We start from the raw sequence: 288,358 nt of genomic DNA on the forward strand, positions 1-288,358 counted from the left end.
TGGACATGAGTTTGAGTAAGTTTTGGGTGTTGGTGATGGACAGGGAAGCCTGGAGTGCTGCAGCCCATGGAGTCGTAAAGAGTCTGACACAACTGAACAACTAAACTGAGCTGAATTTTCTGCTGATGGGCTGGGCTGTGTTCCCTCCCTGTATTTTATCCTGAGGCCAAACTATAGTGGGATAATGGCTGTAATAGGGACCGCCTTCAAAAGGCCTTAAGCCAGCATGCTGCAGCTCCCAGGACAGTTTTATTCAGTGCCCCAAGCCGACAGCAGGCCACTGCCGACCCACACCTCCACTGGAGACTCCTCGACACTCGTAGGCAAGTCTGGCTCAGTCTCTTGTGGGGTCACTGTTCCTTTCTTCCAGGTCCTGGCATGCACAAGGTTTTGTTTGTGCCCTCCAAGTGTCTGTTTCCCCAGTCCTATGGAAATTCTGTAATCATATCCCACTGGCCTTCAACGTCAAGTTCCCTGGGGGGTTCTCAGCCCCTTTGCTGGATTTCCAGGTTGGCAAATCTGTTGCGGGCCCTAGAACTTTTGCTACAGTGCGAAAACTTGTTTGGCATAATTGTTCTCCAGTTTGTGGGTCATCTGCTCAGCAGCTCTACGGTGGAGCTAATGGCCACCTCCTCCAAGAGGACTTATGTCTCACACCATGCCTCGCAAGTCTGCCGCTCCCAGAGCCCCGTCCCCGCAGCAGGCCACTGCTGGCCCATGCTTCTGCAGAAGACGCCCGAACACTCAGAGTCAGGTCTGGCTTAGTCTCCTGTGGGGTCCCTGGTTCTTGGTGTGCACTGAGCCCTCCGAGCGTTTCTAGTGGGTATGGGGTTTGATTCTAAACATGATTTCACCCCTCCTACCATCTTGTTGGGGCTTCTGCTCTGCCCTTGTACAGAGGTATCTGTATGAATGGTGGGATCGAACATTCTCCTGCCGATGATTGTTCAGCAGCTAGTTGCAATTTGGAATTCTTTCAGGAGAAGATGTGTGTAGGTCCTTCTACTCGGCCATCTTGTAAAATCATTCTGTGTGTATTAGTGTTTGAAACACTTCCTGCTTATTCAGTTGAGTTTCTGGGTTTTGAGCTCAGTTTCATCTTTTTGCATTGCATGTATGATTTTTTAGGAAATTCATTTCTGGAGATTTGACTTTTTCATGTGGAAAATTAAGCTAAATATATGACTGTCTCACAGAGAAAGTGTGAGAATTAATGGGTTAGTGCTGGAAGAGCAGTTAAAGACCTTTAGACAAAAGTGCCATTGTCAGTTCTATCATAGAGTCATTTGGACTCTAGAATAATGTATCCAGTGAGATCACAAAGATGGTATTTAAGCACGTTTATTCTTAAAATAAATATTTTTTCAAGTTATAACTGTGGTTTCTAATTTAACAAATCTAAATTTATTTAATCAAATGGGCCTGGAACCCAGTCAGAGAGTGGCCTTACACCAAAAGGGAAAGATAGATAATTATCCTTGTTTTCTCATCTGTTAGTTTTCTAATTATGCAGTTTTTTCCAGTGAGGCTATGCATAGGGCCTCTGAAAGCAACACTGTACTTGATTTAAAGGAAAGCAATTTAGAGACCTAAATTTTTAAAGTCGTTTTTCTTTAGCTTACAAAAAAACCAAAATTTTAATGTACTGGTAATGCATATTGATGATATGCAGATGACATGCAGATGACACCACCCTTATGGCAGAAAGTAAAGAGGAACTAAAAAGCCTCTTGATGAAAGTGAAAGAGGAGAGTGAAAAAGTTGGCTTAAAGCTCAGCATTCAGAAAACGAAGATCATGTCATCTGTTCCCATCACTTCATGGCAAATAGATGGGGAAACAGTGGAAATAGTGTCAGACTTTATTTTTGGGGGGCTCCAAAATCACTGCAGATGGTGATTGCAGCCATGAAATTAAGAGATGCTTACTCCTTGGAAGGAAAATTATGACCAACTTAGATAGCATATTCAAAAGCAGAGATATTACTTTGCCAACAAAGGTCCGTCTAGTCAAGGCTATGGTTTTTCCAGTGGTCATGTATGGATGTGAAAGTTGGACTGTGAAGAAAGCTGAGCGCCAAAGAATTGATGCTTTTGAACTGTGGTGTTGGAGAAGACTCTTGAGAGTCCCTTGGACTGCAAGGAGATCCAACCAGTCCATTCTAAAGCAGATCAGCCCTGGGATTTCTTTGGAAGGAATGATGGTAAAGCTGAAACTCCAGTACTTTGGCCACCTCATGCGAAGAGTTGACTCATTGGAAAAGACTCTGATGCTGGGAGGGATTGGGGGCAGGAGGAGAAGGGGACGACAGAGGATGAGATGGCTGGATGGCATCACCGACTCGATGGACGTGAGTTTGAGTGAACTCTGGGAGTTGGTGATGGACAGGGAGGCCTGGCGTGCTGCGATTCATGGGGTCGCAAAGAGTCGGACACGACTGAGCGACTGAAATGAATTGAATGCATATTGAAGTATATTACACTGAAAGAATGATGTTCTTTACTATTGGCTGTGAATAATCAGCCTCTTAATTAAACTTCTGGAATTTTTAATATAATAGCTTTCTTCTGTGTATCGGTGTGTGTTAGATGGCAGAAAAGATTTCATGCTTTTTGTTACCATGAAATTTTTAAGTATAGTTGTGAAAAAAATTTAAGTGCATGCCTAGAATTGGAAAAACTTTGACATGGGCTTTACATTTAACATAAAAATGCAAATTCACATAAAGATGAAAATTAAAGATTAAAAAGTCTTTTAAATTACCTAATCTAGATGGAGACTAGACTGTTTCTATCAATATTGCTTTAGAAAAAATTTTAAAATCTGTTATATTTTCACAGGAATCTATTTTCAAGTTGAATCTTAAATAATTCTCAATAAATAAAATTTTGTTTGAATTTCATAATACATTAAGTTAGAGGTAATTTTTTCTTTTTTATTGAAATATAGTTCATTTACAGTGTTTTAGGTGTACAACAAAGTGACTTTTATATATATAAATATGTATGTGTGTGTTATTTGCTCAGTCATGTCCAACTCTTTGCAACACCATGGACTTTAGCTTGCCAGGCTCCTCTGTCTGTGGAATTCTCCCAGGCAAGAATACTGGAGTAAGTAGCCATTCCTTTCTCCAGGGGATTGAACTTGAGTCTTCTGCATTGCAGGCAGATTCTTTACTGTCTGAGCCACCAGAGGAAGTCATACATATATATGTATGTATGTATGTATAAATAAATATCCTTTTCCACATTTTTTCTGGTATAGGTTATTCCAAGGTATTGGATATAGTTCCTGGTGCTCCTAGCAGGTCTTTGTTGCTTATTTTATATATAAGAAAGTGTACCTGATAATCCCCAGTTTCTAATTTATCCCTCCCATTCCTTTCTCCTTTGGTAACCATAAGTTTGTTTTTTATGTCTGTGAGACTGTTTCTGTTTTGTAAGTAAATTCATTTGCATTTATTTTTTTAGATTCCACAGATAAGTGACGTGATATTTGAAATTAGAGATAGTTTGATATAGCAGTGGGTAGATTAAATTTGGAAAGAACATTGAAATTAAATTGCAACCTAAACCTTCAACTTAATTATTATATTGATTATTTAGTAAATAAATATATATAAAAATTAATGTCCTGAGAAAGTGATACTGTAGAATTGATGATGATGTTTGTTGTCAAATATAGTTTGATAAATTTTGTGTTACCTCCTTTCAGAATAACTTCCAGAAGGTGTAGTGTTAAAAGCTTATGTATTCAAGCACATAGAAATGCAACTTAAACAAGTTTATCTTTCTCAGTGTAAATAACTGGGCAGCACATTTTAATAAAAATTATTTTCAGTTTAGTATTCATGCAGTAATTTACTCTTGAATCACATTGGTCACATGCCCGACATTACATTTATTGAATACACAAATTCCATTATTTAGTATTAGCTGGAAACATGCTATTCACACTACTCCTAGCATTTTACTAGAGATCTCAAAGGTGTTTCCAGTTTAAGAAAAATGAGTGGTCTTGCTTTGAAGAGAAACTGAGTCTAAGAAAATTAACAATTTTTCAGCAATCACATAGAATTAGTGACAGTGCTGATAAAGTTCTCTTTTCTCACTGAGATTATTCATTTAAGATTGAATTTATTCTGTGCATATATATTTATTTAAACATTATTGGATTTTAGAGATAAAATAGTATCTCTGAAAAATTTACATTTTGTTCTTTCTGGAAGTTTTGGTTTATGAACTATTTTATTTGAAAAATGCTTTCTCTTAATCAAAACAAAAATCAAATTCATAACTATTTCAGAATTAAGAGAACCTCCTCAAGGTGAAGAAGTGCACAGATTAAGAAAATTGTATTTTTCATATCCACGTTTCTCATAGGAGTAAAGGGAATTTATTTGTTTCTGATCTGTGCCGTATGAAAACAAATGACTTAGGAAAAACAAGGCTATAATGCCATCTGGGGGCTTTTCAGGACATCACAGTTCACTAGAACTGAGAATCCTATAGGGTAATGTACAGTTACCCCCATTTGTTCTTCAGAACTATAGTTACCATTCATTTCCCCCCTTTCACTGATTTACAGTAATTATACAGGAAGAATACTGGCTCAAATATCTTACCTTATCAAGATGTTTCTTTCCTGTAGCCAGGCAATGTTTTTTTTCCTCTCAAGAGGTAGGATATGTACAACATCAAATGTCTAAAATTTTACATTATAATTTGCAATAGGATTGCAAGGTGAAACCAAATAAGAACAAGCTTAACCAAAAGGCATATACTAATATGCGTCTATGACAGTGAAAACATGTTGCTTTTTTTGCTTAGTCACACCAACAGAGCCACCTTAGCATAAGGGTAGCGTTTGAGAAGTGGTTGTCGTGCAACACCCATTTTTGAGAGAGGTCATTTGCATTGGTCCGTTAGCAGTCCTAACTGAATGCTAGTTTGCTGAATATTATTAAGAAAAAGAAAGACCCTCTGTGCTATCAGGAGGTAGTATATACAATACACATGAGATAAAAACATGTAAGAGCTGCTAGTGTTTTATTTATAGTATTTTTGTTTATTAATTTTTTTTTTTTTTACCATTTCAAGAATGACTTTTGCTATCTGATGCTTTAACTATATCTTTCCCATTTGTATGATTTTCAAATCCATGTTGCTGTAAGCAATTTAATTTAAATCTTATTATTCTATTTATAGTTTTTTTTCACATCTTTTTTTCTTTTTGCTAATTACCTATTAGCTTGATATATAGTAGATGTTCAATAAATGAGAATAAGTCAATTTTTGAGTTTTCTAATTGTCTCAACAGAGAATATATTAATATATCATAAGGGAAAAGAAAAAAGTTGAAATAGACAGTGGCTGGATTTGTGATATGACATATTTGGTCCATTGTTTGCAGCCTGATTCTGTGACTATTTTATGCACATGTTAAGAGGACTCAAAGAAGTCTAGCTGCTGCAGGGCCCTTTAAAACAAGGAGAATAAACTTGTGATGAGATCTGATCCATTTTTTGGTCAACTGGTCATGATTGCATCTGCCAGAAGCTCTAGTTAGAGTTGATGAGATTTGTAATATATAAAAATGAACATCTGTAAATTATCTGTTATTTGAACTGTATTACATTACTGTGGCAGAAGCTAGTTGTAGTTCTTCAGTGTTTTATCTTTTTCAACAGAGATGGAATTTACAAAATTATTTGTATTGAAATATAGCTGAATTACAATATTAGTTATTGCTGTACAACAAAATGACTCAGTTTTACACATATATAATTTTATAATTTTTTCATATTATTTTCCATATGGTTTATCAAGGATATTGAATATAGTTCTCTGTGCTGTACAGTAGGACTTTGTTGTTTATCTATTCTATATATACCAGTTTGCATTTGCTAATCCCAAACTCTCAATTCAACCCGCTCCCCGCCTCCTCCCCGCCATTGGCAACCACTAGTAGAAATAGAATTTTAATTGAGCATTTGGCTATCCCAAATAGAGTCTGTATTTCTGTGACTTAAGCTCTAGCCTATGGGTTGTAAATAGAAATACCTCGTGGCAACTTCTGGAAAACATTCTGAGGAGACGTTAAGTGGCATAAGCCATTTGCCTCTTCTTCATCTCTTCGTCTGTCTGCCGCCTGGAACAAAGATGCTGCTCTCTTGGGCTGTCAGGTAGAGGACACACAGAGTAGGTCTGTATGGAACAAGCCAGGGTCTGTGGAGTGCCGTACAGCTCTAGGCCACTTACCTGGGAGAGAAGTCAGCTTCTACTGTGATGCAGTTATTTTGGGTTTTCTATACCTTGCAGCTAATCACTGACTCAATGGACATGAATTTGAGCAAACTCTGGGAAATAGTGAAGGACAGGGAAGCCTGTCCTTGGGATCACAAAGAGTCAGATATGACTTAGTGACTGAACAAACAAGAAAAAATAAAATTGTCATGGAAAATGCAGATTCATTTATTGATTCAAGTAACTAAAGGTGTATTCATATTTTCAAATGAATTTTTAAATAACATCTGTATGTTTATTGTACTAGTGTTGCGCATCCTTGTGATACCATCATAATATTATTAGAAAAGGGACTGTTACAATTGAGTAAAGAAATGCAAATAATAAACATAAGAAAAACATTCAACCTAAAACTACAAGTGTAAATTAAAACAATAAAGTATCTTGTATCTATTAATAACTTAACAAAAACATTAAAAAAGGGTACTGCTACACTGATTTATTGCTTGTGGCAACATAAATTGGAAAACATTTTGGAAATGTGTGTTAAGTGCCACAAGAGTATATTTGCCTTTTGATTCAGCTGACCCTGGGAAACAGTTCTAGGGGAATAATTGTAGATATTGAAAGTGTTATGCAGACAAAGATACTCAGTGAGGCATTATTAATAATGGTGACACTTTGGAAAAATCTAAATGTCCATCAATAGAGATTGGTTAGATAATGTGTGATAGTATATATCAGACAATTGTCAGGTGACCATTGAAAATGAGGATTACTTATTCAACATATTTGTTGGCACACAGTGGCATGTCAATAAATATTTGTTGGATATGGGTGTCTGCTACATTTCAGGAATTTTTGTAGGTTTTATACCTACTCATGGACAAAAATAGACAGACATGGTTTTGGTTCTCTTGGAGCTTATAGTCTCATGGGAAACAGATGACATAATTATACTACGGAGTGGTTAAAACTGTGTTTCCACTGCAGGGGACATATGTTCGAGCCCTGATTGGCAGTTAAGGTCCCACATTCTGTATGCTGGGTGTGGCACAGCCAAAAAATTAAAAAAAGAAAGAAAGAATTACACTATAGTTAGTGCTATGTAGGAAAGGAACATGGTTCTATGAAAGCAAATAACAAAGCAACCTTTTACATAGACTGAGGTGTCAAGATAGGTATCATTAAAGATGTAAACCTTGAGTTGAGATCTGCAGAATGGGAGGAAGTTAATCAGGAGAATGGATAGAAACATTATGTAGTAATACCACAGAAAATGCGTAGATTGTAGTAACTGGAAAACTCAGGACGCAGAAATGAATCCACAATGTGGTTATTTGCAGTAATGTACAGAAAAAATACTGGAAAGGATACATGAAAATGCTAAGAACGATTTAAATAGTGGTAGGGTTATAAGTGATTTTTTTCCCCTCATAAATTTTCTCAATTTTCTACATTGTGCTATGCTTCTATGAAATTTTTAAGAAAGAGATTCTATTTCCCCATTATGTTAACATGTAAAACTAGGAACTTTTGACTCTTGCGGTACAAGGAAGACAAAAGTGAAAGTTTTTGTAGAACAAAATAAAGAAAACAAATGTTTGATGAAGCAATCCTTGATGAAAAAATACTTCTGTGGGCATGTGCAGAGGGTGTAAAAATTTGACTGCTCTCAGTTTAACAGGAAGAGGAAGGTTTTCTATCATTCTGAGGGTCTTTCATAATCAAGGGAGCTAGACAAATTCACTGGGCTCATGAACATTTAAAAGCCATATGTAAAATCTGTTCAAATAGTATGTGGAAATGATGAACAGTTTTTGGAAGTTGTTCTGTTAAGGTATGTTTAAGTTTTTACAAAGGAAAGAAAATCAGTAGCCCTTTTAAATGCCTGGTTTGGAAAAACTGGGCAACTTCTTTATGATATCTCTAAATTGTTTGCCAAATATGTTTTATACCTTCCCTGCATCCAAGGAGGAAGGAGGCAGATGGATGAATGGGGAATAGTAATTTAGTTCCCAAGGAAACATTTTGCTAGTTGGAAAAAAGGGCAGGATCAGGATCTGTGGCTATGGCAGTGTATCCAGACAGCTATGAATTTTTCTGCTGTTATTTTCTAACCTTGAAAGAAGGAGGAAGTTGCATTACAGATTTTAAGAGCTAATTCAGTTATATGGTGAATGCTGACCATTAGCCAGATAAGAAAGGCAGTGCCACTGAAGAATTCAGGTGGTCACTGGCAGATGCACAGATCTGTAGAGTGCCAAGCAGGAATGAAACAGGGAATTCTGTCAATGAGACTTAGGAATCTTCACAAGAATTCCCTAAACAGGGGTTAACAGAAAAAAATGTAGAAAAGTACGTATGCCATGTAGTTCACATGTAGTTACTCACTCCAAGAATATAGATGTGGAACAATTCCATGTATACTCAGAGTACTCCAAAGACCTAAGTGTTTTAGCCAGCATCTATGGAATAAAATAATTATTTGAATTAGGCCTTTAGGCTGCAGGAAAAAATAAAATAGGAAAAAATTACAGGCTTTTTTATTTGGTCTGAATCAGAAAATTTCCATTGCTACTTGAGATTCCCTGAGGGTTAGAAATGGGTTGGCATCTAGTAGGAATATATTATATATGTGAGTGTTCAATATAATAATGCATTTCTATATTGATTACTGATTTCTATTTTCAGAGTTAAAAAAAATATTATGCTACTAGGAATGTTGAGATCTTCACCCTAATTTTATGTCCCATGGATTCCTACTTGTTACCCTTCTTATCATAACAGCTTCTAACATGCATACTCACACAGCCAAGCAGAAATACAGTTACAAACCCTGGCTTTTCTTAACTTTGGGTTTGTGTTACAGTCAGCTGGGAAATCTGATACCCAATTTGCTCCCTAGGCCAGTTACCTCAGATTCTGGGTGGAATACCATCATCAACATATTTGAAAAACTCTTCAGGTAATTTTGATGTGCAGCAAAGTTGGGAATCACTGTTCTAGACAAACAAGTAAGCTAGCAAAATTATAAATTCATTTTAGTTTCCCCCCCAAAGGCATAATACTGTTGTTCTTTACCAATAATTACTGGGTGTGTGTGCACAATGGAATATTGTATTCGTTTATTGACTAACTGCTTAAACCCCTAAGGATGGTGAAAATGGAATAGGTGGTAAAATAAATATAATACATATTATTTATTACTGATTTATGAAGTGTCTTGAATGTGCTCATCTGCAGTATTAATAATTAAGGTGACTTCTGGGTAAGAGGGCTTTCCTGGTGGCTCAGAGGTTAAAGCGTCTGCCTCCAATGCAGGAGACCTGGGTTCGATCCCTGGGTCGGGAAGATCCCCTGGAGAAGGAAATGGTAACCCACTCCAGTATTCTTGCCTGGAGAATCCCATGGATGGAGAAGCCTGGTAGGCTACAGTCCATGTGGTCGCAAAGAGTCAGACATGACTGAACGACTTCACTCACTCACTCTGGGTAAGAAGTCAAACTTAAGTAATGCTTCTTGGTGACCTAAATGGAGATTTAGTATCTCAGAGTGTTATGTACTAGAATTCCAAACAGTTACAGTAATAGTAACAATAAAGCAATTAAGCTCATCTATTCTTGCAACTTTCTAGCTACTTACAGTGAACTAACCTAAGCTGACGTTTGCTAATAGAACTGCAGATGTAATCGAACTGTGGATGGATATTTGAACAGATTCATATTGTTAAAAGATTGCTCATTGGTTTACATGGAGAGAAGATAAAAATTCTTTGCTTGTGTTGTTCAGGGATTTAATATGATACACTACTGAATGACTGTGGTTGATTAATAAGGCATTAAATAAGAGTCTGAAGCTAATGCAGACAATGGAATATGTTACAGTGGATTTCTGTCATCATCAATGCACTCATTACAAATACTATAATTATGAATGAAAAGCCGTTAGAGACTGAGAACTCAATTTAAAATTCTGCTGCATTCTACTGAATTCCTTGAAGTATACAACAGACTCTTTAGTGGAAATGCAAAATCTTTAGCTGGACGATTCCTTGTTCAAATGGGAGCACAGGATATATTGGTGCAATTGCATGTGTTGAAAAGAGGTCAGCTGGAGAAAATGAACTGGTTGTGTTTGTTGGAGGGGAAAGTAGGAGAGAGCTTTAAATAGGAATTGTGATTTAAAGGATCTTTCAATGGGAAGGTCTAAAAGTTATAAGTAATACTTTATTCTAATTAGTAGGGGTGTGGTTTTTAAAATTCTAATTTAAAGTCTTGAGTCACAAAACCTGGCTTTGAATCTTGGCTCCATCATTTAACAGACAGTGTAAATAACCATGATTAACATTTTTGAGACTCAGGTTTATTATCTGTAAAATGAAGCTATTTCTCCTACCAACTTTGTAAGTGGTTATGAGGAACAATTAGGGTAGTGGAAAGGGATTCAAACCTGAAAATGCTAAAATTAAGTGTGTGGCAAACATTATTGATGTCCTATGCTACAGCCGTTCTCTTCTTCACTGTTGTTGGCAGAACCTTAATTTAGGAATTAACCCGCTTCCCTTGGGGTAAATCGTGATCCAGTCTGGGGATGCCAGTTCCATACTAGTGTCTGGGTTAGAAAGAGAGAGGAGACCCAGTCTCGGGCAACAAGACATGAAGAGGAAGTTTCTCAAGAGGTTCTAGTAAAGACTCACTTTCATATGTTGGCAGAGGAGCAAAATTCAGTGACAGCTTCAGGTTGCCAATAAATGGCTTAATGACTTGAATTTTAAAATAGTTGTATTTTATAAATCACATACAGTTAACCCATTTAAAGTATACAATTCGATGTTTTTAATATCTTTACAGATACGTGCAACTGTTACCACAGTTAGTTGTACAACGTTTTTATCATTTCAAGAATAAACCTTGTATCCTTTAGTTACCATTGCTCTGACCCCTTTCCCCCAGCCCTAAGCAATCACTACCCAATTTCTGTGTCTATAAATTTCCCTATTCTGGACTTTCATATGAATGAAATCATATGGTATGTAGTTTTCTGTGACTAGCTTCTTTCACTTAGCATACTGTTTTCAAGGATCACCCATGTTGCAGCATGTATCCATACTTAATTTCCTTTTATGGCTGAATATTTTATTTTCATGTATATATCACATTTTGTTTATCCATTTGTCCATTGATGGATATTTAAGTTGTTTCCTCCTTTGGGCTGTTAGGAATAAGGCTGCTATAAACGTGCATGTTACAAGTTTCTGTGTGGACATGTTCTCATTTCTCTTGGTATATATTTGGGAGTAGAATTTTGGGCATCTCTGAAACAAAGGGAATTCCCAGGTAGATGGCACAGGACACCCCAGCTGTCGTGTGCTGTACAGCTATGCATCAGGCCTTAGCAATTAGTTCAGATTGGAGTAGGAAGTCAGAAGTCTTGAGGAGGGAGGTCTCCAGGAATAAAACGGAATCGCTATCTTATAGGTTTGTTCAATTAGAAAATTATATTGAGAGCAGCAAAGTAAATCATAGGCCAGTTAGTTCAGGAGAAAGAACCAAGGGAAGGGTCAGTTAAGAAGAGCCCTTCTGGGACTTCCTTGGTGGTCCAGTGGTTAAGACTCTGTGCTTCCACTGCAGGGGATGCAAGTTTGATCCCTGGTTGGGGAACAAAGATCCTGTATGCCACAAGATGTGGCCTCTCCAAAAAAGAGGAGCCCTTCTGGGAAAAGAACAAAATAAACTGTGAACACTGGGCTCAAAAAGTATCCATTCCTGAATTTTATTGGATCAGATTTTGGAGCAATTTCTACCCCAGAGCATTGTCAGCAACAATTAGCCAATAATTAGTGAAGACTGATAGCTGGGTATGTAGCAAAAATGGGGAAGAAAGATTAAAGATTAGGGAATTAGGCAGAGAGAGTCATTCTGAAAACCAGTCGTTCCATGGTGACTATCCCATCCGGAAGGCTGTACCCTCTGATGAGCAAGAGAAGAGTGTTTATACTGGTTGTGTGTGTGTGTATGTGGAACAAGGGTATAATCACTGGTTTGTCAATTTAGACACTATTCTCTCAGTTTAGTAATTTAGTTTAGCCAAGCCACTAAACCCATTTAGTTTAGCCAAATCAATACACAACCAAACAACAAAAACAAACCTTTAGAGAGGAAGGGATATCAGTTCAGTTCAGTCGCTCGGTCGTGTCTCTTTGTGACCCCATGAATTGCAGCACGCCAGGCCTCCCTGTCCATCACCAACTCCTAGAGTTCACTCAAACTCACTTCCATCGAGTCAGTGATGCCATCCAGCCATCTCATCCTCTGTCATCCCCTTCTCCTCCTGCCCCAAATCCCTCCCAGCATCAGTCTTTTCCAATGAGTCAACTCTTCGCATGAGGTGGCCAAAGTACTGGAGTTTCAGCTTTAGTATCATTCCTTCCAAAGAACACCCAGGACTGATCTCCTTCAGAATGGACTGGTTGGATCTCCTTGTAGTCTAAGGGACTCTCAAGAGTCCTCTCCAACACCACAGTTCAAAAGCCTCAATTCTTAGGTGCTCAGCTTTCTTCACAGTCCAACTCTCACATCCATACATGACTACTGGAAAAACCATAGCCTTGACTAGATGGACCTTTGTTGGCAAAGTAATATCTCTGCTTTTTAATATGCTATCTAGATTGGGCATAACTTTCCTTCCAAGGAGTAAGCGTCTTTTAATTTCATGGCTGCAATCACCATCTGCAGTGATTTTGGAGCCCCCCAAAAATAAAGTCTGACACTGTTTCCACTGTTTTCCCATTATTTAACTTATGCAGAGTACATCATGCAAAATGCCGAGCTGGATGAGTTACAAGCTGGAATCAAGACTGCCAGGAGAAATATCAACAACCTCAGATATGCAGATGCTACCACTCTAATGGTAGAAAACAAAGAGAAACTAAAGAGCCTGTTTATGAGGGTGAAAGAGGAGAGTGAAAAAGCCTGCTTAAAAACTTAAGATCATGGCATCCAGTCCCATCACTTCATTGCAAATAGAGGGGGAAAAAGTGGAAGCAGTAACAGAATTCCTCTTCTTGGGCTCCAAAATCACTGTGGATGGTGACTACAGTCATGAAATTAAAAGATGGTTGCTTCTTGGAAGGAAAGCTATGACAAACCTAGACACGTATTAAAAAGCAAAGACATCACTTTGCTGACAAAAGGTCTGTAGAGTCAAAGCTATAATCTTTCCAGCAGTCATATACGGATGTGAGAGTTGGACCATAAAGGAGGCAGAATACTAAAGAATTGACACCTTTGAACTGTGGTTCTGGAGAAGATTCTTGAGAGTACCCTGGACAGCAAGGAAATCAAACCAGTCCATCCTAAAGGAAATCAACCCTGAATACTCACTGGAAGGACTGATGCTGAAGCTCCAATACTTTGGCCATCTGATGCGAACAGCTGACTCATTGGAAAAGACTCTGATGTTGGGAAAGACTGAAGGCAGAAGGAGAAGAGGGCGGCAGAGGAAGGATGAGATGGCTAGAAGGCATCACCGACACAATGAACATAAACTTGGGCAAACTCTGGGAGATGGTGAGGGACAGAGAGGCCTGGCGTGCTGCAGTCCGTGGGGTCGCAAAGAGTCAAACACAACTTGGTGACTGAACAACAACAACAAATTGGATAATCTGGAATAAAAAGGAAATGTCCTAGAAATATACAACCTACCAAGACTGAATCATGAAGAAACAGAAAATATGAACAGTCCAGTGAGTAAAGAGAATTAGTCATCAAAAACTTCCCAACAAAGAAAAGCCCAGAACCAAATCCTACCAGGGTCAAAGAAGAATTGAAAGTGGAACTTCCCTGGTGGTCTGGTGGTTAAGAATCCGTCTTCCAATGCAGGAGATCCAGCTTTGACGCTGGTCAGGGCACTAAGGTCCCCCATGCTGCTGGTTACTACTGAGCCCGTGCACCTCAACTAGAGTGCCCATGCACTCTTCAGTCCGTCTGACAGAACCAGAGAGAAGCGTTAAGCACCACGACGAAGATCCTGTGTGCTACAACTCAAATCCAACACAGTCAAAAGAAAGAAAGAAAAAAGGAAAGAATTGATAACCACCCTTTTCAAACTCTTCCAAAAAACTAAAGAGAAAAATGCCTAACTCACTTGATGAGGTCAGAATTACCCTGACACCAAAGCCAGATACAGTCATTGCAGGAAAACTACAGTCCTGCATCCCTGAGCACCACAGATGTAAAAGTTCTCATCAAAGGATTAACAGACCAAATTCAACAGCACAATAAAAGAAACACACACCATGACCAAGTGGGAATTTTTCTAAGAATGGTTCAACATTCATAAATCAATAAATGTGATATGCCACATTAATAGAATAAATAATAAAAATCATACAATCATCTCAATATTGCAGAAAAGCACTTGACATAATTCAACATTCTTTCATGATAAAAACTCTCAACAGTATTACAAAGTCCTAGCCAGAGCAACTAGGTAAGGAAAAAATAAAAGACATCCAAATTGGAAAGAAAAATAAAACCGTCAATACTCACAGACAACATGAAAACCCTAAAAACGCCACCAAAAATTATTAGAAATGATAAATGAATACAGTCAAGCTGTAGGAAACAAAATCAATACACAAAAATCTGTTGTTTCTCTATACTTAACAATGAGTTAGTAGAAAGAGAAATTAAGAAACAATCCTATTTACAATCATAACAAAAAGAATAAAATACCTAGTGATAAAATTTACCCAAAGAGGTGAAAGACCAATATACTGAAAACTATAAGACACCATTAAAAGAAGCGGAAGACAAAAATAAATGGAATGGCATTCTGTGCTCATGGTTTGGAAGAATTAACATTGCTAAAAAGTGTCCACATTACCTAAAGCAATGTATAGATTCAATGCAATTCCTATAAAATCCTAAAGACCTTTTTCACGGAAATAGAATAAAAAATTATAAAATGTATATGGAACCACAAAAGACTCTGAATAGCCAAAGTAACCCTGAAACAAAGAGCAAAGCTGAGGTATCACATGCCTTGATTTGCATTTAAATTCCTTCCCTGGTGGTCCAGTGGCTAAGTCTCCGTGCTCCTAATCCAGCAGGCCAGCATTTGATTCCTGGTCAGGGAACTAGATCCCAGATGCCGCAACTAAGACCTGGTGCAGCCAAATAAATAAGTTAATATTTTTAAAAGTAAAAATAAGCAAATGGGGTCTAATCAAAGGTATAAGCTTTTTCACAGCAAAGGAAACATGAACAAAACTGAAAGGACAACCTATGGGAGAAAATATTTGCAAATGATGCAACTGACAAGGTATAAATATCCAAAATAAAAAATAGCTCTTACAACTCAATATCAGAAATAAATATATAGTCCAATCAAAACATATGCAGAAGACCCAAGTAGACATTTCTCCAAAGAAGGCATTATTGTTGTTTTTCAGTCGTGAAGTCCAGTCTGACTGCAACCCCATGGACTGTAGCACACCAGGCTTCCCTGTCCCAATCAATCTCCCAGAGTTTGCTCAAACTCGTGTTCATTGAATCAGTGATGCTACCTAACCATCTCATCCTCTGCCACTCCCGTCTCCTTTTGCCCTCAATCTTTCCCAGCATCAGAGTCTTTTCCAATGAGTTGGCTCTTCATATCAGATGGCCAAAGTATTGGAGCTTCAGCTTCCACATCACTCCTTCCAGTGAATATTCAGGGTTGATTTCCTTTAGGATTGATTGGTTTGATATCCATGCAGTCCAAGGGACTCTCAAGGGTCTTCTTCAACACAATTCAAAAGCATCAGTTCCTTGGTACTTACCCTTCTAGATGCTCAACATCACTAATGATTCAGCTTAGTTCAGTCGCTCAGTCGTGTCCGACTCTTTGCGACCCCATGAATTGCAGCATGCCGGGCCTCCCTGTCCATAACCGACTCCTGGAGTTCACTCAAACTCATCAAGTTGGTGATGCTATCCAGCCATCTCATCCACTGTCATCCCCTTCACTTGCCCCCAATCCCTCCCATCATCAGGATCTTTTCCAATGAGTCAACTCTTCACATGAGGTGGCCAAAGTTCTGGAGTTTCAGCTTTACCATCATTCCTTCCAAAGAACACCAAGGAGTGATCTCCTTCAGAATGGACTGGTTGGATCTCCTTGCAGTCCAAGGGACTCTCAAGAGTCTTCTCCAACACCACAGTTCAAAAGCATCAATTCTTCGGCGCTCAGCTTTCTTCACAGTCCAACTCTCACATCCATACATGACTACTGGAAAAACCATAGCCTTGACTAGATGGACCTTTATTGGCAAAGTAATATCTATGCTTTTCAATATGCTATCTAGGTTGGTCATAACTTTCCTTCCAAGGAGTAAGCGTCTTTTAATTTCATGGCTGCAGTCACCACCTGCAGTGATTTTGGAGCCCCCCCAAAATAAAGTCTGACACTGTTTCCCCATCTGTTTCCCATGAAGTGACGTGGGATGCCAGATGCCATGATCTTAGTTTTCTGAATGTGGAGCTTTATGCCAACTTTTTCACCCTCCTCTTTCACTTTCATCAAGAGGCTTTTTAGTTCCTCTTCACTTTCTGCCATAAGGGTGGTGTCATCTGCATATCTGAGGTTATTGATATTTCTCCCGGCAATCTTGTTTCCAGCTTGTGCTTCCTCCAGTCCAGCGTTTCTCATGATGTACTCTGCATATAAGTTAAATAATTTGACCAATGCAAATTAAAACTACAATAAGGTGCACACCAGTCTGAATGGTTGTCCTCAAAAAGTCTGCAAATAATAAATGCTGGATAGTGTAGAGAAAAGGGAACCTTTGTACACTTTTGATTCTTTTTTAGAAATTATATCTCTTCATTGGTATTCTCTAATGAGACAGTGTCATCACAGTATCTTTTACTTCTTTAAGAATTATATCTTTATTTCTTTCAGTGTACTTTTAAAGGCTGCTCTGAACTCTTTGTTAGATCCTATAGCTGGACTCCTTCACATATAGTTTCTTTTACTTGCTTTATTTCCCCATGTATAGGTCACACTTTCCTATTTCTTTGCATGTGCCACAACTTTTTTCTTGAACACTGAGCTTTTTAGGTAATATACTGTAGCAATATTGGCTACTTCAGTGGAGAAATAACTCCAAAAAGAATGAAGGGATGGAGCCAAAGCAAAAACAATACCCAGTTGTGGATGTGACTGGTGATAGAAGCAAGGTCCGATGCTATAAAGAACAATATTGTATAGGAACCTGGAAAGTTAGGTCCATGAATCAAGGCAAATTGGAAGTGGTCAAACAGGAGATGGCAAGAGTGAACATTGACATTCTAGGAAACAGCGAACTAAAATGGACTGGAATGGGTGAATTTAACTCAGATGACCATTATATCTACTACTGTGGGCAGGAATCCCTCAGAAGAAATGGAATAGCCATCATGGTCAACAAAAGAGTCTGAAATGCAGTACTTGGATGCAGTCTCAAAAATGACAGAATGATCTCTGTTCGTTTCCAAGGCAAACCATTCAATATCACAGAAATCAAGTCTGTGCCCCAACTAGTAACGCTGAAGAAGCTGAAGTTGAATGGTTCTGTGAAGACCTACAAGACCTTTTAGAACTAACACCCACAAAAGATGTCCTTTTCATTATAGGGGACTGGAATGTAAAAGTAGGAAGTCAAGAAACACCTGGAGTAACAGGCAAATTTGGCCTTGGAATACAGAATAAAGCAGGGCAAAGGCTAATAGAGCTTTGCCAAGAGAACGCACTGGTCATGGCAAACACCCTCTTCCAATAACACAAGAGAAGACTCTACACATGGACATCACCAGATGGTCAACACCGAAATCAGACTGATTATATTCTTTGCAGCCAAAGATGGAGAAGCCCTATACAGTCAGCAAAAAGAAGACCGGGAGCTGACTGTGGCTCAGATCATGAACTCGTTGCCAAATTCAAACTTAAATTGAAGAAAGTAGGGAAAACCACTATACCATTCAGGTATGACCTCAATCAAATCCCTTATGATTATACAGTGGAAGTGAGAAATAGATTTAAGGGACTAGATCTGGTAGAGTGCCTGATGAACTATGGACAGAGGTTCGTGACATTGTACAGGAGACAGGGATCAAGACCATCCCTATGGAAAAGAAATGCAAAAAACCAAAATGGCTGTCTGGGGAGGACTTACAAACAGCTGTGAAAAGAAGAGAAGTGAAAAGCAAAGGAGAAATGGAAAGATAAAAGCATCTGAATGCAGAGTTCCAAAGAATAGCAAGAAGAGATAAGAAAGCCTTCCTCAGTGATCAGTGCAAAGAAATCGAGGAAAACAACAGAATGGGAAAGACTAGAGATCTCTTCAAGAAAATTAGAGATACCAAGGGAACATTTCATGCAAAGATGGGCTTGATAAAGGACAGAAATGGTATGGACCTAACAGAAGCAGAAGATATTAAGAAGAGTTGGTAAGAATACACAGAAGAACTGTACAAAAAAGATCTTCATGACCAAGATAATCACCATGGTGTGATCACTCACCTACAGCCAGACATCCTGGAATGTGAAGTCAAGTGGGCCTTAGAAAGCATCGCTACAAACAAGGTTAGTGGCTGCTGCTGCTAAGTCACTTCAGTCATGTCCGACTCTGTATGACCCCATGGACCGCAGCCTACCAGGCTCCTCTGTCCATGGGATTTTCCAGGCAAGAGCACTGGAGGGGGGTGCCATTGCCTTCTCCCAAGGTTAGTGGAGGTGATGGAATTCCAGTGGAGCTATTTCAAATCCTGAAAGATGATGCTGTCAAAGGGCTGCACTCAATATGCCAGCAAATTTGGAAAACTCAGCAGTGGCCACAGGACTGGAAAAGGTCAGTTTTCATTCCAATCCCAAAGAAAGCTCAAACTACCGCACAATTGCACTCATCTCCCATGCTAGTAAAGTAATGCTCAAAATTCTCCAAGCCAGGCTTCAGCAATACGTGAACCGTGAACTCCCTGATGTTCAAGCTGGTTTTCGAAAAGGCAGAGGAACCAGAGATCAAATTGCTAACATCCGCTGGATCATGGAGAAAGCAAGAGAGTTCCAGAAAAACATCTATTTCTGCTTTATTGACTATGACAAAGCCTTTGACTGTGTGGATCACAATAAACTGTGGAAAATTCTGAAAGAGATGGGAATACCAGACCACCTAACCTGCCTCTTGAGAAACCTATACGCAGGTCAGGAAGCAACAGTTAGAACTGGACATGGAACAACAGACTGGTTCCAAATAGAAAAAGGAGTACGTCAAGGCTGTATATTGTCACCCTGCTTATTTAACTTCTATGCAGAGTACATCATGAGAAACGCTGCACTGGAGGAAGCACAAGCTGGAATCAAGATTGCCGGGAGAAATATCAATAACCTCAGATATGCAGATGACACCACCCTTATGGCAGAAAGTGAAGAGGAACTAAAAAGCCTCCTGATGAAAGTGAAAGAGGAGAGTGAAAAAGTTGGCTTAAAGTTCCACATTCAGAAAACGAAGATCATGGCATCTGGTCCCATCATTTCATGGGAAATAGATGGGGAAACAGTGGAAACAGTGTCAGACTTTATTTTTGGGGGGCTCCAAAATCACTGCAGGTGGTGACTGCAGCCATGAAATTAAAAGACGCTTACTCCTTGGAAGGAAAGTTATGACCAACCTAGATAGCATATTTAAAAGCAGAGACATTACTTTGCAAACAAAGGTCCATCTAGTCAAGGCTATGGTTTTTCCTGTGGTCATGTATGGATGTGAGAGTTGGACTGTGAAGAAAGCTGAGCGCCAAAGAATTGATGCTTTTGAACTGTGGTGTTGGAGAAGACTCTTGAGAGTCCCTTGGACTGCAAGGAGATCCAACCAGTCCATTCTGAAGGATATCAGTCCTGGAAGGAATGATGCTAAAGCTGAAACTCCAGAACTTTGGCCACCTCATGCGAAGAGTTGACTCACTGGAAAAGACTTTGATGCTGGGAGGGATTGAGGGCAGAAGGAGAAGGGGACGACAGAGGATGAGATGGCTGGATGGCATCACTGACTCGATGGACATGAGTTTGAGTGATCTCCAGGAGTTGGTGATGGACAGGGAGGCCTGGCGTGCTGCGATTCATGGGGTCACAAAAAGTCGGACAAGACCGAGTGACTGAACTGGATGGAACTGAACAGCCTTGTACTCCCTTCTCAATTTTGAAGCAGTCAGTTGTTCCATGTAAGGTTTTAACTGTTGCTTCTTGATCTACATACTAGTTTCTCAGGAGATGGGTAGGATAGTCTGCTATTCCTGTATCTTTGTTTTCCACATTTTGTTATGATCCACACAGCCAAAGGCTTTAGCATAGTCAATGAAACAGAAGTAGATGTTTTTCTGGAATTCCTTTGCTTTTTCTATGATGAAAGAAATGTTGACAATTTGATCTCTGATTCCTCTGCCTTTTCTAAATTCAGCTTGTACATCCAGAATTTCTCGGTTCATGTACAGTTGAAGCCTAGCTTGAGGGATTTTGAGCATTACCTTGCTAGCATGTGAAATGAATCCAACTGTGGGTAGTTTGAACATTCTTTGGCATTGCCCTTCTTTGGGATTGATATTTTAATGATCTTTTAAAACCTCCAAATTTTGGTTTCTTGATTTTATGCATTCAAGTTCACTGACTTTTTTCTCTCTTCTGCTTTTCAGTTCATCCAGTGATTTTTAAATTTTGATTACTGTTTTTTTAATTTTGCTATTTTCATTTGGTTCTTCCATTTTATATATTGATACTTTTGTTGTTGTTTAGTTGCTAAGTAGTGTTTGACTGTTTTGTGACCCCATGGGGTGTACCCTGTCAGGCTTTGTCCATGAGATTTTCCAGGCAAGAATACTGGAGTGGGTTGCCATTTCATTCTTCAGGGGATCTTCGCAACTCATGGATCCTCTCCTGCATTGTTGGCAGGCGGAGTCTCTACACTGGGCCACTACTTTCCATTTTAACATTTGTTTCGAGAGTGTCACCGTTGCCATTTTAGCAGTTCTATAACAGCTGTTTGAAGTCATGTCAGACAATTCCAACATTTGTATCATCTTGTCATTGGCGTCTTTAATTGTATTTTCCCATGTGAGCTTTTTGTATTTCTTCATATGCCAAGTAATTTCAGATTGAATTTCACACCTTTGTATGTATTATACGAAGAACCTGTTTTAAGTCCTCTTGAGAACATTGGTATTTTTATTTTAGTAAGTGATTAACCTGGCTAGTTCCAGCCTTATGTGACTGTGGTTCCAATCTTTGTTCAATTTTAAAGTGTTAGCAGTGGTCTTTGAATTTGTCCTCTTTGTACCACGCAGTCATTAGCCTTGGGTCTGAGTGAACTTTTATGCTAGCTAAGTCTCAGTGTCTCTGGTATGCTCACTAGAGCCATGCGTATTCAGGTGAGAGGAGTGGCCTCCGGAATTAATATAGAATGCCCTGTGGCGTTTCCTCTTCCCACTGTGGTTTTAGCGTCTTCTGGTTCTTTGGGGATTTCTCTTTTGGATCTCTGATTAGAAATCAGATGCTCCAATTTTCCCTGAACTTTAAAGATTCCTATTCTGACTGTTCTAGCCATAAATAGAGGGCTTTTCCTACATTTTCCTCTGTCTATATGACTGTGCTTACTTCTAGATTTGAGGCTGCACTGGGTATAGGCTGGGAGAGCAGTTGTTGTTTAATCACTCAGTTGTGCCTGACTGTTTGCAACCCCAGGGACTGTAGCCTGCCAGGCTCCTCTGTCCATGGGTTACTAGAGGAAAAAGAAATGCTGAGTTGGTGTTGTTTTGAATTCTTTTTTCCACCATTCTTTTTTGATTCTCATACAGCTGCACTATCCAGGTTTTGTAGTGTTTACTTGGAAAGAGAAGGAGTTGTGTATTTAATCTGTCTTACCCCAAATTGAACCTCTGTTATGTTTTGAAAGTTTATATTCTGAATTTACACTCTTTATCAGATAATTATTGCTGGAAGGGGGACCGCTTCTAGGGCCCAAGAGTGGACTCTTGTCTGACACTCAGAAATGAATTGTCTGAAGAGACATATGTGCTGACAAAGCAAGAGACTTTATTGGGAAGGGGTGCCTTATGGAGAAGGCAGTGGCACCCCACTCCAGTACTCTTGCCTGGAAAATCCCATGGACGGAGGAGCCTGGTAGGCTGCAGTCCATGGGGTCGCTAAGAGTCGGGCACGACTGAGTGACTTCACTTTCGCTTTTCACTTTCATGCATTGGAGAAGGAAATGGCAACCCACTCCAGTGTTCTTACCTGGAGAATCCCAGAGACAGTGGGCCCCCGTCTATGGGGTCACACAGAGTCGGACATGACTGAAGTGACTTAGCAGCAAGCAGCAGCAGCCTTGTGGGGAGCAGGAGGGTAAAGGAACCCAGGATGCCTGCTCTGCCATGTGGCTTGGGGTCCCTGGTTTTCTGGTGATGGGATTAGTTTCTGGGCTATCTCTGGCCCATCATTCTGACCTAGGGTCCTTCCTGGTGGCACACTCATTGCTCAACCAAGATGAACGCCAGTGAAGAGGATTCTGGGAGGTCAGTAGGACATGTCTCCTTTTGACCTTTCTCAAATGCTTCTAGTTGGTGGTGGCTTGTTAGTTCCATGTTCCTTACCAGGACTTCTTGTCCTAAAATAACTCATGTGAATAGTTACTGTTTCACTAGTGAATAGTTACTATTTCAGTGAAAGTGAAAGAGGAGTGTGAAAAAGCTGGCTTGAAACTCAGCATTCAAAAAACTAAGATCATGGCATCTGGTCCCATCACTTCAGGGCAAATAGATGGGGAAACAATGGAAACAGTGACTTTATTTTCTTGGGCTCCAGAATCACTGCAAATGGTTACTGCAGCCATGAAATTAAAAGACGCTTGCTCTTTGGAAGAGGAGTTATGACCAACCTAGACAGCATAGTAAAAAGCAGAGACATTACTTTGCCAACAAAGGTTCATCTAGTCAAAGCTATGGTTTTTCTAGCAGTCATATATGCATGTGAGAGTTGGACCATAAAGAAAGTTGAGAGGCAAGGAATTGATGCTTTTGAACTGTGGTGTTGGAGAAGACTCTTAAGAGTCTATTGAATAGTTCAAACAGTTTCTGTCAAGTACATTTGTTGTCTAGGTGGAGAGAGGAAGGCTTAGTACTTCCTACTCTTTCTGCTTTCCTGAGGTCTCTCTAGTATACTTTTATGAGCTTCTTTCTCAGCTGCCCTAAAAGAAAGCAAAGGAGGAATCTAGACCAGAAGATTAGTCCTTAAGTTCTGGTGTATGCATCTGCCACTGGATTAGTCCAGATGAAGGGGTTTAGGGAAGTGCACCTTCTCCAGGCAGCTCTTTAGGAAACCGCGGGGAGAGGGAAAGATTTCCTGATCCCCAAGCCAAATAAAAGATGCACAAGCCATCTGAAAAAGGAGGGTAGTATTCTCAGCATGAACTTGCTCTGCCGGCTCCAGCTGCAGCGTCACGCACGTCCACTAGGGGCCGCTCCAACGACCCAATCTGGGCGCGCAAACCGGGCAACGCCCCGCGCATGCTCACTGGGTGTAGCGTACGCCTCTGAACCTCTGCGGACACCCTAGCTTTAGGCTGCTGCTCCCCTGGTGGCTACGCTAAAGCAAACCTCTAGCAGCTGGGTACGGCAGCTCTTTGGGGACAAAAGTCTTCCCTCTGGGGTGGGCTCCGCTTCGCGCTCACGGGTCTTTGGGGCAGACCTGAGCCGGCAGGTATCAGAGGGTGCGCTGTGCTGCGCTCCGGGCTTGCGCGGAGTTGGGGTTGACCTGGGCCGGGGCCCGCGGGACGCCGTCGCTGCCCGGATGTTGCGATGGCTGATCGGGGGAGGCCGAGAACCACAGGGACTGGCCGAGGTAAATCCCTGGGTGGACCCTGCCTGCCGCTGCAGTGGCCTAGCCTGCCCGAACTGTGGCTGCTGTCTGAGCCCGGCTCGCATCCGGACGTGGGAGACCCGGCGGAGGCGGGGCCTGCGGGTTCCGAGGGCGAGGTCGGCGGGGGTGGGGGGCCCTTTCCCTGCGAGGCAGACCCCACTTCCAGGAGGTGTGGAGACGGAAACTGATGGGAGTCCAACGACAGAATCAAGGACGCCCAACCAGTCTTCTGCCTACTTAAAGCAGTCTCGTTCTAATTTTAAAAGCATCCGATTTAGTAGAGAGTAAGACGGTGTGACTGCAGATTGACACTTTTGTTTGATATTTTTTTCACTTCCCAACATCAACTGATGCATGCTCAGGGAATATGAAATTAATTTCATTAATTCTATAAAACCAAAAAAGATGTGATTATTTTTAAAATCAATAATTTGCTTAAAAGTTAAAATTATTTTGAGTTCCATAGTCACACTTTCTTCATGGGCCTGAATAGCTGAATAGACTTAAATGTTGAGAATAAAGTAATTTTGGAACCTGGCAAGTATTGAGATCTGGAATTTATTTCAAATGCTATTCAAGAATAGGATTCATGTTGAATTCTCTCTATTTTTTATAGGGAATATTTTTGATTGTTAAAAAAAACTTGTGTTGTAAGCAGTCTTCTCCATTTTAACTTCCTCATATCTTTGCAATTCAGGCTTATTATCGTTGTCTTAAAAAGTATTTCTTATTTAAAATTAGGTTTATTACAGATAGGCTTAAATTCTAAAGATTGTGGAAGAATTGTGGAAAATTGACTAGTTTGTGTGTGATATATATGACAATTCCTTATTAACCCAATTCTTTTTTTAATCATAGAATTTTATTAACTAATTCTGCCCTGTTTAGCAACCTTTCATTTGGAGGAAGTAGTGTACAGTTTTCAAACTGCTTGCATTTTTCTCATCAGAACCACTGCTAGAAGGGTGATGGGATAAATGAAAAAATTACTGCTTTGAGTTAATTTTTTTAACATTAATGAGTGTTAAATTGTACATTTCTTCATGTAAAAGTACTTGTGTTTTGTAACTGCTGTGAATTCTGAACCAGTGATTTTTTGTTCATTATGCAGGAACTTTGTATCTAGGCTTCTAGTTTAAAGCAGTGTTTGCCTACTGGCATGGTTTTGCCCCTTAGAGGACATTTGGCAATGTCCGGAGACATTTTTCATTGTCACTGTTGAGAGGTTCAGGGAGAAGTTTGATTTCTCTTGACATGTAGTGTGTACAAGCCAGGAATGATGTTCAGCATTCTGAAATGTGCAGGAAAGTCCTCAACAAAAGACTTACCTGGTCCAAAATGTCAGTATTGTCATGTTTGAGAAGCTACAATTTAGAGGTTAAGGAAACAAGTTTTATCATGAAATAGTACTGGATTTGACTATAGGAATGGAATTGGTAAGATCGACCTTACAGAATTATTCAGTGAGTTATAAGCCATATGTCCTTTATTCAGTGTCTGACATATGGACTGCCACTCATATACTTTCAAATAGAAATGAAGGTGTGTAGGTCTTAGGACTAAGCATCATACTGTGTAAATTTACCAATTATCTTTGTTGATATTGTCCAAAGTTGAATTTATTGAATTCATTGACTATGAATTATTTCATTTTTCCTTTGTTCATTCAGTACACGTGCCTAGTGCCTGTAATGGGGTAGGCACTGTTTTAGCCTATGTTATATTTTACCCCTTTGACTTAAAGTTGTATTTCTGCCAAATTTTGAGAAACACCCATTTAAAAATATTGTGTTGGTTTGGCCCATTAGTTTTTTAGATCAGGTTTATTGAGGTATAATTTCCATAAAACAAAATGCATCCTTTAAAATTTATTTTGACCTGAAAATATTTAAATTTATGATGTGGATTTGTGCTAAGAGAAATGTTTTATGTTAAATTGGCAGTTACTTAATATTAGGGGAAATAATATATAGTATTAGGATACCATATATTACAGTTTCTAAAATCTTGTGTTCTTAAATGTATATCATATAGTTTTATTCCAATATCATCTTTTATCATAAATCATTTTATGTTTTTTTCTGTTACCCCATTACAAGAAATCTCCGTTACAGACAATAGGTGAAGAACAAACCCAGAACCCCTACACTGAACTGCTTGTACTGAAAGCTCATCATGACATTGTACGGTATCTGGTACGGTTAGATGACTCCAGGTAAGCAGCTCTAGTTACCCAATTGACTACTGTTTGGAAAGAGTTTGTTTTTTTGAAATTTTATATTAAAAACAACTTCAGAATTAATCCAGCTTTTCTAAAAATTTTGGAACTGATCAGTAATAGCATTTAGTAGAAATTGACCCCAGTGGCTTGATGAAATATGTGTCTGAAGTCTTTTTGCTCAGAAGTTAGGGTATCATTTCTGGTGATTTGATGGTTATTTTTGCTTATTCAAAGTTTTGGGTTTCTTTTTTGTTATTGTTTTTGAGTACTCAACAAATACTCTTGTTAGTTTAAAGGAGATGTGTGACTTTAAAATGTTGGTGGGAGTTTTAACTGTATGTTAAGGTGAATCTAAAGAACCAACCCAGGTGGCACAGTGGGAAACAGTCCGCCCACCACTGCAGGAGACGCAAGAGATGCGGGTTTGACCCCTGGGTCGGGAGATCCCCTGGAGAAGGAGATGGCACCCCACTCCAGTATTTTTGCCTGGAAAATTCCGTGGACAGAGGAGCCTGGCGGGCTACAGTCCAGGGGGTCGCAGAGTCAGACATGAGTGAACGCGTGCACACATGCGCACATACACACACACACCCCACATACACACAAAATGTTTAAATATCAGGTACCTCCCAGGAAGGTACTATTTTCAGTAGAAGATTAGGAAAGTATTTAATCTGAATTTTTTGTTATTCAAAATGTTTTTTTATTTTTTAACACCAAAAACATTTTTTATTGGGTTATAGCTAGTTAGCAATGCTGTGACCGTTTCAGGTGAACAGTGAAGGGACTCAGCCATACATATCCATACATATCCATGTATCCACTCTCCCCCACACCCCCTTCCATCCTGGCTGGCACATAACGTTGAGCAGAGTTCCATGTGCTATTCAGTTGGTTTTTGTTGTTATCCATTTTAAATATGGCAGTGTGTACATGACCTTCCCAAAGTCCTTAACTATCCCTTCCCCCCAGCAACTGTGAGTTCATTTTCTAAGTCTGTGGGTCTTTCTGTTTTATAAGTTTATTTGGGTCGTTTCTTTTTGGATTGCACATGTAAGGGATGTCATGTGATAGATCTCCTCTGCTTCACTCAGTATGACGCTCTCTAGGCCCATCCATGTTGCTGCATAGGGCCTTCCTCCATCCTTTGTAATGGCTGAGTAATATTCCCCCACTTCTCTCTCTCTCTCTCTCTCTCTATATATATATATATGTATATACGCACACATATATATTTATTTCTTTATCCATTCCTCCGTCAGTGGACATTTCTGTTGCTTCCGTGTCTTGGCCATTGTAAACAGTGCTGCAGTGAACACTGGGGTGCGTGTATCTTTTCAGGCCATGTTTTTCTCTGGGTATATCCCCAGGAGTGGGGTGTAGGGTCATTTGGTAGCTCCATTTTTAATTTTGTAAGGAACCTCCATACTGTTCTCCATAATGGCCTGTACCAATTTACATTCCCACCAATATCGCAGGAGGGTTCCCTTCTCTCCACTTCCCTTCCGGCATTTGTTGTTTGTAGGTTTTTGATGATGGCCAGTCTGACCAGGTGTGAGGGGATATCTCACTGTAGTTTTGATCTGCATTCCTCTAATAACTAGCAGTTTTGAACATCTTTTCACGTGCCTCAGGGCCATCTGTTTGTCCTCTATAGAGAAATGTCTGTTCAGGTCTTCTGCCCAGTCTTTGTGTGGGTTGTTTGTTTTGACGCTGTTAAGTGTCATAAGCTGTTTATGAACTTTGGAGACCAATCCCTTATCAGTCTCATCATTTGCAAATATTCTCTCTCAGTCTGTGGGGTTTTGTTTTGCTTTGTTTATTGTTTCATTGCTGTGAACAAGCTTTTGAGTGTAAGTAGGTCCCATTAGTTTATTTTTGCTTTTATTTCCATTATTCTGAGAGATGGGTTAGAAATGATTTTGCTGTGATTTATGTCAGAGAGTGTTCTACCTATGTTTTCCTCTAAGAGTTTTATAATGTCCGATCTTACATTTAGGTCTTTAATCCATTTTGTGCTTGTTTTTGTGTGTGGAGTCAAGAAATGATCTAATTTCGTTCTTTTACATGTGGCTGTCCAGTTTCCCCAGCACCGTTTGTTGAAGAGACTCTCTTTCCAACATTGTGTAGTCTTGTATCCTTTGTCATAGATTAATTGATCAGGTGCATGGGAAAATGTACCTTATTCTGTACTTCCTTGCTAACACGTATAATGTTGTGTTATATTTGCAAATAGAGAAGGTGTATAGGTGTTAGGACTGTAGATTTAGCTTGTTATTGATCTGTAGATCTGTTTTATTAAGCCTCTGTTCAACTGTATGCTTATCCTTTGTAGCCTCTATCACAAATAACGATTACACAAGTAATTGTGTAACTGTATAATATTTATCTTTCTCTCTAGATGAGAGTGAGGGACATTTTTTTTTTTCTTATTCTCCACAGTATCTTTAGTACCTGGCATGGTGCCTTACATGTAGCAGGTAACTAATAATTGTTAAATGAATGAATGACTCCCTCAACTAGTAAGTGTACATGTTGCATGCCATCCTGAATCCCTAACCCCACTTCTCTCGTCTCTGTCAACTCCTCCACTATCACCTCTTAATTTTCTCTTTTGTCTTTGATACCACCTTTAATATTTTCATCCATTTTGAACTCAGTGGGTGACTGCTACCGTGATTATTTCCAGTTCTCCGTATCATCGCTGATATCCTTTACCTTGTCTTCTCTGCTGTCCTTATGTCTTTGGTGTTTAGTCGACTGCCCCACATGTGGTGCAGCTCTGGCGATACCTGGAGTCGTGCTGAGCTTCAAAGGTTAGGAGGACAGGCCTGCTTGCCAGCCCCTTCACCACAGCCACAGCTGCAGTCTCTGGGGCTCCCAGGCCACCTGCACTTCTGGCCAGTGAGCTACAGATTCTCACTATCCCCTCAGGTTGGATAATTCTCTAGAGTGACTAACAGAACTCAGGAAGGCACTATATTTACGATTACAGGTTTTAAAAATTTATTTATTTTAACTGGAGGCTAATTACTTTACAGTATTGTAATAGTTTTTTGCCATACGTTGGTGTGAAGCAACCATGGGTGTACATGTGTCCCTCATCTTGAGCCCCCTCCCAACTCCCTCCCGATCCCATCCCTCAGGGTTGTCCCAGTTCACCAGCTCTGACTGCCCTGTTTGCATCGAATTCATGCATCAAGTTTGGACTGGCGATCTATTTCATATATGTAATATACATGTTTTAGTGCTATTCTCTCAAATCATCCCACCCTCGCCCTCTCCCACAGAGTCCAAAAGACTGTTCTATACATCTGTGTCTCTTTTGCTCTCTTGCATACAGGGTTATTGTTACCATCCTTCTAAATTCCATATATATGCGTTAATATACTGTATTGGTGTTTTTCCTTCTGACTTACTTCACTCTGTATAATAGGCTCCAGTTTCATCCACCTCATTAGAACTGATTCAAATGCATTCTTTTTAATCACTGAGTAATATTCCATTGTGTATATGTACCACAGCTTTCTTATCCATTCATCTGCTGATGGACATCTAGGTTGCTTCCATGTCCTGGCTATTATAAACAGTGCTGTGATGAACACTGGGGTACACATCTCTCTTTCAGTTCTGGTTTCTTCGGTGTGTATGCTCAGCAGTGGGATTCCTGGGTCATAAGGCAGTTCTGTTTCCAGTTTTTTAAGGAATCTCCACTCTGTTCTCCATAGTGACTGTACTAGTTTGTATTCCCACCAACAGTGTAAGAGGGTTCCCTTTTCTTTACACCCTCTCCAGCATTTATTGTTTTTAGACTTTTTGATAGCAGCCATTCTTACTGGCATGAGATGGTACCTCACTGAGGTTTCGATTTGCATTTCTCTGATAATGAGTGATGTTGAACATCTTTTTATGTGTCTGTTAACCATCTGTGTCATTATAAAGGATATGGTCGGGGCTAGCCAAATGAAGAGATACAAAGAGTAAGGTCTAGAATGATACCTTCTATTCTGTGTCCTCAGGACACGTCCCCCTTTCAGTGCATCAGTGGGCATCACCAGTGAGGAAGCTCCCTCAGACTTTGGGTGTCCAGAATTTTATTGGGGTTTTATTACATGGGAATGATTATCTCACTTATTTGCCACATGACTGAACTCAGTTTCCAGTCCTCTACGTGTTGTCCCTTCCCTGTGCCCCCAGGTTGGGAGGTCAGGATGATATCCCGTGGCTCAATTACAAACCAGGGACAAGTCTAGCCAAATTATTGTATGAGCACATGGTCCTCAGATTTTTAAGATTTCACGTCGATTGCTATCCTTCAACCAGAGAAGGCAGTGGCACCCCACTCCAGTATTCTTGCCTGGAAAATCCCATGGACAGAGGAGCCTGGTAGGCTGCAGTCCATGGGGTCGCTAAGAGCGACTTCACTTGCACTTTTCTCATGCATTGGAGAAGGAATTGGCAACCCACTCTGGTGTTCTTGCCTGGAGAATCCCAGGGATGAGGGAGCCTGGTGGGCTGCTGTCTGTGGGGTCACACAGAGTCGAACACCACTAAAGCAACGCAGCAGCAGCAGCTATCCTTCAAAATGTCTTCTTGACTGTTCTTATTACATAGTTTGAAGAATTTGAAGAAAAGGCCATCTTGTAGAATAAGGATCATTGTACAGATATTGATATTTGATTGCATTTTCCCAGTGTGGTGCTTGTGTGAAGGCTAAGTCTCTTTAGTTGTGCCTGACTCTGTGACCCTATGGACTGTAGCCTGCCAGGCTCCGAAGTCTCTGGGATTCTCCAGGCAAGAATACTGGAGTGCGTTGTCATGCCCTTATCAGGGGGTCTTTCTGACCCAGGGATCGAACCCACATGTTGGCAGGCAGGTTCTTTACCACTTGTGTATACTTCAGTTATTCAGTAGTAACTGTTTTGTCAATAGTACAGAGCTATAGAGGAGAATATCAGTTATCTATTGCCCAAGCAGTGACTGCAGCCATGAAATTAAAAGATGTGTGCTCCTTGGAAGAAAAGCTATGACAAACCTAGATAGTGTGCTAAAAAGCAGAGGCATCACTTTGGCAACAAAGGTCCATATGGTCAAAGCTGTGGTTTTTCCTGTAGTCATGTATGGATGTGAGTTGGACCATAAAGAAGACTGAGTGCCAGAGAATCGATGCTTTTGAACTGTGGTGCTGGAGAAGACTCTTGAGAGTCACTTGGACTGCAAACCAGTCAATCCTAAGGAAATCAACCCTGAATACTCATTAGAAGGACTGATGCTGAAGCTCCACCTGATGTGAAGAGCCAACTCATTGGAAAAGACTCAGATGCTGGGAAGATTGAGGGCAGGAGAAGTGGGTGGCAGGGGTTGAGACGGTTGGATGGCATCCCCAACTCAGTGGACATGAGTTTGAGCAAGCTCTGGGAGATGGTGAAGCACAAGGAAGCCTGGCATGCTGCAGTCCATGGGGTCGCAAAAATTGGGCATGACTGAGCAACTGAACAACAGCAACGAAAGCAAACCGTTTCTTCCACTATTTTGTGGGGTGACATTTGGGTAGGCTCGGCTCGATGGGCTCTATTGCCTGTGCCAGGATCAGCTGACCTTGTTTAGGTTCGTATTGTGTTTATGTGGCCGCCTGGTGGATTGGTTGGGGTGGCAGGTTTACAGCTGTCTCAGCTGGGATGACTGGGGATCTCTCCATGTGGTTGCTCGAGTGCTAGTTCAATAGGGATGGAATTTAAACACTGGTAAAAGGGCAAGCCCCAGTGCAAAGCTCTTCAAGTCTATTTTCAGTATGTTTGCTGCTGTTTCATTGGTTAAAGCAAGTCAAGCTGGCATGAATTTAGTCAGTTGATGCGTGAACTCTGTCTCTTGATGGGAGAAGCAACTAAATCCTATTGCAGAAGGTGGTGGATATAGGGAGGGAGATTGTTGGCCATGTTTCCTGTATACCACAGTGCATCTAAATGTCTTGAATAGATTTTTTTAAAAGGCCAACTTTTTTGGCTTTTGCAGTCAGGTGAACATATTACTATATGAACCACATTTAATTCTTTGTCTCCAAGTCATGACTACGTCAGAATTTGCATATAATTAGGTATGAAGTTTTTCACTCAGTTGCAGACCTGAAGAACTTTTGTTTGAAAAAATTTAATTCTGTAGTGTACTTAAAAAAAACCTGAAAGAGTCATTATTGGTAAGAAGTACATAAAAAATACACAAATGATGTAACTGTTATAAACAGAAGAGCACAGTGTTTTCATTCTTAATGTAATAGTTTAGATAGTTCAGATATAGCTTTCCACTACATATGTACATTATTTATGCATTGTCAAATTACAGAAATACCTTTCCAGTTTTTAAATAGTATATCATTATTCCTTTTATGTTTTTATTTAGTTTTTATGGACATCACCTTCTGGATTTTTGGTCAACTGTTGTAATCCAGGTTTCACGCTTCAGGTCTTTAGATAATATCATTTTATTGAGAATTTTGCAGAAGGATTTTCTTGTTTTCTCGGTGGCTCAGCTAAAACCAGTGAGTGGAAAATTTTCTCAGATTGGTTTTTGAAGATACCAAATAAATCCTGTATAACCTAACAGACAGCTGCCTTTTCTTTTCTTCTTTAGTATTTTTTGAACATGAAGTGAGGGTCATATTGATTGGGAGATCACTAAAGAAGGCTAAGCCTCAGCAAGAGTCTTCCAAAAAATGGACTGTGCTAAAATTGCATGTAATACTCGAGCATTTGACACATTAAACCAAACTGAGTTCATAACACATTTTAAGAATAGTTTTCTCTGTTGCTCATTTGACCATCCCTTGCTTCTCCAGGAAACAGACAAGGTTATGTAGGATGGTGATCATGACTGGAAAAGAATCAGATGACCCATGAAATGCCAGGCTGAAGGCCAGAGTATACCCCTAGGGTGACTGTGAAGCTGTACATTCACAGGGATCTAGACAAACAGTACAGTTTGATAATTCACTAACAGTGAACGATATGTTACACCTTTAAGAAAATATTCTAAAGCTAAGAATATCTTTCTAAAGATATTCTTAGTTTCTTTCTAAAACTAAGAATAACATTTAGAGAATAGAAATCAGTAGTCAAGACCATTTCAGTTCAGTTCAGTTCAGTCGCTCAGTCGTGTCGATGCTTTGCGACCTCATGAATCGCAGCACGCCAGGCCTCCCTGTCCATCACCAACTCTCGGAGTTCACTCAGACTCACGTCCATTGAGTCAGTGATGCCATCCAGCCATCTCATCCTCTGTCATCCCCTTCTCCTCCTGCCCTCAATCCCTCCCAGCATCAGAGTCTTTTCCAATGAGTCAACTCTTCGCATGAGGCGGCCAAAGTACTGGAGTTTCAGCTTTAGCATCATTCCTTCCAAAGAACACCCCAGATCTCCTTTAGAATGAACTGGTTGGATCTCCTTGCAGTCCAAGGGACTCTCAAGAGTCTTCTCCAACACCACAGTTCAAAAGCATCAATTCTTTGGCACTCAGCTTTCTTCACAGTCCAACTCTCACATCCATACATGACCACAGGAAGAACCATAGCCTTGACTAGACGGACCTTAGTCGGTGAAGACCTTTTAGATCCTCCTAATACCTCAGTTCCCTGGGAAGTAGACAATAAAATGGAGTTAAGCATGAAAAGGATTGTTAGAAATACGAAAGGAAAGGGAAGAAGCAGGATTGGACTGGGGAGCCATCTTAAACTGTGATGGTGATTTGACCAAGTGTCTGTAAGCCCAGTATGGAGCTCTGGAGGAAAGAATGCTCTTTAGATGGTCCTGCTTTAGGGAAATAACGAGGACTGTCTAACCTGCATTGCTTGGACACTGGCTGAGGGCCGTCCAGGACTGTGCCCTGGCTGCTACCGCCTTGCTCATGTCCCAGGCACTGGGCGCCAGCTGAGATAGTTTGCAGGCGTGCTTAGTCGCTTCAGCCATGTCAGACTCTCTGCGACCCTGTGGACCATCACCTGCCAGGCTCCTCTGTCCGTGGGATTCTCCAGGCAAGAATACTGGAGGGGGTTGCCATTTCCTTCTCCAGAGAGACAGTTTGAAAGCTGAAATGGACTGTTGAAGTCAACAGCTGGAGGCAGATTAACCACCTTCCTCATAACTGGGCCGCTGGTCCTGTCTTGAAGGGGTATCTGCAAGTCAAGACCTATCCTGCCTTTCTATACCAACTCTGTCTTGAGATCAGTGATGTTTGATGAGAGGACATTTTCTTTATAGAAGGATTCAAGCTAGGAAGAATCATAGAATTGGACTCTTATTTTGCCATCTCTAATAGAATAACAGATTTAGGCAATGCTTATTGATAGCTGTTAACATCACAAACACGCACACAGACAAAAGATTGCCAGAAATTGTATTTCCTGTTGGGGAATATAACCTCCTTATGAAGTAGTCTTACCAAATAGTCAAATTTAAATATGATTGAGTCTCTAGATGTCTCAGTTTACTAGAAACACAAGGGACACAGATGCATATCAAATGATAACACAAGAAGGTAGCTAACAAAATCCAGACTGTGAGAACTCTGAAGACAAATGCTTAATTACAAGGAAAAAAAATATGAAGAAAGAATCAATAAAATAAGAGAGACTAGAGATATAACAATCAGTTGCAGTATATGAACCTTATTCATGGACTGCATCATCCATGGGGTCGCAGAGGGTTGGACATGACTGAGTGTCCAACTTTCACTTTTCACTAGCTCTTCTAATGTACTTAAAAAACATTGTGCGACAAATTTGATTACATTGTGGTGATGTTAAGGAATTAAATGTTAACTTATTTGTGACGTAAATATGTATTGAAGTATTTATTGATGAAATATGGGATTTGCATCAAAATAATCTGCAGGGGGGCGGGTATTGACTATGGTACAGATGAAACAATATTGGTCATAAGTTGATAATTATTGAAGACATGTGATGAGTACCTGGAGATTTTCGTTATACTGTTCTCACTTTTATATGTATTTAAATTCTTCATAATGAACAGTTTTAAATGATGTATATTTTATATAGAGGGAAAAACCCTCCAATTTAAAAGGTATTTTTTTTGTTTCAGTATATTTTTTCTTGGGTATTATTAGAAGTAGGAATCACACACATAGACATGAACCCATACAGCTTAATAGCTGGATTACTAGCTGCAATCCAGCTAGCAAAAAGCTGGATTAAAGGATGTAGCTTTGATATACAACCACAGTGGGTTTCCTAATTTTCACCGTGAGTTATGTAGACTTATTCACTGAATTGCTGGTACAGCTGGACATTTGCAAACTTCCCACTCAGATGTAAGTTTACCCCAAAAGTAAGAGCAAGCCAGACTGTTCCCTTGCTGTGCAGTGCTGTGCTTAGTCGCTCAGTCGTGTCCGACTCTTGGTGACTGCATGGACTGCAGCCTGCCAGGCTCCTCTGTGCATGGGATTCTCCAGGCAAGAATCCTGGAGTGGGTTGCCAGGCCCTCCTTGTTCCCTCGCTATGAACAGACAAATCTCAGAGAACCCAGAAGGGTCTGATCTGAGCATACTCAATGAGTTCTTTAAACTTACTTATTACTCAGTGGGACAGAGAGGCCAAGGCTATTTCTGTAGTAGAAGTTCCTTCCAGAGAAGGCAATGGAGCCTGGTAGGCTGCAGTCCTTGGGGTTGCAAAGAGTCGGATACAGCTGAGCAACTTCACTTTCACGCGTTGCAGAAAGAACTGGAAACCCACTCCAGTGTTCTTGCCTGGAGAATCCCAGGGACGGGGGAGCCTGGTGGGCTGCTGTCTCTGGGGTGGCACAGAGTCGGACACAACTGAAGCGACTTAGCAGCAGCAGCAGAAGTTCCTTCACAGGTATTTGAGCTCAGAGAGATGTAGTTTCCCACCAATTTAAGTCACACAGATTTTTTTGTATTCTAATAAATACCTATAAACTTGATGTCATTTAACTTTGTGATTTGGGGGAGACGAAAGCTTATCAAAGATTTTACCTTTGCAAATAAGTGTGGGAATTAAAGATTTTTCCATCTTTATTCTGTCTGTGAGATGTTTATATTAGAATTGTGTTAATTAAATACATGTGCTTGTGCTTAGTTGCTCAATCATGTCTGACTCTTTGTGTTACTTAGTCAAGGGAAAAATTTTTTGATGCTAGAGTAGATCATGAAAGAGTCAGCAACATAAATATCTATGGTTCCTGAAAATGCTTTGAAGTTGCCTTCAGCTTCTCTTACAAGTTTCTGTCTACAAACTTCTCTAATTTTCTTCAAGTAATTCTAGCATCAGGGTAAGTAAAGGTTTATTTTAAATGAAAATTTTATTATTTTTTATTTTTGTCTAGTTTCTGATATTAGCATTTTTCAACTTTATTATAAAAACTATATACTATTTTAGTTGCATTATGATTAGAAAGCACTTTGGGGTTTGTTGGAAAGGACTTCTGCATTGTCATAATAATACTCTATTTTTCCAGGACTTTATGGTTATCTAAATATTGAATACAAGAAAGTTTATGTTTAGGTTTATGGCTTATCTTTTTTTATATCCTTTAAGGTTATGTTTGAATCCGTAGCACCTTTGATTTAATTAAAATAAATTCTCCTGAATAAGAACTATTATATAAGCACTTAAGTGATGGCCATAGGAATTACTTGCGGTAATACTTTATTTTATACAAGTCTTTGTGAACCTTTGCTGTACTTTCAGCCTACAGTTCGCAAGAATGAGAATACTTTTGCTGAACTATTCAAAGGAAGGTGTTTACAGGAACTGATTCCTATAAATTGAAATAAGCATAACAGAATTCTCAGTGGGCTAATAATTTGGACCCTGTAGCATTCCATCATACTGCAGACTGTGAGCCCTTCAAAGACAGAAACTTAGCTCATTGATCTTTACTTTCAGGATCAAGCATATAAATATATAAAATTAATGCTAAATATATAGTTAAAGCATACTAAAGATTTCTAGAATAAGCAAATCATTCTTCAGTTCAGTTCAGTCGCTCAGTCGTGTCCGACTCTTTGCAACCCCATGAACATGCCAGGCCTTGCTGTCCATCACCAACTCCCAGAGTTCACCCAAACCCATGTCCATCGAGTCGGTGATGCTGTCCAACCATCTCTTCCTCTGTCGTCCCCTTCTCCTCCTGCCCTCAATCCTTCCCAGCATCAGGGTCTTTTCAGATGAGTCAGCTCTTTGCATCAGGTGGCCAAAGTATTGGAGTTTCAGCTACAACATCAGTCCTTGCAGTGAACACCCAGGACTGATCTCCTTTAGGATGGACTGGTTGGAGCTCCTTGCAGTCCAAGGGACTCTCAAGAGTCTTCTCCAACACCACAGTTCAGAAGCCTCAATTCTTCAGCACTCAGCCTTCTTCACAGTCCAACTCTCATATCCATACATGACCACTGGAAAAACCATAGCCTTGACTGGGTGGACCTTTGTTAGCAAAGTAGTACCTCTGCTTTTCAATATGCTATCTAGATTGGTCATAACTTTTCTTCCAAGGAGTAAGCGTCTTTTAATTTCATGGCTGCAATCACCATCTGCAGTGATTTTGGAGCCCCCAAACATAAAGTCTGACACCATTTCCACTGTTTCCCCATCTATTTGCCATGAAGTGATGGGACCAGATGCCATGATCTTCGTTTTCTGAATGTGGCACTTTAAGCCAACTTTTTCACTCTCCTCTTTCACTTTCATCAAGAGGCTTTTTAGTTCCTCTTCACTTTCTGCCATAAGGGTGGTGTCATCTGCATATCTGAGGTTATTGATGTTTCTCTCGGCAATCTTGATTCCAGCTTGTGCTTCTTCCAGCCCAGCGTTTCTCATGATGTACTCTGCATAGAAGTTAAATAAGCAGGGTGACAATATACAGCCTTGACATACTCCTTTTCCTATTTGGAACCAGTCTGTTGTTCCATGTCCAGTTCTAACTGTTGCTTCCTGACCTGCATATAGGTTTCTAAAGAAGCAGGTCAGGTGGTCTGGCATTCCCATCTCTTTCAGAGTTTTCCACAGTTGATTGTGATCCACACAGTCAAAGGCTTTGGCATAGTCAATAAAGCAGAAACAGATGTTTTTCTGGAACTCTCTTGCTTTTTCCATGATCCAGCGGATGTTGGCAATTTGATCTCTGGTTCCTCTGCCTTTTCGAAAACCAGCTTGAACATCTGGAAGTTCACGGTTCACGTATTGCTGAAGCCTGGCTTGGAGAATTTTGAGCATTACTTTACTAGTGTGTGATATGAGTACAATTGTGCAGTAGTTTGATCATTCTTTGGCATTGCCTTTCTTTGGGACTGAAATGAAAACTGACCTTTTCCAGTCCTGTGGCCACTGCTGAGTTTTCCAAATTTGCTGGCATATTGAGTGCAGCACTTTTACAGCATCATCTTTCAGGATTTGAAATAGCTCAACTGGAATTCCATTGCCTCCGCTAGGTTTGTTTGTAGTGATGCTTTCTAAGGCCCACTTGACTTCACATTCCAGGATGTCTGGCTCTAGGTGAGTCACACCATTGTGACTATATGTTTGCTTATTCACACTGCTTGAGAACAATGCTTTCTTGATTTTATTATAAGTCAGCCACTGTACAAATTATTTTTCTTTTTTTTTTTTGCCTTTAAAAAAATTTTATTTATTTTTTAACTGAAGCATAATTGCTTCACAGAATTTTGTTCTCTGTCAAACCTCAACATGTATCAGCCATAGGTATACGTATATCCCCTCCCTCCTGAACCTCTCTCCCATCTCCCACGCCATCCCACCCCTCTAGGTTGACACAGAACCCCTGTTTGAGTTTCCTGAGCCATACAGCAAATTCTCGTTGGCTGTCTATTTTACATATGATAATGTAAGTTTCCATGTTACTTTTTCCATACATCTCACCCTCCTCTCCCCTCTCTCCATGTCCATAAGTCTTTCTCTAGGTCTGTTTCTCCATTGCTTCCCTGTAAATAAATTATTCAGTACCATTTTCCCAGATTCCATAAGTGAAAGTGAAGTCACTCAGTCGTGTCTGACTCTTTGTGACCCCCATGGACTGTAACCTACCAGGCTCCTCCGTCCATGGAATTTTTCAGGCAAGTGTACTGGAGTGGGTTGCCATTTCCTTCTCCAGGGGATCTTCCCGACCCGGGGATCAAACCTGGATCTCCCGCATTGCAGGCAGATGCTTTACCATCTGAACATATATATGCATTAAAATACAATATTTATCTTTCTCTTTCTGACTTACTTCACTCTATGTAATCTTACCTCATTAGAACTGACTCAAACACATTCCTTTTTATGGTTGAGTAATATTCCATTGTGTATATGTACCACAGCTTCTTTATCCATTCATCTGTTGATGGATATCTAGATTGCTTCCATGTTCTAGCTATTGTAAACAGTGCTGCAGTGAACAGTGGGATACATATGTCTTTTTCAATTTTGGTTTCCTCAGCGTATACGTGAGGAGTGGGATTGCTGGGTCATATGGTGGTTTTATTCCTAGTTTTTTAAGGAATCTCCATACCATCTTCCATAGTGGCTGTATCAATTTACATTCCCACCAACAGTGCAAGAGCGTTCCCTTTTCTCCACACCCTCTCCAGCATTTATTGTTTGTAGACTTTTTGATGAGGGCCATTCTGACTGGTGTGAGGTGATATCTCATTGTAGTTTTGATATGCATTTCTCTAATAATGAGCAATGTTGAGCATCTTTTCAAACTATTTTTCTTGATAGTGTTTGTATCATGGTTGCCTTCTACTCTACAAAATACAGATGATTTTTTTTTTGCCATGTAGTGAATGGATGGTAAAGAGTAGGGAAAAGCTATAATTTAGTTCATTACAGCCCTTTTTTCATGCCAAGAAACAAGGACTATTTCTTTAGTCCTTTAAACCTACTAGAGGTAATCAGAAATGTGTTGGACTGGAAAGTGCCATATTGGAAAGATAAATACGATAATTACTAAATTTCATTGATTCTAAAAAGCCTATTTTCAGTACTGTAACATCTCTAAAATTTGGATACATCATATAATTGGTATCTTTCATTTATAACTTTTATTTATTTTTCCTTAATAGTACATAAAATAATAGTATGTCTTACAATTGATGTCTTATATATCTTTAGTACATTTCTAAACAATCACTGAATTTTAAGATCTTGAAATAAAAACCACGTATAATTGATTTTGGCATTTCCCTAACGCATGATATGAGATCTTACTATTTTGTGTGTATCAGTAAAGAAGGATTTCTCTTAAAATCTTAACTTTAGACTTGAATCTTTGGGTTCTATTAATTTAGAGTATTTTTAAAAATTTTGTATATTATTGTATGGCAGGATAGCCCCTATTTTTTCTTCCATTGGCTATATTAAACATTATTGGCATTTAATTACTTCTTTTATTGTTCCTTACTTCTTTTCATAGTTATAGTGTATCTTACTGTTAGGGATTCTTAGACTGAACTTTCATTTCTCATTTGGAGATGGCTAGAGTGTGTGCCTGACTGATGAGGATAAACTAATTTGAGATAAGCTGATACAGTGCTGCCAGTTTTCAGTTATCCATGCTAGGAGAACGGATAATTGTCATTTGTGAATGATCTTCCATCCCTTTATTAGTTATTTTATGGCTGGTGCTGGTATGGAGCAAAGTCAAACTGGTTTGCATTTTAAAGCTTTATGTTTCCTCTTTAGAGCAGGTAATAATAAATACTGGAACAGCAAAAAAAAAAAAAAAAAAGAAAGAAAAGGCAATAGAGTATGAGAATTGAAAAGCCTGAATAATACACAAACTGGATAATTGACCTCTGAATAATAAAAAGGAAAAAATGGGCTGTGGATTCATGCATTACTATTGAGCATTGTTTAGACTGAGCATTGTTTAGATTTAACTTTTGTTCACCACTGATTGAATTAAAGTTTGAGATGAAATGCTCTGTATCTCATTTCTAAACTCTCAACTGTTCAATCATCTCTCATTGTGAAGTCATGAGATTCAGACACGATAAAGCAATAATGAGAAGTTAAAAATCAGGGCTAGAAAAAAGTATATTTTAAACCTGTACTCTTCTAAAAGGGAGAAAAGCAATTATAAGAGTTTCAAGAATCAATAGAAATTGATATTTTATACCAAAGAAATCTTAAGACCTTGAGTTCTGCCCTCCTCTTCATCATGGTACAAGTAAAAAGAAATCAATAGCCCTAGAAACATAAGCTGTTAAAGATTGACATCCAGCAGTATTTTTGATATTTAAGGCATTGCTTCGTATTCTGATTCAGACAGTCTGTGTAATTAAGCATAAGAAATTGTTTTTAAATATAAAATTGTTTTCTTTTTAGTCTCCATATCTTGTATATATTTTGTTTTGAAAACAGAATAAATGTTATGTATGGGTTTAAAAATAATTCTTTGTGTGGTTTCTATCTAGTTAACTAAGACATTTTAAAAGGTCCTTTCTGTTAAAAAGATAAGTAGTTCTTTATTAAAAATTACTAATGGACTCTGTCAGACTCTATTAGGCCAATTTCCCATCTCCTGGATAATCTCTTAGCTCCTGCAGTAGAAGATGTAATCAAAAGATTCTGCAGCAGGTACTGAGTATGGGAATTGTCAGAACCAGTGAGGACAGTAGCTATGTATGAGGCTTTGAAACTGAGCATGAGAAATTTGAACTTGAAGCTCAGTTTGGACTGTTAAGGGAAGTGTTATATGACTGAAGGAGGGAGACTATATGGATCTCTATAGGGTAAAATTCAATAGAACAGAGACTCTCAGGGCCAAAGTATTAATAGTTTTTGTGTCTTCAAGTATCCGTTCTCTCCCAATGGCGCACACACAACTCACAATGTTTACTTTAATGAAGATGTTTAAGGCATGCCCAGATTTTTGTGATAACGCACTAACAGTCTTGCATGGAAGTACACATTTTCTAAACACCATAGCTGCTCGTGGAGTACCACTTATTAATGGTTATTAACCATAACCAGATGCAGTTCACAGCTGGCTCTCAATAATACCACTTCCTTCTCTCCCATTCAGAAAAGCAAGCCTTGAATTCAAGTGAATAAAAAGTAATATTAGGAGAACAACTTTGAATTGATTTTGATTCCCTATGAGTTATTTACACACTTGTGTAGTACATTATTAACAAATTAGTTGACATGGTTACAATGTGACTGCTGTATACCACTGTGTTGGGACATTGCTTGAGAACAATGCTGTCTTGATTTTATTATAATTAAGCCATTGTGATGAATAATCCTGTATAGATTATTTTTCTTGATAGTGTTTGTATCATGGTTATCTTCTACTCTACAAAATATAGATGGTTGGTTTTTGATCTGTAGTGAATGGATGGTAAAGAGTAGAGAAAAGCTATCTTTTTAAGAATATTCATTAAAAAAAAACAAAACAGAAACCAAACTTTCCAAACCAAAGGACACGAAAGGGAGATGGGATATTTATGTGGAAAGACCACAGAACTGAGAGGAACAAAGGAGAGATACTGGCTTTAAATATAGTAGAGTTAAAATATCTAAATACCTTTACCTAGAAAATAAGGAATCTAAGGACGTGATTCCTTTGGTCTACTCCTGGAATATCACTGCCTGTCACTGTAGCTTTTCCTCAGCTTGGTTTTATGTCACTTCAGGGTTTAATCATATAATTTTAAAGGAAGGACTTTAAAGATCATTTATAGATCTCCCTTATTCTTAGTCTAACAGTTACTATAACTCTCTGAATGGTCTTATTCATCTTTGGATTTGCAGTACCTGACACAAAAATTATAAAGTATTCTATAAAGATTTATTAAGTTGGCTTAAAGAACTTAATGTGCATTGATATTAGTAAGTCAGAATGCTATTAATAAAGTCTGATAATTCTTTTTTAAAGATTTTATTCTTATTTGACTGCGTCAGGCCTTTGTTGTGGCATGCAAACTCTTAGTTGTGGCACGTGGGGTCTAGTTGCCCAACCAGGGATTGAACCCAGGCCCCCTGCATTGGGAGCGAGGAGTCTTATCTACTGGACCACCAGGAAGTCCCTAAGGTCTGATTCAGTTCAGTTCAGTTCAGTCGCTCAGTCGTGTCCAACTCTTTGCGACCCCACGAATCGCAGCATTCCAGGCCTCCCTGTCCATCACCAACTCCCGCAGTTCACTCAGACTCACGTCCATCGAGCCGGTGATGCCATCCAACCATCTCATCCTCTGTCGTCCCCTTCTCCTCCTGCCCCCAAACCCTCCCAGCATCAGAGTCTTTTCCAATGAGTCAACTCTTCGCATGAGGTGGCCAAAGTACTGGAGTTTCAGCTTCAGTATCATTCCTTCCAAAGAAATCCCAGGGCTGATTTCCTTTAGAATGGATTGGTTGGATCTCCTTGCAGTCCAAGGGACTCTCAAGAGTCTTCTCCAACACCACAGTTCAAAAGCATCAATTCTTTGGCTCTCAGCCTTCTTCACAGTCCAACTCTCACATCCATACATGACCACTGGAAAAACCATAGCCTTGACTAGACGGACCTTAGTCGGCAAAGTAATGTCTCTGCTTTTGAATATGCTATCTAGGTTGGTCATAACTTTTCTTCCAAGGAGTAAGCGTCTTTTAATTTCATGGCTGCAGTCACCATCTGCAGTGATTTTGGAGCCCCAAAAAATAACGTCTGACACTGTTTCCACTGTTTCCCCATCTATTTGCCATGAAGTGATGGGACCTGATGCCATGATCTTCGTTTTCTGAATGTTGAGCTTTAAGGTCTGATTAGTCTTAGTAATTTTAGCACTTAAATGTCATCAGTGATTTTTCGTTTTTCTTGACCTTTTTTCTCTAACCAGATTTGCATCTGCTGGTGATGATGGAACTGTAGTTGTGTGGAATGCCCAGGTGTGTATTGATTCTGTGTGGATTATGTAACACAGACATGACTGTGTTGAGGATGCATTCATAAACGTTACCTGGAGATAAGCCTGCATATCAGTAGACTGAGCTGAATTAATGTTTGAAAAGGGCTGCTTAGGATGAATCCATTTACAATGAGGACCAATGTTTCATAATAGAGTTTTTTATTTAAGATTTTTCCTGAGAAACAAATGCTAAATTATGGAAATAAATGTCTTAATTTTAATTAAGCAAGATTTAAGTTAGCAGCTATGTACTGACTCTGAAAATGAATCAGGTGTTGCTTTTTGTGAGAGACAGTTTTTTCCAAATTGACAATTTTTTTCTGAATTTTTCTAAATTGTTTGACAGCATAATATTCTTCACATGTTTCACTTTAATATTAATGTAATAAAACGTTTATTGTTTAAAAAATATTTAAGGCTTTACCAAATTTCTCTAGGTCCTCTCTTCCTAATCCTTGGATTCTCAAAGTATTCTCTTTTAACCATTTATCTTCTCAACCTTGTTTGGATTGTTATCTATTCTGACTCCATCAGATCCTCATTTTTCAAAGGCTTTGCCTGTGATGGACACAGTTTAACATTACATTCATCACCTACATCATGAAATCCTGAAACCTTGGAGAGATTTGAAATTTATGTTACATTTTCTTTGCATTTTTATATTTACTACTTGGGAAGTCAGTGAGAGACTGATGGATGAAGACATTGGATGGATGGGAAAAGCTGTTGATGTTAAATAGAAATAGAGTCAATACTGACTTTATGAGTGGTTGATATATCTACATCCAATTGTTACTGTTTGCTGACTTTTATTTTCTTCTACAATGTTATAAGATGGAGATAATAAATATTTGGATAATGAAGACTCCCTATATTTTCCCTGCTGAGTTACTGGTATTTTATACTTAATTTACACAATTATAATCTTAAAACCAAATGGAAAGAGTATTCCTTAAAGTTTCCTATAACAATCTGCTATTTTCTATTGGAAAATAATTAAAATTACTTAAGCCTACTCTTTTAGCATCTGTTTAGATTCTGTTGCTTAAATTATAAAATCTAAGTAATTTCAGATGGAATGTATGTATTTTCTACCTGGTGGTTTTGCTTAATGTTGTCATTTAAGATTAAGTTATAAAATATAAAGTACTATTAACATTTTTATTGATATTTCAGACAGGAGAAAAACTTTTGGAACTCAGTGGACACACTCAAAAGATAACAGCTATTATTACATTGCCTTGTTTGGAAACTTGTGAAGAAAAAAATCAACTGATCTTGACAGCCTCTGCTGATAGAACAGTTATTATATCCTTAAATCTAGAACCAAGTGAAATAGCTGTGGTGATCCAAGGGACCAGTGCATACATTATTAGACTTTATCCTCTTGAGGCCTGTCTGTACATTCATGATTTAGCAAAAATGGTTTTGTTCTAGCCTTCATAAGATGCTTCTTGAAAGTATTAGGTGTCTGAAAAAAATCAGATTGGAAGTAGCAAGTTAAGACTTAGTGTTGATGGAAACTCCATAACTAAAGCTGTGCTTCGCAGCTTTATATAAAATTACAAAAGATGGAGGAAATGGAAGAATGTAGGCTTTAAAATATTTATCATCTCAATTTGCTTTTCAATTTAGAGAAACAAAGAGTTGAACCAGAGAATAATTCACATTTTCTTATATGCTTATTGTAGAGCAAAAGAAACTTAATGGTCTCAACCCATAAGAACCTTCTGACAATCCAAGTCTGGCAGAAAAGTGAATTAGCATGTGCTCAGTGTTTTATATGGAGAAGGCGATGGCACCCCACTCAAGTACTCTTGCCTGGAGAATCCCATGGACAGAGGAGCCTGGTGGGCTGCAGTCCATGGGGTTGCGAACAGTTGGACATGACTGAGCGACTTCACTTTCACTTTTCACTTTCATGCATTGGAGAAGGAACTGGCAACCCACTCCAGTGTTCTTGCCTGGAGAATCCCAGGGACAGGGGAGCCTGGTGGGCTGCTGTCTCTGGGGTCGCACACAGTCGACACGACTGAAGCGACTTAGCAGCAGCAGCCATAGGAAAGTTTTATAAATTGCATGTATGTGCCAGGCATTGTTCTGTTTTGCATTTATTAACCCATTTAACCCTTATAATAAGTATTTTTATTATTTTCATTTATAAATAAGAAAAGAGAGGTTAAGTAAATGGCCCAAGTTCATGGGCCAAAGGCAGCAGTCTGACTGCAGAGTCAGTGCTCTGAATCACTATGTGATACTGCTTTCATAAAATATTTTTCTTAAAGTTAGCCTTTTTATATTTGTATGAGAATTTAATCTATGAAGGCTATAGCTAATCTTGCATTGCTTTTTTTTTTTAAGTGTCATAGAATAGCTTTAAAAAGTCTGTGCTTATCTGAGAATTCTATTTAAATAACTTCAGGTGTTAGTGAAATTGAGTTTCAGAGTAAGCCCAAAGGTGTAGGTGTTTCTTAGGCTTCTATAGAACTAAGACATACTTTATGACACATTTTAAATAAGCTTGTCAGCTGAAGTGATTTTTAGACAGATTGCCAGTAGGTGGTAGAAATTCACAAAAAGATTTAGGTGGAGATAAAATGATATACTGTGGTGATTACAGTGTTGCATGATCAGAGGCATAAAATGCACTTCAGTATGTTTTGGTCACAGTAGCTTTACTACCATTGTTCTGTTGAGGCACATGTTATTTTATGGACTAAAGCTCTTTTTTGTTTGTTTTCAGTATCAGTATAATCTTTGCAAAAATAGAATATAAAATTCTTTTTATTAGACTGCTCCTAAAGAACTAGAATACTGTTTAGAGATAATTGTTAAAATTACTATTACAGTACAGACATGGGTGGCTGGGACAATATCAGTATAAACTTTAACGGTGAATGCTGGTATAGAGTAATTTCCTTTGCTAAATGACTTTTCTTGTTAAAAATAATTTCAGGTTGCTTTGTTCATTTATTCAGATGAATTTTAAATTTACCATGTTTGGGTATTTGCTATTAACTAACTTCATTAATTAAATGCTGAGGGTGATTTTTTTTTGGTCAAATTATAATCTTAAGAGTCTATATATGTGTGTATAGACATTTATATGTAAATATGTTCTCATATAAAATGTATATCTTACCATAGGAAATGGTATGAAAAACTTGAAAATTGTTATGCTCCTTAAGTCAAACTAATCTTGGATCTTTTATGAGAGGTCTTGAAATTATTCTAAATATGGATATAGGTATTTGGTTACTGTCTTCTTTGAATTAAGATAACTAGTAAAATCATGCCATGCACGTTGAGGGAGCTTTCAGTTAATGTTAATTAATGGATGTGATAGTTTTTAGTATGAATATTTTATGTTCAGTGTTTATTAGATTATGGTAGACTGTTTTGGAGAGTAAAAGTTAAATTTTTTATAGTTGCAATATTTAATGCTTATAAAGATTTGATATTCAGACCATTCATTCTGTTGCTATTTTCAAATGGTTTTATAGTAAAATTTACATCAAACTTATTTAGATTATAAGCTTGCTATGTTAAGTTGATTTTTGTAGTAGTATAAACACAAAATACTTTATGCTTTATATATTTTCTACATAAAATGTGTAATATTTGTAATTAATTATTAGAAAAGTTATCTCATAATTTTTTGAAATTCTGCTGAGAAATTATTTCTTAACATAAATTTAGAAATGGGATTGTGATACTGGTAGACAAGTTCAGAAAGTGTCATGCTTCCAGTCTACTGTAAAGGTAAAATCTTAATCAGATACTTTATAGTAATAATCTTTTTATTTCAGAAAATGTTTTCTAATGATTTAGATGAAATTATCTTTGCAGGTTTAAAAAATTATTTCTTCTGCACATACCTACAGCTATTTGATTCTTCTAAGATTAGATTTTGGGGAGTATGTATATTAAATGCTAGAATTTGAATTTTAAATTAGAGCAAGAGGTGAGTTTCTGTAGTAAGATAAAGAAAAAGGTAGTACCTAGTATGTTTCTAGTAGGTAATTCTAGGAAGAGATACTACTTTCCAAGTGATATGGCAGTAGCTAGTCTTTTTTTGTTGTTCTTTGTTTTAGCTTTAAACTTGAAACACGGAGCTATTTGTGCCTCACTATCTGTTTTCTGTAAAATCATAATTTAGTAGTAGTTACTTATTTCTGAAACAAAATCTTTCGTGGCTAATTGGTGGCTACTCAGGTTCATTTTATAAACATACTAATTGGGGCTTATTATTGATAGAAACTCTGCTACACATTGGAGAAACAAACTTGGATAAGACTTGGCTACTTTCATTCCTATAGAAGAAATTACCTTAGATGGTCTCAGAAAGTGCTACTGTTTTTCAATAATTTCCGCAGGCTTGGGGAAAGATACTAGTAAAAAGAAATAGTGTTTCCTCATTTACTTTGAAGATTACTGATCTCTTGAAGGGAAAGGGTATCAAACTTGTGGACATATTTTAAAACCACTGAATGCTTGAATTTCTAAACTGATAAATATTTTGCATGAATTTTACAGTGTTTAGCTGTTCTTCAGAGACTAGATGTTTGGCTCTCTGGTGGGAATGATCTGTGTGTGTGGAACCGAAAATTAGATCTTCTGTGTAAGACGAGTCACCTTTCTGATACAGGTAAAGACAAATCAAGGTACTTGTGAACCATGATAGACACTAAAATAAAGACACAGTGAATCTTCAAAGAGACTTTACATGAATACAACAGTAATATAGGAGCTTTTCTTTTTAATTCTGAGTATAATATAAGATGTAGCCATATTTTCCAATTCAGGTGAAGGGGTGTGTGAAATATATTTCCATTTCAAATTGGAAGGAAAAGATTCTCCCTCTTTTGGCTTCTTTGCCCTTTCTAACAGAATTTCTCAAAAGTGAACAAGAAAAGCCTTTTCTTACATGTTCTTGGACCATGCCCTCAACTGAGTTTGATGAGCCTGTTGACACCTGGAAGCAGATCTTTATGACTTTACAAAAGTATTTTCTTCATTTGTAGGGTCATCAGACTTTGCATAGAGTCCTAAGGATGCCCTCATTTTACAGTTGGTTTTACTAAGGAAATTTCATTCATGTGCAAATGTAAAAACAAAATTCTGTTTTCTCAGAAAAAAATCAGTTTTGACTTACATTGGTATCAAAGAACTTAAAGAATAAAAATTTATTCAGAATAAAAATATTTAAGTGTAAATGAGTAAATTTAAATGACAGTAACCTTAAAATCATGTGATCCACAGTTAAGCATTTTTGTTTCTTAAAGTAATGAAATGAACCCATGGTCACCCTAGAGGGAATACAGGCATACCTTGTTTTCTCGCACTTTGCTTTATTTGGCTTTGCAGATGATGCACTTTTTACAAATTGTTTGTGGCAGTGCTGCATCATGCACGTCTTTGCATGATTTTTCCAGCAGCATTTGTTCACTTGGTGTTTCTGTCACATTGTGGTAATTCTTGAAATATTTCATACCCTCCAACAGCAAAAAGAACTGCCTGAAGGCTCAGCTAATTGTTAATATTTTTTTAGCAATAAAGTATTTTACAATTAAGGTACATACATTGTCTTTTAGACATAATACTATTGCACATTAAATAGATGACAGTATAACATTAACAACTATTATCAGTTCAGTTCAGTCGCTCAGTCATGTCCGACTCTTTGCGACCCCAGGCACTGCAGCATGCTAGGCTTCCCTGTCCATCCCCAGTTTCTGGAGCCTGCTCAAACTCATGTCCATTGAGTCAGTGATGCCATCCAACCATCTCATCCTCTGTCATCCCCTTTTCCTCCTGCCTTCAGTCTTTCCCAGCATCAGGGTCTTTTCCAATGAGTCAGTTCTTCACATCAAGTGGCCAAAGTATTGGAGTTTCAACTTTAGCATCTGTTCTTCCAATGAATATTCAGTACTGATTTCCTTTAGGATGGACTGGTTTGATCTCCTTGCTGTCCAAGGGACTCAAGAGTGTTTTCCAACACCACAGTTCAAAAGCCATCAGTTCTTTGGTGCTCAGCCTTCTTTATAGTCCGACTCTCACACCCATAAATGACTACTGGAAAAACCATAGTTTTGACTAGATGAATCTTTGTCAGAAAAGTAATGTCTCTGCTTTTTAATATGCTGTCTAGGTTGGTCACAGCTTTTCTAACAAAGAGCAAGTATCTTTTAATTTCATGGCTGCAGTCACCATCTGCAGAGATTTTGGAGCCTAAGAAAATAAAGTCTGTCACTTGTTTCATTGTTTCCCCGTCTATTTGGCATGGAGCTATGGGACCAGATGCCATGATCTTAGTTTTTTGAAGGTTGAGTTTTAAGCCAGCTTTTTCACTACTGTTATATGCAGTGGGAAATTTAAAAATTTGTGTGACTTGCTTTACTGTGATAATTGCCTCATTTTGGTGGTCAGGAACCAACCCCAAGACATCTTCAAGGTGTGCCTGTGTTATTAGAGTGCATTGTTGTGGTCTTAGAGCAGTAGGGGCCCTGTGAGTTGGATTTACACTTCTTCACTGGAGCTAGCTTATCTCCACGTGGGCATTATAAAATACTAGAAAAATACTATGATGTCTCAATAAAACTAAGTCCCTGACTTACTAGGATTTATAGTTTAGCTTCTCAGTTCCCCCCTTGATCACTAGTAATCTTGTTTGTAGTGGTAAAGAACTCGCCTGCCAGTGCAGGAGACTTAATAGCGTGCGGTCCATCCCTGGGTCAGGAGGATCCCCTGGAGGAGGGCGTGGCAACCCACTCTGGTATTCTTGCCTGGAGAATCCCATGGACAGAAGGGCCAGGCAGGCTACAGTCCATAGGGTTGCAAAGAGCTAGACACAAATGAAGTGACTTAGCATGCACACACACATGTTGTAAAATACTGAAATCAGGGCTAAAAAGGACCTTTTGCATGTTAATGGAAATAATCACCTGTTACTGCAATTCCCCTTCCCTTTGCAAATTAGCTTTGAGTACTGTACTGTAAGTAGTCACAGTATTGCCCTGCTTATCAGTAAGAGATAGCAGTAAACCTTTGAGAAAATCAGTTAGAAAGCTTTTAAAACACCTTAAGTTGCCATTGGTGAGCTTTTCATGATTTGGATTTTCCAAATTACTAGATGCCAAATAGTTAGCAGTACTATTAGATCCTTATTTTATGAAACTCCTTTCACTAAGCCTTGCTTGATTTATGGACTGGCAGGGCTTTTAGAGGGACAGTTATTATATATTTGGAAATAAGCAAAAATAATCTTAGTATGATAAAATGGAAGGAGCCTTGGACTAGAAAACAGGACATCCATGCCCTTTTCAACAGTATGGTCTGTGATTCTGTGTATTAAGTTGCTACTTCTGGATTATTGAGTTTATAGTAATTTTATTTCATAAATAGTCAACATTTTTTTGACAAGCTGTTTTCTGCGTCTGTAATTCTCTGCTGTTCTCCCTTCCGCTGCTCTCCTCTCTCTTCTGCTTCTTTATCCTGTACACTCCTCCCGTTTCTCCTCCTCTACCATCAATGCCCTGTGCTTGACCATGGAAAAATATAAAGCATACTGGTAAAACCTATGTGGAGGGAAGATGTTGGCCAGAAATACTCCCCAAGTGGGAAGGTAAAGCAGATGAGAATATTTTCCCAATTAGCATAGGTGTTAGGAATTACTGTATAAAAATTACATATATTTTATAAGGGAAAAGTTAACTTTAATAAACAAGTTTCGTGCCAACATATATGGTAATTCTAAATCTAACACATGAATTCTTTAATTTTTGCTGACAGAAGTGATAATTATAACATATCTTACAGAAGTTGTGGTTATCCTAAAATCATTTCATGATTCAGCTATAAAAAATGTACTTAGCACTGTATGCTTAATAAGTGAAATGTGATGGAATATTGAATCTGATTATTCTAGTAAGACAAGGAATTTTGTAAATGTACTGATCGATTATAAACATACTATTTGAAGGGCACTTTCTTAGCTGTTGACTGTTGGCTCATTTATTTGCTGCCAGGGAGTTCACCCAGGCTTCTTAAATTTACATTGAGGCACAATGCCAATTTTGTATTCCATTTGAGCTAGCCATCTTGTAAATGGCAATGATGATTATCTTAAGGGGTCCCTGGTAAATAAGTTTGCCACAATAGTACAGATATTCAAAGAGCATTTTCTACCCTTAATAAATCAATAAAGCCTTCGAGAGATCTTACTGACTTTTCACAGTCGTTTTCACATGCAAGTGTGATGTAGCGAATTGTGTGAGCTTTATTGTTACCATCCTCTCTGAAGAAATGACTGATATAAATCTGAAAATGTTTTTGATCTAATCTATTAAGAAAATAATGTAACTTTTATATGTTTTTGAAGGGATCAGTGCTTTGATTGAAATACCTAAGAACTGTGTTGTGGCAGCAGTTGGCAAAGAACTGAGTGAGTATGATTTTCTCCCCCTTCATTTCTTCTTTTTTAAAATTTTAAACTAGCCTTGTGTAAACATTTCGGAAAGACTAATTCGGCTTTTTATTTAAAGGACATCTTTCCCTGCCCCAGTGTTGGCCTCCTGGAATTATTGAAGTGATATGGAACCTGAGACATTTTCAAGATGTTAGGTCGGCTCTTGTACCACACTTGGTCTAGCATAGGCAAGTGGGCAAGGCAACCCCACTCCTCTGATGATGGAGAGGGCCATTTACATCCCACAGTCCTCTCTGTTGATGACCCACACTCACTCACTCAGCAAAAACTTTAGCTACATAAAACAACAGCAACATTCTGAAAACTAAAAACGAGCTGGGTTTGGAAGAGGGTTATTATGGGAGTTGAGTAAGACAGGAGCTGTGGAAACCAGAGTGGGACCCATTTTCTTGAAGGGTGGAGTTTGCACGGTTTCCCTCAGAGGAGTGGGATGGCAGAAGGAGGGAGAACGAGAGGAATGTGGTAAGTGCGCTAGCTGACTATAAACATGCCATTTGAAGGCCAGTCTCTTACTGTTGGCTGTTGGCTCACTCATTTACTGCCGGGAGTCTGCAGTTTAAAAAGAAACCAAACCTACTATGCTCGTTACCTTACGGATAAAAATTGTGTGCTGAGAAGTGACGGAGTTGCTTTTTAAAATCTGCTTTTTTCTTGAAGAATTTGTCTAATGAAGCCCAGAGGGCATTTGATATTACTTGTGCTGCTACTTCTAGAGACCAGTCTCGAGATTTACTGTGATCATCAGTTGGCATGTTTGTAAATGCCAGTGAGAAATGAGCTAATGGTTTACCAATTGTAAGCTGCTATCTGCAGGCTCTGCTGCTTTGCAGTCAAGTTTTTCTTTCTTCAACTGAACTTTCCCTGTGTAGTCATGTCTGAGAAGTAATCTTTTAGACCCAGTGCTTATGCTTTCTTTTCATAAGCAGCTTCTAAAGATAAAATTTAGTGTTTAAGTTTTTTTTCTTTTTTTCTTCCTTGCAGAAATTCAGTTTTCCCATGTTCTTTATTGTACTGGAAAGATGCCTTGCTTTTCCCTGCTTTTTTCCTCTTGTTGCTAATCAATCACTTGTGTTTGCTGGTTTTACCCTCAGTGGTTCTCAAAATGTAGTGTGCATGAGGATGACCTGAAGGACTTGTTAAGAACACAAAATACTGGGCCTTACTCGCAGAGTTTCTAGTTCACTGATTCTGGAGTGGGGCCTGAGCGTCTGCACTCTAACACGCACTGGGAGTGCTGAGGTGGTTCTGGGGCCAGTCTTTGAGGGCAGCTGCTCTAGATACTTTGTTCCACTTCTTTCCATCTCACTAGTATTGCTCTGTTCAGGTACTCTTCTCCTCTTTTGCCTGGTTGGTCTGTTGCGATAGTCTCCTGACTTATTTTCATTCCTCTACTTTATTTTTTTGAATGTGTACTTACAATGCTTAAACTATATTTTAGCCATTGCCGTTGTCTGGAGAACACATCGAAAGTATAAATATTTACAAAAGATTATTGTATTCAGATAACGATGAAGTATTAGTAGGATGTCTAAATATATGTAATGTGGAGTGTCCAAAGGGCTTTCCAGGTGGCTCAGTGGTGAAGAATCTGCCTGCCAGTGCATGACACGCGGGAGGCCCAGGCTGGATCCCTGGGGCAGAAAGATCCCCTGTAGAAGAAAGTGGCAGTCCATTCCAGTATACCTGCCCAGAGAGCCCCACAGACAGAGGAGGGCCACAAAAGAGTCAGACATGACTGAGCATGCATGCCAGAGTGTCCAAATATAATCCCCCCATGACAGAGTTAGTAGCAAGTAAAATAAAATCTCTTTTAAGTATATGCCTATTCAGCGTGCCTGCATGCTTAGTCGTGTCCAACACTTTGCAACCCCCCTGGACTGTAGCCCGCCAGGCTCCTCCGTCCATGGTCCATAAGGGCTCTCCAGGCAAGAATACTGAAGCAGGCTGCCACTCTCTTTTCAGGGGATTTTCCTGACCCAGGGATTAGACCTGCACCTCCTGTGACTCCTGCATTCAGCTGGATCCCCTCCCTGCTGAGCCGTCAGGGAAGCCCTTGCGTTTCTAATCTGTGCGACTGTTCGCATATACGTCAGATACTTGCAGATTGTTGCACAAATACTGGGACTGTTTGAATCCATATCAAAATCTGGATACCGGTGAAATTAATTCACCGTGATATAGCCTGCTTGGTTGGCTGGTTAGGTATGGCCATTCCCTTCTCTGTTTTAGTGCTTCTAAACGATGTTTTCAATGAAAACATTAAAAACTCCAAACTGGAAACAAAATAAGCTACCATTTACCAACCTCATTTTGTAAAAATAACTTTCTAACAACAAAATACGCAGAACATGACCTCAGGAAAAAAGTATAGGGCTTTAAATTGAATACATTTAGATTTATTTAAAAAAACAAAACAAAACTTATGTGGCCTTATTTTTTCTCCCATTTTTGCTCCAGGTGAATGAAATCTTTGCCCTAAGGATGAATGTAATCATGCCTACACAATGAAGTCCAGGCCTTTCAGCATATCAGATCATGCCTTCCATGATCTCCCCCTGCTTCCCTTGAGTCTTGTCTCACTGGTGGCTAATTTGCATTTCCCGGAGCTCCCAGCCTGAGGTGCTTCTCACCGCCATCCTTTCTCTTGTCACCTGTATTGGACTTGACCATCTCCCCCCTGCTTCCATTGAGTCTTGCGTCACTGCTGGCTAATCCACATTTCCTGGAACCCCCCAGCCCGAGGTGGTTCTCACCTCTGCCTTCCTTTCTCTTGTCACCCATATTGGACTTGACCACATAATTCATTGTCCTCTTCAATCTGGCTCATCACTACTTACTCTTTAAGAGCAGAGCTCTAGTATTTCTTTTTTCAAGGATGAAGCCTTGCGTACCTTATGCCTCCTCTCCCAGAGGTTTTACCTGTGCATTCTCATAATCTCATGTCTACCATTTAACTTACTACTCTAAAAACTTATGTTTGCTTTTTGGTCTCTCTTTGCCCCGCCCTTTCAGAATATTAGTGCCTTGGTGACTGAAATGTTCTTCTTCATCTTTCTCCTAACAGATAAAGAGATTTTTATCAAATGAATTAGTGAATTCATTGAAATAGTAATAAACACTGATGCCTCAACAGAAATTAGAATATCATCTAAAAAAGGGAAGAAATTAAAGTTGGTTTTATTCAAAATAATTTATAAAAAATACAAATATTCTTAAAAATGAGGGTTTCCATTTTACTTAGCCTCAAAATAGGGTTTCCCTTGTGGTTCAGACGCTAAGGAATCCTCCTGCAATGTGGGACACTTGGGTTCTATCCCTGGGTTGGGAAGATCCCCTGAAAAAGGGAACGCCTACCCACTCCAGTATTCTGGCCTAGAGAATTCCATGGACAGAGGATTCTGGTGGGCTATAGTCCATGGGGTTTCAAAGAGTTGTACACCACTGAGTGACTTTAACTTTTTCATAAAGTAAATATGCAGTGCCATTTTCCTTATGAAAAATAAGTTTTATTCCTCTAAATGTACTATCTTTTCTATTTCTAAGACAAGCTTGTGCCCCTGTCCTTGGTTTTAAGTGTTCCATACCAATTTCTCTTTTTCTAATGTGAATCTTCTCAACAGGAAATAAATTTTCTGTGTGCACTGCCTGTAGTTACTTTGAGGCTTTTATTAGCTGGGCAGGTCTATCATCACTTCGAATACTTATCCTGGTTCAGAAGTTCAAGATTTTTCTGTTAACCCCATTTTGGAACTGACTGTTGCTTTTCTTTTATCTTCTAATTCATGTTTACTTCCTTGAAGTTATTACATATGTGACCCTTGTGAATACTTGACTATAGAGACTCTATTTATGAACTTAACAGTTTCACATTATCTTTAGTGCTTTGTAGTTTTCTGGTCACTATTTCAGTTTGTTCTCCCTGTTAGCTGGATTAAACAGTACAGTGCCTGCTTGTTATTCTGTAATCTTAATCTCAGCATCATTTGGTAGTATCCCAAATAAAGGAGAATTTTCACTCTACTTTGCTAGGTATCAGAAAGAGTCCCCTTTCTGATAGACAGCCACGGTTTCTAAGCCCTTCATCTGACAGCCACAGTTGCAGTGTGAATGGAACGTGCCCAGAGACATAGAAGGGAATGTGGTGTGACCTGTTTTCCAGAGAGAAGTGTGAGAAAGAAGAGAAACTTAGTAATAAGCCGTCACTCGGGAGGAACATGACCGCTGAGATACCAGTTTTTCTAAGCTGTGAGCAGCCACAGCACTTGGTGTGGGGCCTATTATAGCACCAACTACATTGGTTCTGAGCTTGTTTATAAGTCTCACTCCCACTCTCGATGAGTATTTCAGGGCAGTAACTGGAACCTAGTCACATATAATATCTAAGTTCCTGGAGCATCATAATAAGTGTTCAGTAAATGTTTGTTTATTGAATCTTTCCAGTTGATTTGATTTTGAGTTTTCTATACTGATTAATGTTAGGATTAATACAAGTTTATATAAAACTGTTTGTTAAACTCAGTTGAATAAAGCAACACTATAGTCCAAAAGAACTGTATAACACACAAAAATTATAAGGCCTATCTTCTCAGAGAACTTGTAATTTAATGGTGTAAGCTTAGATATCAAGAAAAGTAAATAAATAAAAACTGCTGAAGTCTTCACTGATTTGAGGTTAAGCACAAATTTATAGCTTATTTTGCAGCAGTATTTACTGACCTGGCATGAGGAGAGAAGGCTAACGGTTGGGGGTGATTCAGGGATCCGGATCAGTGCTGGCTAAGGAGAGAATAAGGTGGGAGAGCTGGTTGTGCACTGAAGGCTTAGGGAGGATGGGACTTAATGGTTGGTGGGGGTTTAGAAGAGTTTTAATAAAAGGAACAGAGTTCTGAGGTCACACTTGGGATTTTAGTAGATCATTGCAAACATCTCAAGGATTTGGAAGAAAGAAAGTAATATGAACAAGACTGTCTTTGGAGATGGTTTTTTTCAGTATTTTAGGTATTTGTCACTTAGTGAAATATTAGTTTTTTGAGCAGAAATGGAACTTGATCTTCTTTGACTATTTCAGTAAAATTATATCGGTCTTTTCATTTAGTAATTTTCAGGTTGGTAGCAGCCACAGAGGGATCATTAGGATGGGATATTCTTGAAGTTAAGCGCCTCCTTGATCACCAAGATAATATTCTCTCACTGGTTAATGTCAATGGTAAGCTCATTGTGTCCATGTTTATATTATGTAAAATTTTTTACTTGTTATCCTGTTTTGAACTTTAGTCTTGTTTTGTCGTAGGATTCTCTAATTACCATCATGAAAATGATGCTGTTAATAAGGAGAGAGTGGCAGTCTTATTTTCTGAGGTTTAAACCAGTAGAATTCATCAAGTCTCATAGATTGGTAGGTCTTAGATTTAGGCACGGGGGAAGGATGGAGTTGGGCAGAGAAAAGGGGTGATAGAGGAGACAGCATACTTACCTCAGGGGTTACTTGGCAGCTGTGGGATGATTGTCGTAGGCTATCAGTACTAATGCTTGGTGGCATTTTGGCTTTGGGGGCAGATGGTTCTGGCTCTTTTCTCTTTTGAAGGTCACACAGGACAAAATTATATACCACTATTTACAGTAGAATGAGCTGGATTCAGTCCATCATTGAAGAACCAGAGAATAACACCAAACTAAAGGTCTGCAGAAATGGATCATACCTGCCCTTCCTCATGGCTGCGTGTTTGGTTTGCCAGAGTTTGTATTTGGCTTTATCTTGATTTTAATGAGTATCTCCTGTGAGGCGAACCTGACATCAGATGACAGGATAGGATCACAGACCACAAATCCTGGGATTTAGCTACTTCACTTTCAAGTAAACTGGTACCTTATATCATCAGAGCTCTCCTGGGTGGTCTGGGCTCTGAGGTCAGATGCGAGGGCTCTTGGGTGGCTGCAGTTTGATAGTCTGGAGGAGTCTGTAAGAGGGTCCTGTAAGGATGCTGTGAATATGTTGTAGGGGAGTGCACTGCACCCCCTGACCTAGGCTGGCTCTTTCTGAGCAATACTTTGAAGAGACATGAGGCGAAGGGAAAGGGCCACAAACAGTACTATGTGTAGTCTCCATCTGTAGGCCGTTCAGTCACGTTTTCAATTACATCAGTGAGAATGGCCCTCCCAACTCCAGAAACTTCCTCTCTAATAGCTTGTTCAGCCCAGCTGCAAGTCTGTCTGAGGACTAGATTATCTGTATGATAGAAATAACAATGTGAGGAGCGCCCCTTTTGTCTTTTTCAGGGGACTCTTTTTCCTTTAGCCATGGTGGCAGCCCAGAAGGCAAGTTCTTCTTTGGAAGTCCCTCTGACACTGAGCCAGCAGCCCCAAGGCTGGAGCTGTTGAGAAGAGCACAGCAGTGTCCTGGCCGTTACAGTGGTCATGCCTAGTTGTCCCGTTTTAGCAGTGAAGTATTGGGACCAGGACCTGGCATATTTCCATAATGAAGTTGAGGAGATGTTACTGAGGGACCCTCAGCTTCATGGCACTTCTCTGTACACCTCTGTGATCTACAGAGATACTCAGAACAGTTTAATTAAGAATGCTCTTGTCAAGTCTTTCTTTGCCAACATCTTAAGGAAAAGGGAAAGCTAAGGCAAAAAATAATTTGTTAATGGAAATTACAGAAAACCCCTAGTACTTTTTACTTTACAAATTCCATGACTCTAAAATTAAACTACAGAATGCTAGCAAGCCAAACACATATTCAGGAATCATATATGGATGAGTAGTCTGGCAACATTTGAGAATGATACTGTGACGGTCTCTCATAATGGATGTGTCTGCCATGCTGCAGATTTAGCCATCCTGAAGTGATTATGTTGTATAGTTCCCAGTTCCACCCTCAGCCCTGCTTCTTTGTCCCCACCAATTACCAGTCAAAATGTTGCCAGTTACTGGGTTTATAACTCACAGGGAAAGTGCACGTTCAGTGAGTTGGCGCTAGGACAACCTTAGCAGAACGTTTGTTTGTAGCAGAACTCCCACAAATGTGAATAATGAATACCAGGTTTGCCCAAGAGCTCTGAATCCCTCTGCAGAGATTGTCTAAGACCAACATACAAGGTAACCTTGCTTAACTCTTCTGGCAGACGGCTCTTGGTGCTGCTTCTTTATTTTATTCCTTTTCTTGTTTTATATTGACAGCATGATATGGTAGTATTAGTACTTCTGAGGGATGGGTAGACAGGTTTCAGGTGAGATTTTCATACTAAGTGACTTCTGATACTTGCCTAAGGATCAAAGTCCATCCACATACAGTACATCATTGAGGCTGTTTGGCGTGAAACATTTTGAATGACCAGTTTGGGATAATTTACACAGCAATAAACTGCACTGACTCAGGTCAGTGTCAGCATTTCATTTCTAGTGAAAAATTATAACTGGGCTCAAGTACTTTGTTTCTATTGCCTAGATGAATTACAGACACTTGGCGATCAGAGCAGGCAGCTGTGTGGTCTCAGGAGGTTAGCTCTGGTATGATGACACATGCGGAGCTGGAGTCAAGAAGAATCTTCACTTGTTAGTGTCTCTGGTTCTGCTGTAGTTTGAGTGAGATTGGAAAGAGGAGAGAAGGGGATGGAAAAGAAGGTCATGGAAAGATTACTGCCGTCTTAACTTTCCCACTAGTAGACCTACAAGCCTCTTGTCTCTCCACAGATGAGAAATGAACTTAATTCTTCACAGATTGAATTCCAGAGAGTCTGTTAATAAACTATGGAAACTGGACTTGGAACCAAGGAAAAATACTATTTACCTGTATGATTGCTGATAATTCTTTATTTTGAAGAGATTGTTCGTCTAGTTATTAGAGATCTCTGTCCTGGTATATTTGATAAATGAGATAATTAAATCATAATTACTCATCCATGTATTCCTAAATTACAAGTAACTAGATGTTTTAATACTATTAATATGAAATAATACCAGGGGCTCAAAATAATACCAGGGACTCAAAAGATAACATTCAGTGTCTTTAAAATGGCTACACATTTATTATTTAATTTTATTTCTATGATCATCTTCATTCAATGCCTAAGAAATCCAAGATAGAAAAAGATTAAATGACTTTTTGAAGGCTAGCCACATGGCTAGTAACAGGCTGAGTCAAAATTAAAACTTGAGTTTCTAGACTCACAGTGCGCTGCTCTGCTCCACCTTCCACCTTTTCAGTCTTAGCAGTTGTACATTTTCCTTAAATGTATTATTTGTGAAGTGTCTTAGCCCACTAATTTCATTTTCATTAAACATTTAAAAAACTTGTTATTGTGCAAATAATACATAGTCATAATAGAAAAATGAGGAAACAGAAACATTAAAAATGTAAAAATGAAAATGAAAATCATTCATATTGTATTAAGTACAGGTCCATGTCCTTCTAGGTGTTTTTCTGGGCATGTATACATATGGTGTGCTTTTTGTTACAGCATTGTTGTTGCTCAGTCACATCAGTCGTGTCCGACTCTTTGTGACCCCATAGACTATATTTCTGTATGAACATAACATACTTTTACAACTTAGTTTTTGATAACAGCATTACTGTTTCATGGATGTCTTATTTATTTATTCAGTCCCCAATTGGTTTCAGATATCTTTAGATAGTCATTAGATAGATCATGTGTGTGTGATGAAGTTCCCATAAAAATTCCAGCAGTGTGGGGTTCAGAGAGCTTCTGGGTTGCTGAACACGAGTGGCCTGCTTGGAGAGGGCCTGGGTGCTCTGAGACGCCTCCCACACCCCTTGCCCTGTGTGTCTGTCTCCTCCCTCTGGAGGTTCATCTGTCTTTTGTCATACCCTGTATGATAAAGTGGTGAACAGTAGGTAGATTGTTTTCCTGAGTTTTGTGAGCTGCTCTAGCATATTAACTGAACCTGAGGAGGGGATGTGAGACTCTTCAGCTTACAGTCAGTTAGAAACACAGGTAACAGCCTGGATTTGCAATTAGTATCTGAAGTGAGAGAAGTCCTGCAGGACTGAGTCCTTAACCTGTGGGAACTGACATTATTCCCAGGTAGACATGGCCAAAGCTGAGTTAAATTGCAGGGGCATTCGGCTGGTGTCGCATAATTGCCTGCTGTGGGGAAACCCCCACACATCTGGTGTCAGGCATGTTGTGGGTGTGGGAGTACAGGAGAAAGAGAAGTGTGACTTTTTCTTAACTGTATATGATCCAAGGTAAAATCCTTTTGTCTTTTTTCCCCAAATACTTAACCAAGTATTCCAGCATGGCTTATTTCTTTCTTAATTGAATTGAAAAGCAGTTACTATCATTTACTAAATGTGTAAGTAAAGTTGAGTCTATTTCCAGTCGGTTCTGTTAATCTTCCTGTTTGGCTTGTCGGGTTACCTCCCTGTTGTTAATACTGTGATTTTATAGAGCAACACTACTAGGCAGTTCATTCATTTTTACTGTAGCCTAGGTAAATGATCAATAAAGAGACATATGAACTCTGCCTAGATGTGACTTTTGTATCTGGCTCCCATGTTGGGGAACTCATCGTCTGGGACACCCTGGGCTGGACCGTGCAGGCCTGCGAACGCAACTGCTGGGACCCATCTCCGCAGCTAGATGCTCAGCGGGAAATAAAACTCTGTCAAAAGCCAAACGACGTTTCTATTCATCATCTCACATGGGATGAAGAGGTAAAAAAAATTGAGAAAAATTTCTATAATCTTAACATCTTTTACTAAACTCAGTTTCTAATTGGGATAATTTAATCTCATGATATAGAAAGGTGTCATTCCTTACATCCAAGTTGTGCTTTAAAATGTTTTGATGTATTTCAAAGATTACATCATTTGCTTTAAAAAAAGCATTTTAATCTTTTACCACCTCCTTGCCTCATGCCTCGTATCTTTGAGGCAAGGAGGTGATTAAATGGCCACAGATTTTAGAACCCATTGAAGTTTTGAGCTGTATTAAATATTCTCATGATCTGAGGATAATGCTTAAAATTGTTTTAAGGAACACTTTGAGAAAGAATCCTTTTGAAGATTCTGGTGCATTTCCTGGAGAAATAAAGGGAATTAAAAACTTCAGAAATCCCTTTCTTTTAGTCTTCTAGCATCTTGGGGCAAGGTGATTGTGTGAGAATTACAGATTTCAGTCCTTCAGGCCACTTGCTCTTGAAGCACTTCACATCTTTTTTTGCAGTAAGAGATTAGTACCAATGGATTTCTGAATCTTGGCTCTGATCTGAACATTTCTTCTTTTAGCTTTAGGAGCTTAGAAAATATGTTTGGGGTTATTTTTCTAAATCAAATCACAAGAAATATTTGAGTTGTAAACTTTGAGGAAAGGGGTTGGAGGAGGCTGTTACCTCACTTTATTTTGTGCCTTCCTATACTGTTTAAATCTTACAATTGTATGTTTTTTAATTTTTATTTTATTTTATTATTATTATTTTTTTAATTTTATTTTTTTTACTTTACAATACTGTATTGGTTTTGCCATACATTGACATGAATCCACCACAGGTGTACATGAGTTCCAAAATGAGTAACAGTATTCTAGATGGAGAGAGTGTGGTCCACTTTTTTTTTTTGCTTTCTTTGAATCTCTCTTACTTTAAAAACCAAACCAAAATAGAGTAAGAATAGCTAAAGAACATTGTTCTCCCTAAAGATTAACTGTCTTTATATTCTAACTTTACTTTGGGGGAAAAAAGAGTAAATATATATATGATAAAAACAATAGTCTCAGGAAAGATAGAAACTAGATTTCTAAGAGTTGTAGCCCTAAAAATTATATTTTTAATTTGATACCTTTTTCTCATTGTTGTAATTTATAACAATGTTGTAAATTAGTGCTTAAAGTTTTTTCATTTTGCATTCTCTTTAATCTTAAAATTTGAATTGATGTTTATTAAATGCTTAATAAAGCCTTACTCAGTTTTCCCTCATTTTCTTTCTTTTTTCTTTTCTACAAGGGGGTCAGTTATTGTTAATGACAAGTGATTGATAGAGTGATTCTGTTGAGTAAATACTGCCCCAAAGCTTATTAATTTTCTAGTTGTATAAGAGTGATTCTGTTGAGTAAATACTGCCCCAAAGCTTATTAATTTTCTGGTTGTATTGATAATTTTGTGGGTTTTGATAAAGCATTTGAACTCTGCACAGATTTCTTGGTCCATATAAACTAGTTTCTGGGGTTTCTTTGCATTGAATGTTTCCCAGGGCTCTAGATTTTAGCAAGCTGGCCAGCTGTTTTTATTTTTGTGCATGGCACTGGTCCTTAGCATTGCTGTGTGTAGAACACCAGTCCTGAGGGTCAACGGAGTCATTGAAGATTTAGAGTCTGGTAAGCCTTGGAGGCATGTTTGGTTGAGATACTATAGGTCTGAGTTGGCATTTTAGCCTTTGAGGCTGCATGAGAAGTGTTCTCTAGTGAGAACAGGAAGGGAAAAGGATTTTTGAAAGGTCTGTCTCACTGGCATACCTGCTGAGGAAGAATAAATGTTTCTTAGACAAGAGCCACCAGAAGTCTAGTGATTTGCAAAATAGGTTCAGAAGCAATGTGGTATGGTATGAGGCAAGAATAAGGAACTGGAGTAACGCGACCTGAATTCCAATACCACCTCTCATGTCTTCATTTTTTGTGTGACTTTAATCTTTTATTTTGACTTGTTATGCTGCAAAATAGCTTTTCCTACATTAATGAGATGTTGTGAAGCTGAAGTAAGATAAATATTGGTGAAAGTACTTTCAAAAGATTAAAGCTGTTTTAGTAGAAAGGAAAAATGGAAATTTAGTAGAACTGGAAAAAATGTCTTTGTGAAACCACTATATATATATATATATATCTGCCACTCTAGCATATGCTGTTTTGTATACTTCATAGTTCTTGTGATGCTTAAGGTGTGGAGCCCAAGTAATTTTGCTCACATTTTTCAGGCAGAAGAAGCTAAGTAGTTTCCCAACGATACAGTATTATGTGAATGAAAACCCAGGTTGTACCCCAGCAGCTCCACCTCCACTGCACCAGTCTTCCAGCCACAGCCCCTGCTCTAGCTGTCATGTTTCAGTAAGGATGCTGCAGGGTGTGATACATAGAGTTCGCTCTGTATTAGCAGTTGTGTCCTTCGACCTTCTAAATGCTGAGCTTTCTTTTGTGCTTTGATATTTTTGGACTTTAGAGGGCAGTACAGTAATTTGGGCTGAAGGCTAGGCATAGGGAAGGTAACAACGACTTTGTGATCTCATACCAAGGCTGGAAATCTGTTACTCTGGATAGTGGTGTTAGTTTTGTGTACATTTCTGAACTTTTATCTCCCCCAGAATGTATTTGTTGCAGTTGGAAGGGGTTTATACGTGTATAACCTTCAAACAAAGCGCGTGATTGCCTGCCAGAAAACTGCACATGACTCCAGTGTCCTGCACGTTGCCAGACTCCCAAACAGGTACGCGCTTCCATCTGCCTTGTAACAGGTAGAAGAAGTGCATAGTTCCCAGGGCCACCAGTGCTCAAGGGGCAAAGTCACCTGGCTCTGTTCCTTGACCAACAGGTTCTTTTGAAAACGGAGAATACCCTATGGCTGTCTCTTAACAGAAGAGTTTGTGGCAATATATTGCAAAATTTACAAACAGCAGTGTTCACAAATTATACTGAATTTCATTGTAAGAAGAGAGAATTTAAAATTTGGTATTTATTTTAATAGTTAGAAGACTTTGGGGCACTATGTTCTAATTTTTTAATATTTTCCACAAAGCCACCTTTTCGGTGGTGTTGCTTATGGCCAGAATTAAATGGTGGTCTCCTTGTTGGCCGAGGCTACTAACTGAAGGCTTTCCTCTCAGGGCAGATGTGGCCATTGAGCTTCTAGGGATGAATTATATGAAGGAAATGATAGTATTTGGGGGGCTTCCCTGGTGGCTCAGCTGGTAAAGAACCTGCCTGCAGTGCAGGAGACCCCGGAAGGTCCCCTGGAGAAGGGACAGGCTCCCCACTCCAGTGTTCTTGGGCTTCCCTGGTGGCTCAGCTGACAGAGAATCTGCCTGTAATGCGGGAGGCCTGGGTTGGATCCCTGGGTTGGGAAGATCCCCTTGAGGAGGGCATGGCAACCCACTCCAGGATTCAGGCCTGGAGAATCCCATGGACAGAGGAACCTGGTGGGCTACAGTCTGTGGGGTTGCAGAGAGTTGGACATGACTGAGCAACTTAAGCACAGCACAGCAGTATTTACTCTACAGGATACTTTCAGAGTGAGAGGTGAGAGACAGGAATGGGGCTTCTCAGGATATTGTGAGTGTGTAATTCATAACTTGTTTTCCTGCATGGATTTTTAAAAATGGAAGTGATACATGTTTGTAACATTTGAGCTAGTCTCACACTATAATGCATGCCTTTCCTGAGGAGTGTTTTGCTTTGCGTTGTAAAGCCATGTTAAAGTGTGATTTTTTTATCAGCTCCTGCCCAGAGCTGGATGAAAGCAGATAAAGGTTGCACTGATGGTTTTCCCTGCACTTCGAGCACTTGCCCTCCATGGCGCGCTCTCTCTCTTCTGACAGGCAGGTTATCTCATGCTCAGAAGATGGCAGTGTACGCATTTGGGAGCTACGAGAAAAACAGCAGCTTTCAGTGGAGCCGGTGCCAACGGGTGTGTATCTTCTCTCAAAAAGGTGGTCTTGCTTTTTTCTCATATGAAAGACAGACGAAAGGCAGTTATGTGTAACCACAGGAATAATATACAATGTGCTCCAAATAAGCATGTTTACATAAAGCGTTTGGGAATTGGGATGGGGGATTCACATGTTAATATTTACTGCAGGACCGCCTGTTTATTTCAAGTCAGCTAGGATTCTTTGAGGGGAAGCTAACTGATCTGACTGATCAAATGGGCTTCCCCTGGTGGCTCAGACTGTAAAGACTCTGCCTGCAATGCAGAAGACCCAGGTTTGATCCCTGGGTTGGAAAGATCCCTGGGTTGGAAAGATCTCCTGGAGGATACTGAAGTGGCTACTTCAGTATTCTTGCCTGACTGACCAAATGGCCTAATTAGCTATTTATTAATGTATTGTAATTATGTCTGGTATATAAATATAATGTGTACCATCAGGCATCAAAGTTCTTCAGCCTTGAAGCATTAACATTGAACTCAATTTATAAACAAACAATTTTGTGTTTATGTCATTAATCTTTTGAGCTGTTGATTTTCTCATGCTTGATTTGAAAAACAAAATCCTGGTTAATTAACAACCTTCGCATAAGAAATCAAATGCCAGTAGCCTCAGAGTTTCTTCTAGTTATTTGAAGTCATAGGGTATTGTCACATATGTTGTTTTTTATCTATCCTTAAGTTGTGACCTTCCCGCCCCCACACTGCCATTCAGCCCTTTAATTTCTCTCCACTTTGACTTCGATTGCCTTTTTCTCATGTTAACACACCTTCAGCAGTGCTTGAGTAGGGGCAATAAGAAGAGCTGAGCAACAAATGTGGGTAGCTAAGAGGAAATGAAGTAACATAGTAAAAAAACCCTAGCATAGTGCCTGGTATCATCTGCTCACTTAGCCCTTGACTAAAATAAGTGAGAAACACCTTTGCATAAGTTTTGCTTTTCTGATCTTACATTATTATTGTTAAGGAAAGTGAAAGTCACTCAGCTGTGTCCAGCTCTTTGCGACTCCATGGACTATATGGTCCATGGAATTTTCCAGGCCAGAATATTGGAGTGGGTAGCTGTTCCCTTTTCCAGGGGATCTTTCCAACCCAGGAATCAACCCAGGTCTCCTGCATTGCAGGCGGATTCTTTACCAGCTGAGCCATAGGGGAAGCCTGTTAAGAAAAGAGCATACTAATTTTGAGAATGACTAAAATGATTGTGTTTTTCTAGGGTTTTTTAACATGTGGGGATTTGGAAGAGTAAATAAACAAGCCAGCCATCCTGTTAAAAAGCAACAAGAAAATGCCACTTCCTGTTCACTAGAGCTCATTGGAGATTTAATTGGACACTCATCATCTGTGGAGGTATTGTTTTTAATAAGCATAGAGGTGTTCAGGGGAGTCTTGCTTTTTGCATCTCATAAAGACCTAAACCTTCTCTTATCAGTAAGTTTTTGCTGATTCTAAACATGGAGTCGGATGGGTTTAGGTATGTGTGGTAAAGATCGCCCTATACAGAGAAATGATTTGAAGGAGGAATGTCTTGCTTCTAAAAACTGGCTTAATTAACTTTACGTATGAGATGTAGGTAGACAGCTGACAATAAGGACAGTGTTGAATATATAAGAGTAGTAAATACTGTTAAACGGTAGTTAATACAGAGGGTACATGGAGAAGTGTGCTTATATATGTAGAGGTAAAACCTTACAGAATCTAATTCCAGGGGGCATTATCAAATTCATGAATAGAAGTCTGTTTTACTTTGTTTTGAAGGATAATAATTAGTTAGCTTTAGTAAAACCCAGTGTCTTGATTATCATCGTGGAGTTCAGGATTATAGAGTGCATCCAGTTCTAACTTTTTATAAAATCAAATGCATTAATATTTACTATCAGCACCATTGCCTGTAATGAAGAAGGAAAAAGACCAGCTGAGGTAAAGAGATAACTGCAACTGGTAACAGTATCACCACAGCCCTGAGTAATGAATTTCTTAAATTATGCTTCCATTTCATAGCCAGGGAGGAACAAATTAATTTTTCATTTGAAAGTGCATGTATTCTTAAGAGCAGCATCACAACACCACCTTATTATTGAGCATTTCCTGTATTTCAGGCACTATACTGGACATTAGAGTTTACAAAGGGATATAAAATAAAATCCTTGCTGTTGTGGAGCTTATATTTCAGTAGTCAGGAACAATATAGGTAGACTTAATAAGCTGTTAACCTAGGTTGCTTATGATGGACCCAGATTAGTAGTGGAATACTCAAGAGTTAGAAGAAAATGGTTAGTGGAAGATAATGGATGGGCCTTGAGCTGAACCTTGATGCTTCAGAGGTTAAGACAGTCTTGTGGCCATAAGCTCCCTGAGGTTGGGTGCTCATGTCTTACTCTGTTTCGCCTTCCTGTAACAGGCAGCCCAGTTGTTTTCATTCTGTTTTTTAACTTCGGCAGTTGTGCAGATGGAATGTAGTAGACAGGAGGGCAAAGACAGAATCTACTTAGTGGCAAGGAGCAGGTTGCCTAGCCTGGAGGTCTGTGTTCCAGTCAGTGCACACAGTAGGAGATAAAGTAGTTTGGGGTCAGATGATTGAATGTATGGCTAAGCAGTCTGGCCTTTAAACTTTTTTAAAGAGTGGGTTTTAAAAATCTGTTGAAGGGTTTTAAATGGTGCGGCATATTTGTCATTATATAGGAGTGTCAGATTCTTAGAAATTTGCCCGAGTAGAGGTGTTGACATTTAATTATTTTTTAAAGTGTCTCTGGCTTCATTGAGAAAATCTTGGCTCTTTCTTAAATTTTCTCTTTTCTTTAAAATGTTCTGTCCTGACTCTCCCAGCCTAGACCTATATGCCTGTGTGTACTGAACTCTCACTTGTGCATCTCCTGAGGAATTTTGCTCTGATAGTTCCTCCCTTTCACTACTGCATCATCAGCTCAGGCTGTTTCCTGTTACGGTCAGAAATGTATACGGTCAGAAATGTATAAGTTATTTCTCAGAAAGCTTACATCCTATTTCTCTCTTTTATTTCACTCTTTCCCTCGAGGAGCTCGTCTCTTTCATAGTTTCGTTTATCTCCTCTCTTATACCAGCTCTCTCCATAGGATGCATGCTGCCTTCTCATCAACACTTCATTTTCTTTGTTCTTAACTTCCAGCCTATCCCTTCACTGGGCATGACCTTACTTTTATTTGGAGAGTTTAATGCTTTGTTAGCTTTCTCGGACAATTTCATTTAGTATTGACCTATGCCTCCTTTTTCCGCAGCAAATCATAGCCTGAAGTATATTACTTAGTACCTAATTACATCGTCTTTAACTGATACCCTTACTGTTTCAACTAAGATTCAGATTTCACAGCTGAATTAGAAGCTTCTTGAAGATAGGGATTATAAGCATATAGATAACACTCAGTAAATGCTTAAGGATTGATTATTCTCTGTTTATATAGAGAGCTAAAGCTAGTGTTCATCTTGGAGAACTTGGGATTCAGATATTTTATTGTGGCCATTTTTACATTAATAAGAAGGCCAGCAGAAATGATTAAATGAAGCAGGTTTGTCAGGACTTCTGCTGATAAAAAAAAAAATCTTAAAACCTATTCTTGAAGAATTAGATAATGGTAAAATTTAGATGACACTTTGGGAATTAAAAAAAAAAGCTTTTACAGCTCTGTAGTTGAGTAGTGTTTACAATGTTCTGATTATTAAAATATTAGATATGGATCTGGCATTTGTTATTTTATGTGACTATCACCCACACTTAAATGTCTCATAAAGATACAGAGTTTCATAGTCATATCCAAAGACCTCTCCAAGGTACGCATTTCAGCAAGGACCTATGTTAGTCTAGTTGGTATTAGCCGCTTCTCTTCTCCTTGAATTTCTTATAATCAGTAATTAATTTTTTTCTACAGATGTTTCTGTACTTTGAAGACCATGGACTAGTGACTTGTTCTGCTGATCACCTCATTATTCTCTGGAAAAATGGAGAACGAGAATCTGGATTGCGCAGTTTAAAGTTATTTCAAAAATTAGAGGAGAATGGTGACTTGTATCTGTCTGTTTAGGTTAGGGAATTAAAATACCTGTATATGAACCTTGAACATCAAATATAGGATAATGCTCTGAAAACCATTACCATATTGATTATTTAATTTTGTTTAATTTTTAGGGCGGTCCGCAAACCAGCAACAGGTTTGCTTCTGAGGTACTAGTACATCCACCAAAGAATATGGCACAAGTTTTTCATTTGACTTTCCTCATAAGTTACCTGAAACCATTGTAGGAATGGGTCTGATTTCAGCAGTGAATTTTCAGAAAGTGAAGCGTTCAGACTTCAGCACAACTGTCTGACGAAGCAGAATTAAATTATACCACAGTATCCTCACAGAGATAAAATTTTTTGCTTTAAATTTTACACCAGAAATTGTATAATCTAATGCTTCATGAAAAGAATAGTACTCAGAACCTCTCTCTGTCTTTAGTGTTATTATATTGCCTCTAACTAAATCCATCATCAGGAATTAGATTTTAAAATCTAGTTTCTTTCATTTAGCCTTTCTGGATTTTGAAATACCTGACTTTGTTATCCAAAACTAATATTTTAACTATGTGGCCATCTGTCATTCTTACACTTACTTAAGGAGCCTGCTTTAATGGAAATAACTATACATGATAATTATGGAAGATATTTTACAGAAAACTGAAAACCCCACGGAAGAATAAATGGGATGTAGCATATCCTGAATTTAAGCCTTGAGCTAGCTAGGAAACTGATGCTTCCCTGGAGGAAACAAAGATTCCATAATGACTGTCTGAGGTTGAAGTGGTGAATGCTGTGTCTTAAGTGTCTTAATTTGAATCTAGACCCTGGAAGGAGGTAGAAATAGAAGTAATAGTATTTAATTGAAATTTAGTTGAAGTGAGCCAGTTCATCTTACCATTGGCTCAAATATGAAATGCTTAAGACAGGCTTTACTTAATGTAGTTTCTTGCAGTTACCTGAGATTAAATCAGCTTCATCACCCCGTCAGCCTTAGCGTACGTACTCTTTCTCCCTTTTGGTACTAAAGGATAAAAACTAAAAAGTGTCCCATACATTAAAAAATGGGTGGTTTTAACTGTGGAGTTAAACTGCTGATGAAAGAATCCTACTGAAGTAACTACAAGGGGGCTGATGTGTTAGGACTGATACTTCTCAAAGAACACTTTCTGGGTTTATTCATCACACACACCCCTAACAGAATCCACAGACCCTAATGGAATCTTTGTAAAAAAAATTTTTTTACTAGTTTTACCTTTGATAGTTGCTTCCTTTATCAACTACCTGCAAAGTCTGGATGAGCTATGGTCATCCATGCCAGATGAGTGCCATAATACTTTTAAATGAGGAAGCTGAAGCCCAGTCAGGTAAGCCCTTGTAGTTAGTTAGCTCAATTCCCATTATCAGTGAACAGCTTTAAAAAATATATATGAATGAGAGAGAAAGGCTTATATGGTCACCCCTTGAGCAAAACCAAGTAATGTTCACAATAATTGTTTTAATTCACAATGAAAACAGATTTATGGAGAAATATAAAATTTACATAACCTCCATTTTATAATAGAAAAATTAGCACTGCCTTTTAGCCAAGATCGTTATTATGGCATAATTGAGTGTTACACAGAGGTACCTCTAATCTCACCCTGAAGTTGGCACATGGGTAGGATTCGTAACCAAGCCAACATGCATTTTGGTCTGAGTGCATCAGATTATTGATCAGTCATTTTTAGGCTTTTTTCTCCATAGATGGACTTTACCCTATTACTAATTAGCTTTTTCTTTGGAGGGTCTACATTATTAGGTCATGAGTTTATAAACTTTTTGAATTGTATAAGATATTCAATGAATTATAAAGGAATTCATAGATTCTTAACTGCTTTTTCTGATTTGTTCTGGATTAAGTGACAGCAGTCTATTCACAAGGGATGTTAGAAATCCTAGGTAAGTTTGGGGAGCAAATAGCATAAGTAAGTACCACTGTGAGTCCCTCTGTTATTAAAATTTAGAGAAACTTGATGGTTTTGATTTCATGAATGCCCTAAGGTCAGAGACAGGCAGAAACAACGAGATGGGAGAATCTAGCAGGGACTCATACTTGATGGCTGTTCACTAGCTGTATGGAGACTACTGCTAAAAGTTGAACTTTCAGATTAGAAGAATACTATAACTGACATCAATATATAGTATATGCATTTTTTCCACTTCCCTAGTTTAGCTTTCAGTGCTGTTATATTTGCAACACCAGATATAATATCTGTACACTGGGCCTTGTCATTTTTACTTAAAAATACCCTTATCACTTCATTCTCTGGCTTATTCACATAAGAGCCTAAACTTTAGGGACACTATTTATCTTTGTCAAGTAGAGTGGCTTCGGATTGAATAGATGAGGCATCCTAACTCTGAAGGCAAGCATAATTTTAAAATCTTAAATTGGAAGTAAAAAAATAACCTAATTAAATTATAGTGTTATTTTTGGTTTGGACAACAGTGTTTTATAACTTCTGGTTCAGTAGTAGCAGCAGTAATATGACCTCTCTCTAAATGAGATTTTATTTTCCTAAATTAATAAGGCTCCCCTCAACAGAGAATATTTTAGTAAATAGCTTATTTACTGATGAGTAAATAAGAGACAATAATTTATATCTATCTGATACACATACCATCTAAAAGACTTTCTTATAAACTATTTTTAGGAATGCACTATGTAATTACCAACTCAGTGAAAGATTACACCATAGTAAATTACACTGGTAAATTACGCCATAGTAAATTACACTGGTAAAGAGCAGAGGTATGCTAAAGCTTTAGCTTTAGCAGTGTTAATATGAAATTAATTTGAAACTGAGTCAGCTATAATGTTCATAGAGAAAAATGTCAGACATCCGATGAATGTCACTTACCAAATGTAACCAAAAGCGAGATGGTCAGGAAAAGATTGTTGTCTCAAGCAAGCTTCTGAAGCTTAGGCAAATTGTTTAGCTCCTTAAAATGGGATTCTGGCATCCTGAATTTAATGTGTTCTGAAAACAAAGTGTGTGGCTCATGAAATAAAGAACACTTAACCAAAAATTTGAAATTATGAAAAATTTAGGCCAAAGAGTTAAAATAAAAACAGCTGTTAGGAATGAAAAATGGCTGTAGGAATTTAGTTACAAGTACTTCACAAAAACATTTTCATCACATTTACATAATGCAGCATTACAATACAAAGCTAGCTGCTCCCCTGACCAAGCAAGTTCTCTTAGCATCTAACAAAAATAATTTAGGTACATTTCTTTCTTTGCATGGAATTGTCATATATGTTTGCATTTTTTGGTACAAAACATAGAAAAAAGCATTGGCACATTTTGTAGTGATTAAGTCATTTTTTCCCCCATGTACTAGTTCCAAGTATGCTGCATTCAGATTTTCATTTGAAAAAAAGTAACTACTGGTTCAGTTAATTTAGTCTCTGTTTATACCTCTTAGGAATGCAGCATGGAGTACAGAGAATTTAAAAGAAGAACAAAGATTTTGTTTACTAAATCTCTAATATTTATAATACACAGAAGGGTTGGCTGGTAAAAGAGAAAGGAAAATCTCAAGACTAACTTGATGTAGATCACAGAAAGTTGTGAAAAGAGCTGTATAAAAATATGCACTTGTGCTTTATAAGCTTTTAGCATACAATTAATAGCTTAAAATAGCATTTACTGCTTCCCCATATGCCTGTTTTCTGATATATTTACACATCTTGCAGTCTTTTTTTTTTACATCATTAAAGCAAAATGGCATGATCGTAAATATAGATAGGTTAAAAACATCTGAACCTTGAAACTTTCTCTCACTCCTTGGTAACATGGCACAACATACTCCATGGACTTAAACCCAGAAAATTTAGATTGCTCTAATAAAAAATTTTAAACAGCAAATGTATATAAATTGTTTTAAAAAACAATCTTGTCCAAGGGTAGTCAGGTTAATGGCTTGTATATAATACACACTGTAGTGCCTTGTGACTGCCTCTGCAAACCAGAAATAAAGCTCTTGGATTACCCCCAAACAAGATGTCACTTCCTTCCCTTTCATGGATGGCTTTCTGTTAGGATGAATCCCTTTTTTGGGAGAGACGGCTATGCAGGCTGCTGATACCAGTCTAAAGAAGGCACTCACTAGGCCAAGGCTATATTCTAATTTGAGTGTCACACCATTAGCCAGAAGAACCACCTAGCCATGGAGGCTCTGAAACTAGTTTATCAGCAGTTTGGTCCCAGCTGTTTTGCTTGTTTTATATAGGTTTTTAAAAATTAGATGTTCCTAGGCATCTTTTAGATTGACATTCTTGAGGAAAATAGTCAAGCCAAACAGTGATAGAGACTTACATGGTAAAGGATGAGCTAAATACTAGCAAAGCTTCATGGTTCATCATCCACAGAGATGGTGGGCACGTGGGCACCAAGTCTTTGCTGCAGGTGTCCTGCTAGTTACAGTGAATCAGCTGCATGGTTTGATGAGAGCACATAGGATTACAACAGGGCAATGGATTTTGCCATGTGTGTGTTCTGTCACTAAGTGATTGTTCAAAAGAACATATATTAATGTTTTTCTTCACAGAACATAGTTTTCTAAAAATGAAGTTTGGGAAGTTGAATGATTCAAGGTCAGATATTAAACGTTAGCTCCTTAACCTACATCTGTCATTTTCATTATGAAGGAATGTCTCTTACACTACTGTGATTCACAGTGCCCTTTGCAGATCCAGAGGTCACCTCCTCTGTCCTGGCTTTAACTGTCAGATGGAAGCCTCAGACTTTTGCACTTTAGGTCATCTAATGTCTTCCAGTGTTTGTAGTTATCGGCCAAATGTTGCATCAGCGTTGGCAGGTGTGCAAAAGCTGCAAGGACATAAAAAAAAAAAAAAAAGAAGCCTGTTAAGTTAGATTCTAGGAGCATCTGTAAGGTTGAGGCCCTCTGGGACAAATTTGGGATCAGAATTGGAAGTGAGGTACCCTAGGTTAGGCCTAAGGTGAATACACAAGTGTGAGAAGGATAAATCACTAAATACTGGTTTCTATAATAGGAACAGGTCCTTTTAACTAAAAATTGCTAACAAAAGACCAGAAAGAGAAATTAAGGAAACAATCCTATTTATAATCACATCAAAAAGAATAAAATACCTTGGAATAAACCTACCTAAAGAAGCAAAAGACCTAGACCTATACTCTGAAAACTATAAGACATTGATGAAAGAAACTGAAGATGACACAGACAGCTGGAAAGATACTATATTCCTGGATTGGAAGAATCAATACTGTGAAAATGACTATACTACCCTAAGGCAATCCCTATCCCTATCAAAATACCAATAACATTTTTTCACAGAACTAGAAAAATACTTTAAAATTTGTAGGGAAACACAAAAGACCCCCAATACCCAAAGAAACCCAGAGAAAGAAAAACAGAGCTGGAGGAATCAGACTCTCTGACTTCAGACTATACTACAAAGCTATAATCATCAAAACAATATGGTCCTGACACAAAAACAGAAATAGAGATCAGTGCAAAAGAATGGAAAGCCCAGAGATAAACCCACACACTTATCGTCAATTAATTTACAACAAAGGAAACAAGAATATATGATGGAGAAAAGAGTGTCTACAATAAGTGGTGCTGGGAAAACTGACAACTCAGTGTAAAAGAACCCAATTAGAATGTTCTCTAACACAATACACAAAAATAAACTCAAAATGGATTAAACACCTAAATGTAAAGTCAGATACTATAAAATTCCTAGAGGAAAACAGGCAGAACACTAGTTGCCACAAGGCACACCAATATCTTCTTGGATCTACCTCCTACCTAGAGTAATGAAAAAAACAGACATAAATGGGACCGAGTTAAAAGCTTTTGTGCAGCAAAGGAATCCATAGACAAATCGAAAAGACAACCCGCAGAATGGGAGAAAATATTTGCAAGTGAAGTGACTGACAAGGGATCAATCTGAAATATACCAACAGCTCATGCAGCTCAACATCAAACAGCCCATTCAAAAAATGGACTGAAATAGATATTTCTTCAAAGAAGACATACAGATGGCCAAAAAGCTCAACATCACTAAAATGCAAATCAAACCTACAATGAGGTATCACCCTCACACCAGTCAGAATAGCCATCAAAAAGCCTATGAATAATAAATGCTGAAGAGAGAGTGAAGAGGAAGGAACCTACCTACACTGTTGGTGGGAATGTAAATTGGTGCAGCCACTATGGAGAACAGTGTTTAGTTTCAGAAAACTTAAAGTAGAATTACCATATGACCCAACAATCCCACTACTGGGCATATATCCAGAGAAGGCCATGATTCAAAAAGATACATGCACCCAAGTGTTCACTGTAGTACACTTTACAATAGCCAAGACATGAAAGCAACCTAAATGTCCACTGACAGATTAATGAAGAAGATGTGGTAGATATACACAATTGGTGAATTTAACTCAGATGACCATTATATCTACTACTGTGGGCAAGAATCCCTTAAAAGAAATGGAGTAGCCATCACAGTCAACAAAAGGGTCCCCCCCCAAAAAAAAATGCAGTACTTGGATGCAGTCTCAAAAATGACAGAATGATCTCTGTTCATTTCCAAGGCAAACCATTCAATATCACAGTAATCCCAGTCTATGCCCTGACCAGTAATGCTAGAGAAGTAGAAGTTGAATGGTTCTGTGAAGACCTAGACCTTTTTAGAACTAACACCTAAAAAAGATGTCCTTTTCATTATAGGGGACTGGAATGCAAAAGTAAGAAGTCAAGAAATACTGGAGTAACAGGCAAATTTGGTCTTGGAGTACAGAATGAAGCAGGGCAAAGGCTAACAGAGTTTCGCCAAGAGAATGCACTGGTCATGGCGAACATCCTCTTCCAACAACACAAGAGAAGACTCTACACATGGACATCACCAGATGATCAATACTGAAACAGATTGATTATATTCTTTGCAGCCAAAGATGGAAAAGCTCTATACAGTCAGCAAAAACAAGATGGGGAGCTGACTGTGGCTCAGATCATGAACTCCTTATTGCCAAATTCAGAGTTAAAGAAAGTAGGGAAAACCATCAGACCATTTGGCTATGACCTAAATCAAATCCCTTACGAATATCAGTGGAAGTGACAAATAGATTCAAGAGATTAGATGTGATAGACAAGAGTGCCTGAAGAACTATGGACAGAGGTTAGTGACACTGTACAGGAGGCAGGGGTCAAGACCATCCCCAAGAAAAAGAAATGCAAAAAGACAAAATGGTTATCTGAGGAGCCTTACAAATAGTGAAAAGAAAAGCGAAAGGCAAAAGAGAAAAGGAAAGATACACCCATCTGAATGGAGAGTTCTGAAGAATAGCAAGGAGAGATAAGAAAGCCTTCCTCAGTGATCAGTGCAAAGAAATAGAGGAAAACAGTAGAATGGGAAAGACCAGGGATCTCTTCAAGAAAATTAGAGATACCAAGGGAACATTTCATGCAAAGATGGGCTCAATAAAGGACAGAAATAGTATGGATCAAACAGAAGCAGAAGATACTAAGAGATGGCAAGAATACACAGAAGAACTATACAAAAAAGATCTTCACGACCCAGATAATCACTATGGTGTGATGACTCACCTAGAGCCAGACATCCTGGAGTGCAAAGTTGAGTGGGCCTTAGAGAGCATCACTACAAACAAAGCTAGTGGAGGTGATGGAATTTCAGTTGAGCTATTTCAAATCCCCAAAGATGATGCTGTGAAAGTACTGCACTCAATATGCCAGCAAATTTGGAAAATTCAGCAGTGGCCACAGGACTGGAAAAGGTCAGTTTTCATTCCAATCCCTAAGAATGGCAATGCCAAAAGAATGCTCAAACTACTGCACAATTGCACTCATCTCATACGCTAGTAAAGTAATGCTCAAAATTCTCCAAGCCAGGCTTCAACAGTATGTGAACTGTGAACTTCCAGATGTTCAAGCTGGTTTTAGAAAAGGCAGAGGAATCAGAGATCAAATTGCCGACATCCACTGGATCATAGAAAAGCAAGAGAGTTCCAGAAAAACATCTACTTCTGCTTTATTGACTATGCCAAAGTCTTTGCCTGTGTAGATCACAACAAACTGTGGGAAATTCTTCAAGAGATGGGAATACCAGACCACCTGACCTGCCTTTTGAGAAATCTGTATGCAGGTCAGGAAGCAACAGTTAGAACTGGACATGGAATAACAGATTGGTTCCAAATCGGGAAAGGAGTACATCCAGGCTGTATATAGTCACCCTGCTTATTTAACTTATATGCAGAGTACATCATGAGAAATGCTGTACTGGATGAAGCACAAGCTGGAATCAAGATTGCAGGGAGAAGTATCAATAACCTCAGATATGCAGATGACCCCACACTTACGGCAGAAAGCAAAGAAGAACTAAGCCTCTTGATGAAAGTGAAAGAGGAGAGTGAAAACGTTGGCTTAAAACTCCACGTTCAGAAAACTAAGATCATGGCATCCTGGTCCCATCTCTTTATGGCAAATAGATGGGGAAACAGTGGAAACAGTGACAGACTTAATGTTTTGGGGCTCCAAAATCACTGCAGATGGTGATTGCAGCCATGAAATTAAAAGATGCTTGCTCCTTGGAAGAAAAGTTATGACCAACCTAGACAGCATATTAAAAAGCTAAAGACATTACTTTGCCAACAAAGGTCCTTCTAGTGAAAGCTATGGTGTTTCCAGTAGTCATGTATGGATGTGAGAGTTGGACTTGAAGAAAGCTGAGCACTGAAGAATTGATGCTTTTGAACTGTGGTGTTGGAGAAGACTCTTGAGAGTCTCTTGGATGGCAAGGAGGTCCAACCAGTCCATCCTAAAGGAAATCAGTCCTGAATATTTATTGGAAGAACTGATGCGGAAGCTGAAACTCCAATACTTTGGCTATCTGATTCAAAGTACTGACTCATTGGAAAAGACCCTGATGCTGGGAGAGATTGAAGGTGGTAGGAGAAGGGAACAACAGAGGATGAAATGGTTGGATGGCATCACTGACTCAATGGACATGAGTTTGAGTAGGCTCTGGGAGTTGGTAATGGACAGGGAGGCCTGCCGTGCTGCAGTCCATGGGGTTGCAAGAGTTGTACAAGACTGAACGACTGAACTGAACTGAATGTTACTCAGCCATAAAAAAAAAGAATGAAATAATGTTATTTGCAGGAACATGAATGGAGCTAGAGACTATCATACTAAATGAAGTAAGTCAGAGAAAGAACTATCACTTATATGTGGAATCTGAAAAAAAAAAGGATGAAAATGAACATATTTATACAACAAGCTCAGAAACTTTAGAAACAAACTTATGGTTACCAGAGGGGAAACGTGGAGGGAGGGATAAATTAGGAGTTTGAGATTACCATCTACACACTACTATGTAGACAATAATCAATAAGAACCTATTGTACAGCACAGAGAATTCTACTCAACAGTAGATAATACTCTATAATAACCTATATGGGTTAAGGATCTGAAAAAGAATGGATATATGTATATATGTAACTGAATCACCTAGCTGTATACCTGAAAGTAACACATTGAAAATCAACTATTATCCATCATAAAATAAAAATAAAAACAAATCTCAGTGAAAAGCTGTTTATCAAGTGACATTACCAAAAGAATCTGTGATTCAGAGTAGACTTATATTTTGTGTTCTCTAGAATTTCCTCCAACGATATAATAAAACTCCTTTAAGCTTTGGAAATACGTCCTTTGAAGAGTTAAACACATGTTTATCCAGTTATCGGCCATCCATTGAGTCTTCCACACACATCGTCTGTGCTGAGGATGCAGAAAGTGTTCATGTGCTCCCACCATATCTGGCCACAAGCAGGTGACATTTTTTTTTTTAAAGTAACATTTAACACCTTTAGGCCTGGCCTCTGTCATTAAAGGTAATCATTATAAAGCATAACAAGATATTCTGTTTGTGGGTAACATCTTACCATCCCAAGCGTCAAACATGTCTGTTATGAAGTAGTCAATAAAGGAGATTTGGGACTTGGGGATGCTACAGGTATTCCGGTCAAACACTGGCATCACTACGGGTAGCCCCTGTCTCTTCTCTTCATCCGTCTGTAAGAAATAATACACACAGGGCTGTAGGGGACATGAGGAGGTGTCACAGTAGCATCGAGTTTGTGAGAACCACCCTTTGGAAAGGGGTCATAATCCAGTTGTATCGATCAAGAAATAGGCTCAGCATTTCTCAGGGCTTACATAACAACTACCTGATGAGCTGCAGTGACTGGATTCAGGTCTTCTGACTCAAATGTGTGAGATACTACCTTACAGCTACCCACCCCCCACCCCGACCCCACCGAAGCACTGATTTCTGGATTCATACCCTCTTTTCTAAGATCTGTTTTCATGATTGCAAGGTCGACCACTTTCAAAGTAGCACTACTAAATACTAAGTGGAGTTTACACTGAGGGTAGAGGAGCAATGGTGGGTTTAAAGCTGCAGACGTCTCAGCACAAATCGAAGAACTGGAACCAAGCTGTATCAACAGACATTGTATTATTCACTGTTATATGCTTGCAGTTTAAAAAGAAAGTCAGTTTCACTTAATGTCTAAATGAAAGCAGAATTATTAATCTTACTAAACTTGGCCTTTGAAAATACCTTTTTAAAATATTCTGTGTGACAAAACCCGAAGTATACAGAAAGCCCTTGCGCTGCACATCCAAGGGTGTGAAGGTTGTCTGGAGGAAAAGCAGGTGGGCAGTTGAGCTGAACTCGATTCTCTTTTTCATGGAATAACTATTTTTACCTGAAAAGAATGACTGACAAACTGTTTGGCTGTCTGTACTGGTAATGCATGCAATTCTGATGATACGTGTAAATTGAGCATTTTGCACATTGAAGTGTATGTTTATAATGCCTAAGGTCCTAATTCACAGGACTGAAGTTAAAATCCACACTTACTGGTGGTGTACTGAGCCAGAGACCGGCTGGCCAGAAGCCTCATCTGTAACTCGAGTTTTAGGTCACATTGTCGTGTGAACATGTCCTTTATGGGAAAAGGACGCCTACACAGGCAAATTACATTAAAGAACTTAAAAGTGGTTCTTTCCCATTCCCCATTCACAGACTTTGAGACTATCTAGGAGTAGGATTTTAAGTCTTCTCTGTGGGTCCTGGAAAGCCCCATTAACGGTCTCCTACCAGTTTCGGCTCAGCTTGCTCATTTCAGGTCAGTCGATCAGGCAGCCTTAAAATATCCACTGCTGTTCAAGGAGAGGTTTGGGGTTTTTTTTCCCCCTTCTCTTTCTGGCAAGCTCAGAGCTGGCTGTCCTAATTCCCATGGACTCTCTTCCTATCCTTGAAAGCTACAGCTAACTTCCTGCATCCTTAGCTGGTTTTTGCTCTGCCAGCCCTTCTAGACACCATTGGCTAGTCTTTACCCTGCCTCAGTAGTACATTCCAGTGATAGCGGCACTTCCCCTCCCCAAATAATTACTTGTAGCCACTTGGGATATGTTTGTCTTTCTGTCCCACATCATAAACATTAGTCCCTAAAGCCTCTTCTTTGGAAGTAGGCCTCTATTTCAAATGGCATCTTACGGTCTGCTACTTTTTAGGTTATTCTTCAACTCTTCACACTGCCAAAGTTCCTATTCTTATATAGAAATTCTATGTTTCCTCTTTACTAATTTTGGTCATAACACTTGGTTCTCTCAGAATGTCCTTTCTCATTTCTAAATTTTGAAATCCTTAAAAAAAAAAAAAAAAAACCCAGCTCTAACACCTTTTCCACCTTTCTAGATAAAAGCCCTTCTTTTATCTAGGAAAAAAAAACCCAAAACCTTTCTGAACTCTTAGGACTTAACATATACCTTCTTTAGAAGTGTTTTCACTTAAAAAAATACATTGTGTGGACCTATTTATGGCTACATCCCCTACTGCATTATGAGGTACCCTCAGGCAGAGATGTATCTTATGTCTGTGTTTCCCACAATACAACATAGAGATGATAATCTGATGAATGAATGGATTTCCCAGTTTTTGTGGTAGTTCAGGATCTAAAAACTTGAGAATGAAAAGAATCCCAAAGGCTCAGTTTCTCTCCTTCCCCCTAGAGAGACTTTGAGTAGTGACCAGCCATACCAGTTAGTCTCTTGAGGACCAGAATTCTATTCCAGGCAGGGGTGAGCCATCTCTTTCTGAGGAAGAGTCATTTAACTTGTTCACTCATGGCGCTTCCCCAGAGAGGCAGCCCACCTGTGCAAAGTACTCCTCAGAGATCCTGCCAGCCCATTCAATGCACAGGTCCAAGGGGCGGCAGGGGTTGGCTACGTCCGCACACTTAATCATCATGCGTTTGATCAGGGTCTGGTTCTCAGGGAAGTTCTTCCCGGGAGGGCTGCACTCGCAGTCGCTGCTGTCAATCTGGAAAGCAGACAAGGGTTGGTTCAATACAATGGTGAAGCCCACAAGAGTCAACTGGCTAGATACTAGACGGCGGTCACCCAGGCCACCTCAGGCATGAGACGTGATTGAAGGAGGTGTTCCCAAATTTAATTCCATATATGGTACGCTGACATATTCAAGCAATACAAACACATAGGGCTTAAAAGTTCAGTGTTCCTATCACCACCCACCTTGTGGTTTTGTTTGCAACCAGTCACTCCCAATTTACCTGTCTACAGTCTTCAGATACTGATAGACATTTAATGAAAATCAACAGGAATATAATTCTTTAAAGCATCTAATTTTGAGGTCTCCCGAGAGCCCAAAGAACAGAGAACTAGAAGGGCTTTGAATCCTCTAAAACGCCACCATTTATTCCAGTCTCAGCTGTCTGCAGGGTCCTCTCATCGTCGTCTTTGGGCCTACTTCCTTTTGTCACCACTGGCTTTATTTCAGGGCTCTTCTTTCAGGGAGTTCAGAGTTGCTATGGACACTCAATCTGTTCTTGTTGCCAGGGGAAACAAGTGGCCAACACTTTCAGCCCTTCCCTACCAACTCCAAGTAAGTAGCCATCTTGTATTCAAGACGGAGAGAAAATGCTTTGAGGCCAGAGTATAGGGTTTAACGGAAATACACTCTGATGTGTATTATTACATGTGAAATGCTTACCTCAGCTGCCATTGGCTTGTTGATGCTGTTCACAAACTTGTTCACATGTTCAAAGTGTTTTGTCATCTCTGTTGCTAAAACCATGTCAATAATAGCTTGGCGCAGTGTTCGATAATGGTTCCTAAAATAACCAGAGGACAAAGGGCCTTTGTTCAAATCATGCCCCCTGAATTAGGACTGTTCTGCCATTTCACCACACTTCCCACAATCCAGGAGGAAGCTAGGGGCACTGAAGAAATGAGCGAAGACCACAAAAGAGTTTCCCTGCTCATCTTCCTACCAAACCAGGACTTGGTGACACTATACCATCTTCCCAAAGATAGCTGACCCTCATATGACTGTGAGTATTAAAAGAGGCACCACCTGTCACATGGGCACTTATTTTACAAGGTGATGCCCTTCTGTCTGCCCTTGGCAACATCAGAACAGCAAGGCAGGAGGAAATGACGAGTTCTTCCCTGTGAGGCTGGTGCAGCAACCTGATGAACTGTCCCCTGGCTTTCACTGCAGACACAGTGATTCTTATTACAGAGAAGTCTTGTCATTTCCTTTGATGACAGCATTGGAAGAGTTTTCCGATTAACGAGCAATTGTCTACATTGCAGTTACACAGAAGTTGTAATGGGAGGAGCAGCAACCCTGCTCAGTCACGCCCAGTTCCTGTCATCTTTTTCTAAGTCCAGGAGCCAGAATGAGGAACTGAATCAAACTGGCTATCGGCAACAATTCCTCCTCTGAAAGTTTTAAAAACGGAACCTGATACTGACGAAGCCCTCAGCTGAAGGTGGAATAACTGAATATTTTCATATTATAATAACGAGATTTCCTCAGGTTTCTAGAGACCAAGATGATCGGTTCGGGTTCATGGTGACAAGTGATCACTGAGGCCCGAGCGAGCTCTGCACTCTCCTTGCACTGCCCTCTCCCGGGGGGGGGGGGGTCTTCTCTCCAGCCTGGCTGCTACTGTGTTGGAAGTATTCAGTCTGACTGCAGGGCCGTGTCAGGTGAGAAGAATGTCTCCTATCTGCTCACATGTGGCAAACTCACCAGAGGAGAGAGTATAACAGTGAGGGGGGAAGCCGCCCCCCCCCCGCCCCCCGTGGACTCCAGGAGCTCTGCTGGGACTGGGGAACACCGTCTCCTCCTGAGTTAGGATTTTAAGTGCCCAAAAACTGAGCTGGGGAAAGCTGGGGAAGGATACATTTCCTCGAGTTACACCAAAGACAGGATGTCCTTTTGAGAGAGTAGAAATATCTGTTACATTTATCATTAGCAATAATCTATAGAAATCTTTGCAGTATATAAAGCATTTTTATGAACTCACTGGAGACCAAATGGAGTTTAAGAAGATGAAAACAGTCTAAAAAGTACAGTTAAGATGAGAAGGGCAAGGCTATTATTTTACTGTCTGATACAATGGGAAAACTATCATTATTTCCTCTTCCTCACCAAGAGGAAGCTAAGTACTTGGAGAAGTCAGGGAAAACTGAGTTTCCGCCTTACATTTTACAAACCCAATCACAAGAGCCTTAGCACACAAACCTGTCGATATTCTTGAAAATGTTGCATTTGCTGTCCTTGACCGTGAGCTGGAAGGCCAGGGCTGTGTGGTGACTCTCCAAGACAGCGGTGTCATTATAGAGCACAGCGAGCTCACTGCCCGCGTTGCACAGGAAAGAGTTGGTCCTTCCCGGGTGGTCCACGTCGTGGACTGTGGCAGCGATCAGGGCGGCCACCTCATCCAGCTGATCGAGGCTTCCCTGGGGCCCGGGGGAGGCAAGGTTGAGTGTTACCCACTGGATAATGGAGACCTACACTCATCCCTGTCTCCCAGGAGGGCATACGCCAGGGGATCCTTCTCTGACTTCCTAGAAGTTAAGAGGCCACCTAGGATACATCACATCACCTTGCTGTACCGTGGATTATCTGGAGGGAAACAGAAATCTGAGTTGCGGTTATAATGGATACCTAAATTCTTTCTCCAGAGTCCATTTACTCTAGTTGTCCTGCAGGAAAGTGACAAACAGGAGTGCGTGCAGTGTGGTCTAGTGCCCTGACTCTTCCATAAGCGGACGGAGAGGAAAGTGGCCTAGCATCACGAGTGTTACTTTACTTGCCTACTTCTGAAAAGACTGAGAGTGTGGCAGCAAACAGCACAGATGAAACAACAGATAACACTCTCCACACACAGATAAAAGGAGTAGAGCCAAGTAACATAAGGGGATCAAGGGCAAGAAGAATTTTCCCAGGAAAACTGACGCTAACGGGGCTCTCACAGTCAAGAAACACAATTTCACTCTGGGCCAGCAGGTGGCAAAGGCAAAAAGGGAGACCCCTCTTCTTAACGCACTCATTATATAATTAAAGAACACAACCCAGAACATCACCCACAGGTTTTCTCAGCTCACAGCTAGAGGAAGAAGTTATCCAATGGCCTGCTGTTGTAGAAGACATTGTACTTTATGAATTCTTTCCTTCAGCCACCATTTATTGGAGGCTTGCTGAGCGCCAGCTGTCTTGCAGGCTGCAGGAGTTACGGTGGTGAATTACTCTGGCATGGTGTCTGTGCTAACACAGCTGGCCACTTACTGGGGAAAGCATAAGTAACTTACTGGAAGGTGGGCTAAGGAGGTACGTGCAGGTGCTTTGTGAGTGTAGCCATGAGGCCTGGTCTCGTTTAGGGCAGTGCTGTCCTTTCAGCTTTCTGTGCTGATGGAGAAGTCTGCATGTGGGCTCTCTAATACAGTAACCCCCCATCCCTCACGGCTCCTGGATGCTTGAAATGTGCCAGTGCACCCAGGGAATGCAATGTCTCATTCTGTTTTAATTAAATGTGGCTTCTGGCTACTCTGGATGATGCAGAGGGTGTGCAAGAATGGGGTCTCTGAGGGAGCGATTTTTATGCTGGAAACGGAAGGATAAGCAGGAGTGAGCCAGGCAAAAAATGGCAAGGGAGAGAAATCCAGGCAGATCAGTCAACATGATGCTTCTGATGCGAAACAAAGTGATTTACGAAGAGGGACCTTAAAAGAGCATCATTGTGACTGAAGGGTAGTGAGCGAGAGGAAAAGTGGTTCCCAAGATGAGGCTCAGGGTAGGGGGTGGCGTGGGCATAACTTTTGGTTTTCCCGAGTTGCTTTCCTAGGCTGTTGGAGGAAAACCCTGCAAACTGCTTCTCAGATGTGAACCGGTAAGAAACAGTGATTCTGAAGCTCAGCCCTGAAAACTTTTCTGAAAACTGTCCCTTCCAGAAGGAAGACATTTCCATTTTCAGACTGACCTCCTGGAGCTGGGGGACAGTCCTGGCTTGGCCTTGGTCCATATGAATCACCCTCTCAAGTGGGCAGAGCAGTCAAGGCCATTCTTGGTTCTTCCCAGAGACTGATGCTGTGATGCCCAGGGTGAGCAAACATGCCTAGCCCCCTTTTGATGCTGGTTCGGAGAGGCCATGGTAACCCGCAGGGACAGTCAGGGGCCCAGGCTGCCCCTGCTTGGCCTCCATGCTCACTGATTCTCCCTGTGCAGTGAGGCCTGTGAGGCCCAAACTTTGGGCCTCCAGCCAGTGCTCTTGGAGTGTGTTCTATCTTGCTTGGAGTACGGGGATGATTTATTTTAACATTCTTCAATGACATAGATTCAAGCGACTAGAGTAGACAACAAATAGCATTAGAGGAGACATGCCCTTCCAGCTTGCGCTGATTCGGACCCTGCCCTTTACAGTGCTATCAGGGCCATGCCCTGAGTTTTGGTGGGCACTGTCTATTAAGGCAGTGTCTGATAAATGCAAGGGAGGCAGGGAAAGAAGGCCAGGCTGCTCACTAGCAGATGGGAGGAGCGAGGCTCTTCCCACAACAGGGACGACTGTCTGTGGAAGAAACCCCCTGCCAAACCCACGGGAGGAGGAATGCAGACATATCTGCAGTGCTGTCTTCCTTCAGCCAGCAGGGTCAGAATGGACTCCATCCTAGATCAGCCTTTGCAACAGCTCGTTTACTAGGATAAACAGTCACACACAGTCAATAACAAAAGAACGCTGGCTATCCTGACCTCTCCGCTAAGAGTGGGTCCTAGGAACAGGTAAGGTGGGGAGGGGGCAGGGTCTGTAAGGCGCTGAAGGACAATGCCGGCTCTGCACACGATCTGGCTGAGGACGTGGAGCTGTCAGTGACGTTAAGAGCTTTCGCCTTCTAAAGAAGTTAGGGGTGACCGATGACATGGGGATTTGGTAAGATCATTTTTCTGACTCTTGAGCAGCGGAAGCAGGTCTGGTGGAAGAGGCCTCAGGAAGCGCTTCATAGTGGACTAACCAGTGATCTTGGGCTGCTACTAAACCTTTGAGCTCAGGAGTCCCTTCCAGCCCAATTCTCCAGGGTTCCTTGCCACTCTAAATTATTTGATTCTTTGGCCTCTTAGAAAATGTCTTTTGGATTACAAGCATTGTATCTAGTCTTAGACTTATTTGTATTGCTATTTGGGCATTTAATTAGACTCTGAATGCTCTAGCAGAACAAATAATTTAAAGAAAATTTCTTATTTTAGGGGAGGGAGAGTAAAGGAGATAATAAAGTGATTAAGCATTCCCTAATCGATCAAGCATTTAATCTATATTTTTTCTAGAGTGATTCTGTTTAAGAAGACTTCATCTTGAACTCAAGGCTGCAGTGCCTACAGGTCAGTTTGGTCTCAGTGTTAATGCCCAAGCTCCTGTCCTCGTTTGACCGTGTGCAAACTCTGCTGTATCATCTCTCATGTGGAAAATGGAGGGATGTGAAACTGGAGAGGAATCTGGAAGTGTTTTAGCTCCTCACAGAAGGAGAAGCCTGCATGTTGTGGCTGCAGAAGCCCAGGAGTGCCGCACTTAGGGAAAGCCTGTGCACCGCAACGGAAAGCCCATGCAGCCAAAAACAGTGCCATAGAAACAGGCTGTTATCACCTGTAATACCACCTTTTTAAAAAGAGAGAAAAACCTTACAAAAGCATCGTCCTTGAACCTCCCTATTTGCTTTCTTGCTGATGAAAATTAATGCCAGGGTCAGTCTTTGACAACACTGAGAAGGCAACACCGCCCCCTCCGTGTGTCAGTGCTTTTTCTGCCCCTTTTGCCTGTCCAACTACCACTCTCCTTGAGCACCTAGGGTCTAAGACTAAGTAAGGGAACGACTGCACGGTAAGCATCTGCAGGTTGATGTCAGTCTGTCTCTATAGCACTTGTTCCAAGGGTATGAACTTTCTAAGCTTCACTTCTAATTGTAGCAGCAAAGAATTACAAGCTGCACTGAAAGTGATGATAGCTGGAAAAGAGGGGAGCCGGGGATCTCTTGCAGCCACATGTGGGGTATACACAGAGCTGCCCTGCAAACCAGCACCTTCAACAATAGTGCTGACTTCTCGGACTAAGGAACTCGGAACTCTTCCAGAAGTATAGAAATCATTAGCATACAGATGAACACAATTCACACCTATACAGAACACATACATACGTATATAAATCAGAAGGACGCTGAACGGTTCATAGCTATCTGGACTATAACATACTAATGACAAAACTCTGATCTTAAAAATGTAATCTCTAGACCTAGTAACCATTTGCTCTAATAATTAAGTTCTGTCCTCTAAGCTGGTATCATGAAGGGCTCCTAGTGAACATTTGGAGAATGGGTTTATGGATCAGCCAGACATGTAAAGGAGTCCCTACGGCAGCATAAATTATTATTTTAGGCATTTGGGGGAAGGGAGGACTAGGAGAAAAGGCAGTGTCTTTACAACACTGAAAGGATCAGTCACTTTGGTAGTTCAAAGACTCTGTCAAATTGGGTCCAAAATAGCTGTTTGCTTAATATATTATGAAGGTCGAGTTCTGAGTTCTCCAAAAGCTGTGCAGGTAACTAGATTGCGCTATCAAAATTCTACCTTCACTCTCTCCTTGCCGAGGAAGAAGGCTGTGGCGTGCAGGACGTCAGCGGCATGGGTGGAGTTGTGGTAAGCATTGGAAGAGTGGTAGTTGGCTTCAATCACCTGGAGCCAGGCCCGAAGAGTAGTTTCAGAACAGTGTAGAAATTCACATACTCCAAACCGGGAGAAAACTTTCAAGCCCAGGTAAACCAATGGCCTGAAAAACAGGAACATACACTCTGATTCATTGTATTAACTGCTCCAGAAACTGCTTTCTTTGAAGATACTGGGCAATTGGTTCACCTCCCTCCGATGCTTACTCCACAAGCACAGGGGCATAAAAATCGTCCTGTCCAAATTAGAAGGTGATAGATAGAGCCTCTCCTCCTCACCCGTCACTTCTTTAAAACTAGGTGCCTCGTGGTGGCTAATCCAAATGACTTCTAGACTGTCTCCAAGTCATCTGCCCTTCACTGGCTCTACAGCCAAGAAAGGCCTCTTACAGTCCCTCCCTCTGCTTCTACGTAAGCTCCACACTTCTGTGTTCCCTGAGGAAGTTACTGAGCCTGGGGACAAAAGATGTGGCTTGTGTGGGCTCAGCAGAGTCATGTCAGAGAGTCACTTATTTACAGGTGAGTTTCATTCATATCCAACACCCTTGGAAGAAATGAACTTATGTAATAGGAGAGGACTTTCTGAGTTATCGGGTCTTTCTCCTGCCTATAGGGTGAATCCAAGGAAGAGGCTACAGTGCTCTCAGACTCATGCTGTAAGCTGGAACTTTAACAAGTTCAGGGCTGAGAATGCTTAGAACTCTTGGCTCACTGGCAGAAAGGATGACCTGGCTAGATCTGAAGAAGACACTCAGTATTTCTTCATCCCGGGTTGCCACCAGGCTGATCCCAGCTCTTACCCGCTGATACTCCCTGCTCCATAGGGAGCTCACTCCAGGGACCATGGCCTCTCTGCATGATTGAAACTCCTCCAGCATGGCATGAAAAGCAGAGCCTGGGTGGTCACCTGTGGCAAGGACTCATCTCCCTCACAGTTTCCAGATGTGAAAGCCTAGAGTATGTCCATCAACCCTCCCCTGCCGGCAGCCAGAGAAGCCACGTACCTTTTGTGCGTCACAGCTTCCAGTTCAAAGATGTTGAACTCCCAGCTTTCCTCATTATCAAGTAATTGGGCGATGGAAGGGGGGACATCATTGATGGTTACTGGCATCGCAAGGTGACTATGACTCTGGTGCACGTCTGAGCAAACAGATGGGGCAAGAAGGGTGGGTAACTGGGGACTCCTGAGCGCTGCTGAGCACCTGTCATCTTCATGAGTGCTGCTAGAAAGTAAGTCTTGAACTTCCAGGGGCAGGAAGATTTTCACCTCAGGGTTCTCTTATACTTCTGAACTTCAAGATCCCCCAATAGAAAAATAATTCAGCTTAACTGAATTAACTGTTTAAATATAGACAGATACTCTGACAGTGCACAGAGAAGTAATTTGTATTAGGAGACCTGGTTTCAAATGTAGACCATAGAGATGTTTAAACTCCAATGAGACCAACAGCAAGTATCACAAACACCCTCCCCAAACAATAATCACAACACCGAGGGAGACAGAAGGCCAGAGACAGGTTACCAGCCACAGGTGGAGAGAGGACAACTTACTCTTGGTGAACACGTACTCGTTTCCTGACAGCCTTCTCAAGCCATCCTGGAATAAAGACAGATGCTATGAGAAGCATGCTTTCTATGCCATTATCATTATTCTCTCAGTTCTTTAATTAGCCAAAGGGATGTGAATCCTGAATAACTCAGTCAATCTGAAACTCCAGGTTGAAGCTCAAAACTGGATCAGAACAACAGCTACAGAACAGGGGATACTCCTTTTCTTGGCTATTAGCTGCAGGAGATGCAGAACCGAGAATTAAGTGGCTCTGGCTGCATTCAGGTCTCTTACCTGAGCTGTGAGCTAGCTCTGTTCTCATGCCATCTTTCTTTTGTGACATTGTGAAGCCACATCGATGAAATCACAAAAGTAATCTTGTTTTGGGTGCGTGTTCATTTGAAAGGACCCCAGGCATCCTCATGAAAGTGAGAGTAAAAGTCGCTCAGTCATGTCCAAGTCTTTGTGACCCCAAGGACTATACAGTCCATGGAATTCCCCAGGCCAGAATACTGGAGTGGGTAGCCGTTCCCTTCTCCAGGGGATCTTCCCAACCCAGGGATCAAACCCAGGTCTCCCGCATTGCAGGCGGATTCTTTACCAGCTGAGCCACAAGGGAACCCCAAGAATACTGGCGTGCATAGCCTATCCCCTCTCCAGGGGATCTTCCCAACCCAGGAATCACAGGCGGATTCTTTACCAACTGAGCTATCAGGGAAGCCCTAGGGACTGTTACTTTGGTGTCCTTAGACTTACATCCTGGGGAGCCAAATCCATGGGCCACATTTGGGGTATGATTTAACGTAACGCCTTTAGCGTGCTCAGTTGCTCAGTTGTATCGACTCTTTGTGACCCTGTAGACTGTAGCCCACCAGGCTCCTCTGTCCATGGGATTCTCCAGATGAGAATACTGGAATAGGTTGTCATACCCTCCTCCAGGGGATCTTCCTGACCCAGGGATCAAACCCACATCTCCTATACTGCTGAGCAGATTCTCTACTACTGAGCCGCTGCGGAAGCCCCAAAGCTTTTAAAGGTTGGGTTAACTTTTGACTAACATCTAAATTAACTTTTTTCCAGTTATAGTCTCTATCTTCTAACATGAGCTTTGCTGTTAGCCTTCAAAGGAAGTTTCTGGACTTGAGGTCTTGGGAAGGGCAGCACAGGGAGTGAACAGAATGCCCATGTCCCCCCATTTAACAGGCTCTTGAACTTTAGTCCCCAGATGTTCTTCAGTGTCAGTTCCTATCCTCTACCTTCTACCCGAGTACCTAATTAACTAGATCTTTGCTTAAAAGTCATTTATAATTGCTTAAATTATAACTGCTTATTTGTCATCCTGCGAAAGTATGTGCTAAGGTTTAAAGTGTTAATGAAGGGCTCTCCTGAAGTCACACGTAGAATCTTCAGGCCAAGAGCTTAAACTTTCAGAACCAGATAAACAGATGAGGCATTACGGCCATAGCTCTCCTGCCTCTAGGGCGGACATCGCAAGGGGCTCCTCTGTCGTGGTTTTTATGTTTTCCTTCTGCTTCTAATTTGCCTTTGTCTCTTCTCTTTCCTAACACTTCCTAAGAATAGGTGGAAGCTTGCACTGGTTCCTCACTGCCTGACCTGGAGAGGAAGCCCATGGTCTAGCAGCAGGGAAAGGACAGCAGGTCACTTGTTCTGGGAACCAGAATCTCCCCACAGCAGCTCTGCAGTGGCCGGCCTCCTAATAGACCCTTGCCAGTCTTCCTTTGTTTTTTTAACAGAAGTATTGTTGACCCTCAATGTTGAGATAGTTTCAGGTGCGTGGCAAAGTGGTTATACATATATGTGTGTGTGTGTGTGTATTCTTTTTCAGTTTCTTTTATATTATAGATTATTATAAGATATTGACTATAGTTCCCTGAGCTATTCAGTAGGTTCTTGTTGCTTATCTGTTTTATATATAGTAGTTTGAATCTGCTAACCCTAATCTCCTAATTTATCTCCTCTACCACCCCTTTCCCCTTTGGTGACCCTAAATTTGTTTTCTATATCTGTGAGTCTATTTCATAAATAAGTTCCTTTGTATCATGATTTTAAATTTTACATATAAGGGATGCCATGTGATATTTGTCTTTCTCTGTCTGGCTTACTTCACTTAGCTTGATCATCTGTAGGCCCATCCATGTTGCTGCAGATGGTATTATTTCATTCTTTTTTACTGGCTGAATAATATTCCAGTGTGGTGTGTGTGTCCTTTAGAAACAGAGTCTACACTGCATTGGGATGGGGGACCAAGGCCAACCCAGGGCCTTGAAAGGAACAGGAGGGTACTCAAATCACGGGGGCATCAGGGACCTTTGGTAAGAACAAGGACAATGGACCAGAAAGCCAGGCAACATTCAGCATCTGGTGGCAGGGCTGGACAGAAAACTTGAAAGTAAAACTCTTTGGTGCCCCAGACTTTGTTCTCCCGAAGAATTCTTCCAGCTTCAGTCTCCAATAAGAAGCACAAATGAATAATTTGAACTTTCTTATTTTTCTTCACTTGCTGATAGATGATGACTACAGACAGACAGATCACGGCAACACCAATAGGCCAGGACAAGGTCCTTAGAAGTCAGCCACTTCTAGTGGCTACAGACGGTGGCCCCTCCCCTCCTCCCTGTACTGAGCCACAGCAGCACTACTCTGTTTTTATTGATTATAAAAGGAACGCCATGTAAAGCTTTTATTTAAAGAAAGGATTCTACAGATAAGATTTTGGAAACTAGTGCTGTCATCTAAGTACCAACCCTTTCATTATATAAAGAGCCTGAGGTCCGAGGAAGCCAAGGTCTCAATGGATAACCGTGCCAGGTCAAGGGGAAGAAGTTAACAAGGGCCCCACTGTGATAGCTAGCCTTCAATCAACTGTCCATTTACTCATTACTGCAACATGAATTCTGAAGGACAAATTATTCATTTGTGTTCCTGCCACTGCTTCTAGTTAGCTCGCACAGCAGGTATTTCTACACCTGCCGGCAATAGTTTATCTGTCACATGTACTCGGGAGTACATTTAATGTCATCTGCCATGCATTTCCGGTTTTTTCTCATCACTCACAGTCATCAGCCCACCCACGAGATCACTGGTGTGGGGATCTTCATCTTTGGTACCCAGCTGAGGGGAGTACAGTTCCGTAGTTCGTAAAATTTCTAAAACTCTGTCCAAGGCTTCTGCCACTGTGACAGGACTGTTTTCTTGGGCTGCGTTGATTATATTTATAACCTAAGGAAGGAAAGAGAGAGAAAGAATAAATTTGAAGAAATTAGGGTTCTGCTTCCCAAAAGTCACTCGTGAGCCCAGAATCTAAAAGCAATTAGATGATAACACATCTTATTGTCAAAATGCCCGGTGTCTTCACGGCAGCACCTCATCGCACTGAGGCAAGCTTCTCTCGCCACCCTCTCTGGTGCTTCTCTCACTTCGGCAGCTACACCTTCTCAGGCTCCTCTGCTGATCTGTCTCCTCTAGCTCTCTGCTGCGAGCTACAGTCCCTTGGAGACTAATGCTGGGCCTCCCTCTAGCTCTACAGTTCTCTCAGAGATGAGCTCTTTCCTTTCCACGACTCTGGACACATATGACCTGCGTGCTGAGGACTCTCCAAAATTACACCCCAGCCCTGAACTCCATTTTGACCTTCAGATTTATATATCCAGTTCCCTGCCTGACCTCTCTACTGGATTATCTTATTTACATGTCAAAAACTAAAGTCATGACCTTGCTCCCCTCTTCCCAAAGCAAGCAAGTAAACATTAAAAAAAAAAAAAAAAGACAAGAGCTGCACTCCTTTGGTTTCTACATTGCTGTGGGAAAAAACCCCACTTCTATTAATCTTGTGCTCAAACCAAAACCTGGGAGGCCCTGGTTGACATATCACTTTCCCTCAATTCTCGCCCTACCTGACAGTATAATTCATCATCAAGAGAAACTGAAGTTACTCCCCAATATTTCTTGATCTACTCATTTCTCTCCACCTCGACTGCTGTAATTCCAGTGCAGCTGGCACCGTTCCTTGCTTAGGATTCTGGAATAGGTCCATAAGTGGCTTCTTCTCTTTCACTCTTGTCATCTCCAGTCCATCCTCTGCATGGCAGCTGGGGGTTCTTTTCAGTAAACATACCAGGCCATGTCACTTCCCTCCTTTAAACTCTTCCGTGGTTTCTGCTGCACATAAACCAGAACATACACTTCCTCTGGCTCAGCTGGTCAGAACACACTGAGCCTAGCACATCGCTGTCACCGAGACTCCCCGCTGCTCGCCAAGATCCAGTCACGCTACTTCCCTTCCCGTCCTCTGTTGCTCCGTCCCCTCCTCCCACCTCGGTGCTCGTCCCCTGCCGCGCCTGCTAGACTCCTCTTCTCCTAACATTTCTGCATCCTCCAGGTCTTACTGCAAATGTTACTTCCTCTACAGAGACCCTCCTTGACCACCCCTTTCACCCAACCAAAACAGGGCCCTAACCTAATTCTCCCTCACAGACACCTGTTGTTTTCCTTTATGACAGCGGTTGCCATTTATAACTATGTATTTAGGATGTGTTTATTTGTTTAATGTGTTTCCTTTACTGTAAACTCCATGATATTGGAAGTACGCCATTCGTCACTTTATCTCCAGAATACAGCGAGGGCTCGGTGGGCCTGGCTGCAGAGCAGAGGCCGCAGCTGCCACTCACCTTCGTGATGGGAGCCTCGATGGTCATGGAGTGGATCCGCGCCATGGATGGGTAGCGACGGTTCTGCAGACTTGGTGCTGGAGAGAAGTCAAGAAAGCTGAATCTGTTGCTGGTGGCTCAGCTGGGTTTCAGTGCAGCAAAGGAACCCTTCATGGACCGGGGGCCTGATTCTCACAGGACTACTGTCCTCCATTGCACCCCACAAAGCAGTGAATTCACCCATCTCTTAAACTGCTGAGGGCTCAGCCACTACTTGCCAGGGACTGCAAAGGCTGCTCTGGCCTAGAACTTTGATGACAGGAAGGTTTCATGAGTCTCAGGCCCACAGGGGGATTTCAGAGAGGGTTGATGGGATCCGGAAACCTCATTTCAAGAGCCTGACGATGCCCCAGGATTCACTTTCCCTAAGTCACTAAAGCCCAACTTGGGCAGGTCCATCACTTTCAGCCTTCAGCCACAGATCATGTAGCCAAATAACTGCCGTGTAGGCGGGGAGGTGTGATCCGTGACTAGGGTGGGGATAGGTAGGAGAATGAGGCCCCCTCATTCTGAGTCTTCAGGGTCTTAACACCAAAAACTGATGGTGGGTCTGGCTCTCATCTATAAAAACTGAGCTAGTCCAGCTGAAATCCCCTCATCCATTATCCTCTCCATCTATCTTCACCCGCAACCCACTGGGGAAAATGTCAGTCCATTTTTGTTATTTCATTTTTGGTCCCGATCTCTTGCATGCTGTGTGCTTTAGCCATCTTTCTCAATGAATTATCCATCTTATTTCTTTGGTCCGTGTTAGGTCAGCCGCTTCCTTCATGCTCACGTTTCCCACTGTGACCTGAAGGATAGCCGCTAAGAGGAACTCAGCTATTGAGACTGAGCTGCTCCGGTGGTTATGTGTCCTAACACATACTAGGACAGAAAGGAACAAGCCTAGCGTCATTTCGTAGGGAAGACAAACACTATAAAAAGTAAAAAAGAGTAAAAAGGCCTAAAATTTTTCTGCCTACAGGAAAAAAAGCCGGTTTAGTCAAAATCTACTCTTTGGGATTTAGTTTATATGCTGACGAATTCTTGAATATATTCCTATGTCATTTCCTACACTTTAAAGTCAAGGAAATATGAACTTCTTACCATCACTGCCTCGAGATGATATTGATTTCACATCAACGGACTCTTTCCTCCTGTTCTTGTATCTGAATGAATGAGACTCTAAGGATTTCAGATTAGTAATAGAGAGTGATTAGTTTATAGCTTATTCACAGCAAAGTTTACACATATTTTTTCCCTCATTCTCCAAAGAAAACAAGGTTACTTTTTAAGCACTGTAAAAATATTTTTAAAGAAATAGCGGACCACTCTGCCTTTAAATCCTCAGCACACACAGTATTATCAATAATGTTAATTGTAAAAAGATGCCCTTTTCTTGCGGTACCATATTACATTGTAGTGCAGCTTATTATTAAGGGTTATTTAGTTCCATTAATAAATATCTTCTTGAAAATAGACATTAAAACATGGGGAGAATTTTGAGGAGTTGTTTTTGACTTGAAGGATAAAGGACGGGAAAGGCTTCTGTGGGGTTATCTGAGGAAATAAACTGCTAGTCAAATCCATAGAGAGTTGAATTTATTTGAGAAATCAATTTGGACCAGTTTTAGGTCCCTCTGAAAAGTCAGACCTCTAGATGGTTTTCTAAGTTCTCCTGAGAATATGCTTTCATCAAATGATGCAGATCCCGGGAATGAAGAGAGGAAAACGCAATTTTATAATCCCAACAATTTCCAACCATTTAACTTTCACTTTCATCCCTGTTTTCTGGTGGAAAAAAAATACTTTAAAAATTCTGTGTCTTTGCCGACTTTGAATTTAACCCTCAAAATGTGCTGTCACATTAATGTGAAATCTAATTAAACAGTGCTACCGATGCTACCAATGAGGACCAAAGGGTGAACATGTCAGAGGGGGGGCTTCAGAAAGATACATTTTCAGGGCACCTGCTGCTTGTACGAGTAACCCATGAGCAAGGAGAAAAACTTAACCATAACACAGAGTTTTCCCTCGCTGCACAAATGTGCAGGTTTCAGCAGGGGAAATGCTTTTCTCAGACACCAATAAGTGACCATATTTCAAGAGAGAAAAAGAGACGCAGTGAGTTTTACAGAATTGTCTAGTGACACCAAAAAAGTACAACAGAACACAGTAATTAACAGAACCAGTTTCAGAGCCAAACTGCTGAAATTCCAATCTCCACTGCGCCATCTGAAAGCAGTGTAACCTTGGGAATGTTCCTTCTGTGTCTCGGTATCCACAAAATGGGGATGATTACAGCATCTCACTCACAGATTGTTGTGAGATGTAAACGAGTTAATTCATACATAGCACTTGGGACAGCCAGTGCCTGCTACGTAGTAAGTATACAGCTCATGTCCGTTATTATGAATCACATCTGTTCATCTGCATGTATAACTTCTTTTCAAGCACACATGGGATCATATTACAATATTATTTTATTACTTGTTATTACTTTGTAATATGTCTTCGATAAGTCTCTAGGTCACCTTTTTAACTATTTACTTTAATGTTCTTAAATATCTGATTCAATTTTAAACAGTTTAAATCAGCAACTATAGATAGCACTTTAAAAAATCTGATTCAAGTTTTAAAAGTTTAAATCAGTAATAACTAAATCTGAATTATATTTATATAGCTTAAAGTGGAAGGTGCGTGTGTGCTAAGGCACTTCAGTCGTGTCCGACTCTTTGTGATCCTATAGACCATAGCCCACCAGACTCCTCTGTCCATGGGATTCTCCAGGCAAGAATACTGGAGTGAGTTGCCCTGCCCTCCTCTAGGGGATCTTCCCGACCCAGGGATTGAACCCAGGTCTCTTATGTCTCCTGCACTGGCAGGGGGGTTCTTTACCACTAGCGCTACATGGGACGCCCAGAGTGGAGGGCAGAAGTATTACAAAGTTAATCTGAACAACAAAGCCTTAGGATCTTGCCTTAAATCGCCTAACTTGAAATATTTTACTATCCTTTTGTGTATTTTTCTTTCAGATCCTGCCTTAATAATTTTCCTGGCCTTGGATTTGCGCTTCAGTATTTCTTTAAAAGGTATCTAGAGTAGGCGGTACTTCAAGTGATATTGTTAGGATCATATTGCATCTTTCAAACCTGAGAAACTGATGGTTATTTGCAAGACACTGGTTTTGAGCCTATTCTGGAGCTTAATAATCATATACACCCATAACATTTGTTTATCAGATAACAAATTAAACCTGGCATTAAATATTTAAGATTAAATTCAGGATTAAAGAGCACAAGAGTTCCTCAAAGTGCAGTTTCCAAATAAAGCTAAACTAGAGAGACTATATACAGCCCAGGGTGGCTGGTTGAATTCTAAATCATCCATTAGAATTATTCAAAGATGGGAAATGCTTATTCTTTCAGACTTCATTTCAGCTAAAATTAAGAAAATCTTTAACAACAGAAAAGATCAAGGGTTTGCAGAAATTATTTCTTCAATAAAGGCCATTTAAATCAAAGAATTCATTTATTCCTTCAATCAACAGATGTTGTGGAATTTGAATTTAAAAAGACAGAGAAATGAAGGATGAGAGATTCAAGCAGCCATACTCAATGGCAAAAAAGGATATAGTGTCATCAATTTAAAAAAACAACAACCAGCTACCATATACTGAGCACCTACTATGCATCAAACATTGTGCTTTACTATTTACTTAACAATAGTAATTATATAATCATTACAACAGTTCTACAAGCTACTAAGTACAATCTCCATTTTACTGATGAGGAAATTTAAACTTGGAGAAATTGTGTGGGTAGCTCAAGGTCAAAGAGTTAATAAGTGGCAGAACTTCTGCTTTCCAAGATGGGATGGTTCCAGTTTATCATCAGTGTTCTGTATTTGTTGAGTGTCTATTATATGCAAGGCAATACTGGGCACCATAAAGGACATGAAAATGCTTGTAACAGTTTTTAGCTGGTAGGTTAGTTAAAACAATACTCTCACTAGGTTAAGGAAATAAACTAAACCATCTGTGAAAGAAACAGAGTGTGGAGGGAAGAGGAGAAAGATACCAAACAGTTAATTCATTTGACAAATGAAGAAACTGAAGGTCAGATCAGATGAAATCTTGCTGAGTCGGTGAAAAACACAGTCCACTCCAGAACGGAGATGGCAGAAAGAGGAACTAAAAAGCCTCTTGATAAAAGTGAAAGAGGAGAGTGAAAAAGTTGTCTTAAAGCTCAACATTCAGAAAACGAAGATCATGGCATCTGGACCCATCACTTCATGGGAAATAGATGGGGAAACAGTGGAAACAGTGTCAGACTTTATTTTGGGGGGCTCCAAAATCACTGCAGATGGTGATTGCAGCCATGAAATTAAAAGATGCTTACTTCTTAGAAGGAAAGTTATGACCAACCTAGATAGCATATTCAAAAGCAGAGATATTACTTGGCCAACAAAGGTCCGTCTAGTCAAGGATATGGTTTTTCCAGTAGTCATGTACGGATGTGAGAATTGGACTGTGAAGAAGGCTGAGCACCGAAGAATTAATGCTTTTGAAGTGTGGTGTTGGAGAAGACTCTTGAGAGTCCCTTGGATTGCAAAGATATCCAACCAGTCCCTTCTAAAGGAGATCAGCCCTGGGATTTCTTTGGAAGGAATGATGCTAAAGCTGAAACTTCAGTACTTTGGCCACCTCATGTGAAGAGTTGACTCATTGGAAAAGACTCTGATGCTGGGAGGCATCGGGGGCAGGAGGAGAAGGGGACGACAGAGGATGAGATGGCTGGATGGCATCACTGACTCGATGGATGTGAGTTTGAGTGACCTCCGGGAGTTGGTGATGGACAGGGAGGCCTGACGTGCTGCGATTCATGGGGTCGCAAAGAGTCGGACACGACTGAGCGACTGAAATGAACTGAATTGAAGTAGGCCAGGGCCCACTATGTACTACGTAAGTACGCCTAAGCGGCTGGGAAGCCCCCAGCAGCGGGGAGAAGGTGCTGTCTGTACAGGAATGAGAGTTGTACATTGTTGGTGGCAGACTGATTTTTCCCTCTAATGATCAAAGAATTCCAGACCTTTCTGATGTAGAGGTCATTAGTTCAGCCCCCTCTTTTCATGGCAGAGGAAATCAGGAGTCAGTGAGTCTTGCTCAAGGTATGACGTGTGGGTGTGGGCAGCTGAAATGGTGACTCGCTGCCCCTGAGTCCCAGGAGGGCCTATTCACGTTTCACTGACTACTGCAGAGAAGGGGAGCCTGACTGTGGTGTGATGACAGTGTACTCTCTGGACCTCCAGGCCATGCTCTGTTTTGAGTTTATCTGCTCTCCATGGTTTCCAGGCAGCAAAAGAAGCCAGGATGGGGAAGGCATTCAGGAGAAAACCTTGCCAAGAATGAAGATTCAAAGCCTTTTAAGGGATCCTGCTTTTAACCTGGCTCTCAAACCTTTCATTATCAGCACTGAGGTATCAGTAATTCAAGTTTCTGGGGTGGTGAAACTGTCAATCCAGGCTTCTTCAGACTGATTCATAGACTTGAGCCCACAAATCCCACCCGACCGTGTAAGAGTGAAATTGCAGTATTCTCACCTGTCTGAGAATTGTCTCCTGAATCACGATGAATCTTGAGAATCTAAAGTTGTTCAGAAGTTTGGTAAAGCAAGAAAGAGAGATTTAAAATATGGTATTAGTTACATTTCCAACCAATTTCATTAAAAACTCTGACGAGTTCAAGAAAGGAAGACGTTGCACAGATAATATGAACAGATGAAAGATGTACACAGATGATAACACTGCAAATTCTCTGTTACATCCAGACACTTATAAAATGCCTGCATCTGAGAACAGGAAGACATCCAAGGGATGCTCTTGCTAAGCAAGACATCTAGATCTCCAGTCAGCTGTTTTCATTTTTGACAGTCTACAGAAATGCAAAAAGACAAAAAAAATTTTAAACAAGATTAAATATTTTTATCAGGCCATCATATGTACCCTGTTTTTATTTCAGACATGCTGTATATTTTTCCTGTAATATAAAAGCAGTCTGAATTTAAGCCTAGAATTAAAAATAAAAACCTTTCAAAAAAGCTCTTCAAACATACATCAATTATAGACAGAGTCAATTTACTAAACGTTTCTTCACAAGGTCTTAACTTTAGATTCAGTTTGGCACCTATTTCTTTCTCAGTATCAATTTTTTGTGCTAATGCTCGGTAAATATCTGTCAAACGCTGAGTGAAGTCATAGCAGTAGAAATAATAACTATGCTTTCTTTGGGGGGTCCTGCATTTCTTATGTCGATAACTCAGACATTGATTCTGGGGCACATCTAGCTGTCATGATTATAATCAGGCTGCTTTGCTGCTAAATCCACCTATTTCTGGTTTCTAAAACCACGATACGCTTGTAGGCACTGAATGAATGGAGTAAGTTAACCTGAAGAGCAAGACAGACGAGTGTGTAGGACTGTTTATGGAGGAAGATAGTACGGTTTAGCAACATCAGCTGTAACAGCCAGAAGTCCCATATATTAATATATTAGACACGGGCAAAAATGTTCCAGCTTGATTGACCCATTGAAAAATAATCACATAAAACTGAAGTTTTGTACGAATTGTTCTGCACAGTTCATTCCATGTAACTACAAAAACAGTTTCATGGCCAGCCTGTGTGAGATCTTGGTCTTACAGGTGACCAAAGGGCTCTGACTCATTTATCCCACAATTATGGGATCTTTTTATTTCTTCTGTCTTTTTCTTGTTCTCCTTACATTTTATTTGGCTTCATTGGGTTTTAGTAGGAGCATGTAGGATCTAATTCCCCACCCAGGAATAGAACCCTTTGCATTAGCAGTGCAGTCTTAGCCACTGGGCCGCCAGAGAATTCCCTGTTTTGTTTTTTTCTTTACAAATGAAGACCATTTTCTCAAAGCTACTGAGTGCAATATGAATTTTTGATATACCAAATGAGTACAGCTTTTTCTCAGTCAACTTTTTAGCTCAAAAGCAAGTCATTGTTAAATGAAAGCTTTTCTCTCTGAATCACAATCCACCTTTCCTTAAGGACCAAAGTCCCGTGGCTCCCCAGATCACACACCAAAAACCCTTTCTTGTCTTTCACTGACCTCCCCAGGCCCGCTGATTGGACTGTGGCCCTCCCGGGAGGGCAACACAGGCTTTGTATTCAGTCTAATGGAACTCGAGTAAGCCCAAGGTCCAAGCGAGGCCCTGGCCAGCCCTGCCTTTAGAATGACGGGCTCCACGTTACCGACAGCAGCGAGACTGGAAACACTCCTCAACCGGCCGACCATCAACGGCTTCACGAGCAGAGCTTCTGAGTGCCGTGTCAGGCCAGGACTCACTTCACAGTCCTCTGTGGTCAGAACTGTGCCCGGCGGCAGCTGGCCCCTCACACCTCAGCAGGGCTAGGTTTTTACTGAAGCTTCTGACTCACAATCCATGTGCCTCTCCCAGACACCTCCTTTTACAACCAAAGGTTCACTTGAATGAAAAAAATCTTACAGAATTGCAATTTTCTTGGAAGGCTACACCCACCCATCATTTATAACTTGGTATGAATGCTTCCACTACAATTATTTCCCCATAGTTCTCAGTCACTCAGTGAGAGCGGGCCTCCCTGGTGGCTCAGTGGTAGTGAATCTGCCTGCAAGGCAGGAGACGTGGGTTCGATCCCTAGGTCGCGAAGATGCCCTGGAGGAGGAAATGACAACCTACTCCAGTCATCTTGTCTGGGAAATCTCATGCACAGAGGAGCCTGGCCGGCTACAGTCCAGGGGGTTACCAAGGGTCTGACGTGACTGAAGTGACTGAGCAGAGAGGAAACACACAGAAAGTGAGCGGTTGTGTGCTTGGGCATTCACTGCTGGGCGGGCGGAGGAGGCTCGCGGGCAGCAGGAGAGGGGCCACTGCTCCCGTGACTACAGCAGCCTTTCCTTCCGTGTCTGCACAGTGCTAGCAGTGGAGAGGGAAATGGCAGCCCACTCCAGTGCTCTTGCCTGGAGAATCCCAGGGACGGGGGAGCCTGGTGGGCTGCCGTCGATGGGGTCGCACAGAGTCGGACACGACTGAAGCGACTTAGCAGCAGCAGCAGTTCTACACCAGCAGCCTGCTCATTACAATGTCCCTGCAAGGGAGGGAAGGTCATCATTCCTTCTGACAGATGGAGAAGTTGAGGGACTTCCCTGAACCACGCAGCCAGCCCTTGGCAGATCTCAATTCCAAACCCGGCTCTCTCTAGATCTAAAGCCGCTTCTGTATGTCACGTTGCTCTCTACGGTTAGGCCCCAGAAGGGCAGCCTGGGGTTCAGGCTTGTTAAACTGGGGTCTGAGGACACAGTGCTCTGGTTCGGTGAAGGGCCTGTTTGAATATAATTCCCTTTGTAACTCTGGAGAAGACAAGACTCCGCTATGGGTAGATTCTGTCGTGCGCACGCTAAAGCGAAGCAAAGAATCCTAATTTAAAGGCCATGTGACAGCCAATCTCTCCAGAGTATGGTGTTTTGTTCCCCTTCTTGCAATGGAAATGCATCTATAAATGACTAAGAATTCTGGTTTCCTGTGTCCCACAGGATGCAGCACTAAGGTGCTGCAATATGAATGCTGCTGGCCCGGCCGGTGCCACGCCTGCCAGAGCTCAGAACTGGAATTTCTTATTAATAGCAAGGCCTTGGAAGCTTACAGCCTATTTGGGGGAAAAAAATTCATAATTCCAATGTTTTAGTTACCTAACATACAATAGGGTCCTGCAAGTGTTGCTGTCCTTGTGCTAAATGCTCTGTGTACAGACACTGGATTATGCTTGGCTCCTAAAAACACTGCAGGTTCTACATGTGTGTGTCCATGCACGTCAAGGTCATTTGACTGTTTTCCTCTTAAAGAATAACTGTTTAAAAAAAAAAAAGAATAACTGTTTAACAGTGATATTCTTGGGACTTCCCTGGTGGTCCTGTGGTTAGGAATCCACCTTCCAATGCAGGGGATGCAAGTTTGATCCCCGGTCAGAGAACTAAGATCCCAAATGCTGCAGGGCAGCTCAGCCGACTGAAGCCCACATGACTCACCCAGAGAGCCTGCATCCGGCAGTTACTGAGCCTGCACGCTCTGGAGCCTGTGTGCCACAACTCAGACCCAACGCAGCCAAATAAATAAGCATCTAAATAAATAAAATTGTAAAAAGACATTTTCTCTGCACATCCACCCGAACGCTTAAAACTAAAAAGAAATTCTGTCAAGTATGTGGAACAACTGCAACTCTTACACACTAGAGGGTGTATAAAGTTGTACAGTCACTATGAAAAAGGTCTGGCAGTTTCTTATAAAATTAAATGCATGCCTACCCTGTGACCCAGCTCTTCTGTGTTCAGTTCTACTCCTGAGTTATCTACCCAAGATAAATGAGAGCATATATTCAGAAAAAGACTTGTCTAAGAATGTTCCAAGGAATCCAAATGGAAAGCAGCTTACAAGTCTGTCAACAAGAGAAATAAACTGTGGTAGAAATAAAAAGAAAAAAAAAATACTGATACATACAACATACATTCATGCTGAGTCACGTGTCTGACTCTTTGTGACCCCCTGGACTGTAGCCCGCCAGGCTCCTCTGTCCATGGAATTTCCCAGGCCAGAATACTGGAGCAGATTGTCATTTCCTTCTCCAGGGGATCTTCCTGACCCAGGAATCAAACCCACTTATCCTGTGGTTCCTGAACTGCAGGCGGCAGGTGGATTCTTTACCACTGAGCCGCCTAGGAAGCCCACGGACAACATAAGTGAATCTCAGAACATCGATGACGAATGAGAAAAGCCGACACAGAAGAAGAGACGCTCCAGGAAGCTCTGGAACAAGCGAAACTAACCTATGGTCACAGAAGTCAGAACAGCGTTACCTCCGGGGTGGGAAGGGAGGGAGTGGAGGCAGGGATAACTGGGAAGCGGGTGTAAGGGAATGTCTGGGGCGGGCGGGTTTGAAATCTTGAGGGGTCTGCATTACAGAGGCATATGCATTTGTCAAAATACAAGGACTGTCATACTTAGGGCTTGTACATTTCACCATATGTAACCTTTACTAAGAAATGAAAAAACTCTCAACCACATATTAAATTCAAATTAATAATATGCATGCCAAACTGCCAAGGGGTGAAATGTCCCGATGTCTGCAACTTAATTTGAAATCTATCAAAGAACAAGATGGAGTGATGGATGAATCGAGGGAGGGATAGATGGATTGATAGCACACAGATGATTGAACAAAGTGTTACAGAACCTAGGTGGTATGTATATGTGTATTTACTTACAATTTTTCTCTTCTGTGTTTGAAAAATTTCATAACAAAATATTGAGAAAATTGTATGTTCAACTGAGAATATAGATTGATAGCTAAAAATTGGAAGTCTGAAACAATTTCAAAATCAGTGAAAATAAATAAGATGAAGAAAATTGAGAACAGCCTGAAACTAAACGAGGTGAGTGACATGTCCCCATCCTGGGGACTCTGCCATGAACCTGGGCATGAAAAGGACGTTCCACTTCAAACCACAGCTATGGAACTGTAGACAGCAGCTGCCAATCTTAGAAGCATAAGATTTACCTAGGTAACTATTTAATACACTGATTTTAATAATTTTATTGATTGATTTTGTGTATTATGGAGTTATAAATGAACCTAAATCCTGATGTCTCTTCTGGGAGAAAAACTCTGAAATAACTTTTTTTAAAAATGGACAATCACAAGACTTTTTAGCAGTTAAAATGAGTCAAGGCCAGGATGACTACAATGACAAGCTACTAAGCAAAGAAATACTAGATACCTCCTTCAGTGTGCCTTTCAGAATTGCCTTGGGAGAGTGTGAACAGACCTTGGGTAGAAATGTCTAATCTGCTTTTGTCTCCATGGAATGACAGTTTTACGAGACAGCCGTTGTAATTAAAACCACCAGACTGCCCAGTATGTGAGCTGGGTATGTGTGTGTAGGGGGGGTGGTCATCCTTGAGGCTTCCTTTTCTCTCATCTTCACATCTAGTCCGTCATCAAATCTTGTAAAATCTCATTTCTAAACCCTTCTGGGATTACCCACTTCTCTCCATTGTCAGAGTACAGGCTACCATCAGTTCTCATCTGATCTCTGACCTCAACAATAACCTTCCCAGCTTAATCCATTTTCAACTTTTGAATCAGGATCCTGCAAAACTGTACATCTAATCCTGCCACTTTCCTGCTTAAAACTCATACTTCCCACCTGGCGTTGGGGTCAGCCCCATGTGACGACCTGGCTATGAGAGGCTGCAGTGTGGCCTGGCCCTGCCGTTCCCCAGAGGCACCCTTGACCCCTGCCACTCTGCCCTGGGCTCTCAGTTTGTGGGCTGCACTGCCATCCCCATCTCTCTGATTTTCCCATGCTCTTTGCTACCACACATATACAAGCCCGGAAGCTTCCCAGTCCACTCTCTTCCTTTTGCCCATCTGTCCTCCAAATCTGAGCTGAGGGTGGTTTCTCAGGGAAGCCTTCCCAGGTATTTCCTGCCCATCCCAGTCCCTCATTAGTTAGGTTCTAGTTTCACGGGTTCTCAATGGGCTTAGCCTTTATTGCATTTTATACAGTTCATAACGCTGGACTTATTTCATTGTCTGTTATCCTTTGCAACTACAAGTCCCACTTATAGCAGGAGCAGTGTCTCCCTTGATCACCCTTGTAAACTTGACTACCCCAATACTGACTGCTAACACAGCAACTGCATGCAGAAGCACACTAAATATCAGTGCACACAAGAGTGAGATTAATCAGGTTCTTCACCTTATAGCTTGTGGTGAACACACTATTAATGATTTGCCCATCATACTGGTTTTTGTTGATTATACTTAATACTGATGTCTCTAAAGTGCTTCATGGTACGGTTCAGTTCAGTTCAGTTGCTCAGTTGTGTCCGACTCTTCGCAACCCCATGGACTGCAGGACGGTGTGGCTTCCCTGTCCATAAACACCTCCCAGAGCTTGCTCAAACTCATGTCCATCAAGTCAGTGATGCCATGCAGCCATCTTATCCTGTCGTCCCCTTCTGCTTCCGCCTTCAATCTTCCCCAGCATCAGAGTCTTTTCCAATGAGTCAGTTCTTCACATCAGGTGGCCAAAGTATTGGAGCTTTAGCTTCAGCATCAGTCCTTTCAATGAGTATTCAGCTGATTTCCTTTAGGATGGACCTGTTGGATTGCGTTGCAGTCCAGGAGACTCTCAAGAGTCTTCTCCAACACCACCATTCAAAAGCATCAATTCTTCAGCACTCAACTTTCTTTATGGTCCAACTCTCACATCCATACATGACTACTGGAAAAACCATAGCCTCGACTAGATGGACCTTGGTCAGTAATGTCTCTGCTTTTTAATATGCTGTCTAGCTTTGTCATTGCTTTTCTTCCAAGGAGCAAATGTCTTAATTTCACGGCTGCAGTCACTGTCTGCAGTGATTTTGGAGCCCAAGAAAATAAAATCTCTCAATGTTTCCATTGTTTCCCCATCTATTTGCCATGAAGTGATGGGACCAGATGCCATGATCTTCATTTTTTGAATGTTGTTTTAAGCCAGCTTTTTCACTCTTCTCTTTCACTTTCATCAAGAGGCTCTTTAGTTCCTCTTCACTTTCTGCCATAAGGATGGTGTCATCTGCATATCTGAGGTTATTGATATTTCTCCCGGCAATCTTGATTCCAGCTTGTGCTTCTTCCAGCCCAGCGTATCTCATGATGTACTCTGCATATGTCAAATAGGCACAGTAACAGCCTTGATGTATCCCTTTCCCAATTTTGAACCAGTCTGTTGTCCCATGTCTGGTTCTAACTGTTGCTTCTTGACCTGCAGACAGGTTTCTCAGGAGGCAGGTAAGGTGGTCTGCTATTTCCATCTCTTTAAGAATTTTCCACAGTTTGTTGTGATCCACAGTCAAAGGCTTTGGCATAGTCAATAAAGCAGAGGTAGATGTTTTTCTGGAATTCTCTTGCTTTTTTTATGATCCATTGGATGTTGGCAATTTGATCTCTGGTTCCTCTGCCTTTGCTCAATCCAGCTTGAACATCCGGAAGTTCTCGGTTCACGTACTGTTGAAGCCTAGCTTGGAGGATTTTGAGCATTATTTTGCCAGCGTGTGAGATGAGTGCAATTGTGCAACTGAACAGTCTTTGGCATTGTTCAATTGGCATTGAACATTCTTTGGCATTCTTTGGCACTGGAATGAAAACTGACCTTTTCCAGTCCTGTGGCCACTGCTGAGTTTTCCAAATTTGCTGGCATATTGAGTGCAGCACTTTTACAGCATCATCTTTGAGGATTTGAAATAGCTCAGCTGGAATTCCATCACCTCCACTAGCTTTGTTCACAGTGATGCTTCCTAAGATCCGTTTGACCTCGCACTCCAGGATGTCTAGCTCTCGGTGAGTGATTACACCACTGTGATTATCTGGGTCATGAAGCTCTTTTTTGTATAGTTCTTCTGTGTATTCTTGCCACTTCTTCTTAATACCTTCTGCTTCTGTTAGGTCCAGACCATTTCTGTCCTTTATTGTGCCTATCTTTGCATGAATGTTCCCTTGATAGCTCTAATTGTGTTGAACAGACCTCTAGTCTTCCCCATTCTATTGTTTTCCTCTATTTCTTTGCATGGTAGTGTACTGATTGGGAATTTTCCCAATAAATGTGCTCCTATAGCGCCAAAACTGTGACCGCAGAAGAACTGGTGGGATGGTGGGAAGTCAAACACCTGGGCGCACCCTCACCCCTGAACTAGCTGCTGCCCCTCTGAATCACTGCTGCTCCTCGTCATAATCTATGCACTTACAAAAGCGGTGGCTACTAGACATTCATTCATAAAGGAATGATGAGTGGCTCTGAAAGATGTCTTGATCACACAGAAGAGTGCTGGCTTTGATCAGTTTTCAACCTCAGGCTTGGAAAAGGCAATGGCACCCCACTCCAGTACTGTTGCCTGGAGATTCCCATGGATTGAGGAGCCTGGTGGGCTGCAGCCCATGGGGTCGCGAAGAGTCGGACATGACTGAGCAACTTCACTTTCACCTTTCACTTTCATGCACTGGAGAAGGAAATGGCAACCCACTCCAGTGTTCTTGCCTGGAGAATCCCAGGGACGGGGGAGCCTGGTGGGCTGCCGTCTATGGGGTTGCACAGAGTTGGACACGACTGACGTGACTTAGCAGCAGCAGCTCAGCAACCTCAGGCTTTACATTATTTTCTTGTGTTCTGCATCTTCCCCTAACCCAAATATTATGAGAAACTGTACAAACCTGGTTAAGATGAATAAAAGTACTATTCTCTTAAATACTCAGTGTAAGCAGTCTTTGAGTGAACATTCTTGCTCAGTGACTTCATGACAAAACCGAGTGCTTTGATGTACTTGACAAGACTTCAGTAATAGTGGAGGTTGAATGCTGGCTGAGAGATTTGATTATGGGAACTGAGTCATTCAAGACCCTCCCTTCATTAACATGCAGCGAAACTGACAGAGTAAGTGGTATAATACAGAACTTCTTTGATCATCTTTCTTTACTGAAAATACTTTGATGAGTTTTTCCTTGGAAGGTATGAATATCTGATGTAGAGATCAAATATCCTTTCTGTCTACTCTATTAAAAAAAAAAAAAAGCCACTTGAAGATACACTTCTCAAACTTCCCAAACAGCAAAACAAATACCAAACAATAAACCCCAAAACACCGAAAGAAAATTCATGCAACATTCCCATCCTCAATGGTTACCTTTACATAAGCTCCCAAAGTCAGGGCCGAGTTGTTGCCATTGTTTTCATGCACTGAGTCTGGTTTCTCAAGATACTACAGCACCAAGACAGAGAAGTTGCATGGATGCCAGCCTTGATGCCTGGTGTCAGATCTCCTCACTTGAGGTAATTTCATGAGTATAACAGACTCAACATGACATTCTCTCTCCTCTTTTATCTTGATGGTAATTGAAAATGCTACTTATATCAAAGCTACATGCATTGGCTTGATATAAATGAAAATGCATACAAATATTTAAGATTACAGAAGATTAAAAACAAAGATCTCAAGCTGCTTTTTTTTTCCAGGTCATCTGCTATATTCAAGACAAATGCAGAAATAAATATCTCCAATTCTGGGAGGTAATTTTCTTGGGAAAATTTAAACACCCTTCTGTGCAATGTCTGATCTAGCATGTTCAGATATCACTGATATCCCTTGGTTAAAATTTCTTTTACTTCAGTCCTAGTATCCACTGGCCCTACATTCAACATGCACTTGCAGGAACCTTTACAAAGAGAAGGACTCTCATTACGCAGCCCAGTGATAATCATTTCTGTATGCTTATCTCATGGGGAACACTTAATGCAAGCCCCCGTTTAAGTTTAGATGGTTTGTCTTTTTCCCTTTGTCCAGTTTCTCCTTTCAGTTCAGTTCAGTTGCTCAGTTGTGTCCGACTCTTTGCGACTCCATGAATCGCAGCACGCCAGGCCTCCCTGTTCATCACCACCTCCCGGAGTTCCTTCAGACTCACGTCCATCGAGTCCGTGATGCCATCCAGCCATCTCATCCTCTGTCGTCCCCTTCTCCTCCTGCCCCCAATCCCTCCCAGCATCAGAGTTTTTTCCAATGAGTCAACTCTTCGCATGAGGTGGCCAAAGTACTGGAGCTTCAGCTTTAGCATCATTCCTTCCAAAGAAATCCCAGGGTTGATCTCCTTCAGAATGGACTGGTTGGATCTCCTTGCAGTCCAAGGGACTCTCAAGAGTCTTCTCCAACACCACAGTTCAAAAGCATCAATTCTTCGGCGCTCAGCCTTCTTCACAGTCCGACTCTCACATCCATACATGACCACAAGAAAAACCATAGCCTTGACTAGACGGACCTTAGTTGGCAAAGTAATGTCTCTGCTTTTGAATATGCTATCTAGGTTGGTCATAACTTTCCTTTCAAGGAGTAAGCGTCTTTTAATTTCATGGCTGCAGTCAACATCTGCAGTGATTTTGGAGCCCCCCAAAATAGTCTGACACTGTTTCCACTGTTTCCCCATCTATTTCCCATGGAGTGATGGGACCGGATGCCATGATCTTCATTTTCTGAATGTTGAGCTTTAGGCCAACTTTTTCGCTCTCCTCTTTCACTTTCATCAAGAGGCTTTTTAGCTCCTCTTCACATTCTGCCATAAGGGAGGTGTCATCTGCATATCTGAGGTTATTGATATTTCTCCCGCCAATCTTGATTCCAGCTTGTGTTTCTTCCAGTCCAGTGTTTCTCATGATGTACTCTGCATATAAGTTAAATAAGCAGGATGACAATATACAGCCTTGACGTACTCCTTTTCCTATTTGGAACCAGTCTGTTGTTCCATGTCCAGTTCTAACTGTTGCTTCCTGATCTACATACAGATTTCTTAAGAGGCAGGTCAGGTGGTCTGGTATTCCCATCTCTTTCAGAATTTTCCACAGTTTCTTGTGATCCACACAGTCAAAGGCTTTGGCATAGTCAATAAAGCAGAAATAGATGTTTTTCTGGAACTCTCTTGCTTTTTCTATGATCCAGCAGATGTTGGCAATTTGATCTCTGGTTCCTCTGCCTTTTCGAAAACCAGCTTGAACGTCAGGGAGTTCACGGTTCACATATTGCTGAAGCCTGGCTTGAAGAATTTCAAGCATTACTTTACTAGCGTGTGAGATGAGTGCAATTGTGCAGTAGTTTGAGCATTCTTTGGCATTGCCTTTCTTTGGGATTGGAATGAAAACTGACCTTTTCCAGTCCTGTGGCCACTGCTGAGTTTTCCAAATTTGCTGGCATATTGAGTGCAACACTTTCACAGCATCATCTTTCAGGATTTGAAACAGCTCAATTGGAATTCCATCACTGCCACTAGCTTTGTTCGTAGTGATGCTTTCTAAGGCCCACTTGACTTCACATTCCAGGATGTCTGGTTCTAGATTAGTGATCACATCATCATGACTATCTGGGTCGTGACGATCTTTTTTGTATAGTTCTTCCATGTATTCTTGCCACCTCTTCCTAATATCTTCTGCTTCTGTTAGCTCCATACCATTTCTCCTTTAATTGCTATCACATACCTACAGTGTAAGCACCACCTTGCTGCATACCTGGACAACACTGGGTTTTCTAATATGGAAATAGGATAGTGATTGTCAAACGTCCTCCCAGAACTCGATCTCTAACAACTTCCCCAGTGAGCTGGGGCCGCAAGTCTGGGGATGGCAGAGCAGTTCCTGAGGCCGCCCTCTTCAGAATGCTCTACGCACCAGCAGATGGGAACACCCAGGAGCTTGTTAACTCTGCTCTCAGGCTCACGCTGAACAGAATCTGCATTCTAACGTGTCATCTCTAAGTGAACTGATTATAAGTACAGTTTGAGAAACACTGATTCAAGTGGAAAAATCATAGGCTCACCGACAGATTTTTTAAAAAAAATCTCCACTCATAGCTGTGTAAACTTATGAGCTTCACTGAGTCTCAGTTTCCTTATGGGTAAACGGGGCCAATGCCTACTTTTTAGGATCTAGGAGGATCAAACGAGATAACATGTACAAAAGGCCTGGCCCACTAGCTCTCAGGCTGGTCTGTTATGTTGCAATCCCACAGAAGGCTGGGAAACTACACAGCTGTGCCCGCCCCCATGATGTCAGTAGGTTGAGGCCAGGGCCCCAGAACTTGTTTGAAATGCAAGGTCTGTGAGGCTGAGGCTGCTGAGTCAGTGGCCCTAGTTTGAGAACCACTGGCCTGGCAAATAGTGGATGCCCAGATAAGGCTGGATCCCTCTGCCTGCTCTTGCACAGAGGTATCCTGTTTCCTGAGAATCTGGCTGCAGTGCCGCTCACTATGCCAGGGCTGATCTTAGTTTACGGAAATCATTTCCTTTAAGGCAGACACATAAGCAGCACATGTGTGTTTTTCCCTTTCATGCCATCATTTCTCTAGCCTCTGTCCCGTCACTGCTAGGGACAAAGAGAAACTTACAGATAAATCACCCCAGAAAAAATTTCATTGTGCTTAAAGCTTCTTGCTCTCAAGGAACTGTCCATGACTAATGGCACTGTTGCTAAATATTCCCTTGTGTGAACTCAGATGACTGCTAGATTCTGTCAGGGGAGGGAGGGAACTGCAACAATCTAACATTTTCCCCACTCCTGTTATTCCAGCACTGGACAGAATCATTAAACTGCTTAATGACACCCAGGCTTTGCTGGCACTGTGATTAGCAAAAGATAGAAGCCACCAGCAGGCCCCTTGCTTAATAAATCAGGCCCTTTGGAAGCTACCCAGAGGCGGGGACAGCACCAAAGGAAAAATAAGCAATAATGAGAGGACAGAATGGTGAAACAGCTTTATCACTGTGCCCTGAGGTTCTGAAAATGCTGTTCATCAGAATCTTTGCTTACATTTTGTGAAAAATCGCCCCTGGGAGGGAAAAAAGGGCATCTCTAATGGATACCGCTTCTTCTAACTTCAGCTGAAGAATCATTTACTGGTTCTGTGAGACAAAGATGTTTAGGACCTGCTCTCAAGGGGTTTACTGATAGGGGACAAAAACCAAGTACTATCACAATGAATTTATTCATTCCATGTTTGATGAGCGTGTACTATGTGTCAGGCAATGTTCTAGACACCAGGAATGTGACAGAAAACAAAACATAGTTTTAAGAAGCTGGTTTGAGTGTCAAGATGGCATTTCACAAACGGTGTGATGCTGAGGGGTTAAAATTTAAGTTTGGGGCATTTCAAAACTTGATGCTAAATAGCCTGGACTCTCCTATTCAATTCATCTGTCCTCTAATGTTTTTCCAAGCCTTCTGGGTTTATCAAGGAGAAAGCCTTGGGTGGGTCCCAGTCTCCGAAATTTCAACCAACAGCTGTGGTGTCCGGATTTGCTAACACCGCGGGGTTTTTTCTACTCTGATCTGTTTTACTGTTACCTTCCATATGACTAGCCATTATGGCATTCCATTTTATGGTGGTGACTACCATGATGATACAAAGTATTGCAAGTGACTGCTTCAAGGAAGAGGAAGAACTTTCCCTACATGCAGATGAGATGATACTATACCTAGAAAATCCTGAGGACTCCAGACAAAAACTACTAATAAGCTAACAAGTGGATTCAGCAAAGTAGCAGGGTACAATATCAACAGGCACAATCAGTTGCACTTCTTTACACTAACAATGAAATATCAGAAAAGAAATGCAGAAAAATAATACCTTTTAAAATAGCACCAAAAAAAAAAAAAATACCTAGGACTAAACTGACCAAGGAGGTAAAAGACGTATGCTGAGAACTATAAAACATTAATAAAGGAAACTGAAGATGATTCAAAAATGTTAAGATATCCCATGCTCTTGGATTGGAAGATAGTTAAAGGTATTGTTTAATATTGTTAAAATGGCAATTCTACCCAAAGCAATCTACAAATTTAATGTGATCCCTATCAAAATATCCATGACATTCTTCATAGAACTAGAACAAATAATCCCCAAATAAATAAAAGATCCAGAACTTCCAAAGCAATCCTTAAGGGAAAAAACAAAGCGAGAAAAATAACTCTCCCAGACTTCAGACAATATTACAAAGCTACAGTAATCAAAACAGTGTTGATGATACCAAGACAGACATATGGATCAGTGAAACAGAACAGAGCCCAGAAATAAACCTACACATTTACAGCCAATTAATCTTCAACAACGAAAGTAAGAATATAAAATGGGAAAAAGACAGTCTCTTCAGCAAGTGGTGTTGGGAAAGTTGGACAGTGCGTGTAAATCAATGCAGTTAGAACCATCCTCACACAATGTACAAAAATAAACTCAAAAGCCTTAAAGATTTAAACATACGACACCACAGAACTCCTATAAGAGAGCACAGGCAAACCATTCTCTGACATAAATCATACCAAAGTTTGCTTAGCTTAGTAGCCCAAGATAATAGCCACTCATTTGGAGCTGTTTCTTTGCTTTCTTTCCTCTTTTAAAAATTGTTTATATATTCATGGCTGTGCCGGGTCTTCAGTGCTGGGCGTGGGCTAGCCGCACTGAGTGGGGACTACTCTTCCTGCGGCACGCAAGCTTCTCTTGTGGTGGCTTCTCTGGTTGCGGAGTGTGGGCCCCGCAGTTGCAGCACTCAGGTTTAGCTGCCCTGGGGCCTGTGGAATCTTCCCAGACTAGGGATGGGCCCTCGCATTGGCAGGCAGATTCTCTACCACAGGACCACCATGGAACTCTCTTTGCTTTCCTTTCTATCTCAGCCCCATGATACCTCATTTGGCAGAAAATACGGATAATTCTTTGGTCAAAACAACTCTTCTGTGCATCTTTTCTTTTCCATGCATCTTTAAGATGAAGTCTATCCGTGCTCCTTTATTTCTCTGTTTTCCTATATCTGAGTATTGTCTATTTGACTTAAAACTAGAACAGAGGGTGTCTTTTTTCTTCTGGGCAGCTCATCAAGTCCTTTTCCAGTGATTAACTTGTAAGATATAATGCTGATAACTTAAGTATGAATTCAGATAAGCTAATTTAATCTGAGGGTTTCTCTGGTGGCTCAGTGGTAATGAATCTGTTAATGCAGGAGACACGGGTTCAATCCTTGATCTAGGAAGATCTCTTGGAGAGGGAAAGGGAAACCACTCCAGTATTTTTGCCTGGAAAATCCCATGGACAGAGGAGCCTGGTGGGCTACAGTCCCTGCCTCCTCTTCCCCTCCCCTTCCCCCGCACAGAGAGTTGGACACAACGTCACAACTAAACCACCACAATTTAATATGAATGTGTCCACCACCTACCTTCTGCATAAGGCCCTTCAGGGAAGGGGCAGTCAACATGGAGAAGAAGCTGAAAGCTGCTTGGGGTGACAAGGGGAGGAGAAGAGAGCCTGGACAAGGCCTGTGTGATGCACCAGGAAGTACAGCCATGGCCTTCACAGTCCAGAGGTCACTCTGCAGGGGCCATGCAGCAGGACAATTCGATTCCTGTATCTGCCTTGTAATACATAACCGAGACTTTGGAACCAGAGTGAAGGAAGGTGCCAAAAAGCTGAGCTTTCTAGAGTGTAGGCTCCAGGGGGAGAGCGTGTCACAGGAGTGGCAGGGGCCAAGTTCTGGAACTATGTCACCTTGGCAGACCTTACAGGCAACAGAGATCCAGTGGGAGTTTTTAAGGTAGAAATGAATGAGCTGAGTGGTGTCTGAGTTTGGCATTGTCCCAGATTCATCTCCTGGTGCAGGATGGACTGGGAGAGAAGGACTAGCTTCCACTCGGGAAGTGTGGAGAAAGGTTGTGTTCTCCTGGAGGAAGAAGAGAGTTGGATCTGAAAGACCATGCTGAACTTGCACTTGCTTCTCTAAATGCTGCTACTAAAAATGGGATGCTAAAGGTCGAGTTCTCTTGGGAATCAAATTATCTTCACACTGGAGGAACCCTATCCTCCCGTGGGGGAAGACTGGTCACAGGGGCCAGGCCATCTTCACTGGCTCCTGCCGATGGGCTGGAGGCGACAGTCGCATTCTAGGGGGACAGCCGTGGGAGCCAGCGCACGGATGAGAAGACGCGCAGATGACTCACCTAGGCCTGCGGCTCATTGTCATTACAGCCTCAGTGAAGTGCAAACTTCTCCAGGCTACAACTGGTATTTCCAGAATTAAAGGTCAGCGTGCTGCCAGCCAGACTAGCTGGACAGTGTGCTCTGGGCCAGAGATCACATCAGCCACAGAAGCCACAGCCCTGCTTCACGGTGCCCTCCACGAGGGGTGACGCCCTCGCTCTGTAGCCCTGAACCAGGAGGAATGCAGACCTCACCCCGGAGAGTGCATCAGGGCTCTGGCTCACCTTCAGCTGCAGAAGGACGAGATTCGTTCTGAACAAACCCAGACCAGTGGTTTTCCTTTCCTTTTTTCCGTTCCCTTTTTAGGAAAGATACTGTGTTTTCTCAGGAAACCAAATGTCAACACCCCCTCTTCTTTGTGCTTTTGAATTGTGGTGTTGGGTAAGACTCTTGACAGTCCCTTGGACTGCAAGGAGATCAAACCAGTCCATCCTAAAGGAAATCAACCCTGAATATTCATTGGAAGGACTGATGCTGAAGCTGAAACTCCAATACTTTGGCCACCTCATGTGAAGAACTGACTCATTGGAAAAGACCCTGATGCTGGGAAAGATTGAGGGCAGGAGGAGAAGGGGATGACAGAGGATGAGATGGTGGGATGGCATCACTGACTCAATGGACATGAGTCTGAGTGAACTCCAGGAGTTGGTGATGGACAGGGAGGCCTGGCGTGCGGCAGTCCATGGGGTCGAAAAGAGTTGGACATGACTGAGCAACTGAACTGAACTGAAATTGTGGGCTTTCGTACTGGCTCAGATAGTAAAGAATCTGCCTGCAATGCAGGAGACCTGGGTTTGATCCCTGCGTTGGGAAGATCCCCTGGAGAAGGGCCTGGCACCACTCCAGTATTCTTGCCTGGAGAACCCCCATGGACAGAGGAGCTTGGTGGGACACCCTCCCTGGGGATCACACACAGATATGGCTGAGCAACTAACACGACTCTTCATAAGTTCACAAATAGCAGTAAATATTGTCTCAAACCTGCTTTTGAAAGGTCTTTTTTCCCCTATCAGTTTATTCTCCAGCTGCAAGGGAAGCTGATGAGTCGAGAGTCCCCCCACGGGCCTGGCCGCCCTGGTCCCCACCAGCCTCTGTCCTGCTCTGCTCCTGACACCCTCAGTCATGAGCAAATCCTCGAACCCTGAAGCCCCCACGAGTCCTGGTTAGGTTTTGTAAAGATGTTCTATTTTAATGCCGGCCAGAAAACAACTCTGGAACAGCCGCTGGAACAACTGCCCCTGAGCGCTCACTGATTTATCCAAAGGTAAGACAAGGCCCCGCATACAGGCCCAGGTCCGCCCCCGCCACGCCTCCGGTCAGCCAGCGGGCAGGGGCTGCATCCGCAGTAGCGCGGCCCCAAGCACGGGCGCCGCGGTTCTCAGGCCCAGAGGAAGAGCCGTGGCCACGGTGAGGGCTGATCTCCTCTGAAGAGGAAAGTTCCACCCCCCCCAGAGCCTGGCCAGTGGGCACGGGTCAGCCCTGAGGTCAGCTCCGAGGCTCTGAGCTCCCAGGCCGGCTCCGCAGCATGGTCCTGGCTTCCCCCAGGGAAGCACCGTCCCCTCCGCACCACCGCGCGATCCTGGGACAGGAGCCAGGCCGCACCCTCTGACACAGACGCTTACACACGTTTGTGCTTCTGTGGCTAAAGGTGGCAGCCCCGGCAGGGGCACCACGGTGCCAGGGAAACAAGACCTGGCCTTTCCTCCCTGGAGAGCCATAAGGTGGATGATCTATGGAAAACACTTAAAAGAAGTCACTGTCAGGGCCTAAAGGGTACTGGGTGAATTTCCTTCATTTAAATGGAAACCGAAACCGAATCCCATGTACACCATTACTTCCCCAACCAGATCTCCTAGCCACGAAGTGTTCGTGTGGAAGAGAAATGGAAAAGAAGGATACTGCCAGTTAATATATAATAGGGCCTGGGATGCAGACCGTGGAACTAACTTCTGTTGCATGTGTCCCTAAGTCTCCCTGTGATCAGGAGGTCAGGTGCCTTTGGGGCAGCCCCTGAGGATACAGCAGCTCCTGTGCCTGGGACCAATCTGAATTCCAGGGACAAGTACGGGGAACATCACCCATCAGTTCTGGGGGCGTCCCTCACCCCGCCTGCGTGCCAGGCACCCTCTGAGAAGACAGGCAGGGTCTCCACCCCCACAGCCTCTGGAGCCAGCAGAGACAGCACTTCCTCCAGCAGCCTTCTCTAGGGCCAGTGCCTGTCCGAGAAGCCCTTCCTGCCCACTTACTAGAACTCAATGTCAGTGCTGTGCCCTGGGCCTCCTGGTCCAGACGCCGCCTGTGGACGAGTCCCTGCAGAAACCTCCACTGCCGCCTAAACCCCAAGGCTTCACTCCTGCAGGCTGCAAACACCCATTCCATGGACATTTTCTGTGTGCCCAGGCCCGGGGGGGACACGCAAAGATGAGGAAGGCTTGGCCTCACCCTTGGCAGTTCCACGGTGGCCTGGCCTCCCCTGTGTGAATTACACACAGGCCATCCTTCTGTTCGCTGACCTTTCCATAGTCCTCTAGTCAAACCACACTGCTACTGCTACTGCGACTGCTAAGTCGCTTCAGTTGTGTCTGACTCTGTGCAACCCCATAGATGGCAGCCCACCAGGCTCCCCCATCCCTGGGATTCTCCAGGCAAGAACAGTGAAGTGGGTTGCCAGTTCCTTCTCCAATGCATGAAAGTGGAAAGTGAAAAGTGAAAGTGAAGTTGCTCAGTCGTGTCTGACTCTTCGCGATCCCGTGGACTGCAGCCTACCAGGCTCCTCCATCCATGGGATTTTCCAGGCAAGAGTACTGGAGTGGGGTGCCATTGCCTTCTCCACAAACCACACTCCTCTCCCCGTATAAAACATCCAGCAGAAAAGTCCCCAGACGAACCTAACCCGTCACACCAGATCCAAGCCACTCTGTAGCCTGGTGGTTCTCGACCTTGACAAGTACGTTAGAGTCTGCTGTGGAGCTCTTAGAAACCCCATGCCCAGTCTATATCCCAGCCCCTTCTATCAGAGCCCTGGGAGCTCAGGCATCACTGATTTTTTTTTTTTAATAACTCTCTAGGTAGTTCCAACATGCAGCCAAGACTCAGAACGACTGCATTCACCTAACCTGACCACCTTCCTCACCATTTAGCAAGAGTGCTCACAGGTGCAGCTGTTCACTCATGCTGGTGGGTGGCTGTAACATTCCTCCTGTAGGGACATCCGTGGTCCTGTGTTCCATATGGATTATCCTTGGCCTGTCCTCAACCTGCCTTCCTCTCCATTTGTAACTCCAGAGTCAACGCTGTGTGCTTAGGCCCTTAAATTCACTTTGATAGTTGTAATGCTCTGAAACTGGCTGACCAATCTCTCCTAGACTCGGAGACGCCTGAGAGCAGACTGCACCTGTGGTTTCTCTGCATTGTCCCATAGTTCTCATTCATCCTCAGGATATAGCAATTCAACCAGTACCCATGGAATAAATGGCACTGGGCTGAGATGGGCCGTTCATTTCTTCCCCTCTTGCCCCTGAGTACGTATCATACCTGTTCAGTTCTCTGCCCACAATCACCTTTCTTGACTAATAAGGAAAAGTATTATTTACTCTACTCCTTACACCGTGATGGGCTTCCCAGGTGGTGCAGTGGTCTAAAGAATCTGCCTCCCCAGGCAGGAGATGCAGGTTCGATCCCTGGGTCAGATCTCCTGGAGGAGGAAATGGCAACCCACTGCAGTATTCTTGCCTGGAAAATTCCATGAACAGAGGAGCCTGGTGGACTACAGTCCATGGAGTCGCAGAGAGTTGTACACGACTGAGCAGGCACACGCGTTAGTTACACTGTGATTCTAAAGTGAAGAATCGGGCAGACGTGAAGATAAAGAAGATGCTTTCTTCAGTGCCCTGGAGCCGGGCTCTGAAACCACAACCAGAAACTCAGCCTTCAGCAAACCCGAGTCAGATTTCTGCAGTAGTCAGATTTCTCCAAAATGGGGCAGAGCAAGTGTAATGGAAAACATGCCATTTACCATGATAATGGAAAAAAGCTTCCCCTTTCTTGCTCCTTTTTCTAGCAATGGTACTGGAAGAGAGCATACTTACTGGAATCTTCTTCTTAGAAATTATTTAAAAGAGACATCTTATTGTGAAGGTCCACAAGCTGGAATAAAATCCTCAGAGACAAAACTCCACTCTGACTGTAGTTGAAACAAATGATCTTTTAGGCAAAGGACTTGGAGACACTGTGGTTGGGGTATTAAGCTTCGAGGCTGCGTACGTCCAAATATGATGGGGAGATGACTTCTGAAGCACCGCTTAGATCTGACAACACTCAAAGGGCATTACTGCACACTTAATGAGTCCTGGCGCTTCAAAAACCTTCACAAGCAGCGGACATACCAGGTGCCAGCTTTTCTCAAGCAGTTCCAGGCTCCTCTGTGGACACTTTGCTACCTTACCTTCTTATTCTACATGGGCCCCCAAAATGCCCTGATGTAACTTACTTTCATGGCACATCAAATGTACGCATAAACTCGATTTCATCGGTACGTGGAGGTTGGATTAGGGCATGGAGCACATAACGTGATTTACTTTGATCTAAACACCCACCAGGATGTCCCGAGACCCTGATATGCCTGGGGGAGGGTACAGACTGTCAGAGGAGGGTATAGACAGGCAAAGGCGGCGGGGAGCTGAGAGGCTGGGCCCCAGCCTGACTCTCAGCTGCATCTCCTCTGGTCTACACGACACAGGAGGGCAGGGCCAAGCCACACCATTCCTGCTTCTCCTGCCTCTGGTCATCTTTCTGCTCCTGGATGGGCTTCTTCTCCCCAAGGATGAATTCTATCCCACCTCAGTCAACACCTCCTCCATGAAGCTGTCCCCCAGCTTACCCAGTAAGAGTAGCCTTTCTCTTGTACGGTGGTGGTGGTGATTTAGTTGCTAAGTCGTGTCCAACTCTTGCAACCCCATGGACTGTAGCCCATCAGGCTCCTCTGTCTATGGGATTCTCCAGGCAAGAAGACTGGAGTGGGTTGCCATTTCTTCCCCAGCGGATCTTCCTGACCCAGGAATTGAACCCAGGTCTCCTGGATTGCAGACGGATTCTTTTACAAACTGAGCTATGAGGGAAACCCTTCTCTTGTGTAACTGCCCATAATATACACTTGTATTTATTTTATAACCTTAGTGGTAACTACTCTAAGATGTGCATTCTGGTTCTGTCACATAGCATCTACATGCCACCATTCCAGGCCTCAGTTTCCTCATCTGTAAAATGGGAGTCATTATATCTACCCTCACGGAGTTGCAGTGAGGATTATAGGAGTTAATATATGAAAAATGCCAGCAGAGTAAGGGATACAAAGTTTTCAATACATGATACACCTTATTGTGACTCAAAAACATAAGATCCTTGACAAGCTCCACTGATCAGAAGTTAGGACTGAAGGACATCCCTGGAGGTCCAGTGGTTAAGAATTTACCTTGCGACATAGGGAATACAGGTTCCAGCCCTGGTCAGGGACCTGAGATCCCACACGCTGTGGAGCAGCTACGCCCGGATGCTGCAACTATGGAAGCCTCGCACCAGAGGCTGCGCGCCACAGTGAAAGAGCCTGCGCGACACAGCAGAGGTCCCACATGCTGCAGCTATGACCTGATGCAGCCAAATTAGTTAATTAAAAATGAAATTATCCACAAAGAATGTATTGAGTGAGTTCAGTAGCATCAGCAGGAAACGGGGAGGCAGGATGCTGGGACATGAGCAGGGTCTAGTGTGAAAAGGGAAGCCAAAGTATTAGCTGCTCAGTTGTGTCCAGCTCTTTGTGACCCCATGGGCTGCAGCCTGCAAATCTACAGGATAGACTGGCAGAGTGGGTGGCCGTTCTGGTCCACCGGGGCAGAGGGTTCAGAAGAGCTAAATGCACTCAGTAGGAGAGAGGAGGAGAGGGTGGCCAGGCAAACAGCACAGGGGGAAAACCTGACCTGGGTCAGGCAAGCAAGAGTCCCCCAGGAGGAAGGAAGAGTAGGTGGGGGGGAGGGGGGTGCGTAGGAGTAATGCCCAGACATGTGAAAAAGCTGGTGTGTTTAGGGAACTAGTAGAGCCTGGTGTGGCTGGAACAAAGTGCAGTGAAAGTGGTGGGGAGCAGGAGCACAGAGGACTTTGTTTGCTCCAGAAAGATGCCTGATGATTGCTTTTCAGACCATGAGGAGCCACTGGGGACACTTTAGAATGAGGACTATGGACTGGATGGGATGATGATCTATGTGTGTGGGTGAAGACTTAACAACTGGCTGAAAAATGCATACATATCCATAGCCACCTTTATCACACCTTCTACTGATGGAGAGCAGACAAAAGAAAAGTATGGCCCGGGGCCAGCCATCTGGTTTTGTAGATATAATATTATAGCAAAGCCTTGACCACTCACTTACACATCACCTATGGCTGCTTTCCTACCATAAGAGCAGAGTTGTGATGGGCAGAGGCAACTGAGACTGTAGGATCTAAAATATTTACCACCTGGTCCTTTAAGGGAAAAAAATGCCAACTTTCTAAAAAGATGTGTAGCACAGAGTTTCCAAATAATACTAGAATATAAAATACCCTTTACCATAAATTCCCTATAGTCAACTGATTCTCACAAAATACTTTTGTTGATTTTTCTCTGAGCTCTTGTCTGAGTGGCCTAAGTATGGTTGCAACTGATTAATGCGTGGATTTTCAACCCGAACATGAGCTGATACTTTGATGTGCAGTGAGCAGTAAGATGGAAGCAAGACACCAGCTGCACAGAACCCCACTTCCTCATCAACGATGCGAGAGACTTCTTTGTTGATTCACATAATTTTCGAATACTGGAGGGATATCTTTCTTTAATTTTTTGCACTATTCACAATGAAACTGCTACAGACTTGATGCCTATTTAAATTTAATCTGCATGATTAACATTCTCTCCACCACTTTCTTAAATCTAGAAAATCAACCACAAAATAAATCCTGGAAATTTTTAGGTTCAAGATGGTGACATAGGAGGGTCTTCAACTCATGGACACACTGAATCTACAACCACATAGGGGACAATTCCCCCTGGAAAAAATCTGGAAACGAGCTGAGCAACTCCTACACAAGCGAATGAGAAAAACTGCACACTGAAGCTGTGGAGAGAGGCTGGGCAACCATCTTATCACAAACCCTACTCCCAGCACAGCAACACAGAATCATGTGGAAGCCCCCAGCTTCTCCTGAGAAGCAAAGAGTTTGGATGCCACAGCTGGCCACTCCCTCCTGAGATATGGGACCCCAAACGTCTAGCTTTGAAAGCCAACAGTGCTATGGGAAACTAATGGTTCTCAAAGGGCCCATGTGAACTCATCATGGCTAAACCCCAGGGCCCAGAGCAGACAGCAAACAGACATTCACTCAGACTTTCTGTGTAAGTGGTCTATTTCTTTATCTTGAAGCTTTGATCTAAAGGGCAGGCTTCAAATTTAACATACATCTTGGGACCAACTGCAATACTATCCAGGGACTGGGAGGCCGGCAGAGGCCATTTTTGCACTCTCCCTCTGCTTCATGCTGCCAGCATCTTCCTGAAGTTAAAAGATGACTGGTCCTTGGAAAGAAAGCTATGACAAACCTAGACAGCATATTAAAAAGCAGAAACATCACTTTTCTGACAAAGGTCCATCTAGTCAAAGCTATGGATTTTCCAATAGTCACATACGTATGTGCGAGTTGGACCATAAAAAAGGCTGAGAGCCGAAGAATTGATGCTTTTGAACCGGGGTGTGGAGGAAGACTCTTGAGAGTCCCTTGGACTGCAAGGAGATCAAACCAGTCAATACTAAAGGAAATCAGTCCTGAATACTCATTGGAAGAACTGATATTGAAGCTCCAATACTTTGGCCACCTGAAGTGAAGAGCCAACTCATAGGAAAAGACTCTGATGCTGATAAAGGCTGAAGGCAAGAGAAGAGGGTGACAGAGGATGAGATGGTTGGCTGGCATCACTGACTCAATGGACTTGAGTTTGAGCAAACTCCAGGAGGTGGTGAAGAACAGGGAAGCCTGGCGTCCTGCAGCCCATGGGGTCTCAAAGGGTTGGACACGACTGAGCGACTGAACACCAGCAACAATCTCCTGGAAAGGAGCTTGTGCACATACACGGCACCTTGGTTTTTGTGGCTGCCAGCCAGGAGACACCCCTTGATTGCCTGGCTCTGGTAGCCAGCAGGGCTCTTTCAGAGGTTCCACAGGACTGCAACAATGGAAAAATAGTTCTTAACAGGCAGTCCCCCAAGGGCACAGCACAGAGGCAGCACAGAGAAACGCCCAGTCTCACCTGTAAGAGCGATGGTGATTTAGCCATTCAGTCGTGTCCAACTCTTCGTGACCCCATGAGCTGTGGCCCGCCAGGCTCCTCTGTCCAAGGGATTCTCCAGGCAAGAGTACTGGAGTGGCTTGCCATTTCCATCTCCAACTTAAAGAGCTGCTGCCTGAGGGTCCCGTTTCCAATCAGCCTCCATCTGGTTCTGACTAGATCCTCTCCATTGAGACACTGACAGGTCTTGGCACACCTTCAACTCTAGAAACCACTAACTCAAAGCAGGCTGCCCAGACAATCACACAGGCATGAGGGCCAACCAAGAGTTTGGGCAGGGTAGAGCATTAAGTTTTATCAAGCTGTTTTTTCTAACACATAGAAACCAATACGGAGAATCATTAAAATGAAGACACAGAGAAACATGTTCCAAATGAAAGTACAAGATAAAAAACCTCAGAAAAAGGCCTTAATTAAGTAGAGATAAGTAATTAACCTAATGAAGATTTCAAAATAACAGTCATAAATGTGTTTACTGAGGTCAGGAAAACAATGCCTGAACAAAGCGAGAATTTCAATAAAGAAAGAATATAAATAAGTACGAAGCATAAATCCCAGAGCTGAACAATATAATAACTGCAGTGAAAACTCCAAAAGAGGAGTTTCAACGGCAGACTAGATCAAGCAGAAGAAAGGATCAGTGAATGCAAAAGACAGGGTAATGGGCCCACTCCAAGCAGCAAAAAGAAAAAAGGCATGAAAAGGAGTGAAGGGCACAACCAATATTTGCATTACAGGAATTCCAGGAAGAGAAGAGAGAAAGGGATAGAAAGCTTAGTTAAGAAATAATGGCTGAAAACTTCACTAACCTAGGGAAGGAAACAGTAATCCAGATTCATGAAGCTGCAAAGGTTTCAAATAAGATGAATCCAAACAGACCCACACCAACACACATTATAATTAAATCCTCAAAAGTCAAAGACAAGGGCTCAATCTTAAAAGCAGCAAGAAAAAAAACAATGTTATGCACAAGGTAACTTCTATACGACCGTGAGCATATTTTTCAGCAGAAACTTTGCAGGCCAAAAAAGAATGGCGTGATATATTCAGAGTGCTGAAAAAAACAAACCAAAGCAAAACAAAACAAAAACTGTCAACCAGAATTCTTCAGAACTGAAGGAGATAAAGAGTTTTACACATAAGGAAACACTGAAGGAGCTCGTAACAACTAGACCGGCCCTGGGCTTCCCTGGTAGCTCAGCTGGTAAAGAACCTGTCTGCAATGCAGGAGACCCTGGTTTGATTCCTGGGTTGGGAAGATCCCCTGGAGAAGGGATAGGCTACCCATCCAGTATTCTTAGGCTTCCCAGATGGCTCAGATGGTAAAGAATCCACCTGCAATGTGGGAGACCTGGGTTCGATCCTGGGTTGCAAAGACATGGGTTGGGTAGATTTGCTGGAAGAGGGCAGGGCAACCCATTCAGTATTCTTGCCTGGAGAATCCTCACAGACAGAGGTGCCTGGTGGGCTACAGTCCTTGGGGTTGCAAAGAGTCACACACAACTGAATGACTAAGCACAGCACAGCACAAACTGGCCCTAGAAGAAATGTTAAAGACAGTCTTTAAGGTGAAACTAATTAGGAGAACTAATTAGTAGGAACACAAAGTATAAATCTCACTGTTGAGAGTAATATACAAAAAACAATCTAATGTTGTAAAGGTGATAGATTGTCAAAAGACAAAAGTAATAAAAATAACTATAACTAAAATAATTTGCTAATAAATACGTAAGATAAAAGGATGCTGAACAACAACATCCGAAAGAATAAAAACTGACCACTATTTTACGTTCCACAAAAAATAAACTTGGAATGGATTGAGGACTTGAATTTAAGTCCTGAAGGCATGAAACTCCTAGAAGAAAACATAGGAAGTAGGCTCCTTAACACTGGCCTTGGGGATAGTCTGACACCAAAGCAAAAGCAACAGAAGCATAAATAGTCAAGATGGACTGCGTCACACGAAAAGCTCCTGCACAGCAAAGGAAACCATCAACCAGATAAAAAGGCAGCCTACAGTATGGGAGAGAACACTGAATATCTGATAAAGGGCTAATATACAAAATAAAGAACACATAGAACTTAATAGCAAAAAATAATCATCCAATTAAAAAATGGGCAGAGGATCTCTCTAGATATTTTTGTAAAAAAGATATACAGATGGCCAACAGGTACACAAATAGGTGCTCGATAACACTAATCGTTAGGTAAATGCAAATCAAAGCCACAACAAGATATCAACTCATATCTGTTAGAATGGCTATTATCAGAAAAGATAAGAAATAGCAAGTGTTGGCAGGGATATAGAGGAAAGGGAACCCTTGTGCGCTGTTGGTGAGAATGCAAATTGGTCCAATCACTTTGGAGAGCAGTATGAAGATTCCTCAAGATAGCAAAAATGAAAGTATCATATAATCCAGAATCCCACTTCAGGGTATTTATTCTGAGGAAACAAAATCACTGTCTTGCAGAGATACCTGCACCTTCATGTTCACTGCGGCATTACTTACAACAGGCAAGACGTGGAAGCAACCTCTGTGTCCCCTAATGAATGAACGAATAAAGAAAATCTGGGAATTAATACAGACAATCCAGGGAAGCCCAAGAATGCTAGAGTGGGTAGTCTATCCCTTCTCCAGGGGATCTTCCCGATCCAGGAATCAAACCAGGATCTCCTGCATTTATATATACAATGGAATATTACTCAGCTATAATAAAGAAGGAAATTCTGCCATTTGCAATAACTGGACCTTGAAGCATTATGATAGGTGAAATAATTCAGAGGAGGACAAATACTATGACATCTCTTATATGTGGGATCTAAAAACAAAAAGCCTGATCTCATAGTTGCAGAGACCAGACTGGTGGTTGCCAGAGGTGGGGGGTTGAGAGGTGGGTGAAATGAGTGAAGGCGATCCAAAGATACCAGCTTTTAGTTATGGGGTAAGCAAGTTCTGGGGATACATGTATAGCATACATTAATAATACTGTATTGTGTATTTGAAATTTGCTAAGAGAGTATTAAATTTTCTCATCAAAAGAAAAAAATTTCTAACTGGGTGGTGATGATGTTAACTTACTGTGTTGATAATTTTGCAATATATGTCTATCAAATCATTATACTGTTCACTTAAAACTAATACAGTGTTATTTATCAGTAATGTCTCAGTTTTAAAAAATCTGAGCCAATGCAGATAAAACTGTGATCTACACTAAGTCATATATGTAAAGTTTTTATATTTTTATCCATATGAACCGTGTCTTTCCTGAGCATTTTTCCTGCAGTGAGTTTCTCTGTTCAGAATTTCCCAAGGGCATATGATCCTGTAGAAAGATTTTTAAGATGTGAGTAGTTAGCAAATACTTAAATACAAATTAAAACATTCTTTGGAGGGAGGGGGAGCTCTCTGTTTGAACACTTAAAATAACAAACTGTGCTTTTTCTTTTTTTTAAAGTCCTGATTTATAGCATTCACTGATTTCCTTAGTCTAAAAATATTCCCACCATTGCTGTTTGAGGCTACCAACATGATGTCACTGAACATGGGTTGGGGAGATGTGAGCCACTTTCTATTGTACTTCCCCCATGAAGGTAAAAGAAATGTAAGTAACCTCAAGACCACAGACAATAGTAAAATGTAGTAACACCCAATAAGTTGTAGATTTTTGAGTACTTATTACCTGTTTTAAAAATTTATTTAACATCGTGATTCTATAATTTAATTTTAATAATGGCTCACAGAACTTCAGAAAATTAAACGGTCAGCTCTCATGAGCCTGTATGAGGCGGTCCCTGCACACCGCTAAGTGGAGACAGAGAGCAGCCAGGCCACTCCTGCAAGACAGCCAGAGGCCGCCATGGGATGGGATGAGTGGGGCCGCGGGGTAGAAGGGGGCGAGACACCGAGAGCTGCGAGGAAGACACCACCTTCAGAACTTGTGGCTTCACGAATGCAGGGAGAGGAGGAAAGTGAAGGTGCTCTGAAGTTGATTCCCAGGTTGGGGGTGGTGGGCCTGAGTGGAAGGGGTGGTCCCGTGAGCTAAGCCAAGGATTTCAGCAGATACGGGGTAGAACGTGGTGACTGAATTCTCACCCATCCTGTCTCTTCTACAGGCCACAGTGCTGGAAGGCCGTTGCTGCTTACGGAACACAGGAATGAATGCCCTGCTTAGGCTGAGCACACGTCCCCGAATGAAAAGTTCTCAGTGTAAAGTGAATTAATTCCTTCAGAGGAGGCAACCACCAACTGTTGCTCTGGAAAAAGAATAATTTCCTATCAATTGCTAATACTCATAAATTGCATAAAAACAGGTTAAGTAAAACTTGAACCTAAATCAGGTCTCAGTTCAGTTCAGTCGCTCAGTCGTGTCCTAGAGTGAAGTCAGGTCTAAGGTAATGCAAAAACCTCTTGTGCTGAATGATTTTAAGTCTCCACAGTGAGCAGATATTGCTCACTTAGATAATATACTTCTATCATTAGTGTGAATGACACCAATCATCCAAAAAGGCAGCCTTGGGAATTTTAGCTAGACTTTGAAAGGAAAGCCCTTCTTCTCAAAGACCAACAGAGACTTTCCTCTTTCAATCCTAGTTGTCTTAAATGTGTCAGAGATCAAGAGGCAACATCAATGTTTAAGAAATAGCTCAGCTATGTCAGTTTGCCATTCATCAGCAAACCTCTAGGCAAGGGTATCTTACTTTCCTTAAGCCAGACGAATCTGTCTTCCTGTTTAGGCCTCGGTATTGACTATGCCAAAGCCTTTGACTGTGTGGATCACAAGAAACTGGAAAATTCTGAAAGAGATGGGAATACCAGATCACCTGACCTGCCTCTTGAGAAATCTGTATGCAGGTCAGGAAGCAACAGTTAGAACTGGACATGGAACAACAGACTGGTTCCAAATAGGAAAAGGAGTACGTCAAGGCTGTATATTGTCACCCTGCTTATTTAACTTCTATGCAGAGTACATCATGAGAACACTGGACTGGAAGAAACACAAACTGGAATCAAGATTGCCAGGAGAAATATCAATAACCTCAGATATGCAGATGACACCACCCTTATGGCAGAAAGTGAAGAGGAACTAAAAAGCCTCCTGATGAAAGTGAAAGAGGAGAGTGAAAAAGTTGGCTTAAAGCACAACATTCAGAAAACGAAGATCATGGCATCTGGTCCCATCACTTCATGGGAAATAGATGGGGAAACAGTGGAAACAGTGTCAGACTTTATTTTTCTGGGCTCCAAAATCACTGCAGATGGTGACTGCAGCCATGAAATTAAAAGATGCTTACTCCTTGGAAGAAAAGTTATGATCAACCTAGATAGCATATTCAAAAGCAGAGACATTACTTTACCGACTAAGGTCCGTCTAGTCAAGGCTATGGTTTTTCCAGTGGTCATGTATGGATGTGAGAGTTGGACTGTGAAGAAGGCTGAGTGCTGAAGAATTGATGCTTTTGAACTGTGGTGTTGGAGAAGACTCTTGAGAGTCCCTTGGACTGCAAGGAGATCCAACCAGTCCATTCTGAAGGAGATCAGCCCTGGGTGTTCTTTGGAAGGAATGATGCTAAAGCTGAAACTCCAGTACTTTGGCTACCTCATGTGAAGAGTTGACTCACTGGAAAAGACTTTGATGCTGGGAGGGATTGGGGGCAGGAGGAGAAGGGGACGACAGAGGATGAGATGGCTGGATGGCATCACGGACTCGATGGACGTGAGTCTCAGTGAACTCCGGGAGTTAGTGATGGACAGGGAGGCCTGGCGGGCTGCGATTCATGGGGTCGCAAAGAGTCAGACATGACTGAGCAACTGAACTGAACTGAACTGAGGCCCCACAGGACGGGGCGGGCTGTTACAGGTGAGTGGGCGTGGGCTCTCACACAGAGGGAAACCAGATTCCCGGCTTGGCCTTAGGAACTCCTCCCCCTCTGTTTTTCCCATCCTCTGCCTCCTGGCTGTCCCCACCACAGGGTAGCCTGCTCGTGCTAAGTCACTCAGTCGCGTCTGACTCTGTGCGACCCCGTGGCCTGCAGCCCGCCAGGCTCCTCTGTCCACGGGGCTCTCCAGGCAAGAACACTGGAGTGGGCTGCTCTGCCCTCCTCGAGGGGATCTTCCCCACCCAGGGATCAAACCCCAGTCGCTTATCTCTCCTGCACTGGCAAGTGGGTTTTTTGACCACTGGCGCCACCTGGGAAGACCCATAAATACCTCCTGCTGTGGAGAAGGAAATGGCAACCCACTCCAGTGTTCTTGCCTGGAGAATCCCAGGGACGGGGGAGCCTGGTGGGCTTCCATCTATGGGGTCGCACAGAGTCGGACACGACTGACGCAACTTAGCAGCAGCAGCAGCAGCAGTGGAAGAGAGAACTGGATAAGGAGCAGCCAGGGCAGAGGTGCCCCATTCCAGTGGAGGGCAGACAGCCCCGGGCCTGCTGCCCTGCTGCCCACAAGGGACGGAGCGCCTGCGTCTACCTGAAACGAGGCAGCCTCCTTTCCCACGGTGCTCAGCGCAGGTACACGTGCCCAGAATATTCTCGGTCACTCCTCCCCCTTGTCAGCCAGATGACTCTCTCCGCTTCAGCCTCTGGGGTCTCATGAAGCTCGCTGTGCCCAGTGCCAGGCCTAAGGCCCCCTCTCTCTCCTGCGAGCCAAAGCTTTCCCACACACATGACCCACGGCTGCATCCTCAGCACCCTGGCCTGTTCCCTGTTGGGAGCTCAGGGCTGTCTTACCCTCAGACACCCCACAGATGCGCACCCCTCTCTGCTCAGGGTTTTGGCTGCTCCAATGTGGTTTCTCAGGAAAAGCTGTGGTTTTGCAACACCAGAGGCCTTTATTTAAATAGCTCCACGTAAATATGTACTAAAGCTAAATGGAAAAATTTTGTTTATTTAGTGGCTTTACCAAATCTATCGACAAACATTTGGGGCACCCACTGTGAGTCAAGGGCATCTGTACAGACGCGGTAGTGTGGTGAGGCACTGATGACATAAAGGACATCTCTAAACGTGAGCAGCCACGTTCAGGGACAACTCGAGCTGTGTCCTCAGCGGCAGTGTCCTTCTCTCACTTCCCCTTAAGAAGTCACCCTTGGATGCGCGCCATGGGAAAACACAGCAGATATTCTTCGTAGCAGCGTGTGATATGTGTACAGATCAAAACTCTGCATGCCATAATAACTTGGGACTAGACAAGGCTGTCCCTTTGATTTCCTATGCCTTCTGAATGGTACTGTACTAGGGAGTGAAAGTTAGCTTTCAAAATACTTCCCTGATATCTACTGGGCACGCACAGTGGCCCAGGGTGAGAATTGACCCAAAGCATACGGATGATACAGAAACACAGATTCACCATCACCCTCACCGTGGGGACAGAGGAGACAGGCAGGTTCAGGAAGGTTCTTGGAGGGGAGAGAACCTGGGTTGAAGGAAGCTGCAAAGGGTCTGCGTCATTCAAAAATGGGTGACTCAGACAACCCAGACAATACGCACTCAAAGAGGACATATTACATATCTGGGGGAGAGAAATGGGCCGGACGACCTTCCCAACGACTCGGTGATTCTGTGTTCTTATGGGCAGGAGAAGTGCATCTTGGATATATTTGCCACCAAAGGCAACAGTATAGAAAGTGAGGATAACATCAACACACTAATAAAATCCAAGTAGAATTAGTTGGATGCTGAGGTCCTCGACAGAGCAGAAACTTGAAGAATGTATTTTTAGGGTGCAGAAGTAGAATGGTGTTATAAATACAAAGAGGCATCAGTAATAAAGGCACTAAGGCGACGGAAAAAATTCTCCCCACCTTGTTTCCATGGATACATTTTCTATGTTAACACAGGAAATAGAAAACAAAAAATCCCCATGCGACACACCTCAAGTAGGGGGGATTGAGGATGCACTGAAAATGTGTTTTATCACCGGAGATCAGCAGTGACTAGAAACGAACAAGTGATTCTTCCCGTCTTTCCCTCCTGGGTCCCTGCACCCGCCACACTCTTCCGGTCTTGCAGAGAAGGCGGGTGAGGCTGTCTGAGCATTAAGCCTGTTTCGAGCACGCTGGGGGTAAGCACCCGAATCATGAGACATCTCTCAGCCGGGCCACGTGCCTGGAGGGGCAGGATGTGGGGAGACTAGAGGTCAGGGCAGCAAGAGGCGAGGCACACCCAGAGAAGCCGACCTGAGGGTGGGAACTCCAGGCCCATCGGGGGAGGGGGTTGGGGGAAGGGGGGGCCCCTTGCTCCCCACTGTCTACCCTACAGCTTTGGAAAGTGACAGCTAGATTTCTGCGGCAGTTTGAGAACGAACGAAAGGTGACCTTTACATCATCCCAAACAAAAGTCTGGAAGTCTGCTTCAGCACCCGTCACGTCCCGGGAAAGCATTCCTGGGAGGCTCAGTGAGTCTGCGCTGACTCTGGCAGGGGCTGGACTGTGTGCACAGCCACATGGGCCCCTCTATCGCCTGTGAGAGGGCGCGGGGAGCTAGCTCTGGGGTACGATTCAGCAGGGGAGAGGAGGGCCAGACCTCCAACAGAAATACTGGGAGAGCCTCACATGCAGGTCACATATATAATTTTACGTTTTCTAGTAGCTGCACTAAAAAATAAACAGGTGAAATTAGTTTAGTATTTTAAGCACAGTATGTGCAAGATGTTATCATTTCAACATGGAATCAACATGCGACTGAGATATCTTTAATGAGCTAATCTATGTTCTTTTTCATACGAAGTTCCTGGAATCTCATAATGGTTCACAATGGTTCACACTTGGAGAACGTTACCACTGGAGGAATTGCACTTCAGTCTGGGACCGGCAGGCATAAGCTGGGCAAACACAGAGCATGCTGGGGGTCGTCTGCCACACAGGATTCTGAGCCACCTGGGTCAGGGGCCTCAAGCTCAGGAGGGGACAGCTGGAGGGCCAGAAGTGAAAACCAGCTCCTGACTCTATCAAATCCAGAACAGCCTCTGCTCATCAACCTGTGATTGGAGTTCACATAACAGAATCTTGAACCATTCCTCTTAGCCAGTAGCACTTAAACTTCAGGTTGATTAGAAGGTTGATTAGAACAGGTTGGCAGGGGCTTCCCTGGTGATCCAGCGGGTAAGAATCTGCCTGCCAGTACCGGGAACACGGCTTCCGATCCCTGGACCAGGAGGATCCCACGTGCTACAGGAGAATGAAGCCCAGATGCCATAAGCACTGAAGGCCGCACGCCTAGAACCTGTGCTCCTCAACAAGAGAAGACACCGCGGGAAAGTCCACACACTGCAACTAGAGAGGGCAGCCCTCACTCACCACAACTAGAGAAAGCCCACACGCAGTAAAGAAGAGCCGGCAGAGCCACAAACAAACGAACAGGCTGCCCGGGCCCACCCGCTGAATTTCTGATCCTGCAGTTGAGCTGTGTCAGTCTGACAAATTCCTGGGGCCACGACTGCTCCTGGGAACCACATTTAGAGAACCACTGCTCTAGTCTAACCTCTGGCCAATGCATGACCTTCCTAGACAGCTTTTCCCACTGAAGGCTCAGTGTACTTCTATTTGATTACCTCCCATGGGAGTGAACGCACTACCCACAAAGGCTACCAATTCCACTTCCATTCTAATATTTTCAATTCTAATTCTTTCCCATGTTGAGCCTAGTATGATACCTTAAAACTTTCCACTGCTTCTGCCTTCAGGGCTGCATTTCTCCTTCCTCACTCAAAGTCTTTACAAAACTGAAGATCTGTTCCACTCCTTTTTCTCACTCCCTGGCACTCCACATCCTATGTATCTTGTTTTAGGCCATTATGACAGGCTTAGTATTATGCATTTTTACTACAGCAAAGTTCTATCCTCCCCTAATCTTTACAACAATTTCAAGGTTAAATAGTTTACTATAAAACAAAATACAGTCGTCCCTTGGCATCCATGGGACCCACCCCCCAGTCGTCCTCCACCCCCATGGATATCAAAATCCACAGATACTCAAGTCTCTTGTATACAATGGCATGGTAGCATGAACCCTGAAAAGCTTGTCTCAAAGCAAGGTTTCATAACTGCAAACTTGGCCAATTCAGTCCCTATTTCTGCCTCTACTATCCCCAAAGTAGGTCACGTGTGTGAAAGTGCTTTTAAAGCAGGCACTTCCAAATGCCTGTCCCCATACTGATGTTAGTCTGTGATGATGACTGCATCCGTTTTCACTGATAGAAACAAAGATTCCACTAAGCCAAATGGATCCACATTAAATAGCTCTCCTGCATTCAGAGATTATGTCCTTCCTATTTTCCAGGGCTGAAACAACCTTCCTGTCATGAGGGTGAGGAGGTGCTCAGTGAAATTCCAAAGGCAGGAACTTCTCTCATCTAGCTCTGGAAAGCCCTGTGCAAAGTCCAGGTCAAATTGGTCTCAGGCTGCTCGCAACCAGCCTATGTCCTGTAATGTTAATTAGTCAGAAAGCAGACCATCTCCTCTGAGGCCGGCCATGATTTTCTCCTGCTATACCCGGGGAACAATGGAGTCTTTTTGGGAGCTGCTCATTGGGTGGGCTGTGCTTTCTGACTTCACAACAAAACCACTTCCTCTTACTGGACATGAGACACGTGCCTCTCCCAGAGGCTTTGCTATGGCTGCGTGTCCCCCTCCTCCATGAAAACAGGGATAGGTGATGCAGTCTGACAGACCTCAGCAGCTGCAGCCCCGCACTCGTCCCAGGGCTCCAAGCCTGCTACGGATGCCTGGTGTTTGAGAGCACTATGCTCCCCAGCAAGAATACACAGAAGAACTACACAAAAAAGATCTTCACAACCCAGATAATCAGGATGGTGTGATCACTCACCTAGAGCCAGACATCCTGCAATGCAAAGTCAAGTGGGCCTTAGAAAGCATCACTACGAACAAAGCTAGTGGAGGTGATAGAATTCCAGTTGAGCTATTTCAAATCCTAAAATATGCCAGCAAATTTGCAAAACTCAGCACGACTGGAAAAGGTCAGTTTTCATTCTAATCCCAAAGAAAGGCAAAGCCAAAGAATGCTTAAACTACTGTATAATTGCACTCATCTCATATGCTACTAAAGTAATGCTCAAAATTCACCAAGCCAGGTTTTAGCAATACGTGAACCGTGAACTTCCAGATGATCAAGCTGTATTTAGAAAAGAGGAACCAGAGATCAAATTGCCAACATCCATTGTATCATCAAAAAAGCAAGAGAGTTCCAGAAAAACATCTACTTCTGCCTCATTAACTATGCCAAAGCCTTTGACTGTGTGGATCACAACAAACAGTGGAAAATTCTGAAAGAGATGGGACTATCAGACCACCTGACCTGCCTCCTGAGAAATCTGTATGCAGGTCAAGAAGTAACAGTTAGAACCGGACATGGAACAACAGACTGGCTCCTAATTAGGAAAGGAGTATGTCAAGGCTGTATATTGTCACCCTGCTTATTTAACATATATGCAGAGTATATCATGAGAAACGCTGGACGAGATGAAGCACAAGCTGGTATCAAAATTGCTGGTAGAAATATCAATAACCTCAGATATGCAGATGACACCACCCTTATGGCAGAAAGCGAAGAACAACTACAGAGCCTCTTTTTTTTTTTTTTTTAATATGGTCCCAACTACTTTACTTTTCAAAGTAGGCTTCTCTTCTCTTCCGTAGCTCTTCTGAAGTAGGATGTGAACCTGATGTCTGTGGGGTATCTTGACATCTATTTCTGGAAGTACCTTGCATACTGAGCTGAATGGCCCTGCGGAGATCGGCCTCTTCATCGTCCATGTCAATTTCTTGGCAACTTAGTGCCAGAGCCCTCTGAAAGTCCTCCTCATCCTCGTCTAACATTCCTGTCCCATCATTTACTTCTAAGACACGTTCTAGATCTGTTTTCTGGACTCTCTGTTCTTTAAGTTGTGCTAATTCTTCTCCAATAAGTTTTGGTCGATGCATCTGTTGGACCCTGATCATCTGTAGAAGTTGGTCAGCTTCACAATCTGGCAGATCACCCTTAACAACAAATATAGAGTAACCTTCCTGTTGTAACTGAGCCAAGAAAAGTGCAAGGTATGTGTCTGATATTAATTCTGGACCCGTCAAAAGAGAATTCAAGTTGAACCACTGTTTTCCTAATTTTCTAACTGTAAACCAGTGTTCTTTATAGTTGCATATAAATGATCTTTCATTTATGGGATCAATCCTGAGCCTCTGGTACTCTGGACTGTTAAACAGGATTAGTTCTAAACCCCAAACTTTCAAGGCATTGCTTATAACTTGAATAGAGAAAAAGCCACTGTCATCCATATTTCCAGAAGGCTGCTGCAAAAATGTGCGATAGTCTTCACTAGTAACTCCTCCTTCTGCCATTCTCATCCTCTCTTCCTCATCCAGCTGATGTGCAATTGAAGATAATTCCACAGGGCTGAAGTATTCTCCTTGTAGTAGGTTATTCAAGCAATGTTGAGCACAAAGTGAGCCTTCTTGTTTTTCGTGGAAGATGGACTCCATGTTTATTTGTCTGGAGCCAACGGCCCCCGCCTACAGAGCCTCTTGATGAAAGTGAAAGAGGAGAGTGAAAAAGTTGGCTTAAAACTCAGCATTCAGAAAACTAAGATCATGGCATCTGGTCCCATCACTTCATAGCAAATAGATGGGGAAACAGTGGAAACAGTGACAGACTTAATTTTGGGGGGCTCCAAAATCAGTGCAGATGTGACTGCAGCCATGAAATTAAAAGACGCTTACTCCTTGGAAGGAAAGTTATGAGCAACCTAGATAGTATATTCAAAAGCCAGAGACATTACTTCGCCGACTAAGGTCCATCTAGTCAAGGCTATGGTTTTCCCAATAGTCATGTATGGATGTGAGAGTTGGATTCTAAAGAAAGCTGAGCACCAAAGAATTGATGCTTTTGAACTGTGGCATTGGAGAAGACTCTTGAGAGTCCCTTGGACTGAAAGGAGATCCAACCAATCCATCCTAAAGGAGATCAATCTTGAATATTCAGTGGAAGGACTGATGCTGAAGCTGAAACTCCAATACTTTGGCCACCTCATGTGAAGAACTGACTCACTGGAAAAGACCCTGATGCTGGGAAAAATTGAAGGCGGGAGGAGAAGGGGATGACAGAGGATGAGATGGTTGGATGGCATCGCTGACTCAATGGACATGAATTTGGGTAAACTCTGGGAGTTGGTGATGGACAGGGAGGCCTGGTGTGCTGCAGTCCATGGGGTCGCAAAGAGTCGGACATGACTGAGCAACTGAACGGACTGATGCTCCCCGTATTCTAATGGCCAAGGCTTGCAGGAATGAGGATGTGGGCTGCGCTGAAACTGGGCTGGGGGTAGGCACTATGGGGGAGGCAATGTTGACACCCCCTCTGCTTTGACCAGGCCAGCTTAGGAAGAGCGGGTGTAAAGCTGGGATCCCGGAAGCCTCCTTCCAGTATACATGTCTGACCCCTGGACTGTGCTTTGCAGATCCCTGAAATCCCACAGGCATGGAGGGGGGCCTTTCAGGGGACTGGCAGATGGTCCCTGACCTCAGAAAGTAGGAGATCCAAGAAAGAAAATCACCTTTCAGAAATGAGGCAGGCCAATGTTTTTCTGTAAAGGGCCAGAGAGCACTTATTTTAGGGTTTGCTGGGCACACGGCCCCCACTGTACCTGCTCGACCCTGCTGTTGAGTAAAAGCAGCCACAGGTGCTATGTAACCAAGAGTGAGGCTGTGAGCCAATAAAACTTTATTTACAAAGCAGGCCACGTTTGGCCCGTAGCTTGTAGCCCTCTGTCCTAGAGGACACCTAAAAAATCCTAGGCAGCCTCAGTCGGTCCTGTGTTTTGTGCTTCTCCAGCACCCGGTTCACACCTCCCCACGCTGTGCTCTAGGAACATGTCCTGTTTATCTGTCTGTGGACCCCATGGCTTCTGGAGCAGAGACTGTGTCCCTGGAACCAGACAGAACAGCTGTTTAATATTAATACTTTATCTGGGGAGAAAGTGTGAGAGTGCTGCTGGGGGAGCTGATGTTGACAGCAGACAAACCTCTCGGCATTTCCAGCCTTTTGGCAAAAACCTACAGGAACAAGGGAATCTTTTCAGGAGATGCTTATTAGGTGGGCTGTGCTTCTAGGAAAGATCCAGGGAAAAAAAAAGATCTTTGCTGATGTCAAGCACCACCAGCAGACAGCAGCCTGGCTTCCAGTTTCATCCTGTGTTAAAATGCAGACCCATGGGGGGATTCTGACGTCAGGGCTAAACCCCAGAAAGCAGTGCTCCCGAAGCTGCCTGTAGACGGGCTGCTCCCACCCCCCAGGGAGCCTTCCTGTCACAGACCCATCACTATTCACTGCTGCCTCCTTTGATGAAGAGGAAAAACACCATGGCTGGCCAGAGATATAAAAATCCTTTGTTATCAGAAAGTCTAAAGTGTCCCTCCCGGCCAGTGCAGCACCATTAAGTGACGTCAATGGCTCAGGACATCTGAGCCCCGCGTTTTCACCCTTCTCAGAACAGCAGCTAATTTATGGCAGTAAAGACATTTCTATTTCGAGCCTCAGAAAAGAGGAGGTGGCCCCTCTTCTTCTGCATCCCTAAATCCTGTGCGAAGGGCTCGCCTCCACCCCGAGAGGCAAGAAGAGCTTACAGGTGGCAAGAAGCCAGGACCCGGACACTCAAGTCCATCCCAGCTCACCGACAGCTTAGGAACCCACTAAGGGCCAGGCAGCACAGGCACACAAAGACAAGCACAGCCCAAGGACCCTGCTGGAGAGAAGAGGGCAGGGAGGCACAGGGGTGGCATCATAAGGGTGGGCGTGACGCACAGCAAAGAAGGCACTTCAGGGGCTTGAGGTCGGAGCTGGAACTTGATGTTCTGGGGCTGGACCGTGGATGTCTGGCAGAATTTGGGTACATGGAGCTGCAGGGAGAATGATAACAGGAGACAGGGTCCCATTCACTAAAGGAGAAAGTGGCAAAGGAGAAGGAGCAGGGCCTGGCTAGCGGCAGAGGCTGCGCTGGTTTTGGATCTGGGCTGACTTGACGCGTTCCTGCAAAGGCGTGAATGAGCCCAGTGGGCCTGTGTCCTGCACTCTGGTGTACGGCCCCTGCGCTGGCTTGCCCCACCTGGGGTCACTCGTGTGTCTCCAAAAAGCCACCAGGATGTCCTACGGTTCTCCCTGCACCCATCTCCCCTCTCACGTAGACCGCATCCTTCTGCCTTCAATGTCTAAACTTGGAGGCTGAATTTTTTTTTTTTTTACCTATGAAAGTCAGTTCCCCTCCTTCCTCAGAGGTCTCCAAGGACTTGCTTCTCTGCATAGACTTACGGTATTAACACGTAACTGACTGGAGACGCAGTAACACCACAGATATCAGTTTCTACAAAAATCCCCCAGTCAATAATGTGTTTAGTGAAAACCGCTTGATTCCAGATGAAACTATGCTGATGGAGGCATTTTTATGGTGAACTAAATCTTTCCAAAAAGTACATGGTTGCTTTTGCTATTCTGGAATGCTTTCCTAATATTCTTAAGAAAGAAGAACAAAGCTGGAGGTATCACACTTTGTTATTCCAAACTATGCTACAAAGTCATAGTAGTCAAGACAGTATGGTACTGGCATAAAAACAGACACACAGATCAATGTACCTACTGATGCAGATCAACAGAGAGTCCAGATGTAACCCACATATTTATACGGTCAATTAATTTATGACAAAGAAGCCAAGAACATACAAAGAGGAAAGAACAGTCTCTTTAGTAAATGATGTTGGAAATTAAATACCCACATGGGAAAGAATGAAACGGAACCACTATCTTACACCATACACAAAAATCTACTCAAAATTGATTACAGTTTTGAACATAAGAAATCATGAAAATCCTAGAAGAAACCATAGGAGATAAGCTCCTTGGACGTTGGTCTTGGCAGTGATTTTTTTTGACAGCAAAAGCAAGGGCAAAAAAAGACCCCAAAAATAATTAACTGGGACTACACAAAGTCATCAAGAAAATGAAAGGATATCATACCAAATGGGAGAAAATATTTGTAAATCACAGAGCTGATAAGGGAGTTAGCATCTAAAAAATATAAAGAAATCATACAACTCAATAGCAATAGCAAACAAACAATCCAATTTTTAAAATGCGTGGAGGATTTAAACAGACATTTTTCTAAAGAAGACTTCCAGGTACACAAATAAGTTTTCAACATCATTAATTATCAGGGAAATACAAATCAAAACCATAATGAGATATAAACTCACACTCATTAAGATGGCTATTACCAAAAAGTAAATAAAAAACAAATAACAAGAGTTGTCCAGGATGTCAAGAAAAGGGAATCCTTGTGCACTGCTGGTGAGAATGTAAATTGGTGCAGCCAGTATAGGAAACAGCAGAGGAGTTCTTAAAAAAATTAAAAATGGGATTACCATATGATCCAGAAATTCCACTCCTGGGTATTTATCCAAAGGAAATAAAATCACTAGCTCTAAAAGATATATACAGCCCATGTTTACTGCAGCGTTACTTACAATAGCTAAGACATGGAAACAACCCAAGTGCCCATGGATGGCTGAATGGATAAAGAAAATGTGGTTTCTACACACACAATGAAATATTATTTAGCCACAAGAAAGAAGGAAATCTTGCCATTTGAAACAACACGGATAGACCTTGAGGGCACCATGGTAAGTGAAGTAAGTCAGGTAGAGAAAGACAGATACAATATATTATCGTTTATACCTGGAGTCTAAAACAAAAACTCAGACTCATACAGACAATAGTTTGGTAGTTGCCAGAGGTGGGGGTGGGGTGGGTGAAAGGGATGCAGGAGGTCAAAAAGTACAAGCTTCCAGTTATAACAAGTAAGTCCTGAGGATGGGGTGTATAACGTGGGCTACGGTTAGTAATGCCACGTTGCATATTTGAAATTTGCTAAGAGCTGGTATTCCACATTTTCATTAAAAGAATAAACTTGTAACCATGTATGGTGATAGATGTTAACTAGAATTACTTATATATATCACTTCACAATATATACAAATACTGAATCATTAGTTTCTAAAGAAGCATGGGCATGGATACCTTCCAAGGGTTTACATACCAGCTGGAAGCTCACTGTACTCAGCCTGTGTCCTTGGAAGCCACCTTCTCAGTGGGAAGAGCCCAGAAATCTTTAGTCTGCAGTTCTCTAGTTTACCTCCTTGCCTGGCCAGGCTTCTTCCTAACCCCAGTCACCTCCCAGGTCTCCGACATGCTACCCGAAAGGGATTATGCCCTGAAGCCCTTCATATCCTTGACAGACACTGTCCCTTCAATTAAAATCTTCATCTAGGTCAAAGGCCATGTTTGAAAGGTTTTAAAAAATAGATCACACACACACACACCCACACACAGTGGAATAGTATTCAGCCATAAAAAAGAATGAAATCTTGCCATTTGCAACAACATGGATGCACTTGGAGGGTATTATGTGAAGCGAAATAAGGCAGAGAAAGACCGTATGATATCACTTATATGTGGAATATAAAAAATAAAATGAATGAACAAAAAAGAAAGACTCAGGGATAGAGAACTAGTGGTTACCAGTGGGAAAAAGGAAAGGAGGAGAGGAAAACTGGGCAGGGAATTAAGAGGCATAAACTACCAGGTATCAAATAAATAAGCTAAATGGATATACAGGGATTATAGGCAATATTTTATAATAACTATAAATGGACTATAACTTTTTAAAAATTGTGAATCACTATGTTGTACTGAAATTTACATAATATTGCACATCTAGTATATCTAAATAAATAGATTTTTATTAAAAAATAGACCATTGGTAATTATGTTTGTTGAATAGCTTTTAATCAATAAACTTTAACGCATAAAGTGAAAATACACACAATCCAGTACTAAAGTATAAATCAAAAAGAAAAAATGACACACCATTGCTGTTCTCTATGATAAAACTACCTAAATAAAGTTCCTAAATATGGCAACTTATTACAATTCTGTTACTTCAGAAAACACTCAAATATATTGCTCTGCATGCTGCTGCTGCTGCTAAGTTGCATCAGTCGTGTCCGACTCTGTGCAACCCCATGGACGGCAGCCCACCAGGCTCCACCATCCCTGGGACTCTCCAGGCAAGAACACTGGAGTGGGTTGCCATTTCCTTCTCCAATGCATGAAAGTGAAAAGTGAAAGTGAAGTCGCTCAGTCGTGTCCGACTCTTCGAAACCCCATGGACTGAGGCTCCTCCGTCCATGGGATTTTCCAGGCAAGAGTACTGGAGTGGGGCGCCAGTGCCTTCTCCGATTGTTCTGCATGACATAATGGTTAAAGAAAATCGCAGTACTAATTGGAAATGATTTCTGGTTTTGACATGAATTCATAGGGGTGAAATGCTCAAATAAATCTATACTTTTCATATAAGAAATTAAGGTAGAAAATTAGAGCAGCTTTTATTTGGAAGAAAAAACATTTTATGATCTCATTAAATATATTGGTCCTGCGCTGTTCAGTCACAAGCTAAATCATAACCTATGTAGCATTACTAATAAAGTGCATAGGCTTGCTGGAGAGTCTTTTCTTTTACTATTTGTCTAAGGGCGTCATTTTGCCCCAAAGCCTCTAAATTGGCAACTACCGTAGATACAGAGAAAGACAGACAGAGAGCAGTGGTGAGAGGGTAACGGATGCACGGTCACGCCGACAAAGCACGTGGAGCAAACTGAACGCCTTACCTGCTTGTTTTTGTCAGTGGTACAACACAGTTTCTTGAGGGAGACGAAATGCCTGATTTTCCTAATAACATAAATAATCCATGATTAGTGAGTCAGATATGAGACAATTCAACAAGTCAGCAAATGAAAACATCCACAGAATCTTCAAGTAAAACTCCAGGGTCCATTCTGGGGCAGGTTTTAAATTCCAATAAAACACAATCGATAAAAGATGCATCTTATTTTATACACACCATCTATACCTGCCTTCAAAAACTGGGCTCTCCTTTTAATCATAGCTGGCTCAGAAACACTCCCTTAATGGATACTTCATTTCTAACTGACTCCTGAGGGCTGGCTCCTAGACAGCCTTGGTGACAGGATGAAATGCTACTCCAAACAAAATGGGTTTTAATTCTGCAGACATGAACACTTTTATAGCTTATATAGAAGGCCAAGACTCATCTGGACACTGACCAAACTCCGTGGTTGCTATTTTTATATTTAAGATTCCACATTCTCTCACAGCCCGGTCATCGTGCATGATGGCATTTTTCAGGGCAGAGAAAAGTCCTCTTATTTTCAGGTCATGGACAGAATCCCAAGACAGCCTGTGGTCTTGGTCATCACCACAAGGAGACGGAAAAGACAGCAGGTGCCTTAGCGCTATACAAAGATCAGCTCCAGGCAGACTTTTCTCGAGAGCAGCTAGAATTTCACAGGCCACGTTAGGTTTCACAGTAAGGAACCTCTTCTCTGTTTCTCTCTCTCTTTGATTCTGTTTTCTCTGGAGGACTCTGAAGAGAGAATCGAATATGCTGGTTATTCTGTATTGAGCTTCAGTAAATAGGAAGAGGTAAAAATGTCCCTACCCTTAATAAGACTTTCTTCTGATAGTTCACTGGGGGTAAATATTGGTGGTGGGGGCTGGAAATAACACTCCCTCTGGACAACAGAACTTCTTGTTCTTACCCGTAAAATCAGAAAGATCAGAAAAACTCATCCTGGCAGAAATCACCGAACAGTAACATGGTCTCCTCTGCTTTGTAAGCTAAGAATTCTGGTCACACACAACACACAAGTGTTTCTTAGGTTGAAAACACAGTCCCCGGAAGAAGTCGCAAACAATGACCGATGGCCAGCGTGGCCCTGAGTTCTGACTGCTGCTGGGAATGCCCCACGGAGGCCTGCGGGGGCGGGGGGGGGGCCCTCGGGGGCCTTTCTCTGCAAGCTCGTGAGCCCCGCTCAGGGCCTGCTGGTGCCTCCGCCACCTGGAGGGAAGCAGAGCGGCAGGAAACATGGGACAGTGGCCTCTGAACTGAGCAGGAACAGTTTCAAAACTACCCAATAAGTGAAATCGGAGGGGAAGCACCCTATGGACACTTTGCTGGCTACAAAATGCTCTCCAACCTTCCCCAGTGGCTCAGACGGTAAAGAAGCTGCCCGCAATGCTGGAACCTGGGGTCCATCCCTGGGTCAGGAGGATCCCCTGGAGGAGGAAACGGCAACCCACTCCAGTATTCTGGTCTAGAGAGTTCCTTGGACAGAGGAGTCTGGTGGGCTTCAGTCCATGTGGTTGTGAAGAGTCGGACACGACTGAGTGATTAACACACACACAGTAAGTCACGGACAGGGCTCTCCTTCCTGGTTATTCACACCGTAACTGCTCTTTGTCCAAAACGTCACTCAGCAGCGTGTGTACCTTGTACACCTATACTAAGAGGCTGGTTGGTTGACTCTAGGCGCCTGTACAAAGTCTCCTCGGTGGGGTACTGTTAAGGGGGTCCTGTTTGGCTCCATAAACCTTCTCACCAAACAACTGGGAGAAGGAAAAGAAATTGCATATTTTCTTTGTTTCTCTGCAAATGAATAGGCTCCTCTGGTAAGCTGAAGTTACATGGAATCAGCTGCCTCAGCTTCTAGTCAGACACCTTTCTCTCCTAAGCATGACCCTCATGCTCCCTCCCCTTGTGAATGAGCCCCGAGGCCTGGAGAGAATCATCACAGAGCCGGTACCCCAAGGAGAGGAGCTCAGCTCCCAGGCGGGGCTGAGGCAGGGAGCCTCGAAGTTCTGTAGCCGCAGTGATGACAAGGGAAGGTCTAGAAATTGGCCCCTTGGGGCGTGGGGACAACCACAGACAACCAGGCGGAGGTGGACAGTTGGGCTGAGGCTTCAGAAGGCCCACAGGCAGGAGAAGAGGGGTGATTTGTTCAGTGGCTGCGTGGAGGCGGCCTCGGCATGCGTTATGCACACACCCAATCCTGTTGTATTGGTGGGTTTAACCCACGTGCATTTCCCATATACGAACCCGATGCCCACAGGGGCCCCTCAAGCAGCAGAGGCTAAGAGTTGGCGCTCACCCTCCTTGGCCGATCACCGGCGTGATCGTCACGTGCTGCTGGATGCTGTCACCGGATTTCCGTCTGGCGTAGTAGACCCCTTGCCACTCCTACACGGACAAAGAGAGCTCTCAAGATCCCTCCGTCCAGGTACTCAGCGGCTCCTACAGAGGGTCTCATCACGTTCAGCAGTGAAATTCCCACGTGCTTTTCCTACACCCCACAGGACACCGCTCTCCAGCTGCGCCCACCGTGGTGCTGACTACACAAGGCTTAGACTCACGGGGCACAAGGCCCACAAGGATCGAGCCCCGCCACTGCCAGGCTGCCCCTGCCAGGCTCTGGGCTCTCAGCCCCATGGGTGTGGTGGCACCAGGTCAGGGAGTTCCTTAAGGTCTCTCTTGAGGTCTTTATGACAACCTGCGAGCCTGGTATTCATCACCCTTCAGTTGCAGACCGAGGCTCAGTGACGCGAACTAATCTGCCCACATGAGGATGTAGAAAACGTGGTTATAAATCTATCTCAACTTCCCTGCTACTATCCTCTGGGGTCTCCAGTCAAGCCTTCTCTGGGCTTAGTCTGGCTCCTGGTAGGTTCCATGGATGAGGCAAAGGGGAGTATGAGGTTCCTCCCGCATCCAGACCCCGGGGAACTGGGCAGGACGAAGAGCCTGGCGGCCTCCAGGGGGAGCCTGCGGCACCTCCACTGCTTCTGGGAGGAAGTGGCTGAATCAGGACGTGAGATGCTCTGCCGCCTCTCCTCACCCAAATACTCACGCGGGAAGGCCACCTGGTATGCAGGCCGGGGCCACCGGGGTGGCAGCACTCTTCCAGCAGTATTCTTGCTTCCTTTTTGGTCTCTCTCCCCTAATATTCTTCTATTAATTCTGGCCATCATTTATAACCTAAACTTATTGTACTCCCATAAAATGGTCCCCCAGTAAATAAATGCAAAGCTATCGAACTCCTTCACATCAGAGAAAGCATCTGAGTGCTTCCAAGAAAATGCCCAGGCAGTTCCGGATCCAAGGGCCGCGGTCTGGAAGGAAGGGCTTGTGGTAAATGCCCACTGCATCCACACCACTGCCTTCATCTGCTGGGATGCAGAGGAGGCTGCCGGACAGATGCCGAGGTAGGGACGAGGGAGCTGTATGTCTCTACTCAACTGTGATGAGTAAAAAGAATAGGAAAAAAATGCTTGAAAAGTGGGCCTATGAAACATGTAAATACTGATACTAAATCCTAGTCCTTCAAACACTGGATAAACTAAACCCTGGGAGGAACCCTGCTTGGAGATAGGTATGAATTTCCAGCCATCCTAGGTGAGACATAATCACAGGAAGGAAGAAACTTCCTTGTACAAAATTTTCAGATTCTACATCATAGTGATAAGCACCAGACTTGCCTGCTATCCAAAATTAACTCAGATTTTAACTCATCTTACAAACAAAGAGATTTTTCACTTAACTGTAATATTATTAAACAAGCTCATGTGAAAGAGATGACATATTAGTTGGGCGGGGTCTGTGGATGGGTCTGGTTTCACTCACCTTGCCCTTCTTGATGCAGGTATTGATGGTGTCGAGAAGGTCTGCCCGGTTCTTGTCGCTTTTGGGCAGCTCGGCGAGTTCTTTCCCCAGCAGTTCACCTTTGTGGTAGCCCATCATCCTTTCGAAGGCTGGGTTGACATACTGTGAATGGGAAGTGGGTATGGGTCAGGACAGGATGCTGTGTGCCCACAGAACACTTGTCAGGGCACAGAAAACGTGCCCTGGGCCAGCGTTCTCTGATACGGGTCTAGACGAGTCCCCCGGCCCCAGTGGGTGGGCTCCCTCCTGACCAGTAATGCGCTTACTTTGCCATCCCAGCACCCTGGGCCCTCTGGAAACTGGAAGAAATTCTTCAGCAGTAAAAACAGCAAGAAACCTTTATCTACTAGTGCCAGCTTGCAATGGGCCTTATTCATCACCCACTGCCCATGAAATAAGGAAAAACGCAGAAAAAAAAGAACCCATAGAAATTAACTAGAGGGATGTCCCTGTTGACCCAGTGGTTAAGACTTTACCTTCCAATGCAGGGGATGTGGGTTCGATCCCACATGCCTTACAGCCAAAAAACCAAAACATGAAACAGAAGCAATATTGTGACAAATCCAATAAAGACTTGAAAATGGTCCACATCAGAAAAAAGTCTTAAAAAAAAAACTAACTAGAACTCCATTCAACAGGTCATGCCTTCTATCAGTCACATTTCTACAAGGAAGCAATTGGCTCTCTCATGTCTAGATAATATCAATAGATAATTGCCACTGTCTATTAACCAATGCTATGCCTTGGGGCCACTTCTGGTCTAACTGAAGCATAAATTCAGTTAAAAACCTTGGGCAGGAGGGAGTCCTTTTGCAGCTGGGCACAGCGCAGGCCTGAGGCATTGTCCCCACCGAGCACATGTTGGGATGGGCAGACTCAGAAGCTTCTTTCCAAAATTCTGTCCAGGGCCCTGGAATTTAGAGCTATCACCTTGGCTGCCTCCCAGCGCCCTGTCCACAGCCTCCCATTTCTTCTCAAAGAACAGAATCACCAGATGAGCAGCTGAGTGGAGGGGACAAGCAACAGGACTGTGGGGAGAAGGTCAGCACACCGCATCTAGGCCACGGGTTTCTTTGGGCATAACTAACATCCACGTGCTGCTTCAGAAACGGTCTTGCACATGGAATCACTTTTGCCCTCCACGGGGATGACAGCAGCGGGGAACACAGGGATGCAGGGACACGTGGGGAGCTGCTCCCTGGGGAAGCTGGCTTCTACTGGCACCGTCTGCCCTGGGAGGAGGGGCTGGGAGGTGGCTCTCGGGACTTCCAGGGGTCACTGAAGAGGAAGGGGCAGTGACACTGTCTTCACTGATCTTCTATCACTTTCCTGTGGTGGTCGCCGCCCTCCCTGGGTGGGCAGCAGGACCCCTGCTCATCAGGTCAGGCTCACAGTCCCCCAGCCCAGCCCTGCCTGCAGCTAGATGGCCTGGGCTTGTCTCCCAACCTGTGAGACTCTGCCCACCTGCTCTCTGCCTAGAGGCCCTTCCCCACCCTCCTGGTCATGTCAACTCTGAATTCCACCCGCCCCCAGCAAGCTGTCCTTAAGCTCCTACCCAGCTGGAGCCTGTGCCTCTCCGAAGACTCCCACCCTATCCTGTGCAGGCTTCTGATGCCTTATTACACTGGACCTAAATTCTTTTCTTTCTCTCTCCCAGACTAGACATGAACATCCTCAAGGGCAAAAGTTACTTCAGATTTGTCTTTGGATATTCAGGACTGTTCAGTAAAATAGCTGAGGAATGGATAATACTTGATAACGTATTGTTCTCCTTATTTGTTGGCCAAATGCTCATATTTCCCTATGTGTTTACCCTGCTTTTGCTACTAGGCTGTAAATACAGGTAGAAGTCATAGGCCTTCATTCGTGCCAGGAGACCTCACAATGCAACAGGTACTCCAGGACATGGACTGTGGAGCCAAGGCACTCAAGTTCACACCCTGGCTCTGGTCCATCACTAGCACCACGGGCGGCTTACTGATCCTCTCTGGACCTCAGTTTCCTCATCTGTAAAACGGCTCGGACAGTAGTACCTGCTTCACAGAATTGTTTTAAGAGATAAACGAGTATGTGGAAAATGCTAAGTACTGCGTCTGGCACATGGTAAGCACCACTTAAGTGTTTTGAAGCAAACATTTCAATGGATGGAAAGGGAGAGAGAGAATATTTACGAATGTCAAGTGCTTCTGCCACCTCACTAAGAGACACGTGCCCTGAGAAGCGGAACTGCCCCGAGAAGGACTCTGGTACTGAAAAAGAACATATATGATGTAACTCACTCATGATGACACCTTTTAAAATCTATGGCACAAAGGCCTTTTAAATTTCCCCCTTATATTTAATATCCTCTCTTCAACTTCATCCTTGTGCTTGAGTTTTATGTTTAGGATGCTGGCAGGCTTGTGAAGGGGCCTGAGAGGGTGCCTAAAGGGAAACTCTGCAATCAGTACAGTTTCCCTTTTAATACAAGGATTCCCCTAACCAGGCACCCACCGTACCCAGCCCCTGCTCCTTCCTCTTTCAGGTAAAGGCTGCCAGTGATTCATAGCTTGTGACACCATCGGCCTATCACCTCTCCCAGAGATGCAGGCTTCCTGACCATCAGGAGCTAACTGGAGAAGGAAGGACTCGTCCGTCTGTGAAAGGACTGCCTGCAACACGACAGCTGGTAGAGAGCAGAAAGCCCCTTCTCCTCATCAGTAAAACCATACCCTGGCTTCCCTGTAAAAGCTAGAGGTGTGAGTTCACTCCCTTTCCCTGGATATCTCCTTGGTACGCAAGTATATATGAAGAAACTTCTGCTTTTCTCTTGTAAAGAAAGAAAAAAAGAGGGAGGTGCAAAACAAATGTGTTTCATGAACAGAACTGACTGAGTCCAGGTGGAAGTGGGTCTGTGCTCGGTCTATAACAGAAACATGTCTGATTTCTCTAGGTCAGGGCAGGTCCACGGGCAGGTGGGCCAGTGACAGGCAGCATCATGAGGAAGCCTTTAGACCCATGTCATGGGACAGCCAGCAAAACAAAGTCCAAAAACACAGCCAAACAGGGAACCAGGTGGGAAGGCTCTGGAGTCAAAAAGACATGGGTGGATGTTTTGGTTCTAGTATTTATTACCGGGGTTTTCCTTGGAGGAATTCCTTGGCCTTCCTGGGCCTTGGTTTCCCCATCTGTGTTACTATATGTCTCTTTCATGGGGTTCCTGAAGGGAAACGAGATAACTTCCTGAGCGTATGGGTGACCGGGCCCACACACAGTGGGTGACTGCTACCACCGACCCCAGGTGGGAGTGGGGTGTCTGTGTGGGCAGCAGGCTGTTTCACAGGAAAGCACATGAGAGGCTGTCGTGGGCGCTGTGCTGGGCACAGTCTTTATCTCTACCAAGGGCAGCGAGGCTCTCACACTCAGTGCCACGATGCAGACCAAGGGCGGCAGGCCAGTGCCCATCCGTGCAGAGTCTACGCTGCAGAATATTTTCTAAGTGTAAATGCCTTGTAGTGTTAGTTGCTCTGTAGTGTCTGACTCTTTGTGATCCCATGGATTTATTATAGCTTGCCAGACTCCTCTGCCCATGGGATTTCCTACCTTTCCAAAATAATAAGACAACTTTATTTCCACAAAGGTTTGTCTGCCAAACACATTTTCTTAGGAAGATGACTTTAAATATTATCTAAGCATACATGCCAAGTCACTTGAGTCGTGTCTGACTCTTTGGGACCCTATGGACTGTAGCCCACCAGGCTCCTCTGTCCATGGAATGCTCCAGATGAGAATACTGGAGTGGGTGGCCATGCCCTCCAGGGGATCTTCCCAGCCCTGGGATCGAACCCCAGTATCCTGGATTGCAGGAGGATTCTTTACCACTAGTGCCACCTGGGAAGCCCGTGTATTATATAAGAATGCTTTATAACTGGAATACCAACTGTAGGCAAATCAATGAGGACCACTGATAATATTCTGTTCCCAAGGCATTTATAAATATTTACGGTTCTGACATACTTTGGTATAAACAATGTCTTTCCACAAAGTCTAAAGAATTTACCCCATCTCTGTCAGAGAAATCGCAGGTTCTGATCTGAACTAATTTTTATTCCCACTGAGTATCTAATTCTCAGCCGAAGAGTATCAGTTTTCTTTGCATACTTTGATGTTCCTTTCTCCAAAGAAAATGTGCTGAAATGTGAGAATTACAGCAAAGTGCTCAGAAAAGGGTGGCTCAGACTTGAAAGGCTCTCTTTTGATGTCTAAAGATAAAAAGTGCTCCCGTACCTGGATCACATGGTTGTCGCTTGTGATCTCTATGGCTTCGTGACAGTGGTCTAATGCTGTAAACACTGAATTACAGGCCCTGAAAGTTGCAAAAGATTCACGTTAGTCCTGCGAGAAAACCATGAGCATTTCATCTGTTACCTTATCAAAGTAGACAGTTCCTCAGATTCATTAAAACCAAGTACCTTTTGATATTCTGTTTTGGAGGGGAAAAAAAAGAAACCTAGCCTTTCAAATGAAATAAACAAACAATAGCAGATACTTCTACGTATATCACACAAAGAGAAGAAAACTATCCAGCCACTTGTCACGGGTCATGGAATGACCTCTGTGCGTGCTGGATGAAACTTTCATACTGACACAAGGAAAGAGACACGCAGAAGCCGGCCTCAGAGGCGCCTGTGTTCTACGTCAATGACATTCTGCCGTTCCATTCACAGCAATGTCACGGAGAAGTCCCGTCCCCATCAGCTTGGAAAACCTAATTAAACCCATATTGGATCTGAGGTATTCTGGCCTTTTGCAACAGGCACAGAAACTTTTTTTTTTTCTTTTCTTACTTTGATGACCTTAGTTAAGAAGCCTTTATGGTACTTTGCTTTCAACTATACCCACTGTCTGATGAAAGGCAAAGAGGGCAGAATTCCTCTTGCCTGGTTCATTTTACAGGTCTCCAGGTGGGCACTATTCTTGATGACCTTCCTTGTATATCTGGAATATTTAAAATCATTTCAATTTCTCACATAACATTCTAGCTACCTTAAAACCTAGAGCAACTCCAGATACAATAAGCTACTTACCATCTAACTCAGGAAGGATGTGCCTAGTTTCCAGAGCTTTCTTATTCATGCTGGCTGTTAAAACAAGTCCAGTGAAGGCTTTCTTACACATTACCCCCACAAAAATGTTAATTTACGAGACAGATGTTTCTTCTCATAAACTCTTAAAACATTATTCTTTTTTCTCTCATAAAGCATCTAACTTTGCCATTTTACTTTGAACTGTTTACAAGGCAGAGAGTAGAAAAAAACTGGGTGAAACTTGGTTCGGTATCTTGCCAGTTATGGGGCCCTGGGCAATATTTTCTCTTTGCTGTGTCCCAGTTTCCTCATCCATAAAATGAAGTGAGGTGTTAGTTGACCAGTCATGTCTGATTCTTTGTGACCCCAAGGACTGTAGCCCACTGGGCTCCTCTGTTCATGGAATTCTCTAGGCAAGAATACTGGAGTGGGTTGCCATGCCCTCCTCCAGGGGATCTTCCGAACCCAGGGATCGAACTTGGGTCTCCTACATTGCTGGCAGATTCTTTAATTTTGTTGTAAGACTCAACATAGATAGTTTATGTGACCTATGTCTCAAAGTACTTGGGACAATATAAGATTTCAAGACATAGTACTTAATATTATTTGCAAGATCTCAGAATAATTCTTTGTTCTCTAAAGCTTTCAAAGGCTGTTGGTGAGAAGAAAAGTTAATCCTAACCTATACTTTCTCATGAGTGTATCTGGAACATCAAACCAAGAACTGCTTTTAATAGTAGCAAGGCAACCTGCATGGAAAATGAAGGATTTCAGTCCACTGATGGGTGGTGTTCCTGTCACTGCAGAGATGAAGACACCAGTGTGGGAGGGTAGGTACAGTAAGTAATCATGATGGAGGTGAGAGGAGGAGAACATAAACCCCAATCAACTAAGATGCCCAATAGGGTAAGGCGTTTTCTTATTTAAATTGCTCCAAACTACATTTCTCAAAAAACTGGAGACAGAACTACCATATGATATAGAACCATCATATGACCCAGCAATTCCACTCCCAGGTATACATCCTTAAAAAACAAGCACACTAATTCAAAAACATACATATGCCCCAATATTCGTAACAGCATTATTCACAATAACCAAGATATGGAGGCAACGTAAGTATCCATTGACAGATGAATGGATAAAGATGTGGTGTAGACATACAATGGAATATTACTCAGCCACAAAAAGAACAAAATTTTGCCATTTGCAGCAACATGGATGTACTTGGCGGGCATTAGGCTAAGTAAGATAAGTCAGAAAAAGACAAATACTATATGATATCACTTATATGTGGAATCTAAAAAAATCAAGAAACCAGTGAATATAACAAAAAGCAATTTCACAGATATAGAGTACAAACTGGGAGAGAGGGGAGAAAGAAATACAAATTATTAGGTATAAAATAAGCTATCGGGATATACAGTATAATATTTTATTATAACTATAAATGGAACATAACCTTTCAAAATTATGAATCACTATATTGTAACACAGGGGCTTCCCTGGTAGCTCGGTTGGTAGAGAATCCACCTGCAATGCAGGAGACCCCAGTCCGATTCCTGGGTCAGGAAGATCCCCTGGAGAAAGGAGAGGCTACCCACTTCAGTATTCTTGGGCTTCCCTGGTGGCTCAGATGGTAAAGAATCTGCCTGCAATGTGGGAGACCTGGGTTTGACCCCTGGGTTGGGAGGATCCCCTGGAGGAGGACACAGCCTGGAGAATCCCATGGACAGAGCCTTCACAAAGAGTTGGACATGACTGCGCAACTAAACAGAGCACATATTGTAACATACGGTACAGCAGCTGTACTCCAATTAAAGCCAAAAATAAAGTAAGTTGCTACAGCCTACCTAATATGAGCTGTATACTGTCCTGTTAGCAATGCTGTATTTGTAAACATGATCATTTAAAATGTGGAAAAGAATCAAGGAGGACTTTAAAATTGGTACCAAAGTCATTACTGCACCGCGTCTCAGGAAGAAGCAAGCTAGTCTCATCGCGAGTGTGCTCAGGGCTTTGGGTCCAGTCCCCAGCCCAGCACCACAGGGAAGCAAGCCCGGTCTCCAGCAGTCCCACACGGAAAGGCAAGTCTATGTGGGCCAGTTCCTTAGCGTTGGGAGCTGGATAAGGAAGCGCCAACACGTCTGATCAGATGATACATTCCCCTCGCACCCACGCATTTTCTTAAAGTACCTGTGTGGCTCAATTAAGTATGTAAACAACTCCCTCCGAGTATGACTGTTTCTGTCAATTCAAGAGGCTGCTTTCGTACAAGATCTTAGCTCCAGCTGCCAAAATGGATCTATCAGATGTTCACTACAAAGTGAGAGTGATACTCTCTGATGAGTATCATGCCCCATGGAACAAAGCAGATCTTTATCAACAGTTAAAGTGAAAGTATACTGGCAGGACCAGCAGATTACTGTCCCCGGCGACGAATGGTATGGGACGGCCATGTGTAAATCTAGGCTTTAAATCAATTTGGCTGATGGTTCTGTTTAAATAAACCTGTAGCAAAATGAAGTAATTACTTTGAATCATGTTCCTAGAGTTTGAGAATTAAATTTCCTCCATTAATTATTAATATTCTTCACATAGAAGAAATTTAGCTTAATTTTTCTGTTTTTATGAGCCATATAACACAGCAATGCGAATGTGGTTTTGTAGTCTTCAGGTTGAGAAGTTGAAAAATTAGAAAAAGCTCCAGAGAAACAGAATATTGTTGTGAAAAGCCAAGAAGTGCTGGTAATGTAACCATTTCCCCTTCATTATCTTAGTTGTCCATGAAGATCCACGTGAAGCAGGTAAATATCACAAAGCTATGATAAACCTAGACAGTGTATTAAAAAGCAGAGGCATTACTTTGCCTGCAAAGGCCCGTATATCAAAGCTATGATTATTCCAGTAGTCGTGTATGGATGTGAGACTATGGATGGAACATAAAGAAGGCTGAGTGCTAAAGAACTCATGGGGATGATCCAGAGAGATGATATGGGGTGGGAGGTGGGAGGGGGATTCAGGATTAGGAGCTTGTATACACCCGTGGTGGATTCATGTCAATGTATGGCAAAACCAATACAGTATTGTAAAGTAAAATAAAGTAAAAGTAAAATTAAAAAAAAAATAAAGAACTGATGCTTTCAAACTGTGATGTTGGAGGAGACTCTTGAGAGTTCCTTGGACTGCAAGGAGATCAAACAAGTCAGTCCTAAAGGAAATCAACCCTGAATGTTCATTGAAAGGACTGATGCTGAAGCTCTTCGGCCACCTGATGCAAAGAGCTGACTCATGGGAAAAGACCCTGATGCTGGGAAAGAGTGAGGGCAGGAGGAGAAGGGGACAACAGAGGATGAGATGGTTGGGTGGCATCACCGATTCAATGGACATGGTTTGAGCAAACTCTGGGAGATGGTGAAGGAGAGGGAAGCCTGGCGTGCTGCAGTCCATGGGGTCACAAAGAGTCTGACACGACTGAGCTACTGAAACAACACAACAGGTGGAAAGTCTACAGGGAACACGGTGCTACAATGGTGTGCAGAGTGCGTCTGACTTAACCCAGGGTGCCTGCACTCTGCTCCATCACTAGCACCTACATATCAGGCACCTGCAACCGTGCCAAGAGTCTCTCTGGCTCTCAGTGTTTCCTCCGTCAGCTGTGCTGGGGTGGTTGGGTTACACGATCTCTTGTGTTCCTAACAAAGGGACTCTAGAATCTACTCCAACGAAACATGCACACCCCTCTGAGACACACACACCGAGGCTGTAGAACCAGGGTACGATGGATTGCGCAAGGTGGTGGCGTGAAGCGTGAAGGTTCTGGAGACAAACTCACATCCCAGCAGGAGTGTGGAAGTGGCAGGGAGGGAGTGATGGCCGTGTTACCAGCCAGCACCGCTCCTGGGCAGCAATGCAGCACAGGCTGGTTACCTTAAGCCATCACAGCTCGGTTTCCACTCCTGTAACACACGACTGTCACGCAGAGCCCACGTGAGGATAAAGTGCTCTAAAAACATCCGTTGGTAATGAGAGGTGTAGTGTTCTACAGAATACCAAGGTTTGCGCATCAGGAATTGATTCTTTCTAAAATGGAGGACTGCTATTGTCTTAAGACTTGGAGTAAAATAAACTGATCCAGGTGTGAGCCTTAGATAATGGGTATCAGATTGCCTAATGATGAAACAATAGCTCATCCTTCATTCATGTAAACTCACAGTCCATAGGGTCGGGCATGACTGAAGCGATTTATCAGCTTAAACTCCCAAACTGATATTTTGGTTAACATAGTTCTTTTCATGATAAAGAAGCACAAGAACGTAAGTGATAAACGGTCATCAGTTCTTCCTTGTCTCCCTAGCCATTTCCCCTTTCATGAATTCTTCTGTTCAATAAAGCGATCTGCCACATGTACACAGAAGTATGATTCTGTTCTATCTTTGAAAGTTATTCTCATATAATGGAATTTCTAGATTAGGTAGCTTACGTTTGATTACATGATCTTTTTTCTTGGTTAAGTAAATATGGTCACCATCCACGAAGACTGGACAGAAGTGTTTGCCTTCAACACCCAGTATTATCCATGCAGTACAGCATGTCCTTGCTGAATGCTAGTAATGTCACATATTTAGCTGCAGCTGGGGGTGGAATTGCAGGGGAAAGTATTATATAATTAGACTAAAATTATTCTGGCATTGTATAACACAGGGCCTCATTTCCCCTATCAACAGCAAGTCACAGAGTTGCCTGTCAGCCCCTGGGGTGCAGGTAGATGGTTTAGATGTCCTGAAGTACCCTAAGGAGCTGGAGAGACCATGAAAGGGCACTGTCTCTCCCATCCACTAGGCCTAGAGAGAATCAAACCACACACCCCACCACTACTTCTCCAAAAAACAAGAAGGGAGCTGAAGATAGTTGAGGTACAACCAGCCAAACAGCATCAGAAGGACCTGACCACTTAGTCCTTCCGCCCCTGTCTTCTCTTGCAGAGAATTTGCCTCCCTTCCCCCCTGCAGGGGGCTCCTCCCAAGCAGGTTGCTTCTGGCTGGGAAGGGAGGCTTCCTATCAGCCAAGCTGAAGCTGGTGCAGAAGATGAGGGGGTTAGGGTTCTGAGTAAACCCACCTTCCTGGGACTGCAGCTGCTGGGCCAGGTCCGTTCACCAGCATGACGCAGATTTGGACTAAGAACCCAAGGCATTTCACTACGACCTTTACAATGAACCCAACTCTGCCAACCAGCTCAAGCCACTGATGGGTGAGAAGTTATGGGACTTGCACAGTGTTAGGTGCTTAGAACCTTGCCGAGTTCTGAATCTCTGAGTCCTTGAGAAGTTCTCAGTCCCCTGGCTCTGAGCAGATTTCATCAGCACGATAACCTAAAGCCCTTTCCTTTTTAGCTCCAGTGCTGCCTGCGGATGTTTATTTCAAATTGCCAGACTTGCCTTCGCCCCACTCCCCCTTGACAAGGTACCTTCTGACCTCTGACCTGTGCCGTCATACTTCCTGCTGCCTAGGAAAACTCAGGCAGTCATTTAAAATAAAATGAGGGAATTACCGATAAAAGCAGTAAGGCGTCTGCAGTTCACTTTTGTGGTAGATCATATAACTGTTGAAGAATTAAACCACAATGAAATCTCTCTTTTCCTAATCCTATTTATTGTGAAAACATCTAAAATAAAAATACAAAGTCTTTTTCACTCTCCATAAAAACAGAAGAGACCCCCAGGAATAAAAACAATTAAAGTACAATTAAAAATCATAAATTGCTGTAGTAAAGGCAATGTGGTTTCCCTAAGAAATTCTATGAAGTTCCCAGCTGCTAATAAATATATGGATACAAAGAAACCAAGGGATTTTTCTTCCTTATCAAAGAACTCCCACTGCTTTGAGATTCTCAATTGTTTAAGACTGCAAAAGGGACTGTTTACCCCCACACTTCTTAGCGCTCTCTAGCCGCCAAATAGTTGACTTCCCTGAGCAGGGTGAACCACAGAAGAGCCCGTCTCTGGGGGTTCATGCCCATCCATTTTTCTTTCAAGGGACAGAGGATGGCCCAGAAAAGTTGTTTAGAAAGGGTTTTGTTCTCTTTGAAAGCAAATTCAGTAATCAAGGTAAGAAATAGAGCCATTTCAAAGAGATGCTATCTTATTTATTTTTCGCTGAGTCTGAAAGCCTGGCAGGCTACAGTCCATATGGCTACACAGAGTTGGACATGACTGAAGCAACTTAGCATGCACGCACACACTGAAAGCCAGGTGACCCCTCAGTCTGCCGGAGAGAGGAGCCAGGGCCCTTCTGGCATCCTGTAGCCTGCAGCCCCTTGAGACTGGCCTCCCAGGGGCTGCAAGCTGCCCTGAGCCTCTTCTTTCCCCTGCTGTCTCTGCTCATAGGGACAGGTTGAAGAAATCAGGGTCCTGAGAGTGTGCCAGAGCAGAGCCTGAGCAAAAGCAGGCATGAGCTAGAACTCAGCTGTTTCAAGAAGCCCCAGAAGCAGAGCATCCTGCCACCCAGACAGCGAGAGAATCCATTTATCTCAGAAGTGAGCACCAGAGAAGCTACGAGCACCAGATATGCACACAGAGACTCAAAACGCTCTTGGAGATACCTCATGCATACTGAGGCCACAAGCAGGCCTCAGGCAAGTGCTATCACAAATAGGTAACAATTACTGTAGTTAGCATAAAAGATACCCCTGGGTGCATCTATACCAATTCAAGTAAGAATTCATAAATGTTGCAAGTACTAAGTACTAATCCTCAAAGGCTATTCTTAATCTCCATATAATTGTACAGAAGTTAAACAGTACTTTTCCTAGGGTATAATTTTAAAACTGCTGTAAATAGTGGAAAATACTGTCAAAAGAAGAAACGCTTCCAATTTATTTCATTATACCAAAGGGCTCCCAGTTTAGACTCTCTCTTTTAGCAGCTACCATCACTTGTTCAATAGCTTCAGAATCTCTGGGGTTCTACTGTGACCCTCAAGCCTGAGGATAGACAAGCTTGGCCACAGAACGGTGAACCTCATGTTCATCCTATTTTGCTACATACCTTAATTTGAACTGTGAGAGAACTTCCCCATGTTCTATTTGAATCAGTTCATTGTAGCAAGCGATTATGCTGCTGTTCTCCATAAATCTCTGGGGGAAAAAGCAAAGATAATACATAAGACAAATACAATTACTTCTTAAATAGTTAAAAAAAGGCTTGTTTTTCCAACCTCAGGTAACTTTGCTATATAAGACAACTAGTAAGTAAGGTGAGATGAAATAAAACAGCTGTCAGGGTGTTTGAAATGCCTGTTTAAATGTATACAAGAAAGCAGATAATATTGTACAGTTAACTATGACAAAGGTGGGGAAAAGTTCATTATGAACATTCACAGGAAAATAAACATGCAAGGGTTAGAACACCTCCTCAGCCTTAGCTAATTACTGAAGCATCTGGGCTGCTGCTGCACGAAGGGAAGTCTTCTGAAACCTGAGCCTGGACGCCTTCACCGTGTGCATTGGGAGTGATGTCTCCTGGACTGAAGGGAAGGTCTTTGCTTCCTTCCTCATTTGAGGGCCTCACAACTGCTCCCTCTCCCGTGTCTGTCTCTTTCACACACATGCGCGTGTGCACACACAACCGGCAAAGCCCCCCGACTCTCCCTGTGCCTCTGGTCCCACTATCCCAGGAAGAAGCTGGGAAGGGCTAAGAACAGAAGGGGAACCATGAAGACACACGGAGGGAAACACTTTCTACTTGCAAAGCAAAGTCAAACATGGTGAAGTTTTGGTTGAGCTTCTGGGCAGCTGGAGATTACGTGTCAGTCTGTATCCAAGCTCTGAGGAGTGTCAGATGACGCTTCATACGGCACAAAAAAAGATCATCATAAAATGAGTTCTTGAAAAGGATGAGATAAAGTTACATTTCTTTTTAATAACATTAATTTTAAAGTGTATAAAATGTAGAAAAATCTCCAAATCACTGGTTATATCATAAGGCTGGAGATATCATTAATTTTGGTTTATTTATCTTAGACTTTAATCATATCTCCGTGTATATGGATATATATGTATAATCATATACATATGCTTATACATATAAAATATAAAATGATGTTATATTTTCACTTTCATAGCCAAGTAGTAATTTTTTATGATTCTTATTTTCCTTTCGGTCTCCTTAGAACTTTCAGTGTGGTAAAGGTCAGCCTTCCGGTGGGTGACAGTTTCTAAACACTGGAGTGCTTTGTTTGCATGTAAGTGACACTCAGTGAGTGTTTTATAGACTAAAGGCAGTAGGAAAATCTTTGGGGAATTTTAAGACTATAGTTAGTTAATGCAAAAATCTGAAATAAACTGAGTGAACCAAGAACAGTGCTCCTCAAACTTCAACACGCTAAGAATACCGTGGGTGTTTGGTTAAAATGCAGATTCCTGGGCCCTGCTTCCAGAAATGTAGGCATATGTCTTTAGCACGGGATTTTTCTACACTCTCGGGTGTGATACTGCCAACAGACACTGTACGTTCTCAGGACAGGAGGAGGAGCAGCAGAGTCTTCACTGATTTTTCACACTTACTTGACCACAGCAGCCTTTTGTCATGGACACCTCGTAAGAGCTTTGGGCCACTAGCATTCCTTGAAACAGTTTGGGAAATATGACTCTGATAGACCAGGCAAGGAGTTGGCAGTTACACACCATAGATTTGCATCTTGACTTGTTCTGAGTATGAGCTCTGCAAGCTAGTCATTTTGAGTCTGTTTCCTCTTCCACAAAAACAGAGAAAATACCAAACCTCTCATCTGTAGATGAGGATCAGGTCAATCACCTAGAATGGAGTCTGACAAATAGTAAGTCTTAGTTCCCCACTTCTTCCTCCATAAGACACCTCTGCAGGGAGGAACTGTCTGATCACTGTATCCTTGACACGCCAAGCCCACTGCCTCACACAGAGCCCGTGCTCCCTGAACACCTGCTGAATGAACTCGTAATGATGTCCCTTGGAATGATTCCACTTGGAATGATGTCATGTCAACGTCATTCCAAGTAGAAAAAGTGGTACACAAAGGTTGATACAAACACCAGCTGCAATGGCCCTCTGCTGAGACGCTCTTTCTAAAAGGCTCAGAGTAGACCAAGCGCCACGCAGCTGGCAACTCGCTCACACAGAGCTACCGAGGCTTCGGGCAGAGCTGCTGCAGGATACCTGATGGTGCAATGTGTTCCTGGATCCCCATTCAAGACCCATCGACTGAAGGAAGCCAACTAGCTAGTAACACAGAGCTGAGTTTCAGCAGATGATTTAACATAAGCAAGATAACTCAGAGGTGGGAAACAACTTCACGGAAGGCAAGAAGAATAGCTGGCATATTTGGAAGGGTGCTTGGGTAGAAAGTTGCCAGAGACAAGATTTTGCCCCAAAAAAGGAGACCGGCCACCTGGAGAGCAGCCTCAGCCGATTCTGTGCCATGAAAACTCGGGATGGAAAACCTGGAAGGTGTGGTGTGCTTCTCTGGGAAAGAGCCTCAACTATTTGGGGGCACCCTGACCTGGCTGGCAAATGGCCTTGATCAGGCCCAGGACTAAAGAATACCAGGTGGCCCCGAAGGTTACTGTCTTTCATGCTTTCACAAAGGGCTTCATTCACCATGGCTGCCTGCAGAAAGTAGTACTATATCCAGATAGAGAAGTGAAACCTTCCAGAGCAGCACAGACAGGTTACGAAAAGAATAAAAAAGGAACAACTGTATCATCCCTCTTAAATTTACTCAGTAGCATTTGCACCCAAAGCGGACAGATGTTTCTCCTGAGCTTTTCTGAGTAGACGGGCAATCTCAGCCCTCCAGGCAAGACGCACCACTCCAAACACCATCAGTCTCCACACCAGCTGGTTGGAAGCGGGATCAGTGAACTAAAAGCTGAATGGAAGGGGGTTCAGGATTGGAAAAACGTGTACACCCATGGCGGATTCATGTTGATGTATGGCAAAATGAATACCATATTGTAAACTAAAAAAAAATAATAATAATAATAAATAAATAAACCTAAAAAAAAAAAGCTGAATTCAAAGGGACCCTCAACAGCACACACGGCAATCGGGGCTCATTGCTGTACCCATGGTGTGTCGCGCCTTCCCCAACCTGCTCCTGGGCAATGGAGAGGACCTCCACACTCATATTCTGAGACGGCCTGCCTCAGATGTGAAGGGCAGAGGTGGGCTGGGGTGCAGAGGTGGTCAACGTTCCACAGCAGATTTATGAACACCCGTCATTTCTCAGAAAATGAGTAAGTAAAGGTGTTCCCACAACATGACTTCTTAGATGACTTTCCTTGTGCAACTCTCCATTTGGAAGCTCAGAAGCACCGTCTCATTAAGATAGAGCGGCACACAAGAAGAGCGTCCAGAAGTGAGTGCCAGCCTTTGAAGGTGTGATGACGGACAGGAGGCAGGTGTCAGGGGTGAGAGATGGGGCTGACCAGAACCGCTCAACCCTGTCACGTGGGAACCGTGGCACCCCCTTCGATGTTTTACACAGCACTCTTACTCCCCCACGGAAGCACACTGAAGCCCAAAAGAATGGCATCCCATGGGCAATTTCTGCTTCTCTGGGATTGACAACGAAGGAGGGATTCTTTTTTTTGAACCTAGGAGGGTGAAACACCAGTTGCTACCCACAGGACCTCTCATAATTCACAAGGCTCTGGCAGTCTCCTATTTTTGCAGGAAAAGGATGCATCCCACTCAGATTCAGATTACCCCGATCACGGGACTCCAAGAAGCCAGGTAAACCTAGTTACCTAGTTTGGTGGTGAGTCTCCTTAATCAATCTTAATCTTCTAGTTGAGCATCAGTGTTATTCATGTAGTTGTCACAGAATTTTTCTTTGCTGTTGTTTTTGGTTTAAAGCAGCAGCTCACAAGCTGCCTAAGTCAGCTGTGGATCTCTACTCTATTTTTTTTTTCCAAAGGGTAATCTTTTATTTTCTAATAGAAGAAATAGATGCTTGTTATTAAAAAAAAAAAAAAATCAAGTTGTGTATAAAGTGAGGTCCTCCACAATTTCTCTGTAAGGATCTGTAATACCTTAATCTTATGAGATATATTCCCTTTAAGCAGCCATATTTTGATGCTCTTTCTCCACCCCTTTTTCTTCTCTCTCAGACTGATTCCATCATGTGGCCTTCCATTTGTATGCACAAGGCCTCACCTCCAATCAAGCCTTCAGACTGCCCCTACCCTGAGCTACTAGTAAGCCTCTGGAGCTTGTTAAGTTTCCTTGAGCTTGTTAAGTTTCCTTGAGTAAGCAGTCTTCATCTTCAAACTGAGTATCAGGGTTACTCACGGAGCCATCACTCAGAATTCTTCTTTGCTGACAAGTATGGTTTCAACCAGGAGTTTCTCAGATGCTGTTGGAATCAAGGGCCTGTGTCTGAGGTGTAAGCTCTGGCTGGGCCCTGAAGACCACGGAACCCTGTGCACTGATCTAGGGACTACTGATAATCCCATACTCATATGCTAACTGGTTTAAGTGGGGTTACTTTGGGACTATGGAATTTTAACCTGATATCATAAGACAGATTTTTAGCTATTACATATCCGTTGCTAAGATAAATGAAGTTATGAGAGAAAAAGGGAAAAAGCCTGGCCATCAGACACTTGTCACCCCCCATGAGAACAGTTTTCCCTCCCAGTCCTGGGGCCGAATGTCTGCGACAAGACGCACAGCCACACCTGCGGGAGGTGCCAGGTCATCCTTTACGTACCCGGTTGAAGCCCGCGTGCAGAAGGGGGAGCACAGAGGCCTCTTCATAGTTGCCGGATCTGCCACAGAGCAGAAAACGTGATCACTCAACAGATACAACCAGGGCTCCTCACACTGAAATGCAGAGACAATGTGGAGGAAGCAGGGAGCTGGCTCCAAGAGTGGCTTCCTGGCCAGCACACGCCTGCAGCAGCACCTGTCTTGCAGGAAGCGAGACTCCCACATCTGCCTTTGGATGCAAAAAGAGCAGAGACGGTAGCGGGAACTCCAACAGTGTGGGTGAGAACTGTAGCACAGGTACGCACAAGAGGCTCCCTCAGAGTTGGAGCAAGTGTACAGGAGCAGCGCATCGAGGGACGACATAATGTGCAACACTTGCCCCGTAGAGCACTGTGCCCTTTGACACCCCCAGACATTCCGGAAGCATGACGCCCCCACCCTAGACCTAGCTGGGTCCAACTCTCAGGAGGACAACTGGCATCAGAGGCTGCAGCGCCCCAGAGCCAACAGGAGAGGAGAGCCAAGTCAGAGGGAAGGAGACAAAACTCACTGGCTCTCATTTCAAGGGGCGGCTTCCTGCATCGAGCCTGCCTCCAGGTCTCAGAGCTGCAGTTTAAGTACAAGGTGGGGATGGGGTCAGCTGATCGTGAAGTCGTCCTGAAGCTCTGCTGCCATCTTTATAAGAGAGGGTACCCCCAAGACAGCCTGCAAGTAACATGGAGCATGCGCCATAGAAATGGGGGTGAAAAACGGGACGCTAGGGATTGGCCAGAGAAGCAGACAGCTCTGCCTGCCCAGAAATCCCAGGGCATGTCTGCCTCGTCACCTGTGGCTGAATCCCACCTGACAGGGAAAAGCTCTTCTGCCTCCCTCTTCAGGAGCTCAAGGTTCTACCCTGTCTGGTCAATCAATAAGTAGGGGCACCAAATGGGCTCCAGAGGTATGAATCGTGTCATACTTCATAAGCCGGCTGGCACAAGCAGCATTGATTTTATCACCGTGTGTGCCGAGTTCCTTCAGTCATGTTCGACCCTTTGTGACCCCATGGACTAGAACCTGCCAGGCTCCTCTGTCCATGGGATTTCCCAGCCAAGAATACTGGAGTCGGTTGCCATTTCCTCCTCCAGGGGACTCTTCCTGACCCAGGGACCGAACCCACGTTTCTTATGTCTCCTGCACTGGCAGGTGGGTTCTTTACCACTACCCGCCACCTGGGAAGCATCATTAACTTCCTCTATAAATGAAATATTTTTAAAAACAGGGAAAAAAGTGAAAACTCATAACGAGACACAACAAACCACTACTTGTCAAGGACAAGTACACATTTTTGCTATATGAGCAGGAAAAAAGATGAATGTTTTGTTTTTGGGCCCATGGAATCAGCCAGCCAGGCTTGGGCAAATGCTGTGTGGTCTGGTACCCATGTCAAGGCTCTAAGACCCTGTTAAGAGTTCCCAGTCCCCAGAAGATAAAATATAAGCAAGGAGGCTGAAGAAGGCTAGTCCCCTCACTCTTTCCCTTGAGATCCTGTCACCACTAGGATGGCAAGATGCTGAGGCCAGTGGGACAGTTTCTTTACGTTCCTTGGCTCAGACCCTGTGGTAGGTGTCAAAGTGAAGAGACACAGCTCCTAACAAGACACTCAAGGCGTCACAGGTCAGGAGGAGTCTTTGTTTAGGGCAAGACTTGGAGGCCAGGATTTCTTACTGTCCCAATATGGCCTTGGAATGGATATTTTCAATCTCCCCCTGGGTGGGGCCTGTCTGAGGGAGACTGATACTCTGAGCTGCTGGCCTGTGAGCTCCTCCAGGGCAAAATCTGTCCCAACTCTCAGAACAGGGCCAAGTCCAGTCAGTCCCGGGCTCAGATTAAGGCCTTATGCTCTCCAAAGCTAGTGATGGCCATTAGTGGCTAGGACACATTTTGGTACCGGCAAAGGCTCTCATCATGCTAGCTGTACACGCAGCTTTTCTCCTTCCTGGCCTCTCATTCCAAGTGTGGGCCATGTCCTCCACGCAGCACAGGGGTTTCTCATTCCACAGTCTCCGACCTACAGCTCAAGCACCCTTTTCCCTTCCAGCACTGGCATTCATCCTTTCGTCCTGCTTCTAGCCACATAACAGTCCTAATAGAGCCTGCACATTCCTTTTCTGGCAGGGGCTTTGGTGCCAGTTCTCATGGTATAATTTATTTTTTCCTAAGTGGAAAAACAAGCGTTTCCCTATCTCTTTTCTGAAAAGAAAAAAGGTAAGCTGGAACAACATTCTCTTCAGACCTCCTCCTCCTGAGATTTTCCACCCATTTCTAGCATACAGTGAGTAACCATTCTTTTTTTGAGGTGCTAACAGAAATCAGAGAGGATAAAGAGAAAGGCCTACATACTTCTAGAAACTTGCAAAAAAAGGGAAATTGCAAGTGAGATCGAAGGTTGCTGGTGTCAGGCCAAAGACCTCCCCCCAGCTTCGCTAGCTCCGAGAACGTGTTATGTCAGAGAAGGTTTCAGGAGCAACAGCGGTGCTCCCAGCAGGGGGGCTGGGGGTGAGCTTACGTTTGTGAGACCACGGCGAGGATCACTGCGTGCTCCGAGGGGTTCGTGGCTCGGATTGACCTGCAATGAGAAAGCGCCATGTCAGACCCGGCGATGTGGCCTCGTTCCGGTGCCTGACTGTGGGACTTCTTCACAGGGAAAACGGAAGAAAATCAAACGTCCCTCCAAAGAAGGAGTCTGAAAACACGTGGAAGACAGCAAAGGAAGATGCTCTTATGGATCAGGACAATCTTTGTTTTACTAAAAAAAAAAAAAAACCCAAAGAACAAACAAAAAAAAAAACACCCCCCACACACATCTAAAAGAAATTCCCGGGCAATTCTCCAGTAGATCAGATCTGCCAATGTTCCACTTCAAAAACTGGCAAATTCCACTTAAATTTCATGTTTTCTGATTGAAATTCCACTCTGCAAGAAAACTGGCAGTCCAACAATTCTCTAGTTATCAGTTTGTGCTTGGGGAGCTAATTAAGTTGGACCTGTTTTTCTTTTAAAATAATAGATAGTTGATAGAAATAATAGATAGAAAGTTGATCTTAAAAGAAGGATTGCTGGCAGCTGGATACACAGGTGCAGGTGAAGGTCTTTTAATCATTGTATAAAGAACCACTCCAATTTTTTGGTTGTACTGTTATTTTTGTTCAAATACTTTAAGCAGCTGAGTCATCAACTGGGGCTGAGAAACGATCGATGCAGTACCTGTCACTATAATGATGTCTTGTCGTACCATGACCACCTGTCTATCATTTGTTTATTCCCTAGGAACTTAACAGGGTTAAAATACAGAAGAATTCTGAAGTCCAAGAATCTTCCTGGAAGCTGTGCTATGCTACAGTGTAGATTCTGGTTTAGACCCCTGGTCAGGGGTCATGAGTCTGATGAATTCTTAAGAAAGGGCCAGATACTGGAACCTTCATACAAATAAGCATGTCTGTTTTGATCCATCCCCATGGTCTGGCCTCTCCTTATTTCGAGATCCCTCACAAGGGAACCATCCGCTCTGAGAAGTGAAAGCTCAAGGCTGCTCCTGAGGAATCAGTGAAGCCGCTTATAGTTGTTTCTTTCTAGCTCCTGGCATTTCTGCTCCTCTCCATTTTAATGTGTTTGCACCAATGCTCCCCCAGGGACAGCCAGCTCATACCGCTTTACCCTTGTGACTAAATGTCCTCACCTTCCTCTAAAAATGTACCTTCCCATGGTCTGTTCCTTGAGACCTCACTCCATGTGAGGAGAAGGCTCAAGACAATGGCCAGCTGCTGTCTTTCTGGGAAGTACAGGTCCCCTTGTGGATAAATGGTATTTGAATGAACTCCTTTGAAGAGAGGCCTGAACTCACTGTGGACAGCAGATTACTTCCTGTGCGTGCGTGCTATGCTGCTTCAGTTGTGTCCAACGTTGCGGCCACATGGACTGTAGCCCTCTAGGCTCCTCTGTCCATGGAATTCTCCTAGCAAGAATACTGGAGTGGGTTGCTATGCCCTCCTCCAGGGATCTTCTCGACACAGGGATCAAAACCACATCTCTTCCATCTCCTGCACTGGCAGGCAGGTTCTTTACCACTAGCGCCACCTGGGAAGCCCCTGTCCCTAACACGGATTGGTCATGTGAAACTACGCTTATCTCCTACTTAGGAGTCTCCTACTGAATTCTCAGCAGAAATACCAGAAGCACCTAATGAAAAAAATGGACAGCATCTCAGAGGTGTACGCTCATCTCCAGGGAGCTGCTGCGCACTCCTCACTTTCCTTCAGCCTCTTCCACCCCCTCAAGGTGTCTGGGTGTCTGTTGGGCTGCATTCTAAGGGGTGGGGCTTAGGCAAGAGGAAACATGTTATAACTGAGCTGGAGCTCACGCTCACTCAGCTTCTTTTGAGACTGGTTTCTGTGTTTTGAGTCCCTTCCTGCCACTGATCTCTTCTCTCTCATTCCTCCAAAGAAGGAACAGGTGTGGCCAAAGGGATCTGGACCTCTTTCTGCTTGAGAGGACTAAAGGGGATCCGGGGACTGGTGAGGCCGAGGTCCAAAGAAGCACACTAAGGTCCAGTCCAGCTCAAAAGCCAGGGGTCCTGGACCGCTGATGACAATGAATAACGCACATCTGCTGGGAACGCATCTTCTCTCATTTTAGGGAGGACGTGCTCACAATCCAGCGTTCAGGAATCTCTCCATCAACATGAGCAGTAACTGGAAACGCACCAGCAGAGACGTAACCTGGCTTTCGAACTGCACAGATGCTTCAGTGTTTTTCTGTGCAGCTAAGACAAAAAGTTCCCTCAACAGGAAACAAAACCACCTTCCTGTATATTCAAGGAAGATTATAAAGTTTATCTACTAAATTGGGCCTTTGCCTGAATTAAAAGAATTCTTCCTATTCATTTCTTCTTTTTATAGCTGAAGACTGACTTATATCATTCTATATATGTACAAAGGATTGTGCTATTTCTACTAAAAAATCGTGTAACCATAAGTGGAGATCAAGTTCTAGCCTGACAATCATTTTACAGACACAACATACATATATATCCACACATGTACATATCTATTTCTTAATACTTCCCTGGTGGCTTCCCTGGTAATTCAGACAGTAGAGAGTCTGCCTGCAATGCAGGAAACCCGAGTTTGATCCCTGAATCAGGAAGATTCCCTGCAGAAGAGAATGGCAACCCACTCCAGTATTCTTGCCTGGAGAATTCCATGGACTGAGGAGCCTGCCAAGCTAAAGTCCATGGGGTCACAAAGAGTTGGACATGGCTGAACAACTCTTTCTTCCCTTAATACTAAAAATACCCAAATATTTTGTGATATACTTTATTATAGAGTTAAACAGGCAAATGTTTCTATGCAGGAAGATAGGATTATTTGAGACCTGTAAGACATTTTAAAACAGGTTCCTTAAGAAAGTTTCTTCTTTGGGAAACTGAAAATGGTCAAAGAATAGCAAGGTGATGCCTATGAGGAGAAACTTCTCTTAAATGCACTCATTTCTTGTCAGGGTACCAACAGGTCTAAGAAGCCATTTCCTTGCCTTTCATTTCACTTGCTAATATTCAAGACAATTCCCATTCTGTCTGTAACTAGAGTCTGTCCTGGTCTAGCATTTAATTAGTGACCTCTTCCCACTGAGCTTCAAAGCATTCCACTTGTGCCAAATGGACGGGTTCATCCAGAGCTAACTCTGATGACTGTATTTATTTATGAACAGTCAAGCGTTTCCTCCCCAGAGTGCAAGCATTTCTGTAAACAAGCAGGGGCTTTGGATCCTTGGGAGATTCTTCTGCTGCTGAAAAGTGGCTGCCTTTCCTCCCCGACTGCTGCAAAATCCACCCATCTGTTGTCAGGCAGGCAGAAATGGTCTATTTCACACATTTCTGATGTTCATTTTGGGACAGAATAATTAGGATTAAAATATCTGGTTTAAATCCAAACCATATCTGTGTAATAAGAACTGTGTGAACCTCATTTTTTTTTTTTTAGTGCAACATGAACAACACTCAAGGGGAAAAAATGCCCTAAAGTTTTCAGAGGAGCCCAGCTCACACCTCTAAATTCTTTGGAACGCAAATGTGGGAAAATAGAAAAGGCCATAGGAGGAGCTATAGCATTCATTGTAGAGATCTATATATACTGCTTAGAAACATCAACACATACTTTAGAGACATTTGGGCTGGAACTAAAGACATATATACATGAATTTCATTTTAAGCTGTTAGGTAGACATTTGCTAATATATTAACATAAGTATGGTACCTGCATACTGCTTCTGCATCGAAGTTTCGAGTCTGTCTGTGATCGATTACAATAATCTCATGATGTTTATCTAGAAAGCATTCCAGGGCTGACTCTGGAGTCCGAGCAATATTGCAGCTATAACCGGCTCTGTCACAGGCCCACCAGAACCCATCACTCTGACTATCTTCCTTTGCAAAGATGAGCAAAACCTGAAACAACAGAAAAGAGGATTTTGACAGGAGTCATCATCCTTAGAGACGACTGAAAGCACACATAGATGGTACTGGTTGAGGGTGCAGCCTCTGGAGAGAAGCCACCTGGGTTCAAATCCCAGCTGGTCCCCTGGTTCCTGGGGGTCTCTGAACGAGGCAGAGCATCTCCAGCCTACAGCTTCTCCAATATCAGATGTGCTAAAAACAGTGCCATGTAAGCTAGCTGGGAGGCCTGAGTGAGCACAGAAGACAAGCTCCACCACTGTTGCTGGTTGCTACCCATTTATGATTTCCTAAGTGGCTCTGTCTTCAAATGGACTGATCAGTAAAATGGTAACAGGCTCATCCACATAGGTTAGCCTGTGGTTCACACGTACATGTATTTGGGGTCAGGGCAGTTGGGGTTTGCCTGAGGTACCTAGAGGCCGCCTCTCCGAACTTAGCATGTAAATCTTTATCCAGACGCAAAAAGGATGGGAACTCAAAACATCCTCAAAATCTAGTTGCAACACCCAGCACTTGCTGAATCTGGAAAGAACAATCATGAAATGTGAAGCTACTGGAGCTAAGGTGAAGAAGCAGGGCTCTTTTTTGCTTCACGGGAAAGTGCAGCCCCACTCCCTGGAAAGAAGACGGCAGTGCTTACCACCACCCACGTGTCCTCATCATTCCCTGGGCGCTGGAACCCAGATCCCCTGGGGGCCACAATGCCAGAGATGGCTACACCAGCACCTGAGCTTGTTCATTTGTTTGTTTACAGCCTCTCTTCCCGACTAGAATTGAGTTTGGGGCAGGGAAGACCTGCCTGACTTGCTCCTGCTGTGACCCTCTGCCGGGCAGCACCTGGTACCTGAGTGACCGCATGACTGTGCACAGGGTTTCTGTAAAACGCCAGAGGGCTTTTACTGTCAACTGGAGTAAGACTATGTCACGGCAACAGACCAAATAAGAAGTACGTATATTAATATTCTCAGGATACTGATAAGCATTAATATTCTCAGGATACTGATAAGTACGTATATTAATATTCTCAGGATACTGATAAGCATTTAACATTCTTCACCATTCAGTTCTCATTTAAACAATTACGAACAGAAGGGAAGTTTCTGGTCCTTTAAGCCCATAGTCAATACCAATCTTCATGATGAAAGGGTGAATGTGTTTCACTTAAAATCAGAAAGAAGACAAATTGGTCAATAATTACCACTACATTTTAAAAAATCCTTCACTAACTGAAAATGACAATATACAGAATAACAAAAGTAACAGTATGATGACTCTCATGGACCCATCACCCAGTTTCAGCAGTAAGCAACTCCTGGCCAATTGACCTCAATGCTTTCCCTACCCACGTTCCAACTCTTGTATTAGTTTACAGCAAATCCCACATATTTCACCTGTATGCATCTATTAAAGGAAAAAAACAAAACTCTTTTTACCTAAGCCTCTCCAATAATCCTTTATCATTTAACATCTGAATGCATCATAAATGTCAGTTGTTCTACACTGCTTGAATCATTTCCTGTTTACTCAAATACCATGATTCCAGAAGAGAAATCATGTTTTTCAGCATGATTTTGATATTTTCTTTTAGCACATGGCTTGAAATCACATGCCAGTAACACATGAGGCAGCTACTCTTCTTCATAGCTCACTGTGGGCAAGGGTCTGTCAGTCCTCAGGCCAGGCTATCCCCCAGAACCTTCGCTACAGACCTACCCCTGGAAAGAAGCGGGAGGCAGCTCTTCCAAGGGAAGCGAGGGACGCAGCCTTCCGGATCTTGATAGTGAAAAGAAAGCCTTCAAATGGAACTATTAACAATGGAGCTACAGTGAAAAAAATCAGGTAGAATAAATTGGTTTGTACAAAAAGTCACCAGCCTTTAACTTGGTGTAGCTGTGGTATTAGCATGAGAAATTCAATATGCAAAGGCTAAACGTCAGGGAAGGTGACAGAACCTCTTGTCCCATCTGTCTGGCTGAATAATGATTGCTAAGCAAGAATCTCAACACTTTATATTTCCTTTATACATTTATGCCTCAATATTTGACTAATGCTTCCCTGGTGGCTCAGTGGTAAAGAGTCCACCCGCAATGCAGGAGACATGAGTTTGACCCCTGGGTCAGGAAGATTCCCCAGAGAAGGAAATGGCTACCCACTCCAATATTCTTGCCTGGGAAATCTCATGGACAGAGGAGACTGACGGTCTATAGTCTACAGGGTTGCAAAAGAGTCGAACATGACTTAGTAACTAAACAACAACATTTGACTAATGCAGTAAGACCCTAACTGTATTCCCATATTGGCCACTGATACAGGTACTAATCTCTGATGTCTTATGTGTCCTTAAAAGACTGGAGTGCTCCACTTTTGGAAAAATAATGTCATTATTCAAATATTCTTGAGCACCTACTATGTGTAGACATGATTTCTTATTGCTTAGAGTATGCTAACAAAATAAGTATGACCTCTTGACCTCAAACAACAGGCATAATTTAACAAATAATATGGAATGCTGAAAGTGCTAAGTGAAACAGTAGAGGCTGCTGGGAGCAGTATTAAGTAGGGTGCTTAGGGTAAGCCTCACTGAGGAAGTGACGTATGAGCAGATGCCCAAAGAAAATGGAAAAGTCAAAATGACCACTAAAGATAAATCATCCCACAAGGAGGGAACAGACCCACTGGTCTGTTCAGACCCATGGTCCCTTCAGTGGGATGCATGGCTGATGCATTCAAGAACTGCAAGGAAGCCAGTGTGCCAGAGGGGAGGGCAAGAGAGAGGGACAGGAAGCAGAGGTCACAGCAGAGGGCTCCGTTGTGTAATGCCTTGTAGCCACTTCGGGAAGTTATGCTGGATTTCACATGGAAACTTACAAACCAACTGAACATGTAGGGACTTGTATTAATCACGCCTTAATTTTTTTTATTTATTTGGCTGTGTTGGGTCTTAGTTGCGGCACTCAGGATCTTAAGTGGCGGCATGTGAACTCTTAGCTCTGGCAGGTGGGATCTAGTTCCCTGACCAGGGGTCAAACCTGAGCCCCCCCCCACCCCCATTGGGAGTGCATAGACTCAGCCAGGTTAGCTTCTGCATTTCTAGTGCTTTGATGTCTGGAGCCTTGCTGACTCTGGAGAGATGCCCCTGAGGGCTAGCCAATTCTCCGATGCCTAGAGAAAGACACGGACTTGCCTAGGAATGCATTTTCCATATGCAAACCAATCCAGAGTCAGCTCCTACCACCTCTACCACTCGCTAACCCTCTGGACCACTATCCACCTGTCCTAAGTCACTCCAGGGCCAGGTACCAGGCAACTAGGGACAGTCCTTCTGCCCAACATGTCTCATGAGTGATTCAGCCAGTCAAACCTGTCTACCCTGCCATCCCTGCCTCACCGCTTCGCATAGAGAGCATAACCACAGCCCCTGCCCACGCTTTGGCCCTCATGCTCCCTGCCTCCAGCCGGCCTCTGTGCTTCCCTCTGTGGTCCCGTGTGGCCTGCCTCCTCCTCCCAGGAACTGTGAGGAATAAACTCTGTTTCAATGACAGTAGCTCCTGCTCTGTTGGCTTCACCCTGCCTGATTAAAAACTAAAGTCTACACACTGAAACAAGAATACTTATAAAAGTACTCACTAGAAACATCTCTCTAGGTGCTATTCAAAATCTTTCCATTTATAAAAGATTAATTCAGAAAGTACTTTTCGATGATTCAATTCCTAAGCAAAGTGAAAATCTATGGCAATTAAAAAAAATATATATATATATATATTTTAAAGTACTATAGCCATGACATTGTTGTTAAGGTCTGCCTATTTGGAAAATTCTATTTTCTCTAGGAAGACAGCATACCCAAGTAACCAAAGTTATACTCTCTGCCCCTATCTCCTAGGCCACAGCTGGGCTAATAATGTTGTTTTTGGGAATTTGAAATTTGAACAGAGAGACACAGAGGCTGAGAATTAGGACCCATGGGCCATTAATATAGAGAGATTGAAGGAAGAACCTCAAATTCCTTCTGTCAAAATACTCAGAAATGGCTCACTGCCACCCCTTCTAAACCATGGCTTTCAACTCTTCCTTGGATTCTGGGGAAAAAAAATACACTAATATATTTCTTATTCATTTACTATTTTGTGAAAGGCAACTGTTACTCCAAACCAAAGACAGCAACCCCTAAAAACCTTATGTGATATAGTCCCTCTTCAAACTTATCATTTTATGTATCAGTATTTAGTTTCTTGTTAAACATGTCAAAGTGTAAATGTTTACCGACCATTCATTGAGGCAAATCCCTTAAAGTGATTTTTAAAGGGCTGATTATTAAATGATTTTTATGATTAAAATGATTTTTACAAAATAACTAACGAAAGCATATAGCCAAACTTGGGACTTCCTGGCGGTCCTCTGCCTTTCCAATGCAGAGGGCCCAGGTTCAATCCCTGATCAGGGAACTAAGATCCCACACGCTGCACAGTGTGGCCAAAAAATGAAAATAAAAAAAAGCATATTGCTTTTTATTTATAGAGTAAAAGTAAACTCACTCTCACCTGCTCTAAATAGTATGTGGAACATTCCTCTGAAGAATACTTTTGTTGATCTCTCGCATAAGATATAAGAACTGGGAGTAAGAAGCTGACAGAGACAACCAGAGTCCAGTGTCCACCCCCAGGCCCAGGCAGGGGCCACGTTCAGGTAAGCAGATAAGCATGAGGGATGCACAGCTAGCCAGCGACCAAAGCCAGAGCATGGGCAGGGCCTCCAGGGAAGGAGTCCACACACAGCAGAACGGGGAGAAGGAAGCAGTTTTGTTACACCAACCTCATGCGCTATTGCAAACCCAGCAGAAGAGAAGACTAAAAGCGGCCCTGTGGTGAAGCCTGGGACAACGAGGAAACGCCTTCCTCTGGAGCAGGTCTTGGCCAACTTGGGTTTTGTCCAGGATCGGAACACATACACAGGCAGTACCCACTCTGCATGGTAGCGCCAGACCATACAAACGGCCATGCGAAGCAAACTGAATGAAAAATGGTCACAACTACTGTTCTATGACATTCAGAAATTTTGTCAAAACATACAAAAACTTTACCATTGGTTATAAGTGTCCAGGGAAATGAAAAATGTAAAACTAACACCTATCCAGTGCACTTTCTTTGAAACACTAGAAACTGAGACTCTGAAGTTTCTCCAGCTTACTGAGTAGTTTGCTCGCCTTCTTCCCGCTGTATAAACTATATGAGCCTCTTTATGCCTTGGTGAATTATAAACTCCTACGTCTGGATAAACTGCCAACATTTTATCCTCTGTACTTTCAATGTCATGAAATGTCCCAGAGTTCCTTTAATGATGTGCAGTTTCCTGTTGGCATCACTTCATCTGTGATATTTCATCCTTTTCATCACAACCACTTTCTTCACTTAGCTCTATAAACTTGCGCTGAGACTAACTTCCCCTGGCTACACCCTGGAATATCTCACTGGCAGCAGTGTGAGCCCTGCCAGCCAGCTTTCTCCTCTAACTCCATTTACCCTGCCGTTTCACTTCTAGCATTATCACCTTCCATTTCTTTACTATGCTTTCATTCTGGGTGGCTAACTTCCTCTTTCAATCATCAGCTTTTGTGTAATGTCACGTAGGTTATCACAGAGAAATAAAGGGGCACACTTTGCTTTAACAGAGACTGTGAAACAAGCCTTGAGATTGGCACTGTCCAGGCTGCACATCTGTCTCTGATCATGCTGCACGTTTGTAATTTATGTAATGACTTGTGGACTGAAGAACTATCAGAAAAGTTTGTAGCAACTTGATGCAATTATCACAGTTCAAACACCAATGTGACTGCAATCTTTGTGACCAGGCGTTAGTTAAACCTAGTCTGTGTATACTGAAACTGTGCAAAGTGAAGGTTGCTTGTGTGTGCTGCGTCCTCAATCGCTCAGTGATGTCTGACTCTTTGTGACCCCATGGACTGTACCCCGCCAGGCTCCTTTATCCATGGGGATTCTCCAGGCAAGAACACTGAAGTGGGTTGCCATGCCTTCCTCCAGGGGATCTTCCTAACCCTGGGACTGAACCTACGTCTCTTGTGTCTCCTGCACTGCAGGCCGATTTTTTTATCTGCTGTGCCACTGGGGTATGGCTTTTCAAATGTAGCAATGAAAACCTCAAAATGTCAGGCTGGGCCTCCCTCAATTTCTACCTACATTTTTTGGAATTGCGAAGTTTAAATCATCTTTCAACCCAAGCCCGATTGATGAAGTAATGGATAACACAGGGCAGGGTCCAGAGAATAAGTGCGGGGGTCTGGTGTAAGAGGTTGCAGAGGGGTAGCAGCCAGACAACAGATGACCTGGGGGATGTCTTAGAGGCAATGACAGGAACAGGGAATATGACTCTCAGGAGTTTTCAGGACAGGAAGGGACTCTGGGGGTGACCCACCATCATCCATGGTGAGGGCAGCAACTTCCCTGGGCAAAGCAGTCGCAGAACTGGACCCATAATCCCCAGCTCCTCCTTCAGTGATCTTTCTGATGTCCCTGGGCTGTGTTGGAGGTATTATAACCATTCCTTTGACATGTTTTATCAAGAAGGTCCGAAAAACTATCTTTCTGAGGACAGCAATAAGCTGTCTTTGACAGTTAAATGAGAATGAAACGATATAATCATGAAAAAGATGAAGAAGAAAACTCTTTTTCCTTAACTTGAAGACAGTGTACATGTTCATCATTATTAGTGTTCTTTCTAGAAAGGATATGCCTACATGTCTCCAAATGGATTGTCAATGTCCACAATTAAACATCTAATTTTCAGAACACTTGGTTTGGCTTTAAGCAAAAGCCAGGGAACAAGGAGCTCCTAAGAGTAGACCACGTGTAAAAGTGGTCACTGAACAAGTGGCCAATGTTATCACAGGTGGGGTCGATTCATTTGGAGAAAACAGTTTGGGAGCTTTCCTTAAATATCCCTAGGAAAGTGATGCTCATATACCTTGTTTAATACATCTTTTTGGTTATCTGATGTTGACTAAACTCTGAAATTTGTGTATACTGGCACTATGCAAAGTGAGGGCTTTTTCAAGTAGCTATAGTTTGATGAGAATTTAAGGGCCAGCCATGATACTGAAAGGACTTTAAATAGACTACCTCATTTAGTAACCCTTTCACAAATCTTTCTTTGGAGGTGGGCATCATCCCCACTTACAGATGTGGGAACTGAGGTATGGAATGGTTAAGAGACACACCCAAGTCATCACCTAACAAGATCTGAACTGTGGTTGACCTGAGCCTCAAGCTTGTATAATCATAAGTAACATGCTCTGTTTTTACCCCTAAAATGCTGGACCCTAACAACTAAAATCCCTAACAACTCTGTGGTTCCATGAAACTGGCTGGGTAGAGGATACTCCTGGTGCCAGCAATCAGGACAGACAGGAGAGAAGACGCTGACCACAGGGAGTTATTGAAGCTGAACATTTCCATCACCCCATCACTTAATGTGTCAAGACCAGCTTCCCACAAGGCCAAAGGATTGCCAGATAAAGTCTCCAATATATAACGGTTCCGGGGGGAAAAATAAAATCCATGTCCTCACAATATGGAAGTATAAGTTTTAAAGGAAACTGCTGTCTTGCTGGGAGAATGCTCAGGTCACAGCAGTCAGGATCTGTTTCCAAGGCCAGCTGGAAGGCTCAGTCTGAGGGGTGGGGGCGGCAGCAGTCTAAGAAGAAATAATTCCACACACTGGAAAGTGAATACGCTCCAGGCATTGACGAAGGAAGGGCCTCTTGGTTTCCAGATGGCATCATGTTGATAAAAATCTATTGCCTCATAATATTCCCCCTACTTTTCTTTTTTGCTAAGACTGGAAAACATGCCCTGCCGTGAGTCACAGGCACTCACCCAGGAGAGCTGTCCTCTACAACTCTGCAAGGCACATCCGCCCACTCCACCCCAACAGTGCTCCACCAGCCCACGTCACACTGCCTGGCCACCACATGGGAGCAAATTCCCCCCAGTAACCTCAGAAACGCACCCTCCAAAGCAACCACATCCTGGAATATGCCAGTCAAGTAAGTTCCTCCCAAGTTCTACGGGCTCCGGCTGACACAGTTAACATTTTCAGCAAGGCAGTGAAATTACATAGCAGGTATTTTTTTTCTCCAAGAAATAAAATGTAAAAACTAAGATTCTAGGCCCTTTCAAAGACGGTTGCAATGACAGCATCAGAAGCACAAGAACACTTGATTAGATATCACTGCCCTTCCAGTGAGAATGTAAAAGACAATTAAAAAACCAGCCAGAGTCCCTGGGCGGTCAGGGGTCAACCTGTGGCTCCTTTCCTCCCGACAACACCTGCTGTGGAGTCTTGAGTGTATGGACTTGAACTGGTTGGATCAGTGCCTAAAATTACGCTTGAATGAGACCCAGGAGTAAAAGCATCCTTGGTTCTAAGTTGAGCTTATTTTTTAAAAAAGAGTTTTCTTAATTATTCCGCCCCTCATTCAGAGAGGGACTCTTGACTACTTTTAGCTGCTGTCACAGGACCCAAACTCAGGGGACAGGAATCAGGCAGGTACATGGTACCACTGGAACCATCCCACCTCTTATGCTGGCTGATGGATTCGTGGCATTAATTTTTTTTAGCTACTATATTTCATAGCTTATGAGCACAAATTTAAAATGTTTTATTATGCTTTAACATACCAAATGAAAGTCCAAAATTACAGACAACTGAGGCTATTATAGAATATTTAAATACTGCAAAGGACTACATCATACTTCAGAGGACAGAAATATAGTATACTTGAGACTTTGTTACAAAATTTGCCTGCTAAGCAAACATATTAAAAATAATTTAAGGTAAATCACTAAAGTAGGAGCCTAACTTAAGCCTTCCAAAACAGAGAAAGTAAAAAGGTAATTTTGCAAACCATTTTAACAAAGAGTAGAAACAAGAGGAAAAGGGTAATAAAATAGAAAATACAAAAGAAGACTAATTATATCAGTAATCACACTCAAGATAACCAGATTAAACTTACTTATTAGTTTATCAGAATAGGTTTTAGAAAAATAAAACTATGTCTTCCGTATAGGAGGGATATTTAACATAAAGTTATAAATAAAACTGATAGTGAAAAGATAGAAAAAGATATATCAGGAAAATATTAACTAAAGAAAGCTGGTCCAACCATATTACCAACAAATAAAATATAAATTAAGGTAGAAATTTAAAGAGGGACAATATATAAAAGCATCAGTTACCAAGAACATACACAAATCTAGAACTTGGATACAGATTAACATGGCAGATTCGAAACATCAGAAAATATTTTAAAAAATATTGAGGCTACTGACATATCCATTACAATAGAAACTGACACAACACAAAAAGTTAAGATAGAAGTGGTCTGAATAGCATCATTAATAAAGGTGAATTAATTTCACAGATATAGAAGCCTGTCTTCCAGAAACAGGAATATATCTTCTTAAAAGTTTTGTGTGGAAAATTTAATAACTGGCTACATTACTTACTGGCTGCCAAACAAGTTGCAACAAGTATCAAAAGAATCAGTAACAAAGGCATCAAGTGATAATTCAGTGGAGCAAGGAATAGTCATTTCCACAAAGAGAGCTAGAATAATGGGGCTTCCCCGGTGGCTCAGTGGTAAAGAATCTGTCTGCAATACAGGAGACCCAGGTTTGATCCCTGGGTTGGGAAGATCCCCTGGAGGAGGAAATGGCTACTCACTCCAGTATTCTTGCCTGGAGAACCCCCTGGACAGAGGAGCCTGCAGGGCTACAGTCCATGAGGTCCCAAGAGTTGGACGTGACTTAGCGACTAAACCACCACCACCACCCGGTATGGAGAGGGAAGGAGCCTTAACCTCTTTACTACACCATACCTAAAAGGGAACTTGAGTTATAGATCTAAATTAAAATTTAACAACAAAGTTTCCAGAAGAAAACAAGTAATCTTCAACCTGGGATTAAAGATTCTCAGAACACAGAACCGTAAAAGGAGTGAGAAATTAGACTACATCAAAACTAATATTTTTGTTCAAAATCCAAATTTATGAAAATGAAGACAAGAGCCATGGTTTAGAAGAAAATATTCTCAAAATCTGACAGAGGACTTGGACAAGAATATGTAAAGAATTCCCACAATGCAGTAATTTTTAAAAACTCAACCCAACTAAAAAGGAGCCGAAGACTTAACTAAACATTCATAGAAGATTTTTCAAATGGCCAAGCAGCAAATTAAGAATTGGCCCAACAGTATTAGTCATGGAGAAATGCAAATTATGTTACCATAAGTCAGTGCTACTCACCTAGTAGATGAGCTGAAATTAGAAGACTGAGACATATATTACCAAGGATTTGGAGTAATCAGAACTCACATTGCTTATAGGAGTGCAAAATGGTAGAGCTTTAAGAAAAGATCTGGATATATCTTATAAAACTAAACACAGATCTGGATATATTTTATAAAGATAAATACACTTGTTTTGAAGGTTCAAGAGGACATTAGGCAAATAAAGTAAAAGGCATTCAGATTGGGAAGAAAGTAGTAATGATGTGATTTTGTATATAGAAAATCTTAAAAAAATTTCACAAAAATATAAAAGCTAATAAGCTCAGCAAGATTGCAAGGTACAAGATCAACATACAAAAATAAATTTTGTTTCTATACATTAACAATGAGCAACCCAAAATGAAAGTAAGGAAACAATTCCATTTGCCATAGTACCGAGTAAATAAAATATTTCAGGAATAAATGTAACAAAAATAGGAAACACATTCACTAAAAACTACATGACAGTGATGAAAAAATTAAAGAAAATCTAAATAAATGGAAAAACATATTAATGGATTAGAAGACAAAATGGTTAATATAGCAATAGTCCCCAAACTGATCTACAGATTTATTGCAATCACTATCAAAATCCCAGCTGGTCCTCCTCTCCCCAAATTAACAAGTTGGTCTTGAAAATGGTATGAGGATGCAAGGGACTCAGCAAAAACAATCTTAAAAAATAAGAAAGGGGATTCACACTGCAAAGCTACAGGAATCAAGGCAGTGTGTACAGACATATTATCAATGAAACAGACTTGAGAATCCAGAAATAAACCTTCACAATTAAAGCCATATGATTTTAGGAAAAGGTACCAAGACAACTCCATGGTGGAAGGAACATTCTTTTTAACAAATGCTGCTGCACAACCAGACATCCATATGCAAAAGAATGAAGCCTTACCTCACACCATATACAAAAATTAAGTCAAAATGGATCATAGAGCTAACTCGTAAAACTACAAAACTCTTGGAAGAAAACAAAGGAGTAAATCTTTGTTACCTTAGATTAGGTGATAGATTCTTAGGTATCACACTAAATGATGAAAAAAAAAATTCAAAATGATGACTACTGCACGATAATTTCAAATAAAATTTAAGTTATTCAAAACAAAGTGTTAATGGATACATAGATATGCAGAAGAAATACACAAATACCTATCATAATCAATCTCTAAATAGTGGTTACTTTTAAGGAAGAGAGAGAAGGGCAAAGGGAAAAAATAGAGTTTATAAAGTATCTGTAATCTCTTGTTTCTAAAATGAGCTCAAACAAATAGGACATCCTTGATAAAATAAATTTATCATACTTGATAAAATTTGCATATTTGATAAAAGTGGGTATGGGGATACACGTGTACTTTTATGAATATTTGAAACACTTTACATTTTAACAAACATAACAAAAATAACAGTATTTTAAAAGAATGAGATGTCCTTATCATGAGCATTCATTGCCAGTACAGCACAGGGTGAAAAATGAAGGTAAATTAAATTAACTGATCTGAAACCACACGAATTCCAAGAAAGAGTCTGGATATTACTTTGGGAATAAATACTGATATCAGAACCTTTTCACTGCCTTTATTAAAAATGGACTACAAAGTCCCATGCCCCTAGGATGAATACTGGAATTTTCCACTTGTTTGTATTCTATCTAAATAGTTGGGGCTTATGTTTATTTTAATAAATTCTCACTCCCTCTCTCTCTGCTCCTAAATTTGTTTCATCCAATTTTCCCAAACTTAAATCTCTTGTTTCACTCCCCCTGCCCCAGATTTGCATTTCCTTTTCCAAGAAACACTAAGTTGTTTTCTTTTCCAATCACTCATAAATCAAACAGTGCATTTCTCTGGTCGGCTTTTCACTTTCATCTACATGTTAACTGGTTTGTTTACATGTTTCCTGCATGTTTACGTGTCGGAAGTGCAGAACAAACTGGTGCTAAAAAGCGACAGTTTCACAAGGAGAAAGGTGGCCCACGTAGGCCTTAGCAGGAAGATGCAGACGTAGATGAGGACCTAACACAGCCCTCTCAGACCTGTTTCCCACAGGGCGCCCGTGAAGCTGGAGGGGCTGTGGGGAGGACACAGTCGCTGTCAGTTAGAGGGAAGTTAGTGCGCAGGTGCTGGCCCTTCTCTCCCTGTAGATGGTAGCCTTGGTGTCTAAGAGCCCAACAGGCTGCCTGGCCCAAGACACACGGGACAACAGTTATCATCCCTGAGCACCTTCCGCTGCCAGGCAGGGTCCCAAGCACTTGATGGTTATTTCATTGAACTTAGGAAATTCATAATTTCCTAAGAGGGAGGCATCACCATCTCCACTTTACAGACTTCTTTACTGGGTAGAGAAGTGAAGCAATACATCCAAGGTCACACAGCTGGAAAGGGCAGATCCAGGGTTCCCATCCAGCTGCGGCTCATGGCAAAGCCTGCCCTTTACCGCTCATGGCTTCTTCTCTTTCCAGCTGCGGGAGCGCCATGTAGAACAGACACTTTTTTTTGGTGAAGCATTGTAGTTCCTTACAACCCACCATGCCATCAATTTGCCTATTATATTATACTCCAAATGGGGTAGTGTTTTCTTCAAGAAACCAATCTGATATGTCAAGGAGGACATTAATAAAAACAAGTGTTTGCACACAGATACACACACACACACAGACACACACACACACACACCCCAAGTATGGATGCCTGGGTGTGCATCTCAGAGCAAGGGTGGCATCTGCCGTAGATGAGGCAAGCCCCTCAGATGGGGCTCCTATAACTACTTGCTCTGCAAACCGAGCCCCTAAGAGGAACAGAGGTGTACCTGGATAGGATCCTGTGTCAATCTCATGGGCCCGATGCGTACCTCCGCAGAAGAAACCTGCTAAAAAAAAAAAAGAAAAAAGCACGTGAGATGTGTTGAGTCACAAGCTACAGGAATTGACACATTCTTCCTGACACCAGATATTATATTATGCTCCTTTGCCGCTAAATAAAAGGATCCAATTTAATGACATGGAGACAGTTGCTAAAACATCCTGTACAATACAGTTCTGATTTTGTAAAAGTACACATACATTTATATGCCTTGAAATGTCTGGGAGGATATATCCCCAAATGCTAACTGGTGGGATTTCAGGTTATTTTTCTTTTAAGTGTATGGCTTTTTACAATAAGCACTTATTATTCTTTACTCTCTCTATGGGAGAAAAAATGGATTATTTACTGAGCACCTACTATGCTGCACATGATGCCAGGTTGTTACTCCTCTGAAATTTCTAAAGAGTAAAAATTTCTCTCATATGTGGAAGCTAAAGCATTTCGATGGTTTTAACAGCTTTTCCCATATTTAGATCTTATTTTTTATCTTCACGTTTTAATATAAGGAATAAACAGCTCACTCTTATCTGTGTGGATCATGACTAAATTATCCATTTCAGTTGCACTTCCTCAAATGAACTGAGTAACGCCACACCACAACTACAAGAAGCTGAACTCTGCCCCACGACGCCAGGAACGAGCCTGGGTGTCACTGGCCCACACCATCCAACTGCCTCTGGCTGCAAGCAGAGAGCAGATACGTATCTTCATCCTCCCCTCCATGGATCCAGATTTGTTCTTCTCTAAGAGGCTGCAGTTGTTCTGCCTCTGCTTAGCAGCTTTTCTTGCAATCAACACACTAGGGTGGCCCCCGTGAGTCGGATGGGACACCTTCAGAGTTCACAGGACTAGAGACACCACAGGGACCCAGGGGTCAGAGGAGGCTTTGTCAGGTAAACGATAAGGCAGAACTTTCTTTAAATTCGACTTTGAAGACTAAATACTTCCCTTTCTCGCCCTCTAACTTTCGGTGGGCATGGTGTGAATCTTCTCCAACGCCTGACCGTGAACTGCCAACATTTGGCAGTCAATGGGGTCGCGAAGAGTCGGACATGGTTGAGTGACTGAACTGAACTGAGGCAAAGCTACATCCTACAAGGTATCTATACTGATACCCGTGCCCAGCATACGTGTGCAGCCCCAGAATTCCACTGGAAGAGGAGCGTCACCAGGCTTTCTGCATCACTGGGACTCTGGCCCCCCATGCAGCTTCACCCTAAGAGCAGTTTTGCTTGTTTTTGGTCTAAAACAGACACGCCTCTTCAAAAATAGTGCAACTGCCAGAATCCTACTAAAAAGTTAATGATTAAGAAGTGAAACCAACTTGGTACAGACAGATAGATCTGATTGATAACCTAAGCTATCTCTGCACTCTCTGTGATGTCTGCTGGGTAGACTACCTCTACCACACACAGGAACCCCCCTCCCAACAAGGCCTCCTGTGGTTGTTCCAGCAAAACTGGCCCTGAAGAGGGACGCCCAGGGACAGAAGATAGATAAAGTGAGAAATCAACAAGAGTTTAAAAGGAATAAAATAAAAAGTGACTCACATTGGAAGGCTAAGGGATTGAGGGAAGAACAGAGACTGCCCCCTAAATGGACACACGCCTTCATACTCTGAAGGAACCAAGGTGTGCATGAGGTCATTAAATGGGCCATCTTCAACTCTGCCAGGAAAGCACGTGATGACTTTGGGAGCCCCATGGCCCCCAGCCTTGAGCTGAGCCCTTTCATGCGAGCAACCTTGGCAGGAGGCAGGCCACAGCCACTGAGCAACTGCACAGAGATTCAGGAGCAACCCTCAACCTAGAAGATCTTTTTCTTGCTGTCAGATAGGAAAGTCCCTCCAGCTTTTTCCAGAGCCACAAGAGTTCCCTGCCTGCATCCAGCATGGTAACCTCTACCTAACCCAGGTTGGCTGGAGGCTGGCACCTGAGGCCGAGCCTGGCAGAGGCCTGGCAGCATTGCTGAGCCCCCTCCAAGGCGTCTCTCTCCCATCTCCACCCAGCCGCACCCCCAGCCCCACGTCCCTGGGCCGCCTCCCTGGGAACACAGGTCGCCCTTGGCACCAGCCTGGGGGCCTCTGCTTCTGTAGCCGATGTCTGTGTAGCTGAGCCAAGATTCTCTACTTGGGAGATTGAACTGTGAGCGACTGCAGATACACAGATCCTCAATTAGCATATTAGCTCTGATTCCAGGAAGTCACCACATTTGCCAAGGACACAGAAGCAAGAAGGAGGTGGGGTCATGGGTATTACAATTCCAGCTCTGGAGAGGAGAGGAGAGGAGAGACACACTTCCTAGCCACCTCAACCACAAGCTCTCCCCTCAGCCTCATGAGGAAGCTCTGCTGGCCAACGGTGCACTCCTAACGGTCCAGTGTTAACAGTGTGTCAAATATGCGTGTGCACACATGTGAGTGCACAGTCACCTACACACATACGTGTAGACACGTAGCAGGGTCACCGGTTCACACTCAGATGAGTTGGCTCTTCAGGAAAATAGAAAAGTCCTATTTTTTAGCATTTGCTGATTCTATGGTGTAAATACTTTCACCTTGGCTGAAATCAAGCCAGTAACCTAGGTCCCTGAATGTGCAACTGGGAATATGCCTTTTCATTCCGAGAGGGTCTGTGAGAGAGACACTCTTTCAGACTTGGCTGATGTGCCCATTTCTATCATTGGCTTTTGTTGGAAAGTTTGGTGAGATACAGAATTCTGATTGGTAGACATTGCGCCTCAGGCTTTGAGGTTGAGAGAAACGAGATCATCTTTCTGGTTTTGAAGGTAGAGAGACCAAAGACTCTGATGCTGGGAAAGATTGACGGCAGGAGAAGGGGATGACAGAGGATGAGATGGTTGGATGGCATCACTGACTTGATGGAGATGAGTTTGAGCAAGCTCCGGGAGTTGGTGAGGGACAGGGGAGCCCGGCGTGCTGCAGTCCATGGGGTCGCAAAGACTCGGACATGACTGAGCAACTGAACGACAACAGCAAAGATCAAAGAAGGATGAAAACAAGTGGGTCATGGATGGGAAGAAGAGACCAGGGTTGGGAGAGGAAATTCCAGACACGGGAACACCGAAAGCAGGCACAGAAGCAAGAATGCAAAGATGCTTGTGGGGAAGACGACACGGGTCTACAGAAGCTGGATTACAGAGCGTGATGGGGAAGACTATGTTGGGGTCAGATCCTTAAAAGGATTTTGGAAAGGAAATCCCTTTTGATTCTGTAGGCACCAACCACACAGCAGGCTTTTGAGGGGAGAATTACCAGGATCAGATTTATGAATTGGGAGGAAAAAAGAAAAGTTTGGTCTTCCCACTTTCTGAATAGTCAAGAACAGAGATTTAGCAAACGTGAAACAAAGACACTGCTATGAGTAGGAATTACAGCAGTGGAAACAAATGGGGAAAATGCACCACAATGATTAAGAAAAAAAAATTACCCCCAGTCCCCACACGGCTTGGACTCATTTCAAAGGAGAGGGAACTCCCAAGAAGAAAACCAGCTGGTGCAGGGCAAACAGACGAGAGACTGAGTCTGGGAAGAAATCAAGGCCGTTCACGTGGCTGGGCCATCACCACAGCACACTCTCTGCCACGGGCATCCACAGTTCTCGGCAGCTTCAGGAATAGTGTTAAAGAACTTGGATTCTGATTTTAGAGCTCCCCTCCAACAAGAAGGAGGAGAGAATTCAGGCCAAATGGTTGACCTGGAAAGGCCTTCTTCCCACATCTGCTCAGCTGACGCCTGCTCAGGGGCCACTCACGTGCCCCCAACTCCCGGGAGGCCGTGGAGGCCCAGCTGCACCCCTGCAGGACTCAACACTCTCTGCTCAGCTCCTCCCATGCTTCAGGGCACTAATCTTACTACCGGTTTAAATATCTTTCTCCTGGGAAAGGTTGTGAGTGTCTTGAAGGACAGAGACATTGTTTTTTTCCCACAGTTTTTGTCCCCAGCATCTAGAAAGTGCTCAGTCAAGGCTGGTGCTCAATAAATTAGTGGTCCTTACCTAAACTGCCTAAGATCACATAGATTTGAAGTAACAGAGTCAGGACTGAGACTCCATTTTTCCTGACTCCCAGTGTGCTGCTCTTTGTGCTCCAAACTGTAAAGGCTCAGTTCTGACTGCACTCCCCATATTTCTCCTATGGGTTTCTGGACTCTGTTCCAGTTTTGCAGATGGATCCAGCACCTGATGATTCCCTGCTCACACCCTAGGAGCCTGAGCTGCTGCTAACAGGGCTGCCACCAGGATGAAGAAGCAAAAGCAGTGTGTTGTGTGTCTGTCTGGGGCGGGTATGGATCTTCCCATAGCTTCTGTCTTCCAAAACAAGCTCAGAGCCTGAATCCTCCCCACTTCAACAACTCCTGGGGAATCCCATCCTCCCCACCACCTGCAGGACTGAGGGTTCATGCGCAGGTGAACACACACACACAGCTCAGGGCCAAACCAACTTCATTTCACAAAAAGGGGGCTTCATTGTAAAGATCATTTTTATTTTTCAGTGCCCTTAATCAATTCTGCCTGCTGCCCTGTTGGCTCTAATTTTAAAATAGTATTTACATCTCTAAAGGGGTCTTCTTTCTTCATTTTTTTGGGCTCTAAAATCACTGCAGATGGTGACTACAGACATGAAATTAAAAGACACTTACTCCTTGGAAGAAAAGTTATGACCAACCTAGACAGCAGACATTACTTTGCCAACGAAAGTCCATCTAGTCAAAGCTATGGTTTTTCCAGTAGTCATGTATGAATGTGAGAGTTGGACTCTAAAGAAAGCTGAGCACCAAAGAATTGATGCTTTTGAACTGTGGTGTTGGAGAATTCTTGAGAGTCCCTTGGACTGCAAAGAGATCCAACTAGTCCATCCTAAAGGAAGTCAACCCTGAATATTCATTGGAAGGACTGATGCTGAAGCTGAAGCTCCAATACTTTGGCCACCTGATGCAAAGAGCTGACTCATTGGAAAAGACCCTGATGCTGGGAAAGACTGAAGGCAGGATGGGAAGGGGACGACAGAGGATGAGATGGTTGGATGGCATCATCTACACGATGGACATGAGTTTGAGAAAATTCAGGGAGTTGGCGATGGACAGGGAGGCCTGGCGTGCTGCAGTCCATGGGGTCGCAAAGAGTCTGATACAACTGAGCGACTGAACTGAACTGATCTAAAAGGGAAGTCCTGTCTTCACTCCACTCCCAGGCCAAACGTCTTTCTTTACTCCTCTGCCCCATGGGAAGCCAAAGGTTGCATTTGACTTGTACCTTTTAAATGAACTGAGGCCTGCCCTCTGGCTTCTGGTCAGAAAGGCACCAGCATGGCAGGGCCCACAGGCCCAGCCCTGCCCCAGCCTGGGAAACCCTGGCTTGTCCTACCTCCCTTCCCTGGCCCAATGTCCTCCAAACATCCAGAATGCTTCTTTGCTCCTTCTGTCTCTTTTCAGCCACAGGCCCCGATGATCAGCCTGACCTCACACCGACCTCCAGCCTTCACTGTGCTTTGATTTGAGCCACGTTCCACTGCCTTGTGGACCTTTCTGAGTCCAGTAGGTGGTCTCAGTCCTCCCTTGCCCTTTCTGCCTCCAGTTCTCTGACCTGAAGTTCTCAACCTGGACTTACTAGTGGAAGTATCTGAAGAACTTTTAAAACATATTAGTGCCTGGGTCCTCCTTCAAACCAAGAGACTTAGCATCTCCCCATGCATGGATGGGGCCCGTGCATTAATCTCAATGGCAACCAGATTTGAGAACCACTATTCTATTCTTCCAAGCAGACACATCTGTTGTTAACTTCAGATGCTCTTACATATTCATTATGCAACAGATATCAACGGAGTACTTAGCTGGCGGAAGGCTCCAAAGTCTACCTGGACTCAGCCATCATGCTTGAACCCAGACACCCACAGGGTTTTTTCCAGATAACCCACTCCAAAAATACATGACCACTTAGGTAAGAGGAAGATACAGTCCTTCACATTTGATGATTCTGCCACCCTAATAGTATCCCTGGACATCCCTGGTGGCTCCGTGGTAAAGAATCCACCTGTCAAGCAGCAGATGAGGGTTCGATCCCTGGGTCAGGAAGATCCCCTGGAGAAGGAAATGGCAGCCCACTCCAGTATTCTTGCCTGGGAAATCCCATGGACAGGGGATCCTGGTGGGCTGCCGTCCACAGGGCTGTAAATGGTCGGACACGACTTAGTGACTGAACACCAACAGGATCCCTAAGTTAGAATCAAAATAAAAAAATGTCATAGTCTTTTTTTGTTACACACACACACACATTATATATATGGAAGATTACTCATAGTCATGAGATACTCACAGTCAGTGACAGATCTACCAACTTTGTACTTTATGCTCTGCTGTTTGGAATATTAATTTGGCAGTGTAAGGTTTTATCACAAAAATACAGACATATAAATGTCTACTATCAAAATATACAGCCATAAAAGAAAAGATCCATCTGGCTTTAAAATTTAAACCTCCTATTCACCAAAAGTAAAAGCAAAAAACTTTAATAAAACAGAAAAAAAGATAGGTGCTAGTTTGAGAAGTCGCTTCAGTCGTGTCTGACTCTGTGCGACCCCATGGACTGCACCCCACCAGGTTCCTCCATCCCTGGGATTCTCCAGGCAAGAACACTGGAGTGGATTGCCATTTCCTTCCCCAATGCAGGAAAGTGAAAAGTGAAAGTGAAGTCGCTCAGTCGTGCCCGACTCGTAGCGACCCCATGGACCGCAGCCCACCAGGCTCCTCCGTCCATGGGGTCGCACAGAGTCGGACATGACTGAAGCAACTTAGCAGCAGCAGCAGCAGCAGTTTGAGAAATGACATCTACAATATAGGAAACCAACAAGTATTAGTAACCGGAACATAACAAAATCCTTAAAAACAATAAAAACACAAACAGAAACAAAGTTGGGCAAAAGATTCGAAACAGAAAGGTGCAAAACAGGAAATACAAGTATGAAGAGACGCTCAACATTTAGTAATTAGGAAAACAAAAATTTCAAACTACAATGAGATAACCATGTCACAATCAGCTGCTGTTTTGATCAACAGAACAGTAGAATTAAGAAGTCAAACACGGTCGAGCAATGGCAAGAAGGAGACCCACAGGAGCTCAAACATTGTTGCCGGGAGAGTAAAACGGTTCAGCCACTCTGAAAAACATTCTGGAGATTTCTAGTAAAGGTGAAGCTAACACGTGACCTATCACCCTCCTACTACATGAATGGATCTCTAGGCTCAATGAAGGACACTTGCAAGAACATTTGGAGCAGATTTAGAACCAGTTTTTGGAAACAGCCTAATCCACATTCATTAACATCCATCACCAAAAAACTTCTGTTGAGAAATATTCATACACTGGAAATTATATAACAGTGAAAATGAAACAGCTAAAGCTACCCATTCAAAATGAAGGGATCTCACAAATATCAAGTAAGAAAATGTCGTAGAAGAATACAGACCATAGAATCCTGCTTAAGGTTTTAAAATATTTAAAACAATACTGAGTATAAGCTTAACAGTGTAACAGGACAAAGAAATGCTCCTAAATTCCCAGTTGAAAAGTGGCCCTGCTAGTGAAGAAGGGGTATATTCAGGGACTTCAAGTATTATTCATCATTCATTTTTTTTTAAGCAGTGAATATTGAGTACATAGGTGTTTACTGAATTATACTTTCTGGTTTGTTGCTATCTTAAATACCAAAAAATAAATTTAAAATACATTTAATTTTATGGGAAAAGCCTGTTTTGGGGTTAATTGAGCAAGTAGTCACTATGCAAATAAGAACACACATACTTTTTCCCCCTAGTAAAGTCTTTATTTGGGAAAATAAGATGTTGTATTTAAAATTCCTCAGAATATGGATAGAGTTTTCCTGAAACTTGGTAAAATGCAATGCTAGGAAATGAGTCTGGAACTCGGGGGAACTTGCTCAAGATAAATAACTGCTCCGTGCCGCTAAGACAAAAGGGGACTGAGGGCCCGCTCGCGATGGACATCATTCCCTGTAACAGCCATAGCAATCTCGTTTCCTTTAAGCTAGAGAAACGCAAGCTCCAGTCAGGTCTCTCAGCTCACCTGAGGGCTGGATTTGAGACTAACGCCCATACCCGCCTTTTGTGGAAGGAAGGTTATGGTCTTATTTACATGTTCAATTATATCTAGATGCAGTGATGGGCTCCCCAGCCCTGGGTCTTACGACTCCGCCACCCCCATCCCTGCCCTGTCCATTCTCCACTGTCCCTGTTCCGGACAAGGCTCCTCTTAAGAAGAATTGCTACTACACTCAGTGAGCCTTCATGGCAAGGGGAGAGAGGAGGACACATCCTACCATGCCTGGAAAACACCGCAGTGACAAAGGACAGAACCACCCTCTGGCTAGCACTGGAACGGTGCTTCAGAGAAACTTAAAAATACAGGCAGAAGGGATCCCAAATGCCAAGAGATACAACCCATAGAAAATGTGGCCAGCATAGTCTGATGGAGAAACCACTGCACTCCCCAGAAATACCAGATGAAAGACAGAAATTAAACAATGGAGTCATTTGATCTACAGCCATCAGAACTCAGTTTGAAACAGACTATGCATTAAAGGCTGGGTGGGGCGTGTAGAGAAAGGTCTAGAATACAATTCATGAAATGGTGAGGACAGGAAGGAAGCTAGCATAGCACAATGAAGCCTTAGAGAGAATTGGGCTTAGAGGGAAAAAATCCTAATTACACTTCAATATCATGTTTACATCAAAAGGCTTTGCATCATACATGCCGTGCAAGAATCAAGGCACCAGACTTTTTATTAAGCTAGCAATTCAGCCGCAGCGTCACAGGCCCAGCCTGTGTGTCAACATAACACCATTCCCAGATTCCAAAGGTCAAACTCAGGGCCTGACTCAGAGAACAGAGGAATTTTAAGGCAACCACAAAACGTGACATCCCTCAACCAACTTCCTTCCTTTTATTAGAGATATTACTGATAATAGAAACAGCCAGATGACTTCAAGCATTTAAAATCACATGCGTAACAGAGGACGAGCAGAGACCGTTGATCTCTGATTGTTCAGAAGGCAGTTACTCGGACTGTGGAAAAACCCAAGCCTTTCTGAGGCCCTTCCATCCCGCTATATGCCTTCTCCTTAACATTCAATGAAGGTGGGGGACACTGGGGAGGGACGGAATTCAAATCAGTCAGTTCTGCTACGTGGTCAGTGGTTCTGGTAAATAGATTTGATGGCAAGAAAACAGAAACCATCTGCTAAATATGCATTTCAGAGATATCCTGTGGATTTCAATTATGCAGGCCGCCTCTGTCCTCAGTTTCATCATTGAAAAGCTAGAACCACCTTAAAGAACCAGGAGCCTCCCTGCTTGGCTCCAGAAGACTCTCACACTAGGCCCCCCAGGGCCCATGAAACAAAACTGGATTTTCAGCCACCTCTGGCACCACACCAGAACTAAATCATGCCCATTCTCCTGACTCTGGTGTGTCAGGGCCCCTCATGCTGGATGAACCATCACAGTCAGACCCTCAGTCCATGGCCCGCACGGTTGTTGGGGGTGATCGATCTGCATGGAGTGCTGCTGCTGCTGCTAAGTCGCTTCAGTCGTGTCCGACTCTGTGCGACCCCAGAGACGGCAGCCCACCAGGCTCCACCATCCCTGGGATTCAGGCAAGAACACTGGAGTGGGTGCCATTGCCTTCTCCGCATGGAGTGCTGACTCCCATTTAAAAGCTTATCCCACATCAACAAATCCCACTTAAATGTAACAAACTCATGAGAAGCCACCCACAAAATGTCCACTTTTGTTCAGAAAGAAATTTACTTTGTTGGCAAAAAACAATGATTTCCAAATAGTTATTCATCATATGCACAGTTCACATCCTAGGTGAAGCACTATACGATGAGAAACTCAACGTTTTTAGGAGCTCAGCATATGGACAGTTGACCCCAAGTTCAGCAGAGCAAACCTTGAAAACGCCCCCAGCCTCCACCCCCAGCCCTTCGCTCCTCCCTTTAACTAATGAAGGTACACACGTCAAGGGCAGGGGCAGGTCCCTACGGGTCCACACTGGCTTCCATCAGAAGTCAAGATGCCAACACCCACAACCTTACTTCTTTTTAAAAAGCAGTGCTTTTTAAGATTGAGAGAGGACAACAGGGGAACACTGTGAGGGTGGGGGTGACCTCTTTATGGGCATGTGGCTGAGCTGAGGAAGGGCGTCCAGGGCAGCACTCTCCTCCTCCCAGAAACCCAGAATGGGAAATGGGCAGAAAATGACTGTGTTCTCTGGGGGAGGAAAAACCAGAAAACTCCCAAGCACAGGAAAAGATAAGTCTCCAAAGACCATTTTCTACTCAACCAAAGTACATTTCTTTAAAAAGGTGGTTTGAACTCACAGCCTATCTTGGATTCCCACACATCTTCCTCTTCTCTTGGCTGGAGACCAGGCTGAAGAACACACGGCTGTCCGACAGAGGAAAGGAAGCGCTAGGCCCCTCTCTTGTTCTTGCTCTGAAGCTCTACCCACTTGCGCCTTCTGCCCTGGGGCTCTCACCTCTCGGTACTCATTAAGTACCTTCATCTGAGAGCACAGCACTCGGCAAACAATTCAATAATGGTGATAAGAAATAAGCCAGAGGTACCTGGGGGTGCTATGGGAACTCAGGCAAGATGCATTAAGCTCCTGCTGGGAATTTAGGCAGAATTCCAGGAAATCACAGGAGAGCTCAGTGAAAAAGGTGGTGTGAGGATGAGATGGGTGAAAACCTTGGAAGGGGCATTTCAGGCCTATGGAGGACCAAAAGGAATGGCAAAGAACGGACTTCCCATGGGCAATCACAGGCATTGTAGGCCTGCGGGTGGGGATGGTGTCTGACCAGGGAGGAAGGAGTCCCAGCCTTGCGATGGTGAGCAACTTGGACTTACGACCCCTTTGGGTAGCACTGTTGGGTTAGTATTTAGCTGCCTCCCTGGTGGCTCAGATGGTAAAGAACCTGCCTGTAATGTAGGCGACCCAGGTTTGATCCCTGGGTTGGGGAGATCCCCTGGAGAAGGGAATGGCTACCCACCCCAGTACTTTTGCCTGGAGAATTCCATGGACAGAGAAGCCTGGCGGGCTACAGTCCATGGGATCACAAAGACCTGGTGGACATGACTGAGCAATTAACATTAGTTTTTTTCTGGCTGAAGTGTGGATAGAGTAAGGGCATCAAGGCCAGAGGACCGGAAACCAGAAAGCAGCTGCTGCAATGATCCAGCCCTGTGGTTCTCAAAGTGTGGTTCCTGAACCACCAGCAGCAGCCTCACCTGGACTTACTAGAAATGGACCCCCTCAGGCCACTCCAGACCTGCTGAGTCAGAAACTGTGGGGGTGGGCCCAGCAATGCGTGAACTGACCGGCTCTCCAGGTGACTGTGATGCTCACTAAAGTCTGAGAACGACTCATGCAGACAAGGGGGATAGGTGCCTGCACTAGGGGCAGGCTGGGGGACGGGGGGGGGGGATGCAAGGCTGGCAGATTGTAAAATCAGCTGAGACATGCGTGTGTAAGGGAGGGTCAAGAGAAGAGGTTCAAGGACTTTGGTGTGAGTGACTGATTGGAGCTGTCAAGAATACAAGACGCCAAGCAGGCTTTGATGAGTTCTGTGCTGGGCGTGGGGAGCTGGAGCTGTCTCTGGGCCATGCAGCTGGTCAGCCTGTGGGATACACGAGTAGGAATCTCAGAGGGGAGCTTCCACGTGACCACTCAGAGCAGGAGGCCAGAGGCAGAAGTCTGAGGACACCAGTATCAGAGGGCCAAGGAGACAGAGAAGCCCACAACAGTGCCAAACACGGAAAAAGAGAAGCAAAAGGAAAACAAGCGGGTTCTCGCAAAACCTCTGGTCCTTCCGCAGGGCATAGCTAAGCAGGTTTTGTTCCACCCTAACACTGTGCTGTGCTAAGTAAGTCGCTTCAGTTGTGTCTGACTCTTTGCGAGCCTATGGACTGTAGCCCACCAGGCTCCTCTATCCATGGGATTCTCTAGGCAAGAATACTGGAGTGGGTTGCCACGCCCTCCCCTCCAGGGGATCTTCCCGACCCAGAGATCGAACTCGCACCTCTTGTGTCTCCTGCCCTGGTGGGCAGGTTCTTTACCACGAGTGTCACCTGGGAAGCACCCTTACTATTAGGGTATCTATTTATGTAACCCACCATCACCAATAAGATAAAATCAATACATGGTCATCTCAAGAGATGCCTAGATGGCATTTTGATCAAGTTCAACATTCCTTTTTAAAGTTTCTTTTGACAGCCTCTCCAACATCCACTTCCACCCACTCCTTCTTTCTTCCCAGGGGCCACTGACTCCTGTTTGGGGAGCTAAGTAGTTCTAAAAAAAAAAAAATGTGGATTTATATGAATATGGCTAAACATTTGGCTTCCTTGGCTATGGTGACTGGTTAGAGGTGGTCAAGTGACTTAGTCTGGTCCAATCAGAGTTCTATCATGGGATTTTGCTAGGAATGCTGAGAAAAGACAGTTCTCTCTCTTCTCACTGCTTCACCCTCTGCCCCTCTCTCATGTTTAATTCTCCCTGGCTGGCAAAAGAAACATTTCTTCAACAACTGCTTACCACCCAAGATATTACAGTCACTGGGAAAAACAATTGCTCATTATCATGCAAGTTAATACATGGCTCAATTTGGATTTGAACTTGAACTCCTTGACTTCAGAACCTGTGCTCTACCTGAGCGTCATCAAAGAAGACTGAAATAAATGGAATGATATATGCCTTCCTGGATGGGAAGTCACCATTAAAAAAGCGTCATCTCCCCTAAGCCAATCAATATATTAATTACTATAAATATTCTGGTGGTGATTTAGTCGCTAAGTCATGTCCAGCTCTTGAGACCACATGCACTGTATAGCCCTCCAGGCTCCTCTGTCCAGAGGCTTCTCCTAGGCAAGAACACTGGAGTGGGTTGGCGTACCCTCCTCTAAGGGATCCTCCCAACCCAGGGATTGAACCTGTGTCTCTTATGTCTCCTGCATTGGCAGGTGGGTTCTTTACCACTAGCGCCTTCCGGGGTGTGGGTACCTTAAATGATTAGAACCCTGGAATGTATTTAAGACTCTTTAAATTGCTGTTCTCTTTCTTCTGCTTATATATCTACCACAACACAGGCATACCTCATTTTACTGCACTTCACTTTACTGTGCTTCTCAGATACTGATTTGCTTCACTTTTTTTTTACAAATTGAAGGTTTGTGCCAACCCTGGGCATTGTCAGATAATGATTACTACTTTTTTTTTTTAGTTGCACACTTAACAGACTATAGTAATCATAACTTTAATAGGCGCTGGGAAAGAAACAAATTCGAGTGACTCCCATTACTGCGGTATTTGCTTTATTGCAGTGATCTGGACAGGAATCCACAATGTCTCAGAGGTATGCCTGTATTTATCATGCAATAATTTTGTCACCATCACCACAAACTGTTGGGGGCAAGAGGACCCTAGGAGACAAATGGCAACTCCATCCAACCAGTCAGAGAAACAGTAAATGATCAGTTGTAACAGGATGCATCCAGCACCCAACACCCAAACCCATCTGCCACAACCAAGACTCACAGATATTTGGTGAGTGGGTGTTTAATTTAATACATCATTAAAAAGCTGAAAAAGCCCTTGGTAAATGGAAGATTACTCTGCTCCTTGGCACAAAATGCAGGCTGCTGGAGAGCAAAGGCTGCCAATGTTGATTCGGTTTTGCATGTAAAACCAAATCTGGAATTCCTTTTCCCCATGTGTAATAAGGGGTAATAAGACATGCCCCTTGGGGAGGGCTGATGCTGGCTGTGCATTATTCATGGCTGTACCTCCAGGGCTTGGCACATCAGGCAGTTGATAAATGATATGTATTATTATGCTGATCTCTCATTCATTCTTTTGGAAAAACCCTTACTAATCCCCACAGTAAGCCAGAAACCAAACGTTAGTAATCTAACTTAATAAACTGGATCATCATAACATAAGCTCTTTCTTTATTTTGCATCAAAATGTAGTCCTAAAATATCTGACATACTTACATGAAAACACAAATGTCACCTTCTGTATCAGGTAAATTTACCACCTTTCTTCCCCCCAGTATCACAGAAAACCAAGGACTGCTTTACATTTTCACTTTCATTATTACAACCAAGTCTTCAAGGCATTGACTTCATGGTGAAGGATGATTTCCAACAATTTGGGAACTGGAATGCTTCCAAGGGGTCATCTTCTTTAACCCTTTCATTTTATAGATCACCAAGTAAGGCCTAAGAGGGTACTGCTATATTCAAGGTTGTATTCAAATAAGATGTCACAGTGGAATAAAATCAAAGTCTTCAAGTTGCCAGGCTAATGATACTTCCACTCTGCCCCCACTGTTTCATGGTAACCACCAAAATGCTCTCCCGTTAAAAACAGAAGCACAGAACACCACATCTGCAAGCCTTTTAAAGAGAAGATGGTGGAATACATTAACTTGTGGTTAACTTTATCTTCTATTCCCTACCTCACAATTCTGCGTATAGTTTAACATAAGGACCTGTAAATATATACCATGTGCTTGAGAGAATGGCAGCTAAACCAGAAAAGTTATAAGCCTTTGTTAGAAATTCTGAGATTGTGAGTTATTTTTAAACAAAGAGGCTAATCAAGAGTTTACAAATTCCTCAAATGCCTCATTTTATCATTTTCCTCTATATCTTATTCTCCAAAGCCTCCTTCAGAATCTAACATAATATATTTAGCCATGAAAGGAGACCAAACTAATTAAGCAGTCTCTGTAGGCCCTCTATTAGAAGATGTGTCTTTCAGTGTGGACTTACCTGTTAGTCAAAGACAAGATAAAAGTGGCAATGTGAGAGACTAAAGCAGTGAGGGAGAGTAGGAGGAAGGGGCAAGACATCACTCTTGTATGTTGCTAACTCGTGTCCAACTTTTTGGCAACCTCATGGACTATAGCCTACTGGGCCTCTCTGTCCATGGGACTTTCCAGGCAAGAATACTGGAGTGAGATGCTATTTCCTTCTCTAGACTCTTGTATATGGTTAGGTAAATCAAGGACAACTTCCATAAACTAGAAGGATCTTCCTGGACGACTATGATGTCTTACTAAAGCAGAGACAGAGGTCTGAGTCCTTGAGTAATAATAAAAAATAATAGAAGGCATCAAGGTGCAGTAGGAGAAAACTGACTGAAGATGAAAGCTCTATATTCTGTCCCAACTTATACATTAACAAGCTGATCATGGACAGACACACTATTATTCTGGGTAACCAGTTTTATAACATGACAGGTAAACGCATAGCTTCTAATATTTATCCACAGACATACCCCATTGATGATGGTTGGAAATGTAGGCTGCTTGAAACCCCAGATTTCTTTGGTCTTGCGTCTCCTATTTAAAAATATTTCAAGGACAATCTCACTTCCAGGACCTGTATGTCCCTGAGCAACTTATTTTATCCTCTGTGAACAACAGGTTTTTTTTTTTTTTTAATCAACCCTTTTATAAGAATAACTAGAATATTTGGGAAGAATATTTTTTAAAAACATCCATTAGAAAGCATTAGTGTGATCACAAGGCAGTGAGACATTGTCAGGTCAAGATATGGGAGAGAAAGAAAGGTGAGAGGCACGAACATGGTTTTTGGTGCCCACATCCTCTCAAGGCCATTGACAACTCAAAAGTAGCAGATGACAAGCTGAGCAGAGCTTCTATACATCTCACAGAAGTGGAAGGACAAAATTGGGAGCTTGGGGCCCACTAGGGAGTAAGGATCTTGGTAACCACCTTAGGTTTTCAGTTGAGCAGCAACCTATGACATTTCAGTGAGCTACAACCTACAAAAATAGGGTTGACCTGGAAACAGAATAGCCTTCATATGAAATGAAATCTTTGTTTGAATCATCTCTATCATTGACTGAAGTATTATCCTCTCTCCCTTGTCCAGCTGCCATCTAAAAGCAAAAGAATATTCTATCTGAAGGAATATGCCATCATCTAGAGTCTCAATTTATCTCTAAAACTGCTCAAATATAATGTCCAACATACAATAAAAAATAACTGGGTTACAATGAAAATAAGATTGACTAAAGGGAGATAATAATTAAGTATACACATAGAAAATCCAGATAATGGAGTTATCATACACAGACTTTAAGATAACCATGGTTAATAGGTTCAAAGAATAAAAAGACAAGATGTAAAATTTTGGTAAAGAACTAAAAATTATTAAAAAAAAAAAGATGGAAAACTTCATTTTTCATTAATGTACTGAAAAATAGAATAATTAAAAATAGTCACAAATGGGTGGGTTTATAAGAATATGAGACACAATGGAAAAAGAATTAAAATAAATGTCAGAAGAAAAGATCCAGGTTAAGGCACAGAGAGACAAAAGGATGGAAAACTGTGTGGAGTATATGAGCCATCTGATACACAGAGAAAAGGTGTCACGTATATGTAATTTCAACCCCAGTAGGGCTGGAAAGAGAATGGGGCAGAAATGATATTTGAAGAGGAAATGGCTGAGAATTTTTCAATAGTGAAGAAGTGAATCAAATCACAAATTCAAGAAGTACTATGGACCCTAAGAAGAAAAAATACAAAGAAAATCACATGTACTCACACTATGAAAGCATTGTTGAAAGCAAAGTGAAAAGGTTTAAAAATAGCCAAAGAAAAAGACACATTGCTTTAGCAGAGCAATAGTCAAGACTGACAGCAAACTTCTCAACAGAAACAATGTGAGGTGGAATACAATGAAATGATATCTTCAAAGTGCTGAAATAAAATACATGACAACCTATAATTCTACACAAATAATAACAAAATAGATGTTTCAGACAAACAAAAACTGAGAGAATTGTTCAGTAGAGGAAATACTAATAGACCTTTAGTCATTCAAAGACAAATGATCTCAGATGGAAGCTCACAGATTGGAAAAAATAAAGAAAAGATATATGTGTGAGTAAGTCCAAATCAATTTTGTGTTTAGATAACAATGACAATGTCTTCTTGAATTTAAAAATATAGAGTGTTAAAATACATGACAACAGGAGAATAAAATGAGTAGAGAAATAACAAGAGGATAGAACTCTAACAAAGAGCTGACCACCAATCTTGTCTAAGGGACCAGAAGATGGAGCTTGAGGCAATGAGTGTTGCTAGGCAGCAACAGGAGAATTTCAGCAAGAGGGAACCAGAAAAGGGGGATTCTAAACTCTTCCCAAAGCTCTGGCTGACTCTTGAACCACAGAAGAACAGGGAAAACTCCAAGGAGTCCAGCTAAAGATAAAAAAACTTAATTGAGATTTGAGCTTCTATACACCTTAGAGGACAGAGTGTTTACACTTTGAGTCTAATCAAATTAAACTGCCTGCAAAAATAAACCAAAAAGTCAACATTCTTCAGACTAAAACAGAATTCAGAGTCTCAATGTATCATTTTCAATGTCCATGATATAAACAATGGCAACCCAGAGATAACCCAGATATTGAAATTATCAGACAAGACTTTAAAGCTGCTATTATAATTATACTTAATGGGGTAAAGAAAAATATGTACATAACAAGTGAAAAGAGAAGATATCTCAGCCCAAAATAAAAAAGGAAAAAAAGAACAAGTGAAAATATTAGAACTGAAAAATACAATATCAGAAGTATTCACTGGATGGGATTAATATCAGAAGAGAGATTTCAGAAGAAAGTTCATAAACATGAAAGTACATCAATAGAAGTTATCCAATCTGAATAAAAGAGAAAAAGGTTGGAAAAAAAGAAACAGAGACCTAGGGATCTATGGGCAATATCAGAAAGTTCTAACATATTGATAATTAGAGTTCCAGGTAGAGAAAAGAGATAAAGAATGGGAGATTTAAATATTCAGAAAAAATACAATAAAATTTTCCAAATTTTCTGAAAGCCATATGTTTACAAGTTTAAGAAGTCAAAATCACAAATGAGATAGAGATGAAGAAAGTTACTCTGTATAAACAATCTGCTGAAACCCTAAGAAGAAAGTAGCCAGAGAAAAGCAACACGTTACACACAGTGGGACAATGACTCAAAAGTCTACTGCATTTTCATGAGAAACTGTGGACAGAGGAGCAACAGCATTAAAGTTAAGACATTTCTGAACAGAGGAAAATTAAGACAATTCATTGCCCACAGACCTGCAGTCTAAGAAATGCTAACATAACTATTTCAGGACTAAAGAAACGATAAGAGAAGGAAACATGACTGCTGAGTGAATAGAGAGTATCAGATACAGTAAACGTGAAAGGTTACTTCATCCGGGTTAACATAAAGAATAAATATAAAAGATAAAATACTAAGGGTTTTAAAAGCTAATGTAGGAGACTATCTTCATGACCTTGAGGTAGGGAAAGATTTCTTAGACTATATTAAACTTCTACTCATCAAAAGACATATTTTTTATTGCCCAAACTGGGATGATTCTTAGAAGGAAAGAGAACATAATTAGTGATTACTCTGGAAGACTTGGAGAAGGGAACAGATACCTACTCCAGGATTCTGGAGAATTCCATGGATGGTCTAGTCCATGGGGTGCCAAAGAGTTGGACATGACTGAGTGACTTTCACTGGAAGACTAGGCATATACTAGGATAGTTAGGTACAAATTGGAAATATGGTGACATTACTTATCTATTCACAGGTAAATGCCCAACAGGAATGTGTCATATGTGAATCAAAAGAAATGTACAAGAAAGTTCATGGTAGCATTATTTATAATAGTCATAAATGGTAACATCCCAAATGTTCATTACCAATAGATTGAATAGTGGTATAATCATGCAATGGAATACTATGCAGCAATGAAAATGTATTAAACACAGCAAAATACAACATGAATTCATCTCTGAAATATAATATTAAGCAAAAGAAAACAGACATAAAATAACATATAAGGTTCAAAAATGAGCAACACTACTGCATGATTTTATAAATCAAAATAGTAAAAGAGAGTAATGATTAAGAAGGGTTTCTGGGGGTACTGGTTCTATTTCTTAACCTGTGTGATAGTTACAAAAATGTCGACTTTGTGATAATTTATCACATGGTATACTTAGGATTTTCAAACTCTGTTTGGATATTGTTCTTCAATTTAAAAGGTTATAAAAACGAAACCTAGACCTGAATGTAAAATGCAAAACTACAAAAGTCCTAGAAGATAAAATAGGTTAGATGACTTTTTAGATGGAACACCAAAGCCACAACCCATGAAAGGAGTAATTGATATGCTGGGCTTCAGTGAGATGAAAAACATCTACTCTGCAAAAGACTATATCAAGAGGATGAGAAGAGAAGCCTCGGAGAAAATATCTGCAAAAGACACGTTTGATATAGAACTGTTAATCAAAATATAAAAATAGCTCTTAAAACTCAACAATATAAAAACCAATCTGATTAAAAATGGGTGAAAGACTTTAGCAGACATCTCACCAAAGTAGATGGTGTCAAACACGTCCATGAAAATATGCTCCATATCATATGCCATTAGGAAATTGCTAATTAAAACAATGACATACATGCATCCATTAGAATGCTGAAGATATAAAATATGACCAGTGTGAAATGCTGATCAGGCTGTGGAGTAACATGAACTGTCATTGCTGGTAAGAATGCAAAATGATATAGCCCCTGTGAAAGACAGTTTGGTGGTTTCTTACAAAGCTAGAGAAACTTTTATAGCAATCATGGTTTTTACACTGACCTGAAGGAGTTGAAAGGGGTTTCCCTGGTGGTTCAGTGGTAAAGAACCCCTGCCCCTGCCAGTGCAGGTTCAGTCCCTGGGTCAGGAAGATCCCCTGAAGAAGGAAATGGCAGCCCACTCCAATATTCTCGCCTGGGAAATTCCATGGACAGAGGAGCCTGGTGGGTTACAGTCCATGGGGTCACAAAGAGTCAGACACGACTTAGTGACTAACAACAAAGGAGTTGTACATTTACAGAAAAGTATGCACCTGAACCTCGAGAACAGCTTTGTTCACAACTGCCAAGGCTTGAAGGCCACCAAGATGTCCTTCAGTAGGTAAAGGCATGAATAAACTGTGGTACATCTCATCAATGAAACATTATTCAGTGGTTTTAAAAAAAAAAAAAAAAGACATGAACTCTCAAGCCATGAACATGCAAGGAAGACCCTTAAATGCGTATCAGCATGTGAAGGGAGCCAATCTGAAAAGACTCCGTACTGTATATTCCCAACTACAGGACTATGGAAAAGAAAAAACAGTGGAGACAGGAAGAGCAGTGGTTACCAGGGGTTAGTGAGGGAGAATGAGTAGGTGAGAAGAGGATTTTTAGGGCAACACGTGATATTATAATGGTGGATCTACGGCATGATAGCTTGTCTAAATCCATTGAATGTACTCCACCAAGACTGAACCTTCATGTCAACTGTGGACTCTGGGTGACAATGATGTATCAGTACAGGTTCATCAATGTTCAACAAACACAGCACTCTGGCGGAGGAGGCTGATGGAGGGTGGCTGTGCACGTGTGGGGATTTGGCGGGGGTTGGTATCTGGAAACCCTCTGTACTTTCTACTTAGTTTTGCTGTGAATCTAAACTGCTCCAAAAATAAACTCTATTTAAAAAGAAACTATTTCAGGACCCTTCCCTGGTGGTCCAGTGGTTGGGAGTCCACCTGCCAATGCAGTGGACACGGGTTCGACCCCTGTTGCAGGAAGATGCCACATGCTGAAGGGCAGCTAAGCCTGTATACCTAGGACCTGTGCTCCACGAGAGGGGCCATCGCAGTGAGCAGCCGGCACACCCCAACTAGAGAGTAGCCCCTGCTCACTGCAACTAGAGAACGCCTGCAGGAAGCAAGCGGCAACAGAGACCCAGGGCAGCCGAAAATGAATGAAGAAATCAGTAAAATTAATTCATGCTAAGTTTGACAGAAAACAATAAAAATCTGTAAAGCAATTATCCTCCAATTCAAAAAATAAATTAAAAAACAATAAACCACTTCAGTTCTTACTTACATAACGTAGAGGATACACAAATAACTTGTATTCTCATCAATAATCTATCCACGCTGATATAAAAACACTTAAATTCCATGGAATTTCATAAACTCCTAGTCTGGGAGAAGGCAGGGTTCACCTGTGGATTCCACCTGCGGGCCCAGCGTGGACAGCCTTGGGGCATGTCCCTCTCACAAAGGAGCCCTCACTGAGCACTTTCTAAGGTCGGCCTGCAGTTTAGGTCCTAATTCTTGTGACATATCCCTTTGCTTGGCATTTTATGGTTCCACTGATTGGGGATTCAGAACAGGCTGACCCGGGAAGCCATCTGAGGGAGCTTGGCGCTCTGCCACATCTGGCTTCTGCCTCTGGCTACCAGGCAGGGTTCTCAATTTCTAAGTTTTCCTGAGTCGGCTGTACATTGCACCACCAGAGCTCAGAATGTGCTGTCAGGGGGAGGATGACTCACAGCCTAACAGCCTTTCCCAAAACCCCAGCTGCTGCGGTACTAGCGAGTGTTGCCAGCACCGCCTCCTAAATGGAAGCAGAAGGCCCCAGAGGGCCCCAGGGCTGCCAGAAGCCAAGGCAGGTTCCCAGGAGCACAGGATGGGAGAACGCCCTCCGGTGCCCTCTCCTGTCTGACTTCTAGCCAGGGATGCTTAACGACACACCATGACAGGACCAGGACTGGCGGATGGCCAGCTTTTCCTGTCCAAACGCTGCCTGGAAGAGTAGGGGCTCTTCTCACAGTCACTCGCTTTGGTTCAGGAGCTCTTCTGGGAGAGAGTGGAAGTGTTCTTCCTGGCTTCTTGGGGAGGTGCATCCCACAGGCCAGATGGGAAAGGAAGGGAGCTGAACCAGGCTGGGTACTAGCTCTGGCCTGTGACTGGTGCTTGGGGTAGGAGACATGCTTGCAGGTCACCTCTCAGGGGCTGCCTCTGTCCAAGGGCAGCCTGGTGTGGAGGCGAGACCTACAGCATGGGGCCAGACTGCTTGGCACTGCATGCAGCTGGACACCTACCTGCCAGGGGGCCTTGGGCAACTATCTAATCTCCTGAACATGCCATTTCTTCATCTCCAAGTTGGAAGCCATAGTACCCCTTGGGTGATTTTGAGTATTAAATGGCTAATCCACAAAGTCTTTAGTAGAGTGTCTAAAATGCACATTACTCAATAACTATTAGCTGCCACACCACTGCCCCCAGACTCTGACACCCTCAGACCCAACAAATGACTCCACCTGGCAGATGGCCGTGTGTGTGTGTGTGTGTGTGTGTGTGTGTGAGTGCACACAGCAGAAGCAACACCTACAGTGGGTCAGATGATAATGACCAGAATCCCCAAATCTGGAGATGGTAGGTGGAATACTGTCCTCCAAAGAGGTCCAGCTCTTCTTCCCCAAAACTTGTGTTAGGTACACAGCAAAAGGGTCTTTGCAATTGTGACTGAGTTAAGAATATAGAGACGGGGAGATTATTTTGGATCAGAACGGGCCATAATTGTAAATACAAATGTTTTTGTAACAGGCAGATGTGACCATGGAAAAAGGCAATGTGACATGAAAGCAGGGATTAATGTGACATGAAAGCAGAGATTAATGTGGCCACAAGCTAAAGAATGCTGGTAGTCAACAGAAGCTGGAAAAGGCAAGACTGAACTCTCCCCTACAGCTTCATGAAGAAACCAGCTTTGTCAAGGCCTAGATTTTACTCCATAAGACTCATTTCAGACTTCTGGCTTCTAGAACACTAAAAGAATCAGGTGTGTCTGACTTGGCAACCCTGCACACTGTAGCCAGCCAGGCTCCTCCGTCCATGGGATTCTCCAGGCAAGAATACTAGAGTGGGTTGCCATTTCCTTCTCCAGGGGATCTTCCCTACTCAGGGTTTAAACCCAGGTCTTCCGCATTGCAGGGAGATTCTTTACCATCTGAGCCACCAGGGGAGAGAATAAAGTTCTGTTGTTTTAAACCACTCAATAAGTAGTCATTTGTTACAGCAGCAGTAAGAAACTGATACGTTATCTCGGAATCCTGCCAACGACCATGCGTCCAGACAGAAGAATGGAGGTCTGGAGGGAGAATGCTGGCAGGACCCTCTCCGTGTCACAGCACATCAGTCAGGATTCCAGGCTGAGTTCTAGGACCCGGGGAAACCGGCACGGAGCTGAGGCAGGGACTGAGCCTCAAGGGCAGAGCGCTGATGGACAACAGTAAGGGACTGGCACTACTCCATGCCCAAGCATTCCACACGTAAGCTGATGGCAGTGAGCGCCCCTCCAGGCCTTGGCAGGAGGGCCTGCACCCACACACGTACTACCAGCTTCTGTCAGGGTGAGCGCTGGGCCAGCTTGTCAAAGTGTCCTCTGCAGGCTGGTACTAGCCTGGAAACTCTTCTCCAGCAGCAATGAGATAAGGATGAACATTGAGAATAAACTGCTTAGAAACAGAGCAATTTGGATTGCCTTGATATTTTTGGAAATGTAATTTTACTGCTGCTGAATCTTCTGATAAAATATTTCAGCTTGGGTTTTATATGTCTTCTATAAAAAGTAATTTTTCTAGTAATCCATTTTGATTGTATTTTATGAATACTTGTTTGTAATAAATTGGAAATTACACACACATACACACTCACAACATTGGTCTTCTACCACCAACAGGGCTCCTGAGAACCACACTGCAGGTGGAAGGGAGGAGGCTTCTGGACAGCCAGGTGTGATCAGCCAGTGGTTCCAGCAGAGGGCTGGCATACAACTGCCTGAAAGATGAAGGCCAGGTGCCCAGAAGACAATACAATGCCCAGGCTCCATGATGGGCTCTTTGGTACACAGCATAACACCCAACCACCTGCCCTGCATGGCCTTAGGGATGGTCCTATCTCTCAGATGATAAAGGGAATAAAGGATAAGGCTCTCAAGGGCATACCTTTCCTTATCACCACCTTCCCGCCTAATTAGGCACTTCCAAATTACCTGCACTTCCTCGGTGCACACGACCAGAGCTGGGGAGCATGGTGGGTGGCAGGATGAGTGCATCCAGCAGGAGATATTGCTACCCATAACCAAGAAAGGGGCAGCTTACTCCCACATTGTTCAAGTAGCGCCACGCCACTCACGCACAGGACACGAGGCTGTTCTTTTCTCACCCGTGCCTCCGGATAACCCTGAGAGACTAATACTGCCACTCTCACTTTAAAGAAAACCCAAAGCTGGCTCAGAGAAGCATGTACAGGGTAGTAAGTCAAGTGCAGGCTTTGGAAGGAAGACCTGTCTTCAATTCTCATCACTAACCAGTAGGGTAACCTTACAGTTATCTAACAGTTCTGGACTTGAGTTTGCATATGTATAAAACATGGATACTAATACCTTCATCACAGAGTTCTTATAATTAAGTAGTTAAAGCAATGTCTGGAAAACACTTAACATTTAGCACCTGGCCTGAAGTTTCCAATAAATACTGACCTTAAAAAGGGAGGGAGGGGAAGATGGGAGCCACAACTAAGGTGTGAAAAAGCTCTAAGGACAGAGATGAAAAGAACACAACAATGAGAACATCAAGATGGAAAAACACAGAGCAAAATAAAAGTAACTAGCATGAGACTAGCAACTGCAGCTCAAGTCATGCACCACATTTTGTAAATACAATTTAAAAAATTATCCTGTTTACAATCACGTCATCAAAGAACTGGAAATTCAGAATTAAGCAAGTTTATGTTTCTGACCCTCCTGAATCCAAAGTCCTCTCTTCTTATTACATATACACACTCATCAGAGCTCCACATAATCAACAGTATTTAGCAAAATGTGACGTTAAAATATAATTGTGGATGGAACAAAAACACGTTAAGAAAGCAGTTAAAATGATTTCGCAAGCTGGGGCACATCTGTTTGATCTCAGATGTTTACAGCGATTGAAGTGCGTCACTGACCACCGCCACAGTCAGGGGAAACAGGCGCCACACACGTCCTACCCTCACGTCATGCATCTCGTATCCTGGACGAATGGCGAACTGTCTGAAGTGCCAGGTTATACTAAGCAGGTATTTGCTGGGAAGAGAGAAATTAAAATGAAGATTGATTCTATACTGTTTTCAGTATTAGCGTTAACATGCCAACCTGTCCACTCAAATATCTGAAAAGTTTTTCTCTCTTTAAAGTAAGATGGCATCTTGTGATGATCTCAAGTAGAAGTCTTCAAAGACACTTGGGCCCATGATTTTCATCTCAGAGGAACACAGGAGATGAAAAAACTAAAATGGACAGTCCTGAGCAAGACCATTATTAAGGGTTAAGAGATGTGTTATGACAACTTAGCGTGACAGCACCTTCTCTTCTTAGGCTGAGGTCAGGAAATTGGGTTCCTACCTACCAGAACATCAGAAGGGCAAGACAATAGCCCAAGTTCTGAACAGAGGGTCACACAAGGGACGTTCTCTATAGAAAAGCAACAGTCAATTTGGGCCTTAACTCAGCCAACCGCGTATACAAGCAGGGAAAAATCCGAAGCCACACAGACTCAGTGGTCATCCTAGAAAATGAGCCAGAGCAGTAACCTGAGACGGAAAGAAACGTGAGAACATCCGGTGCCCAGGCAAGCAGCTCTGGTGGCCGCAGCAGCCTCCGAGCTATGGCTTTGCAGCCGTGCTCAGCAACAGAGCTCACCAGGCCAGCCTTGACCCAATATGGACAGATATGTGTTCTGCATGGTCCGAGTAACAGATAAGCTCTTCAGAAGAACTCTACCAACAAATGAAGTGGAGGTCTGAGATAACCACTTAAGCAATTTAGGCCATTAATCATACAGTTACTATACTCATATTCTGAACTTCACTCTTTTACATAATTAATTCAGCACAAAGGATAACAAAGCACATACTACCTGCTTCAGTTCAAAAGATGATAGTATAGGTACTTATACTACAGTTTATATCATTTTTAAGTACCTTCTGGTGTGTACACAGGATAATGATTACTTTTAAGATGTTTAGTCTTGGTGGTTAGATTCTTTTTTTTTCTTTGTTGAGATACTTAAATTCAACATTTTATAAATTATCTTGGAAGCACTTTGTATTTGGGACACAAAGACTTGTAATCCTCAAAACAATTCTCACAATGTGTCAGATCTGGCTTTCCCCGTGGGTGGGTTCTTACAAGTTCACAGAGTAACTACGGAGAATGAGGCAGCATTGAAAGCAATTAAAAGCAGGTGCCCAACTTTTTCTGCAGAGTCATGGTAGTATTTCACTCAAGATACCTTTCTTTTACTCCCAGGCTTCACATACTGAAGAATGTTACCCTCAAACTGACCAGAAGACCACCTTCCCAGTCTTTCCTACAATTTGCTGTAACTCAATGGTGTTTGCACCCTCGTGGGAGGAACTGCTACATGTTCTCTTAGAAGTCAAAGATAAGATCATTAATGGGCCTGAAGTTACCTTAAATTTAAAAAGGGAAAATGGCAGAAAAGAAAAACAGGAATGGTCTTGCTTTGGTAAAAAGCTAACATGGGGATTGTATGTGGAAATTAAAATGGATCTTCACTATGGGTAAGGAGGAAGTACAAAGCATTAATTGCGAAGGATAGATTTCAAACTGCTAATAGTGATTACCTCCAGGGTGGGGCTGGAGGAGTAGGTCTTCAGGGAGAGCGACTTCATAGACATGTATGTATGGGACACACGGGAAACAAGTGTGTATGTGCGTTTACATGTTATATACACATATATATATACATTCATATGCTTTTAAACTGGTGATAGTATAGGTGACTTTTACTTTTTGCATTTCTCAGTTTTTTCAAAAGATTTTGTTTAAAAGTAGGCCAATAGATGAAATTTCTGAGCACATAGTTTCATTTGGTTCTCAACAAAACCTCGCTATCTCTACCCTCACCTTTTTCCCTCGCCACACCCCTACTACTTAATGCTGACATGGGCTTTTATTGGTATCACACTCTGTATGGCTTAGGTGAGGTATGCTCTTGGGCACTCAGGGATATCAACTGCTAAAACCCTAAACTACTGGGACTTCCGTGGTGGTTCTGTGGCACCAGTTCAATCCCTGGTCAAGAAAACAGATTTCATATGCTGCAACTAAGGCCCAGCGCAGCCAAATAAATTTAAAAAGAGAAAAAAATCCTAAAATACTGAAATTTCCAAGTTTTAAGTTGTAAATCTTCCAACATCAAATTACTCTTTATTTTTCCATCTATTATTTCTCATTGAGCACTGTGCCTTTCTAATTATTGGATGAAGGGAGAATACTTGATAAAATCAAATTAATCCTCTGAATTTATGCTGAATTGGAAATCTTAATGTCCCTGGAATGTCAGGGTGCTATTGGTTTCCCCACGTGTTCCATACAAGTCGCTATTGGTTTCCCCACGTGTTCCATACAAGTCGCAGGGGACCTGCCACAGCATTCCAGGTTCCTATATAATACTGTTCCTTACAGCATCAGACACTACTTTCACCATCAGACACATCCACAGCTGAGCGTCATTTCTGCTTTGGCCCAGATGATCCATTCTTTCTGGAACTATCAGTCAGCTGCCCTTTGCTCTTCCAGTGGCATATTGGACACCTTCTGACCTGGGGGGCTCACCTTCTGGTGGCGTATCTTTTTTGCCTTTTCATATTATTCATAGAGTTCTCGAGGCAAGAATACTGGAGTGGGTTGCCATTTCCTCCTCCAGTGGACAATGTTTTGTCAGAACTCTTCACTATGACCTCTCCATCTTGGGTGGACAGGCACAGCATGGCTCACAGCTTCATTGAGTTATGCAAGCCCTTTGCTATAACAAGGCTGTGGTCCATGAAGGGGAACGTAAAGAAAAATATGCACAGGGACCTGGAATGTTAGGTCCATAAATCAAGGTATATTGGAAGTGGTCAAACAGGAGATGGAAAGAGCCAACATCGACATCTTAGGAATCTGTAAACTAAAATGGACAGGAACGGGTGAACTGAATCTAGATGACCATTACATCTACTACTGTGGGCAGGAATTCCTTAAAAGAAATCTAGTAGCCCTCATAGTCAACAAGACAGTCTGAAATGTAGTACTTGGGTGCACTCTCATAAACGACAGAATGACCTTGGTTCATTTCCAAGGCAAACGATTCAGTACCACAATAATCCAAGTCTATGCCCCATCCACTAATGCAGAAGAAGCTGAAGTTGACCAGTTCTATGAAGACCTACAACACCTTCTAGAACTAATATCAAGAAAAGATGTTCTTTTCATCATAGGGAATGCAAAAGTAGAACATTAGAGAACAGGGAAGTATGGTCCTGGAGTACAAAATGAAGCAGGGTAAATGCTAACAGAGTGTTGTCAAGAGAATACGCTGATCGTAGCAAACACCTTTTTCCAACAGCCCAAGAGACAACTCTACACATGGATATAACCAGATGGTTAATACCAAAATCAGATTGATTATATTCTTTGCAGCTGAAGGTGGAGAAGCTCTATACAGTCAGCAAAAACAAGATCGAGAGCTGACTGTGGCTTAGATCATGAGCTCCTTATTGCAAAATTCAGAATGAAATTGAAGAAAGTAGGGAAAACCACTAGACCATTCAGGTATGGTCTAAACCAAATCCTTCATGATTACACAGTGGGAGTGACAAATAGATTCGAGGATTAGAGCTGATAGACAGAGTGCCTGGAGAACTATGGATGGAGGTTCATAGCACTGTTCAGGAGGCAGTGACTAAAACCATCCCAAAGAAAAAGAAATAAAAAGGGCAAAGTGATAGTCTGAGGAGGCCTTACAAATAGCTGAGAAAAGAAGAGAAGAGAAAGACAAGGGAGGAAACGGAAAGATATACCCAACTGAATGCAGAGTTCCAGAGAATAGCAAGGGGAGACAGGAAGGCCTTCTTAAATAATGCAAAGAAGCAATGGAAAACAACAGAATGGGAAAGACTAGAGATCTCTTCAAGAAAACTGGATATCAAGGGAAGATTTCATGTGAGAATGGGTACAATAAAGGACAGAAACAGCAAGAACCTAACAGAAACAGAGGAGACTCAGAAGAGATGGCAAGAATACACAGCACCATAAAAAAGAGGTCTTAATGACTCGAATAACAATGATGGTGTGGTCATCTACCTAGAGTCGGACACCCTGGAGTGTGCAGTCAAATGGGCCTTAAGAACCACTGTTATTAATACGAACAAAGCTAGTGGGTGTGACGAAATTCCAACTATTTCAAATCCTAAAAGATGATGCTGTGAAAGTGCTGCACTCAGTATGTCAGCAAATTTGGAAAACTCAGCAGTGGCCACAGGACTGGAGAAGATCAGTTTTCATCCCAAAGAAGGGCAATGCCAAAGAATGTTTAAGTTACTCTACAATTAGGCTCATTTCACATGCTAGAAAGGTCATGCTCAAAATCCTTCAAGCTAGGCTTCAAAAGTATGTAAACCGAGAACTTCCAGATGTACAAGTTAGGTTTAGAAAAGGCAGGAACCAGAGATCAAATTGCCAACATTTGCTGGATCATGAAGACAGTAAGAGAATTCCAGAAAAACAGCTATTTCTGCTTCACTGACTACACTAAAGCCTTTGACTATGTTCAGTTCAATTCAGTCGCTCAGTCGTGTCCAACTCTTTGTGACCCCATGAACCACAGCATGCCAGGCTTCCCTGCCCATCACCAACTCCTGGAGTCCACCCAAACCCATGTCCATTGATTTGTTGATGCCATCCAACAATCTCATCCTCTGTCATCCCCTTCTCCTCCTGCCCGCAATCTTTCCCAGCCATCAGGGTCTTTTCCAGTGAGTCAGCTCTCTGCATCAGGTGGCCAAAGCATTGGAGTTTCAGCTTCAATGTCAGACCTTCCAATGAACACCCAGGACCGATCTGCTTTAGGATGGACTGGTTGGATCTCCTTGCAGTCCAGGGGACTCTCAAGAGTCTTCTCCAACACCACAGTTCAAAAGCATCAATTCTTTAGTGCTCAGCTTTCTTCATAGTACAACTTTCACATCCATACATGACTACTGGAAAAACCATAGCCTTGACTAGATGGACCTTTGTTGAAAAAGGAATGTCTCTACTTTTTAATATGCTGTCTAGGTTGGTCATAACTTTCCTTCCAAGGAGTAAGCATCTTTTAATTTCATGGCTGTGATCACCATCTGCAGTGATTTTGGAGCCCCCCAAAATAAAGTCTGACACTGTTTCCACTGTTTCCCCATCTATTTCCCATGAAGTGATGGGACTGGATGCCATGATCTTCGTTTTCTGAATGCTGAGCTTTAAACCAACATTTTCACTCTCCTCTTTCACTTTCATCAAGAGGCTCTTTAGTTCTTCACTTTCTGCCATAAGGGTGGTGTCATCTGCATATCTGAGGTTATTGATATTTCTCCTGGTAATCTTGATTCCAGTTTGTGCTTCCTCCAACCCAGCGTTTCTCATGATGTACTCTGCATATAAGTTAAATAAGCAGGGTGACAATAAACAGCCTTGACATACTCCTTTTCCTATTTGGAACCAGTCTGTTGTTCCATGTCCAATTCTAACTGTTGCTTCCTGACCTGCATATAGGTTTCTCAAGAGGCAGGTCAGGTGGTCTGGTATTCCCATCTCTTTCAGAATTTTCCACAGTTGATTGTGATCCACAGTCAAAGGCTTTGGCATAGTCAATAACGCAGAAATAGATGTTTTTCTGGAACTCTCTTGCTTTTTCCATGATCCAGCAGATGTTGCCAATTTTGATTAGTTGTTCCTCTGGCTTTTCTAAAACCAGCTTGAACATCTGGAAGTTCATAGTTCACGTATTGCTGAAGCCTGGCTGGAGAATTTTAGCATCACTTTACTAGCGTGTGAGATGAGTGCAATTGTGCAGTAGGTTGAGCATTCTTTGGCATTGCCTTTCTTTGGGACTGGAATGAAAACTGACCTTTTCTAGTCCTGTGGCCACTGCTGAGTTTTCCAAATTTTCCAATTTGACTATGTGGATCACAACAAACTGTGGAAAATTCTTAAAGACATGGGAATACCAGACCACCTTACCTGCCTCCTGAGAAACTTGTATGCAGGTCAAGAAGCAACAGTTAGAACTGGACACGGTTCAAAATTGGGAAAGGAGTACATCAAGGCTGTCATCCTGCTTATTTAAACTATATGCAGAGTACAGCATGCGAAATGCTGGGCTGGATGAAGCAATAGTTGGAATCAAGATTGCTGGGAGAAATATCAACAACCATGGATATGCAGATGATACATTCTAATGGCAGAAAGTGGAGAACTAAAGAGCCTCTTGATGAGGGTGAAAGAGGAGAGTGAAAAAGCTGGCTTGAAACTCAACATTAAAAAAACCAAGATCATGGCATCCTTTACTTCATGGCAAATAGAAGGGGAAAAATTGGAAACAGTGGCAGATTTTATTTTCTTGGGCTCCAAAATCACTGCAGACAATGACTGCAACCATGAAATTAAAACTTGTTCCTTGGAAGGAAAGCTACGACAAACCTAGACAGCATATTAAAAAGTGGAGACATCATTTTGTCGATAAAGGTTCATATAGTCAAAGCTATGGTTTTCCCAGTAGTCACGTATGGATGTGAGAGTTGGACCATAAAGAAAGCTGAGCACCAAAGAATTGATGCTTTCCAATTGTGGTGCTGGAGAAGACTGTTGAAAGTCCCTTGGACTGCAAGGAGATCAAATCAGTCAATTCTAAAGGAAAACAACCCTGATTATTCATTGGAAGGACTGATGCTGAAGCTCCAATACTTTGGCCACCTGATGCGTGGCTAAAGCCAGAGCTGACTCATTAGAAAAGAGCCTGATGCTGGAAAAGATTGAAGGCAAAATGAGAAGAGGGTTGCAGAGGATTAGATGGTTAGACAGCATCACCAACTCAGTGGATATGAATTTAAGCAAGCTCTGGGAGATGGTGAAAGACAGGGAAGCCTGGTATGCTGCAGTCCATGGGGTCACAGGGTCAGATATGACTTAGTATAAGAACAACAACAAATGGCACAGCATGGCTGTGTTGCCAGGAAAACTACAACTGTAGCTCTAAACAGCAAACCCAGAGCCTAGCATGGTAAGTGGGATCTGTTCAATAGTAAACAACCATTTGTGGAATGAATGAAGGAATGAATAGCAATCTGTGAACATGTCCACAGAAAGGAAGCAGGAATTAGTGGAAAAAGCACAAGCTTTGAAATCAAATCGGTTACATACTAGCTCTAGGGCCTTGAGCAAAATGATTAATTTTTCCGAGCGTCAGTTTCTTTACCTGTTAATGGAGATACTTCTCTACTTCATCAGGTTTTCATGAGGACTGAGATAAAACACATGTACCTAAATACTAGCAAGCATTCAAGAAATAGTATCTTCTCCTTTTTGTGGATACAGACATGACTGAGCAACTTCGCTTTCACTTTTCACTTTCATGCATTGGAGAAGGAAATGGCAACCCACTCCAGTGTTCTTGCCTGGAGAATCCCAGGGATGGGGGAGCCTGGTGGGCTGCCGTCTATGGGGTTGCACAGAGTCAGACACGACTGAAGCGACTTAGCAGCAGCAGCAACCATTATCCAGGCTTTCCTGGTGGCTCGGTGGTGAAGAATCTGCCCTAATGCAGGAGACATGGGTTCAATCCCTAGTTTGGGAAGATCCCTTGGAGAAGGAAATGGCAACCCACTCCAGTATTCTTGCCTGGGAAATCCCATGGACCAAGGAGCCTAGTAGGCTACAGTCCATGGAGCCGCAAAAGAGTCAGACACAACTTAGTGACTAAACAACAAAAACTGTTATCTAGAGATGGAACCATCTGGCATGATAATGTGCTTATGAAAATCAAAACAACTCATTTTAGAATATTTTGTCCACCTAGAATGCCTTTTGCCTTATTCTGCCTATCAAACAGAACCTCAAGGTCAAACTGAACCATTGCTTTTGTCTTAAAGCTTTTAGCCTCTACTCCCATTCCAGCCAAAAGTGAGTTGTTCGCCCTCGGTGAGCACAGGTGTCTCCCCTCTCTTACAATATGACTTACATTGGTGAGTTTACAATTATTTATGTGATATTGCCCTTCCTAGGCGGTTCCCTGATAGCTCAGTTGGTAAAGAATCTGCCTGCAGTGCAGGAGACCCTGGTTTGATTCCTGGGTCAGGAAGATCCACTGGAAAAGGGATAGGCTACCATTCCAGTATTCTTGGGCTTCCCTTGTGGCTCAGCTGTAAAGAATCCGCCTGCAGTGCGGGAGGCCTGGGTTTGATCCCTCGGTTAGGAAGATCCCCTGGAGAAGGGAAAGGCTACCCACTCCAGTATTCTGGCCTGCAGATTTCCATGGATTGGATAGTCCATGGGGTTGCAAAGAGTCAGACATGACTGAGCCACTTTCAGGCTATCAACTCCCTGAAGAACAAATAATTTCTAGTTCATGACTGCATCCCTCAAAATGCAATGTTTGTAGAGTTTTCCAGGTAATAGATGTTTAGGAAATTTTTTAAAACCTAAACTATTAAGAAACTTGACCCTATTTTCCCATAGGAAGAATGAGACAGTAGGTGATTACATACCTGGTCAAGAAACTGATTTGAAATAAATTACAGATAGAATTAAGGATAGAAGCAAAGATTCAATAACTCTGAAAATAACTACACATTAATAAAATATCAAAAAATAACTACAAATGGTAAAACTGGACTTTAGGTTCCATAAAATGTACATTAAAATGGGAGCTGGTATATATAGTACATTGATCACAAAGGCCTCAGCATAGCACAAAGGCATATCCATAACCTAAAAATAAAACTCTGCCCTTTCATACATACATTTTTTCTAACTTATAAAACCAGTGATAACAAATACAAAGCTTTCTTACAACTAGAATGATTTGGATAAGCTAGTTTCCTCAAAACGATGGCTTCTTTCCCCCTACCTTATAACTACCCTCACGGCCACAGAGCCATTCAACACCATTCCTCTGCCTCCATCCTGCCCTCTGGCCCTTCCCTTCCCAGCACAGAAAATTCTCAGTCATCACTTCAATATGGTGCTGACTGGGATCATCAGCTATGTTTGCCCGCTTTATATTGAGTGACTCTCTCTCAACCACAGGTTCTGCTGCCAACTATTACACCTTCATTCCCGCTCTAAGGCTAATCTCAGACACGAGTGCTTACTGACCACTTATTATGTTTCAGGTATCATGGTGAGTCCTTCAGAGCTCACCAACCAGCCGCAGCCTTGCAGATGGTGACTGGGAGCATACAAAGGGTCGTGGGCCAATGACATGAGGGCCGGGGTAGGCAAGGAAGTCTTTGCAGAAGGAGGTTTAAAGGACAAGTCAGACAAAAAAGAGAGTGAAGGAACCACATGTTCCTGGGGCATCGAGCTGTGAAAAAATAGGCCATGTGTGAGGCACTGCAATTCTTTTTTTTTTTTTTTGTTGGAGTATAGTTGATTTATAAAGTTGTATTAGTTTCAGGTGTAAATAAAGTGAATCAGTTCTACATATATATATGTGTGTGTGTGTATGTCTATATATCTCCACTCTGTTTTTAAGAATCTTCCCACAGAGGCCATTACAGAGTACTGAGTAGAGCTCCCTGTGCTATAAGTAGGTTCTTCTTGTTTTCTATTTTATATATAGTATTCCCAGCAAGTCTTTTGATAATAAATCAGCCAGCTCTGCCATGACACTCCTGGGAGACTGGGCAGCTAAGAATATTAGAACCACCAGAGTCAATCAAGGTCACTTGGGCATTCTCTCCGGAAAGCACAATTATATCGACTTATCTGAAGCCATTACCCAGCCTAGCCTTAACCTGTGGATTCTCAGGCATCCTAACATTTTAGCAGTATTCTCTTAATACAGCCTACCATATTCCGATGACTGCTGCTCCACCCTTCCCCCCAGCCCTCCCCCCCTCCCCCCACTCTACAGGGAGCCAAGCCAGCATTCCATTCTCAGGGCCAGCAGGGGGCCAAGGTTCAGACCAGGGTTCTCAAATTTTCACTTGTAGGCATACCACATAGGGATGGTGTCCAAATGCAGCTCAGGTTCAGCCCAAGGCTGTGGCCATCCCTAGACTACATTCTAACAGGGTTTCACACACTGCTGTTCTGAGGACCACACTTTGTGTAGCAAGACTCCTGCTGAGCGGAGCTGGCAAGTCACACTGCCTGAGTGACGCCCGCCTCCCCTACACATCAGCTGAGCAACCCACTCTGAGCTCCAGGTTTCTCATCTTAAAACACAAAGTAACTAGAAAGCACAGGTTAGAAGGTGTAGACAGCACCTGGCACCTGGTCAGCCTTCGAGAAAAGGTGGCTCTCACAGGTAGACTGAGTGCCTTTTGGGACGTCCACCACTGCCTCAGTGACTTTTCCTCCCACTTCCTTCTACCCGTTCTTGATTCTACTCTTCCTGGCCTACTCCTTGGCCATGTCCTGTCTATTATTCCCTCTTTCACTAATATTTCCACCTGCTTTCAAAAATGTCATTTTTCATGTCTTCAAAAATGAATTGCCCTGTGGCCCTAAGCCACCACCTTCTTTGTTCCAGGTGCAACTAGAAATTTGCAAGATGTCTCTACCTGCCTTTGCCTCATCCATATCCCACTCCACCACAGTCTCACTTCCACCACTGATCTCCAAATGGAAATCCCATGGCCTATGACATCCTTTATTTCTTGATGTTGTTGAACTGTTAAATCCTTTACTTCTTGATATTGGTGGCCCATCACTACAGTGACTTAGGAAGAGGCAAGTAAAAGGAGGGACATGACCACTGAAATAGAGTTACAGCACAGCTCTTTACAGTTTGGAGTCTCTTCTGCTGGAAGTTTGGCCAGTGTTCCCACAAAGTCATCATGTCAGGGATTCCATGAACAATTTTCACCCCAAGGACTGGCTGAATTCCTGAGCAAATGGCAAGGGACGAGCTGTACTCTACACTTGGAAGGGCACTGTTTTCAGGAGGTTTTTGATGTCCTGTGGGACTCCAAAGCACCCCTCCTGGACCACCCAAACCCATCTAGCAGGTGAAGCATACCAGGGCAACTGGAGTCACTCTGAGAAAAAGTCTCTATCCCGCCCACCCTGCAGCACCTCTCAGAGAGAAGTGGGGTCTCCGGTTGGTTCTTCCTTCTGTTCAAGGAGTTCTCCACATGGTCTGGTGGAGGAAGACTTCCCAGTCCCACCCTGAATGGGGGAGGGCAAGATTTAAAGCCATCAACAGTCACCACACCATCCTCTGTGCGCATGCATCCCTCTAGGCCTCATCGAGCAAGGTGGCTAGTCGAGCCTGGGATTTAGGGGCTCCAGGATCCCTCGCCCAAATACATCATCAAGTCAGTCCGTTGCTTAATAGGTGCTAAGAGCACAGAGTAGGGATGGGAGTGAAGGGTTAAGAGGGAGCGTGGGAGAAAATGAGATGCTGAAAGTACAAAAACAAATGAAGCTGCTCAGCGGTCAACAGGGGTCACTATCCTTTAGCTGAATAACTTCTCCCATTCCTAAGGCCCATTCTGTTACCTTTTGTCCACCAGGTTTTTTTTTTTTTTTTTTTCCTTAATGTGAAAATTAAGGACAATCACTAAACAAATGTGGTGGGTGATACACATTGTTCTGTAAGGAGATCTCTTCAAGAAATCTGCTCATTGTTCATGTGTTCCAGGAAACACCTCATTCTCATCTCCAACTAAATAAACAATTTCCAGATTCACTTGTAGACAATTCATTTGCTCACTAAGGACTCTGCCATCACCTGGACTCTCTTCTGATTGCTCTCGTGGGCCATCTCTTTGTAATCATTTCACAGCATACAAGAAGTCTTATGAAAGCTGCCCACTGTCTGGGGACTGGGTCACCATGATGACTGAAGAGGCTGGTAAGAAACCTTGCTTAAGATCTTGATCTGAAGAACAGGGAACAATGTGAGAGTCAGTAAGGGATGAGATAGGGCAGGGGCTTCAAAGTCAGGCGGGCACAGTGAGGGCTGCTAGGCGTGCTTCAGACTCCAGAAGAGGGACCTGTCTCACTAAACCCTGTGAGATCTGCCAGGGCAGATGGGTGCCCAGGGCAGCCCCTCTGCAGCTCAGGAAAGGAGGCACGACTCAAAAATGAGGCAACATTCTCACTTGAACCTGCTGTGCGATGTTTTCTTGATATTTTTAACATTGATGCTAAACCTCCAGGAAGTAGGAAGAGGTGAATGAGTCGCTCAGCTGATCAACAAGCAAATCTGAAGGCAGGAGAATGTATCAGGTGGGCTTAAGGGATAGAGAATGAATCAGATTCCACAATTAACTTTCAAAAATTCATGTTGTTTTTGAAAAACATTGTTTTATTTTTTACCAGTGTTTTGCAATATTATTACTTAATGCCTACCAAACTTTCTTATTCAGGAAGACTCTCTAGAGAAAAAAGATTAAGAAAATAAGGATTAAGGCTATAAATGGGCCTACAGAAATCTGTAATTTTTTCAGCTCATTCAAAGGCTTCTGCATTGGAGGCTATGACATGATTTGTTGCATGAAATTAGTTCACTAAATATGATCCTCATCTTTTAACATTTTATTGTTAATGATTTTCTATAGATTTATAATGTTGTATAATTCAATGCCCAATAAACCATTCTTTAAGTTGTGTGGAGATATGCAGTTTTCCACATTATGAATTTCTAGTAAATAAAAAAAAAACCACATTCTCACATTTACTATATCCTGTGAAAATACTAAGGAGAGAAGCCTGAGGAAAGGCCAAGCTCTCCATCTGGTTAAACACTGGTTCAATGTGTGGAACAAAAATCCTTGTAGATGACTTTGACTAGGTTTTCAAAAACTCAGTTCAGCATTACATAATATTTGTGATTTGTCAAGTAGAATTCTCCACAGAAAACAAAGCCAAGGAATAATAAGAAAAACAGAGGAAAAAAAGAAAAGATGTAATAGAAAATAAGAAAAAATAATAAATAAGCCCCATGTTCCACCTGGAGGGCTTGAAGGCAAAGTCCTCCAGACTTAAATTAGGAGGGCAGGAAAAGAGACAGCTGATTCTCACCATCATCATAGTTATGGTCTATAAAGTCACTGCAAACACTGAATTAATAAATACTGAACCGCCGCTCCTAGGGGAAAGCTAGGGTTAGGTTCCTGCGAGCCTCTGATCACAACATTTTTGTCAAGCAACCTATATTATAACCTTGTTTTACCTGTGTTTCTGCTGAAAGATATCTTGTTTAATACGTTGTTGATTAATATTGAACACATGGCCAAGAGCACTGGAACCCATGACTGAAGGAAGCTTATCTAACACATGTATGTTCTTCATGACACAGCACAGCTTCCGTGCACTTAGGAATATCAGATAGCACTTCCACACGGTGCTTAGGGGCTCCTTAAACAGTGAAATCACCAACGAGAAGCACCAAAATGTGGAAACATCACACTGCCCAGACTGTGAGACGAGGACATTTGCTTAGAGACTAGAGCAGAAACGAGAAGGCAGAGAGCTCCCTTGTTCAGCCTCTCCGCCGGGGACGTGCGTATTGGATGATCCAAACTGTTCACTGCTCTGCCCATGTCCAGGAGTGACCATACAAGCACGGCAAGTATTGATTTGGGGTTATAAGTTAATTTTAGGGCACAGGCAAATACAGGATGCACAAGGAGTGAGGACTGACTGTACCTCTCTTCCACCTCAGGGATGATATTGCTATGTGGCAAGCTACTCAAGGGCAGAAGACCCCGAGGAGGCCCCCTGCCACCCCACCATGCTAGGGTGCTGTACCCATATTCCCTGAGCAGCCCGGTCAAGGCAGAGTTCACGCTGAACTCTCTGAAAGGCCCTGAGAGAGGAGCAGTTCTTACACCAATTTTAGAGGAGGTACTCCTACCTGTCCCCCCAGAAAAGAAGGGGAAGTAGAGAGACTTTCATGTCTACACATTTCAATCAAGGGTGATGTGAATTACCTCAGAAGGGCTTGCAGTTTAAACTTCAGCCCATTTCCCCTGCAGGATATTTAATCTCGAGATAAGTGCCTCTTTATCAAGCATTCTGCCTTTTCAAATTAAATTCTGGAAGAACACCCAAAGAGCTATTCTCCTAATACTTTCCGAGCACAAACAAACAAGGGATGACCAGATGGAAGGGATCCCCGAAAGAGAAGGCACCACTTAGAAGGGCCACTTAAATCAAATCATCAGATTTTCAAGAGGCCTATGATTCTGAAGAGAAAGGACAGTGATATTTTATGAGGGGGAGTTTTTAAAAGTTCAAAGGGGAATGACAATTAAAAAAACACACATGAGATTTAGGATAAATAAAAATATAGTTAAAAAGGCACTGGATAAAGCTCAGAAATTGTCATATTAAAGACATTAATGAATTAGTTACTATGGTTGAACAAAATAATTCAGCTCTGAGCTTTCTGGCAATACATAAGAAAGAAAATATTTTGATACATAAAGTTTCATCAGTAGATAAAAGCTAACACAACAGACTATCTCAAATAGAAGAATATGTCTTGTCGGTATTGGAGGCCAGTGGGAACTTATTGTCCCATAAAATCACCATTATTTATCACATCTTGCTTTCTGGGCCAGCTGATGTTCTATATGGCATCACCCTTCTCAGTCTATAAGAGTACCATGAGTTATTGCTATTTGGGTGAGTCAGTTGCCACAGGTAGAGGGCCAGAGATGCCCTCATGAGACATCTCACAAAAACACTACCAGCTGGTCACTAACAATATAAAATAAGCATCCGTGGACAAAAATCTGTGAAACTTAAGGATCTAATGACCCACGTAAGCAAACAGGAGAGGCCTATTTCAAACGACAAAAATGCGTTTCAATGTCAAAAGAATGTCCCTGGTAACAAACCACAGTAAAGTGAAGGTCTGATGCGACTTCCTCTTACATATTTGCTCCTGGGAGCCAATTTTGGACAAAATGGCTTATGGTTCACCTGGGTGAGTCGTTTTTACCTACTGAACAAAAATGATCTATTGTATAATACTGTCAACAGTGATAACATAATCATACCCTGAAATGATGATTTTAAGGGCCTTGACACTTTTTCCAAATAATTGTAGGTTTGATAACTTTAAACAGTAATAACTACCCATAGGACATTATGATAAACCTGGTCATGTTCTCCCAGGTTTGACTATATCTAATTTCCTGGCACTTGGCACCCCACTTCCCAAAATGTCCCCCAAGTCCCCTCTTACGCTACTTCTAGCAGACCCCCACCCATCCCCCATTCCCCAGTGTGCTAGGGTAAATCAGGCTTCATGGTCAAGGTAGTCACACCTGATTCAGACCAGATGTGACTGGTAAGTGCTCATTTCCACTCTAAAAACTGTCCCCACTATGAAACAGAAAATAACAAGTGTTAATGACAATGTAGAGAAATTGGAACCCTCATACACTGCTGATGACAATGGGACTGTGTACAGCTGCTTTGCAGAACAGTATGGTAGCTCCTCAAGAAGTTAAATATAGAATGACGACACGGCCCAGCAATTCCATTTCTAGGGATGAACTCAAGGGAAACTAAAACACATGTCATTATATAAGTTTGCATGTGAATGTTAATATCATCATTACTCATAGCAGCCAAAACGTGTAAGCATCCTAATGTCCATAAATAATACATATTACATCCATACAATGAAACACTTACTTGTCAGCAATAAAAAGAAATGAAGTTCTTAAAGTACATAAAAGGTTTAAGAGTCACATTCTATGACCTTCACTCCAAGACCAGCCAATAAAGGACAAAAGTCTTCCTGTGTTTAGTCAAGATTCATTTCAGTAGAAAATACTCTTATCCTAGTAAAATTTCAAGACCAGACTAAGCCTTTAAAGGGAAGCCTCAAGAGTCTCATTTTATGGTAACACTGGCTGCTTTTGGTCCCCATGGATGGAGTAGTTGAAATCTGTAGGAATGAACCTCTGAAGGCTGGTGACATATTTGGGAACTGATTAACTAGCTATAATCTAATTTTGTGAATTTATTGCCCTGATGCTATAAAACCTGGACCTTGTGGCATATCTTCCCTAAATATGTGTTCTTTTCTCCCCTTCAATATTGCTGCAAACAGGGGGTATCCATGTAGCATGTGTCTGACTTTTTTTTTATGTTTTGTATACAAACTACCATAATTACATGTGTTTCCTCATTGTAAATAAGCTTGTCTTTCTATCCAGATTTTTTGCGTGTATGTTCAGTTCAGTTCAGCCACTCAGTTGTGTCTGACTCTGCAACCCCATGAACCGCAGCACCCCAGGCCTCCCTGTCCATCACCAACTCCCAGAGTTTATCCAAACTCATGTCCACTGAATCAGTGATGTCATCCAACCATCTCATCCTCTGTCATCCCCTTCTCCTCCTGCCTTCAATCTTTCCCAGCATCAGGGTCTTTTCTAATGAGTCTGCTCTTCACATCAGGTGGCCAAAGTACTGGAGTTTCAGCTTCAACATCAGTCCTTCCAATGAATATTCAAGACTGATTTCCTTTAGGATGGATTGGTTGGATCTCCTTGCAGTCCTAGGGACTCTCAAGAGTCTTCTCCAAAACCACAGTTCAAAAGCATCAATTCTTCAGCACTCAGCTTTCTTTATAGTCCGACTCTCACATTCATACATGACAACTGGAAAAACCATATAGACTAGATGGACCTTTGATGACAAAGTAATGTCTCTGCTTTTTAATATGCTGTCTAGGTTGGTCATAACTTTCCTTCCAAGGAGTAAGCATCTTTTAATTTCATGGCTGCAGTCACCATCTGCAGTGATTTTGGAGCCCCCCAAAATAAAGTCAGCCACTGTTTCCACCATTTCCCCATCTATTTGCCATGAAGTGATGGGACCAGATGCCATGATCTTAATTTTCTGAATGTTGAGCTTAAAACCAACTTTTTCACTCTCCTCTTTCACTTTCATCAAGAAGCTCTTTATTTTTTTATTTTTAATTTTTATTTTTACTTTATTTTACTTTACAGTACTGTATTGGTTTTGGCATACATTGACATAAATCCGCCACTTTCTGCCATAAGGGTGGTGTCATCTGCATACCTGAGGTTATTGATATTTCTCCCTGCAACCTTGATTCCAGCTTGTGCTTCATCCAGTCCAGCGTTTCTCATGATGTACTCTGCATATAAGTTAAATAAGCAGGGTGACAATATACAGCCTTGACCTACTCCTTTCCCAATTTGGAACCAGTCTGTTGTTCCATGTCCAGTTCTAACTGTTGCTTCCTGACCTGCATATAGGTTCCTCAACAGGCAGGTCAGGTGATCTGGTATTCCCATCTCTTTCAGAATTTTCCACAGTTTATTGTGATCCACACAGTCAAAGGCTTTGGCCTAGTCAATAAAGCAGAAATAGATGTATTTGTGTACATGTGTGTTCTATCAATTAACTACTTTTGTAGTTTTAATCTTATATTATTTTCTTCTTTGTGTAAAAGGGTAATAAATTTAAAAGCTGACCCCCCAAAAGGAATGAAATTCTGATATGTGCTATAACATGAATGGACCTTGAAAACATTATGTCAAATGAAAGAAGTCAGACACACAGGCTATATACTAGACACCTTTAGCAATGACATAAATTGGTGAAGCCTCCTCAACTTTTAGGGCTTCCCTTGTAGCTCAGTTGGTAAAGAGTCTGCCTGCAATGCAGGAGGCCTGGTTCGATCCCTGGGTCAAGAAGATCCCTTGGAGAAGAAATGGCAACCCACTCCAGTATTCTTGCCTGGAGAATCCCATGCACAGAGGAGCCTGGCAGGCTATAGTCCATGGGGTCGCAAAGAGTCAAACATGACTTAGCAACTAAATCACCACCACCACTTCAACTTTTAAATAAGGCACGTAAATATACTATATTTTCAAATCATCCTATTCCAATGGGTGGGGAAGGGAAACAGGATGGTGGGTTCCTGTCATTTATTCTTTTAGCATAGAAGAATCCAATTTGTTCTGTTAAAAACTATTTACCAGAGTCCACAAGAGCATTTCAGACACAAAGTATAGAGCATTAAGTTCTGGGTACTAAAGAGTAAAAGCTTTTATTCTCTTAAGCATGATCCAAGAAACAAAGGTTCTTATTTACTTAAATATATTCCAAGAAAGCACACTGCAACATTAGAATACATGAGTTAACCTACAGCAAGATCAGCATTTGAATAAAATTTCATTTTGATCTTAACTCACTAAAAACATTTCCTATTTCTGACCAAAAAGTTTTCTGCTCACCTGTCACTGAGTCTTAGCCCCTTTTTTACTTCTCATTAATCATGCCAAAATTCTCCTTGATGGCATGTGTGTAACCCACTAATCATTTCGCTTTGTTTGCTCCATCTTGCTTCTCCTTTGGTGAAAGTTTACAGCACACATCTTAGAGTCAGTTTGGTCAATATCCATGAAGTGACAACCATGCCCTTTCCAATTAATCTCCAGGAGAGCCTTTAAAAATTATCATTATATATAAAAAAAAGTTAAATCTCCTGTTAAGGATATTATATCACATGCCAAGTGAAAAGAAAAGTTGACCAGTACTAATTCTTATGAAATCAGTTGAAAGTGTCTCAGTGGATGGAGCAGGCACCCACTTCTAAACAGAGAGGGGCCTCCAGTCTTTCGGTTTGCAAAATGGATTTGGGGAGAGAAATCATTTGTCTCCAAGTCTATTTGGCCTCCCCTGGAGGATGTGCCATGATGGGTTGCTGACACAAGTATGTTCCAACAAGTGAAGACAGAATGAGAAAACCAGAGGGCACAACTACTTCTCGACATGCAATAAGAGAGGTCATACAAGGCGCCAAATTAAATATAAGCTACGGAATGTATACTGCATTTTCGTTCAGTCACTAAGTCATGTCTGTCTCTGGGACCCCATGGACTGCAGCACGCCAGGCTTCCCTGTCCTTCACTATCTCTTGGAGCTTACTCAAACTCATGTGCATTGAGTCAGTGATGCTATCCAACCATCTCATCCTCTGCTGTGCTCTTCTCCTCCTGCCTTCAATCTTTCCCAGCATCAGGGTCTTTCCCAATGAGTCAGCTCTTCCCATCACATGGTCAAAGTATTGGAGCTTCAGCTTCATCAGTCCTTCCAGTGAATATTCAGGGTTGATTTCCTTTAGGATTGACTGGTTTGATCTCCTTGCCATCCAAGGGACTCTCATGAGTCTTCTCCAGCACCACATTCGAAAGTATCAATTCTTTGGTACTCAGCCTTCTTTATGGTCCAACTTGCACATTCATACATGACAAATGAACAAACCATAGCTTTGACAATATGGATCTTTGTTGGCAAAGGGATGTCTCTGCTTTTTAATGCACTGTCAAGGTTTCTCATAACTTTCCTTCCAAGGAACAAGCATCTTTTAATTTCATGGCTGCAGTCATTGTCCACAGTTGATTTTTGAGCCCAGGAAAATAAAATTTGACACTACCTCCACTTTTTTTCCTATTCACCATAAAGTGATGGGACTGGATGACATGATCCCAGTTTTTTAATGTTGAATTTTAAGCCTAAAGACACACAATGTCCCCAAGCGATAAAAAAGTATAAAGTATGGAAATCTATTCTTGTGCAATGGGTATGTAATCAACCCTGTTACTTTCTACTCCTCCATAATCATGTGTTTTGAAAATGAACACCAACATGATGCCTCCATCAGAGATTAGTTCTGTAATATTTCAGTAGGGGTAAAAAAGGAGAAGAACACTTGTTTTCCTCTCCCAGTTCTATTTTTGCAAAATAGTACTGACTGTGCTTAATAGCCACACAGAGGGATTGTGGACAAGCTAATCAATGACCATTTTACTAATACAGAACATATTAAAAAACATACAGAGGCTCCTCTGTCTCCCTTTTTCTCTGTGTGCACTTTTTTCTGTCTATCCCCCTATTTCTCTTCACTTTCTATTCTTGCTTTTTTTCCCCTCAACAGATGTTTTCAGTAGCCCTCCCCTGATTTCCACCAGCAGGACTTTTCTGTCTTAACTGGCCCCAATATAAACGTGAAGGATATTGTTACTGTGTTTACTGCATAAAGTGAAAAAGATATGCATTTCCTGCTACGCTTTTTAAGGCACAGTATTCTCGTTTTTTTTAAAAAAAGTTTTTCAGGTACAAAAAAATGGAGCCCCACTTATTTTATCCTAAGCAAAGATGCATAAAGGAAAAATGGAAAGAGGAACAGCATCAAATGTTACACGGGAATAAAAACGATTTCACCGTGAATATAAGATACTTTGCCAAAGTCACACATGGCAAAGCCTCTGTGTGGCTGAAAGCAAAGTTGGGGTAAACTTCTCAAAGTTAGGCATAGGGCCCAGCCAAACATCAGGATTCAGCGGACATGAGGACATCCTTCCCCCTCTCGCATACCCTCGAAAGGGACCTTACTGGAATCAACTCTAGCATCACCCAGCACATTACAGGTCCAGTGTGTGGAGTAGACCCACCGGCTGACTATCTGGGTGGCTCCCCATAAGACAGAAAGGGTATCTGGCAATGAACCTAGAAGAGGACGGAAAGTCTAGTTGACAGCCATGAATTACACTGCTATGTTTAAATGCTAGTGATTAATTAGAAACTAAATGGCATGACTGAGAGCAAAATGCAGAAAAATAAGTGTAGTTCCCAGAGTCATGCCAAAGCATTATCAATCATTGCTTGACTTCATCTTGGTTTCCAATACAAGCTAAAGAGAAATATTTAGCCACCTTTTCACTTCAGCCTCTCAGAAGGCCTTGGGCTTACATGCAGATCGGAAGGGGTTAGAGCAATCTTTTCCTCTCTCCATGGAGACAACATTCTCACCACTGCATCTACACGTATCGTACGGCCAGTTCTTTTCGTAAAGACTGCAGTTCTTTTCATAAAGGCTGGTTTTATTACCTTCCTGAGAGAATTCTAACAGGATGGCTTCTGACTATTTTAAGGCATTAGACTTTCTCTAAATGTCTTAAAGATGTCAGGCCGTTTTTATTTCTGGACATTTAAAAGCATTGGAATACATCGATCTCTGAAATAGAATCAGTGGTCTCTTCACAGCCCCACAGAATTGGAGGATGGTCTTGACAGCTGTTTCTAATTTGTTTCTCCATCTCTAGTCAGTATCGGGAAAGTCATGATTTTTTTTTTTTTAAACCACTTCTCTGATGAAGAAAGAGCGTACTTTGGGAAAATGGACCAACAACTGATTAAGAAGTGAGCCTTAATGGAAATCATTAATGAAATGCCTGAGAATATATTTTTTATTGTGAAATCAATAAATAATCAAATCCCAGGAAACTGATCTCTGAGGGTACTTAATATTTTCTAATTTACCAAATCACTAAATTGTATGTAAAAATTTCCAGAAGCATTTACATAAATGGTGGCTAATTTTTAAATGTCACTTTTTAAAGCGCTCCTTACAGAGAGAGGCCTCTTACTTTCCTGATGAGCTGATTCCAAAGTAGCCCTTTGAATTCAGCAAGGTCTTAAATTTATATATCTATAATAGAACTTTTCAAAGGATTATTGAATAAATTAGTTTTTTTAAAAATATTAGTACAATGAAGTGTAAATGAGTGCTTTATTTATACAAGCTTTTTTTTGCGTGTCACAGGATTTTAAATGGCCAAAAGCTGAAGTAAGTGTCCCCACACCATGGAGGCTCATCCACAGAGGACCTTGCAGCAGGGAACCAAAGTACTCCACAAGGGAAGGTACTTAAACCAAGGGAGTTAAAAACCCAAAAAGGCCCTGCGTCCCAGGTTTTACCTCCCACTCTCTCCGCCCAGGCCCTGAGGAACCGGAAGTCTGTGCAGGATGGAGTGGGGCAGAAGAGCAGAGATGAAGGCCACACAGCCTCGCTCAGCTGCAGGTTTTCAAGACAAGGTCAGCCTTGAGCTGAGGGAAGCAGAGAAGACTTGGAAGATGGGGGATGGGAGTTTTGACTTAGAGCAGATGGACTTTTTAATAACTGAATATGAGACTCAAAATCTGTGACAGATCCCTGAGATACAAACTGGAGATGCAGAAGAAAGAGCTCACAGAACAGGTTTGAAGGGGTGACATGGGAGACACAACTGTTTTCCTGATGGTCCAGCCTATTCCTTAATGTGTGGGACTCTCTGTCATCTATTATATTCATTTTGAGGCAATGGAGATATCTGAGAGCCACCTAAATATTAAATAATCAAAGTTACAGTATGAAGCAAATATTTTTGCTCTCCAGTTCTGTTTTGGGCTTACATAAACTCCTTACATTGTCCATAAGGTCCTGTGCAATCGAGCCCCTGCCTGCCTCTCTGGCCTACCAAGGACCATGCCTCAACTCACTCTGCTCCAAGCACACTTGCAAACTCTCCCTGACCCCAGAACCCTTGCCTATACCTTTTCTTCTGCCTGTACACTCTTCTCCAAATTATTATTAAGAAAAAGGTGGGAAAATCTCTGGTTATAAATGTGGCTTCATCTATTTTCCCTTTCAGTTCTATCAGTTTTTCTTTTAATATATTTCGAAGTATTTTTATGACATGTATAATTCTTTTAGTATTGTCATATTCTCTTGATTCATTGGCATCTTTTCCATTATGAGATGATAATATTTATCATTGGTAATACTCTTAGTTCCAAAATTCATTTTTATACTAATATAGCTAACGTCAGCTTTGTTCTTTAATTAGTGTTACCATGGAGTATTTTTCTTATATCCTTTTTCTAGTAACGTTTTTGTGTCTTTATTCTTAAGGTGAGTGTCTTGTTGACAGCAAATAATTGAATCTCACCTTTTCATTTCTGCCTTTTGGACCACTGACATTTAATGTAATTTTTCTCCCTTCTTCTGGATTTCTGAGTATTTTTAAAATACCTTCTATATCATTTTATTAGGTGTATTTCTCCCTTTTTTGTGGCTGATTTACCTTATCACACTCTCTGTTCATTATTGTTCAGTTCATTTCTATTACCCTGGTACCTGGAAAAATGGCTTAAACTTAGCTGAGGTTCAATAAACTGTTGTTGAACAGACTGATAACAGAGCTAAGAAAAATACCAACTTGGGGCTCAAAATATGGGATATTTTGGTTAACTGAATTTCTGATCAAATAAGGGTTATTCAGAAAACTATATGCTTCAACTCTTTTTTGGCTTGAGATATTTTCTAAAATGCAGTCATTGGCTCTTCATGCTTACACATTTACTGTACTAGAAGTGGCTTTTTGGTACCTCCTTTTCATCTTTCTGAACACCTGTGATGCTGATGTCTGAACACAGAAATGGCAGAGAAGGTGCCGAATGCAATAAATCTTTACAGAGTTCAGGATGCACCTTGGAAGTTATTTAGTTTCTGTTTTTTGAAGAAATCTTAATGTGGTATGCTTTCTCTATAATCTGCCTTTGTCCTTGACACAGAGGGAAAAAATTTCTTTCAGTTATTGAAGACTAAAGCAGCATACTTACTGTATGGATAAAGAGAGTAAGAGGGGAAAATCGTTTCTGTGTCAGACTCGTAGAAACCACCATAGGATTTTAGAAACGCAATTGAATCGAATGGGATTACAAGAAGGGCAGTAATGCACTAGTAACTGTTGAAGGCATAATGAAATTGCCCACACACTTGAATGCAGTCAGGGCACGATGAGCAGACTAACCAATGCATTACAATAGCTCCCACAGGGCTACACTTCCTCTGTGGTATATAAACACGACCCATCTTTGCTTTCATGGATTATTTCCAGTTTATGATTCTTTAGCAGAAACTATTCTGACAATGTGAAAATACATTGATTATTCTAATAATTAAATGATGATGAATGGCATATAATTATCAATAACCATTCCTGCAGAGATAAAGGACACTCACAAATTTAAATTGTACCTTGTCTGAACCAAAGCTTTAAAAAAGTAATTAAGAACACATACAGATCACCTTCTAAATCTGCAAATCCTGGTACAAAGAGAACCCTCTGGAACCTGGAAAAGTTTAAGTAATCAGCTGAACTAGCATTTTCGCTGTAAACCACAGCAATGACCAGCATCACTAGCCAGTAGGTGTTTTCATAGAACTTCTAGAAGATGGGATGAAGGGATAGCAAACAGAGTTCTGGAGCATCTGTCTCTGTGGGGCCTATTTCTCCTGCATGGTTGGGTTCTACTGGTATGACTGTACATAGTATTTATACTGTAATATTTATTTTAAAATCAGCACTGAGCCTGGGGACTTGGGGGGGACACGTGCATATGCATACATAGATCTACAGAAGAAAATAAACAGGACTGCAGTCCTCCATTTATTGATAGCAATATAGACCACCTCCTGATAACCACTGAACTCCTAATCAAAGACACGCCAGGTCCCAAGCTGCTCTGTATTATAACCACCTACACCACCTGTTCCTTCCTGGCATAGTCAGGTAGGCAACAGGAAAAAGCAAATACTCAAATTTGAAATCAACAAGGAGATCCCCAACTTCCTATCCGTGAACTCAGTAAATGACTCTGAAGTAGGGAAAATAAGAGCTAGCCTGTTGCTGAGGCCTAGAAAGCACAGGGCAGCTGGCGCCTGCAGTTCTTAAGAGGTGAGAATTGGTCCTGGCTTTGTAACCCGGTACATGACTTAGGGGGGCGGGGGGTGCACAAGAAGGCAGCCAGCATGCATCGACAGAGAAAGGGCTGCACTGCCCAGCAGAGTATGGACCCCCTCGATGTTGGGGCTCACAGTCTGGCTGGACCCAGAGGGCGGCCTTGTCTTGGTCTTCACAGACTGGACCAGGCTGGTTCACCCACCCATTCACATCAAGACTGGAGAGGAAAGGCCTTCCTTGCTCATCTGGATCAGTACAGTTTCTTCTCATTTTGTGACCAAGGGTGGCCCCAAGGACTAGCCGGTCTCACAGCCCTTCCAAGTCTGGCACTGCCCAGGAGCCAGCCTCCACAGCCTCAATGCTGAGAGCTTCTGCGGCAGAACAGGCGAAGAAACCCCGCAGGTCCTGAAAGGGGACTCACAGAAACTGCACGGGCTCTCACTAACGGAGGAAATGAAAGAAAACAGTAAGGAACAGACGGGTGCGAGTTCTCCAAGTGATGTAGCTAAAACAAAAAATATTTACTGAAACTAAATTTTTTAACTTTTAAAAAAATTTTTAAATAACTCTTATTCACACATTTTTTTCTTTCAGTTTTGAGATATAATTGACATTTTTTTAAAAGCTTTAAAAATTGATAACTAACTGAAAGAGAATATTCACTGCCAAGAACAAAATAAGTAGTCTGTAACAGGAGTTGGCAAACTTCCTGTAAAGGTCAAATTAGTAAATATTTTTGACTTTGTGAGCTATATGGTCTCCGCTGAAATTGCCCAACTTTGCCATCATAGCATGAGGGCAGCCATAGATAATACACACATAAGTGGGTTTGGCTGTGTTCCAATACAAATTTATTTATAGAAACAGGCAGCAGAGTGGTTCTGGCGAGCAATTTGAAGTGTAGATCCTTGGTCTAGAAGGTCAAATAAAAAAATCTATCACAACACAGGAGAAAAAATGAAAAAGAAATAGATCCAGATACAAAAAAGAACCGTAATTCCTCTATTCTACCCTTTTAACCTTTTAAAAATAAAAACCAATTCCACACATGGTAGCAGCAACAGTTATAAAACCCAGAAAGGAAACTGATAAATATCAATTATACATTTTAAAATTAATATTTAAACTTTAAGTAACATATAAAATTCCAATCCAAATGCCAACATAGATTTTGGAAGAAATGGAAGCAACTATTTTAAAGCTCTTATGGAATAGGACATCAGAATTGCCCCCCAAACACTGCAAAATAAAGAATAGTGAGGGGAGATTTTCCCCACCAGATATAACCATGTTATAAATGACATGCCCATGAAGCCTGCCCTGCCTATAGCATAACTAGGAGATGAAGTAGACAAGAAACTTCAGCTAGTGCACAGGAAAGGAAATGAACACGTGAAAGTTGCAGAAACCTTGCCAGAGAAAAGAGTCTGGTAGTTACATCTGCTTCCAGCAGCAGAACAGATGAAAACTACCTCCAGAAGGAGCGTCCCCTCCTGAATGTGGACATACTGAAAGCAAGTCTGATGCTTGGGCACCAGGGAAATGAAGGCAAAGGACTGGGAAGCCAGCGTGAGTGCAGACGGGGGTCTTGGAGACATCACTTCTGAAGAAAGGGAGGTGACCTGGAGAGCCATATCCCCTGGAGGCTGGATGGTGAAGAGCAAAAAAGAAGCAAGCAACAGAAATTAAGGGTCCCTTGAAAACAAAAGAGATTCACAAAATCAGAAGACACATCCACACCTCCCTCTCTCCCCCAAAGGCACCATTTATTAAAGAAATGTCTCTTCTCTGTACCAAGAAGACACACACAGACTGAGAAACCCAGCGGGCTCTCACCGCTGCCTGCACAGCATCACCAGCGACTGCTGGGCACAGCCACGTAAGCATAAGACATTTCAGGAGAAAGAGAACACGGCAGGCACACGTGAGATCGGTCGATGCTAAAGAATTTCTAGTGATGAAAAGAAATTAATTCCAGCTATGATTCTTTTCAAGTTACACTGAATGTTCCAACCGTTATTTAACCGTCTTTCAGAAGTAGAAAGTAGACACAAAAGAAAAACAAAACAAGAAACCTCAAATAATAAAGGTAGAAGATTAGTTCCTTTCTGAAAAAGGCAGGAGGAGGCTAAGTGCATCATTATACACCTAGCTGTTTGGCAGGGGGTGGGGGTTGCCGTAACAATACAATGAGTAAAGAAAAGAGGCGGTAAAAAATCCATTAGAGATAGAAATCTCAAAAGAACACCAAACTATCGTTCTTCTGAGCAATTATTTCAATCTTTTTAATGACTGAATTCTCTAAATTGGAAAGCACTTATTCAAATAGTTCTGAGATCTTTTCCATCTCCTTTTGAGACAGTTTTTCACTGTGATTCTTTCCTGAACACAATTCCTATTTACTTTTTAAATTAAGAGATATACAATGTCCAAGGTGTCTCTCAATTTCTAAAAACTTAACACTTGAAGTTCTTTCAGGGAGTTCCATCATATATACTCTAGTTGCTAAGCAACGGGATTCTTTTAGAGCTATAATTACAATAGATAAGGAAAGGATCCGAAAGGTACACTGTAAAACTCTTCAAGTAAAGACAGAATCGTATAGCTCACTCTACTTATTGATTCCAAACAAATTCCCAATGCCATCATTGTTTTTGGCAACATTTTAGGTGACATTAATGAAAAGAATATGATGGCATACTTCTATTGATGGTAACTAAAACACACAAAATATAGAATACTTGAACTTCATTAGAGTCCTTTTTATTAATACAATTATATTAAATCCATCCATTAGGAGTTTGGCATATGTCAATTTAAATAAGGGGAAAATATTTTCTTTTCCTGTTATGTACTGTGTGGCCAATGATATTATGATATCAGGACTGCCATTCTTGTAAGGTTCAATGTCAAATTTCACATCAGGTCTGTGCAATTAAAATAGCAGATGTCCTCAAGTTTTTCCTCCAAAACTTTTGCTCTAGTCTTTCCGACCATTTTGGAGGGTGATCTCAAATGAAAAATGTTAAAATATAACTGTTAACTGTAAGCTGCCTTTATTTGTTTCAAATGAATAAAATAAATATATACATGGAGCAAGCTTCAATTTCTTTTTCTCTCGTTGGAAGATTTCTACAAGAAGAAGAATGAAAATGTTAATATTTTGACTGGTTTTTCCCAAGCATCTTTGAAGACTTAGGCTTCAGAGATAGTAATTTGGAATCTGAAGACGTGAAGGATATGTCTTCTCAACACCCAAAAATGATGTGTAGAGAAAAATATATAAACAACAACAGACAATGCCTCTCACAGTCAATTATTTTTCTCTCCAGCCTCACTTGTATTAACAGTCCATCGTCCATCAGTAATGCTGAAGAAGCTGAAGTTGAATGGTTCTATGAAGACCTACAAGACCTTCTAGAACTAACACCCAAAAATGATGTCCTTTTCATTATAGGGGACGGAATGCAAAAGTAGGAAGTCAAGAGATACCTGGAGTAACAAGCAAATTTGACCTTGGGGTACAGAATGAAGCAGGAAAAAGGCTAACAAAGTTTTGCCAAGAGAACGCACTGGTCATAGCAAACACCCTCTTCCAACAACACAAGAGAAGACTCTACACATGGATATCACCAGACGGTCAATACCGAAATCAGATTGATTATATTATTCTCAGCCAAAGATGGAGAAGCTCTATACAGTCAGCAAAAACAAGACTGGGGGCTGACTGTGGCTCAGAACATGAACTCCTTATTGCCAAAATTCAGACTTAAATTGAAGAAAGTAGGGAAAACCACTAGACCATTCAGGTACAACCTAAATCAAATCTCCTATGATTATACAGGGGAAGTGAGAAATAGATTCAAGGAATTAGATCTGATAGACAGAGTGCCTGATGAACTATGGATGGAGGTTTGTGATATTGTACAGGAGGCAGTGATCAAGTTTATCCCCAAGAAAAAGAAATGCAAAATAGCAAAATGGCTGTCTAAGGAGACCTTACAAATAGCTGTGAAAAGAAGAGAAGTGAAAAGCAAAGGAGAAAAGGAAAGTTATACCCATTTGAATGCAGAGTTCCAAAGAATAGCAAGGGAGATAAGAAAGCCTACCTCTGATCAGTGCAGAGAAATAGAGGAAAACAATAGAATGGGAAAGACTAGAGATCTCTTCAAGAAAATTGGAGATACCAAGGGAACATTTCATGCAAAGATGCGCTCAGTAAAGGACAGAAATGGTATGGACTTAACAGAAGCAGAAGATATTAAGAAGAGGTGGCAAGAATACACAGAAGAACTATACAAAAAAGATCTTCATGACCCAGATAATCACGATGGTGTGATCACTCACCTAGCGCCAGACCTCCTAGAATGTGAAGTCAAGTGGGCCTTAGGAAGCATCACTACAAATACAGCTAATGGAGGTGATGGAATTCCAGTTGAGCTATTTCAAATCCTGAAAGATGATGCTGTGAAAGTGCTGCACTCAATATGCCAGCAAATTTGGAAAACTCAGCAGTGGCCACAGGAAAGGTCAGTTGGAAAAGGTCAGTTTTCATTCTAATCCCAAAGAAAGGCAATGCCAAGGAATGCTTAAACTACTGCACAATTGCACTCATCTCACATGCTAGTAAAGTAATGCTCTAAATTCTCCAAGTCAGGCTTCAACAGTACATGAACCATGAACTTTCAGATATTCAAGCTGGTTATAGAAAAGGTAGAGGAGCGAGAGATCAAATTGCCAACATCCGCTGGATCATCGAAAAAGCCAGAGAGTTCCAGAAAAACATCTACTTTTGCTTTATTGACTATGCCAAAGCCTTTCGCCTTTCACTGTGTGGATCACAACAAACTGGAAAATTCTTAAAGAGATGAGAATACCAGACCACCTGACCTGCCTCCTGAGAAATCTGTATGAAGGTCAAGAAGCAATAGTTAGAACTGGACATGGAACAACAGACTGGTTCCAATTTGCGAAAGGAGTACGTCAAGGCTGTATTTTGTCACCCTGCTTATTTAGCTTATATGCAGAGTAACATCATGTGAAATGCCAGGCTGGATGAAGCACAAGCTGGAATCAAGATTGTGGGAGAAATATCAATAACCTCAGATATGCAGATGACACCACCCTTATGGCAGAAAGCGAAGAGGAACTAAAAAGCCTCTTGATGAAAGTGAAAGAGGAGAGTGAAAAAGTTGGCTTAAAGCTCAACATTCAGAAAACTTAAGATCATGGCATCTGGTCCCATCACTTCATGGCAAATAGATGGGGAAACAGTGGAAACAGTGAGAGACTTCACTTTTGGGGGCTCCAAAATCACTGCAGATGGTGATTGCAGCCATGAAATTAAAAGACGCTTACTCCTTGGAAGGAAAGTTATGACCAACCTAGACAGCATATTAAAAAGCAGAGACATTACTTTGCCAACAAAGGTCCATCTAGTCAAAGCTATTGTTTTTCCGGTAGTCATGTATGGATGTGAGTGAAAGTGAAAGTGAAGTCGCGTACGACTCTTTGCGATCCCGTGGACTATAGCCCACCAGGCTCCTCCATCCATGGGATTCTCCAGGCAAGAATACTGGAGTGGGGTGCCATTTCCTTCTCCAGGGGATCTTCCCGACCCAGTGATTGAACCCAGGTCTCCTGCATTGCAGGCAGACGCTTTAACCTCCGAGCCACCAGGGAAGCCCATGGATGTGAGAGTTGGACTATAAAGAAAGCTGAGAGCCGAAGAATTGATGCTTTTGAACTATGGTGTTGGAGAAGACTCATGGGAGTCCCTTGGACTGCAAGGAGATCCAACCAGTCCACCCTAAAGGAAATCAATCCTGAATTTTCATCGGAAGGACTGATATGAAAGCTGAAACTCCAAAACTTTGGCCACCTGATGTGAAGAACTGACTCATTGGAAAAGACCCTGAGGCTGGGAAAGATTGAAGGTAGTAGGAGAAGGTGACGACAGAGGATGAGATGGTTGGATGGCATCACCGGCTCGATGAACATGAGTTTGAGTAGGCTTTGGGAGTTGGTGATGGACAGGGAAGCCTGGTGAGCTGCAGTCCATGGGGTTGCAAAGAGTCAGACACGACTGAGCAACTGAACTGAACTGAGGTGCCTCCAAGTAAAGGACGTACTTTGTCACTGGAACCAGACTACTGCAATACCTTATCCTTTAAAATGTGTACCATTTGTGATAAGATTGCAAGATGCTTGGAACATTGTTTTCCTCATAATTACTTTGAGCCAATATATTCCTATAGGAAAATGCAAACTACCCTCGGAAGAGCGCTTCATGTTGCTCTAACCCAGATATCCACCCATTGAGCCTGGAGCCTGCTGCTCTCTGCTCCTTGCATGCTGAGTAATTTACTTGCTGCCTTTTCTGGGCCTGTGTTTATAGAAAAAAAATCACTTCTATCACTTAAATGATATTTGCTGTCTAAAAATATGACACTTTACTCAGTAATAGGATATGATTCATAAGTGGAGAGACTAGACTTGGTTTAAAAAAAAAAAAAAGTGACCTCAATGGAAAGGCTGAAGTAGAGAATTATCTACTCAAACTCGAATGCCTTTGAAGATGGCAACAGAAAAAAAACAATTGAAATATTGATCAGAAACAGTCTTCTTTTCTACCAAAGCAGCCATTTTCCATCATTCCAAACATTTTCACTCCTCAAAGGCTGCCTCTGCCAGAGAGAAGGATGAATAGTTACATCTACAGCTCCCTTCCAAATAAATAAATACAATGCCAATCGCTTTCCACCTGTTCCTCAAAAAGGAGATGCGTGTGGAAAAGGGGCTCCCAAAAGTATCTTCCTCAAAAAAACAGCAACACAGTTAATCAGGCCACTGACCTTCTTGTATCAAAGTCAGAAACTAACAATGGGATCATAGGAAATTAAGACCAACTTTCCCGAGAAGGACAGCTAAAAATACCAAACACTGAAAACATCCTCTTAAAAGCCTCAAAGGAGGATCAATACTATGAAGAATTACCAGGCCCAGTTCTAGAACATTAGAACCCAGTTGGGTAGATGTACTACCAGGAGTATTTGCTGATTTAATCTAAAGAACTATGAAAGTGAGCCTCTTATTTTAACAGTTTCAGGGAAACGAGGAGTAATATAAAAGCTAAGGGCCACGAAAAGCGGAGAATGTCGTGAACCATGTCCAGCTCACCTGTGGCCCCAGTGAGCTACGAGTGGGGGAAGGGGTGAACCACCCTTGGCAGACACGCAGGCAGTTTGTGTCAACTAAGGGACTCTCAAGCCTGAAGCTCAGATCAAGCCAGTCCCCACCACAACCCCCTACCCTTGGCAGAAGTGAAAGAAATGCTCTGTGAAGATGACCAGGCACATGAGATGATTTAAGTGAGAACCAACAGCAACAGCAAAAACAGAGACACTGAAATGAGCAGCTGTGGACCCTAACACAACTGCACTTACAACATTCAAAGAAATTAAAAGCAAAGTCTGAATTTTCATAGGGAATTGAAAATGGTTTTTTAATGACTTGGGAAAGAACCAAATAAAAATTCTAGAACGAAAGAAAAAAAAGAATCAAAATCTATAAATCAGTGGGAGGATTTAACAGCTGATAAGACATAACAGAAAATTAGTAAATCATAAGATGTCAGAAAAACTATGCAGAATGTAGCACAGAGAGAGACACAAAGATGAACTTGGAGTTCAAGGAGATGAGTGAGAAGTTGAGAGAGAAGCATCATGTAAGGAGGTCACGGCTGAGAATGTTTTAGAACTAGTAAAAGACATCAATCCATGGACTCAGAAGAACTTACAATTCTCAAGCAGTATAAATAAGAAGAAACTCACACCCACGCATTGCACAGTGAAATTGCAGAAAATCAAAGAAAATCTTAAGAGCCAGCCAGAGGGAAAATTATAATGACCTTCAAAGAAATCCTCAGAGTAATACTTCTCAGCAGCGATAAGAGAAGCCAGAGATGATGGGATGACACTTTCCCCCTGGCAGTACTGCTCACAGAAAACAACGACCACACTAGAATTTTATATGCAGCAAAAACACGCTTCAGGAAAAAGGGTGCAAGTGACCTCAGTGTCCATTGACAGATACATGAATAGAGAAGTGGCACATATATACAACATTACTCAGCCATAAAAAGAAAGAAATAGCATCATCTGAGGAACAAGGATGGACCTAGAGATTATCATATTAAGTGAAGTAAGTCAGAGAATGACAAATATCATATCACTTATATGTGGAATGGAATCTAAAAAATGATACAAATGAACTTAATTAAAACAGAAACAGACTCACTGACATTGAAAACAAACCTATAGTTACCAAAAGGGAAGAGGAGGAGGGATACGTTGGGAATATGGGCTTAACAGATGCACACTACCATATACAAAACAGATAAACAGCAAAGGATTTACTGTATAGCTATAGTCTGCATCTTGCAACAAACTATAATGGAAAAGAATTTAAAACAGTATATATACATATATGTGTGTGTGTGTGTATACACATATAACTGAATCACTTTGCCATACACCTGAAACTAACACAATATTGTATTCAGTTCAGTTGCTCAGTCATGTTCAACTCTTTGAGACCCCATGGACTGCAGCACGCCAGGCTTCCCTGTCCATCACCAACTCCTGGAGCCTACTCAAACTCATGTTCATTGAGTCAGTGATGCCATCCAACCATCTCATCCTCTGTCGTCCCCCTCTCCTCCTGCCTTCGATCTTTCCCAGCATCAACGTCTTTTCCAATGAGGCAGTTCTTCACATCAGGTGGCCACAGTATTGGAGTTTCAGCTTCAGCATCAGTCCTTTCAATGAACACATAGGATTTATTTCCTTTAGGGTGGACTGCTTGGATCTCCTTGCAGTCCAAGGGACTCTCAGGAGCCTCCTCCAAGTTCAAAAGAATCAATTCTTCGGCGCTCAGCTTTCTTTATAGTCCAACTCTCACATCCATACATGACCACTGGAAAAACTGTAGCTTTGACTGGACAGACCTTTGTTGGAAATGTAATGTCTCTGCTTTTTAATATGCTATCTAGGTTGGTCAAAGCTTTTCTTCCAAGGAGCAGGCATCTTTTAATTTCATGGCTGCAGTCACCATCTGCAGTGATTTTGCAGCCCCCCAAAATAAAGTCTCTCACTGTTTCCCCATCTACTTGCCATGAAGTAATGGGACCAGATGCCATGATCTTAGTTTTCTGAATGTTGAGTTTTAAGCCAACCTTTTCACTCTCCTCTTTCACTTTCATCAAGAGGCTCTTTAGTTCTTCTCTTTCTGCCATAAGGGTGGTGTCATCTGCATATCTGAGGTTATTGATATTTCTCCCAGCGATCTTGATTCCAGCCTGTGCTTCATCCAGCCTGGCATTTCGCATGATGTACTCTGCATATAAGTTAAATAAGCAGGGTGACAAAATACAGCCTTGATGTACTCCTTTCCTGATTTGTAACCAGTCTGTTGTTCCATGTAATGAAGTAATATTGTATTACTTCAATTTAAAAAAAGAATTAAGGTGTAATTACTTCAACTAAAAAAAAAGAATTAAGGTGTAATCAAGATATTATTAAATGAAAATAGTCTGCCAAAGAAGACCTGCACCAAAGGAAATGAGCGTTCAAGCAGAAGAAAGATGTTTCCAGATGGAAGAATATATAAGAAGGAACAACAAAAATGGGACATGTGGGTCAACTTAAATAATACTGACTGCAGAATGCAGTGTCTCGTGGGGTTTACTACATACTGGGAAATAGAAGACCAGACAAAACATACAAGACCACAACAGCATGTAAGACAAAAGGGAGATGACCCTTCCACACTCTTGGAGGCATGGGCCATGCTGGTTCACTTCCGACTGTGATAAGTTACAGGGGCGTGTTCTATTTTCTCTGGTAAGCAAGAAAAGAAGCATATTTGTGAGAAGGAGGGACCAAACAGTTTTTTTTTTTTTTCCAATCTAATCCACCTTAAAGAAGAAAGGAATGAAACATAAAACAGATGGGACAAAGAAAAAAAAAAAAGGTTGATTTAGACCCAAATATAATCAGTGATTAAAGTATAAATATTAGAATAAAAGAAAATTGGTATGGAATCACAGAACGTTACAATTCTCGGCGGCTTTAGGGGTGGCAAGCACTCCACTATTCTTGCCTGGAGAATTCCATGGACAGAGGAGCCTGGTAGGCTATTTAGCCCATGGAGTCCCATGGAGTTGGACACAACTGAGCGACTAACACTTAGAGATACTCTAAATTCCAAAGTTCCCCTCACTCTCCTGTTTAACCCCACAGCTATCAGCATAACACGTACATTCCTAATCCCATTTTACAAACAAAGAAATCAAGGTACAAGTTAAACAGCAAACAAACAGGATATGAACCCCGGCAGTCTGACTCCAAAACCCATGCTCTCAGCTACTGTTGTTGGACAGCTTCCCCAGTTTTCAAAACCCTCTGTAAGAATCCATATTGTGGCTGAATGATGCTACTACAGACGGCTACTTAATCAAGAGAATCTATATTACATACTTTATACCTGGACCTAGAAAGAAAACACGTCTCCCGATGTTCAGCCAAAATCCATTTGCAGAATCATGGTATGTCTCCTCTAGCCCTTGGCACCCTCTCCCTGCACCTGTGGAGAGGAGGCTTGGTGGCTCAGAAAACCAGGCTTCTTCTCTGGAGGTGTCAGGGAAGCTGGAACCAGGGACCCCACGCTGGAGCAGTCAGGACAGGAAGGCTGTAGAAAGGTTGAGGCCTCCCACACCCGACTCAGGCTGTGGACCACGGCAATGGAGTTATCGCTGGGTGGGCAAGAATGTGGAGGTTACTGTCACACGGGAGAGCAAGAAACTCTTCTGCTTTCACTAAAAGAGCCAAGCTGATGAACAGGGGAAGGCATCCCTCAACCTCAAGACAACTTGCTCTTTAAGCATCAAAGACGGATGTTTCCCCAGGTCCCCCCTCGTCATGCAGCTCGGGGGCAGGAGGGGGACCTCCCTCACCTCTCCCCTGAATCCCCAGAGAGGGAACAAGGGAGGGGAGGGGCTGAACCCCGTCAACAGTGAGCAAGGATTTCTGACTCATGTGACCTTGTTTCCATTCCCAACTTTAAAAGAGAAAAACCTTGAACAAGTTATTTTACCACTCTATTTATTAATTTGTATCTACCTCACAAAGTTGCTATGAAGACAAAAATACAATAAGCCCACCTAAAGAGCCCAGGGCAGCGCCTGACATAGCAAGGCAGACAATAAATGTGAATTTCTCATACTGCCTTCCAGTTGGACAAGAAGCAGCTCATGGGTACACGCTTTTCCACTTAAATATTAGTTTCACTGTGTTGCTTGTGCTTATGCTGTTTTCAAGACAGAGGCAATTAAGACAAGCAGTGATTATATAACAGGGATGTGTGCACATAACCTGACCAACAGAAGGAACCCCTGTATGCATCTTCTTATACAAGTCCGGCACCAGCTTGAACCTGCGGCTTTTGTTTTCACAAACCTTCATGTTTCCCAGGAATCCAATCCAAGCTTGCAGACTCTTCAGCCAAATGACTTGTTCTGTGCTGGAATGCTTGCTCCCCGCCCCCCGCCCCAAACTTAGTTCCTCTCATTTTCATCAGTGGAGAATGAAGTGCTTCTAAAACGGCATGCTTCAGGTGGCCAAGACCGAGCAGCCTGACAGCTGCGAAGTCTGGCTCCTGCCAGCGCCTTCCGCAGCTCTTCTTACTCTGCCTACTAACTGCTGCAAATGCGGCAAGCTGCATCCCACACACTTCTGAGACATCCACTACTTCAGAAAACGCTGGCAGGTAAATTAAGGACAAAGACAAAAACCTCCGTTCTAAATGCTCCTGATTCCTCTTTCCGTTACAGCACCCTAATTTGAGCTCTTTTTGGCCACCTGATAGATATGACCAACATGGGTCAGAGAACCTGAACTGTGTCCTGAAGTTTAAATGGCCCCGCCGAAGAGTCATAGGCTTATGCTGGGGTTCAGCTCTGCCACTCAAACACTGTGTGGCCTTAGACCACTCGTTCAAACTCTCTGAGCGTAAATTTGCTTAACTTTCACAATAACATAGCAGGACTTCGAGAATTAAGTGCATGACTCAGTTCAGTTCAGTTCAGTCACTCAGTTGTGTCCAACTCATAGCCACCCCATGGACTGCAGCACACCAGGCTTCCTTGTCCATCACCAACTCCCAGAGTTTATTCAAACTCCTGTCCATTGAGTCAGTGATGCCATCCAACAAGCTCATCCTCTGTCATCCCCTTCTCCTCCCGCCTTCAACCTTTCCCAGCATCAGGGTCTTTTCAAATGAGTCAGCTCTTTGCATCAGGTGGCCAAAGTACTGGAGTTTCAGCTTCAGCATCAGTCCTTCCAATGAATATTCAGGACTGATTTCCTTTAGGATGGACTGGTTGGATCTCCTTGCAGTCCAAGAGACTCTCAAGAGTCTTCTCCAACACCACAGTTCAAAAGCATTAATTCTTCGGCAGTCAGCTTTCTTTAAAGTCCAACTCTCACATCCATACATGACTACTGGAAAAACCATAGGCTTGACCAGATGACCTTTGTTGGCAAAGTAATCTCTCTGCTTTTTAATATGCTGTCTAAGTTGGTTGTAACTTTTCTTTCAAGAAGTAAGCGTCTTTTAACTTCATGGCTGTAGTCACCATCTGCACTGATTTTGGAGCCCAAGAAAGTAAAGTCTCTCACTGTTTCCATTGTTTCCCCACCTATTTGTCATGAAGTGATGGGACCAGATCCCATGATCTTAGTTTTCTGAATGTTGAGTTTTAAGCCAACTTTTTCACTCTCCTCTTTCACTTTCATCAAGAGGCTCTTTAGTTCTTCTTCACTTTCTGCCATAAGGGTAGTATCATCTGAATATCTGAGGTTATTGGTATTGTTATTGGTATTTCTTCCAGCAATCTTGATTCCAGCTTGTGTGCTTCATCCAGCCCAGCCTTTCTCATGATATACTCTGCATATAAGTTAAATAAGCAGGGTGACAATATACAGCCTTAACGTACTCCTTTTCCTATTTGGAACCAGTCTGTTGTTCCATGTCCAGTTCTAACTGTTGCTTCTTGACCTTCATACAGATTTCTCAGAAGGCAGGTCGGGTGGTCTGGTATTTCCATCTCTTTAAGGATTTTCCAGTTTGTTGTGATACAGCCAAAGGTTTTGGCGTAGTCAATAAAGCTGAAATAGATGTTCTTCTGGAACTCTCTTGCTTTTTCGATGATCCACCGGATGTTGGCAATTTGATCTCTCGCTCCTCTGCCTTTTCTAAATCCAGCTTGAATATCTGGAAGTTCACAGTTCATGTACTGTTGAAGCCTGGCTTGGAGACTTTTGAGCATTACTTTACTAACGTGTGAGATGAGTGCAATTGTGTGGTAGTTTGAGCATTCCTTGGCATTGCCTTTCTTTGGGATTAGAATGAAAACTGACCTTTTCCAACTGACCTTTCCTGTGGCCACTGCTGAGTTTTCCAAATTTGCTGGCATATTGAGTACAGCACTTTCACAGCATCATCTTTGAGGGTTTGAAATAGCTCAACTGGAATTCCATCACCTCCACTAGCTGTGTTTGTAGTGATGCTTCCTAAGGCCCACTTGACTTCACATTCCAGGATGTCTGGCTCTAGATGAGTGATCACACCATCGTGAGTATCTTGGTCATGAAGATCTTTTTGTACAGTTCTTCTGTGTATTCTTGCCACCTCTTCTTAATATCTTCTGCTTCTGTTGAGTCCATACCATTTCTGTCCTTTACTGAGCCCAACTTTGCATGAAATGTTCCCTTGATATCTCTAATTTTCTTGAAGAGTTCTCTAGTCTTTCCCATTCTATTGTTTTCCTCTATTTCTTTGCACTCATCACTGAGGTAGGCTTTCTTATCTTTCCTTGCTATTCTTTGGAACTCTGCATTCAAATGGGTATAACTTTCCTTTTCTCCTTTGCTTTTCATTTCTCTTCTTTTCACAGCTATTTGTAAGGCTTCCTCAGACAGACATTTCGCTTTTTTGCATTTCTTTTTCTTGGGGATGGTCTTGCTCCCTGTTCCCTGTACAATATCATGGACCTCCATCCAAAGTTCATCAGGCATTCTGTCTATCAGATCTGGTCCCTTAAGTCTATTTCTCACTTCCACCATATAATTGTTAGGGATTTGATTTAGGTCATACCTGAGTGGTCTAGTGGTTTTCCCTACTTTCTTCAATTTAAGTCTGAATTTGACAATAAGGAGTTCATGTTCTGAGCCACAGTCAGCTCCCAGTCTTGTTTTTGCTGACTGTATGGAGCTTCTCCATCTTTGGCTGAGAAGAATATAATCAATCTGGTTTCGGTATTGACCATCTGATGGTGTCCATGTGTAGAGTCTTCTCTTGTGCTGTTGGAAGAGGGTGCTTGCTATGACCAGTGTGTTCTCTTGGCAAAACTCTATTAGCCTTTGCCCTGCTTCATTCTGTACTCCAAGGCCAAATTTGCCTTTTACTCCACTGTTTCTTGACTGCCTACTTTTTTTGCATTCCAGTCCCCTATAATGAAAAGGACAACTTTTTTGGGTGTTAGTACAAGCATTAAATTTTATGGTAGACTTTCTATGCAGAAAAGGACTCAATGAAGCTGTTCCTATTGTAAAAATATGAACCACTATACATCCTATATATTTGGATACAATTTATTAAGTATTGTTGTCATTGCTGTTGTTCAGCCGCTCAATTGTGTATGACTCTTTACGACCCCATGCACTGCAACACATCAGGCTTCCCTGTCCTTCACCATCTCCTGGAGTTTGCTCAAACTCACATCCATTGAGTCGATGATGCCATCCAACCATCTCATCCTCTGTTGTCTCCTCTGCTCCTGCCCTCAATCCTTCCCAGCATCAGGGTCTTTTCCAATGACTCCATTCTTTGCATCAGGTGGCCAAAGTATTGGAGCTTCAGCATCAGTCCTTCCAATGAATATTCAGGGTTGATCTCCTTTAGGATTGGCTTGATCTCCCTTCTGTCCAAGGGACTTTCAAGAGTCTTCTCCAACACCAGAGTTCGAAAGCATCAATTATTAAGTATTAGTGGCATCATTTGGAGATATCTGTTTCTGCTATTGAAAGAGTGATGACCTTCCAGCCAGATGCTAGTTATGTCAATGGATGAATACTAAAAGAACCACGTGTATCAGTCAGCACAGGTTCCCATAACAAAAACCACACTCTAGGTGGCTCCAGAACAGAAGACAAGTTTCTCACAGTTCTGAGAAGCCCATTTTTAAGGAGCCAGAAGATTGGGTTTCTGGTGAGAATCCTCTCCCCAGCTTGCCACCTTCTCCCTGTGCCCTCACATTGCAGAGAGCCAGTGAACCAGTGTCTCATCTCTTTGGGCACTAACCATACTGTGCCAGGGCCCCAGCTTTATGACTCATTCAGCCTTAATCTCCTCGCTGAAGGCTCCAACTCCAGTAGAGTCATGGTGGCTTCAACACCTGAATCTGGAGTGAGGAGGGTGGGGACATAGCTCAGGCCATAGCTCCATGTTTGAGGTGTGAATTTCCAGAGTTTTTCTGGCATAATTAGACATCCCTATCCCAGCAGAGAAGCAGGACTCTGCATGCGCAGCTACGGGGCTGACTGAGTGGACATACACTCTTGCTTCATCACACTGTGGACATGGGGCCTCTGCCTGTCATGACGTCATGTAATCGGGTCTGGGAGGTTTTGCCCCCCGAGGCCAGTGATCTTGTTGTGGATGGGGAAGAAATCACAGCTCATTAAAAAAGCTAATTTAATTTGGGGTATCAATTTAATTTTTGAGGATATAAATAAAGCATCCCACTCAGTATATAGCTGTGCTCTCTCTCATGTTCCCATCCAAACAGGAAGTTCCAACTTTCTATACGGGCTTCCCTGGTGGTCAGTGGTAAAGAACCCACCTTCTTATGCAGGAGACAGGAGTTCAATCCCTGGGTTGGGAAGATCCCCTGGCGAAGGAAATGGCAACCCACTCCAATATTCTTGCCTGGGAAATGCCCTGGACAGAGGAGCCTGGCAGGCTACAGTCCATGGGGCTGCAAAACAGTTGGACACCACTTAGCAACTACCAATAATGAGTTTCTCTGCACATCAATCACTATTATCAATCAATATTTGCTGGGCGCTAACCACAAATCCAGGACTTCTTTGGGCCCTTGGGCTCCAACTATGAATAAAACAGGCAGCAGCCCCTGCCCTCATGGAGCTGGCAGTCTAGTGAACACTTATTAGCCTTTCACTTTCCATCTCTGCCAAAAATATTCCTTAGTTTCAGAGTCAGAGCCAGCTTTGGAAACCTAGCTGTAACAGGGAGTGTCACTTCACCTCTCCGCACCTCTGTCTTTGCAGCAGGGAAGGGCAGGCATGGTCTAGCTGTGCTGTTAACATCATGTCAGTAACATACCTTGGATTTTTCTGTTTGCTTACCTGAAACCTCTTATGGCTCATACAGCAAGGGGATCAAACAAGTCAATCTTAAAGGAAATCAACCCGGAATACTCATTGGAAGGACTGATGCTGAAGCTGATGCTCCAGTGTTTTTGATGCGAAGAGCTGACAAATTAGAAAAGACCCTGATGCTGAGAAAGATTGAGGGCAGAAGGAGAAAAGGGCATCAGAGGATGAGATGGCTGGATGGCATCACCGACTCAATGGACATGAACTGGGGCAAACTTCGGGAGATGGGGACAGACAGCAAGGCCTGGCGTGCTGCAGTCCATGGGGTCGCAAAGAGTCAGACATGACTAGGCAACTGAACAACAGCAACAACCTGAAACCTCAGACTGTCCTGCATGAGTCCCTGGACAGCATGTCACAGGGATAGGGGAATAAGGGAGCCAAGGGTAGGGGGCAGAAACAAACCACTGTTGTCAGAGTCAGGACAGGACTTCTACCTTTACTAAGGGAAATCAAATCTGCATACAACGCCGGCCCCCAGGGGAGCCATGTTCTAGCCTTGATCCAGCGGAAGGACTCATCCCCAGTGCCATGACACTCTCCCCTAAGGTAAGTGTGGGGCTACGCTTCAGGGATTGCAAGAGGATGATGATGTTGTGAGCAGAACACCTAGCCTAAAACCAGGCATGCAGTTCCTGGTCCATGAAAGAGAGAGTGATCTAGACGTGGGGCAGCTCACACACAGGACTCACCACGGCGCTGTCTCCCCCACTGGACTCAAGGTCATGCCTGGGGCCCCGTGGGGCCACCGGGGGTGCAGTCATTGTGACAGGACGTGGAGGGAGGTCCAGGTGAGACCCATTCAGCTCAGGTTTGGGTGCCAGCACACAACAGCCAGCATCATGGCTGGCAGCGGGGCCCTGGAAGAGATCCTGGAGCCTCATGGAGAGCTGGCCCAGGAGAAAGAGAAGAAAGGTATGCCTATGGGCCACCAGGGCCTGTGCTGGGGACAAAGTATCTCAGGAGGCGAAGGAGGCTTATAATTCTAAGCATGGCGTGCTAGCCCGAGAGGCCAAGCTGTGGAAGTTACTAGGGCCCTGCTGTGCCTTGCCTAGAGAAAATAAATGTCCATGACATAAGGATGAACATTAACCACCTTTTTTGTGCATTTTATTTATATGTAAAATACTGTTTAAGTGTTTTGCCTATAAATATAATCCTTGTAACAACCTATGAAGTGGGAACTATTATTATCCCCATTATATAGATACAGAAATGGAAGCACAGACAAGTTAAGTAACTTGCCCAAGGTCAAAAAGCCCATCACTGATGGAGTGAAAATCAAACCCAGAGTCTGAGGTGCTCTCACCAGGGAGGACATCACACTGCCCGGTGTCTCCCTCTCCATTAAAAGCTTAGTCCCTCTGCTCCAGAGGCTCATCACTCTCCAGTCTCCCCCAGCAGACCACGGGTGGGCAAACATTTCTGTAAAGGGCCAGAGAGTTACGATTTTTGGTTTTGAGGCCACTTGGTCTACACTGCAACTACTATAGCGTGAGCTCAGCCATGGACAATATGCAAATGGATGAATGTAGCTGTTTCATTAGAACATTGTTCACGTTCACTGAAACTTGTATTCCGAAAAATGGGCTTTTTTCAACTATTCAGAAATGTAGACATCTTTCTTAGGTCATAAGTTGTACGGTAACAGGCAGTGTGTTAGATTTGGTCCTCAGCTACAGCTGGCAGATTCCTACAATGGATGCAGTTAAGTGTGGTCTGGGCTGATGCCCTCTCTGACCTTGGAGGGCTGGGTGGTCTCCACAAGCAGCCTAACTGACGGGAGCCCTGCCTCTCACAAAGGCCCTGATGCCCACAGGCCTGATGCCTACTGTATTTATAAGATCAGTCATCTTAGATCAATAAGGTAGATCTGTGGATCAAGCGTACAAAAAAAAAAAAAATCCATCAAATGACCTGAAAGACACTGTTGTTTTTATATCAATTGAGGAGGAAAGAAAATACTGCAAGCTGACTTAGGGAGGCCCCTGGAGCCTGTGAGGCTACCAAGATCCAGCTCTTTGATGCTTCCTCCCTGACCTGGGTTCCATCCTTGTATCTGACTCTGTTTCTCTGCCCGAAGTTGGAGTGTCCCACACTTCAGCCTGACCACAAGCCTGAGGGTGGTAAGTCTCCATCTGTTTTTAGTCTTCCACTCTGGAGTCTAATGCTGCAGCCCAGGCCTACAGCTAGAGTGCTTCTGTGCCGGGGAGCCCGTGTCAGATGTCAGCCGCCAACCCTGCATTGGAAGGCAGGTTCTTTCTTCTTAGACCAACCCTCCCCTTTGCTCATGTGGTCCAAATGGACTCCCCAGCATCCTTGCTATCACAGTAGTGCTCGTGGTGAGAGAGTCTTCTTCAGCCCTCATCTACACCCTGCTTCCTGCTTGTAAGCTCACCATTAACCATTTATTCTAGTAAAAACTGATGCAGTGGTTGTGGTGAGAATATAGCATGTTACAGGCACTTTGGAAAATGACTGGGTAGTGTCTTAAAAGACATTCTTATGCCCCAACCACTAATTCTGAAGAAGCTGAAGTTGAATGTTTCTATGAAGACCTACAAGACCTTCTAGAACCAAGACCAAAAAAAGAAGTCCTTTTCATCATGGGGGACTGGAATGCAAAAGTAGGAAGTCAAGAGATACCTGGAATAAGAGGCAAGTTTGGCCTTGGAGTACAAATGAAGGCTAACAGCGTTCTGCCAAGGGAATGACTGGTCATAGCAAACACCCTCTTCCAACAACACAAGAGATGACTCTACACATGGGCATCAAAAGATGGTCAATACTGAAACCAAACTGATTCTATTCTTTGCAGCTGAAGTAAGATAAGCTCTATATAGTCAACAAAAACAAGACCAGAAGCTGACTGCAGCTCAGATGATGAACTCCTTATTGCAAAAGCAGACTTATACTGAAGACAGTAGGGAAAACCACTAGGCCATTCAGGTATGACCTAAATCAAATCCCTTACGATTATACAGTGGAAGGGACAAATAGATTCAAGGGATTAGATCTGATAGACAGAGGGCCTGAAAAACTATGGACAGAGGTTCATAACAATGTATAGGAGGTGGTGATCGAGACCATCCCTAAGAAAAAGAAATCAAAAAGGCAAAATGGTTGTCTGAGGAGGCTTTACAAATAGCTGAGAAAAGAGAAGTGAAAGGCAAAGGAGAAAAAGAAAGATATACCCATGTGAATGCAGAGTTCCAAAGAATAGCAAGCAGAGATAAGAAAGCTTTCCTAAGTGATCAATGCAAAGAAATAGAGGAAAACAAGAGAATGGGAAAGGCTAGAATCTCTTCCAAAAAATTAGAGATACCAAGGAACATTTCATGCAAAGATGAGCACAATAAAGGACAGAAATGGTATGGACTTAACAGAAGCAGAAGATATTAAGAAGTGGCAAGAATACACAGAAGAACTGTACAAAAAAGATCTTCATGACCCAGATAACCACAGTGGTGTGACCACTCACCTAGAACCAGACATCCTGGAGTATGAAGTCAAGTGGGCCTTAGGAAGCATTACTGCGAACAAAGCTAGAGGAGGTGATGGAGTTCCAGTTGAGCTATTTCAAATCCTGAAAGATGATGCTGTGAAAGTGCTGCACTCAATATGCCAGCAAATTTGGAAAACTCAGCAGTAGCTACAGGCCTGGAAGAGGTCAGTTTTCATTCCAATCCCAAAGAAAGGCAATGACAAACAATGTTCAAAATATTGTACAACTGCACTCATTTCACAAGCTGGCAAAGTAGTGCTCAAAATTCTCCAAGCCAGGCTCCAACAGTATATGAAGCAAGAACTTCCAGATGTTCAAGCTGGATTTAGAAAAGGCAGGGGAACCAGAGATCAAATTGCCAGCATTCGTTGGATCATCAAAAAAGCAAGAGAGTTCCAGAGAAACATCTACTTCTGCTTCACTGACTATGCCAAAGCTTTTGACTGTGTGGAACACAACTGTGGAATATCCTTAAAGAGATGGGAATACCAGACCACCTGACCTGCCTCCTGAGAAATCTGTACGCAGCTCAAGAAGCAACAGAACCAGACATGAAACAACAGACTGATTCCAAATTGGGAAAGGAGTACGTTAAGGCTGTATACTGTCACCTTGTTTATTTAACTTATATACAGAGTACATCATACGAAATGCCAGACTGGATGAAGCACAAACTGGAATCAAGATTGCTGATAGAAATAACAATAACCTCATAATGCAGATCCACCACCCTTATGGCAGAAAGCAAAAAGGAACTAAAGAGCCTCTTGATGAAGGTGAAAGAGGAGAGTGAAGAAGTTGGCTTAAAGCTCAACATTCAGAAAATGAAGACCATAGCATCTAGTCCCATCACTTCATGGCAAACAGATGGGAAGACAATGGAAACAGTGACAGAGTTTATTTTCTTGGGCTCCAACATCACTGCAGATGGTGACTGCACCATGAAATTAAAAGACACTTGCTCCTTGGAAAAATAGCTATGACCAACCTAGACAGCATATTAAAAAGCAGAGACATTACTTTGCCAACAAAGGTCTGTCTAGTCAAAGCTATGGTTTTTCCTGTGGTCATGTATGGATGTGAGAGTTGGACCATAAAGAAGGCTGAGAGCCAAAGAATTGATGCTTTTGAACTGTGGTGTTGGAGAAGACTCTTGAGAGTCCCTTGGACTGCAAGGAGATCAAACCTGTTAATCCTAAAGGAAATCAATCCTGAATATTCATTGGAAGGACTGATGCTGAAGCTCCAATACTTTGGCCACCTGATGTGAAGAGCTGACTCACTGGAAAAGACCCTGATGCTGGGAAAGATTGAAGGCGGGAGGAGAAGGGGACGACAGAGGATGAGATGGTTGGATGGCATCACTGACGCAGTGGACATGAGTTTGAGCAGGCTCTGTGAGAGGGTGGAGGACAGGGAAACCTGGTGTGCTGTGGTCTGTAGGGTCGCAGTCAGTCAGACACGATTGAGTGAATGAACAACAAACTGTCCTAAAAAGTCGAATATACACTTACCACACAATCCTGCCTGCACTCTTATGTGTCTGTGTGTGCTTAGTCGCGCAATCGTGTGTGAGTCTTTGAGACCCCATGGACAGAAGCCTGCCAGGCTCCTCTGCCCATGGGGATTCTCCAGCCGAGAATACTGGAGTGGGTTGCCATGGCCTTCTCCAGGGGGTCTTCCCAAATCAGGGATCCAACCCATGTCTCTTACATCTCCTGCATTGGAAGGCAGGTTCTTTACTACTAGCACCATCTTAGAAGCCCACTACTCATCTGTAGAAAGAACAAACTAATACTTGTTACAGCATATATAACCTTTGTAAACCATGTGAAGTGAAGGGAACCAGACAGAAAAACTAAATATTATATGACTCCATTTATATGGAATTTCTAGAAAAGGGAAATATAACAACAGAAAGAGGATTAATGCTGGCCTCGGTCTTGGGGTGGGACAAGTACTAGGGATCTTTTAGTAGTGACAGAAATGTCCTAAAACTTGATTGTGGTGATGTTTACATAACTGTATAAATCTACTAAAATTCATGAAAGTATATACTTAAAATGGATAAATTATATGATATGTAAATTATATAGGTTTTTTTTTCTTTTTTAAAAAACAGTTTCTATTGCAGTATAGTTGATGTGAAGATTTTTTAACATAAATTCAATGATAATTCCTTAACAGTATAATATTTGCTTCAAATATAAAGTATCTTTATTTTTGGTAGCATAGATGACTCTACCCAAATATACTGCATTTTACTCTAAAGCTATTCTACAGAAGCGATCTTCTGAAAACCTCTCCCTACCCTGCAAAAAGTTAGACTCAAGCTTTGTAATTATAGGTTCACCATGAATATCTCCTACCAATTTCCCTGAAAATCTTCACTAAAAGGCACCACTTTAAAAATTAGAATAAACATATTATAGCTGATATAAAAAGGTACAATTAGTTTCTTGACATTTTTTAGAATGATAAAGCTAACAAGCAAAAATAAATCTGACTGGTATTTTAACAGAAAACTTAGAGAACACTGATGTCTTACCTGAAGTCTCGCTAATAAAATTTCAACATGATCAACTGGATCTCTAAATCATACTTATTTTATCAAATCAGAACTATATCTGGCTTCCTTAATGGCTTACAAAGGGCTTCACTTCATTCAAGACTGCAATGGACCATCCCCCCCACCCCCACCCCAAACTGTTTTGCTTGTTTCGGTATAACACCCTGCGCAACTAGTGTTCTTTGAAACATACTTTAAAACATGCTGATGTGGATAAAACATGTTTAGCTACTGTTATCTTCTCCTTCTGCACCTTTGTTAATGATATTTGGTCACCTTTCTTTTCTCAAATTCTCTGTGTAATTAAGGGGTTTGCACCAATGTTTTCTCTCCTTTAATGGATCGTTTTAGCATGGAAAAAAACAGCCAATCTTTTTGAAATTAAAATTCACACTTTCAATGAAAATAGCCCAATTTCTTATCCTTGTGTACTTTTAAAACTTTCCACATGTCTTTGTAACAGACACGGACTCCTCCGGCTTCAGATCTACTGTGAAGATCTTGGATGAGGTTAAACACGTTCCTCTTCAGAAATCTCCTTCTTATACTAACCCAGGCTTGTGTCTCCAGAATGCTCCTCTACTTGGGAGGCTTTTAAAGCATGTTTGTCTATCCCTGCTACTGGTCCATTATCATCTGGGAACACGATGTTTTGTAGGGGTCCTCGAGCTGAGGAACATGCCAGAAGCTTTTAGACTTCAGTCCTTCCAAGTGCATCAAATTTCAGTGGTTTTTTCCTTCATCAATATTTTGTCTGTGATCCTTCTGTTTCAACAAGGTTTCCAGTGACAGCAAAGAAGTCAAAATAAAGCCTTTTTTTCCCAGCATTTTGTTTTAGTCAGTCAACTGAGAGTTTTTTGGAAAGGCAATTTAAATTTTAATTAAAACCCAGGGCTCACAGGAGGGCTTGTAGATTAGATTCTATCCATGTAGAAAGAAAATAAGCATAACTCACAGCATAACCCAGTGTTGTTCTGCTTTGCAATTGATCAAATAATATTATGCCAACATCTTCTCCATCACTGGAGGCTAGTTATTAATGTATTTTTTTGGTAAAATGTTCAAAATAAAATGTTTCAACCACACTAAAAGTTATTAAAAACTACTTGACTTTCAATTAACTAAGCAAACAATTACATAAGATTTTATGCAAAAGACCAATACTGTGTGAAAGACAGTAGAGAAAATACTAATTCTTATGTCCAAGAGCTCCTTGATTTGTAGTTCCACAAAATAAAAATATTTTGCCTTGGGGACTTCCCTGGTGGTCCAGTGGCTAAGACTCTGCAGTCCCAATGCAAGGGGCCTGGGTTCAATCCCTGGTCAGGGAACTAGATCCTACATACTGCAACTAGGAGTTCACATGCCCCAATGAGGACTGAAGAGCCCATGTGCTGCAACTGAGACCCAGCACAGCCAAACTAATTAAAATTTTCTTTTACCTTTCAAATACAGATTTCCAAATAGGCGGGAATAAAATGTTTTAAAATTCTTTTACATAACATGTTATTATAACCAAGCAGCATTTTGACAAGTTTTGTTTACAAAACTTTCTAGGAAGTGACCAGGTTGCTGTTCATTTCAATAACACGCATCGACTTCTTTTCAATGTAAAAATGAAGACGAGAACATAAGACAGCTGCAAACAGGGTTGCAATCAGCAGATGAGATGGAGACCACTTCAAAAGTGGCCTTCTTCTAGAAGAGTCCCTGCTATGGCACCATCAGAGGGGCAGCTCGTGGATGAGATGTCCAGAAGACTGGGTAACACACTTACTGTGATTCCACTGACAGTAAGTTACAATACTTATTCAAATAATTTCACTGGCAGAAATACCATAGCTCAAAGTGTATCGCTCTTAAATCTTAAATAATCTTAAATGATGCTTAGTATGAGTGGAAATGTTAAGAGAAAAGTGGGCAGATGCCAAACATGAATACTTCCACAGATTAAAAGTAATTTGAGGAGGCACATCATTTTACTGATGACACAAAAACAATCATAGAAAGAATAACGGCTTATATTTATCAAGCAGCATATGAAGAGCATTGCCATTACCCCACTGAATCACACAGCAATTGTATCATGCAAGCACTATCATTACTTATCTCCATTTACCCATGAAGGAATGAAGGTTAACGAGGTTCAGCAGCTTGACCAAGGTCACACAGTTACTAAGTGACAAGGCCGAGGCTGGAATTCAAGTCTGTCTGATGGCCAAGGCCAGTTCCCAATCGCCTTCTGCAGCTCTCTCATGGGATAATGTGTTCTTAAAGCAAAGTTCACATTAGCCTTTGGGTGATTCCTCTGGGGAAATGGAAAAGCTAAATTGATTTGCTAAAAAAACAGAAGCATCTGGCCAACTTGAACTTCAGATTTTGCATTTATAGGTTCTGAGGTTACTGTTTAAAAAACAGAGCTGCCATAGCTGCTAAAATGCCTTTGAAAAAAGCACCAGCAAGAACCCATCACCTCGCTCACTACCACCACAAACAGCAATGAAACACTCTCTTATGGTTCAAAACCTTCCTTAGTTTGTTTCAACACCAAATTTAAGCATGGCCCCTGCCAACGGGCCTCCTGTAAAATATCCAGAGGCTCTAGTTCTGGCTAAGGTGCAGTAAGCACACTCCATTCTGTCTCTCCAATCTAATGCAACTATAGAACCAGTGAGAAGTCATGGGGCAGTTATTTGAGAACCTTGAAAAGTAAAGAGTAGCAAGTGGGCTGGAGAAGACAACCAGAACTCAAAGCACCTTTGCACTGGTAGTGACTTGACCATCTTCCCCCCTCCTGGTACCCTTGGACTGTATTCGGTGCAGACTGAAAACCATCAGTGCTCTCACACAGAACTCCAGAAGAAGCCCTACTTTGGCTCAAAGAGTGGGAAAGGGATCTGCTAACACTTGGAGGAGGAGGAGCCTACATTTTTTCCATCTTTTCCCGCTTTCTCTCACCCCAGCCTTCAAGCTGCCCTGCGACAATAGCAGTAGCAATCCATATGAAACAAAAACTCTAACGGATGAGAACTTTCCTTTTCAGTCTGAGAAGCTGTGATCTGAAGAAAGTGATCAAATCTCTGTTATTCTTTTTTAAACTATCATTGCTTGGCTACAAATGTGGCCACAGTCACAGGAAAGGTATAGCAGAATGAGGTAAATAAAGTCCCAGACTCCTGGACAGAGGATCAAAAGGGAGAGCCCTGGGGAGCTAGAAAATACCAAGAGATTGCAAAGAAGGAAGATCTTGGAAAAGAGAAACCATAAACTTGTTTATGTACTCCTGGGGTCACTTCCAAGTTACACACACATGGATCTCACATTAAACGGCAGAGCTAGACTTTGAGAACTAAACTATGAGATAGATCAGCTCCGAGGTCACAGGCTGGCCACTGGGTGGCATACACACCAGACATAAGCAAAGAGCACTGTATGGGCTTAAAAAATGAAACTTACATTGAAACTGCAACCCACAGAAGGCTGGTAAGAACTTACAGCTGAAACCCTGCTGGGTTGATTCCCTGTTGAAAGAAAACTATCAGGATCTGACGTAAGACTTAATGAAGACACTAAGGTTCCTTGCATAATGCAATCCAAAATTCCTAAGAACCAATAAAGTCACAACTTGTGTGGGAAAACAGAATCAAAAGATGCTAACATCAAGAGACAAGGGTGTTAGAATGACTTGACAAAGACGTGAAAACAAGTTTAATAAAATATGGTCCAATAGGTAAAGGTTAACGTTAGAAGGGAACAGAAAGGTACAAAGTCAAAGTAAACAACAGATGATACAATGAAGAACCAAATGGAAGTTTTAGGATTGAAAGATAAAACAACCAAAGTACAAAAACTAATTAAACAGGCTCAATATCAGAATGGAGGTAAAGGAAAGAGTCAGTGAACTTTAAGACAGATCAATACAAATGATCCAATCTGAACAGAGAGGGAAAACTAAATAAATGAACAGAACCTCAGAGAACTGTGGAGCAATAACAAAAGGTCAAACATCATGTCACGGGAGTTTGAGAGAAAACAGAAAAAGTCTTTGAAGAAACAATGGCTGGTAGCTTCCCAATTTTGGTGCATTTTGGTGAAATCTACATAGTCCAGAAACTTAAACTCTAAACAGGAGAAGTGAAAGTGAAGTCGTGTCCGACTCTTGGAGACCCCATGGACTATAGCCTACCGTGCTCTTCCATCCATGGGATTCTCCAGGCAAGAGTACTGGAATGGGTTGCCATTTCCTTCTCCAGAGGATCTTCCTGACCCAGGGATTGAACCTGGGTCTCCTGCATTGTAGGCAGACGCTTTACCATCTGAGCCACCAGGGATAAACATGATAAACCCCAACAAATCCATGTCCAGAAACAATGGAATTAAACTACAGTAATCTAAAGACTGAAAAAGTCTTAAAAGCATTCAGAGAAAATGTTGCATTATTTATAGAGGATTCAAAGACAAGATTTCTCAGCAGAAACCACGAAGGACAGAGGGAAGTGAAGCAGCATTTTCAGAATGCTGAAAGAAAAGAATTGACAATCCAGAATTCTATATTCAGTGAAAAGGTCCATCAGGAACTAATGTTTTCTCAAGCAAAGGAAAACTAAAAGAATTAGTTTCCACCAGAACTTCTGTTTTTAAAAAAAATTTTTTTTCCTAAAAGAAATCCTTCAGACCTAAAGGAAATAATACCAGAAGGAAATCTGGAAGATTAGGAACAAGGAAGAGCAACCGAAATTGTAAATATCTAAGCAAATAGAGTCAACTACTATTCTCCTGAGTTCTTTAAAATATGTTTGACAGTCAAAAGAGAATTTTCCAGCATCTGATGTATGTGAACCTAATACAGAAGAAAACTATAACAGAAAAAGGGTAGGATAAAAGGACCTATATGAAGTTGTCGTCATTTTCACTCGAAGTAGAACAATGTTTCTACTTGCAAAGAAATATTGTCAAAAGTATAACATGTAACTTTAAAGTGAATACTAACAAGTTTTCAATAACCCAAAGAAAGCAGAAAAGAGGAAATACGGAAATAAAAGAATAGAGGAAACAAACAGGATACAAATAATAAATCTGTAGATCCAAACTGAGACGTATCAATAGTGCATTAAATATAAATGGCCTAGACAGATCAATTAAAAGACAGATTGTTCGAGTTGAATAGTATTAGAAAATATATACTTTATAAACAAAAGCTATCATCCCTGGCCAGTACCCTCCAAATAAAGACTATACTGTTCTGGCTGTGAAGGAGATAATGAAGTGAAGTGAAGTGAAAATCACTCAGTCACGTCCAACTCTTTGAGATCCTGCTGGAATGGGGAGCCATTCCCTTCTCCAGGGAATCTTCCTGACCCAGGGATCAAACCCAGGTCTCCCACATTGCAGGCGGATTCTTTACCATCTGAGCCACCAGGGAAGCCCAAGAATACTGGAGTGGGGAGCCTATCCCTTCTCCAGGGGATCTTCCTGACCCAGGAATCGAACTGGAGTCTCCTGCACTTACCAGCTGAGCTACTAGGGAAGCCCCGAAGGAAATAATAGTAGCTTCAAAAATGGTCCCTCTCAAACAGAGATACCCTTCATTGCTGGAGGGGCATGATTTTATCCTGGTTACCAACTGTGCCATTTTATTTGGAAATATCTCATTGCACTCCATTAATGTTACTGAATTTTCTGTAATGTTCTGAATTTTCTGTAATGTTTTCCATTTTATTTGTGATATGAGACTATTTTTCCTACCAAGTAAATTAACCTAATGAGATATAAACAAACATTGACCAAAAAAAAAAAAAAAAGATTGTTAGAACAGACTAGAAACACATGATCTGACCATATGCTGTCTATAAGAAATAGACTTCAGATGCTGGTAGGTTAAAAGTAAAAGGATGGAAAGAGAAATTCCATGTCAACTCTGATCAAAAGAAAGGAAGAGTGATTGTATTAACATCGGTCTAAGTAAACTTCGGATCAAAGAAAGTTACCAGGGATTAAAAAGGGACATGACATAATGATAAAAAGGTCAATTCACGAAGAAGACATAACAATAGTAAGCTTGCAATCACCAGATGACAGTGCTGCAAAACACACAGAGTAAAAACTGACAGAATTAAAAGGAGAAACAAACAAACCCACAATTAGAGTTGGGAGCTTCACCTCTTTTGGTTTTCAATAAAATACTAGGCAGAACCTCAGCAAGGATGCAGAGGAGCTGAACAACACCAAAGAGCTGGACCCGGCGGACATTAAAGAACACTTTCCCTAGAAGATATCCCATTTCTTTACTTGGCTTTGCAGAAAAACTTCTCAAAATAGTGTTCTAAATTTGCTGTCTCCAATTTCTCTCCCTTACTCCTTAAGCTGCTCTAAGCAGATTTTTGCCTCCATCACTGTGCGGAAACTGTCCTGGTCAAGCTCACCCTCATGTTTCTAAATCCAATGGTCCAGCATCCGTCCTCATCTTACTCGATCAAAGCACAGGGCACGGTTGCTGACTCCATCCTCTTTGAAACACTATTTTTTCACTGGGTTTTCAGGTTACCACCCTACCTTCTTCCTACCCAGGGATTACTGCTGCTGCTGCTAAGTTGCTTCAGTCGTGTTCGACTCTGTGCAATCCCATAGACAGCAGCCCACCAGGCTCCCCCGTCCCTGGGATTCTACAGGTAAGAACACTGGAGTGGGTTGCCATTTCCTTCTCCAATGCATGAAAGTGAAAAGTGAAAGTGAAGTTGCTCAGTCGTGTCTGACTCTTTGCAACCCCATGGACTACAGCCCACCAGGCTTCTCCGTCCATGGGATTTTCCAGGCAAGGGTACTACTTCCTACTAAACTCAACAGATTGGATTCTGAAGCTCAGTCTCTAAATGTTGGATGCCTTAGGACCTAGTCTGGCCCTCAGATCTCTTCTGTCCACTTTCACTCCCTTAGTAATCCCACCCAGGCTCACAGCTTTAGGTGTCATCTGTGTACTGATGACTTTCAAACATGTCAGTGGGAAGGACCCTGCCCCTGAAATCCAAGCCTGTACATATTTCACTGCCTTTGCAGCCTCTCCACAGAGCTATCTATAAGTCAACTCTAACTTAATGTATTCAAGCCTGATCTGAATACTATCATCTCTTTTTAAAAAAAGTACTTCTCACCACCTCAGTGGTTTTCAATTACTTAGAAAAAAATCTTAGTTATTGCATGACTCCTTTCTTTTCCCAGCTTAGTGGCAATAAAACATAGTAGTTGAAAATATGCTCTGGGTCCAGACCACCTGGATTGGAATCGTATTTTCATCACTAATAGTCTGTGATACTCACAAATTCTCTAACCTTTCAGGGCCTCAATTTCCTCATCTTTTGTTGTTATTTACTCACTAAGTTGTGTCCAACTCTTTGTGACCCCATGGACTGTAGCCTGCCTGGCTCTGCTGTCCATGGGATTTTGTAGGCAAGAATGCTAGAGTGTGTTGCCATTTCCTCCTCCAGGGTATCTTCCTGACCCAGGGATCAAACCTGTGTCTCGTGCATTGACAGGTGGATTTTTTACCGCTGAGCCACCAGGGAAGCCCCTCCTCCTCTATAAGATAGGAATAAAAATAGTACTTTCTTCCTCATAGGGTTGTTATAGGGATTAACTAAATTAGTATGTGTAAATTATTTAGTGAGAATACACAAATGTTGGCTATTATTTTTAATCTCATCATTGCCATCTCATGCTCTCAAATTTAATCCATCAGAAATGCCATCTGTATCTTCAAAATACATTTGGAATCTGAATATTTCTTACCACCTCTTGCCATTACCACTCTCATCCAAGCCATGGACATTTCTCTCCTGAATTACTCCAATGAGCTCCTAACTTGTCTCTTTCAGACTAGTCTCAATGCATCAGGCAGAATGATCCTAGTAAATAAGTATTCTCGTCAGAACCATCTAGTGACTCCCACATTGTTCAAATTAAATGCCAGAGTCCTTAAGACAGACTAAACTCATATAAGATGACCCACCCCTCATCTCTCTGACCTCACCTTCCCTCCCCTTCCCTCTCACTGATCCCAGAAATACAGACCTGCTTACGGTTCTTTGAAAATGCCAAATATACTCCAAAGGGAGCCCCCTCTGCCTGCAACATTCTTCCTCCAGATATTCACAGGGCTTGCTGCTCCTCTCTTTCATGTCTTATCTCAAAAGCCACTTTTCTGAAGACCCTCTCTGGTATTATATCACCTCAGTTAGGAGCCCAGACTCCACAGCCAGCCTGGATTCCAATCCTGACTTTGTCACTTTCTGATGGAGTGACCTTCAGTGAATTACTTAATCTCTGTGGGTTTCAGTTTTCTCATCTTTAAATGGAGAATAATAATGCTGCCAGCCTAAATAAGATTGTTTTGAGGATTCAACGAATTAAAATAAATTGCTTAGAATGGTGCCATGTGGTAAGGGCTGTCATATTTATTAAATCTAAGAAGCTATGCATTATAAGACACACCATTATTTTATTTGCCATTTTAAATATTGTCAATTAAATTAGTAAATGTTATCAGTTATAAAATGCATTCCAATTTTAGAACTGCAAAATTTTTTTTGGAAAAAGTACACCTTAACATCAGTGAAATGTGATCTTTTCAGGTTTTTCTGTAAGATGGTGTGAGAAAACCTGAGCAAACTTTCTGGCCAACCATTTCACTGAGTGGCATTTAAGACCCAGATCTATTTTATATCATTTCCTTCCTTCATATATTCATATAGTATACACACACACACACACATATATTTAATGAGTACCTACTGTGTGCTGGGTACTTCGGGTACATGTGTTGTTTTTACAAAACAGTTGTCAGGAGTCAGGAGCTGAAGGCAGAAGCCAGCCAGAGCCCAAGGCCTGCCCAGTGTGGTGGGCACAACCAGGAAGGTGGCATCCAGCAGCCATACTGGGATCCCCTTGCTGAGGTCCCTGCATCCCCAGGACTTGCATCTTATAATTTTGGCTGTATTCCCAGTTCCAGACTCTTGGCTGTAGCTCTTGATGACAGGGTGGAACACATGTCCAGCATTTCTTTATGTCCTTCCAGTACTGACCTTCTGAAGGGAATGTCACCATTACTGATAAAGTGGCCAACCCAATACTTATTTAAACTGGCTTGTTTCCATTGTCAATCTAAGGACTCATGTCAAACTTTCCCCCCGAAGTGAAAGAAACTCAAACATGTTAAATGTGGAAACACTGATAAAAGATATTCTGCAAAAGTCTAAAATGAGCAGATTTATTTCAATGTAACAAAAGTCTATTACACACACACACACACAGCTGCAGAGTGGGAAATGAAATCCCAGGAGTTTAGTCTCCATGGAGGCAGATGAACCACTAAGCACAGTATAAAGTCTCCTTTCAGTTCAGTTCTCCTATCCTGACTAATTACCTGTATTTGAAATTGTACCCTAATAAGCGAGTGATCAAGATATAAGCAACATTCATCATACCTACGATGCTGGAAGGGTCTGTCCTCTATCTGCAGAAGAGGACAATCTTGTTTCCTTAAGGGCCCTTATAACTACCACGGGAGGTCAGAGAAGAAGACTCTGCTTCAGGATCTGCTCCTGGGATGTCTGGGTGCTTAGCAGAGACAGCAGGTGGAGTTATCACCATCACCCCACAGCCTGCCATGCTCCTGGAGGAAGGGGGATGGAGAGGGGAAGGGAAACGTAAAACCAGCCAACCAGCCAAAGAACAGACCCTGGCAACCTTGCTGACACTCGCAGTGTGGGTGTGCTACCTTCCACCTCATTTGAAAGCTCGGGAGCTGGGGCTGGTAAGAAAGCCCTACAGTAAAAAGCCACAGGGAGAAATCATGTGTTTTCTGACTCTGAAGACAAGTAGACAAACAAACTGATTAGCTCCCATCACTTCACACAGCCAAGCCCCTGCCAACGTCAAATGACTTTGCTGGTGACATCTTTCGATTCAAAAGATGTGCAGCAGGCAGCAGCATTCCCCTTCAGGTTACAGGTTTTTTCCATTTCATTTTATTATTATTATTATTAATCCCTTAACCCTGGATTACAATTTTTTTATCATTACAAGATAAGTAAGTCTGACAAAGCAATGATGCACTTGGTTTCCATGACAACCCTTCACAAAAAAGTTCAACCTGCTGCATCACCATGAAGCACTTTGAAAATCATTTCCTAGCAACCCCAGAGGTACCCAGAGACATGGACCTTTATCTGCCCTTTACTTAGACCTAGGAGAATTACACACAGGATGACAGAGAAACCAGGTCACTTAGTTACCGCTAACAGCAAGTGGGCATATTTCATCAGTGTATGAAGCAGAATAATTCCCAGCTGTGTCTGCAAGGAGACATATGTGCCTATCTGGATGTTTTTAGCAGACTGCACCTTCTCCCCTCAGTTAGGGGCTACCAAAACACCCAACTAAATTCCACTTTGACCCATTTGAAGACAAGTGATCACCTTCAAATAATTCACTAACATCAATGCACTCATCTGAAAAGTGGGAATTTAAAAATTACCCTCTGCTAATTATGAAAGCTTAGGCTTCCCTTGTGGCTCAGCTGATAAAGAATCTGCTTGCAATGTGGGAGACCTGGGTTTGATCCCTGGGTTGGGAAGATCCCCCTGGAGAAGGGAAAGGCTACCCACTCCAGTATTCTGGCCTGGAGAATTCCATGGACTGTATAGTCCAAGGGGTCGCAAAGAGTCGGACACGACTGAATGATTTACAATTATGAAAGCATGGCACCCTCTGCTTTAGGCTTACCACAGTATAATGATATGCACCCATGTATTAGGAAAATAAGAAAAAAGTGCAATGTTTAAGAAACTTCATGACAAAGTTACCACCTAAAAGATATGAAGCTTTTGCGGAAGTAAATGTGAAAATAAAAAGGAATTTAAAAAAAAAATGAGAAACAGACGTTTTTCTATAGTTGCACTATTTATCAAGGTTCTCCAAAATAACACTTTCTAAAATTAACAGAAAATAGAATGTGTTGACTGTAAGATAGTTGGTTATTGTGCAACCTGTCTGCTGCTCTGCACCCCGGGAAGCTCACCTCTGCAGCCTGCACCACCAGCCTCCTCTCCCAGCTGGCTTCACATTGGCCAGACAGGGGAGGGTGAGGAGAGACTGACCCTGGTGCATTTCTTCCCACCTTCCTGCCTCAGTGCCCTGGTCGGGCAGCACCTTGTGCCACTATAAGCACGGCTCCTGCCAAGGGCCCTACAGCCTGCAATGCCCTTCCTCTGGGGGCCCCTTCAGCCCTAGAGCTGGGGAGGGCTTCCCATGCACTTCTCTCGGCCTTCCTAATCTCTGTTCACACCTCTTTTCCATTTAAGTCTCTTCATGAGAACCATCTGGGTTGAATTGTTTCCCCTGGGACCCTGACTGATGCAACTTTGACAACTGCAATCAATTCTGAATTAACAAGGAGCAAAATCTTTTGTCACACAGCTCCCTTTTGACATTATTACCATTATTACCATTCCTCCGTTCTCTGATAATCACACAAAAGAAGCTAGAAAAGAAGGTGATTTGAAATTCCCTCCTTTGAAGTGTAAGCCTGATAAGTCTGATTTATTCCTCAATAACCAGGGAAAGGGCAGCTTAAAGAGAAACAGAATGTTTCCTTAGGAACTTTATGTCCATCTACAAAGTCAAGCTATTTAATCAACATGAGTTTGAGCAAACTCCCAGAGATGGTGAAGGACAGGGAAGCCTGGCGTGCTGCAGTTCATGGGGTGGCAACGAGTCGGACACAACTTAGCCACTGAACAATGACAACAAAAAACTGGAAAATAGAAGGGCCGTTTTCCCCAGACCACCCATGAGTACTTTTCAACTGGGTCTTCAGAGCCTGGCTTGCTTAGCTTGCTGTATTTCCACACGCTGCACTGGTATTCACATGAGTAGGTAGAATATGCATTCCCAAACAACTACCCATGACTTTCGCACAAGCCACCATTTGGGAATTATCTTCTCCACCATCCCCTCTAAATTAGCAAAACAAGTAACAAGAACCAACACACACTATGTGACTCATTGGCCCAAACCAAAAACCCGGCCCCACATTTAATTCTAATGTTTCCCGTGATTCTGTCCTGATACCAAGCTTCTGAACCAAATCCAAACCTTAGTTTCTGCACTTGTGAAAACGGTGACTGACCCTCTCAGGTGTTACTGTGAGATCCGAATGATCTGTGCTCAAGGGCACCTTCTGCGGTGGCAAAAGAGTGCCCCTTAGCCTGGAGTTGTTTCCCTGTCTTCAAAATCCTACCAATTACTTCTCTTAGGCTGAAATTGAGGCAGTGACTCAAATGTGTAGCTTTCTTCTATTGCACAGGATGCAGCGTGTTACACTGTGATTCTAGAGCTCTGGGATAACCATTCCCTTCTTCAAGAGATCTTCCTGACCCAGGGACTGAACCCTGGGTCCCCTGCATTGCAGGCAGACTCCTTACTATCTGAGCCACCAGAGAAATCCTATAAAAATGACAAGGAACACTAACACTAATTCTGAGGGCTCCCTGAATCTAGTATAGAACTGAGACCCAAATTCATATCAGACTTTATCTATGGTATCTTGCTCAATTCCTTAAAACAACCCTGAATCAAAACTGTAATAAGATTGACTTCACACCCACCCGACTGTCTCTAGTTTAAAAAGACAGTTAATAACAAGTGCTGGTGAAGATGTGGAGAGAGACACCCTCCCCCCATAGATGGTAATAGAAATGTAAAATGACGTGGCTGGATTGGAAAACAGTCTGATGGTTCCTCACAAAGTCAAACACAGAGTAACCACGTAATCCAGCAATCTGCTCCTGCCAGACACCCAAGAGAAACGAAAGCGTGTGTTTATACAAAAAAACTGTTGAGGATGTTCACAGCAGCATTATTCAAAATAGCCAAAAAGTAGAAATATCCCAAATGTCCATCAATGAATAAATACATGAATAAAATGTGGTATATCCAAACAACGGAATATTATTTCACAATAAAGAGGGATAAAATATCGACATATGCTACAGCACAAAAGAACCACGACAACATCACACCAAGTGAAAGAAGCCAGACAAGGACACTCAAGTCCCATTCTACATGAAATGCCAGAATAAGACAAAAATAGGATAATGGTTGTTAAGAGCTGGGGAAGTACAGAATTGGGACTCATTGTGAATGGGTATGGAGTTCCTCTGGGTATGATGGAAATATTTTAGAATTAGACACTGGTGGTAGTTGTAAAACATAAATAATGTATTAAAACCCTCTAAACTGTACAATGTAAAGCAGTGGATTTTATGTTATATGAAGGTATAACTCAACTGAAGAAAGAGTCGGCGACTTGACACTATACAGAGTGGTCTAGTATAGTACTTGCTGGATTCCGAGCACTACACAGGACAGGACAGAGGCTCCCTCTTCGTGGCGAGGCTTACTAAAAGTCTAACGCTGACTTTCCTTTTGTCAGACTGTTTGCAAGGAGAATGAATTCTGCACTTGATTCTGTCTCCTATCCCTGAGGCATATGGTTTGACTAGAAAGTAAATTTACATAGCCACATTAATTGCACTGAGAACATAAACATTGTAAAGAATATTTGGAGACAAGCTCTCCTGCAGTCAGTCACTAAGTTTACAAAACTGTATACACACTTTTAGACCTCTTCCTTCTACCCATCCTTTCCTTCTTCCCATTTCTCTCTCCCCTGCTTCCTAGCAAGGACGTTCTGCCAAAACTAAGCCAAAACCCAGGCATCATTCCAGTTTATTCCATCATCTCCCACCTCCACCTCATCCAAACATTAAATCACTTCCTAATTTAAAAAATAATAATGTATTCCCTCCTCTCTATTGCCACTACTTTAATCCAGGCCCTCTTTATCTCAAGCCTAAATTATAAAAGGTATCAAAATCAAACTTCCACAATCTGCCCAGATCAAGAAATCACAACCCTATGTCACTACCCTGCTTAAAATCCGCCCTACGATCGCTTGATAAAGTCCTCGCTTTTTAGCCTGGCAAAGGAGAAACCCATAAACCAGCCTTTACCGTACATTTCTGGCTCTTCGGCCTGTCTTCCACCCACAGTGTACACTTAACTATGGATGGTGGTCCTCAGACACATGATCTTACTTCGCTCACTACCATATCTGTGCACACTGTTCCCTCTGTTTGAAATTCCCTCCTCCTCTCTGCCTTATACACACCCAATTAATTCTTAGTTGTCCGTCAAGGAGACCCTCAACATCACATTATTTGAGAAGCCGTTTCCATTCCAGGTGAGGTCAGATGCTCTTCCCTCTTATTTCTGCAGAACCTTTCCTCTCAAACTTCAGCAGATTATAGACAACACCGGCATGGCAGGTGGACTCGGCCAGCTCCCCCAGCAACTCCCACCTCCTAGTATCCCCACCCCGTGAGTCCCCACCTCTTGACTGTGGGCTGGCCCAGTGACTTGCTTCTAATCAAAGGCGTACAGCAAAGACAATGGACAGTCACAACTGTAATCATGGTGCACAAGACCGTGCCTCCATCCTACTAACAGGCTGTCTCTTTCGCTGGTTCTGAGGAAGCATGCTACTGTTTCAGAGAGGTCCGTGTGGCAAGAACCTGCAGCCTACAGCCTACAGCCCACAGCCAGCAAGGAACAGAGTCCCTCGCCTAAAAGCTGCTGAAGAACTGAATCCTGCCAAAAGCCATGTCAGTAAGCCAGTAGAGGACCCAGATGAACTATGCCTGGCTTTCTGACCCACAGAAAATAAGAATAAATGTGCGTGTTTTAAGCCACTTCATGTGTGGTACTTTTACACAGCAATTAATGCAGGCATGCCACATTTTACTGTGCTTCGCTTTACTGCACCTCACAGAAGTTGTGTTCCTTACAAACTGAACGTTTGTGGCAACCCTGCCTCGAGCAAGCGTCTCAGTGCGTCTGCTCACTTCATGTCTCTTGGCCACATTTTGGTCGTCCTTGCACTATTCCAAACTTTTCCTTATATTTGTATGGTGATCTGTGATCAGAGATCATCAATGTTATAAGTGCAAAATGATTATGACTCAAAGAAGGCTCAACTGATGGTTAGCATTTTTTGAGCAATAAAGTGTTCTTAAGCTCTGTACGTTGCTTTTTTTAGACATGCTGCTATTGCACGCTTACTAGACTACAGTATAATGTGCACATAACTTCTACGCACACTAGGAAACAACCCAAATCTCCTGTGACTTGCTTTATGCAATAGCCACTATACTGCAGGGGTCTAGACCCGCGTCTCCAAGGCGTGCCTGCAATGCGTGTCACTCTCCATCCCAACGAGGACATAAACTTCTCCAGGGAAAGGATCATCTTGTTCATCTTCGTGCCTTTACTCTAACACAGGTCCTTGATGCTCAGTTAGAGTCTCAATAAATATTTATGAACTATTGTTGAGTTGAACCAACCTGCCCTAAATCACCTCCATGTTTGACAACCGAGCTGCCTTAGCTTGACGGCACCACCTGACGGCCAACAGTGGGAACCGTGACCCAAATCTGCTTCTCTTTCCTAAACAGAGGCAGGTCAACACGTCTTCCTTCTTTAGTGACGCACAATGAAGTTGACCTACCTCCAGGAGCATCTCTTTTGGACATGCATAGACACAGACGCACGCTTTCTATCACCTTCTCCATCTTTTAGTTTCTAGTCTGCACCCCCCAAATCTCATGACACATACTGGTGCACTCTTTCTCCTGTCTCTGCTCCTTTCTTCCCCAGCCCCACCCCAACTGCATCACATCTTCTCACTCACTCATATACAACAACTCACAAGCCACTCTAAGCAGCGCTCATTGGTCAAACTGATACACCTACATAAGGGAAAAAACAAGATCCATTCACAAATGATATTAACATAAGAAAGCACTTTAGGAAAAATTTCTGTAGATCAGATATCTGATTCTAGCGCAAAAAGAGAATCATATTTTTTAAACATACAAAAGAATATATATTTGTGCATTCAGTTTCTAAAATGGAAAAAGAAACCCTGATGTTAGGTCTTAATGGTTAAAACTTAAGATTCAAAGTCCTCATGAAGATGCAAAGAAATTCTTTAAAACAGAGATGCTGAGCCCCCTGTGAGTGCATTCTGTGGGTGCTGACAGGGTTAAAGATAAGGTAACTGCACTCAATTTTAAGGTAAGTGGAGAGGCAGAAGTGAAGGTGAAAAAAACATAGTCAACTCCTCCCAAACCATTTTGCTGCCATGAAAAAATGAGAGCTGCCATAGTCAACAGACATTTACCCTGGAGAGGCCCAACCTCCTCCAGGAATTTTTTCTCAAAGATTTCACGCCTCCATGAAAATGACACCATAGTTGGGATAAAAGTAGAAAAAAGCAGGTTTTACTCACAAAGAACTCTCTGCTGGAGATTTTATGCTTGAGTTTGAGCAAAAACTATATTACTATTTTACGATTTCTAGAGAACTAAAGGGCCCAGTGAAATCTCTATGTAATAGGCAGAAGTTAATGTCCCAGATTAGATAAATAAGGCTTTTCTGGGAAAATATTTCATCATTGCACTGAAAAAAATCATAATATGAAAAGATTGAGGGGAGGAGGAGAAAGGGGAGATAGAGGTTGAGATGGTTGGATGGCATCACCAACTCAATGGACATGAGTTTGAGCAGACTCTAGGAGACAGTGAAGGACAGGGAAGCCTGGCATGCTACCATTCATGGGGTCGCAAAGAGTCAAATATGACTGAGCAATTGAACAATGACAACAAATATGAAAAGATATCAGCACAAGAACATTCTCTTCAGCAACACTTCTAATAGCAAAAATGATGAAAATAATTTAAAAACTATCAATGGGGGACCAGATGAATAAGTTGTTGTACAGTCACACAATGGAATTCTATGCAGGTATAAAAAGGAATGAGGAATATCTATGAATTATGGTAGAGTGATCTCTGCTACTGCTGCTAAGTCACTTCAGTCATGTCTGACTCTGTGCAACCCCATAGATGGCAGCCCACCAGGCTCCCCTGTCCCTGGGATTCTCCAGGCAAGAACACAGGAGTGGGTTGCCATTTCCTTCTCCAATGCATGAAAGTGAAAGTGAAGTCACTCAGTCATGTCCAACTCTTAGTGACCCCATGGACTGCAGCCCACCAGGCTCCTCCGTCCATGGGATTTTCCAGGCAAGAGTACTGGAGTGGGGTGCCATTGCCTTAGGATATATTAACTGAAAGAAGAAAAATGAATTAGCATGCTGCTGCTGCTGCTAAGTCACTTCAGTCGTGTCCGACTCTGTGCGACCCCAGAGACAGCAGCCCACCAGGCTCCCCCGTCCCTGAGATTCTCCAGGCAAGAACACTGGAGTGGGTTGCCATTTCCTTCTCCAATGCATGAAAGTGAAAAGTGAAAGTGAAGTCACTCAGTCATGTCCGACTCTTAGCGACCCCATGGACTGCAGCCCACCAGGTTCCTCTGCCCATGGGATTTTCCAGGCAAGAGTACTGGAGTGGGTTGCCAGTACTTTCTCCATTAGTATGCTACCATTTATCTAAGAAATGGAGAATATAAACATGGTTGTGTGTAATTCAACCAATGGTATGAAAACCACAAACATTTTAACCATTTGATGGAGGGCATAATATGTAGAAGATATGGATAAAATCTAAACTTCTCTGAATATACCACATTATAAAGATTTTACTTTGTAATGTAAATAATTTACATTATTACAACAAAATAAAATTTTTTAAAAGATCAAATCGAAAGTCAAATGAAACAAATGAATATAACTGTATTGAATTAATCACCATTCCAGTGTAAGTTTGCTCTATAAAAAGGAACCGATTCAAATGACTTAAAACTCAATAATTTGCCCATTCATCCCAGCAGGATATGCTCTAATGTAAAAGATTACTAGGGAAAAAATATTAAACTGCTTTCAGTGGTGATTCCAAGACTGTGGTCCATGTGTTGTGGGACAGAACAAATGAGGGATTACCGTGGTGGTGTTAAGATCCAGGGTTGATGTCATCAGAAGAGGAAATAGAAACGTTAAGACTGATGAGGTTAGAGAAAAGGCCCTAAATTTGAATTGGAAGTGTTAGTATAAATTCGTGGCACATTTTATCGTTAAAAACATTTATTTTCTGGCTGTGTTCACTTAAAAAGCCAGGAGACAATGATCAGTCCATTAGCAACGATCACTCCACTGCCCAAATCATGTCTGTAAGTATCATCTTTCAATAAAAAGAATTAGGTTCCTGAGAGAAATGACTGAGTCCAGATCAGAGGATGAACACAACGAAACTGGAACATCCTGTCACACCATCAGGCAAACAGCCTATCAGAGATGACAAGGAGACAACGTGGCTACCCCAGGAGCCAAAGACAGATCAACTGAGCTTCAGTAAGGACAATAACTGCAGCAGAGTGGGATGCGGCTGCTATCTTACAAACCGGTAATAACAAGACTAAAAGCATTGCCGGTTATCTTCAGAGGAGGCTAGGAAACCAAACCACTGTCTTGAAAACTGCCAAGGAAAAGAGAAATCTCAAGTATTTACCCCATCTTTTCCCATTTGGACTGTACCTCGGGATAATCAAATAGTTGATGAGGGAAGTTTCTCTTCAGAGAAGCATTCCAGAAGTTTTGTAGAAAGAACAGACCACAAACTTGTGCAACCCCTAATGAATGAATGGATATAGGCATCAATCATGAAACAAAAAAAAACAGAGAAAACCAGATATTACAAGCCTCCTGATGGATATGCACAGCACTATAAAGAAGTCCAACCAAATAATATACCTCTGAATCTGACTAACAATATACAAGGAATATAGGGCCAGAAGAACATGGTACGTGATACCACAAGGCTGTAATCAACAAAAGCCAGCCTGTGGGAAACTCTGCCAGACAAATGACCCCATTTCTTTAACAAGAAAATTTTAAGGGGAAAAAAAGAAAAAGGAGGTACCTATAGATTAAAAGATACTTAAGAAACATATCAACCAACTACGGCTGGTGGTTCTTATTTCAAACATGATTCAAACAACATTTTTTAAAACTAAGACATTTATGAGCTAATTAGGGAAACGAGCACTGTCTTGATATTTGATGATATCAAGCAATTATTTTCATTTTTCTACAATCTAATAGTATTTTGGTTGTTTTTTAAGCAGTTTATTTCTTATAGTTGGGAACTTCCCCAGTGGCTCAAGGGTAAAGAATCTGTCTGCAATGCAGGAGACGTGGGTTCAATCCCTGGGTCAGGAAGATCCTCTGGAGAAGGAAATGGCAACCCATTCCAGCATTCTTACTGGGAAAATTCCATGGACAAAGAAGCCTGGCAGGCTACAGTGCATAGGGGTGTAGAGTTGGACACGACTAAGCAACTGAGCACGATCTCTTAGAGTTAGTTATGGTTAAAATAATATGATGTTTTAGATTTGCTTTAAAATAATCCCAGAGTAGGGGGGAGAGTGGGTGGTATATGCAAAAGAATAGCCTCAATTTTATAACTGTCGAAGCTGGGTAATATTTGCATAAAGTTTCATTGCATTACTTTATTTTTGTATACATTTGAACTTTTCCATAATAAAAAATTTAAATGACAAGCCTTCAAAAATCAGTCTGTGGATTTCCCTGATGGCACAGTGCTTAAGAATCCACCTGCCAATGCAGGGGACACAGGTTCGATCCCTGGTTCAGGAAGATTCCACCTGCCTCAGAGCAACTCCCATGCTCTAGAGTTCGTAAGGCACAACTAATGAGCCTGTGAGCCTTGACTACTGAAGCCTATGCCCCAGAGCCTGCGCTCTGCAACAAGAGGACCGCTGCAATGAGCAGCCCGCACAATTCAACTATGGAGTAGCCCCGCTCTCCGAAACCAGAGAACACCCACCCCGGCAACAAAAGACCCAGCACAGTCAAAAAAAAAAACCTAGTTTGCATCTTGTTAACATGTATTGACAGTTATGTTCAAAGCTAATAATGTGTGTGTATGTGTGTGTGTGTGTAAAATCATTTTCAAACAACTCTGTGAGGCAGTTACTTTTACAATCCTCCTTAGAGAGAGGGAGAAACAGAAAATTAAAGAACTTAAGCCATGGAACAGTGTAAGCGGTGCACATGAGATTAAGACCTGGGTCTCCCTGACCGGAGACCCCATGTACAGTGGGAAAAACAAAAACTCCTCTACAGATGTTAGGAAGAGGGAGACAGGTGCAGAGAATCGTTAACAAGGCCCTGGAAGGCAGAGAAGAGCCCAAAAGAGCATGGAGATACACTGAAGAAACAGAAACTCAAAGGGCAGCATCCAGAGACCAGAAACTGCTCCCACGCAGGGCGGCACCCACCCGCCACGCACGCTCATCAGTGGCGCCGGCACCAGCTGTGAAAGCCGCGCCAGCGCCGCTGAGCAGGAGCCCTTGCTGCTGTCTCCTCCTTTCTCCCACACCCCAGTTTTCCCTACCAGCACCTCCTCTTTGCAGCATCCAAGTGCAGACCCACTGGCAAAAGAGTCTGGAAGATGTAGTCTGCAGCTTCTAGCCCCACATAACAAAAAGGAGAACATGGAAAAGCAGGAATGGAGCTGAGAACCAAGGACAACAAGCACAACCACACTGCTGTGACTTCTTGACTTAGGACTGAGGCGTGGGTAAATTAGGTGAAGGGGATTAACAGGTTCAGACTTCCGGTTATAAAAAACAGTGTCAAGGGGATGTAATGTACCGCACAGGGAGTGTAGTCAATAAAACTGTAATACCTTTGTATGGCGACAGATGATTACGAGGCTTGCGGTGATCAATTCATAATGTACACAAATATTGAATCATTACGTGGTACACTTAAAACTAACATAATATTATATGTCAATTAAACTTCAATTGTAAAAAAAGAAAACAGAAAAGGAAGCTCTCTTGTGTGAAGTTTTACCTCCTTCCTCAATCCTTCCACTGTAACAGCTGCCCTGATGTCTGAGGCTGCCTATGACTAGGGGTGCCTATGCAGACACCTCCAGGTGGTCACCGAACCTCACCGACAAAGAACGTTTTTTCGAAGATGGACATAACTTAGTCAGCTTAGCTGGAACTATTTTCCTCAAGAAAAATGCCTCACCAACTTGCATTAGCTCCCTCCAGCCAAGAATGGACAATTTGTGCATCCAAGTATTAAGGACTGCAACTGATTGGCACACATCAAGTATATGTGTTAAAATAAGCTACAAGGACATATTGTACAACACAGGGAATACAGCCAATATTTTGTAATGACTGCAAGTGGAATATAACCTTTAAAAATATGACTCACTGTATTGTACACCTGCAACTTATATGCTAGACTTCCCTTGTGGCTCAGCTGGTAAAGAATCCACCTGCAGTGCAGGAGACCTGGGTTCTATCCCTGGGTTGGGAAGATCCCCTGGAGAAGGGAAAGGCTACCCACTCCAGTATTCTGGCCTGGAGAATTCCATGGACTGTACAGTCCATGGGTCTTAAAGAGTCAGACATGGCTGAGTGACTTTCACTATTCACTAACTTATATGGTATTGTACATTGACTATACTTTGATTTTTAAAAAGTATCATGTTATTAAGCAAACAGGAACAAGTGAAACATCTTTGTGACTTCAGGAGAATGGGAGGAAATCAACTCATTATTCTGAAAACTGGAAATGAGAGAGAAGATTGACGCAGTTAACCTGCCTTTCCCATACAAACTATATCCCAGGGAAACCAACTAACTGACGAGGGGAAGTTTTCCTTCTTAGAGATGCTGCAGCTAATGAGTGAAGGAAATGATGGAACCAGAATTTCACCATTTGACACCCCCACTGTGGAATGGATGTAAGCAATGTTCATTAACACTAGTTACAGTGGTTTAGTCATTAAGTCGGGTCTGACTCTGTGCGACCCCAGGTTCCTCTGCCCATGTAATCCTCCAGGCAAGAATACTGGAGTGGGTTGCCATTTCCTTCTCCGGGGGATCTTTCTGATCCAGGGATTGAACTCAGGTCTCCTGCATTGCAGGCAGATTCTTTATCACTGAACCACCAGAGAAGACCAAGACTTAGCATCACTGCAAAAAGACAATCACAGCAAAAAGCAAACCCCCAAAAGCAAACAAACTCCCCATACATTGTGTATTTCCTACTATAAGAACACAATATCACTGAAAGTATATTCTCACCCCACTTCCAACTCCCCCAATTGAGATAATTGATCAAACCTCTAAATCTAACTGCATGTTTCTAGCAAACACAGAAGGCAGGGAAACATGTTACTTTTCACCAGGAATGCAAAAAAGTAAAATGCAGACTGGGGAATAGATACAGGACAAACCCACCGTCCTAAACAAAGTAACTGCAAGTGGAGAAAGAGGGGAGGAGGACGGGGAACCTATAGATTAAGGGAGACTTAAGAGACAGACCAACCAATTGCAATGAGTAGGCATTGTATGGAAACCAAAACAAACCGTAAAATATAAGAAGACAATTAGAAAATGTGATTGATATTAAGTAGCTGCTGTTGACTGTTTCTGCCCCTCCCTAATACATATGTTGAAATCCTAACTCCCAGGTAGGAGCTCTGGGAAGGGATTAGATCATAAACATAGATCCCTCACAAATGGGATTAATGTCCCTATAAAAGTGACCCCAGGGAACTCCTTCACTTCACCCTCCATGTAAGGACACAGTGAAATGACTGTCTATGAACTAGGAAGCAGTTCCTCGCCAGACACAGAATCTGCAGGCACCTGACCTTGGACTTCTGACCTCTGGAACCGTGAACTGTGAGAAGTTGTCCATTAGCCACCCAGTCTAGGGTATTTTTGTTATAGCAGCTGGAACTAAGAGAGTAGTTACTAAACCTTTTGGTATATAAGGTTTTACGACTTTTTGAAACAAAGAATTCTTAGATTTTAAAGATACAGACTGAAATATTTGTAGATAAAATAGAAATTAAGTGCTTAAGCGAAACAAGACACTTGAGTGCCTCTGGGGGTAAAACAGCATAGTGAAAAGAGTAGGGCACGATCTCTGGGTCCCTAGCTGTGGGGTCCTGGTCAAGCCCCTGGAGATCCCTGCACCCCAGCTCTCTCCCTCCCAACGTGGGGCAAAACACCACCTGAGCCCCTTACCTCCTCAGAACCCCGAAGGTCACTTAGGATAACGATTCCCCAAGGGGAACTCACAGCTTCTTCCTCAGCTGCTTCATCACCTTCTCATTAAACCCACTTCTCCCGAAGGGCATGCATACAAACGAAACGCTAGTTCTAATTCAACTGTATGTTTCTTTCACGAAACCATAAATATATTCCAGCCACATAATGGGCCAACTCCTTATTTTGGGCTAACCTAGAAACCTAGATGCCACGTATAACATTGTTTCTATATGAAAACCCTTTCCCAAAAGTATGTTTGTCGTATAATCTGCATATAACAGGGTTACCTTTTACATTGTTTTTTTTAGTAGCTCAGTCATGCCCAACTCTGCGACCTCACAGGCAGTAGCCCACCGGGCTCCTCTGTCCATGGGATTCACCAGGCAAGAATACTGGAGTGGACTGCCATCCTTCTCCAGGGGATCTTCCCAATCCAGGGATCAAATCTTTGTCTCCTGCATTGCAGGCGAATTCTTTACCACTGAGCCATCTGGGAAGCCCCCCTTTTACATTCATTCAAAGCATTTCCTGATTCTTTTTTCAGTTTCAACGTTCTCATCTTTGACACACAAAACTGATTTTGGTCATGTGCTCTTCTTTCTCCCTTCTTGAAAATCTCCACCAACATCCAGCAGGAGAGCATTTGCTTGCCTCGTTCCTCCAAGCCAGGTCCCTGGGAGATGAGGGGCAAGGAGCATGCTCCTCCCAAAAGGGTGAAGAGGAAATCCCCAAGATCAGAGACAGACAGTCCTGACGCCTCACTCTCCTAGAGGGCCTGACCACTGCAGGAAGAGGTGCTGGGCTGTCACCCAGGTGGCAGCTCACCTGAGCCCCACGTGTGGCTGGCGGCGTGGGCAGAGAGGCTGACCACAGGGACACAACAGGTCCCCTGCTCTGTTCTCCATCTGGCCCTCACTGTCTCGGATATCCCTCTCTGTAGAGAGCTCTAGAAAGGAGATGTGGTAGCCAGAGTCTGCATCAGACTGTGGGGAAAAAAGAAACTTCTAGCTCCGGCTCAGTTCACAACACTGCAGATGCTACTGAAACAACACCCAAGGGAATGCGTTTTGCTTTGCTCACAGTCACCCAGCTTCTAGACTTTCCATCAGTTTCTTAAGCTGAAAATGGAAACGCCTCAGATGACCCAAAGACCACTTGTGGGTAAGGTCTAAGCTGTTAGGTCACTGTGTGTGTACTTCAGTCACTTCAGTCATGTCCGACTCTTTGCGACCCTATGGGCTGTAGCCCTCCAGGCTCCTCTGTCCATGGCATTTTCCAGGCAAGGATACTGGAGTGGGTTGCCATTTCCTCCCCCAGAGGACCTTCCCGACCCAGGGATCAAACCAGTGTCTCTTATGTCTCCTGCACTGGCAGGTAGCTTCTTTACCACTAGGTGCCACATTGATTGGGTCCTTACCAGCCTTCATAAACCGGTACCTTCCTCTCCATTTGGCGACTGTCCTTGATGCTTCCTCAGCAGGGACTCTGAGGACAAAAGCTCCATCCACCCTGAAGTCATCACCTTTCAGGTTCAGAGCTTTAATGTTATTTGTGGTTCTGACGTCAGAAAATGGCACTTTTTTTTTTTTTATCCATGTTAACCTGAGTGATATGTTACCAAAAAGTCTTCCTATAAAAATGTCCAAAATTTGGGGTCTTCCCTCCTTTTTGTGACTCACACAGGCAACCGAATCCCTGTAGCTAACCATTCTACCTCTCCCTCTAGGAGGCCACAGTGTTAGAGTTACAGAGAACCATGTTTCCAACAATGTACTACATCTGACAGCTACATCATACAGAAATGCTGCAACACAAAACCCAGCAGAGCTTTTGCCAACTGGCTTTAAGCTCAATTATAGACCAAAACCTCAGGTGATACCAAACAAGCATTTCACATGGAACCACCTCAACAGCCCTTTAAAGGCAGAAGGGTTATGCAGGTCCAACAGTCAAGGAACCCAAATGCCAGCTTGGGCCTTTCACTGTCAAGATCCTACTGTGTCATCTCCTTTGGAAATCCAATCGACAGAGACCACACCCAGCGGTTTCCAAAGCTTCAGGGTAACACAGTGCTCAGGGCTCAGTCTTGTCCGACTCTTTGGCACCCCATGGACTGCAGCCCGCCAGGCTCTTCTGTCGATGGGATTCTCTAGGCAAGAATACTGGAGTGGGTTGCCATGCCCTCCTCCAGGGGGTCTTCCCCAGCCAGGGATCAAACCCATGTCTCCTGCGTCGGCAAGTGGGTTCTTTACCACTGAGCCACCTAGGAAGCCTCAGGGTAACATGTCTATATGTAAATCCAGTTAGTCACCTACGGTGGTCAAATCAATCTATTTGAAAGTGGGATACATTTTCCAATAGAAAAGGTATTTCAAAATATCTAAATCAGCAAAATTTTATCTTAATTACAAAAACAGAAATCATAGCAACCATGAGGTTATTAGCCGCTAGTATTTGTACAATATTTACAAAGTGCCAAGTAACATGGGCAATGTGTTCTGCCAAAGCATCTCCAATTTTGTATGCATTTTACATTCTCCACTCATTTCAAAGCAACGCTCTAGTTTGAGCTAATACAGGGGGAGAGAGTGGGTCTGTAACAGGAAAAACCTCACCCACTAGGCCCTCTGGTTGCTCTTCCCTCCCTCACCACCACACCACTGTGTTCTAAACGACTGCAGTTCCAGCACTAGCCATGCTTGGGCCTTTCGGCCTGTGTGAAAGGCAACAAAGCAGTGGTTAAGAACTTCAGAGTTGGATTCAGACATCTCCTACTTAAATTTCAGCCGGGTTTAGAGCCATGCCTTGTACCTCTTGCAGCCCTGTCTTCCTCCTTTGTAAAATAAGAAGGGTAATTTGTAGCTCATAGTGCTTTTATATAGATGGGTAAAACAATGTATCAATATATAAAGTGCTCTGCAAATAGCAAGATTTAATAGCTCATGTTACCAGATCTATTCTACACACCTTGTTGCAAAATGTACAAACCACACAAGGAAACTGCAATCACCTTGGAAACAAGATACAACCCGTGAGGCTTTCTTCCAGTGATGGATTATCCAAAAGCAGAGTCATCTCCTGATGCTCATCAAGCCAATCACTGGCCCCTAAACTATTCTGCCTGAGGAGGCACAAAGGAGGAGCTGAAAAAGTTGATGGGAAAGAATGAAGCAGCAAAATCCTGGGTAAAAAATGGCTTTTATCTGCCAGTGGGTGAAGAGAGAAACCAGGGGAAAAGCAGCAGCAACCAAATCTAAACTAACCTACATTGCAACTTACTAAAAAGTGGTGTTTTCCATTAAAACATAATAGCTACCCAGACTTTCACTATAAGATATTGGTAACACCTATGATTTTACACTTTTAAGTTTTGCTTTATATTGGAGTATAGCTGACTTACACTGGTGTGTTAATTTCAGGTGTACAGCAATGATTCAGTTATATATTTATATATGTGTGTGTGTGTATCCATTACTTTTCAGATTCATTTTCCATATAGGCTATTAAAGAATATTGAGTATAGTTCCCTGTGCTATACAGTAGGTCCTTGTCGATTATCTATATACATATAGTAGGGTGACACTTATTCTTTAAAAAAGGAACTTTTTACTTTGTATTGGGGTATAGCCAATTAACAGTGAGAGTTTCAGGTGGACAGAGAAGGGACTAAGCCACACATAGACATGTATCCACTCCCCCCAAAGTCCCCTCCCATCCAGGTTGCCATATAACAACACTGAGCAGAGTTCCCTGTGGTAACACCTGAAGTATTTTTGAATGTTTTAAATATGCATATTCTTGAGTGAAAATCTAAGCTTATAAACACATTATAAACTCGCTTATTAATGTTTTGAGACTGTGGAAAGAAAGTATAGAGAACAATAAAGTATAAACTGAGTAAAAATAGAGTAAATTTGGCTAAGCTTGGTTTTTACTTAGGGAACTTCTTACTTACAGTGCATTCACCCCACCCCCAACCTCTGAGCTCCAAGATTGTGTGGAGAGAGGTCAGTGGGCAAGGAACAGAGGAGATGACAGAAACATTCCTGTTATGGGTGGAACATCTGAATCCCACCCCACCCCGCCAATTCCTATGTTGCAGCCCTAACCCTGATGATATTTGGAGATAATTGGGTTTAGATGACATCATGAGGGTGGGATCCCCATGACAGGATTAGCATCCTTCTAAGAGGAAGAAGAGAGACCACAGTTTGCTTGCTCTCAGCCATGTGACGACACAAGGAGATTTGGAAGCCAGGCAAAGTGCTCTCACAAAGCACCTTGACCTTGGCCTTCCCAGCCTCCAGAATAGGGAGAAAAAAAATCTCTGCTGTTTATTTCACTGATGCGGACCCGGGTATGATCCCTGGTTGGGGAACTAAGCTCCCACGAGCCACAAAGTGCTGTCAAAATAAATAAAACAGAAATGTCTGTTCTTTAAGCCACTCTGTTTATGGTATTTTGTTAGAGCAGCCCCCACCCAACCCCTGAGCTAACTAAGAGAATGTCTAAGCAGAGTCAGGGTGGAGAGTGAACTGAAGATGAAGAGATGTTTTCAGCAGTATCTTAGAAGTCTGCACACAAGATCAGTGGATATACTTTAATATCATTAATCATCCAACAAGAGAAATAAACAATACACTAAGTGACCATTTAAAAATGCCATTATTTTGAACAATTATCAAAATTACCCATCTCAATTTGAACTTCCCACGGTATCTCCAATGACGTTGGACATCTTTTAGAACTGGTTACAGCAGGCCTTCTGGGATATGATCAGGATATATTCTCCCTTGTTCTGGAAAACCTCGATCAATGGACTTCCTTGCCCTCTGGTTTCCAAATGTGTTTGGACAAAGATGGTACCAATCTGTAGATCAATGAAAGGGAGGACAACAGGGGTATTTACAGATATTTATTCCCGGAGGTCCCCTGGCCCAGGTACAGGCCTCCAATCACTGCATTCTTCCGCAAGGCCACAGCTTTCGGGGGCTGCCCTACCCTATAGGGTTGGTTTCTCAGGTCCCCATAACCATTCCCTTCTGCACTTCTTCTCGGTGGTAACTGTGCTCTTTTTCTAGTCTTAGGATGCTTCATCATCATTTGCTAATTTCCTTTCATTTTGCCAACACACCTGTAATAGTCCCTTCATTACATTATTTCCTTAAACTTTTGTGGACACACAATCTGTTTCCTGTCCAGACACCATCTGATCAGGTCTGAGGAAGAACTGGTTGGTTGGTCTTGCCTCACTTAGGTGCAGGGTTTACTTATAGCCCTTTGACTGCTCACCAGCATCTCCCTTTTTTCCCCAACCAGAAGTCTCAACCCAGTTCAACAGCCTGTTAGCTTTCCGAGCCCCTGGATTTTAGACTTTACTTGCCCACTCGGCTCTGAAGAAGCAGCTCCTCCCCCAACCCTGCTGGTTTCCCAGACCCTGAACTCTCTCTTCCCTGGTGCTACAGGACTCCTCCCCACCTCCCTCCCATTCTGATTCCTGGCCTTCAGCCATCATAACCTGGTCCCGCAGGAGCTGCCCGGCTCTCACCAGCACGTCCTGCTCTGCTGCAGCCCATGTCCTGCCTCGTGTCCACCAGGGTGGGATTCAGTAGAAAAGCATCACCTCTGAAAAGGAGCAGTTTGCTCTCTTACTTTCTGATTTGAGGACAGATTTACCAAAGTCCAAAGGGAGCATTACCTGATAGGTTCCCCCCCCCGCCCCAGGGATATATCTTTTTCCTTATTAAGTCTACTTAGCTAACTTTAGTTTATCAAATAAATTATTTCAATGTTACATAAAACTTCATGGAAAAGATATTACAGAAGGACCCATGGACTGTCCTCATTGTCTTCATCATCATCGGCCTCAGCAGCAGCATTAACGGTAGGATTCCACCCTTAAAACATTCTACAAAGTGCTTTCAAGTTTACTCTTTTTAAGTCACAAAGTCTTTATAAGTAGACAGATCATGTATTGTTTTTATTTTGTAGATATGAAAACTGAAGTATAGAAAAGGCATTAAACTTTTTCATGATGAATTAACCAAGGAAACAGGGCTTCCCAGGGGACTCAGTGGTAAAAGAATCCTCCTGCCGACCCAAGAGATGCTGGTTTGATCCCTGGCTCGGGAAGATCCCCTGGAGGAGGAAAGGACAACCCACTCCAGTACTCTTGCTGGAGAATTCCATGGACAGAGAAGTCTGGCCGGCTATAATCCATGGGGTTGCAAAGAGCTGGACATGATTGAGCCTGACACACACACACACAAGCAAGGAAACATAGTTATCAAATACTCTGAATAAATACTGCTTGAAATAAGGGCTGTTTTTGCTTCGTATTAGAAATATTAATATCGTACCTATATTGAAAAGAACGCATGCTCTTTGATCTATGCAGCCATCCAGTTTTAACAGGAGAAATGATGCCACTGTAAAAAGAGCAGGGACTAGTTTATATCTGATAGATCTTAAAAATGAGTGTAACTACTGAAGAAAGCAGTGAAAACCAGGAAAATTTGCTCAATGACTATAGTTCATGTGTTGGAACAAAGGGAGGGGGCGCTAAATTGTGATGAAATGAGCTACGGCAGAAAATAAACTAGGGATTTCCTAAAACTAAACACACACAGCACGGTGAAAAGGACTAGCAAGAACTCTAAGAGCCGACGTCAGCCCATTTTAAGTTGCTCCTTTGCCTTGCAATTTCCCATCGTGCAGGACGCAGCCCCAGCAGAGCAGAGGCATGTGAGTGACGGAGACGACAAAGCAAGACACCAGGACCTGTCAACCCCAGTGGATCCTAGGGGAGTCTGCCCCTCAGGAAACCAGAATGGGCTACACAGGGTCCAGCCCTCTCACCACTTACAGACTTCCCAGCCATATCTGGAGGCTCAGAGCCTGACTTCAAGGGTAGAGATGACAGATGGCCCACATCACGAAAGTAAACTAAGATGAAGGCAGGGGAGCTTCCCTGTTGGCTCACTGGTAAAGAATCTGCCTGCAATGCAGGAGATGGGGGTTCGACCCCTAGGTCTAGAAAATCCCCTGGAGAAGGAAATGGCAACCCACTCCAGTATTCTTGCCTGGGAAATTCCATGGACAGAGGAGTCTGGTGGGCTACAGTCCATGGAGTCGCAAGAGTCAGACACAACTTAGCGACAACCACCACCGAGACGAAGGAAGGGTGGTGAATAGTACTCCGAATACACACAGTGTGGAACCATACACTATACTGGAGGTGGCCACACCTAATTCAATTTCTGACCCACAGACAATTTAATTCATTTAAAAACAGTAGTTCCCAAACTGTGGTCCCCAGGTCAGCAAAACTAGTGTTTCCTAGAAGCTTGTTAGAAATCCAAACTCTTGGGCCCCACCCAGGAGCTCCTAAATCAGAAACTCTGGGAGTGGAACCCAACAGTCAGTAGTTCAACAAGCCTTCCAGGTGATTCTGAGGTACACTAAAGCTTGAGACTACTGACTTAACAAAAATCTTTTTTTTTTTTTTTTTTTTCAAAATAGCTCTATCCCTCCATTTAAAGGTGGGGTGAGAGTTGGACTATGAAGAAAGCTGAGCACCGAAGAATTGATGCTTTTGAACTGTGGTGTTAGAAAAGACTCTTGAGAGTCCCTTGGACTGCAGGGAGATCCAACCAGTCCATTCTAAAGGAGATCAGCCCTGGGATTTCTTTGGAGGGAATGATGCTAAAGCTGAAACTCCAGTACTTTGGCCACCTCATGCGAAGAGTTGACTCATCGGAAAAGACTCTGATGCTAGGAGGGATTGGGGGCAGGAGGAGAAGGGGACGACAGAGGATGAGATGGCTGGATGGTATCACGGACTCGATGGATGTGAGTGTGAGTGAACTCCAGGAGATGGTGATGGACAGGGAGGCCTGGCGTGCTGCGATT

At 42.4% G+C, this 288,358-nt stretch overlaps 3 protein-coding genes and 1 non-coding gene across 7 annotated transcripts; 1 reads left to right on the top strand and 3 right to left on the bottom strand.

Moving 5' to 3' along the window:
• The first annotated feature begins 23,847 nt into the window (after positions 1–23,847).
• LOC120860938 (WD repeat-containing protein 41) lies at positions 23,848–70,566 on the top strand. Of its 3 annotated transcripts, none has more exons than XM_040236648.1 (13): positions 23,848–24,151; positions 26,269–26,384; positions 44,241–44,289; positions 45,486–45,617; positions 48,009–48,071; positions 48,846–48,957; positions 52,690–52,752; positions 57,893–58,003; positions 62,289–62,473; positions 65,108–65,229; positions 66,342–66,428; positions 67,662–67,794; positions 70,347–70,566. In XM_040236648.1, exons 1-13 carry the CDS (start codon positions 24,101–24,103, stop codon positions 70,497–70,499), a joined length of 1,377 nt encoding a protein of 458 aa, XP_040092582.1. In that variant the 5' UTR covers positions 23,848–24,100; the 3' UTR covers positions 70,500–70,566. The 3 variants fall into 3 exon arrangements, with proteins under 3 accessions (XP_040092582.1, XP_040092580.1, XP_040092581.1); XM_040236646.1 differs by having other exon boundaries at positions 23,852–24,151; positions 66,338–66,426; positions 67,661–67,794; XM_040236647.1 differs by having other exon boundaries at positions 23,852–24,151; positions 26,272–26,384; positions 66,338–66,426; positions 67,661–67,794.
• Positions 70,567–71,952: 1,386 nt separating this feature from the next.
• Positions 71,953–185,078, bottom strand: LOC120860936 (high affinity cAMP-specific and IBMX-insensitive 3',5'-cyclic phosphodiesterase 8B). Its single transcript, XM_040236645.1, has 21 exons — positions 184,998–185,078; positions 171,643–171,833; positions 167,898–167,957; positions 165,351–165,408; positions 160,649–160,737; positions 152,803–152,881; positions 148,498–148,638; positions 146,969–147,057; positions 144,629–144,689; positions 101,474–101,516; positions 96,980–97,057; positions 95,852–95,928; positions 94,239–94,403; positions 91,166–91,211; positions 90,619–90,754; positions 89,520–89,718; positions 85,152–85,369; positions 83,610–83,730; positions 82,752–82,919; positions 80,473–80,602; positions 71,953–75,351 (listed from the first exon to the last, which is right to left on the bottom strand). The coding sequence occupies exons 1-21, from the start codon at positions 185,022–185,024 to the stop codon at positions 75,242–75,244; spliced, it is 2,286 nt and encodes a 761-aa protein (XP_040092579.1). The 5' UTR covers positions 185,025–185,078; the 3' UTR covers positions 71,953–75,241.
• LOC120860939 (ataxin-3) lies at positions 137,516–138,417 on the bottom strand. Of its 2 annotated transcripts, XM_040236650.1 has the most exons (2): positions 138,164–138,397; positions 137,516–138,010 (listed from the first exon to the last, which is right to left on the bottom strand). In XM_040236650.1, exons 1-2 carry the CDS (start codon positions 138,395–138,397, stop codon positions 137,522–137,524), a joined length of 723 nt encoding a protein of 240 aa, XP_040092584.1. In that variant the 3' UTR covers positions 137,516–137,521. The 2 variants fall into 2 exon arrangements, with proteins under 2 accessions (XP_040092584.1, XP_040092583.1); XM_040236649.1 differs by having other exon boundaries at positions 137,516–138,417.
• Positions 185,079–261,530: 76,452 nt separating the features above from the next.
• On the bottom strand, positions 261,531–261,603 carry TRNAC-ACA. The gene has a single exon. It is a non-coding gene; the product is annotated as a tRNA-Cys (tRNA).
• Between the last annotated feature and the right edge of the window lie 26,755 nt (positions 261,604–288,358).

Source organism: Oryx dammah, unplaced genomic scaffold (genome assembly GCF_014754425.2).
Source record: "Oryx dammah isolate SB20612 unplaced genomic scaffold, SCBI_Odam_1.1 HiC_scaffold_11210, whole genome shotgun sequence".
NCBI classification, from domain to species: Eukaryota; Metazoa; Chordata; class Mammalia; order Artiodactyla; family Bovidae; genus Oryx; species Oryx dammah.

What these genes read in the sequence shown, in the direction of transcription:
- LOC120860938 (XM_040236646.1), top strand. Translation starts at nt 24,101, where the DNA reads ATGTTGCGATGGCTGATCGGGGGAGGCCGAGAACCACAGGGACTGGCC. An exon ending in AACCACAGGGACTGGCCGAG is followed by an intron (nt 24,152 to 26,268) that starts GTAAATCCCTGG and finishes CCCCATTACAAG; the next exon opens with AAATCTCCGTTACAGACAAT. An exon ending in TAGTTGTGTGGAATGCCCAG is followed by an intron (nt 44,290 to 45,485) that starts GTGTGTATTGAT and finishes TTGATATTTCAG; the next exon opens with ACAGGAGAAAAACTTTTGGA.
- LOC120860939 (XM_040236649.1), bottom strand. Translation starts at nt 138,397, where the DNA reads ATGGAGTCCATCTTCCACGAAAAACAAGAAGGCTCACTTTGTGCTCAA.
- LOC120860936 (XM_040236645.1), bottom strand. Translation starts at nt 185,024, where the DNA reads ATGAGATTGACACAGGATCCTATCCAG. An exon ending in TCGAGGCTCCCATCACGAAG is followed by an intron (nt 94,404 to 95,851) that starts GTGAGTGGCAGC and finishes TTCCTTCCTTAG; the next exon opens with GTTATAAATATAATCAACGC. An exon ending in TCGGCAAGGAGAGAGTGAAG is followed by an intron (nt 85,370 to 89,519) that starts GTAGAATTTTGA and finishes CCCGGGCCCCAG; the next exon opens with GGAAGCCTCGATCAGCTGGA.